The sequence below is a fragment of the Haliotis rubra genome, unplaced genomic scaffold, assembly GCF_003918875.1.
Source record: "Haliotis rubra isolate DU_JTF1 unplaced genomic scaffold, ASM391887v1 Scf668, whole genome shotgun sequence".
Classification (NCBI taxonomy): domain Eukaryota; kingdom Metazoa; phylum Mollusca; class Gastropoda; order Lepetellida; family Haliotidae; genus Haliotis; species Haliotis rubra.
Genome location: NW_025767377.1, coordinates 2,198 through 289,139, shown reverse-complemented (window position 1 = coordinate 289,139; position 286,942 = coordinate 2,198). Strand labels below are relative to the sequence as shown.

Here is a 286,942-nt window from a genome sequence, read left to right as displayed (position 1 = left end):
CAGTCGCATATGACCCGCATATGTCACAATGGAACACCAGCGTTGTTACGGCCAAAACAACATCTTGACTGAAGTTCTGTTTACAACTTGAAGTAATCCATTGAGTGTATATAACCTGTGGTTTTCAATGTGAACCAAATATGCAGTTGCACGTTTGTTATGGTAGAGAGCATCCACTTGAGACTTGAGATGTTTTGTTGAATATCTCCTCTTGTTGCAACATTACCAATGAGTTAAGAAGATAATAGTTATATTTTGTGAAGATTGTTAATGTTTTTTAACTATTTAGCTGAACAGTCATATTTACATGGACATTTTGTAAGACCAGATTTTGTACTTAGACATTAGTTGGTGATCCCAGAGACCCTATAAAATCTATTATATGGTCTCTGGTGATCCTCATGATTCAATATATATTTGCAATCATATTTTAGTATTAATAATGGGGCCATGCTTTGGCAAATTGCCAGCCCTTCCAAGTTTGACTGAAGCTATTAACAAACTACTCAATTAATAATTCAAATGTTGTTGTAGATACAAGTGTTTCAGTTAATGATGGACGTTATACTTAAAAACAGGGCCTCGTTTTCACACAGGCCCATAATCATGCTAATTTCAAATGTTTAGCAAGACCATGTAACATGGCTCCTTTCTTAGGCTAAAACAATAACACCTGGTTCACAGACTTGGAAATGTCACAGAATATAGTGTTTGGGTATTTTGAGATCACTGAAAGGCTTTCTTTGATGATGAAAGGTGAGAATTTATGGATGTTTACTTCTGCATTGTGAGGAACATGACACATGAATATACTCCGAAATGTGTTGTCCCCATAATAAACAGTCTAAGTTAACTTAGGCTGAGTATTATTCGTAACGAATAATACTGAGCCTAAGTTCACTCAGACTGCCATAATAAAGAAGTTGACATCCGTAAATACTAACCTTTTTATGTGTATCACATGTAAATGCTGTTCAAAGACTTGGTGGAAGATAGTTATGATGCACAGAGAACCAGCACTATATTTTATCTATCTTTGGAATATCTATTACCCAAGCATTGATGTGACTCATCGAACATTGATTTTATGTCTCATCATGACAATATTACAGCAATATGGATTTTAGCATATACAGTTAAAAGTTAACACCAACATTAGTTTGTATTGTTTTTCACAAATAAACTTTCTTTTTACAACACAATTTTACTTTTTGTTTTCATGTATTATAGAAGTGTATTTGTTTTGTTCATAAATACACATTTTTCATGTCGGTGAAGATAGTGAACCATTTTAGCTCACCTTGTCAGAAGGAGCTCATGGTGTTGTGGGTGGTGGATTGTGTGTCTGTTCATCATCTGTCTATTTTAATCATCATTTTAATTTTAAGAAGGATGACAAGCACTGTATTAGGTCTCCAACTTGTTTATGGTAGTATGTTTTATTTCAGTTTTCATTTTTTTAATTTAGGCTTTTAAACATTGATGTAGTGTGTAGCAACAAAATCATTTTGATTTGTTAATTTCAGCCAAATAAGGAATAAGAAAAATATACTGTTCATGAATTGTTAAATGTTCAAACTATTAAAGAATTTTATGATTCTTCCTCCCACAAACCATTAAGTCAGAGAGGATGAAACTTTGATGAACATAGATAGGACAACACTGTAACCTATCACTTTTTTGTGGATATAGCAGAAATATGATGTACAGTAGTTTGGAAGGTTTGACAAAATGCATTGATCCATGAAATGAATGGTTACTACCTTGACAGTAAACCTTAAAGTATCACCCTACCACTCAGAGTTCCATGCATCTGGCATAGTCACGCTACCACAGGCAAGATCCATGTGATGATTCAAGGCATCTTACACAGTTCATACAAGATATTGTGTATTTTCTTAATCTGTATATTTTTTGACAAGTCTGTACATCAAAAGAAACATGATAGATTGGTTAACGTTCATAGAGAAAGTATTCAAAACAGGAAAAACTTCCATTTGCGTAGTTATCCTTTGTTTACATTAGTTGTACGACATCACTACTTTAATGAAGGCTTCTGCAGAGGTTTATCTACATGATAACATGATGGATGACTGAGGCTTATCCAGTGATTTATCTAAACCATAAAACAGACTGGATAGCTAGCGCTCTGACAAGGAGCTTTTCTGGTGGTTTTATAAACCATAAAACAGACTGGATAACTAGCCTTCTGACCAGGCGCTTCTCCAGTTTTTTTTTTCACATAAAACATAAACAGACTAGATAAGTAGCTTCTTGAACAGTCCGCCTCCGTGGTGTAGTGGTTAGAGCGTCCGCCCGGAAAGCGGAAGGTCGCGGGTTCGATCCCCGGCCGCGCCATACGTTAAAATATGGTCCCTGCCTGGCGCTCGGCATTAATGGGTACAACAAGGACTGGTCGGCTCGGAGTCAGTATAATGTGTCTGAGTGGGGTATTCATGCTTCACTGCGGCATGGTATCTCAGTGAGCTAGCACTATAAAACCAGCTTAAGTCTGGGCTAGTACAAGCAGCCGCACATACACATACACATACACACGCATGCACGTCGTCATATGAGCGAAATATTCTCAAGCACGACGTTAAACCCAATTTCACCTCGACCCACCTTTTTGAACAATGGCTTCTCCAGTGGTTTATCTAAACCATGATACAGACTGGATAACTAACGCTCTGACCATGAGCTCCTCTGTTGGTTTATCTAAACCGTAAGCAAACTGGATAACTAGCCTTCATACGAAGGCCTTCTCTAATCCAAATCGTTACACATATACAATGGATAACTCTTGTTGGCCAGTGGTAGCTCCGGTTGTCTATGTTTTTACCATAAAATAGTTGACTACCAATCTCCAGATCACAGGTTTGTGCAATTGTCAATATGAGAAACAGTAGTGGGAAAATTAACACATCGCCTACGAATTTCCCCATTCGTTGGTTTCACATTAATTTTAGACTCGCTGTGCGCATGCGCAGAGCGTGTAAAAATATCCTCAGGCAATATCCGGTTTGGTCGTAAGCTTTACCGATAGTATATAACAAGTTTTATGGATAACAACTGCCAATCATGGCAATTATGTTGTTTCCTTTGTCTATTATGTTGTTTCATTGTTATATACAGTATATATATGCAGCTCCTACACTTCATGTATCACTCTTGCTTGACAACGGTACAAGAATCTGTATCGAAACGTCGCACTCACGAAAATAAAGAAGTTGTTATCCATAAAACTTGTTATATATTGTACGTCTCAACTTCTAAAATGCCACTCAAACAAGTTTACCGATAGTGTAAACGCACTCTAAAGGAAGCGAAAATCATTAAACATTGCGTTTACGTTTTTCGACGGGTATAATGTCTCAGTTCGACTCACAATTAAACAGCGACACGACTAAGTTCGCGATGTTTACATTCCCACAATGCATTTAGTTGTAGAATGAATGGATCCACGTGTTTGTTATGAATGAAAAAATAGTTACGTCAGAATGTGACCTAACTGAGAGGTCATCGGTTATCCACTTGGGTAATAAATCATTTTATTACCCACGAGGTCAACGTATGGGTAGTTGCATACTAATCTCGTACGTCGTATCGCGTTGACATGTGTCGTAACGACTTGACCTGAGATTCTAACGATTTGATTGGATAACCGATGACCTCTCAATTAGGTCACATTCTGACGTAACTATTTTTTCATTCAATACAAACACGTGAATTCATTCATTCTACAACTTAAATGCATTGTGGGAATGTAAACATTGCGAACGTTGCCGTGTCGCTGTTTAATTGTGAGTCGAACTGCGACATCATATCCGTCGAAAAACATAAACCCAATGATTCCACCAGTGATGTTAGCCGAATGAAGCAACTGCAAACCAAGAAACGGGGTGCTACGGAGTAGGGCTTCCACGGGTACTCGAGTACTCGAGGACGAGTCGGGTTTAGCTGGACTCGAGTCCATTTTCAAGGACTCGAGGACTCGAAAAGGGGAGATAACTCGAATTATTGACGTTGACGGACTGTCTGCCATGTGTTAAGCATGTGCGGCCGTTAAGAAAAAGATATAACTTTAGTATCCCGCAGAAAATTCGCATACATCCAAACTGTCTCAAAATGAATATATACACAGTTCACAAAAATATGCACAATAATTACATGCTCAAAACGAATGCTATTTACAAATAAAACTGACATGAGATAATTCAATTAACCACATAGGTAAAGAGGCTGAATAATTCTAGTTCTAATCACATGATGGTGATTCAAAATATTTGTTGCATTCACGAATACTTGATGGTATGAAAGACTGTCGAGCTCTGTTTTGAAGGAAGGTAATCGACAGCAGCGTCCAGAAGGAAGTAGTTCAAAATGGTGAGATCAAATATGTCAACTGTCAAATTTAATTTTAACTGCCTTTTTGACTATACTCGAAATACACTCCAGAACTTTTGCAAGCAGTATTAACAATATTGAAAAGTCTGTTTTTGTTGCGATGAGACAGATCCCCATACAACATAGAAAATTGTAGGTCAACACACTTTGAATAAAGGTTTGATAAAAAACTGTCATTACGGTTTTGTCAATGCCTTGACGATAATAATGTTCAGAATCAGAAATTAGGCCAGTAACAGTGGCGTCATCTGCAAATTTCACAGTAAACAAGTCATATATTGACAAGTAACAGTCATTGGTATACAAAATGAAGAGTACGGATGAAGAAACACAGCCATGCGGATCTCCAGTAGAGGTTGAGAGAAAGAAGATTGATAGCCATTGACACTGACATACTGAGTTTTATGTACCCTGAATTCTTTAATCCATCTGATATTTTTTTATTAACACCTAGATTAAATAGTTTACTCCTCAAACGGTGTGGCTGTATGGTATTAGTTGTTACAAGTCTGCAGATGAGAGTTAATATTATACATCGTTTGAGATTTCACTTCTTAAAATGATTAGGTAACTATCTTGACAATTGATCGTTTGCTTGAAAGGTATGAATTTCGAGTACTCGGGTCCGAGTCGAGTCTCACCCCTCGAGTACTCGAGTCCAAAAAAATGGACTCGTTGACTGTAGGAGGCTGTACGAGGCGATGACAACTGACATGCATCGTGACGTCGGTTGCCAAGGCAGTGACGTCATTACAGTGTGACGTCATGCAAATATTGTACTACAGTATAAAACTCTTCCGCAACCTCTTTATGAAACCGGTTTCGGTTTGAAACCATAAACATAACAAAAATACGCTATTTTGTCAATTTAAATGTATGTAAGACGTGAGTAATAAATAAAATACCACACTCGGTCTCATTACATACGAATTATACGAAACTCGTGACCTTCCTATGTTATCTGACCTCGCTTTCGCTCGGTCAGATACCAAAGGAAGGACACTCGTTTCGCATAATTCGTATGTAATGAGACCTCGTGTAGTATTCTCTATGTATCCAACACAGATAATGTCAACTACTATATGTCTCATAAAACGAAAGGCGGATTGGAATGACCTAACCAGCTCAACTTGAACAACGTGATTGAAATGCCACCAACTGTCTTCCTGTATATCTTCAGAAGCCGTTTAACACTGCATGCCATGATTAGTTGAGTTTAAGTACCCCTTTGACATTTTCAACAATTACATTCAAAAACTGAAATATATGGATTATTTCGAAAACTGAGGCTTTAATCGGTTTCAATGTCTAATATCCGTTTATATCGCTTGCGTTGGTTATTCTATATACATGTACACTTATTTACACCATGTTTAATCAAAATATATTTTCAGATAGTGTAAAAAATACAGTATAAAATTACAATGCTGTTTATTTTCAATTCAACAGCTGTTTAACATTCAGGTAGAAAAGGTTTTCCGTAGAAATAACTGACAACAGTGATGTAGTACTTATAGTGAGGTCATGTTGAGGGCTGCAACTGGCTGCTCTGTGGTTGTAGGGGATATCTGGCTGTGCTGTATACATACCTTGTGTGACCATCATATGCATTGATGACGGCAACACATCTCTTGTACACATGGATTAACCAGTTTGTGAAGGGGATCGATCCCCATACTTTAGGCGTGGCGTCAGATGTCCGGTGTTTAGGAAGTCTTATGAACAAGCCCTATTCACGTTCAGTTTCACTTTAAAAAACACACACATTTTATTAAGTTTTCGCGTTTCTTTTGGTTTTCAGTATATGTTCAGCGACTATTTAAATCTCTAAATGAGATGCTTGTTTATATTGCCTTCCGACGTGGGCTCTACTTCATTGACGCTGCACGCATGCTTTCAGTATGGTTGCTAATTTGTTCTCAGCGTTGGTATTATGCTTGACCTTCCTTTCCTACCAAGTGGAAGGTAAGTTAGAATTTATCTCTTTCTCCCACTAATGACGATGGAAATTGTTCTTTTCAAATGAAGATTTCCAAGCTTTCCACATCCTAAACAACAACTTACAATCAGTAATTTTTCAGCCTAATGTTAAAGAAAAAAATCAAAACACTGCGAATTTTGTCTGAATATTCAACTCTAAACCGTTGTGTTCTAATTTGGGTTTGGTTTCAAGGTTTCTCATAACAGTAAAAACTGGAGGTAGATAAATTGTTTGTGTATTGGAAAAACCTGTGAAGATTCGGATCAGAAAGTCAATCTTCAGAGCTCATGGTTGTCGTAAAAATGGCTAACGGAATGGAATTGTTCTGACTTGGTTGACTCATGCCACGGGATCCCATGTACGTAGATAGATGCGCATGAATTCAATCACTGGAATGTCTGGTTCAGACTTGCTTATTTACAGACCGCCGTCTCAGAGCTGGAATATTTCAGAGTTCAGAGTATAACAACGAAATTTATACTTATTAGGAAAACATTATATTAATATACATATGCTTGTATCACAATCGATGTTACCTATTTGCCTCATTTACTAACATGCAACGCCGGTGCAACGTTAAAGTTTAACCCACTCATTCACTCACTCACTCTATATCCGTGAAGATCCGAGTTAGAATTGGTCTTCAGCAACAAATACTTGTAAGAGTCGACTAACAGGATTGGATGGTCAAGTTTGATGACTTTGATGACACATGTCATCGCATCCCAGTTACGTAGATCGATGCTCATGCTGTTGATCACTGGATTGTCTGGCCCAGACTCGATTATTTACAGACCGCCTCCATACAGCTGGAATATAGCCGAGTGCGGCGTTAAACAACAACCAACCAACTTAGTATTAAAGCACAGAAAAATAACTCAGAGGGCCAAATACATCTTTAAGCACGGATCCTGAAATTTTCCGTAAAAGTCTTAACCCTTTGCAAATAATCAATCATATCCCGAAGATCTCCACTGAAAACCATGGACATCTCCACAGCAATTACTTGAAAGAATATGTAAATATCGCGAACCTACAGATAACATTTCATTACAAATACTCATTTAACGTGCATTTTCCATGTCCATTTAATATCCGGGTGTAAGTGTCATGTGTGGAATGAATTATCAAGAGAAATAGCAACACATGAGTAAAACAGGCTTTCTTATTCATGGTTGATTGGACAAGCTAATTAGATGTTTCAACTCTAATAATTATTGTGGTCTACATATGTCCAAACACGTGACCAAAGACATCTAGTGTTCGAGTGTGGACCTCACTTTCATGTGTAATTCCACTTGCCCAGTCTTTAAAGCTGATGTTAGCTGTTCAGACTCGAGTCACGTACGCGTGCCATGATCCCAAATTGGCCCTGATAACAATCTTGTGTCAAAATGGGTCTTACTCAAAACTAAGCTGACATGCTCAATTAAACCACTAGGGAAGGTTATGTCCATTGTTCTTGGAAGTGTTTTATTAGCATAGCTGATTAACTGCCCAAGACAATTATTTGTATTTAAACACAATAAAATTGTACTGTTTTTTGATCATCTTCATCATGACTAATACATTACACGCATATATGTAAGTACATGTATGTCCTCGTGGTGTAAGCTGTTTAATTACCCTCACTACGGTAGTTATTTAAATAAACTCTGCTCAGGCTAAAGCAGACACACAGAAACACAGACACACACGCACGCACGCACGCACGCACGCACGCACGACAGGCGTGTTGGAAAAGATCAAGGCAGTTAGTTGATTTGTTGTTTAAAGCTCAGTAATATTCCAGCTACATGGCGGGTCTGGACCAAGTGTCAACCAAGTCAGTGAGCCCGACCACCCGATCCCGTTTGTCACCTTTTACGACAAGCATGGGTCACTGAAGATCAATTCTAACCCGGATCTCCACGGGTCTGGAAAAGATGAAGAAAGAATGTGCATCCTCAACATCTTGAGATTCAGTCAGATCGTGTCAAATGCACTCATCGCCCGCTAGTCATCTGTTGCTACGTGTATATACCACGTGTATATAGCACACACAGAAACATTAATACTTCCACTAGTAACACCAGGGCCCCGTTCCTCAAAGCGACAGTCGTAACTTCCATACTTTAACGGGGCGGTGGGGTAGCCTAGTGGTTAAAGCGTTGGCTCGTCACGCCGAAGACCCGGGTTCGAATCCCCACAAGGGTACAATGTGTGAAGCCCATTTCTGGTGTTCCCCGCCGTGATGTTGCTGGAATATTGCTAAAAGCGGCATAAAACCAAACTCACTCAGTCAGTCCATACTTTAACATAGACTTACGACTGTCGTAGCCCTGCGGTCGCTTTGAAGAACGGGGCCCAGGGCCTAGATTTTCGAAGCTCTCTTAGCGCTAAGATAGTCGTAAGTTAATGTTAATGTATGGCACTTACGACTATCGTAGCGCTAAGAGAGCTTCGAAAATCTAGGCCCAGGTGTTTAGCTAAACTGGAATGGTGACTCTCCGAGCTTAGGTCACCTAGTTTTCCCGAGAACCGACACAAGATAACATCAGTAATGATCCTGTCTGATGTATAAAACATGCTCTTCATGAACAGGAAGCAGGGCCAAGATGGAACCAACGCTCACCACTATAGGAGATACGCTGACTTAAAACCAATATAAACAGTGTCTGCTGATTGAAGTTATCTGTTTGACAGTCCTAGAACCATCTATTTGCTCCTCGTGCACAGCACTATCTTCATGTAATCGGGCTAAACGAAGCAAGTCGAGAATTTCCCCAGGAATCTCCTGGCTCCGGGTCTCTTTTTCAATTTAAATGCTATTATTTGTTTTTTGAGCGTTTGTCTATGCTTGCGTATTTAATCAACCTTGTTGCGTGAGCCGGGAACCAGCATCCCCGCCTGCATCATGTCAATAGATGTTAAAACATGGTACTTAATGTTACCCTGCCTGGAGTTTGGGCGTTAAGAGCATAAAGCGGGGATTGTCTGGTTTAGAGGCAGTATAACTTGTCATAGTGGGACACTTTGTTATATAAGTACAATATGACATGAATTTAAGCCTAACTTCCCCTCACCTCAACTCATTAGATTTCTCACGCTGCAGATATATCAGCCCCAGAATCTCCGGGCCGATCGAAACGGTAGCCGAGCAGAAGCGTCACCCTTTCTCTGGTTTGTCTTGCCTTGGCACGATTATATATGATACGTTTTTCATACTGCAGAGTACGGTGTTAAACAACATTATAAGTTGTTCACTGGTCACGAGGGGGACATGGGTTGAACTTGATGTACCCTCGATGTTTGTTTATGTTCCCTAAACATCAACCCATGGGCCCCGAGGGACCAGTGAACAACGTATTTATCTTACCGAACACCTTAATGTTAATTTTGAATTGTTTGAAGCATGGGTAAAAATCTTTTGTAGCCATCGCTAGATTTTGCTGACAAGAAAAACAGATTTAGAGTTATCTCCATCCCATCGATTTGCATTCGCAAAACATCGGTAACTTCCGTTGATCATATACGTGATTCAATGTAATTCGAGATAAAGAATTACTACCACGAAGTACCAAGTGAGTTGCCATTGACAGCGGGGTACATTGACATGTTACTCGCTTGTAAGCGGGGTACATTGAAAATAATAAAAGTGCGCTCAGCCAATCAGAAAGCGACATTTATGTGTGAGGTAAGATAATCGCGTATGCACCCATTAGTCGGCTCTTTTTGGTTTCTTTGTTTGTTGTTTAACGCAGTCTGTAAATCATCAAGTCTGAACAAGATAACCCAGTGATCAACAGCATGAGCATCAAAGTTCGCAGCTGGGATACGATGACAAGACGCCTCGTTTGGAAAGATTACAAATATAAACTGACGTACAAAAAAAGAAAGTACACATCCGGTGCTATAATATTATTTTCCAAAATACAACGTAAATGTTTTGAAATGTGTTTAATTGCGACTTGCTTGTCACTAACATTGTGTACGTGTTGTCAAAACACCACAGACATTGTTCACTGTGTTAAAGGTCACATGCAACCAAAAAATCAAAAATAATTAAAACACAATTATCACTTATTCATGACATATAATATACATTGCTGGTTATGAAAAAACATATGAACAAAATTATAAGCGTACAATCGCAAATCAAAAGTGCAATATTGTGTACTTGGGTTTACTTCCCAAGAAACGAAGCAGCCGGGATACCGAACCCAGTCAGAGCGGGTGGGTGTGCACTCAAGTGTAACGGCTGGTTCATTTGCAGATGCCCCCACGGCTCATTGTGTGTGTAAATAGAGAGATTTTGGGTTTTGTAAATACATGCTCATTTTTTGTGTATAACATTTTACAATCAACAGACATCATAACATGTCATGTGTTCAAGTATCACACCTGCCTGTCTGTGTAATTACATAATGTGACAGAGACCGAACTCGGGCCATACATCAATGCGTTTTGTTTATGGTGTATAGCCTGATTGGTGTTAAGTTCAAATTGCATGTGGTCAGTGATAGCAGCTGTGTATTGAATATTGTCATTAGCAGACAGGCAGGCAGACACAAAGGTGTCAATAAAACAAGACATTGAGTTTTGTCTGTGACAACGACATATCTATATCACAGTTAGAAATTCTGTCAACGCTAAATAATGACATTGCTTTCAAGTATCGAACTGAGAAAGTGTCTCGGTAAGAAGAACGTGTGCTGAAATAGACAAATGAAATTATATAAACAGTTAATTTACTGTCATAACATATAAAAAGCTCGCGCCTGTGAGATATCAACAAAACATTAGAAAAATAGCTCACACAAAAGCCTTCACCGAGTATTCACCGGACAATCCAAGCTGCGCGAACCTATTTAACTGCGCAAGTGCTATGAGCGCAGCCCAGCTGTTGAAACCAGTTTCCCGCGTTTTTTTCATCGCGTTATTTTTCAACTTTATTAGTTGAATTTGCATTTTTGACGATTTGTTTCGGTAAGTCCATACCGAAAGGTATCAGAATCTGCAAAGTTGTGTTTTACGTTGCATGTGACCTTTAAGGTTGGGATGTAATGAAAATCATCACTTTGTTGAATCACACGTTCATGATACGCACCAGCAGTATATAACACCGTCGCTTCAGATTTTTAGTGATCTCCCAGTTAAAGGCACATCAAAATGCAAAGATTACCAGCGAGAATTAGCCATTGGCATGTCGCAGAAGGGGCTTCGAACAGCACACAAGGCAGATCATCATCAGACTAATGTGACGCGTCAACCAGATTGGCCAGACATCTAACAGTCCCAGAACTGCAAGACCGAGACAGACCACCTCGCAAAAACACCATCACCTGCGCATTCTCAACTGGATGCTCACATTGACGTCATCAGCATCAACAGCTTTGAGTCACCTCATCAGTTGGACTGTCGTCATCCGGGTCTATCTGCATGCCGTTAATGTGTTACCATCGACTGAATCGTCTTGGATGGGCTAGGAACGAGAGGTGCTGTTACATCGCAACTGGGTACGATGCCCGTGGTGTTTTGGCATCAAATATGTGGTGCCCTTATTTCAAGTCACAAATAAAACACACACAAAATATCTACATTGTTTTTAAAAAAATCCAAAAGCATCAGCTGGGTACTTTCTTTTGTACGTCAGTTTATGTGTACATGCGTGTGTTAAAGCTAACGTGCTCTAGGTTCTATTACACCAAATCAGAATCCATAGTTTAACAAACACTTTCCTTAGGGAGCCTTCAGTGCAGACCGAATCATCTGACAGCTGTGATTGGGTAATTTTGTGTAAAATATTTGTGCTTTTAAGTATACATTCATCCAGTAATGAAAAGTAGCCATATTTTAAAAATCTTTTTAATATTTAGTGCTGATTTTTTTTTACATGATGGTTAAGCTGAAATATTTACGCTGAATGTGACCACAGGTATTTTCAGGCGGTCGGCATTTTGTGCGGAACTGGGGTTGGTCTGTTTAGCTTTCTGCACTTGAAAAAGGACCTGGTCGAGGTGGTCATTTTTATATAGTTATTGCTTCGTTTGGGCCAGACTATGCACACATGTACATGTAATAGCTGTTGAAAGCTTAGTTATATTATTTTGAAAGGACAGAGGCGGATACAGCTTTTTGAGAAAGGGAAGGGTGGTGGGGGTGGAGGTTGTGCACACTTCATTTTCACCCGTTTTCAAGGGTCATTTAATAAACTTTCAGGACAAAACGGCGGGTGCGCATCCCCGCATCCCCCCTCTGGATCCGCCTATGAAGTATCATGTTACTATAGAAATCAGTTGGAAAATATTTTGATTTGGTGTAACCTCTAAGCATTACTTCGTCACTGGCAGGGAACTGCCCTTTTGGACGCTGGGGCAAGGACTGCCGTCGACGATGCAGCTCAAGATGCGTTGGGACTTGGTGCGAGGCGTCTACGGGGAAGTGTAAACTAGGTTGTGTCGATCGTTTCTATGGGGACCGCTGCGAACAGCGTTGTTGGAACTGTGGAGGATTTGGCCGGTGTTACAGGGACGGTAGATGCATATACACCTGCTCCGCCGGGTGGGCTAGACCGATCTGTTTGAGCAGTAAGTTGATGGTTGAGCCTCCACAGAGGGATTAACTTTTCTGTCAAGTGAAAATAAGTTTTGACCAAAACATTACAAACGTAAGGAATCAAGGCGCTTAAGGATGTACTTAGGAGTTTTGGCCATTTCTGATATTTTCTTTGCAAGACATAGTCTACCAACACACAGCAACAACTCAGCACGAATTCATGGGGTTTTGTGGTGATGATTGAAACTTGTTTTCTAAATGGAACGTTTCAACAATTGTAAAGCCTTATACTATTGACCTAATATTAAACTACCGGGCAAAAGAAAGTTATCACTTTAAAGCAACTGTATAAAAAACAAACACGCTGATACAGGTTGAACCCAACCAGAACATATTCGCCAAAACGCAACATCCGAAAACTACGTAAGAATCGTGTAATTTTCAAAACGTGAATAACAAGATTGCGGGACATAGGTCCAAATGCGCGAGTACGGACTGTGGCATAAACACCGATGTTGAACAGAGAAAGCATGCAGTAACCAAAAAACCACCACGAATATGCCAAGACGTATGCAAGCGCAACTAGAGGCGGTCGGTATGGCCAGTATGGGGGCTTCACAGCCTCAGCTGGCAAAGAACCTTCAACTGGCAATCAGACCCCCATCAGCAAATTGATAAACCGCTACCTGCAAAATGGACATACCCAATACCGCCCAAGATTGGGAAGTCCAAGAGTCATGACACCACCAAAGACTGCTCCATCTGGCAGATCTGTGACGGCGATATCAGCGGACTACAGTCCTTCCACGACTTGGGATGGCTGGTATACGAGCCTACTGGCCATTCCGTGGAATGGCCTTGACCCGTCTACACCTTCAACGTAGACTGCAATGGGCACGAACCGTACGTCGGTGGCAGCTACGTGACTGGGAGAGAGTACTCTTTACAGATGAAAGTCGATTCAGCCGGTTCAGAAACGATGGCAGAGCCTTTTGACGAAGAGAAGTTCATCCATTCAAGAAGTTCACCCGTTCGATGGAGGAGGCGTCAAAGTATGGCCAGAGAACAACACAACTGGATATCATCTGAATTCCCCCAAGCGATACAAGGATGAGATGTTGAGACCTTTTTACGACAGCAGCCAAAAGGAGTCATTTTGCAGCAAGAAAATGCAAGGACAGTTTGTAAAATATTTATCATAAATCTCACATACGTCTTTGTCTATGTTTTGGTCAAGTGAATTCAATGGTAACTTTCTTTTGCCCGGTAGTTTATATATTATTACTGAAATACGTTAACATATTTGGGTGGAAAGTGTATTATTTAACGTCATTAGGATGGAAACAATCGCCGAAACTAAAAAAACACACCTATGTTTGCACAGAGTATACAAATACCCGCTTTTCCTTTTATTTTATTTGATATGAGTGCCGAGTTAACCCCTAAACCTACATAAACTATTGACTATGGACAACCAACTTATATACCTAACAAGGTAGTCAGTGTTGGCGCTGTTTCTCTTTAAATCTTCAGAGATTGACTGTGGACAACCAGCTCCTATCACCACCATGGTAGTCAGTGGAGGACGTACACACTACGGAGACCGAGCTACGTACAGATGTGTGAGTGGTTACAGTGGGGTCGGGAGTGGAACGAGCACCTGTCAGGAGAGCGGAATCTGGACTCGACCAATGTTAGTCTGCAACAGTAAGTATTTATACACAGCAAGAGAGAACGGAACCAACTGAAGTATAAGACTCGAGATTTGGGCTGTTTGTCTTTCGCCCTTCCCGAAAGTTTAATGTGGACAACCACCTCCTAAAGTAAGGTCGTTAATGGTGGCGCTGTTTTTTCTTTAAATCTTCAGAGACTCTCTTTGGACAACCAACTACTACAAGTAAGGGAGTCAATGGCTGCGCTGTTTGTCTTTAAATATTCAGAGATTGACTGTGGACAAACAACTCCTAAAGCAAGGCAGTTAATTGTGGCGCTGTTTGTCTTTAAATCTTCAGATACTCTCTTTTGACAACCAACTCCTATAAGTACTATAAGTAAGGTAGTCAATGGTTGCGCTGTTTTTCTTTAAATCGTCAGAGATTGACTGTGGACAACCAGCTCCTATCACTAACATGGTAGTCAGTGGAGGACGTACCTACTACGGAGACCGAGCTACGTACAGATGCGTGAGTGGTAACAGTGGGGTCGGGAGTGGAACGAGCACCTGTCAGGAGAGCGGAATCTGGACTCGACCAATGTTAGTCTGCAACAGTAAGTATTGATACACAGCGAGAGAGAACGGAATCAACTGAAGTATAAGACTCGAGATTTGGGCTGTTTGTCTTTCGCCCTTTCCGAAATTTTATTGTGGACAACCACCTCCTAAAGTAAGGTAGTCAATGGTTGCGCTGTTTTTCTTTAAACCTTCAGAGATTGACTGTGGACAACCAACTCCTATCACCAACATGGTAGTCAGTGGAGGACGTACACACTACGGAGACCGAGCTACGTACAGATGCGTGAGTGGTTACAGTGGGGTCGGGAGTGGAACGAGCACCTGTCAGGAGAGCGGAATCTGGACTCGACCAGTTTTAGTGTGCAACAGTAAGTATTGATACACAGCGAGAGAGAACGGAATGTACCAGCCACCAATATTTCCAATTTCCTGCGTATTAAACTGTATCTTTTATGCATTGATTTTCAACATGATACAACTTTGTATCAACGTGGTTCGTTAAATTGTGTATTTCACGCATACACTAGTACTCACTTGTGATCGACATTCCACTGACTTTCCATTCTCTTTCCTTTAGAAACACCTTGTAAAGACGACTATTCCTTCTGCCAAGAGGGTTTTGTCAACTGTGATGCTCCGGGTATAAGCGAGGCTTGTAAGAAGACCTGTGGAGCTTGTGAAGACACACATGCAGGTAGGGTAGCCTTGTGGTTAAAGCGTTCGCTCGTCACGCCGAAGAATACACATGTGTTTGTATCTGTCGCACGCTTAGTAGCTAAGCGTGTGTGTGTGCGTGCGTGCGTGCGTGCGTGTGTCGCTATGTGTATGTCTGTCTGTGTGTGTGTGTGTGTGTGTGTGTGTGTGTGTGTGTGTGTGTGTGTGTGTGTGTGTGTGTGTGTGTGTGTGTGTGTGTGTGTACACCAGAAATGGACTGCACACATTGAATCCCATAGTGATAGGGACATATACTAGTAGATATATTTGGTTTGTCGGATACGTAAGCTTCATTCCGTTACGTCATATGCACGCATCCTTGCTATACCTGCAGATAGGAGGAGGGGTAGGCCTGGGTTCGATTCCTCACATACTACAATGTATGAAGCCCATTTCTGGTGCCCCGCCATAATATTGATGGAATTTTCCTAAAAGCTGTGTAAAACCAAACTCACTCACCCGCTTTCTCATTCTCTGTACCTGCAGAGCCATGCGATGATCCAGAGCGATGGGGGTGGCACTGTGGTGAAGCTTGTTCCACTGCCTGTAGGGAACGACGATGTGATAGAAAATCGGGTCACTGTCTTGGGGAGTGTATGGTCGGCCACTACGGCGCGGCCTGTGACCTCCGTTGTGAGAACTGTGATGAAGGAGGGTGCTTCAAGAATGGAACTTGTCGTCAAGGATGCAGACACAAATGGAGGGGGCTTCAATGTGATCAGAGAGATTAAACTTCTGTATCCCTTCAACTAATGAAGGGGTGGTGGGGTAGCTTTGTGGTTAAAGCGTTCGCATGTCACGCCGAAGCCCCAGGTTCGAATCCCATATGGGTGCAATGTATCTGTATGTGCCGCTTTCAGCATATTCCTGCAATATCACGGCATTTTATACGAACGTTAAACACGGAATGTCCCGAACGTTTACGCCGGAATGTCCAGTTCCTTGTAAAATGATTCAGGAAAGAATACAGGATCGGATTATCGGATTAACTAATCATTGTTACAGGCTAATGTCTGTTTATATATATTAAAGTGTTAATGAAAGATGAGAAATATGCAACGCAAACTAGTTAAAGAATACCTTATTCTTTTATTTTACATGTCTGGTTTATCTGTCACGCAATAAGAAAGGCAGATTGTTTGATTTGCTTACACGTGCCGACCCGTGAGAATCCGGGTTAAAATTGGTCTTCAGCAACCGATGCTTGTCGACTAACGGCATCGGGTGGTCAGGCTCGCTGACTTGGTTGACACACGTCATCGTATCCCGGTTGCGTAGATCGATGTTCAAGCTGTTGAACACTGCATTATCTGGTTCAGACTCGATTATTTACAGACCGCCGCTATATATACTCATGCCAATAATGGTTGTCACCCCCTTCAATTTTTTTAATTAGACCATACATGAGAATACACCAGACCATATGAGAGTACATCGGACGATACATGAGAGCACATCAGACAATACATGAGAGTACATCAGATCATATGAGAGTACATCAGACCATACATGAGAGTACATCGGACGATACATGAGAGCACATCAGACAATACATGAGAGTACATCAGATCATATGAGAGTACATCAGACCATACATGAGAGTACATCGGACGAAACATGAGAGTACATCAGACCATACATGAGAGTACATCAGATCATATGAGAGTACATCCGACCATACATGAGAGTACATCAGATCATATGAGAGTACATCCGACCATACATGAGAGTACATCGGACGATACATGAGAGTACATCAGACCATACATGAGAGTACATCAGACCATACATGAGAGTACATCGGACCATACATGAGAGTACATCGGACAATACATGAGAGTACATCAGATCATATGAGAGTACATCCGACCATACATGAGAGTACATCGGACGATACATGAGAGTACATCAGACCATACATGAGAGTACATCGGACAATACATGAGAGTACATCCGACCATATGAGAGTACATCAGATCATATGAGAAGACATCAGATCATATGAGAGCACATCCGACCATACATGAGAGTACATCCGACCATATGAGAGTACATCAGATCATATGAGAGCACATCCGACCATACATGAGAGTACATCAGATCATATGATAGGGACATATAAATATATTTGGTTTGTCAGATACGTAAGCTTCATTCTGTTACGTCATATGCACGCATCCTTGTTATACCCGCAGATTGGAGGAGGGGGTAGGCCTGGGTTCGATTCCCCACATACTACAATGTATGAAGCCCATTTCTGGTGCCCCGCCATAATATTGATGGAATTTTCCTAAAAGCTGTGTAAAACCAAAATCACTCACCCGCTTTCTCATTCTCTGTACCTGCAGAGCCATGCGATGATCCAGAGCGATGGGGGTGGCACTGTGGTGACGCTTGTTCCACTGCCTGTAGGGAACGACGATGTGATAGAATATCGGGTCACTGTCTTGGGGAGTGTATGGTCGGCCACTACGGCGCGGCTTGTGACCTCCATTGTGAGAACTGTGATGGAGGAGGGTGCTTCAAGAATGGAACTTGTCGTCAAGGATGCAGACACAAATGGAGGGGGATTCAATGTGATCAGAGAGATTAAACTTCTGTATCCCTTCAACTAATGAAGGGGTGGTGGGGTAGCTTCGTGGTTAAAGCGTTCGCATGTCACGCCGAAGCCCCAGGTTCGAATCCCATATGGGTGCAATGTATCTGTATGTGCCGCTTTCAGCATATTCCTGCAATATCACGGCATTTTATACGAACGTTAAACACGGAATGTCCCGAACGTTTACGCCGGAATGTCCAGTTCCTTGTGAAATGATTCAGGAAAGAATACAGGATCGGATTATCGGATTAACTAATCATTGTTACAGGCTAATGTCTGTTTATATATATTAAAGTGTTAATGAAAGATGAGAAATATACAAAGTAGTTAAAGAATACCTTATTCTTTCATTTTGCATGTCTGGTTTATCTGTCACGCAATAAGAAAGGCAGATTGTTTGATTTGCTTACACGTGCCGACCCGTGAGGATCCGGGTTAAAATTGGTCTTCAGCAACCGATGCTTGTCGTTAGAGGCGACTAACGGGATCGGGTGGTCAGGCTCGCTAACTTGGTTGACACACGTCATCGTATCCCGGTTGCGTAGATCGATGTTCAAGCTGTTGAACACTGCATCATCTGGTCCAGACTCGATTATTTACAGACCGCAGCTATATATACTGATGCCAATAATGCTTGTCACCCCCTTCAATTTTTTTAATTAGACCATACATGAGAATACACCAGACCATATGAGAGTACATCAAACCATACATGAGAGTACATCGGACGATACATGACAGTACATCGGACCATACATGAGAGTACATCAGATCATATGAGAGTACATCGGACCATACATGAGAGTACATCAGACCATGTGAGAGTACATCAGACCACACATGAGAGTGCATCAGACCATATGAGAGTTCATCGGACCATATGAGAGTACATCATACCATACATGAGAGTACATCAGACCATGTGAGAGTACATCGGACGATACATGACAGTACATCAGACCATACATGAGAGTACGTCAGACCATATGAGAGTACATCAGACCATACATGAAAGTACATCAGACCATATGAGAGTACATCAGACCATACATGAGAGTGCATCAGACCATACATGAGAGTACATCAGATCATACATGAGAGTACATCAGACCATATGAGAGTACATCGGACCATACATGAGAGTACATCAGACCATACATGAGAGTACATCGGACGATACATGAGAGTACATCAGACCATACATGAGAGTACATCAGACCATACATGAGAGTACATCAGACCATACATGAGAGTACATCGCACCATATGAGAGTATATCAGACCATACATGAGAGTACATCAGACCATATGAGAGTTCATCGGACCACATGAGAGTACATCAGACCACATGAGAGTACATCAGACCATACATGAGAGTACATCAGACCATATGAGCGTACATCAGACCATACATGAGAGTACATCGGACCATACATGAGGGTACATCAGACCATTCATGAGAATACATCAGATCACATGAAAGTACATCAGACCATATGAGAGTATATCCGACCATACATGAGGGTATACCAGACTATACATGAGAGTACATCGGACCATACATGAGAGTACATCAGACCATACATGGGAGCACACCAGACCATACATGAGAGTCCATCAGAAAATATGAGAATCCATCAGACCATATGAGAGTCCATCAGACCACATGAGAGTCCATCAGACCATACATGAGAGTCCATCAGACCATATGCGTGTACATCAGATCACATGAGAGTCCATCAGACCATATGAGAGCCCATCAAACCAACTGGCAAGGCGTATGTCATGCCATAATTATGGCAGACCTTGGTTAGGGTTTCCATCATGTGCGCTTGTCGCATCTTATGTTTCACTGGCTGCATGCGTCTTATCACCATGTCATTCTGCCGATATGCCAGCAACAAGTTACAACTACAGGGCAGTTTGTGGTGGCGCAACCTCCTCTTGTGGCCGGACCTTGGGATATTAGACTCGTTATGGAATTGTGCATCCCCTTGTGGTTTTTGTTCCTGCTAGAGTCCTTGTTGCTTGACAGAGGAACAGGTAATGTTTCTTGTTCATAAGTTCATTATAAATAATTAATGCTTGCGACGTATACTCCCCAGAAGCAACGCTGCACATTATAATATATACTGTACGGTTTTGGTCATACAGTCGTAAGAAGTAACACTGCACATTATAATGTACAGTTTTATCATACAGGCATAAGAAGTAACACTGCACAGTATACTGTACGGTTTTGGTCATACAGTCATAAGAAATAACACTGCACAGTATACTGTACGGTTTTATCATACAGACATAAGAAGTAACACTGCACATTATAATGTACAGTTTTATCATACAGGCATAAGAAATAACACTGCACAGTATACTGTACGGTTTTGGTCATACAGTCATAAGAAATAACACTGCACAGTATACTGTACGGTTTTATCATACAGACATAAGAAATAACACTGCACAGTATACTGTACGGTTTTATCATACAGACATAAGAAATAACACTGCACAGTATACTGTACGGTTTTGGTCATACAGTCATAAGAAATAACACTGCACAGTTTACTGTACGGTTTTATCATACAGACATAAGAAATAACACTGCACAGTATACTGTACGGTTTTACCATACAGACATAAGAAATAACACTGCACAGTATACTGTACGGTTTCATCATACAGACATAAGAAATAACACTGCACAGTATACTGTACGGTTTTATCATATAGACATAAAACATAACACTACACATTATAATCATTGTAATGTACGGTTTTGTCATACAGTCATGAGAAGTAACGCTGCACATTATAATGTACGGTTTTGTCATACAGTCATAAGAAATAACACTACACATTATAATGTACGGTTTTGTCATACAGTCATGAGAAGTAACGCTGCACATTATACAGTACCGCTTTGGTCAGACAGTCATATTAGAAGTAACTGCACATTAGCATGTACGGCTTGAGACAGGGATGTAGTTACTAGTCAGTATTGACTTCCTATAGGTCATCCCGTGGACAGCTGCCGGGACCAGTACCCACAAGAATGTCGCCAGTACGTGACTAGGACGCTGTGTGATCACCCAGGCATCACCCCAGCGTGTAGACACACGTGTGCAGCCTGTGTGGATCCTGTGGGTGAGTATATGCAGCTGGGGTACTCAAGCTTGAGCGTCAACGGAAATATTGGCGGCATCTGGGGCTAGAATTGGTCCCTAGTGCTTGTCGTGAGAGGTGACTTGGATCGGGTTGTAAGGCTGGGTGACGTGGTTGATAAGTTGTCAGTGAACGTCGATTTTGTGCGATGTCCATAATATCAATCACATCCTATTTCATACATTGTGAAGAAAAAGGACTTAATACCTACAAAGTATGGAGAAAGACCGGGCTTCAGCTATAATGTATGCAAGGAGGATTGATATAACCATAGCAGTTATCTCTGGCGGTGGGGTAGCCTAGTGTTTAAAGCGTCCGTTCGTCACTCCCAAGACTCGGGACTGGTCGACTCGGAGTCAGTATACTGTGTCTGAGTGGGGTATTCATGCTTCACTGCGGCATGGTATCTCAGTGAGCTAGCACTATAAAACCAGCTTCAGTCTGGGTAGCACAAGCGGCCATACATACACACGCATGCACGTCGTCATATGAGCGAAATATTCTTAAGTACGACGTTAAACCCCATTTCACCTCATCTCACAGATGGGGGCGGCATTTGCTATGTTTAAAAAGAAAACATAAAACTAAAGGAAACATGAAGGAAACATGGTTAATATATTCGTTAAATTGCAGCACCCTGCGAGGACCCCAAAAGATGGGGGCAACACTGTGATAACCTTTGTAACGTCGCCTGCTCTGGACGCCGATGTCACAGAATGTCGGGGTACTGTCACGGGAGTTGCTGGGACGGCCTCTATGGTCTGGCCTGTGAGCTTCATTGTGAGAACTGTATGAACGGACATTGCAACAGAGTTGGAACATGTCTTTCCGGATGCAAGCCCGGGTGGCGGGGTACGCGCTGTGATCAGAACGATTGAAATGGGACGGTTTGTGATGGTTTTGCTCAGCCAAGAAAACGAATACATGTTTCGTTTTGAAACATATTTTATTGTCCAATTGACAGAGGCATTGGGCACAAGTGCACCAACTATTGTCGCCTTATTGGCCGGAATTAGGGTCTCGATCGTTGATCCTACTACCGTAATCAACAGATTAATATGATATTTCCGACTTCAACCATGGTATTTGTAATGTAATTATTATGGTGGATTGCATGAAATTGACACCCTATCGTATGTAGATCAGCACACAATAAAACAGCTGTGAATTCCAGATTGAGGATCAAATATAACAAAAATAGCCAGACATCATCATACTTACATTTGAGTTATTGTGATCAGTACCGTAATCAGCTGTTTCCATTATAATTCTGTACATCACTACCCATTCATCACAACGCTGTTTCTCTCACTGTAATAAAGAAGCTGTTCATCCATCCAGTGTTATCCTTCCTTGTATCTATCATCTAGTCAGAGACACGGCTACAACATATATGCCATGTATGAATCCTCGGTATGTCATCGGTTCCCAATTGCGCAGATCGATGCTCGTGCTGTTGATCACTGAAATTGTCTGGTCCAGACTCGATTATTTACAGACCGCCGCCATATAGCTGGAATATTGCTGAGTGCGGCGTAAAACTAAGTTCACTCACTCACTCATTTGCGGAATCGAACTGTCAAAGCAACTGCAACTCCAGCTGCAGGTGCAGTGCCTGGTTTAAGGAGAGTGACGGCGCAAACAATTCGTAATCGTTTACGAGAAACTGGACATCAAGCCAGAAGACCCTTTTTTCGCCCTGTGCTACGACGGCTACATCGACGGTGATGCAATAACGTTCGATTCTGGAATCTGCAAAACTGGCAACGTGTATGGTTCAGTGACGAATCACACTTTCTGCTTCAATGTGCGTGTCTATCGACGTGGACATAAACGTTTTGCCAAGATTTGTGTCGTCCAGATTGACCGATATGGTACTGTAAGCGTCATGATGTGGGGAGCCTTCAGTGCAATTTAACTGCTAATCGATACTGAGACGAAATCTTAAGGATTCACATGGTTCTGATCATTGACCTCCAGAGGGAGTTGTTCCAGCAAGATAATGCCAGGCCTTACACAACACGTACCACTATTCAGTATTTTCAGAATGAGAACATTACAGTGTTTCCATGGCCTTTCAAACCCCATCGAGCATTTGTGGGATGACCTAGGCCAACGTAAACGCCACAGACGTTAGATCAATTGTCGCAGGTATTGCAAGAGGAATGGGCCAGAATTCCACAATAATTGAACTTTTATAAGCTAAACATGATAACAGACATCTTTATACTGTGAAATTTGGCTGCAACTGATCCAGAATAACATGTGCTATCTCACTTTGAAGTTAGCCGATTAAATTCGTGAAAATAGACCTATGCGTTTCTTTTTGGTGGAGTATACTTGTATTATTGTATCAATTAAGAGTATGCATACCGACGAACATATCGTGTACCGCACCACCTACCCAACGTTCTGAATTGGATGCCTATCGTCTAATGGGCGATAATGCGGCAGAGATATGAAGCAGTATATAAGTGCATATAAAATGAAAATATAAAGCATGTATAAAAGTCTGATATTTCAACATCCACTGGCAGCACTTTTGTACAAATTGCAAAACGTCAAAAAGCAACCTAGAATGAATGTTCCCTCAATGTACATGATAAGCAGTCATGATCAACCCTGATGTATAATAGAATTAAGGAAAAATATGTACTGTCTATTCACCAGCGTGAACGTTACCGATGGAGATGAAGGTTGTACTGGGTAACTGTCTATAGGTTCGATAGTAACACGTTCCGCTCGTATTGCGCATACCACATACCTGTCAGTTTAAAGTAAGCCATGGACCGAGACTCAATAAATGTTCTCAAGGTGCTTCAATATTCTACTGAATACAAGAAGTATATATCAGAATACACTCAAGTGCACCCTTGTTGTAAAACACGAACGTTCTACTAAAAATGTGTGGTCCTTACCTAACAGCATAATTTCAGACGGTCCTTTCTGCCAACTGTGACCATCATGGCATAACCTCTTTCCAGTGTAATGAACCTGCATGCAATCATTTAAGCTTAGTTTTCAGACAATGTTCCTTCCTTCCATCAAAATGTTGAAGCACGTTTTTCCACAATTCTTGGCTTCGGCTGATGGCCTAAAGTTTCAGTCAGCGGGCTTAGTGGTTAGTGAAAGGAACATGCATTGAAAAGATCGCCTATTGCTGCCAGAGGTAAAGATGTCCGCTTATTTACAGACATCTCAAAACCTTCCTGTGAATAATGTTTATAATTATGGCGGGCGGTGCTGACAATTCTCAACCTGGATGCTGACTTAAAGTGCAAAGATGCATCAACTAAACAACTAAATATGTTCAAAATATGCATGGTTGGTCGCCATTTTTGAATCGGATGAATTAAAGAACATGTGGCCGGAAGTATCAAATTGAAGATTTCTGTAAAATATGGATTGTGCTTTTCAGTCCACATACAACAACACGCAGTATTTATAAACATAGTGGGTGGTGCTTGATTAATTCTGATGTGTATGTATCATATTAAACGCTTTGAATTATATAAACATAAACATTTTTCAGATAAGATAATTTATTTGTAAAAACGTGTGAAATAACCTACCCTGCAAAACACATGTGAAACGCAAAATTAAAAAACCTTGGAGCTATCTGATGGAGTTTTACTTATATTCACACGAAATGATTATGAGATTGAATTTCTAATTAGTGCATACATCGGGAGTGATATGTGCGGGTAGAATTCAGTACGACTACAAATAACGAAAATGTCAGGGAACGTGACGGAAAAAACACACCGAAGCGAAGGTAACATGCAACAGAAATTGTTGCTCTATGAAAACAATGTATTTTCATTTGTCTATCGTCAAAATTGTACAGCAAGTGAAAAGTAAACATACAACGACTTTAAGAAGCTCAACCCAACAACGCCATCGACCACCTGCAGAAGCCAGGTTTTTTTCAAGCCAAGCACCATTACAAGATTATGGAACCGTTATCAGATAACGAGGTCAACACGTGATGTACCCTGATTTGATCGACCACGTGTCACAACTGTGCAAACACAGGACAGGTTCCTGTCAGATTCATCACGGCCACCTACAGGATTCTAGCCCAGACAGCGATGCACCGTTTACGCGCCGCAGGCATTCGCCGGAGACGACTAGTTATAGGCGTCATTCTGACTTATCAGCATCGTTGGCAACGACGTCAGTGTGTACACAGATTACGGCCACAACAGCGATGGAGACGTATTTGGTGCAGTGACGAATCACAGTTTATACATCTCCGTGCAGACGGAAGACGTCGTGTTTACGGACGTCGCGGGGAGCGTTAAACTACATTCAGGAAAGGGACAGGTTTGGTGGTGGTAGAGTAATGATGTGGGCCCACATTACACAGATGAAATTCTTCGATCACACGTCCTTCCCATTATGTAACAAGCAAACGTCATTTTTCAACACAACAACGTCCACCCTCAAACCGCAAGAGCGGCTTTTTAAGAACACAACATCCAAGTACTGCCATGGTTGTCAGGGTCTCCGGATCTAAATCCCCTCTAAGATTTATTGGATGCTCTTCATCAACGTCTGTAAATACGTCAGCAATAGCCATAGAACCTTAAACAGTTGGCACAAACACTGCTAGGGTGATGTCTCTACGTAATCTCATTGTTCCATTGGGCGAAGATGCCAGGCAGCTCTGAACACTAATAAGGGCAATACAATTTTACAAGTTGTTAAGATACATAGGCGGATCCAGCGGGTGGGGGTTGGGGTTGCAGGAGTGCGACGCCTACCCCCCTTTTTATGGAGGGGAGGGGAGCCTGAAAGTTTATTAAATTACCATTGATATGTTACTGGTTCATAAAAGCCTTGATGAACATCGGTAAAGTGACAATGATTTAAACAATTCATTATGAACTGTTAACAATTCATATAATACATAAAATATACGTCTGAAAAACATTTTTTGTGGTTGTGTCTTTAATCAGCATAGCATAACATCCCCCAAACGGCCGCTCCATCCATCATACTGCGAGGTAGGGTTCATGGTAAGTGGAGACCGTCCGGTGATATAGGAGCCACATATTGACAGATAGACCCAGCTAGAGGCATGGCGTCTGAGGTGTTCTTCCTCTCACTGTTGGCGTGGTTTAGTTTGTACAACCAAGGACATGGTAAGGATACATATATATTAATATACGTATCATGTGACTTTTAGAGTATTATACCTTCATCTCAAGGTATACCGCCTCCGTGGTGTAGTGGTAAGAGCGTCCGCCTGGAGAGCGGAAGGTCGCGGGTTCGATCCCCGACCGCGTCATACCAACAGACGTTAAAAATATGGTACTTGTTGGTCCCTGCCTGGCGCTCGGCATTAATGGGTACAACAAGGACTGGTCTGCTCGGAGTCAGTATAATGTGTCTGAGTGGGGTATTCATGCTTCACTGCGGCATGGTATCTTAGTGGGCTAGCACTATAAAATCAGCTTAAGTTTGGGCTAGTACAAACAGCCGCACATACACATACACATGCATGCACGTCGTCATATGAGCGAAATATTCTCAAGCACGATGTTAAACCCAATTTCACCTCACCATCGCCTTCATTTCAATGTATACTCTGACTGGAAGTTATTTTCATGAGTCTTGCTTGTGTTATTACCAATGGACGTATATTAGTTCACGTTTTCAATAACAAATAATAAGTTACAAACCATTTTGTCGACACATGACCTTTATACCAATCAATCGTTTTGAGGCATGTGAAATGCATAAATAATATAGTTTTCATCGCATAGTATATTAGATATATCATGTTTATATTATTATATCATTTTTGTACGTATTAATCTATTATTATATATTATTTCCAAAGATTAATGGATAAATTTTACCACTTTTGTGAGAGGCATTCAAACATATTAAAGCAATTATGATGGCTTATATGGTTACGTTTGTTCCTATAACTTTTATGTTACAGCGAACAAATTGACTTGTAACATACTGATAGAATGTCGGAGTTTGAATTGTTTAGATCTTTGTTTGACTTACCTGTCATTATACACGCTACAGGCCTGGACTGTCAGGACGAGTCTACTGACTGTGCGATAGACATCACCCTAGCAATGTGTGACCAGCCAGGAATCGCTCCAGCATGTTCGGGAGACGTGCCAGACATGTGAACCAAATGGTAAGCTTCAGCTTCAGGCTGTCAGGGGCGGTGGGGTAGCCTAGTGGTTTAAGTGTTTGCTTGTCACAGCGAAGACCCGGGTTCGATTCACCCACATGGGTACAATATGTGAAGCCCATTTCTGGTGTCCACAGTCGTGATATTGCTGGAACATTGCTAAATGCGGCGTAAAACTCAACTCACTCACTCATAGACTGAAGGGCTCGAAGTTGTCGTAATGTCCTAATACGGCGTATCAGGAGATTTGCCTCCCTTGGGCACACCAGAAACCTATGGTCCTGGGTCCGAATCCCGGTTCGCTCCTCGTTATTGTTCTCGGTTTGTTAGCAGATTCAACGAAGTTGAAGACCTGTTTCCTTCACTCATTAATCGGGACGGTGGGGTAGCCTAGTTGTTTAAGCGTTAACTTTGAAATGTTTTCAAACGTCCACATGGTTTGTTGCGATTCATTTTTCAGGTGATCAGTGTGCGACTGGTTATGTGGAACAACGGAACAGATGCACCAGCTGCAGCAGCCTGACTCTTCAAGAAATCTTCCAGAGTAGAGAATGTCCTCAAGGCTGCCCTCAGAATAAGCGGGGAGGAACTGCTCCAAACCCTGTAACCCGGGCTGTTTTAGGGGATGTGAGAAATGGTCGGGGCAATGTCTCGGGGGATGCAAGAACGGTTTCTATAGTAACCACTGTGATCTAAATTGTGAAAACTGTGGAGGCAATGGTCAATGTCGTATAAACGGAACATGTAAATATGGTTGTAAATCTGGTTTTGAAGGAAGTTTGTGTTTGCAACATACACTAAGATAAACACCTGATATGCCGTTCTCTAGACTTAAAGGTCGACCATTTCATATTGAGAAGGGAGAAGGGCAAGTGGGTCTGTCGTAGATGCTTGAAAAGAATGATATTTTGTCGCTTTTTTTCTATGCATAAGAACTGTTGTAAAGAAACAAAAGCGCGGTCGAAGACGTATCAAATCTGACGTTTTACTATGCCAGTTCCGTCGACCATCAAACTCTTATTCTACCCTATTTGTCGACCTGTATTTCCTACCACTGTGGAGCAGGTGGACACTGTGTCATTTGTCCCGTCATATATTCCAGACACTAAGATATATAATGACCTCGCTCCACTGAGTCAATACCATGCCAGGTGGGGCATTTGCTTTGATTGCCGGTGTCATATTAGCAGATATTTATGAATGATCAACTTCTTTATTGTTTCGTTTCGGTATAGATACTTATACCGTTTTGAAGCATGAAAACGGGATAAGTATCTTTACCAAAGCGTCCCCATCGTACAATAAAGAAATTGATCATCGGTAAAGACTTGTCACTCCTGTTTACCTATGGGTACCTCGTTAGGATGAGAAAGCCACAATAACTCGGTGCGCCTAGTGGCTGCAAGAGATTGATAATGCGATGTGCCGTTGAGACTGAGATTGACATCCAATGACCAAGGGGGAAAATACCAGCGCCTTGAGCATGCACTAGTGCGTGGATATGTGCGCTATATAAATATCCTATAATAATAAATAAAATAATAATAATATGTATTCTTAATGTTATTGTTATTTTTAAAGTGTCCTTGGCAAATTGCTCTTAATCACAACTTTGATGTATTGATGTATGTTTCTTAATTCCAGACATTACCTTTGTTGCTATTTGTCTGAAATGGCACTAACACCGATAAGACGTCTAATTGTAAATTATTCGCTCATAGTTAAGACAAGGCAGATCATTGTCACGTCACGATTTCTCAGTGGTATGCATCATCTCAAGTGTAACCTTTAACTGCTTTACAATATTTATAGGATATCAAACGAGCTTCCTCTTTCCCCACGTCACGATTTCTCAGTGATAGGTATCAGTTCATGTGTAACCTTTAACTGCTATATGCTGTACAATATAGTAGTTCCATGCATGCAATGCAAAGAATAAATTGTATGAATACAAAGACACATCTACCTTGTTATGACTAATGCTGCATGTATTGAAAGAAGAACTTATGGATCATTTGCTCAGGACACCAAACACCCGGTGTCATCATTGATCGTCATTGGTTAATTCATACTATTTTCACAACTAAAAGGAAAGTCAGTTTCAATAACAGGTGTATGGGCAACATGTATATTATGTTGCCCATACATCTGTCATTAAAATTCACTTTCGTTTGTCACAATGGTTGTTTGTCGTTTTGATTTCGACTTGGTATAGTTTCTTTTGCCCGTTAGCATGGAATCTATTTTTGAGGAAAGTTAAAACTTGATATTCTCTACATTAGATTTGGTCGACTTGACAGATACGCTAATTTGGGCAGGATAGTGGTTAAAGCGTTCGCTCGTCTCGCCGAAGACCCGGGTTCAATTCCCAACATAGGCAAATGTGTGAAGCCCATATCTGGTGTCCTCCGCCGTGTTATTGCTGGAATATTGATAAAAGCGGCTTGAAACCATGCTCTCTCACTCGCGCCAATTGTTAATGCACATCCAGGGTGCGTTTCAAACAGCCAATTGCTTGCAAGCACTGTACTACAGTTTTCAGCACTTTTAGACTGACTGACTGAGTTTGGTTTTACGCCGCTTTTAGCAATATTCCAGCAACATCACGGCGGGGGACACCAGAAATGGGCTTCACTCATTGTACCCATGTGGGGATACGAACCCGGGTCTTCGGCGTGACGAGCCAACGCTTTATCCACTAGACTACCCCACCGCCCCTCAGCACTTTTAGAGTTAACAATCGCATAAAACCCTGCTTGAGGTCACTTCGTTCTCAAACCGTAGTGGCGGGTGGTGGAACTTGTTTTGTGGCAGCGGTATATGACGTTTCACTGGATTTACTGGGAATGGGACAAAATTATCTTGCATCCCAGCATCCTAAAAATACTGCTCCACATTTCAAAGTAGTGATCAGTCGTCAAACCTTCATCGGCTAGTCATCGAGACATCGAGAGTACGTTTTTCAATAGGGCAAGGCTAGTAAACAATAATTGCGCAGCTAGTTTGAAGTGAGTGGGTGAGTGATTTAGTTTATTCCAGCAATAGCACGGCGGGGAACACCAGAAATGGGCTTCACACATTGTATCCATGTGGGGAATCGAACCCGGGTCTTCGGCGTGACGAGCGAACACTTTAACCACTAGGCTACCCGCCGCCCGTTTCCAGCTAATACGCCATCACATATTCAAATGGGCATCAAGAGGAGGACAGAGCTGGGTGAAGAATGTTTTCAATCATTTGTCACTGAGAGAATAAAAAGTGAACTACTCAATCTGTCGGCACCCATGAAGAAATTACAGCTACAAATGTGGTCATTTTCTGCAAAGCAGCTGCAGGTGAAAACAGAGAAAGCAGTAATTGAACTCCGCGAAGACAGAGCGTTATTTGCCTGTCTACTGATTGTCTCAAAATCAAGACCTAAAGTTAATCTTCAGGAGGCAATTGTCAAGTTGAGTTCTCCGTGGCTCCTAGATATCTGTTTGCGGCTGATGGAACTCTGTTGCACACCATATGGAAGAGTGACTTGATGTTCATCCTGGAAAATCTACAGTGATGAAGTTTCAGCAGAAGATCCAAGTGAAAACAGGCAACTTACCATAGTTGATAGGATGGCAGATCTACAATCACTTGGCAAACCAACGTGGGTAAGGACATGTTCAGACATGACAGGCCAGTTTCCTCACAGGCATTGGCAAAAGTACATGATGAAGTTTACCTTGTGTTTGACAGATACAAACTCCTTGAAAATGTCCACAGGGAAAAGAAGGCAAGGTGGGAATATTGCATATCACATTACAGACAACATGTACATCTATTAGTAGGATCAGCACGCAAACCATGTTGGCTCATACACAAACAATGGATGAGAATACAGCATATCTTGCAAGAAAACTACTCAACCATCCTCTAACTTTGGGAAAAGAATTAGTTGTTGCATGGAGCAACAAAACTCAAGCCTGCCACAGAGATGTTCCTCCTCTTGCAAGATGAGGCTGATACAAAGTCAATTCTCCATGCCCATGAAGCTTCAGTAGCAGGTGGAACAATTTAATATTTTTCTCCTGACACTGATGTTTTGGTATTGGCAATTAGACATTATATTGATCTGTGCCAGGACAGTGTTTCATCACAGGCAATAAAGAGAAACACAGGATCATCAAACTGGAACCACTTGTTGGATTACTGGGGCCAAACAAGGCAGCTGCTTTACCTGCATTTCATGCATTCTCTGGGGCAGACATAACTGGAAGGTTTTCTGGAAAGGGAAAACAGTATGCTGGAGGGCATTGCAGAATTTGAATGCTGGAACATTATCAGCATTTGCACAACTTGGTACCACAGTTTAGCCCCCTGATCAGACACTGGCTGCACTAGAGAAGTATGTTTGTAAGTTGTATGTTCCACAAGGATACTTTGATTGCGTATCAAAAGCACGCTGGTGGTTGTTCACAAAGAAACGGGCACAGGCACAAATCTTCCACCAACCTCTGCAGCACTAAAACCAGCCATGCTGAGATAACATTTCCAGGCATATGTGTGGCATAACGCCATCTGTGCCAACATTGAACTTCCTTCCCCAGAGAAGTATGGCTGGACTCTGAGGACGGTTTCAAACCAGTCACCTCAACGGTTCCTCCAGCTCCTGCAGCGACCATTCAACTGGTGAAATGTGGCTGCACTGCAGCAAGATGTTCCACCAGACTCTGTGTATGTCAAAAACAGACTCCCATGCACCGAAATGTGTACATGCTCAAGGACTGACGCTTATGAAAATGTCTTCACCATTCAGTTCAGTGATTCAGACACTGACACTGATAGTGATTGATTAGAAACATCAAACCTAAGATTCAAGTCATTTGACCTGAGTTAAACTCATATTGATCTCATTAGAATTGAATGACGTACCAAATTGATTGTGTATACTTGAAGCCAAGACAGTTTGACTTGTTAGTGAGGTTATGGCAACTACATCGTGTTTGATCATGAGAAAATAATTATTTCTGGATCTGTTTTCATGTGAAATACCCCTTCTAGCGTTAACAAACAGGGTAAGGAGCATATTTCTTTTTCATATTGTACAAGTTCTATATAAAATCTATGTTTTTTTCAGAAATAGGGGTTTTATTCACCATTGTGACTGTCAATCATCATGATCTTTTAGAGCTAAAGTAACTTTTTGCTGTAAAGTTTAGACTAAAAGCAAACTAAAAAGATCTGGTGACTTTCAGCATATGAGAAATATACCCCTTAACCAAATACATATGGCATTTGATATATACACTATTGTTTTATTCCGTGTTTTTGCAACATTTTCAGTTCCCGCTTAAATTTTGACGGCCATCTTGGATTTTGAGCTAAAAATAGCTTCCGCATTAATATTCAGATTGGAGCCAAATATTTTTGTAAACTCCTTTCAAGTAATGACCAGAAAATAATATGTGATTTGCTTTCATCAAGAAACTTTCACGGAATCCCGTAAGCTACCTGATTATTACGAGCCTGGGATAAGCGATGAATATCCTTACAGTTAGCTTGAAACGCACTTATCCGTGATCTAGTTTGTAGTATATGCTGACAACATCACGAGGTATATGGTGTTAATTACACTGACGGAGCGACATGTGATACTGCCGAACAGTATCAATGACAATGAACTTGTTATGAAGTAATTACCATGTCACATGGGTCTTGTTAACACTATAAACAGTAGAATCTCACAATCTAGACAGTCAGTTAGCGGGAATGTATATTTCTGGTCCTACGTGGGCCCATTAACACTATAAACAGTAGAATCTTACAATATAGTCAGTCTGTTATCAACAAAGTGCATTTCTGTATAATCTCACAATGTAGTCACTCTGTTTGCGATAATGTGCATTTCTGGTATTGTACGACGTGGTTATTTATCTTCTTTCTCTTTTAGGGGCGGTTGGGTAGCCTAGAGGTTAAAGCGTTGGCTCGTCACGCCGAAGACCCGGGTTCGAATCCCCACATGGGTACAATGTGTGAAGCCCATTTCTGGTGTCCCCCGCCGTGATGTTGCTGGATTATTGCTAAAAGCGGCGTAAAACCAAACTCAGTCACTCAGTCTTTATCTTTTAAAGGTGCCTTAACAGAAACTAATAGAACAATAACGACACACGGGCCTTCTTAATTAGCACAAACCCCAGGGGACCCGAGCAATAATCTTCGGTTCGATACGCCCCGCGTCATACCGTCTTAGCTACTGTGTACTATGTATCCATTGTCACAGAGGTATTAATCAAACTACTGTATGCAAGATCGTACTGCTGCAGGTTTTTTACAAGACTAGTGAGTGAGTGATTGACTGAGTGAGTATGTTTAGTTTTTACGAAGCTTTAAGCAATAATCCAGCAATATCACGGCGGGGACACCAGAAAACACATTTTACCCATCTGGGGAATCGACCCCGGGTTTTCGGCGTGATGAGCGAACGCTCTGACGACTAGGTTACCCCGCCCTCCCTACGAGACTAGAGACGCAAAGCATACGTACGCAAATCGAATATTCAGTTCAAAAAGAAAATTTAGGATCGAATATATACACTCTTTAAAAAAGAAACGCAAAGGCGTTTGCAGCAGTTCATTTCGATATATTTCTACAGCAATCGTCATTAAGACAGTTCCTTTAGACAATTCCTTTGCTTGAATGGAGTTAATCATGTCGTGGTTGTAGTGTATTGCCCGCAAATCCATCATAAGTATGGACATTGGCGTTAAAAGGCCAAACCAAATTCATCATTCCATAACGAAATTTACGACGTAAACGAAGATAAAAAATGCCAAGATTGAATGATACTGACCGAAATATCGCCATTGGAAGCTTGGAAGCAGGGCAGTCTCAGTCTGCCGTTGCAAGACACTTCAACGTCCACCAGAGCACCATATCTCGATTATATGGCATCGATATACCCGCTTCAATTCGACCCAAGATCGTCCCAGAAGTGGAAGGCCAAGAGTGACTACTCCTGCTCAGGACCGATTTATCGGGGTGTTTCACCTACGTCACCGATTTGCTGCAGCAACGGACACTGCAGGACAGGTGCAGTGATTGAATTGAATTAATGCTGACAATGGCAACAATACATATGGTCACCGAGGGTGACACTTGTCATCGTATCCCAATCTTGCGCAGATCGATGCTCATGCAGTTAATCATTTTATTGTCTGGTCCAGAGTCGATTATTTACAGACCGCCGCCATATAACTGGAATATTCGGAAAAATCCCATCAACTGATTGTGAAAATATTAAATGGCTTTTGAACATAATTAAACGCTGGTGACTAAGCTATGAAATAATGTTATGCATTTTCACATTTATTTTAACATTTACCAAATTTGATCTTTTATATTAAAACCATATAAATCACATTTCAACAGAGTCGTCACGCATTCATGTCAGTTTTGTGTGTGAGACATTATAAAAGGTATATGAACTATGGGGTAATTTGGTAGGTATTTTTTGCTTGCTTTTATGTTTTGTTTTAGCATGGTTTTTGTTCAGGTAAGTGAGCCTGTTAGAATTGTTTGGTCATGGAGTGATGTTACTATGCCCATTAGTTCTGCCGTGAAAATGGATTGGCTGTCTGGGAGTCAGTTTTTAATGTGTGGTCAAAGGATCCGTCTGTGAAAATGTGACACCAATTGGGCTTGTGTTTAAGTATGTAAGCTAATGTTGTATTTTAGGCGATGCTGTGGTGTGTTCAACGCCACATGAACAAATGGACCCGTGAAGATCCGGGTTAGAATTGATCTTCAGTAACCCATGCTTGTCGTAAGATGCAACTAACGGGATCGGATTGTCGGACTCGCTGACTTGGTTGACACATGTCATCGTATCCCAACTGCGTAGATCGATGCTCATGCTGCTGATCACTGCTTTGTCTGGTCCAGACTCGATTATTTACAGACCACCGCCATATAGCTGGAATATTGCTGAATATCCCATCTCATCATCTGATCATTTCATCATCTCATTCTAACTTAAGACCACGTGTATTCTGATAACGAAGCGAGAAACACAATCGCGATGAACCTGAATCTGAATCCACTATATATTTTGGGCTTGTTTTAGTCAACGTGGGCACCAGTTCCCCTTCGCATAGTCGGCTGCGTTACCAAAGACGTCAACCTAGATGGAGACAAGATACTGGTAAAGTGATGGACTTCAGTAAGCAGCAGCCACACCTATACTTCTGTCCATCAGGAGTGACACAAGCCATTCCGACGAGAGATGTGACATGAGGAGTCAGAGTATGTCCAAAATAACCATGAAACGACCGCCCCCTCTTATGTTGCCATTCCTTGTACCGTTGTGAAACTGTAGCGTGTGTTCACTGTTCCTCCTACCGCTGAAACCCCTCCGTTAAAGATGTCAACCAGGTCACGATAGTTTCTTAAACAACATTTTCAAGTGATTGGTATAAACACAACAAACAACATATAATGCTGGATACAGGGTATTCATTGCCAAGTGCCCTACTGACATTTAACAGTCTGTCAACAGTCTATCATCGACTTTGCGAAATCTAAATGTAAGTATTACACATTACAGCATGAGGACTATTTACTTCAAATGCTATGATACATTAAGCGTTGAGTAACAATGGGACAATTCACTTAAAACTGTGTAGTTGAAGAACCTTGCAGTATGCAAATGAATCCAACATGAAACTATTGTAATCTGAAGGTGTATCACAATTAACGGGATACTGTAGTATATAAATGAATCCAACATAATAATATTGTAAGCTGAAGATGTATCACTATTAATGGGATACTGTAGTATACAAATGAATCCAACATAATAATATTGTAATCTGAAAGTGTATCACTATTAACGTGACACCATGTACAGGTTCGCCTTGTTTGATAAATCTCAGCTTCCTACACAGACTAAGCTCTAACTAAGACAAGAGAAACAATATCCGTACCGCGTTGTTCTGTTATAAACTAGGGCAGTATTTGTGTTATCTAAAATATGTCACCGAGACATGGTGTGAGCCTTGCGATACAGGCCGGGGTCTGTTTGTGTGTTATCTGTGTGTATCACATGGGTTACGCGTGGCAGTTTGGTTTGGCTGTTGTTTAACGCCGCACTCAGGATTATTCCAGCTACGTGGCGGCGACCTGTAGATAATCCATTCTGGACCAGACAATCCAGTGATCAACATCATGAGCATCGATCTATGCAAATGGGATACAATGGCAAGCGTCAACCAAGTCAGCGAGCTACCCGATTCCGTCAATCGCCTCTTACTACAAGCATGGGTTACTGAAGACCAATTCTAACCCGGATCTTCATGGGGGTTGGGGCGAGCAGGGGTGGGGGTGTTTGTCAGTTAAAATGCCCACGATGGTCCGTATCGGCCTATGCCTATCGATCTAAGTGCCCTTTTACTAAGCAATCTTAGCATACCGTAACATAGACTTATAGTCTTAGGACATAGCACTGAGGTTGGTTTGTACAATGACACCAAGTTTGTCAGGTTCAGTGACTTGGATGATTACATTTCCTGATTTTACTCATGTTATTAATCACTGGTTTGTCTGGTCCAGACTCCAATATTTAGAGACCACCCTCACACTGCAGAAATACTGCCAAGCCATGGAACTTCCCCTTCAGCTGAAATACTGCCCAGTCTTGGGCACAACAAAGAAACAAATACATTGTATATACTAAGGACATTCGCGGTGTGACCACTAGGTTTCGTGTGTTAGAATTGCGATGACTGGTTACCACTGCAGGTTGTAAACATAAATAAGTGAAGAATCGACACAAGGCACGGGGTTTAGGATTTATATATTTTCTTTAATAGAAACCATTCCATTTTACAACGTACTCACAATACACACTGGTGTGGTGTTTACAAGGCCACATTCCCATTCATCATGGCCGATGATATCAGCTGATCACAATGGGGATTAAGTGGACTTATCGAAAGTCGTGATCGGTTAGAATACTACCCGAACTGCAATGAACAACCGATACCCACAGTGTTATTTGCACACGTTAACTGCAAAGGACGCCTTTTAAATACTGACTAATGTATTCACGACCGTGAAAATCTTTACGTTCATACACTAAGTAACTGTGAGGTGAGGGATAGGGATGAGTGTGAAATGTTGAAATGTTGGGAACTCTTCCGACATATCACTGGTATATAATGATGTCAGTATGTGACTATAACACATATAACACTCTCTCTCTCTCTCTCTCTCTCTCTCTCTCTCTCTCTCTCTCTCTCTCTCTCTCTCTCTCTCTCTCTCTCTCTCTCTCACACACACACACACACACACACACACACACACACCTCGTTTTACCATTTGTCATCAAGCCGCAAGGAAAAGCCTTTTTTTACTATTATAACAATCATTTATTGTTATTAGGGGTAGGGTTTGGTTCGAGTCGGGTAGGTTGGGTTGCCTGGGAACTACAGTGTTCCAGTTGGAGTTGACGGGAAGTATAGTGTTGAAAGTGGCGGGATAGTTTTTGAAGTGGTTGGGTAGTCTAGTACGGGAAGTCAAGTAAATATATTGTTCGCTAGACATGGTTAAAGTCCCCCACATAGATATAGTCTGTGTATCCATTCCTCACTCATTCACCATCTACAAACAAAAACAACAAGTGAATAGTCCCGACAAAATTTGCTGAGTGCATGAATTATACTGTCGATTTAACGGGTTACAAAAGTTTGTATCAAAGGTTTTTTCCATAACCGGTTTGTCCTATTAGATTAAACACCACTGCACTTAGAACTGGCCTTTAGCAATCCATGCTTGTCGTAAGAGTCTACTAACGGGATCAGTCTCGCTGACTTGGTTGACTTGGCATGCCATCGTATCACAGTTGTGTAGATCGATGCGTAGATGTCAATCACTTGATTGTCTGCTCCTGATTAATTACAGTCATATAGCTGGTATATTTCTGAGTGCGGCGTTAAGAAACAACAACATGTTCCTTCCTAGACTAAAATCACCATATGAACACCTTTAAAGATCAATTACCCTTTTACTTGAATCGTATACAAACACATTCATTTTAAATGTCAACAAGACAAGCTATCAATTGTCCATATTCAGTGTTTATACGTCAGTCATCACTGCTTGGTTTCCTACTGATTACCCGAAACAAACCATGCTTGTAACACTGTGATTGACACAATGGTGTTGTCACTTTACAGTCTATATTCTAGGTAAGTAAGCGTACCCAGCAGCCAAGGCATATCAGAACAGTCAAATGATCCGTGTTTAGGCTCGCTAACATGGTTCGTAACGTAACGTCCTATCCTGATGCTATCCTATCCTTTGAACGATGCTCATTGCACAATCACTGGTATGCCTGGTCCAGATTATATAACAGCACTGATGCCAGTTGCGGCCATAAACAGTATCACATGGCCCAAGGGAGGACACGCAAATCCTTACTGTTTCATTGGCTCACCATTCCCAGTAACCACGGGACTGAAAGAGTTGTTCGGATAAGCAGCAGAAATTGCTCCAGGATTTTCCACATACGGCTGATGTGTGTAGTAGGGAGGAGGCTGGTTAAAAGTCTGTTGATTGTTGGTGTTGGAACGTACCTGACCTTTCACTATTGACCGGAAATCTTTGTTCAGAAACCAGAGGAATGGGACGATAACAGATTTAGCGTAACTAAGGTAGCCCATGACATTTGAGAGTATGAAATACCAGCTGCAGCTGAAGCAAGCGTAACTTATCAAAGCCATAACTTCGCTTGGGAAAAGGAGAGCAACCGTCAGGAAGGAAACCAAGATGATATCCACGGGTGCAGCGGGATTGGTAGAGGGTTGGGATACTGCCCGTTGACCATACTGACCGAACGCCAGGCGTCTTCTCTTTTGATGTAGGGCAATACTAACCACTGTCGTGATGATGGCGATTGCGGATGGTACCCAGTAGGCCATTGCAAAAAGTGCTCTTCCGAATTTTGGTATCATATACAAAGCGCACGTTAACGCACTGGGAGACTGCCCAACGATCATTATTGGCACCAGAACGATGATGGGTCCAAGAATAAAGAATGCGACGAGCATGCATGTGACCAATTTCTTGCACATTCCTTGGTAGGATGAGACTGTACATTGCAGTATAAAGTCCACGTTCAGGGCGATGACTGCGAAGCAGCTGTTGGCAACAGTAATGTAACTGCTTCCGAACAGTGCCGTCATAGTTAAACACGACACGTCAGGTTCCTGTGTCACCAGCAGGTGTGTCCACATCGGGAGGGGAAAGGTTCCGACGAATAGGTCTGCCAGTGCCAAGAACAAGACAATGACATACTTGGAATTTTGTCTGAGTTCCTTGTTTGACAAAATAATGCCAATTACTACCAGATTGCCGACAATGATTCCTATTGCAAACAAGCAGTTAAAGACGATCTGTGCGGTTACGTTGCCATTAAAGTCCATCTGAAAAATAAAAGAAGGCAACAGTTATAAAACCCATATACATATGTAAAATTTGCTTACCCCATTGGGTTACGAGTGATTTATCGTTGCAGTAAGCAGTATTCCAGGCACTTCGTCTCAGCCTAATGTGAGGGAGAAGCCATATGTGACAGAGGTCTTTGATAACAATTCAGTTGCAACCCGAGACCACGAGTAAACTCCTGATAAACCAAGAAATATAAAAGGGGTGAAATGGGATTCGAACCCACGAAAATAGACTCCTGAAGGGCTCAAGCGAGGCAACTATAATTTATGAGATATAAACAGGGGATAGTCCTGAAGTACATTTGTATATCTAAGTGGTATAGTTCAAGTGAAAGAGTACATTCTCTAAGAGAAAGCGTAGGTCAAGTAAGTGAGTAAGTATATAGTTTTACGCCGCTTTAGCTATAAAATCAGCAATACCACGGCGGGGACACGTGAAATGGGCTTCACACATTGTACCCATGAGGTTAATAGAACCCGGGTCTTCGACGTGAGAGGGGCGGTGGGGTAGTCTAGTGGTTAAAACGTTCGCTCGTCCGCCGCCGTGATATGGCTGGAATATTGCTAAAAGTGGCGTAAAATTGAACTCACTCAATCACTCGACCTGAGAAGGACTCAGAATTCAACCGAGGCACACCAGAATGAACAAACGTTAACCAAAGTAAACTGGAAATAATGACATTGTTGTTCAAAGGATTTTCAAACGCCTATGTAGAACCATCGTCTAACAAAGGCACGTTATGGTTGAAATAGGGTACAAACCTTGACTGCTAGAGTTGAGTGGACGTTTACTTCCCCGATCTTCACAGTCAATTGCGGCCTGGCTGTTTGTGTTACCCTTTATCAAAGACAAATTCGGCTGTTTTTAGACATTTACCTCATTTCGTGTCACATGATAGATAATATCACAGCAGCCGATAACATGGGTCATACGCTTATCACTTGACGTAGTCCAGCCATTAAACAAATACACCAACCTGCCCACCTGCCTCCCCGTTATAACGCTAATCATGGCATTTATTTCGCCACAAAACCTGTAAAATGGTTTTCGATGAATGTTTAATAATATTTCAATGTAATATACTGTTTTGAACTTGATCAATCGAAGGACGCTGTGGTTCTTTATTCTTGGTGAAAAATATTCCCTATAATGAATGGTGAGTATTTCCGTAACTATGTTAGCCTTATCGGTGCACGTCACACTTGCATTAGGTCAGGTGGAGCGGCGGTCATTCAATATTGAACAATAACAACACGCGTCTGTAAGTGGAAATATTTCTTAAAACACAGACAAGGGTACTTTCCAAGAATGTGAGTTAGTGAGTGAGTATAGTTTCACGCCGCTTTTAGCAATATTCCAGCAATATCACGTCGGGGAACACCAGAAATGGGCGTTTCACATTGTACCCATGTGGGAAGCGAACCCGGGTCTTCGGCCAGACGAGCGAACGATGTAACCATAAGGCTACCCCACCGCCCAAAGCAACAACAAAGTAAGATAAAGCATAAAATACTACCTGCAATGGATCATCACAGGTTAGTTTGCATTAATTACTTTACTAAGTATATCATTATATATATTATGTTTTCACTCAACACGTTTTAATTGCTCAAGTTGTTCATGCTACTATGTTGTATCAGCAGTCTAACAGTGGAGTCCATCTGGAGTCGTTGCTTGTCGTAAGAGGTGACTAACGGGATTGGCTGGTGAGGCTCGTTGACACATGTCATAGCATCCCAACTGCGTAGATCGATGCTTATAATGCTGATCACTGGATTGTCTGGCCCAGACTCGATTATTTACAGACCGCCGCCATAAAGCTGGAAAATTGCTGAGTGCGACGTTAAACAACCAACCTACCAACCAACCAACCAACCAACCAACCAACCAACCTGGAGTCGTCCCTATCCATGGATGACCTTGCCAGTTATCTTTGCAGCACTTGTCATTTCCATATTGGTTCTGTTCGGCATCTTCTTGCCAGAACTGCCACTGCAACAGCCTCGCCAGTGGCATTTTTTTAAGGATCACCTTCACAGACTGTAAAGATTGCAGAATATTTGAATCTGTAGTGTGAATATTGAAGCAAACAGAGTACGCCCACACAGTCAGGCACCTGATCGCCTCCTTTTAGTCAGCCGTCTAACCCGCTCAGCCACCGCAGCTTCCACAAATCGATGGTGGCTGAGCGGGTTAGATGGCTGACTTTGTATGCTGAGGATTAGGCACCTGATTCTGAGGGTGTGGGTTCAAATCCCGAATGAGACTCAACCCAAGAAAATGACTAGTATCTGTACATTACTGAGAAAGTGTAATCCCAAATATAACATGTGTTACATTTGATAACTTTCTAAATTTGACAACTCTAAATTTGTTTTTGTTTTTCTTGTGGTTTTGTTCTCCATACTATGATCCGATATAGGTGCTTCAAACAGTTCAAAATTACCATTGAGGTGTTCACTGGTCTCGAGGCGGACATGGGCTGATGTACCCTCGATGTTTCTTTATGTTCCCTGAGCCCGAACATAAACAAACATCGAGGCAGAGAATACTGTTATTCACTTGTAGGGGGTCATCATTACATAATCGAATTATACGAATAGAGTGTCCTTCCTATGGTATCTGACCGAGCGAAAGCGAGGTCAGAAACCATAGGAAGGTCACGAGTTTCGTATAATTCGTATGTTATGAGACCGAGTGTGGTATTTTATTTATTACCCACGTCTTACATGCTTTAAATTGACAAAATAGCGCATTTTTGTTATTTTTATGGTTTCAAACCGAAACCGGTTTCATAAAGAGGTTGCGGAAGAATGTTGTTCTGTAGTACACTTTTTGCATGACGTCACACTGTAATGACGTCACTACGCCTTGCTCGTCTGTCCCCTTGGTAACCGACGTCACGATGCATGTCAGTTGTCATCGCCTCGCACAGCCTCCTACATTAAACTACTCCGTAGCACCCCGTCTCTTAGTTTGCAGTTGCTTCATTCGGCTAACATCACTGGTGGAAACATTACGTTTATGTTTTTCGACGCATATAATGCCTCAGTTCGACTCACAATTAAACAGCGACACGGCAACGTTCGCAATGTTTACATTCCCACAATGCATATATAAGTTGTAGAATGAATGAATTCACGTGTTTGTTATGAATGAAAAAGTAGTTTCGTCACAACGTGACCTAATTGAGAGGTCATCGGTTATCCAATCAAATCGTTAGAATCTCAGGTCAAGTCGTTACGACACAGGTCAACGCGATACGACACTCGTGTGACGTACGAGATTAGTATGCACCTACCCATACGTTGAATACGTGGGTAATAAAATGTTATACGTTGACCACGTGGGTAATAAATGATCACTTTTAACGGGATACTGCAGTATACAAATGAATCCAACATGAAAATATTGTATCTGAAAGTGTATCACTATTAACGGGATACTGCAGTATACAAATGAATCCAACATGAAAATATTGTAATCTGAAGATGTATCGCTATTAACGGGATACTGAAGTATACAAATGAATCCAACATGAAAATATTGTAATCTGAAGGGGTATCACTATTAACGGGATGCTGTCAAGATCACATGGTAATTTGGTTTAACTGTATGACATGTGTTACAGTGTGGTTGGACTGTAGTAGGTGAGTGTCAGGGTGTGGGAATGGGTAGAAAGCATGCAAGGTGGCATGTAGAGGCTAGTGTGGCAAGAAAAGCATACAAGGTGTGAGTTTTGAATATATTAGGCAGAGTGCAAGGGTTGGTGAGTGCAGTCATGAAAGTTGTCTGATGAGGATGGCTGTATTTGCGGTAACCCCCCATTACCCCTACATGCCACTACCCCTACAGCTTATAACAACATAGTTTACGGTCTGTTGCACTGTTAATCCACTGCCTGTTACCTATTCCACGCAATGGACTAATCCACTTAAGAGACATAACAACACACAACTAAAAGGTTGAGAGAATGATTTTAATGAAAAGTGATCATCATTTGTCATCATCAAGATTTTAATAAGAATTAACAATAATTCGTCATCATGATTCTTTGATGGACATTAACAATTAATTGTTAACATTCAATGTTAACATAGTCATTTGTGTCAAGTGTTTCAGTCTATGAACATTCAATGTTTCAATCTATCCCAGCTTAAGCAGATAGCCGACGGCGTCCAAGAACTGAAGAGGTGATTTCTGTCCAAGCTCAAGCTGCTCCTTGAGTCTACACAGGCGATTTTCAATCTCCCTGAAGACTCGCTTTCTGCTTCTTGTCGCAGCACCAAAGGTTGTCACGATGTAATCGTTGAAGTCGACTGCTCTTGGGACGTCTGGAGTGTCGTCCATGGCTTCTACCCACGTGTCCTGGACCGTGTCTTGAGGGAGTAGAGGTAGCCCAGCTGCTCTCCTGATCCACCTGGTGACTTCGGGGTTTTCTTTGTAGGCAACAGCCAGTCCAAGATCCTGAACCTTCCTCCAAATGGCTTGACAGAAATGGAAGAAACAACCCTTCAGGACAGCAGTTGGAAATTCAGTCTCTAAGTTTCTCGTCTCACCTTCTCATTTCCCTCCACTTCTCAATAATACTGTGTATCTTTTATCATGGCACTAAAACAACTTAATTTCAACATTTAACAACCTACACATTATCCAATTTGTAAAATTGTTCTACTCACTAAAGGTTTATCTTTCATCATGAAACTAAAACAACTTTTAGCTAATCCCAAATTTCCTTGACACAAAACACTAAAGAACAGTTTAATCCCTTCCTTGATCTCATCTGTATACTCTATGCACTAATCTCTCTTTGGGTCAGTTCATTATGCCAGACAGGTAAAAGCCGTGTGTTGTTTTAACTAATTGTAGGGGGTTCTGGGCTGTAGGGGTAGTGGCATGTAGGGGTTAAGGGATACAACCGTATTTGCAAGGGGGCTGGTCTGATTTCATGGCGTGAGTAGAATTTGTTTTATTGGATATTTATGTTTATCATGTTGCTTCGTAATTATTATTGTAGAGTTTTGTAAATATGGGTATTTGTTAAATGATGATATCATTTTGTCAATCATCAAATGTTGTAGCAATAAATATACTAAAATGTCAGTTCTCACGATTGAGTTGCAAGTAAATTATTTGCTATCAGTCATATGTGTTACATTGCGAAACAATGTTGTAATTAGATGATGTATCAGCATATTCACTTGCCTGTATGTGGAATAAGGTAAAAGTTGTTCTAAGCGAAATGTAATGCTGTGATATTCATCCTGTAAAGTATAATATCATTCTGAGTATGTAATGGTCTTAGTACGTTGAATCATTCTGAGTTCGTAAAACTCGGTGTACATTGAATGATAAGTATATCAAATGTTATTTTGATATTGTATAGTGCCCGGGGACCTGTGTCGGAACGTATAAAGGGCAGTATCTGTGTTGTTACCTCGCCTTATGTGTAAGAGGTGGATCGGTATGATGGCCTCGACCTGTTAAAGGTGGCGTCTGTGTTGCCTCCTCATTTGACTGACCAGCGAAAACATCGTCAGGATGGCTGACCGTGAGAGAGACGTCACGAACTTATGCAATGTGACAAGAGCTACAACTATGATTGAACTTTATCATCAGTGAACATTCAGTCCAATTCCGTGTTTGATGCACGTGGTGTATGCTCTGTACAATGTAAAATAGTTGTATTAGACAAATGTATTGTTCTATTCGGTTTTGGGGTTTTCCTGTGTAGAGTGTATGTATAGGAGTGATTGTGTGCTATGATTATGGTTGGTGATAAATGCAGTATGAATGAAGGGTGATTTGGGGGGAAATGGTTTTGTTTTCAATTATATATATATAATTTTTGTAATAAATGAAATTTCTGCCTTTGCCGTATTCATCTCGTGTTGTGACAGATACTGCAGTATACAAATGAATCCAACATGAACATATTGTAAACTGAAGGTGTATCACTATTAACGGGATACTGCCGCATACAAATGAATCCAACATAATAATAATGTAATTTGAAGGCGTAACACTATTAACGGGATACTGAAGCACTCAAATGAATCCAGCATAATAATATCGTTATCTTAAGGTGTATCACTATTAACGGGAAACTGCAGTATACAAATGAATCCAACATAATATTATTGTGACCTGAAAGTATATCACTATTAACGTGATATTGCAGTATACAAATGAATCCAGCATAATAATATTGTAATCTGAAAGTGAATCACTATTAACGGGATACTGCAGTATACAAATGAATTCAACATAATATTATTGTAATCTGAAGGTGTATCACTATTAATGGGATACTGCAGTATACAAATGAATTCAACACAATAATATTGTAATCTGAAGGTGTATCACTATTAACGGGATACTGCAGTATACAAATGAATCCAACATAATATTATTGTAATCTGAAGGTGTATCACTATTAATGGGATACTGCAGTATACAAATGAATTCAACACAATAATATTGTAATCTGAAGTTGTATCACTATTAACGGGGTACTGCAGTATACAAATGAATCCAACATAATATTATTGTAATCTGAAGGTGTATCACTATTAACGGGATACTGAAGTATACAAATAAATCCAACATAATATTATTGTAATCTGAAGTTGTATCACCATTAACGGGATACTGAAGTATACAAATGAATCCAACACAATAATATTGTAATCTGAAGTTGTATCACTATTAACGGGGTACTGCAGTATACAAATGAATCCAACATAATACTATTGTGATCTGAAGTTGTATCACTATTAACGGGGTACTGCAGATTACAAATGAATCCAACATAATAATATTGTAATCTGACGTTGTATCACTATTACCGGGGTACTGCAGTATACAAATGAATCCAACATAATATTATTGTGATCTGAAGTTGTATCACTATTAACGGGGTACTGCAGATTACAAATGAATCCAACATAATAATATTGTAATCTGAAGTTGTATCACTATTAACGGGATACTACAGTATACAAATGAATTCAACATAATATTATTGTAATCTGAAGGTGTATCACTATTAAGGGGATACTGCAGTATACAAATGAATCCAACATAATATTATTGTAATCTGAAGTTGTATCACTATTAACGGGGTACTGCAGTAGACAAATGAATCCAACACAATAATATTGTAATCTGAAGTTGTATCACTATTAACGGGGTACTGCAGCATACAAATGAATCCAACATAATAATATTGTGATCTGAAGTTGTATCACTATTAACGGGGTACTGCAGTATACAAATGAATCCAACATAATAATATTGTAATCTGAACATGTATCACTATTAACGGAATACTGCAGTATACAAGTGAATGTCAGTTTAAATGCCGACGATGGCCCGTATCGGCCTATGCCTATAGATCTAAGTGCCGTTTTACTAAGCAATCTTAACATACCGTAACATAGATTTATAGTCTTAGGACATAGCACTGAGGTTGGCTTGTACAATGACACCAAGTTTGGCAGGTTCAGTGACTGTAATTGTACATCGACATTTCCTGATTTTACTCATACTATCAATCACTGGGTTGTCTGGTCCAGACTCCAATATTTAGAGATCACCATCACTGTACAGAAATGCTGCCACTCCATGTAACTTCTTCCTCTTCCGCTGGAATACTGTCCAGTCTTGGACACAACAAACAAATACATTGTGTATGTTAAGGACATTCGCGGTGTGACCACTAGGTTTCGTGTGTTAGAATTGCGATGACTGGTTACCACTGCTGGTGGTAAACATAAATAACCCATGACGTACCTCCAAGGACAGATCGACGAAGTGAAGATTCGACACAAGGCACGGGGTTTAGGATTTATATATTTTCTTTAATAGAAACCATTTCATTTTACAACTACTCACAATACACACTGGTGTGGTGATTACAAGGCCACATTCCCATTCGTCATGGCCGATGATATCAGCTGATCACAATAGGGGTTAGGTGGACTTATCGAAAGTCGTGATCGGCCGGTTAGAATACTACTCGAACTGCAATGAACAACCGATACCCACAGTGTTATTTGCACACGTTAGCTGCAAAGGACACCTTTTAAATACTGACTAAAGTACTGTCGGAAATAGAAAAAAAACCTGTTTTTAGGCTGTTACTCTGTATCCCTAACATTTACACAACTGCAAATAGCATATGTCGAAATACCCCACTTCGGCCAAACCTGGCATTCAGTGGGATGCGTATTAGGATATCATGTTTACAAGCATGTTTACTCGTAAAATCGGGCAAAACTTAGAAAAAAATACGAATAGCTGCTGAAAACAATAGATCAGACTATAGATGGCAGTTAGGTCGCTCAGCCAGGTATGACGACTGACCGTCGACTCACCTGGCATGAAATGCATGTGCACACTAATTTGCATAAAGCCATGGTCTGTTCCAAATAAATCGTTTTGGACTTTGAAAACAACCGCATTGCTCATTTCTGCACTAATCTCTCCTCAGTAAAGTCCTCTTTCTTCGTTTCTGATGTCCCTACCACTGAGACTATAGTTAGGCCGAACTTAGTTTAACAGATATTTCACACTTGCACATATCAACTACATAAATTGTAGAGATAGATGAGAAAAGACATTTTTTTTCTATTTCCAGCAGTACTTTAATGTATTCATGACCGTGAAAATCTTTACGTTCATACACTAAGTAACTGTGAGGTGAGGGGTAGGGATGAGTGTGAAATGTTGAAATGTTGGGAACTCTTCCGACATATCAGTGGTATATAATTATGTCAGTATGTGACTATAACACACTCATATAGTCACACACAGACACGCGCGCGCACGCGCGCACACACACACACACACACATGTATGTATGTATGTACGGACGGACGGACGGACGGACGCACGCACGCACGCACGCACGACGCACTCACTCACTCACTCACTCACTCACTCACTCACTCACTCACCTCGTTTTACCATTTGTCATCAAGCCGCAAGGAAAAGCCTTGTTTTACTATTATAACAATCATTTATTGTAAGTAGGGGTAGGGTTTGGTTCGAGTCGGGTAGCTTGGGTTGCCTGGTAACTACAGTGTTCCAGTTGGGGTCGACGAGAAGTATAGTGTTGAAAGTGGCGGGATAGTGGCGGGAGTAGGCTTGTAATTAAAGTTTTTAAAGTGGTTGGGTAGTCTAGTACGGGAAGTTAAGTAAATATATTGTTCGCTAGACATGGTTAAAGTCCCCCACATAGATATAGCCTATGTATCCATTTCTCATTCAGGAGGCCTTAAATACAAAAAATATATTGACATTGACACCCATTCACCAGCTACAAACAAAACCAAAAAGTGAACAGTCCCGACAAATTTGCTGAGTGCATGAATTATATACTGTCGATTAAGCGGGTTACAAAGGTTTGTATCAAAGGTGTTTCCATAACCGGTTTGTCCTATTAGATCAAATACCACTGCAATTAGAACTGGCCTTTAGCAATCCATGCTTGTCGGAAGAGTCTACTCACGGGATCAGTCTCGCTGACTTGGTTGACTTGGCATGTCATCGTATCACGGTTGTGTACATCGATGCGTAGATGTCAATCACCTGATTGTCTGCTCCTGATTATTTGCAGTCATATAGCAGGTATATTTCTGAGTGCGGCGTTAAGAAACAACAACATAAACCGTCACATGTTCCTTCCTAGACTAAAATCACCATATGAACACCTTTAAAGATCAATTACCCTTTTACTTGAATCGTATACAAACACATTTATTTTAAATGTCAAGAAAACAAGTTATCAATTGTCCATATACCGTGTTTATACATCAGTCATCACTGCTTGGTTTCCACCTGATTACCTGCACTAAGCCATGCTTGTAACACTGTGACTGACATATATAGTGTTTATACGTCAGTCATCACTGCTTGGTTTCCTACTGATTACCCGAAACAAACCATGCTTGTAACACTGTGATTGACACAATGGTGTTGTCACTTTACAGTCTATATTCTAGGTAAGTAAGCGTACCCAGAAGCCAAGGCATATCAGAACAGTCACATGATCCGTGTTTAGGCTCGCTAACATGGTTCGTAACGTAACGTCCTATCCTGATGCTATCCTATCCTTTGAACGATGCTCATTGAACAATCACTGGTATACCTGGTCCAGATTATATAACAGCACTGATGCCAGTTGCGGCCATAAACAGTGTCACATGGCCCTAAGGAGGACACGCAAATCTTTACTGTTTCATTGGCTCACCATTCCCAGTAACCACGGGACTGAAAGAGTTGTTCGGATAAGCAGCAGAAAGTGCTCCAGGATTTTCCACATACTGCTGGTGTGTGTAGTAGTGAGGAGGCTGGTTAAAAGTCTGTTGATTGTTGGTGTTGGAACGTACCCGACCTTTCACTATTGACCGGAAATCTTTGTTCAGAAACCAGAGGAATGGGACGATAACAGATTTAGCGTAACTAAGGTAGCTCATGACAGTTGAGAGTATGAGATACCAGCTGCAGTTGAAGCAAGCGTAACTTATCAAAGCCATAACTTTGCTTGGGAAGAAGAGAGCAACCGTCAGAAAGGAAACCAAGATGATATCCACGGGTGCAGCGGGATTGGTAGAGGGTTGGGATACTGCCCGTTGACCATACTGACCGAACGCCAGGCGTCTTCTCTTTTGATGTAGGGCAATACTAACCACTGTCGTGATGATGGCTATTGCGGATGGTACCCAGTAGGACATTGCAACAAGTGCTCTTCCGAATTTTGGTATCATATACAAAGCGCACGTATACGCACTGGGAGACTGCCCAACGATCATTATTGGCACCAGAACGATGATGGGTCCAAGAATAAAGAATGCGACGAGCATGCATGTGACCAATTTCTTGCACATTCCTTGGTAGGATGAGACTGTACATTGCAGTATAAAGTCCACGTTCAGGGCGATGACTGCGAAGCAGCTGTTGGCAACAGTAATTAAACTGCTTCCGTACAGTGCCGTCATAGTTAAACACGACACGTCGAGTTCCTGTGTCACCAGCAGGTGTGTCCACATCGGGAGGGGAAAGGTTCCGACGAATAGATCTGCCAGTGCCAAGAACAAGACAATGACATACTTGGAATTTTGTCTGAGTTCCTTGTTTGACAAAATAATGCCAATCATTACCAGATTGCCGACGATGATTCCTATTGCAAACAAGCAGTTGAAGACGATCTGTGCGGTTATGTTGCTATTAAAGTCCATCTGAAAAATAAAAGAAGGCAACAGTTATAAAACCCATATACATATGTAAAATGTGCTTACCCCATTGGGTTACGAGTGATTTATCGTTGCAGTAAGCAGTATTCCAGGCACTGCGTCTCAGCCTAATGTGACAAAGGTCTTTGATAACAATTTAGTTGCAACCCGAGACAACGAGTAAACTCCTGATAAACCAAGAAATATGAAAGGGGTGAAATGGGATTCGAACTCACGAAGATAGACTCCCGAAGGGCTCAAGCGAGGCAACTATAATTTATGAGATATAAACAGGGGATAGTCCTGAAGTACATTTGTATATTGTAGTGGTAATATTCAAGTGAAAGAGTTCATTTTCAAAGAGAAAGCGTAGGTCAAGTAAGTGAGTAAGTATATAGTTTTACGCCGCTTTAGCTATAAAATCAGCAATACCACGGCGGGGACACGTGAAATGGGCTTCACACATTGTACCCATCAGGTTAATAGAACCCGGGCCTTCGACGTGAGAGGGGCGATTGGGTAGTCTAGTGGTTAAAACGTTCGCTCGTCCGCCGTGATATGACTGGAATATTGCTAAAAGCGGCGTACAACTAAACTCACTAAATCACTCGACCTGAGAAGGACTCAGAATTCAATCGAGGCACAGCAGAATAAACAAACGTTAACTAAAGTAAACTGGAAATAATGACATTGTTGTTTAAAGGATGTTCAAACGCCTATGTAGAACCATCGTCTAACAAAGGCACGTTATGGTTGAAATAGGGTACAAACCTTGACTGCTAGAGTTGAGTGGACGTTTACTTCCCCGATCTTCACAGTCAATTGCGGCCTGGCTGTTTGTGTTACCCTTTATCAAAGACAAATTCGGCTGTGTCATTTTAGATGACATCACAGCAACCGATAATATGGGTCATATGCTTATCACTTGACGAAGCCCAGCCATTAACAAATACGGCAACCTGCCCACCTGCCTCCCCGTTATAACGCTAATCATGGCATTTATTTCGCCACAAAAATGGTTTTCGATGCATGTTTAATAATATTTCAATGTAATATACTGGTTTTAACTTGATCAATCGAAGGACGCCGTGGTTCTTTATTCTTGGTGAAAAATATTCCCTATAATGAATGGTGAGTATTTCCGTAACTATGTTTGCCTTATCGGTGCACGTCACACTTGCATTAGGTCAGGTGGAGGCGGTGATTCAATATTGAGCAATAACAACACGCGTCTGTAAGTGGAAATATTTCTTAAAACACAGACAAGGGTACTTTCCAAGAATGTGAGTTAGTGAGTGAGTATAGTTTCACGCCGCTGAGTGGAAGTAGTTCTTAAAACACAGATGACAAGGGTACTTTCCACGAAAGTGAGTGAATTTAGTTTTACCCCTCTTTTAGCAATATTCCAGCAATATCACGTCGGGGGACACCAGAAATGGGCTTCACACATTCTACCCATGTGGGGAATCGACCCCGGGTTTTCGCCATGACAAGCGAACGCTGTAACCACTAGGCTACCCCACCGCCCCTTTCCACGAAAGCAACAACAAAGTAAAATATATGTCGTCAAGCATGAAATACCATCTGCAATCTATCAGCACATATGAGTTTGCATTTAATACTTTAATAATCATTTTATACTATATGTTTTCACTTATCACGTTTTAATTGCTCAAGTTGTTCATGCTACTATGTTGTATCAGCAGTCTAACAGTGGAGTCTATCTGGAGTCGTTGCTTGTCGTAAGAGGTGACTAACGGGATCGGATGGTCAGGCTCGCTGACTTGGTTGATATGTCATCGTATCCAAATTGATGCTCATGATGCTGATCACTGTAATGTCTGGACCAGACTCGATTAGTGACAGAACTCCGCCATATAGCTGGAATAATCCTGAGGGCGGCGTTGAACAACTGACTAACCATCCAACCAACCAACCAACCAACCATCCAACCAATCAACCTGGAGTAGTCCCTAACAATTCAGTTCAATTCAATTTATTTCTCGAAACACCGTGAGAATACAAATTTACTACATTCATATAAATTAACATGTCAAGACAGCAGATAAAATCCACAGAAAAACAACCAGTTAAAGTTAAAAATGTATCTTTGTGGACTTAAATGTTACATTAATATACATTACAAGATTTTTAAGATTAGTTTGTTTAGACGACAACAGTTTGACGATTTTCTATAAGGTAATTGAATTCATGTAAGGAGGTAAATATGTTTGCCTATACAGTAGTAAAGCTTCGCATTTGAACAGATAATGGAGTTCATCTCCCACTGCATGAGAGTTACATAAATTACAAAGACGATATTCACTAGGAACATTTGCCCAACGGCCACCTTCTATAGGGAGGTGGTGATTACTTGTTCTGATTCTTAAAATCGGGAAATAGATGTGTTTTGGCAGAAAGAGATATCTCTCAAATTCTATATTGGTTTTTAAGATACCATAAAAAGAGAATTTGGAGCTCTGTATCGTGGAGGTGTGCCATTTCTGTAGAAATTGGTCTTTGAGGATCTGTTCAATCTTAAAAGAGAGAAACTTAGTTGTACAGAGAAATGGATTATAAAATATTTCAGTTAAACCACAGTGATTTAGTGTCTTTCTTACAAATTCAATCCAGGGAAATACATTAATTTCAGAATGAACTTGCAACATGATAGAATAGATATTATATGATAGTTTGGCTTGGCGGGTGTTTGTTACCATTTTATGCCAAAAACATATGTCTTTTGTTTAATTAAACATATATCGGGTAGCGACCAAATTCTCCATAATAGCATATAATCTGGAGTTGACTTTCGAAGACCTGCAGCAAGTTTCATAAATTTTATATGTATTCCTTCAATTAAATTGATGTTTTCGAACCCCCAAACTTCACATCCATATAATAAGATTGGTTCTATCATTACATCGAAAGCTGTTAGAATGCAGTCAAGTGGTAAGTTTATGTTACGTGATTTTTTTTCAGAAGAGAAAACATTGCCTTTGTACCCGCATTTACGAGTGCTTTAATAGCATGAATAAGTCTTCTATTACGATGAAGGGAAGTACCAAGGTAACAATAAGAGTCTCCTACCTCAAGAGGCTTATCACCATAGAAAAGTTTCAATTTAGATGACTTCGCTGGACCACTGCCAAAAACAACTTTAATTTTGGATAAATTGACCATTCATTACAGTAACAGTAAAACGCATCGAGAGATTTCTGAAGATCGTGAGGATCATCACTGAACAGGACTGTATCATCGGCGTACAATAATATCACAAGTTGAAGCCAAAGGGTTACATAAAAATCTGAAAAGTACTGTAGTTTTATACCCTGACACCCACTGTTTACTTAGTAGGATTCAAGATCATTTATGAAGAAAGCGAACAACAGAGGGGAGAGATTCTCTCCTTGCCTTACACCAGAGTTACTTGGAAAAAAGGGCGAGAAGACCATACCAGTTACCTTTGCAGCACTTGTCTGGCAATGACATTTCTTAGGATAAACTTTACAGACTGCAAAGTTTGTAGAATAGGGCTGCAAAGGTAGTTACTAATACTTAGCCTAGAGAACACATCCTGTACTCCACTTTATACAGGTAAATACTTTGTTCGATGTGTTGATAACCTTTCTTCTGAAATATTATTTAAAAAATATTTTCCTTACAATTCACCTACCTCAACTGTCCTTTGTAGATTCAATGCTAATATGCTAGTGAAATAGTGCTGTCTGATAGAAATTGAGATGTAAATCGGTGTTTTATGCAACCCCAATTTAGATGTATACAGAGTCAAGATAGCATTTGGACGTTGGCCCCAAACCATTGCCAACGTTGGTCCAACGTCTGAATGCTATCTGGGTACTCGCATAGTCTCAAACATGTTCCGTTATGGCCACAAGTAAACATCGACCCATTAAAATAAATATATGTACTATAATATGTTCTGGGTATTTGTGATGTGCTTTACATATGTGCTTTACTTGTAATAGGTTTATGAGGGTTGAAGTCGAAAATATTAAGAAACACAGTCAAGGATAATTCAGTGGTGCCAGTCAACCTTTATTAATATAGCACAAGAAATGCGAAAATGCGCTAAAAAGTGTAAAAAAGATGAATGAGAGAAAGGGACTTAATGATTCTCTTAAGCAGGGCTGCATGTCAACGCATTGTCATTCAGATCTGAGGAAGACATCCTTTTTAATTTGAATATCCATGTTTTCTTCAATACCTTTAATTTATTTAAAGCATTTAATTCAAATATGCAAGTACTGGCATTGCTTCTGTCTGTGAATGCGTGTCTTACCCCCGTCCTCAGCGTCATGATGCTTCACACAGAAAGAATATTTGAATCTGTTGTGTGAATATTGAAGTACACCAACACATGCTATTCGTCTGTCTGCAACACCTCACATTAGTCGAACAGTGTGTCTACACTTTCTCAGTAAAGTACAGATTGTAGTACTCTCGTTGGGTCTCATCCGGGATTTGAGGCCACACAGTTAGGCACCTAATCACCCACTTTTGGTCAGCCGTCTAACCCAAAGTGTAATTCAGCGCCTTGAGCATGCACTAGTTGCCTGGATATGTGCGCTATATAAATATCCTATAATAATTCCAAATATAATTTATGTTACATTTGACAACTTTCTAAATGTGTATTCAAAACAAGGAGTTTTTGGTCTATGAGTGAGTCAGTGAGTGAGTTTAGGTTTAAGCCGCACTCAGCAATATTCCAACTATATGGCGGCGGTCTGAAAATAATCGAGTCTGGACCAGACAATCCAGTGATCAACAGCATGAGCATCGGTACACGCAATTGGGGTACGATGACATGTGTCACCCAAGTCAGCGAGCCTGACCACCCGGTCCCGCTAGTCGCCTCTGGGTCCCGATCCACATGTCGTAACTTTACAGTTTACCATAGGCTTATGCATGTCGTAGCGCTTCGAACTCTTTGTGCATCGGGACCCAGCACGCAGGGGCCTACGTCTGTCCTATGAGGCTACTAAATCGATCCGGTTTTCAGGCTCGGTGGTGTAGTTACTTGCATAACGTCGTACCCAGAGGACTTTTAACGGTGTCCATTGTCTATTGACGAGCTAACGCTTTAACCACTAGGCTACCCCACCGCCCTGATTAATGAGTTAAGGAAGCCTTATATGATGCAGGTCTTGGTCGTTTACAACTTTGCTGAATCTGCTAACAAACCGAGAACAATAACAGGGAGCAAACCGGGATTCGAACCCAGGATCATAGGTTTCTGGTGTGCCCAAGGGAGGCAAATCTGAATACGCCGAAATAGGAAATTAGGACAACTTCGATCCCTTCAGTCTATAAGTGAGTTGGGTTTTACGCAGCTTTTAGCAATGCTCCAGCAATATCACGGCTGGGGACACCAAACATGAGCTTCACACATTGTACCCATCTGGGGAATGGAACCCGGTTTTTCGGCGTGACGAGCGAACGCTTTAACCATAAGGTTACCCCATCGGTCCCAGTCTATGAGGCCTAAACAGCTGAAATTCCTTTTGCAGATTTAAATATTCAGAGTGAAAAGGTACATGAAGAAGGACAAACATCAAAGCAAGTTTATCTTTTGGGCACACCTGCACGAAGAAGTCAGCTATAAAAACAGATATAAAGTTTCCTAGGATTTTCAAACGCCTGTAAATTTAGAATGTTCTGACAGTATGGTAAAAACAGGGTACAAATCATGACTGCTTGGACTGACTTGACATTTCCTTCTGCGGTCATTTCACAGGCAACTGCCGCCTTCCTATTTCTGTTGCCTTTTATCAGATATAAATTCGGCTGTTTTATATTCACGGCATTTCAAGTCACATGACTGATAACATTAAAGCCACAAAAGAAAAATGGGTCGTACGCTTGTCACTTGTCCAAGATCAGCATAGCAAAGACATATAGCAAGATGTCCACATGCCTCCCCGTTATAACGGGGAATGTGACCCACCTATATCGCTGTGGCTCTTGATTTTTGAGGAGGTATATGAGTAACTCTGGGTTATTGTGGGGATCAGCTGGGGCCAGAGTTATTCAGTATTGAGCAACAAGAACGAGGTTTTGAGTGTGGAAATATTTTCAAATCAAGGGGAAAGAATGGGTACTTTCCACTAAAGCAAAAAAAACAAACCCCAAAACCCCACTGGTTGCAATGCATAGGCACATTCGAGATGTCAGTTATGTAATACTTTACTAATCATAATTATTATATATTTCCATTAAACATTTCTAATTGCTCAAGTTGTTAGTGTAATTATTATTCAAAACAGAATGTTATATTCCCATTTTAGTCGATTTACAGAAAAATACATGCCAATAATATTCGATCATTGTCCTCTTTCCTTGTTGTTGTTTGTTGGTGGTGGTGGTGCTGCTGCTGTTTCTTAACGCCTTACTTAGATACATGTGGAGCAGGCAATGTCATATGTGTTGTACCGAATCTGATATAATCAACCAAACCCAATCCATTGCCGGACCAGCAGAGGTTGCTGGGGACCTACTTTTAGCAAGAAGAACCACGGGGACTCTTTGCAATGTGCTTCAACATACATAGAATCTGAATTTCTGAAAATATAATATTCACCGGCTTAGAACCCAATTTAAGAACAAACTGTGAATGCATGCCACAAGAAGCCCTATACAGAACATCTGTCCAAACTGTGTGCTACTGAATTGGGGATGGACATTGCCTTGATCGAGGTTTCTCCAAATGTTTTTAATGTAACATATGGTATATTTGGGATTACACTTTCTTAGTAAAGTACAAATTCTAGTACTTTTTTTAGTAGAGCCCCATCAGGGATTCGAACCCACACCCTCAGTGTCAGGCACCTAATCGCCAGCACACAAAGTCAGCCGCCTACCCCGCTCAGCCACCGCGACTTCCACAAAAATGGAATAAAGGTCAATGGAATAATGGACATTTCGAACGGCCATTGGGTCCATATAGTATCATGAAACACTGCAGAAGGTTTTATATCGTTCATAGAAATTGTTGAATGCAGCATATTAGTCACACCAGCGTGGTGCTGGAAAGCCAGTGATAGTAATCATGTGCTACTATCAGAGCCACCAGGGTAGCACGAACTACAAGCACCTAGGTCGCACAGCCGGATCACCAGATCCTAACAGGTCTTATCTTCTTTTTCGGCCAACCCGGTAAAGTTGAGTGTTTACCAGCTGATTTCGGCCCTTGGTCTTCATTTAACCAATATAGTTTCACACAAAAGTTACCAGCCACGGATTGCTTTATACAACCTTTGCAGGGGTGAATTATTTTCATTTTTCAGGTCATACGAAATATAGAGCTCGTCTTCCATTTATGTGTGTTGTTTTTGTTAGTTAGATGCCACATTGATTGACTTTTAGTTATTATGGGTCAAGCGCTGAGTGTGGATTTGAACTCACATCTGGGACTTAGGCTGTGTAATTTCACCTGTTGATAGTAGGTGAGAGTTACCTCCTCTTACCTCCGGTTTCGGTACGATGTGTTTTGAGTGATTGTCGCAGCGCTGAGAAGCTGGTAGTGTGATCTCAATCAATGGTCGCAGTGAGGCGTGGCTGCTGCTAGAGAATTCGAGATCTGTGTAATAGGTAGGGATTGGTTGCTGATATGTTTGACGACTTTGGGACTACTGCTTCGGATATACGCTCATCTGTCTGTTAACATCGCCTGGTCAAGTTACGACCCGTCGTCTACATACACATACTACTACTACTACACTGAATATTCAACTGACGTCAACAATCTTCACTCAGTACATCAACAAGAATCTAGACTCCGTTAATTATAGATTTAATTAATATTGTAGATTTGTGACCCAATATTTTAGATGTGACTCAATAGTATTGTATTAGAAATCTGTATTGTCATTCATTGCAACCTTTCTCATTGTTTATTCAATATATTATTGCATATTTTTTATTGTCTGTGTTTTATTTTGCTGGTTTAAAGGGGTCTCGCAAACCTTTTGTCACGGCAATTTCTAAATCATAACAGTGTGAAACAGTATCAGTATGTAGTATGTGGAATAATAATAATTTACCCATTTACATAACATAAAAACTTGCACAAGGTATGCTCATAGCGCTAACAAAGAAAAAGAATGAATTAAGTCAACTGATATAAAACGTTTTGTTGAGAAAGCTTTTGAGATGAAACTTAAAGTTTTCAAGGGTTGGAGACAGCTTAAATTCATCAGGGAGGGAATTCCATTTGACCAATGCCATGTTCTGGTAAGACTTGTATCCAAATGAATTGAGGTTCCACTTTGGTACACAGAGCAGATTAGACGAGGATGAATGAGTTCCTGTTGGCATGTAAGGAGAGAGGTGTTCTTGAACATACAGAGGTGCAATACCATGAATAAGCACTGATAAGCAAGTGTAAGGATCTTATAGTCAATGCGAGCTTCAATAGGCAACCAGTGAAGAGACATCAGGATGGGCGTGATGTGGCAGTGTTTTGGTTCAAGAGTAACTATGAAGGAAGCTGTGTTCTGCAGTATGTAGCACATGAGTGTAGTTAAATGCGATGTTTCTATAAACTACCTACTTTGATAGTCGCTTTGCAAAGGTAGACTTATTTCCCGCGCCAGTGGGTAAATGTACACTCGAATTTCAACACCCTGAGGAGAATACAACTTAAGCTAAGCTGTCTTGTCATCCAAATAGACCCATGCTGTCAGTACCCAATGGTATTTAAACACTTGAGTAAATGGTTCTACACTCCCCAGTGGAGGATAATGTGTGTGGATAACAGACATCGATTTACCAGTTACTTTCCAATCCAACTGCTGTCTAACTGTCTTGTGCTAAAACTAAACTGGAAAATTAACAGTTTTTAAATTGTCATTGACAGTCATATCAAATTTACCATTTAACAGTTAGAAAGCTAACTGGAAGAGCCACTGGCTGTTAGATTGTTTGTCTGTGAAGATGGTTGGTTGATTTGTTGTTTAACGCCGCACTCAGCAATTTTCCAGCTATATGGAGGCGGTGTGTAAGTAATCGAGTCTGGATCAGACAATTCAGTGATCAACAGCATGAGCATCGATCTACGCAATTGGGAACACCGATGACATAAGCCAAATACCTCGAAGAAAGTATTCCCATGTGCGTGTAGTTCAAGTTTTCAGGGATCACCCGAATGCCCCTGTAACACAAAGTTAAGAATGATCATTATTCAACGATCTTGACTGCTCCTGATGTCTTCCATTCCATCGGTCGAAAGAAGGTTGACAATCCACTGATCAACATCATGAGCATCAATTTACGCAATTGGGATACGATGACATGTGTCAACCAAGTAAGAGAGCCTGACCACCCGATCCCGTTAGTCGCCTCTTACGACAAGCATGGGTTACTGAAGATCAATTCTAAACCGGGTCTTTACGGGTCTTGTGAAAATGTACATACGTACAGTACACTTAAAGTCCAATACCATCGCTCATAATACATGTCTGACAGTGACATGCGCTTAAATTGTCAGATTACGACACCGAAACAGTATAGAGTTTTCGATACAAAAGAATTTGCTGGCTGCTTACATAACATAACGGTTTTTAATCAGTCACTGACAGGAGAAAATTAAGATTTTAAAAAATAGAAATGCATGAATCAATATACAGAGGGTAATGGTGGAAACACATGGTAGAAGATTTCAGGCGGGGACACCTCACTCAACAGTGTGCCTGTACTCAGTGTCCAATGATATAGCATTGCACAGTCAATTAATTGGCTTCTACTCCTCATCAATATTTCCTGCAATTTCGAGGGCCACCAGAAACGGGCATCACATATTCAAATTGTATACTTTAAACAACAAACCATGTACAAGTATTCTTTGAATGCTGACTGAGACATCGTGCACTTCGATAATTGGTGAGAATATACTTAGGATATTCAAACATATATTAAATAATTCAGCTGAGAAGTATAGTTTCTTCTTTGAGTGGCATTTAGAAGCTGGTAGGGTGAACAGGACCGATGTTCTATGGATAGACAACTTCTCCATTGTTGTTCACTGGTCTCGGATGGGGCATGGGATGATGTACCCCGAGGGACCAGTGAACAACGTATTTATCTTACCGAACACCTCAATGGTAATTATGAACTGTTTGAAGCACGGGTATCCGATCATAGTATGGAGTACAAGACAAGAAAAACAAATATAGAGTTATCTCCCTTCTATCGATTTGCATTCGGTAAACATCGGTAATTTCCGTATATCATACCTCGAGGAAAATAATTACTACTACGAAGTACCAAATGAGTTCGGCATTCCCAGCGGGTACATAGCAAATGTTACTCGCTCGAAAGCGGGGTACATTGGAAATAATAGAAGAGCGCTCAGCCAATCGGAAAACGACATTTATGTGTGAGGCAAGATAATTGCTCTTATTAGTCACGGGTTTGTCTGACCCGCCCTGTATATTCACAGGCCACCGTCGTGAACGATCGAACGAATTAACGAACGAAAACATAGCTGTGACTAATCCACGTAAAACGTTTAAAATGAACACTGATTCATGGTCAAATCCTTACAATATTCACAAGAGTTTATTTCTAATTTTATAAATTAATATCAAATATAAACGAAACAATAAAAATCAGCAAATCTACATTCTGAACAGGAATAACAAATATCGGAAGTTCGCAATCTTGAGTAAATGAGTAAAATGGACAGCTCCAAACAAATCTACAGATCAAAACAAAAGATAAAAAAAGCCACACACAAAATAATTTGTACGAGATTCAAAGCCTATGAAGCCCTTTGTCAATATTATGTAAAGTCCGTCAGGGACTGGCGATTTCTGGATGGGGGAGTACGGAGCGAAGATCGGGGGTCGGGTTCAGTGATAGGAAGCATAAAAGATTTAGATTTGTCTTTAGTTTTCACCAAATATATACTTTTCTAAAACGAAAGTGTATTTACAGTGTTCAGTGTTATTACATGCAACTGTTCTCTTTCCAAACCGGCTGTTACAGACAGCGTTGATATAACTGGATTATCGCTGAGTGCCGTATAAAACAGAAACATAGAAGCACATATTACACAGCGAGTCGACTGACAAAACACCCTGATAATAACTAGAACAACTAAAAGATTTTTAGATGAACAAATAAATAGAACCTCCTAAAGGGGAAGTTCACTAAAAACATTATTTTACTTGCAGTTTTTCTGCACAATAGGTATTTGCTTAGTAGTTTCATAGCCAAAGCAATACAGATATCATAAGTAAGTAATGAGTAAGTAAGTAAGGAAGTAAGTTAATAAGTATTTTATTTTATTTTGGTTATTATATTCAATTTTTTCAAATTTACGGGGGGTCCTTACTTCCATAATAAATACACCATGGCTTAAGTCCCTTGCAATATGACGTCACTGGTGCCAATTGATAACAGAATGACGTCATTAGACCCTATTACACACGTATCACGTGGTGTAGGTACAAGAGTGTGATTCTTGTGTCCCTCTGCGCAGCCTTCTGTGTTAACCTCTTGGGATATGTCATAATTTCTGAACAACCATAACGGTAGTTATCAGCTTTGCCGACTCTTTGTTACAATTACAATGAAAACAATAAAAGCGAATGACAATGCGCAGTTTGTCAGAATGTTTCTGATTACTTGTCACATTTATGTGAATACTACCCTTCAGTAAACGTCCCATAACGTGAATTTTGAGAACCCAGTCACCGGTAGCGATGTCATTCGTCAACACTGTGGTAAATATTTGATGAACTTTTATGAATGAAAGTAAGTACGATCAATCTATAATGTTGCAGATTTTGCATACCTTTTACATACTATGTCCATACATTAATGTGGATATTTTTGCCTTAGGACTAGCCAGGGGACCGATTCAAATTTGCACCAATTACGTCATAACTTAAGGGGATAAACACTGACCTGTTTATGTCGGTAAACAAATGCATCATAACATCATTACATTTCCACTCTTATTTTGTGCTTCTTACTTTCGATATGAGAAACTTGATTGCATATCTTGATATTTACTTATTCTGAAATTGTGTTTTGTGTTTTTAGTTAATACTTCTCCTTTAGAGTCTACTATAAAGAATAAAGAAAATATAATAATTTCCCAAACAAATAAAATATAACCTCAACAATTTTATAAATGAATAAAAATAACATCTTTAAAATTGCAATAATAAAAATATGACACAAATATGCTATAACTATTTCATAAAAACATTATCTAAAGTTAGACCAAAAGTAGGTGCCGGTTTAGTGAGATGACAATAAACAACAATCAGATTGCATCATAAAGATCAGCAGACCATTGTGGCGTCTTCGTTACCATGACACCACAGTAAATTGACATCACAAATCTCGCTTCTACTGAAGCTGGTAGCCTTACGTTTTACACTTTTTCGCAAAGTCACTTCATACTAGTGTTCACATACTGAATGATGTTTGATAACAGAACAGAATCTCACCCTTGTGTCTTACCATATCAAATACATCAGCATTCGTCACAATGTAAAAGTAGCATAACTAGTACCATTAAGACGTCACCATTTACTATAATAACATTCGTTATATACACATCGAAACACGATACAAATACCAGACCAATGGATTTAGAATCCAGTTCACACTGAAGTAGTATGGACAAACTATTCAACAAATTACACCGAAAATAACTGCATGCCTGCTGAGTATGTCTGTTACAGTCAGAATGAGAAATCAGTTATTTCGTGAAATTACTAAGAGGGTCAGCCATTTCGTGAAATTACTAAGAGGGTCAGCCATTTCGTGAAATGACTAAGAGGGTCAGCCATTTCGTGAAATTACTAAGTGGGTCAGCCATTTCTCTGGATTATGGTATATCAGGATCACTTAACTAAGTTTTGCCTATTGAGACCACGGACAACGTTGACATTTTCTTGAGCCTCCAATCTGATAATGGATCAGAGTTCACGTCTCATGTTATTAAAGAAATTCAACACGTCTGGCCAGAACTAGCACGAGTACATGGTAAGCCACGCCATCCCCAAAGTCAAGGATCAGATGACAGGGCAAATGGCGACATAAAAGACATGCTGGTAGTGTGGATGAGTGATACCAAGACTAAAGACTGGCGACATCTTATTCATTTCACGACTGAAATCTTTAGTCATTTCACGAAATGACTGATTTGACAATCTAACATATCCAAGATTATACAGTTGACTCTCATAGAAGCAAATTAGTACTTTGTGTTGAATGAATCGGATGTTCCGGTTTATCCGACACTGCTGTTTCCAACTTTCACATTCACCTCCAGATAACATCAATTACACAGAGACTACCCCATGTATGACTTGCTTTCAGAGCATATGTCATATGTCCCTAATCTGTAAATTGATAAACAACCAGGAACTGTAAATGTTTTACGACATATCACAACTAATCACCTTACATGTATAAGTAGGATTTGTTTTTGAACTGTGTTTATACGGGAAAGACAATATGGTATCGGAAGAGCTATCACATCAAACACGAATGTCAAATGAACAGTTTAAAGATCCTTGAAGCAGCAGCAGCGAAGATGAGAGCATCTGGAAAAAAGTGTAAATCGAGAGTCAATACTTTATTGAGAGAGAGAGAGAGAGAGAGAGAGAGAGAGAGATTACAGGGCATTGTGTATCCACGTGTTTTAATAAATCACGTGGTCACGTATTGACAATGTACAACATTTTTAACGCTTGACGAATCACCCCACTCTTTATAAGGGTTCCGTTTTTGATTGACTGTTTTGTAAACGGTTCCAGAAAGTGAGAATGGTCTCATGAGACATTGGTGTCTTTGGAAGTCTCACTCAGCTTTCTGAGTTCACACGCTCACATGCTATATCGTCATTGTATTGGGACGGTGGGGTAGCCTAGTGCTGAAAGCATTCGCTCTTCACACCGAAGGCCCGGGTTCGATTCCCTATATGGGTACAATGTGTAAAGCCCATTTCTGACGTAAGCCCATCCAAATCCGACCGAGGGAGACATCACCAGAACATCAGACAATTCTCAGTTGACATCATGGCCCCATTAGCCTTCAGCGGTCAGATCAGCTGACAAATTGGCCTGATTTCAGAGGTGTCAGGAACCATACCATGACTGACAAACCTGTGTAGATTCTTCTAGTTTTTATTTGTTTGGCTGTAAATAATCGATCTAAGCAACTGGGATACGATGACATGTGTCAACCAAGTCAACCACGAGGGTAAAATGTACATGTTAGTATCGTCCAGCTCAGAGTGTACCGTAGGACGACGAACACAGATATTTGGTACGTCATAAGTGTGGATGTAGGTGTAATAAATAATAATAATATGTTCACTTATTTTGCGCTAAACTTCATTTACTAGGTGAATGCACATTGCGCTAACCATCAAAGCAAAGCAAATTATTAACCTGGATAATCCAAGCTGTAGGCGCCAGAAGGTGAGGTTAAATTGGGTTTTACGTCGTCCGCTCATATGACGACGTGCAGAGTGTACGGCTGCTTGTACTAGTCCAGACTTAAGCTGGTTTTATAGTACTAGCCCACTGAGATACCATGCCGCAGTGAAGCATGAATACCCCACTCAGACACATTATACTGACTCCGAGCAGACCAGTCCTTGTTGTATCCATTAATGCCGAGCGCCAGGCAGGGACCAACATGTACCATATTGTAAGGTCTTTTGGTATGACGCTGTCGGGGATCGAACCCGCGACCTTCCGCTCTCCGGGCGGACGCTCTAATCACTACACCACGGAGGCGGTCTCACGCTTGAAGGTAATAGTCACACAACTTATCCCACTGGGTACCCATTTTCGTCTGGGTGAACAGAATCAATTTTGAACAAACTCACTTGCCTAAGGCGTGACCACATGTATGACATGTATTTCGTTGTGAGGCAGGACCAAAGTCCTAGAAACTCTCAGAGTCAAGCTGCCAAACACGGTCAACCATCCATGCATAGACCACACACCTGTCAATTTATCAATATCATTGTAAAAGGTCCAATACGTACCAACGAACCTTCCTCTTGCCAGGGATGCTGGGCTGGTTAAAACTACAAATATAAATTATGAGAAACACATAATACTAATAAAACAAAATATACAGGACCACAAGCCAGAGGATTTCAGATTAATAAATTTCAAACAATACATCATACATTATGATGTATGGTACTGTGAAGAATTTCGAGTCATGTAAAAAAACAACATTTAACTTTAATCCTCGCAAAGACACGAGGGCCTGTTTACGGGAGGTGTGGTTCCTAAAAGTGACGCAAAACTGTTTCTGTTAATTCTTAAATTATTTTAAAGGCAATACTTCACATGTGATATAATTGCGAGTATAATTTTAGGTTTCTCTTTCAAAGGCAAAGGTAGTTATAAATGTATGTATTAAGAAAAAGTATTGTTGCAGAAAAGAATTTATAAATGACTTCTATCTACTCATGTAAACTCTAAATGTACTACAGGCCTGTGGTCTTTTTAAGTACCGAAATACAGATTGATTGAAATGTATGTATGTCCAATAACACGCACAATGTGTAGTATTCGATAGTTCATTTGCAATACTCGTCAACTGAACAGTTATAGTTCATGCACAAAATTGGGTAATTTATGTGAGAATTGGTAGCTAGTATTTTAAAATGTGATTACAATGTGGCTCGGATGGTTACAATGCTGAAGACCAATTCTAAGCCAGATGTTCACGGGTATAATGTGGAAAGGGATGTGTCTGGTCTTGGTTTGAGTATTTACGTGATGCTGTCGGGACATGCTGACAAATATATGATAAATGAAAAGATATTTTATAAACTAACCATTTAGGTCCTGGCAAAGAGGCCCCTTCCAGTAGGTCTGGCACCCAATTGGACATACTCCAGTGAGAGGGCTACACGTATCTCCACGACAGTAGCCACACATTCTTCCACAGTTCTCCCCGTAGTACAGCCGGCTGCATCTCGTTTTGCACGTGGCCCCTTTCCACCCGGCGCTACACCCTTGCGGACAAGCACCGTCAGTTGAGTTACACATCGGTCCGTTCTTACAACGCCCACACGGAAGTGAACATTGTGATCCATACATTCCAGATGGGCATTCTGGAGCAGAAGCATCCGTTATACACTTTCAAGGAAACGAAGTCAAGAACAAGACTGAGTACTCAGGTACGGAGTGCTCTATTGACAAACTTTATGGACAACGGTGCAAGAGTCTGTACCTAAACGTCGGAGTCTGTATCTAAACGTCATAAAGTTTGTAAATATTGTACTCCCCAATTTCTAAAATGCCACTCAAAAACGTTTTGGTATGCTCATTTCTTATGCAGTTTGCACCTGTGAACGTAGTTAGTTTCGGAATGAAGGCCACCTGTGGTGTAATCACTCGCCGTAGCCTACGCTATTGTTTGATTTTTGGCGATGTCTTCGCGAATTTCAATTATCCATTTATATAACTTTCAATGCCTTTTTGGCTTTTAGACAAATGGGATGTATGTTTCGTTGGATAATTGATACTGGTTATTCTCTAGTCTGGGATTCACGTTTCATAAAGGTGTCATATTATTTTTCCATTCATCATATTTAAGACTGCAGTGAGTGTAGGCGTTCTGGTGAGTGTGTGAGTGAGTTGAGTTTTACGCCGCACTCAGCAATATTCCAGCTATATGACGTCGATCTGTAAATAATCGAGTCTGGACCAGGCAATCCAGTGATCAACAGCATGAACATCGATCTGCGTAATTGGGAACCGATGACATGTGTCAACCAAGTCAGCGAGCCTGACCACTCGATCCCGTTAGTCGCCTCTTACGACAAGCATAGTCGTCTTGTGTGGCAAGCATGGGTTGCTGAAGACCTATTCTACCCCGGATCTTCACGGGTCGTAGGCGTTCTGGAGAAACCCTCTAATCACATAAGTGGTAAACATCTCCGTCCTGTATCAAGGCTTTATAACACTGAAATGTACTTCAATATATGTATATATTCAAATCTACTCAAATGTTCAAATTAGTGGTGATTTTTAACAGAAATGTTTTTCAAGTGTCTTGTTGTTAAATTTTGTTCAAGTCTAGTTAACGCTATTTTCGCTTTGACCATGATGTGTATATTCACGATCCACTTGGAGAAGAATATTTAACAAACACATCAATCGCAATACGTCATTATATCATTAAGTCCACGTTTGTCTTTAATTCAAGATTCAACTGCTTTGCGTTGATGATATACTAAAGTGTTACGTGGGACATAGTTTGCCTGTTGCCTTACTATTTAAAATATAGTGGCGAGTTTTCAATTGAGAGGAGAATTACTTATCTGTCGTTTAAAGATTATATACCTTTCTGCTGACACGTGTCTCCCCGCCAACCTGTTTGGCAGCCGCTCGGACACTTTCCGGACACGTGATTACACGTTGTTCCCTCTTTACAGTGGCCACAGGAGGAACACCCCCTGCCGTATGTTCCGGGCTTGCATTCTGGAAGATCATTAGTTAAAGGTTGAGTATAGAGAACAGGCATCCAAGGAAATACTTCCTAACGTCTAAAATGCCACTCAAAGAAGTTACGGAATGCTGATGTCTAATACAGCTTGTGCCTCTGAACGTGGTTAGTTTCTGAATGAAGGACAAATGTGGCGTAATCACTCAAAACGTATTTAATTGTTTAATGTATGTAGTTGTCTTCGGGAATTTCAGTTGTCTATTCATATAACTTTCAACGCCTCTTTGGCTTTTAGACAAATGGGATGTTTGTTTCGTTGGATAATTGAGACTGGTTATTCTTTAGTCTGGCATTCACTTTTCATAAAGGTGTCATATTAATTTTCCATTCATCATATTTAAGACTGCAGGGAGTATAGGCGTTCCGGAGAAACCTTGTAATCCGCAATAGTGGTACTTGGTTGTCTAGCCTCTATATACGCGTGGGTTTCATATAAGTGGTAAACATCTCCGAACGGTCTCCGATCACGCCGTTATATAACACTGTAATGCAGTTCATGCTAAGATGTTTCGGACGATAATGTGCACTTTTTGCATTACGTCACAATGTATAGGCGTCACTGCGCCATTCTAGTCTGCCCCCTCGTAATCGAACACTTTTGCATAACGTCACAATGTAACCGACGTCACGATGCATGTCAGTTGTCATCGCCTTGTACAGCCTCCTACAGTAAACTACTCCAATGCATCCCGTTTCTTGGTTTGCAGTTGCTTCACTCGGCTAACATTACGTTTATGTTTTCCCACGGTTAAAATATCTCAGTTCGACTCACAAGTTTTATAGCGACACGGTAACGTTCGCAATGTTTATATTCCCACAATGCTTCCGTGGAATGTGGTTTGACTAGTCAGCTTCATCCGGATGTACTGATCTAAACTTACGTTGGTAGCAGAAATGCGACGTTCGTATTGCCCCATATGGTTTACGGTACTCACAGATGTAATTAAAATGATTTAAGAGAAGATATTTAACCAGAAAGTAAACCGTCATCAAATTGTTATCATTTGTATTTTTCTGGTAACGTCAATAGAACAGCGCGCCAGTTAGCCCTGTGCGAGGATTCTTATTTAGGTCACCGACACCGTCGTTTGTTTTCTGCCTTAGATTAATTGTAACTATCCTTAGAAAGTATTAAATCTGGCATCTTTGAAAAGAAATACAGTTAGCTCTACCATCATGTATAGTGTGATAAAGCACACTTTCGCCCTGAACTATTGGTGTATTCAGGACAGGCACGCTGTAAGGTTATCATGTTGGTGTATTGAGGACAGGCACCCTGTAAGGTTATCATGTTGGTGTATTGAGGACAGGCACCCTGTACGGTTATCATGTTGGTGTGTTGAGGACAGGCACCCTGTACGGTTATCATGTTGGTGTATTGAGGACAGGCACGCTGTAAGGTTATCATGTTGGTGTATTGAAGACAGGCATTAAGTAAGGTTATCATGTTGGTGTATTGAAGACAGTAACGCTCTAAGGTTATCATCTTGGTGTATTGAGGACAGGCACGCTGTAAGGTTATCATGTTGGTGTATTGAGGACAGGCACGCTGTAAGGTTATCATGTTGGTGTATTGAGGACAGGCACCCTGTAAGTAAGGTTATCATGTTGGTGTATTGAAGACAGGCACGCTGTAAGGTTATCATGTTGGTGTATTGAGGACAGGCACGCTGTAAGGTTATCATGTTGGTGTATTGAGGACAGGCACGCTGTAAGGTTATCATGTTGGTGTATTGAGGACAGGCACGCTGTAAGGTTATCATGTTGGTGTATTGAGGACAGGCACCCTGTAAGGTTATCATGTTGGTGTATTGAGGACAGGCACCCTGTAAGGTTATCATGTTGGTGTATTGAGGACAGGCAACCTGTAAGGTTATCATGTTGGTGTATTGAGGACAGGCATTCTGTAAGGTTGTCATGTTGGTGTATTGAGTACATGTACCCTGTAAGGGTATCATGTTGGTGTATTAAAGACAGGCAATCTGTGAGGTTATCATGTTGGTGTATTGAGAACAGGCAACCTGTAAGGTTATCATGTTGGTGTATTGAATACATGTACCCTGTAAGGTTATCATGTTGGTGTATTGAGGACAGTCTTTCTGTAAGGTTATCATGTTGGTGTATTCAGAACAGGCAACCTGTAAGGTTATCATGTTGGTGTATTGAGGACAGGCACACTGTAAGGTTATCATGTTAGTGTATTGAGGACAGGCACCCAGTAAGGTTATCATGTTGGTGTATTGAAGACAGTAACGCTGTAAGGTTATCATGTTAGTGTATTGAGGACAGGCACACTGTAAGGTTATCATGTTGGTGTATTGAAGACAGGCACTCTGTAAGGTTATCATGTTAGTGTATTGAGGACAGGCACACTGTAAGGTTATCATGTTGGTGTATTGAGGACAGGCAACCTGTAAGGTTATCATGTTGGTGTATTGAAGACAGTAACGCTGTAAGGTTATCATGTTAGTGTATTGAGGACAGGCACACTGTAAGGTTATCATGTTGGTGTATTGAAGACAGGCACACTGTAAGGTTATCATGTTAGTGTATTGAGGACAGGCACACTGTAAGGTTATCATGTTGGTGTATTCAGAACAGGCAACCTGTAAGGTTATCATGTTGGTGTATTGAAGACAGTAACGCTGTAAGGTTATCATGTTAGTGTATTGAGGACAGGCACACACTGTAAGGTTATCATGTTGGTGTATTGAAGACAGGCGCACTGTAAGGTTATCATGTTAGTGTTTTTAGGACAGGCATTAAGTAAGATCATGTTGGTGTATTGAGGACAGGCATTAAGTAAGGTTATCACTTGAGAACAGGCACCCTGTAAAGGTTGGTGTATTGATCATGTTGGTGTATTGAAGACAGGTGTAAGGTTATCATGTTGGTGTATTGAGAACAGGCAACCTGTAAAGGTTATCATGTTGGTGTATTGAACAGGCACCCTGTTTATCATGTTGGTGTATTGAGACAGGCACCCTGTAATCAGGGTTATCATGTTGGTGTATTGAGAACAGGCACCCTGTAAAGTTATCATGTTGGTGTATTGAGTACAGGTACCCTGTAAGGTTATCATGTTGGTGTATTGAAGACAGGAACGCTGTAAGGTTATCATGTTGGTGTATTGAGACGACAGGTAACCTGTAAGGTTATCATGTTGGTGTATTGAGGACAGGCACCCTGTAAGGTTATCATGTTGGTGTATTGAGGACAGGCACCCTGTAAGGTTATCATGTTGGTGTATTGAGAACAGTCACGCTGTAAGGTTATCATGTTGGTGTATTGAGTAAAGGCATTCTGTAAGGTTATCATGTTGGTGTATTGAAGACAGGCACGCTATAAGGTTATCATGTTGGTGTATTGAGAACAGGCACCCTGTAAGGTTATCATGTTGTTGTATTAAAGACAGGCAACCTGTAAGGTTATCATGTTGGTGTATTGAATACAGGTACCCTGTATGGTTATCATGTTGGTGTATTGAGAACAGGCACCCTGTAAGGTTATCATGTTGGTGTATTGAGGACAGGCAATCAGTAAGGTTATCATGTTGGTATATTGAAGACAGGCAACCTGTAAGGTTATCATGTTGGTGTATTGAATACAGGTACCCTGTAAGGTTCTCAAGTTGGTGTATTGAAAACAGGCACCCTGTAAGGTTATCATGTTGGTGTATTGAGTTCATGTACCCTGTAAGGTTACCATGTTGGTGTATTCAGGACAGGCAATCTGTTAGGTTATCTTGTTGGTGTATTGAAGACAGGCAACCTGTAAGGTTATTATGTTGGTGAATTGAGTACATGTACCCTTTAAGGTTATCATGTTGGTGTATTGAGTACATGAACCCTGTAATGTTATCATGTTGGTGTATTGAAGACAGGCATTCTGTAAGGTTATCGTGTTGGTGTATTCATAACAGGCAACCTGTAAAGATATCATGTAAGTGTATGGAGGACAGGCACCCTGTAAGGTTATCATGTTGGTGTATTGAGTACATGTACCCTGTAAGGTTATCATGTTGGTGTATTGAGAACAGGCAACCTGTAAGGTTATCATGTTGGTGAATTGAGTACATGTACCCTGTAAGGTTATCATGTTGGTGTATTGAGTACATGAACCCTGTAAGGTTATCATGTTGGTGTATTGAGGACAGGCACACTGTAAGGTTATCATGTTAGTGTATTGAGTACAGGCATTCTGTAAGGTTATCATGTTGGTGTATTGAAGACAGGCACGCTATAAGGTTATCATGTTGGTGTATTGAGACCAGGCACCCTGTAAGGTTATCATGTTAGTGTATTCAGAACAGGCAACCTGTAAGGTTATCATGTTGGTATATTGAAGACAGGCAACCTGTAAGGTTATCATGTTGGTGTATTCAGAACAGGCAATCTGTAAGGTTATCATGTTGGTGTATTGAGGACAGGCAACCTGTAAGGTTATCATGTTGGTGTATTGGAGACAGGCGTCCTGCAAGGTTATCATGTTCGTGTATTGAAGACAGGCACCCTGTAAGGTTATCATGTTGGTGTATTGAGTACATGGCACCCTGTAAGGTTATCATGTTGGTGTATTGAGAACAGGCACCCTGTAAGGTTATCATGTTGGTGTATTGAGTACAGGCATTCTGTAAGGTTATCATGTTGGTGTATTGAGTACATGCACCATGTAAGGATATCACGTTGGTGTATTGAAGACAGGCATTCTGTAAGTTTATCATGTTGGTGTATTCAGAACAGGCAACCTGTAAGGTTATCATGTTGGTGTATTGAGTTCATGTAACCTGTTAGGTTATGATGTTGGTGTATTGAGTACATGCACCCAGTAAGGTTATCATGTTGGTGTATTGAGAACAGGCAACCTGTAAGGTTATCATGTTGGTGAATTGAGTACATGCACCCTGTAAGGTTATCATATTGGTGTATTGAGTACATGAACCCTGTAAGGTTATCATGTTGGTGTATTGAGAACAGGCAACCTGTAAGGTTATCATGTTGGTCTATTGAGTACATGAACCCTGTAAGGTTATCATGTTGGTGTATTGAGAACAGGCAACCTGTAAGGTTATCATGTTAGTGTATTGAAGAGAGGCATTCTGTAAGGTTATCATGTTGGTGTATTCAGAACAGGCAACCAGTAAACGTATCATGTTGGTGTATTGAGAACAGGCATTTTGTAAGGTTATCATGTTGGTGTATTGAGGACAGGCACACTGTAAGGTTATCATGTTGGTGTATTGAGAACAGGCATTCAGTAAGGTTATTATGTTGGTGTATTCAGAACAGGCAACCAGTAAACGTATCATGTTGGTGTATTGAGAACAGGCATTTAGTAAGGTTATCATGTTGGTGTTGTGACGACAGTAACGCTGTAAGGTTATCATGTTGGTGTATTGAGGACAGGCACCCTTTAAGGTTATCATGTTGGTGTATTGAAGACAGGTAACCTGTAAGGTTAACATGTTGGTGTATTGAGGACAGGCACGCTGTAAGGTTATCATGTTGGTGCATTGAGGACAGGCAATCTGTGAGGTTATCATGTTGGTGTATTGAAGACAGGCAACATGTGAGGTTATCATGTTGGTGTATTGAATACAGGTACCCTGTAAGGTTATCATGTTGGTGTATTCAGAACAGGCTTTCTGTAAGGTTATCATGTTGGTGTATTGAGAACAGGCAACCTGTAAAGTTATCAGGTTGGTGAATTGAGTACATGTACCCTGTAAGGTTATCATGTTGGTGTATTGAGTACATGAACCCTGTAAGGTTATCATGTTGGTGTATTGAGAACAGGCAACCTGTAAGGTTATCATGTTGGTGTATTGAGTACATGAACCCTGTAAGGTTATCATGTTGGTGTATTGAGAACAGGTAACCTGTAAGGTTATCATGTTGGTGTATTGAAGAGAGGCATTTTGTAAGGTTATCATGTTGGTGTATTCATAACAGGCAACCTGTAAAGATATCATGTTAGTTTATTGAGAACAGGCATTCAGTAAGGTTATCATGTTGGTGTATTCAGAACAGGCAACCAGTAAACGTATCATGTTGGTGTATTGAGAACAGGCATTTTGTAAGGTTATCATGTTGGTGTATTGAGAACAGGAATGCTATAAGGTTATCATGTTGGTGTATTGAGGACAGGCACCCTGTAAGGTTATTATGTTGGTGTATTGAAGACAGGCATTCTGTAAGGTTATCATGTTGGTGTATTGAGGACAGGCACACTGTAAGGTTATCATGTTGGTGTATTGAGGACAGGCATTAAGTAAGGTTATCATGTTGGTGTATTGAAGACAGGCACGCTGTAAGGTTATCATGTTGGTGTATTGAGGACAGGCACACTGTAAGGTTATCATGTTGGTGTATTGAGGACAGGCATTAAGTAAGGTTATCATGTTGGTGTTTTGAAGACAGTAACGCTGTAAGGTTATCATGTTGGTGTATTGAGGACAGGCACACCTGTAAGGTTATCATGTTGGTGTATTGAGGACAGGCATTAAGTAAGGTTATCATGTTGGTGTATTGAAGACAGGCACGCTGTAAGGTTATCATGTTGGTGTATTGAGGACAGGCACACCTGTAAAGGTTATCATGTTGGTGTATTGAGGACAGGCATTAAGTAAGGTTATCATGTTGGTGTATTGAGGACAGGCACGCTGTAAGGTTATCATGTTGGTGTATTGAGGACAGGCATTAAGTAAGGTTATCATGTTGGTGTATTGAGGACAGGCACGCTGTAAGGTTATCATGTTGGTGTATTGAGGACAGGCACCCTGTAAGGTTATCATGTTGGTGTATTGAGGACAGGCATTAAGTAAGGTTATCATGTTGGTGTATTGAGGACAGGCACCCTGTAAGGTTATCATGTTGGTGTATTGAGGACAGGCATTAAGTAAGGTTATCATGTTGGTGTATTGAGGACAGGCATTAAGTAAGGTTATCATGTTGGTGTATTGAAGACAGGCACGCTGTAAGGTTATCATGTTGGTGTATTGAGGACAGGCACACTGTAAGGTTATCATGTTGGTGTATTGAGGACAGGCATTAAGTAAGGTTATCATGTTGGTGTTTTGAGGACAGTAACGCTATAAGGTTATCATGTTGGTGTATTGAGGACAGGCATTAAGTAAGGTTATCATGTTGGTGTATTGAAGACAGGCACGCTGTAAGGTTATCATGTTGGTGTATTGAGGACAGGCACCCTGTAAGGTTATCATGTTGGTGTATTGAGGACAGGCATTAAGTAAGGTTATCATGTTGGTGTATTGAAGACAGGCACGCTGTAAGGTTATCATGTTGGTGTATTGAGGACAGGCACACTGTAAGGTTATCATGTTGGTGTATTGAGGACAGGCATTAAGTAAGGTTATCATGTTGGTGTTTTGAAGACAGTAACGCTGTAAGGTTATCATGTTGGTGTATTGAGGACAGGCACCCTTTAAGGTTATCATGTTGGTGTATTGAGGACAGGCATTAAGTAAAGGTTATCATGTTGGTGTATTGAAGACAGGCACACCTGTAAGGTTATCATGTTGGTGTATTGAGGACAGGCACACTGTAAGGTTATCATGTTGGTGTATTGAGGACAGGCATTAAGTAAGGTTATCATGTTGGTGTATTGAGGACAGTAACGCTGTAAGGTTATCATGTTGGTGTATTGAGGACAGGCATTAAGTAAGGTTATCATGTTGGTGTATTGAGGACAGGCACGCTGTAAGGTTATCATGTTGGTGTATTGAGGACAGGCACACTGTAAGGTTATCATGTTGGTGTATTGAGGACAGGCAACCAGTAAGGTTATCATGTTGGTGTATTGAGGACAGGAACGCTATAAGGTTATCATGTTGGTGTATTGAGGACAGGCATTAAGTAAGGTTATTATGTTGGTGTATTGAGGACAGGCACGCTGTAAGGTTATCATGTTGGTGTATTGAGGACAGGCATTAAGTAAGGTTATCATGTTGGTGTATTGAGGACAGGCATTAAGTAAGGTTATCATGTTGGTGTATTGAAGACAGTAACGCTGTAAGGTTATCATGTTGGTGTATTGAGGACAGGCACCCTTTAAGGTTATCATGTTGGTGTATTGAAGACAGGTAACCTGTAAGGTAAACATGTTGGTGTATTGAGGACAGGCACGCTGTAAGGTTATCATGTCGGTGCATTGAGGACAGGCAATCTGTGAGGTTATCATGTTGGTGTATTGAAAACAGGCAACATGTGAGGTTATCATGTTGGTGTATTGAATACAGGTACCCTGTAAGGTTATCATGTTTGTGTATTGAGGACAGGCACACTGTAAGGTTATCATGTTGGTGTATTGAGGACAGGCATTAAGTAAGGTTATCATGTTGGTGTTTTGAAGACAGTAACGCTGTAAGGTTATCATGTTGGTGTATTGAGGACAGGCACCCTGTAAGGTTATCATGTTGGTGTATTGAGGACAGGCAATCTGTTAGGTTATCATGTTGGTGTATTGAAGACAGGCACCCTGTAAGGTTATCATGCTGGTGAATTGAGTACATGTACCCTTTAAGGTTATCATGTTGGTGTATTGAGTACATGAACACTGTAATGTTATCATGTTGGTGTATTGAAGACAGACATTCTGTAAGGTTATCACGTTGGTGTATTCATAACAGGCAACCTGTAAAGATATCATGTAAGTGTATGGAGGACAGGCACCCTGTAAGGTTATCATGTTGGTGTATTGAGTACATGTACCCTGTAAGGTTATCATGTTGGTGTATTGAGTACATGAACCCTGTAAGATTATCATGTTGGTGTATTGAGAACAGGCAACCTGTAAGGTTATCATGTTAGTGTATTGAAGACAGGCATTCTGTAAGGTTATCATGTTGGTGTATTGGAGACAGGCGTCCTGCAAGGTTATCATGTTCGTGTATTGAAGACAGGCACCCTGTTATGTTATCATGTTGGCGTATTGAAGACAGGCATTCTGTAAGGTTATCATGTTGGTGTATTCATAACAGGCAACCTGTAAAGATATCATGTTAGTTTATTGAGAACAAGCATTCAGTAAGGTTATCATGTTGGTGTATTCAGAACAGGCAACCAGTAAACGTATCATGTTGGTGTATTGAGAACAGGCATTTTGTAAGGTTATCATGTTGGTGTATTGAGAACAGGAACGCTATAAGGTTATCAAGTTGGTGTATTGAGGACAGGCACCCTGTAAGGTTATTATGTTGGTGTATTGAAGACAGGCACCCTGTAAGGTTATCATGTTGGTGTATTGAGGACAGGCATTAAGTAAGGTTATCATGTTGGTGTTTTGAAGACAGTAACGCTGTAAGGTTATCATGTTGGTGTATTGAAGACAGGCATTCTGTAAGGTTATCATGTTGGTGTATTGAAGACAGGCACCCTTTAAGGTTATCATGTTGGTGTATTGAAGACAGGTAACCTGTAAGGTAAACATGTTGGTGTATTGAGGACAGGCACGCTGTAAGGTTATCATGTTGGTGCATTGAGGACAGGCAATCTGTGAGGTTATCATGTTGGTGTATTGAAAACAGGCAACATGTGAGGTTATCATGTTGGTGTATTGAATACAGGTACCCTGTAAGGTTATCATGTTGGTGTATTGAGTACATGTACCCTGTAAGGTTATCATGTTGGTGTATTGAGTACATGAACCCTATAAGATTATCATGTTGGTGTATTGAGAACAGGCAACCTGTAAGGTTATCATGTTAGTGTATTGAAGACAGGCATTCTGTAAGGTTATCATGTTGGTGTATTGAGGACAGGCATCCTGTAAGGTTATCATGTTGGTGTATTGAAGACAGGCACCCTGTAAGGTTATCATGTTGGTGTATTGAGGACAGGCATTCTGTAAGGTTATCATGTTGGTGTATTGAGTACAGGCAACCTGTAAAGGTTATCATGTTGGTGTATTGAGAACACAGGCATTCTGTAAGGTTATCATGTTGGTGTATTGAGAACAGGCAACCAGTAAACGTTATCATGTTGGTGTATTGAGAACAGGCATTTTGTAAGGTTATCATGTTGGTGTATTGAGACAGGCGTCCTGTAAGGTTATCATGTTGGTGTATTGAAGACAGGCACCCTGTAAGGTTATCATGTTGGTGTATTGAAGACAGGCATTCTGTAAGGTTATCATGTTGGTGTATTGATAACAGGCAACCTGTAAAGATATCATGTTAGTTTATTGAGAACAAGGCATTCAGTAAGGTTATCATGTTGTTGGTGTATTCAGAACAGGCAACCAGTAAACGTTATCATGTTGGTGTATTGAGAACAGGCATTTTGTAAGGTTATCATGTTGGTGTATTGAGAACAGGCAACGCTATAAGGTTATCATGTTGGTGTATTGAGGACAGGCACCCTGTAAGGTTATTATGTTGGTGTATTGAGGACAGGCACCCTGTAAGGTTATCATGTTGGTGTATTGAGGACAGGCATTAAGTAAGGTTATCATGTTGGTGTATTGAAGACAGGCACGCTGTAAGGTTATCATGTTGGTGTATTGAAGACAGGCACGCTGTAAGGTTATCATGTTGGTGTATTGAAGACAGGCACCCTTTAAGGTTATCATGTTGGTGTATTGAAGACAGGTAACCTGTAAGGTAAACATGTTGGTGTATTGAGGACAGGCACGCTGTAAGGTTATCATGTCGGTGCATTGAGGACAGGCAATCTGTGAGGTTATCATGTTGGTGTATTGAAAACAGGCAACATGTGAGGTTATCATGTTGGTGTATTGAATACAGGTACCCTGTAAGGTTATCATGTTTGTGTATTGAGGACAGGCACACTGTAAGGTTATCATGTTGGTGTATTGAGGACAGGCATTAAGTAAGGTTATCATGTTGGTGTATTGAAGACAGTAACGCTGTAAGGTTATCATGTTGGTGTATTGAGGACAGGCACCCTGTAAGGTTATCATGTTGGTGTATTGAGGACAGGTAATCTGTAAGGTTATCATGTTGGTGTATTGAAGACAGGCACCCTGTAAGGTTATCATGCTGGTGAATTGAGTACATGTACCCTTTAAGGTTATCATGTTGGTGTATTGAGTACATGAACCCTGTAATGTTATCATGTTGGTGTATTGAAGACAGACATTCTGTAAGGTTATCATGTTGGTGTATTCATAACAGGCAACCTGTAAAGATATCATGTAAGTGTATGGAGGACAGGCACCCTGTAAGGTTATCATGTTGGTGTATTGAGTACATGTACCCTGTAAGGTTATCATGTTGGTGTATTGAGTACAGGCACCCTGTAAGGTTATCATGTTGGTGTATTGAGTACATGAACCCTGTAAGATTATCATGTTAGTGTATTGAAGACAGGCATTCTGTAAGGTTATCATGTTGGTGTATTCATAACAGGCAACCTGTAAAGATATCATGTTAGTGTATTGAGTACAGGCATTCTGTAAGGTTATCATGTTGGTGTATTGAGAACAGGCACACTATAAGGTTATCATGTTGGTGTATTGAGGACAGGCACCCTGTAAGGTTATCATGTTGGTGTATTGAGAACAGGCATCCTGTAAGGTTATCATGTTGGTGTATTGAGGACAGGCAATCTGTAAGGTTATCATGTTGGTGTATTGAGTACAGGTACCCTGTAAGGTTATCATGTTGGTGTATTGAGTACAGGCACCCTGTAAGGTTATCATGTTGGTGTATTGAAGACAGGCATTCTGTAAGGTTATCATGTTGGTGTATTGAGATAACAGGCAACCTGTAAAGATATCATGTAAGTGTATGGAGGACAGGCATTCTGTAAGGTTATCATGTTGGTGTATTGAGGACAGGCAACCTGTAAAGGTTATCATGTTGGTGTATTGAGTACAGGCATTCTGTAAGGTTATCATGTTGGTGTATTGAAGACAGGCACGCTGTAAGGTTATCATGTTGGTGTATTGAGGACAGGCACCCTGTAAGGTTATCATGTTGGTGTATTGAGAACAGGCATCCTGTAAGGTTATCATGTTGGTGTATTGAGGACAGGCAATCTGTAAGGTTATCATGTTGGTGTATTGAGTACATGTACCCTGTAAGGTTATCATGTTGGTGTATTGAGTACAGGAACCCTGTAAGGTTATCATGTTGGTGTATTGAAGACAGACATTCTGTAAGGCAATCAGTAAGGTATCATGTTGGTGTATTCATACAGGCAACCTGTAAGGTTATCATGTTGGTGTATGGAGGACAGGCACCCTGTAAGGTTATCATGTTGGTGTATTGAGTACATGTACCCTGTAAGGTTATCATGTTGGTGTATTGAGTACATGTACCCTGTAAGGTTATCATGTTGGTGTATTGAGTACATGCACCCTGTAAGGTTATCATGTTGGTGTATTGAAGACAGGCATTCTGTAAGGTTATCATGTTGGTGTATTCATAACAGGCAACCTGTAAAGATATCATGTTAGTGTATTGAGTACAGGCATTCTGTAAGGTTATCATGTTGGTGTATTGAAGACAGGCACGCTGTAAGGTTATCATGTTGGTGTATTGAATACAGGTACCCTGTAAGGTTATCATGTTGGTGTATTGAGAACAGGCATCCTGTAAGGTTATCATGTTGGTGTATTGAGGACAGGCAATCAGTAAGGTTATCATGCAGGTATATTGAAGACAGGCAACCTGTAAGGTTATCATGTTGGTGTATTGGAGACAGGCACCCTGCAAGGTTATCATGTTTGTGTATTGAAGACAGGCACCCTGTAATGTTATCATGTTGGCGTATTGAGTACATGTACCCCTGTAAGGTTATCATGTTGGTGTATTGAGAACAGGCACACTGTAAGGTTATCATTTTGGTCTATTGAATACAGGTACCCTTTTAGAGTATCATGTTGGTGTATTGAGAACAGGCACCCTGTTAGGTTCTCAAGTTGGTGTACTGAGAACAGGCACCCTGTAAGGTTATCATGTTGGTGTATTGAGTACAGACATTCTGTAAGGTTATCATGCTGGTGTATTGAGTACATGCACCATGTAAGGATATCATGTTGGTGTATTGAAGACAGGCATTCTGTAAGTTTATCATGTTGGTGTATTCAGAACAGGCAACCTGTAAGGTTATCATGTTGGTGTATTGAGTTCATGTACCCTGTTAGGTTATGATGTTGGTGTATTGAGGACAGGCATTCTGTTAGGTTATCTTGTTGGTGTATTGAAGACAGGCAACCTGTAAGGTTATCATGTTGGTGTATTGAGTACATGTACCCTGTAAGGTTATCATGTTGGTGTATTGAGTACATGTACCCTGTAAGGTTATCATGTTGGTGTATTGAGTACATGAACCCTGTAAGATTATCATGTTAGTGTATTGAAGACAGGCATTCTGTAAGGTTATCATGTTGGTGTATTCATAACAGGCAACCTGTAAAGATATCATGTTAGTGTATTGAGTACAGGCATTCTGTAAGGATATCATGTTGGTGTATTGAAGACAGGCACGCTATAAGGTTATCATGTTGGTGTATTGAATACAGGTACCCTGTATGGTTATCATGTTGGTGTATTGAGAACAGGCATCCTGTAAGGTTATCATGTTGGTGTATTGAGGACAGGCAATCAGTAAGGTTATCATGCTGGTGAATTGAGTACATGTACCCTTTAAGGTTATCATGTTGGTGTATTGAGTACATGAACCCTGTAATGTTATCATGTTGGTGTATTGAAGACAGACATTCTGTAAGGCTATCATGTTGGTGTATTCATAACAGGCAACCTGTAAAGATATCATGTAAGTGTATGGAGGACAGGCACCCTGTAAGGTTATCATGTTGGTGTATTGAGTACATGTACCCTGTAAGGTTATCATGTTGGTGTATTGAGTACATGTACCCTGTAAGGTTATCATGTTGGTGTATTGAGTACATGAACCCTGTAAGATTATCATGTTAGTGTATTGAAGACAGGCATTCTGTAAGGTTATCATGTTGGTGTATTCATAACAGGCAACCTGTAAAGATATCATGTTAGTGTATTGAGTACAGGCATTCTGTAAGGGTATCATGTTGGTGTATTGGAGACAGGCACCCTGCAAGGTTATCATGTTTGTGTATTGAAGACAGGCACCCTGTAATGTTATCATGTTGGCGTATTGAGCACATGTACCCCTGTAAGGTTATCATGTTGGTGTATTGAGAACAGGCACACTGTAAGGTTATCATTTTGGTCTATTGAATACAGGTACCCTTTTAGAGTATCATGTTGGTGTATTGAGAACAGGCACCCTGTAAGGTTATCATGTTGGTGTATTGAGAACAGGCACCCTGTAAGGTTATCATGTTGGTGTATTGAGTACAGGCATTCTGTAAGGTTATCATGCTGGTGTATTGAGTACATGCACCATGTAAGGATATCATGTTGGTGTATTGAAGACAGGCATTCTGTAAGTTTATCATGTTGGTGTATTCAGAACAGGCAACCTGTAAGGTTATCATGTTGGTGTATTGAGTTTATGTACCCTGTTAGGTTATGATGTTGGTGTATTGAGGACAGGCATTCTGTTAGGTTATCTTGTTGGTGTATTGAAGACAGGCAACCTGTAAGGTTATCATGTTGGTGTATTGAGTACATGTACCCTGTAAGGTCACATGTTGGAGTATTGAGTTCATGTACCCTGTGAGGTTATCTTCTTGGTGTATTGAAGACAGGTCGCCTGTATGGTTATCATGTTGATGTATTGAGTACATGCATCCTGTAAGGTTATCATGTTGGTGTATGGAGGACAGGCAACCTGTAAGGTTATCATGTTGGTGTATTGAGAACAGGCAACCTGTAAGGTTATCATGTTGGTGTATTGAGTACATGAACCCTGTAAGGTTATCATGTTGGTGTATTGAGAACAGGCAACCTGTAAGGTTATCATGTTAGTGTATTGAAGAGAGGCATTCTGTAAGGTTATTATGTTGGTGTATTCATAACAGGCAACCTGTAAAGATATCATGTTAGTTTATTGAGAACAGGCATTCACTAAGGTTATCATGTTGGTGTATTGAAGACAGGTAACCTGTAAGGTTAATAAGTTGGTGTATTGAGGGCAGGCACGCTGTAAGGTTATCATGTTGGTGCATTGAGGACAGACAATCTGTGAAGTTATCATGTTGGTGTATTGAAGACAGGCAACATGTGAGGTTATCATGTTGGTGTATTGAATACAGGTACTCTGTAAGGTTATCATGTTGGTGTATTCAGAACAGCCTTTCTGTAAGGTTATCATGTTGGTGTATTGAGAACAGGCAACCTGTAAGGTTATCATGTTGGTGAATTGAGTACATGTACTCTGTAAGGTTATCATGTTGGTGTATTGAGTACATGAACCCTGTAAGGTTATCATGTTGGTGTATTGAGAACAGGCAACCTGTAAGGTTATCATGTTAGTGTATTGAAGAGAGGCATTCTGTAAGGTTATCATGTTGGTGTATTCATAACAGGCAACCTGTAAAGATATCATGTTAGTTTATTGAGGACAGGCATTCAGTAAGGTTATCATGTTGGTGTATTCAGAACAGGCAACCAGTAAAGGTATCAGGTTGGTGTATTGAGAACAGGCATTTTGTAAGGTTATCATGTTGGTGTATTGAGAACAGGAACGCTATAAGGTTATCAAGTTGGTGTATTGAGGACAGGCACCCTGTAAGGTTATTATGTTGGTGTATTGAAGACAGGCATTCTGCAAGGTTATCATGTTGGAGTATTGAGGACAGGCACACTGTAAGGTTATCATGTTGGTGTATTGAGGACAGGCATTAAGTAAGGTTATCATGTTGGTGTTTTGAAGACAGTAACGCTGTAATGTTATCATGTTGGTGTATTGAGGACAGGCACCCTTTAAGGTTATCATGTTGGTGTATTGAAGACAGGTAACCTGTAAGGTTAACATGTTGGTGTATTGAGGACAGGCACGCTGTAAGGTTATCATGTTGGTGCATTGAGGACAGGCAATCTGTGAGGTTATTATGTTGGTGTATTGAAGACAGGCACCCTGTAAGGTTATCATGTTGGTGTTTTGAAGACAGTAACGCTGTAAGGTTATCATGTTGGTGCATTGAGGACAGGCACCCTTTAGGTTATCATGTTGGTGTATTGAGGACAGGCATTAAGTAAGGTTATCATGTTGGTGTTTTGGAGACAGTAACGCTGTAAGGTTATCATGTTGGTGAATTGAGAACAGGCAACCTGTAAGGTTATTATGTTGGTGTATTGAAGACAGGCACCCTGTAAGGTTATCATGTTGGTGTATTGAGTACATGAACTCTGTAAGGTTATCATGTTGGTGAATTGAGAACAGGCAACTTGTAAGGTTATCATGTTGGTGTATTGAAGACAAGCACCCTGTAACGTTATCATGTTGGTGTATTGAGACCAGGCACCCTGTAAGGTTATCATGTTGGTGTATGGAATACATGCACCCTGTAAGGTTATCATGTTGGTGTATTGGAGACAGGCATCCTGTAAGGTTATCATGTTGGTGTATTGAAGACAGGCACCCTGTAAAGTTATCATGTTCGTGTATTGAGGACAGGCACCCTGTAAGGTTATCATGTTGGTGTATTGAAGACAGGCACCCTGTAAGGTTATCATGTTGGTGTATTGGAGACAGGCACCCTGCAAGGTTATCATGTTCGTGTATTGAAGACAGGCACCCTGTAATGTTATCATGTTGGTGTATTGAGTACATGAACCCTGTAAGGTTATCATGTTGGTGTATTGAGTACATGAACCCTGTAAGGTTATCATGTTGGTGTATTGAGTACATGTACCCTGTAAGTTTATCATGTTGGTGTATTGAGTACATGAACCCTGTAAGGTTATCATGTTGGTGTATTGAGTACATGTACCCTGTAAGGTTATCATGTTGGTGTATTGAGTACATGTCAACCTGTAAGGTTATCATGTTGGTGTATTGAGAACAGGCAACCTGTAAGGTTGTCATGTGGGTGTATTGATTACATGTACCCTGTAAGGCTATCATGGTGATGTATTGAGGACAGGCACCCTGTAAGGTTGTCATGTGGGTGTATTGAGTACATGCACCCTGTAAGGTTATCATGTTGGTGTATTGAGAAGCGGCAACCTGTAAGGTTATCATGTTGGTGTATTGAGGACAGGCACCCTGATATGTTATCATGTTTGTTGTATTTGGAACAGGCATCCTGTAAGGTTATCATGTTGGTGTATTGATGTCAGGCACCCTGTAAGGTTTCAATGTTGGTGTATTGAGGACTGTCACCCTGTAAGGTTCCAATGTTGATGTATTGAGGACAGGCATCTTGTAAGGGTATCATGTTGGAGTATTGAGGAGAGGCAACCTGTAAGGTTATCATGTTGGTGTATTGAGAACAGGCACCCTGTAAGGTTTTAATGTTAGTGTTTTGAGGACAGTCATCTTGTAAGGTTATCATGTTGGTGTATTGGGAACAGGCATCCTGTAAGGTTATCATGTTGGTGTATTGAGAACAGGCATCCTGTAAGGTTTTAATCTTGGTGTATTGAGGACAGGCACCCTGTAAGGTTATCATGTTGGTGTATTGAGTACATGTACCCCTGTAAGGTTATCATGTTGGTGTATTGAGAACAGGCACCCTGTAAGGTTATCATGTTGGTGTATTGAGTACAGGTACCCTGTAAGGTTATCATGGTGATGTATTGAGAACAGGCAACCTGTAAGGTTGTCATGTGGAGTGTATTGATTACATGTACCCTGTAAGGCTATCATGGTGATGTATTGAGGACAGGCACCCTGTAAAGGTTGTCATGTGGGTGTATTGAGTACATGCACCCTGTAAAGGTTATCATGTTGGTGTATTGAGAAGCGGCAACCTGTAAGGTTATCATGTTGGTGTATTGAGGACAGGCACCCTGATATGTTATCATGTTGGTGTATTTGGAACAGGCATCCTGTAAGGTTATCATGTTGGTGTATTGATGTCAGGCACCCTGTAAAGGTTTTAATGTTGGTGTATTGAGGGACTGTCACCCTGTAAGGTTCAATGTTGATGTATTGAGGACAGGCATCTTGTAAGGGTATCATGTTGGAGTATTGAGGAGAGGCAACCTGTAAGGTTATCATGTTGGTGTATTGAGAACAGGCACCCTGTAAGGTTTTAATGTTAGTGTTTTGAGGACAGTCATCCTGTAAGGTTATCATGTTGGTGTATTGAGAACAGGCATCCTGTAAGGTTTTAATCTTGGTGTATTGAGGACAGGCACCCTGTAAGGTTATCATGTTGGTGTATTGAGTACATGTACCCCTGTAAGGTTATCATGTTGGTGTATTGAGAACAGGCACCCTGTAAGGTTATCATGTTGGTGTATTGAGTACATGTACCCCTGTAAGGTTAGCATGTTGCTGCATTGAGGACAGGCACCCTGTAAGGTTTTAAAGTTAGTGTATTGAGGACAGGCATCTTGTAAGGGTATCATGTTGGTGTGTTTAGAACAGGCACCCTGTAAGGTTATCATGTTGGTGTATTGAAGACAGGCACCCTGCAAGGTTATCATGTTCGTGTATTGAAGACAGGCAACCTGTAATGTTATCATGTTGGTGTATTGAGTACATGAACCCTGTAAGGTTATCATGTTGGTGTATTGAGTACATGAACCCTGTAAGGTTATCATGTTGGTGTACTGAGTACATGTACCCTCTAAGGTTATCATGTTGGTGTATTGAGTACATGAACCCTGTAAGGTTATCATGTTGGTGTATTGAGTACATGTACCCTGTAAGGTTATCATGTTGGGGTATTGAGAACAGGCAACGTGTAAGGTTGTCATGTGGGTGTATTGAGTACATGTACCCTGTAAGGTTATCATGGTGGTGTATTGAGGACAGGCACCCTGTAAGGTTGTCACGTGGGTGTATTGAGTACATGCACCCTGTAAGGTTATCATGTTGGTGTATTGAGTACATGAACCCTGTAAGTTTATCATGTTGGTGTATTGAGTACATGTACCCTGTAAGGTTATCATGTTGGGGTATTGAGAACAGGCAACGTGTAAGGTTGTCATGTGGGTGTATTGAGTACATGTACCCTGTAAGGTTATCATGGTGGTGTATTGAGGACAGGCACCCTGTAAGGTTGTCATGTTGGTGTATTGAGTACATGCACCCTGTAAGGTTATCATGTTGGTGTATTGAGAAGCTGCAACCTGTAAGGTTATCATGTTGGTGTATTGAGGACAGGCACCCTGTAAGGTTATCATGTTGGTGTATTGATGGCAGGCACCCTGTAAGGTTTTAATGTTGGTGTATTGAGGACTGTCACCCTGTAAGGTTCTAATGTTGATGTATTGAGGACAGGCATCTTGTAAGGGTATCATGTTGGTGTATTGAGTACATGTACCCCTGTAAGGTTATCATGTTGCTGTATTGAGGACAGGCACCCTGTAAGGTTTTAATGTTAGTGTATTGAGGACAGGCATCTTGTAAGGTTATCATGTTGGTGTATTGAAGACAAGCACCCTGTAACGTTATCATGTTGGTGTATTGAGACCAGGCACCCTGTAAGGTTATCATGTTGGTGAATTGAATACATGCACCCTATAAGGTTATCATGTTGGTGTCTTGGAGACAGGCATCCTGTAAGGTTATCATGTTGGTGTATTGAAGACAGGCACCCTGTAAAGTTATCTTGTTCGTGTATTGAGAACAGGCACCCTGTAAGGTTATCATGTTGGTGTATTGAAGACAGGCACCCTGTAAGGTTATCATGTTGGTGTATTGGAGACAGGCACCCTGCAAGGTTATCATGTTCGTGTATTGAAGACAGGCAACCTGTAATGTTATCATGTTGGTGTATTGAGTACATGAACCCTGTAAGGTTATCATGTTGGTGTATTGAGTACATGAACCCTGTAAGGTTATCATGTTGGTGTACTGAGTACATGTACCCTTTAAGGTTATCATGTTGGTGTATTGAGTACATGAACCCTGTAAGGTTATCATGCTGGTGTATTGAGTACATGTACCCTGTAAGTTTATCATGTTGGTGTATTGTGTACATGTCCCCTGTAAGGTTATCATGTTGGTGTATTGAGAACAGGCAACCTGTAAGGTTGTCATGTGGGTGTATTGAGTACATGTACCCTGTAAGGTTATCATGGTGATGTATTGAGGACAGGCACCCTGTAAGGTTGTCATGTGGGTGTATTGAGTACATGCACCCTGTAAGGTTATCATGTTGGTGTATTGAGAAGCGGCAACCTGTAAGGTTATCATGTTGGTGTATTGAGGACAGGCACCCTGATATGTTATCATGTTGGTGTATTGGGAACAGGCATCCTGTAAGGTTATCATGTTGGTGTATTGATGTCAGGCACCCTGTAAGGTTTTAATGTTGGTGTATTGAGGACTGTCACCCTGTAAGGTTCCAATGTTGATGTATTGAGGACAGGCATCTTGTAAGGGTATCATGTTGGTGTATTGGGAACAGGCATCCTGTAAGGTTATCATGTTGGTGTATTGAGAACAGGCATCCTGTAAGGTTTTAATCTTGGTGTATTGAGGACAGGCACCCTGTAAGGTTATCATGTTGGTGTATTGAGTACATGTACCCTGTAAGGTTATCATGTTGGTGTATTGAGAACAGGCACCCTGTAAGGTTATCATGTTGGTGTATTGAGTACAGGCATCCTGTAAGGTTTTAATCTTGGTGTATTGAGGACAGGCACCCTGTAAGGTTATCATGTTGGTGTATTGAGTACATGTACCCTGTAAGGTTATCATGTTGGTGTATTGAGAACAGGCACCCTGTAAGGTTATCATGTTGGTGTATTGAGTACAGGCACCCTGTAAGGTTTTAAAGTTAATGTATTGAGGACAGGCATCTTGTAAGGTTATCATGTTGGTGTATTGGGAACAGGCATCCTGTAAGGTTATCATGTTGGTGTATTGAGAACAGGCATCCTGTAAGGTTTTAATCTTGGTGTATTGAGGACAGGCACCCTGTAAGGTTATCATGTTGGTGTATTGAGTACATGTACCCCTGTAAGGTTATCATGTTGGTGTATTGAGAACAGGCACCCTGTAAGGTTATCATGTTGGTGTATTGAGTACAGGCACCCTGTAAGGTTTTAAAGTTAGTGTATTGAGGACAGGCATCTTGTAAGGGTATCATGTTGGTGTGTTTAGAACAGGCACCCTGTAAGGTTATCATGTTGGTGTATTGAAGACAGGCACCCTGCAAGGTTATCATGTTCGTGTATTGAAGACAGGCACCCTGTAATGTTATCATGTTGGTGTATTGAGTACGTGAACCCTGTAAAGGTTATCATGTTGGTGTATTGAGTACATGAACCCTGTAAGGTTATCATGTTGGTGTATTGAGTACATGTACCCTGTAAGGTTATCATGTTGGTGTATTGAGTACATGAACCCTGTAAGGTTATCATGTTGGTGTATTGAGTACATGTACCCTGTAAGGTTATCATGTTGGTGTATTGAGAACAGGCAACGTGTAAGGTTGTCATGTGGGTGTATTGAGTACATGTACCCTGTAAGGTTATCATGTTGGTGTATTGAGGACAGGCACCCTGTAAGGTTGTCATGTTGGTGTATTGAGAACAGGCAACGTGTAAGGTTATCATGTGGGTGTATTGAGTACATGTACCCTGTAAGGTTATCATGGTGGTGTATTGAGTACATGCACCCTGTAAGGTTATCATGTTGGTGTGTTGAGCATGTACATGTAACCCTGTAAAGTTTATCATGTTGGTGTATTGAGCACATGTACCCTGTAAGGTTATCATGTTGGTGTATTGAGAACAGGCAACGTGTAAGGTTGTCATGTGGGTGTATTGAGTACATGTACCCTGTAAGGTTATCATGGTGGTGTATTGAGGACAGGCACCCTGTAAAGGTTATCATGTTGGTGAATTGAGAAGCGGCAACCTGTAAGGTTATCATGTTGGTGTATTGAGGACAGGCAACCTGTAAGGTTATCATGTTGGTGTATTGATGACAGACACCCTGTAAGGTTTTAATGTTGGTGTATTGAGGACTGTCACCCTGTAAGGTTCTAATGTTGATGTATTGAGGACAGGCATCTTGTAAGGGTATCATGTTGGTGTATTGAGTACATGTACCCCTGTAAGGTTATCATGTTGCTGTATTGAGGACAGGCACCCTGTAAGGTTTTAATGTTAGTGTATTGAGGACAGGCATCTTGTAAGGGTATCATGTTGGTGTATTGAGTACATGTACCCCTGTAAGGTTATCATGTTGGTGTATTGAGAACAGGCAACCTGTAAGGTTATCATGTTAGTGTATTGAAGACAGGCATTCTGTAAGGTTATCATGTTCGTGTATTCATAACAGGCAACCTGTAAAGATACCATGTTAGTGTTATCATGTTGGTGTATTGAAGACAGGCACGCTATAAGGTTATCATGTTGGTGTATTGAGTACATGTACCCCTGTAAGGTTATCATGTTGGTGTATTGAGAACAGGCACCCTGTAAGGTTTATCATGTTGGTGTATTGGGAACAGGCACCCTGTAAGGTTTTAATGTTGGTGTATTGAGGACTTTCACCCTGTAAAGGTTCTAATGTTGGTGTATTAGTATTGGTGTTAGTGTATTGAAGAGAGGCATTCTGTTAGGTTATCATGTTGGTGTATTCAGTAACAGGCAACCTGTAAAGATACCATGTTAGTGTTATCATGTTGGTGTATTGAAGACAGGCACGCTATAAGGTTATCATGTTGGTGTATTGAGAACAGGCAACCTGTAAGGTTGTCATGTGGGTGTATTGAGTATACGTACCCTGTAAGGTTATCATGGTGATGTATTGAGGACAGGCACCCTGTAAGGTTGTCATGTGGGTGTATTGAGTACATGCACCCTGTAAGGTTATCATGTTGGTGTATTGAGAAGCGGCAACCTGTAAGGTTATCATGTTGGTGTATTGAGGACAGGCACCCTGATATGTTATCATGTTGGTGTATTGGGAACAGGCATCCTGTAAGGTTATCATGTTGGTGTATTGATGTCAGGCACCCTGTAAGGTTTTAATGTTGGTGTATTGAGGACTGTCACCCTGTAAGGTTCAATGTTGATGTATTGAGGACAGGCATCTTGTAAGGGGTATCATGTTGGTGTATTGAGAACAGGCATCCTGTAAGGTTATCATGTTGGTGTATTGAGAACAGGCATCCTGTAAGGTTTTAATCTTGGTGTATTGAGGACAGGCACCCTGTAAGGTTATCATGTTGGTGTATTGAGTACATGTACCCCTGTAAGGTTATCATGTTGGTGTATTGAGAACAGGCACCCTGTAAGGTTATCATGTTGGTGTATTGAGTACAGGCATCCTGTAAGGTTTTAATCTTGGTGTATTGAGGACAGGCACCCTGTAAGGTTATCATGTTGGTGTATTGAGTACATGTACCCTGTAAAGGTTATCATGTTGGTGTATTGAGAACAGGCACCCTGTAAGGTTATCATGTTGGTGTATTGAGTACAGGCACCCTGTAAGGTTTTAAAGTTAATGTATTGAGGACAGGCATCTTGTAAGGTTATCATGTTGGTGTATTGGGAACAGGCATCCCGTAAGGTTATCATGTTGGTGTATTGAGAACAGGCATCCTGTAAGGTTTTAATCTTGGTGTATTGAGGACGGCACCCTGTAAGGTTATCATGTTGGTGTATTGAGTACATGTACCCCTGTAAGGTTATCATGTTGGTGTATTGAGAACAGGCACCCTGTAAGGTTATCATGTTGGTGTATTGAGTACAGGCACCCTGTAAGGTTTTAAAGTTAGTGTATTGAGGACAGGCATCTTGTAAGGGTATCATGTTGGTGTGTTTAGAACAGGCACCCTGTAAGGTTATCATGTTGGTGTATTGAAGACAGGCACCCTGCAAGGTTATCATGTTCGTGTATTGAAGACAGGCACCCTGTAATGTTATCATGTTGGTGTATTGAGTACATGAACCCTGTAAGGTTATCATGTTGGTGTATTGAGTACATGAACCCTGTAAGGTTATCATGTTGGTGTACTGAGTACAAGTACCCTCTAAGGTTATCATGTTGGTGTATTGAGTACATGAACCCTGTAAGTTTATCATGTTGGTGTATTGAGTACATGTACCCTGTAAGGTTATCATGTTGGGGTATTGAGAACAGGCAACGTGTAAGGTTGTCATGTGGGTGTATTGAGTACATGTACCCTGTAAGGTTATCATGGTGGTGTATTGAGGACAGGCACCCTGTAAGGTTGTCACGTGGGTGTATTGAGTACATGCACCCTGTAAGGTTATCATGTTGGTGTATTGAGTACATGAACCCTGTAAGTTTATAATGTTGGTGTATTGAGGACTGTCACCCTGTAAGGTTATCATGTTGGTGTATTGAGAACAGGCAACGTGTAAGGTTGTCATGTGGGTGTATTGAGTACATGTACCCTGTAAGGTTATCATGGTGGTGTATTGAGGACAGGCACCCTGTAAGGTTATCATGTTGGTGTATTGAGAACAGGCAACCTGTAAGGTTATCATGTTGGTGTATTGAGGACAGGCACCCTGTAAGGTTATCATGTTGGTGTATTGATGGCAGGCACCCTGTAAGGTTTTAATGTTGGTGTATTGAGGACAGGTCACCCTGTAAGGTTCTAATGTTGATGTATTGAGGACAGGCATCTTGTAAGGGTATCATGTTGGTGTATTGAGTACATGTACCTGTAAGGTTATCATGTTGCTGTATTGAGGACAGGCACCCTGTAAGGTTTTAATGTTGATGTATTGAGGACAGGCATCTTGTAAGGTTATCATGTTGGTGTATTGAGTACATGTACCCTGTAAGGTTATCATGTTGGTGTATTGAGAACAGGCAACCTGTAAGGTTATCATGTTAGTGTATTGAAGACAGGCATTCTGTAAGGTTATCATGTTCGTGTATTCATAACAGGCAACCTGTAAAGATACCATGTTAGTGTTATCATGTTGGTGTATTGAAGACAGGCACGCTATAAGGTTATCATGTTGGTGTATTGAGTACATGTACCCCTGTAAGGTTATCATGTTGGTGTATTGAGAACAGGCACCCTGTAAGGTTATCATGTTGGTGTATTGGGAACAGGCACCCTGTAAGGTTTTAATGTTGGTGTATTGAGGACTGTCACCCTGTAAGGTTTTAATGTTGGTGTATTGAGGACTGTTCACCCTGTAAGGTTATCATGTTGGTGTATTCATAACAGGCAACCTGTAAAGATACCATGTTAGTGTTATCATGTTGGTGTATTGAAGACAGGCACGCTATAAGGTTATCATGTTGGTGTATTGAGACCAGGCACCCTGTAAGGTTATCATGTTGGTGTATTGAGACCAGGCACCCTGTAAGGTTATCATGTTGGTGTATTGAGTACATGTACCCCTGTAAGGTTATCATGTTGGTGTATTGAGAACAGGCACCCTGTAAGGTTATCATGTTGGTGTATTGGGAACAGGCACCCTGTAAGGTTTTAATGTTGGTGTATTGAGGACTGTCACCCTGTAAGGTTTTAATGTTGGTGTATTGAGGACAGGCATCTTGTAAGGGTATCATGTTGGTGTATTTAGAACAGGCACCCTGTAAGGTTATCATGTTGGTGTATTGAAGACAGGCACACTGTAAGGTTATCATGTTGGTGTATTGAAGACAGGCACCTTGTAAGGGTATCATGTTGGTGTATTGAGCACAGGCATCCTGTAAGGTTATCCTGTTGGAATATTGAGGTCAGGCACCCTGTATGGTTATCATGTTCGTGTATTGAGAACAGGCACCCTGTAAGGTTATCATGTTGGTGTATTGAAGACAGGCATTCTGTAAGGTTATCATGTTGGTGTATTGAGTACAAGTACCCTGTAAGGTTATCATGTTGGTGTATTGAGGACAGGCACCCTGTAAGGTTATCATGTTGGTGTATTGAGTACAAGTACCCTGTAAGGTTATCATGTTGATGTATTGAGGACAGGCATCTTGTAAGGGTATCATGTTAGAGTATTGAGGACAGGCAACCTGTAAGGTTATCATGTTGGTGTATTGAGAACAGGCACCCTGTAAGGTTTTAATGTTAGTGTTTGAGGACAGTCATCTTGTAAGGTTATCATGTTGGTGTATTGAGAACAGGCATCCTGTAAGGTTATCATGTTGGTGTATTGAGGACAGGCACCCTGTAAGGTTTTAATGTTAGTGTTTTGAGAACAGGCATCCTGTAAGGTTATCATGTTGGTGTATTGAGAACAGGCATCCTGTAAGGTTTTAATCTTGGTGTATTGAGGACAGGCACCCTGTAAGGTTATCATGTTGGTGTATTGAGTACATGTACCCCTGTAAGGTTATCATGTTGGTGTATTGAGAACAGGCACCCTGTAAGGTTATCATGTTGGTGTATTGAGTACATGTACCCTGTAAGGTTATCATGTTGGTGTATTGAGGACAGGCATTCTGTAAGGTTATCATGTTGGTGTATTGAGTACAAGTTCCCTGTAAGGCTATCATGTGGGTGTATTGAGAACAGGCATCCTGTAAGGTTATCATGTTGGTGTATTGAGTACAAGTACCCTGTAAGGTTATCATGTTGGTGTATTGAGGACAGGCTCCCTGTAAGGTTATCATGTGGGTGTATTGAGAACAGGCAGCCTGTAAGGTTATCATGTGGGTGTATTGATGACAGGCATTCTGTTAGGTTATCATGTTGGTGTATTGAGAACAGTCACCGTGGCTGTCATAATTTACATATTGGAGTATAAACAACAGGCGTTATGTAGGAACACAGCTGACATTATATCTGTTAGAGGCATGCAGGCTTGAGGAACATAACACACATGGTGTATAAAGGACAGGAAGTCCGGAAGATCATAATGAACATGTTCATCTATATGCTGTCTGTGGGAACAGAATTGGCATGTTACTGCATTGTATGCAGATGTGGTTGCTTGTAATACACTATCCTTTCCAAAATACCATTGTTGGACGCCTCCCCGTGGCATCTATCAACATAGTCCTGCCACAGGACTTACCCTCAGTGCAGAAGTTGCCATCGTAACCTGCGTCACACCCAGCCAAGCAGGATCCCATGGTTTTCTCACACAGGGTCATGCCACCAGCACACCGGCCACACACACTTGTACAACCAGCGCCGTATCTTCCGTCCGGACACCCTGGTAAATCAGTCGGAACAGGTTTAGTAACCAGCAAAATGAACAGGTACACAAACTACCGAAGTCAATTTATATTCATATAGTGCAATGATCTTGATTATTGAAAACATACCTAGCAGCAACTATTTTTGTGGTAGATAAGTTTCTATTTTCAACAATCTGAGTGATGTTTTCTTTTTCAAGCCTTTTCTGCGATCATTTAAATTTGTGTATGAAACCCCTGACACCCCCACCCCTCGAGCTTCCTGCACAACAAATCATAATATCAAAGAGTCTGCCAATAAGGCTGTAGGGATCCATGACTTGGTTTATTGCGTTTCATTGTGACCACAAATTGCGGTGTGGCATTACATCTTATTCGTCTGTTCCAGATTTGATTATTTACAATCCGATTTGATTATTTACATATTGCAGTATTACTGCTGAATGAGGCGTGACTCAATAAACGAGGCCCCGGTTTCTCGAAACAAACTGAAGTCTGAGTTTTGACTTAAGTTCGAGTTTTTACTCAAATCTGAGGAAACGCAGGAAAATGCATTCCACAGAATGAACTGAAATTGGTATTAAACTCAAACTATAGAAGACAATGTGAGTTTCGTGGGTAGATTACTTAAGTTGTTTGGGCTTTTATATTTTGAAAATGCAGTTGAATTAAAAATTCAGCTGTTTCAAATTGTGAAACTCAGTTTGAGATTTGAGTAAAAAATTAAGTTTGTTTCGAGAAATCCAGGCCAGAAAATCCTTTTATCCGTAACACTACATATACGCCATTGCCATTAGCCACTCCTCATAGCATTGTGTGCAGTGGTAGGTTTAACAATGGCGTGTGCATGTGCATATTCTTTAGCGTCTATTTTCACGGGGTCGAAAACAAGACGTTCAGGGTTCAGGGAAAGCACCTTCCTCGTTCCTCCCTGTCCCACGAACTGTACAGCCCGTCAAGCGTCAGCACAACTCGTCATGTTGACAGTCATTAAAGAATTTGTTGCCCATGAATTTTATTCACCAACCAGTTACATTGTTCTGACATATAGTTGTCTCATATGTGTAGGCTAGCTTATCCATGCATTGAAGATGTGATGGTAACTGTGATTTTCATGTATTAGTGATATTATTAAATACTACGTAGATATTTGGGATGCATTTATGGTTGTTTTTGCCTTCTTACAAATGTCAAGTCGTAAATGTCTACTGGTACAGTTGGATAATTTATGGTATGTTCAGTTTAGGACCTACATTTCCATTGTGGGTGTACAATTTAATGTGTGTTTTCCTTATTCCATAAAACCCGATTCTGGATGTTCCCTGTGGCTTTTACGGGACCCTGCTAGCTTGATCTTGTATTAACTTACTTCTGGTGTTACAGAGCTAACGTTAATGGCAAGGTTTATATTTTCTACACCCCTGTGGGTAATCCGTGGTAACCTATAGAAAACTGTATTATAAGGTTTATATCAAGTACCCTTCAGGTATATTTGTTACCCTTCAGGTCATGTGCATGTATGTTCTAGAAGTGTGGAATTACTTTGTTCCGTCCAAGCGACTTTATTATGCAAGGCTTTTATTGAGTCGTGTTCCATCAGGTTTTCCCTAATCTTAATTGTCAAAGAGACATATTCTAGGGGTAGGCCCTCAGTGCTCATTTCTCCAATGCTCACCAAGCCGAGGCTCTACAAGACAATAAAGCATTGACTTAGTTACTTCCAAGGTCACAGCCTACTTAACTGGTTGCCTGTACACATTGTTGATTGTCTATGCAGAGAATGGTCTCAGTTATCAGACTTTTATTTGCTCATTGTGAGTTAATCAGTTTTCCTTGTCAGTGTTAATTGGGGTCTTGGCACCCAAGACTTTTGTCTTCACTTATATTTACCTGCATATGATATAAATGTTAACTTTTGCTATGTTTTCTAGCATTACATTAATCTCGTTTAATGACAGACTGATCTCAAGAGCATAGCTCAGAGACAATATATTCTCACATTTGAAAAGAGGCTTGGTCAAACTCATGCGTATGAATTGGTTCTTGATTCTCGATCGTGGGCGTTGCAAGAGTTAATGTGCATTAATGCGAGTGACTATCACTATCATTATATTTTGTGATTCGTAAAATATGTTTTTATGTTCAGTTCCTCGTAAATGCTTGAATGAACCCCAGTTGTATGTCCCACCAAGCCAAAACATAAGTAGGCGTGCCCGAGTTATTTTCGTTTACCCATCACTATACAGGACGGATTAGGAAGCATTAATAATCACGGATGAATGATTTAATCCTGGTGGTGGGTAAGGTTGACACCAATTGTCCTCAATGAGCAGGACCTAAAGAAGCCATGTTACCTGTTTCTCCTGAGTTAGGAGAGAAGACGTGGATTCCTGTCAAGGTTTTGAAATACCTCGAAGAAAGTAATCCCATGTGCGTGTAGTTCAAGTTTTCAGGGATCACCCGAATGCCCCTGTAACACAAAGTTAAGAATGATCATTATTCAACGATCTTGACTGCTCCTGAGGTCTTCCATTCCATCGGTCGAAAGAAGGTTGACAATCCACTGATCAACATCATGAGCATGAATTTACGCAATTTGGATACGATGACATGTGTCAACCAAGTAAGAGAGCCTTACCACCCGATCCCGTCAGTCGCCTCTTACGACAAGCATGGGTTACTGAAGATCAATTCTAAGCCGGATCTTCACGGGTCCTGAAAGACCTATGTTAACTTTGAATGAGTGAGAAACGAATTAGATTATGTGTCAGAATTCCTCAAACTCGTTCCACTATATGCAGTGAAATATCTGTCGAACTTTGATATGGCGGGTGAGTGAGTGAGATACGCCGCTTTCAGCAATATTCCAGCAATATCACAGAGGGGGACACCAGCAATGGGCTTCACACATTGTACCCATGTGGGGAAGCGGATCACGCGAACTCTTTAACCACTAAGCTACCCCACCGCCCCTTTGGTATGTCGCACTGATGCTTGTCTCAAACTAAACGTTTTATCCCTCTGTATTCCTTATTTATACTTTTTTGTTGTATACTGGAAGTATTTACGTATACCCATTTTTGTCAACACAACGTTCTCTGAATATACCAAGATAAATATAGACTATACCACCGTATCAATAATATCTACATAGGAAACCTGTTTGGTAGCATATGACAACTTCAGCATTTTTTGCGTTTCACTGTGAAAATATTAGTTTATTGATTTTACCAAAGTTATATTACCTGTATGTTCTATCAATGATGTAGAGAAATCCGTTGAAGACAGCGATGTCCATCAAGCGAGGTTTGACTCGAGTGTTCCTGTAATGTGTTTTCCTTTGTGTGCCATCCTTCATGATAGAGTACACGTTTCCGTTGTATTCGCACCAATAGAGACGTCCGGCTTAGAGAGAAATGCAAACATGATACATCACGACATTGGAAACCATTTAACAGGGGCGATATTTTGACAACTGAATGTTCGGATAAACCAATCATAATTACGGCACCGTGAAGATCCGGGTTAGAATTGTACTAAGTCTTTAATCAGTATTGGAGGTATCGTGGCCCAGATTACAAACTGTGCTGAAATACAAATTTGTGTGGGTGGAATGCTTACTGCTTACAAGTTATCTTTAATAAGTACACTAATAACACAAAGTAACATGTAGAAATGGTTATATTGTACAAGAAATGATAATTCGGTTTATATAACACATGAAATCATGTTAATGCAAAATATGGGGATCATTTTGCATAAAGATTTCTTTTCAACTACAATGCGAGTCCCTTCAAAATATCAACATTTATTTTGTTGAAGACATAAGTTGTTGTAGTTTTTCTCGGGAAGGTTAGTGATGAAAATATTTTGGAATGAATCTATTTCTGCTAATAGTATATAGTAAGGACAACCCAAAATTAAATGAAATTCATCTTCGACAGACATACTGTCACACTTATCACATATTAGGGCAGATCGGTCAACGCTTTCTTTACTTTTCTTATAACGTTGGTACTGAATCTTCAGGTTATGAGAAAGTATATGAAACTTCGTGAGAACAACTTTTAAATCTTTATCTATAGAATTTGATAACAAACATAATTCTGTAGTTAATAATGATATTATCCGGGTAAGAATTGGTTAATATATATGACTGTATCTCAAAATCGATGCTCAAATCGATCACTGGATTGTCTGGTCCAGACCACAAATTCGGTATTTCCGGAATTATGACTGGAGGAGGAGAAGTGATAGTGGGGGTACTATGTTGTAGCCCTATGATCAGTCTCGGTGCCAGTAAATAATCGCCAGGAATTTCATCAGCTATGAGGTGTTGAAAGTTCACTGAGGATAACGTTTACGATACAGTTGTGAGGTGTGGGTTCAGCAAATCAGTAATAGGCGTATTTGATTTAACGCCGCTTTTAGCAACATTCCTACAATATCACGACGAGGACACCAGAAATGGGCTTCACACCTTGTACCCATGTGGGGAATCGAACCCGAGCCTTCAGGTGACGAGCGACGTTTTAACCACTATGCTACCCCACCGTCCCTTTATGATCTGAAACACAACTGTATGATATGACCAAAATGTGTTTACTTTTTTCGTTGATAGTGAGTCCAGTCGGCGCATAGACTCCAGTTGATGTGAGTACCTTTCTTCCGCTCCCATCATAGTTGCAGGATTCAAGGATGTCGGTGTCGTGATCAAGCCAGTATAGCTTTCTGAAGGTGAAGGATATTGCAGTCAGTATACTTAACGTGGCTTTTAATGGCTGAATGATTAACTCCTGCTATATGACGGCGGTATGTAAATATCCGAATCTGTATCAACTGAACCAGTGATTGATACCAAGAACAACGTCCAAAGGCCAATCTCACTGAGCCAGGACACCCTATCCATTTTATCGCTTCGTACGATAAGCATATGTCACTGCGGAGTGAGTGAGTGAAGTTTTACGCCGCGTTTAGCAATCTTCCAGCAATACCACGGCGGGTGACACCAGAAATGGGTTTCACACATTTTATCCATGTGGGAATCGAACCCAGGTCTTCGGCGTGACGAGCGAACGCTTTGAGCACTATGCTAGCCCACCTGTGTAAGACAGGCAAACTAATACGCCAGGGTATGACGTTTTCTTTTCAAGAGGCCAACTGTGTAAGTACGATTGCATACACATGAATATTTTGATGAAAGAACTTGTTAGTTACTTGACAAAAGCGCCATGGACTAGAAACAGGTAGTATATAAATTACTAATTATTAGTTAGTTACCTGTCTGTTTTGTCAGCGACGATGCCGATGGGAAAGCTCACATTTGTACTCGCAATGATTGTACTATTAGATCCATTCATGTCGATGCTAACAATGACTTCATTTCCCAAGTCGGTGTAAAAGATCTTGCCGGCTCTACCATCAACAGTTAGGCCTTGCGGGTTGGAAACTGTAAAATATTTTCCAAAAAAAGTCAGACCACTTTCGTTTCTTTGTTTGTTTGAAATATTCCACCTATTTGACGCTTGTTAAAATAGCGTCAAGACATTCAAGTGACATCATGAGCATGAAGACAAACAGTTCGGGTACGATGACAATCTATCATATCATGACATGCATCCGATGCCGTCCGTTAGTTAACCTTACACACTCAGCAATATTCCAGCTATATGGCGGCGGTCTGTAAATAATTGAGTCTGGACCAGACAATCCAGTGATCAACAGCATGAGCATCGATCCGCGCAATTGGGAACCGATGACATGTGTCAACCAAGCCAGCGAGCCTGACCACCCGATGCCGTTAGTCGTCGAGCATGGGTTACAGAAGGTTCATTCTAACCCGGATCTTTACTTAAATACGATACATTATACACCGTCTAAACAACCACTGTTCACCAACCATTGTTCAGTTTTCGAACCAGAGTGTTATTTCCACCATCAAGTGTGGAACTCCAAATTTCCTCTCTGCTGATATCCGTCCAGTAGATTCGTCTGGTGACATTGTCATAGTCAATTGCTGTAGGTGTGATTGCAGATGTGAGGTTGTGTCGAGTGATCGTGTCCTTGAACAAATCCCATCTGTACACGGATCCCATAGTGAAAAGTGAGTGACGTTCAGTCAAAAGGATCACAACTTCAGGATTCTCTAAAACCAAAACAGTATTGGTAGTTCAACTAAACTCAAAGCTAAAAACCAATAATACATGTAACATTGCTCAAATTCCATTATCCTAATATGCGCATTTAGTGATGAACATGATATCATGTTGAGGTCGAGTGAAATGGATTTAACACCGGCTGCTACAAGAATCATACCTCAATTTCAGTGAGATCAAATTATATGTAATTATGTTTTGGTAAGCTGATATCGATGGGAGATTATTTAAAGGTTCAAATCTATCACAGGTGATACGTTTATCCTCTTTGTAAGTTGTTTGAGTGTCTTTCATTGCAACAATGCGGCGAAATAACAGAGAACTAGCCAACTCTTTCGTATGTGAAGATGTGTCTGACGTCAAATGAAACAAATGCATTGTATTATACACAACGTCATAGAACCTTGCGACGTCTCCATTCAACCGTAGCTTCACATGATAACATCAGAACGTTTTCAACAACTACCGTAGGTAGCCTCGGGGGATAGTCACACACACACACACACACACACACACACACTCTCTCTCTCTCTCTCTCTCTCTCTCTCTCTCTCTCTCTCACACACACACTCACACTCACACTCTCTCACACACTCACTCACACACACTCTCTCTCTCACTCACACACTCACATTCACTCTCCCACACACACACACACTCACTCACACACACACACACACTCACACCCACACACACACACACACACACACACACACACACACACACACACACACACACACACACACACACACACACACACACCATTTCGATAAGTTAACTACAGCCTCGTATGAGCTACCACTACCTACCGACAACGAATTCAATCAGGCAGAGGCACCAAACACGCCAGCATGCTACAATACACATTGGAAACGCGTGCTTCACACAATATCTGAAAACTTATGGGTCACATGTTCAAATGCTGTGGAAGCGCTAAGCAAATTGTGAAATAATTTCCATATGTGCACATACATTGAGGTGTCATAACCCTGGATCTGTGTCCTGCCACAACTAGCCCAGTGTAAATAGAGGTATCTTACCCTGGGTCGGTGTCCTGCCACAACTACCCGCCAGTGTAAATAGAGGTGTCTTACCCTGGGTCGGTGTCCTGCCACAACTAGCTCAGTGTAAACTGATGTGTCTTACCCTGGGTCGGTGTCCTGCCACAACTACCCGCCAGTGTAAATAGAGGTATCTTACCCTGGGTCGGTGTCCTGCCACAACTACCCGCAAGTGTAAATAGAGGTATCTTACCCTGGGTCGGTGTCCTGCCACAACTACCCGCCAGTGTAAATAGAGGTGTCTTACCCTGGGTCTGTGTCCTGCCACAACTAGCTCAGTGTAAACTGATGTGTCTTACCCTGGGTCGGTGTCCTGCCACAACTAGCCCAGTGTAAACTGAGGTGTCTTAACCCTTGGTCTGTGTCCTGCCACAACTACGCGCCAGTGTAAATAGAGGTATCTTACCCTGGGTCGGTGTCCTGCCACAACTACCCGCCAGTGTAAATAGAGGTATCTTACCCTGGGTCGGTGTCCTGCCACAACTACCCGCCAGTGTAAATAGAGGTGTCTTTCCTGGGGTCTGATGCCTGCCACAACTACCCGCCAGACTAAATAGAAGTGTCTTACCCGGGGTCTGAAACCTTCCACATATACTTGACAGTGTATATATACGTGTCAGACTCCTGCCGCAACTACCCGCCAGAATGAATAGAGGTGTCTTACCATGGGTCTGAATCTTGCCAGAAATACCCGCCAGTGTAAATAGAGGTGTCTTATCCTAGGGTCTGTTTCCTGCCACAACTACCCGCCAGACTAAATAGAGGTGTCTTACCCTGGGTCGGTGTCCTGCCACAACTACACGCCAGAATAAATAAAAGTGCCTTACCCTGGGTCTGAGGCGTGATACATTTGCTCGCCAGTGTAAATAGAACCGAGGTCTGTTTCCTGCCACACATACTTGACAGTGTATATAGAGGTGTCTTACCCAGGATCTGTGTCCTGCCACACATACTTGACAGTGTATATAGAGGTGTCTTACCCAGGATCTGTGTCCTGCCACACATACTTGACAGTGTATATAGAGGTGTCTTACCCTGGATCTGTGTCCTGCCACACATTCTTGACAGTGTATATAGAGGTGTCTTACCCTGGATCTGTGTCCTGCCACACATTCTTGACAGTGTATATAGAGGTGTCTTACCCTGGATCTGTGTCCTGCCACACATACTTGACAGTGTATATAGAGGTGTCTTACCCTGGATCTGTGTCCTGCCACACATACTTGACAGTGTATATAGAGGTGTCTTACCCTGGATCTGTGTCCTGCCACACATACTTGACAGTGTATATAGAGGTGTCTTACCCTGGATCTGTGTCCTGCTACACATACTTGACAGTGTATATAGAGGTGTCTTACCCTGGATCTGTGTCCTGCCACACATACTTGACAGTGTATATAGAGGTGTCTCACCCTGGATCTGTGTCCTGCCACACATACTTGACAGTGTATATAGAGGTGTCTCACCCTGGATCTGTGTCCTGCCACACATACTTGACAGCGTAGAAAGAGGTATCTTACCCTGGATCTGTGTCCTGCCACACATACTTGACAGAGTATATAGAGGTGTCTTACCCTGGATCTGTGTCCTGCTACACATACTTGACAGTGTATATAGAGGTGTCTTACCCTGGATCTGTGTCCTGCCACACATACTTGACAGCGTAGAAAGAGGTATCTTACCCTGGATCTGTGTCCTGCCACACATACTTGACAGTGTATATAGAGGTGTCTTACCCTGAGTCTGTGTCCTCACAACGAGGCCTATGAAGACCAAGACACATGCTGTTGATGCTCTCATGTCGTCACCACTTGTGGATAGTGGCAACCCACGTAATCCGGGTGGATAGCTATGGACTGTTTAATGTTAGGCCCGCTGACAGTTCCCGTGTCTCATGTGAACACAACTCCAATCACGCGTGTCACTTGTACAGCTGTCGTTGTCTTTCAGGATGTGATAATTGTGCAAATTCCATAAAAGGAGGAAAATTCTGTTCAGTGTGTTTATGTATATTACGTATACAAGGAAGTAGGATTGTAACTTGATTCTTACTTACTGAATATAATCTGACAGGACACACAGGCCCTGAACTAGCATAGTTAAATCATGACAGCGTTCTACAGAATAGGTTTCCAATGCGCTGTCTATAGCTATAATAAAGGAAACTTTGTATCTGATATTGCAAATGGATAACATGCGGCATATTTCTATACGTTTAGTTATCAATTAATCGTTGACCAGGTGATCTTATCTTGGATTACTGTCCTCGTTCTGGGCGCCTGTTTTGACTGATACGCACAGGTGGCTTTGTGTGTTGCTCTGTATTCTGCGTTGAGCAAGTACAAATAGTCGGCCCCTATGAACCCGCTCAAAGGAGAAGCAAATAAAACGTAAAGGCAGGTATAGGCGATATCACCGCCGTATCACATGACAGAAGAATATAAGACGGCCTAGTTGTAGTCACCACCTGTGCTGGTGTACATGTATGTGGGGCATTTATATTCTTTCATATTTGATTCATTATTTGGCAATAAGACAGTGTTTATTCACCCCCTGTAATCAAGCTTTAACTGATGACAACTATCTTTAGGTGTAATATTAGAGATAACAATCCTTTTAATGTTAAATAAGCGTTCCGTCTGACAAGTATGCCGGTGGTAGGTTTAGCTAACTCCATATCTCAATTAAATCATGAACATAAAATCTAACAAAGAAACCTATCAACTTGCATATGTAATATGCAAACGAAAGCGATATAATCCTCACCATAATACCAAACAAACCAATAGCATGTAAATGTGATACAGTAACCCATAACATGAAATATAATGAAAACAAATAACAACATTAACTCGTCACTGTTATACTATAACAAGTAATTAATGGTACATAACAAAGCCAAAAGCATATAAATGTGACAAAAATAACATTAGCATGTCAGTGTGATACATAGAGAATTAGCATGTAAATGTGATGCTTAAAATATTTGATTGTAAATGCCATGCATAAAACATTTGCATGTAAATGAGATCCATACAACATTTGCACGTAAATGCGATGCATAACACATAAGTATATAAACGAGATTTATAATACATTAAAACATTTCCATGTATATGTGATACAAGCATTAGATGGGACACACAAACAAGCCATTAGCATGTCTGTGTGATACACAATGCAGCCTGTGATACACAATCAAGCCATTAGCATGTCTGTGTGATACACAATCAAGCCATTAGCATGTCGGTGTGATACACAATCAAGCCATTAGCATGTCGGTGTGATACACAATCAAGCCATTAGCATGTCGGTGTGATACACAATCAAGCCATTAGCATGTCGGTGTGATACACAAACAATTAGCATGTCAAGCCATTAGATTGTCGGTGCGATACACAAACAAGCCATTAGCACGTCGGTGTGATACACAAACAAGCCATTAGCATGTCGGTGTGATACACAAACAAGCCATTAGCATGTTGGTGTGATACACAAACAAGCCATTAGCATGTCGGTGTGATACACAAACAAGCCATTAGCATGTCGGTGTAATACACAATCAAGCCATTAGCAACAATTTGTGATGCATAAACCACTAGCATATCAACAGGAATAATAAACCGTTACCATGTAAATGAGAATCGTAAACCCTGAATACGTCAATACTGAGCAAATCGAGATTTTACATCACATGTACTTCGAGCCTCGGAGGACCCGAACCTGAGGATATCTAGACTTGCTTCATTTAGGATTTTAGCATTGCAGAGCTAGGCAGAAAGGGACAATAAGACATGGATTGTGAGACTACAAGTGCCCTAGACTGACGCTTAGTCTCTGTAAATATATATATTTTTGTTAGAAACATCATATCATACACAAACATACCAATTGCAAGCAGACAATGTCCTAGTTTTCCCACTATTGACTAATGTTTTACTCAGCTCCCAAAAGTACCCCAGATTATGGAGCGTAGCCCCGCTTATAGAAACATTCCAAAATGTCGTTTATGGTCATTAAACAGATCCAGACCTAAGAAACATGTTTCCTTAACTGAATAGCGTTAACTGAATTGGCAATTAATAACAATGCTAAAAAATGATAATGATTACCCAGAATACATACCTACAAACTGCATGTACATGTATATATGTATGTATTTCCGTGTGAAATAGTCGTATTTAGAAGAAAACACGTTTTCTGTATTAATTTCGAGAGGCAGGTTATTTAATTTTGTGCACAATGTGGCATATTGATACTCAAATGGTGAAGCGGAATTTGATGATCCGACATGTGCATATGATTATAGTTTATTATCCAGAATCATTAGGAAGAGAATTGTATAGATGTCAACTTCTTTATTATGAGGAACTCAACGTTTTGGGGTATATACTTCCTTCCCAGGTGAATGAATGCTTTGAGGCAGAGAGCATATATAGACATGCAAGAATAACAAAAGTAATAAGACAACAAAGGTGGAGGCTTAACAAGGTAAGGCAACAGTTAACTGGCGCTAACAAGTGATTGGCAAAGGACAAATGGAAGCCAACACTTAACAATTAATAATATTCGTAATACTAATAAGGAGCCTTGACTGATCCCAAAAACTTCCGCCCTATCACATCTTTGAATACTCAAAGGTGTTTTTGACAAACCTCGTGTCATCTTACTGCTCTTCTAATGACATACTTTATAGAGAGCAGAAGGGAGCAACGAAGGGGAAGTTGGGGGTGCAAGGATCGACGTCTTGTACGGAAAATGATTTTGGAAGTGGCTAAAACATATCACAACCTCTACATGTGCTGAATTGACTACCAAAAGAACCATACGACTCTGTCCCTCATGAATGGATTCTGAAGTCTCTTGATTGTATTGACCTCCCTGAGCGACTACTTGATTTACTCGGGGCGGTGGGGTAGCCTAGTGGTTAAAGCGTTCGTTCATCACGCCGAAGACCCGGGTTCGATTCCCCACATGGGTACAATATGTGAAGCCCATTTCTGGTGTCTCCCGCCGTGATATAGCTGGAATATTGCTAAAGCGGCGTAAAACTAAACTCACTCACTCACTCACTCACTTGATTTACTCAAGTCTTTAATAAGCTGCTGGTCGAGTCAACTTGAGTGGTGGTGGTGGTTCGTTATTGAGCGTCTTGTGGAAGATCAGTTCGAGACAAGCTCCAGGATGTCCAGATTCAAGACAAACTTCGGGCCGAGTATAAGGCTCGCTTAAGCAACATCTGGAGCTCCGATCTAAATGCTCGAAACAAGGTCAAAGTCACCAATTCCTTTGCCGTGCCAGTCCAACCTATTCCTTTGGAGTAGTTGATTGGACAAAACAAAATACCCAGAGTCTTGACCGCCTGACCAGAAGGATCATGTCTGATAACAGAGCTCACCACCCTCGTTCCTCTCTTAATCGTTATACATATGCCAAGCAGTTCAGGAGGTCGGGGTTTGATTAATGTGGATGCTCTTCATGATATCATGTTATTGTGTACGTTTGCACATATTTATTTATCGGATGATCCTCTGGTGATGCATGTGATGAAACAAGGAAATCCACAGCTATTTGAAGCGTGCCAAGGTTGTTGGACAGAATCTGATAATTGAAGTTGATTTTGTTGATGGCAATGTACTGCTGGGCGGTACAGCGATGAGAGTACACAAGGTGAAGTTATTCACCAAGTTTGCTCAGAGTCGGTCATTTGTGGAGAAGCTTTCTGAGAAGCCATTGCATCGTGTGTACATGCAGTGTGTGAAACAGATTAGCAATCCAACCGACTCCCTTGCCTAGATGAAGTCGGCTGGCCTTAAATGTGAAACTGAGGGCTTCCTTTTTTGCTGCTCAGAAAATGTTAACATGAAATGCCGACTGTGTAATAAATTTACAGAGACTGTACAACATCTTGTCAGTGGATGCCCTTCCTTGGCACAAACAGTATATCTTAAAAAGACATGATGGCATGGTTTGCTGCTTCTACTGTCATCTTCGCCATGCCCCTGGATTTGACTCTGAGGTCCATCCATTGGACGACCCTGAACATGTCTTGGGCGTCATGGAAAATGGTGCTTTTAAACTTCTTGGAATAGACCCATATGCAGCCTCAGAAGAATTCCGGCCAACAAACCTGATCTTGTCCTTTTTGATAAAGCTAATGAATTTATTTATATCATTGAATTTTTTGTCCCTTTTGACAGCAACGTGATTGGCAAGATTCAGCTCAATATGCGGGCCTCGCCTTTGAAATGTCTCGCTTGCATCCCAAGTACACGGTCGTCAGATTCCCTTGGTTCGGTACATACTGATCTCTTGGCGCAGATCAGGAGAGCGCCCGGGTTCCCCACCGGATTACCCGAGCTGCCGCTAGAAGGGTATAGTCACCTGACTTTTCTCACCGGGTATCCATTTTCTGCTGGATGAACAGAGGTAATACTGAACAAACTCACTTGCCTAAGTGAGACCACATGATCGTGACCTGAGCTCTATGCACAGGACAACACTCTTCCAGTGTATAGTAACTGTTTCCAGACTTGCTGATATGCACAGGACCGCACAACACCTCGAATCAATTAGCGCTGACTGGTGATGACAATGGAGAGCTGGAAGCCGGGACTTACATTATAGGCAATGGACAAACCGCGAAAAAGAGGGAGCGGATAATAGCACTGGTGACGAATCATTCTTTATAAAGTGCTCTGTTTGATTTAACAGCACTGGGTGTTCAAGAATAATGTATGGTTTGCAGATTTAAAATGGTCTGGGAATGAGCTGATAGCTACAATGTAAGAAAGATTTATTTCTATTATTGCCTTCCCAAAAACTTTTAACTAAGCGGGTTGGTTGATACAAGGGAGGCAACTCTGACAGGTCAGGTAGCCTCGTGCATGATTGTTCAGACATTTGTAAACTATGATATGAAATTTGAACTCGATTCCTACAGGTATTGAATTTGGGGAGATGTCAGCATGGAGATAATTGCAATAATCGGTGCGTGACGTAGCATGTGAAAGAGCCAGGACAACAAAGCGATCTGAGCTCTGAGGTGACCATAACATCCATAATGCATTGTCGTAACTGGCGACTTGGTGTCAGTCAACCCTACCACAGTTACCTACTAATTCTGTCCGTTCCACATTGTCAGGGTACATGGTAGCTCAGGCGCTTCACTCGCTTGGTATGTCCAGGGATGCTAAGTTAAGGAGTAAGGGCTCGGGCGACCATGAATCGTAACTAACCGCATTACATTCATGTACAAGGCAACACAAAGTTCTATATTCACATACTTTTACTAAGTCCATCTCTCTAAATACAGCTTCAACGTGGATTGGCTTCCGAGAATGTTGGGCATGCATTCCCGCACTCAGAGTTCCTATTGCCAAACGTGTCTTTTTTAATGGTTCGAGCCTAACCTGATCTTGATCACATGTTTCAGCCTATCGTTTTGATTCGTTAACAACTGTATCTGACCTTGCACTTGTGTATGTCGTGATTGGAAGAATATCGGGCAGCACCTTTCGGTGACTCACGCCTTTTCATTGATTTGTTAAATTGTTTTCTTGTAAGCTTACTCTATTCTGTCTTTCACGACAAATGTGTCGAGTCTCTACTTTCCATAGCCTACGGCTAAACGCCATTCTACCGAGACTTTCTGTCTCCATATCGTGCCCATCAGTTATCACTCATGAGCAAAACTGCAAATTTAAATGCGGAATCTGATGTAATTCTCTAATGGTTTAGGGGTGCATTGTTACCTTATAACAGTATCAATGGCTTACGATAGTCGTGAAGCTAACATCGCTTTGTGAAACTGGGGCACAGGATATTTCACTGGCGCAGGGCTAATATTTCTGACAATAAGAGTCGACATATCAACTTGTGACATTTCAGATTATAAGGCTAATTGGGAAAATCCATTTAATTCATTTTCTTGTGTTGCCATCCAAGTTTGCATTTGTTTCTGGTAGCTATTCCGTGGCAATAGGTATTTGTGTACTCTTTCAGCTCCCTTCCTCTGCTTCTTTTTTTCTGCCTAGTGGTTAAAGTGTTCGCTCGTGATGCCGAAGACCCAGGTTTGTTTGTTTGTTTGTTTCTTTATTTGTTGTTTAACGCCTCACTCAGCAATATTCTAGCTATATGGCGGCGGTCTGTAAATATTCGAGTGTGGACCAGACAATTCAGTGATCAGCAGCAAGAACTAATTCAAGGCCGGATCTTCACGGGTCAGACCCGGGTTTGTGTGAAGGCAACTGTGAGTGAAGAAAAGTGGTGTAGAACCGAAATTCCTAGCTCTTTTAATCGGTTTATTGAAACGACATCAGTTTCCAACGCAAACCTTTGCCTAAGTTAGATGGAGGTTCAGGAATATAACAGCAAAAAAGGTGGGTGGTTTAAGTATGAAGCTGTTGCAACTTATTCTTTGATAAAAAAATTCAATTCACGAATTTATCTGTGAAGTGGCATTGCGTCCCTTTGTAACGCCGGGATCCGACTTAAGTGGTCCTCATCCCAGATTCGTACCGATTGTGATGCTTGTTTTGTTCAGCGGCCATCCCCATGCTACTGCCATCTTATTGTCAACTTTTGGAAACCCCATGCAAAATGAAGACCATTTTTGAAAGAGAAAGTCCTTTGCTTTTGTAGATTCTTCCACCATTTTTACCTTAGCTTGATAACGGTGAAAGAAGAGTGCAACGTTCCTGTTCTCCATAAAGTTGAATGCTTCGTTAATTACTCAGTCACCAATTTCTGGAATGCCGATCAAACGACTTTTTCACGAATAAAATACATTCCAAACGTCCCTTGTGTAGTTACAAATGATTCAGTTATCTTTACGTAATCAGTAAGTTTATGAATCGGAGATGGTACGATCACAGATGGGCAAGTATTTTACAATGCATGAAGGGCCGCGGGGGTAGCCTAGTGGTTAAAGCGTTCGCTCGTCACGCCGAAGACCCTGGTTCGATTCCCCACATGGATAGAATGTATAAAAGCAGTGGCGTAAACCTCCCCCTTCCTCCCGCCCTCACGCACTCATGCGCTCACGAACTGACTGACTCATTCACTTACGCACGCATTCACACACGCACGGACTCACGCACTAACTCACGCGTTCACGCACGCATGCACTCACGCTCGCACTCACGCACACATACACGCACGCTCGCAGTCGCCCGCTCACTTACTCCCCAGCTAACATTTCACGTTGTCACAAATTTAAGCTTTCGTTGTTACAACGTCATTCTGAGGACACCCATTTACGTTGTCACAACGTTCTGGCCTGACGTTGTGATACGTCATTTTTACGTCGCCACAAAGTTAAAGTTATTTAATGCTAACGTATTTTACGTTGTCTTCCGTTTTATTTAACATTAATAGTTGAATAGTTTTCCCAATAATGAACAGTACATAAGAAACAATTCCGAAATTCACTTCAATGTTTATTCGTCAATTCTTCAAACAAACGCTGTTATAACGTCATGAGGGGCCCAAAACATAAGATATCCTCAACGTAAATTTGCAACGTTGTTATTACGTTGTGACATAACGTTTTAAAATGGCGTAATACTAACGTTGTGACAACGTTGTGTCATGACTTTACTAATCTATAACCTTCCCACAACGTTGTCGTCATAACAAAAGACGTTAAAATATGGCACTTGTTGGTCCCTGCCTGGCGCTCGGCATGAATGGGTACAACAAGGACTGGTCGGCTCGGAGTCAGTATAATGTGTCTGAGTGGGGTATTCATGCTTCACTGCTGCATGGTATCTCAGTGGGCTAGCACTATAAAACCAGCTTAAGTCTGGGCTAGTACAAGCAGCCGCACATACACATACACACGCATGCACGTCGTCATATGAGCGAAATATTCTCAAGCACGATGTTAAACCAAATTTCACCTCACCTCCCACAACGTTGTGTGTTAGCTGGGTCACTCACTCACTCACTCACTTTTGTTACCGGGGTTAGACCTAACGAGCTGCTTACCCAGGCATGTAATCCGAATTAGTTGAGAAGAAAAAACATAACGTAGGGTTAACAACAGACGTAGGGCAAATTCATGACAATATTATATATCCTGTAGTGAGTGAGTTGACTTTTTGCAATATTCCAGTAATATCACGGCGGGGAACATCAGCAATGGCCTTCACACATTGTGCCCATGCGGGGAATCGAACCCGGGTCTTCCGTGTAACAAGCAAAAGCTTGAACCACTAGGCTACCCCACCGCCCTCATATACCCTGTAAACTACTACAGTTTAACTGTCATAATTTGACAATGTAGTTAAGTGCTTTTGAACTTTTGATCTATATCATTTATCATAACGATCTGTGAATCTTGATTTTCTTGCTGCATATACTTTTCATTTGGAATAATTATGCTTACATTCTGAGACCCATGAAGATCAGAGTCAGAACTGGTCCTCAGCAGCCCTTGCTCGTCGTAGGATTCGACTAAAGGGTCAGTGTGGTCAGGGTCGCTCATTTGGCTGATGGGGCGGTGGGGTAGTCTAGTGGTTAAAGCGTTGGCTCGTCACGCCGAAGACCCGGGTTCGAATCCCCGCATTGGTACAATGTGTGAAGCCCATTTCTGGTGTCCCCCGCCGTGATGTTGCTGGAATATTGCTAAAAGCGGCGTAAAACCAAACTCAGTCAGTCAGTCATTTGGCTGATGCGCGTAACCATTTCGCTCTTGGTAGGTTGATGGTCATCATGTCATTCACCGGATTATCTGATCCAGGTTCGATTATCTATAGACCTCAGTCACATAGCCAGAAAGCTCCTGCAGGGTAGAAGTCTTCCTTTAGATGAAGATATTAAGTGTATCGAAAGCCTGTTTCCACGTACATACTTCGGTATTAAGCATCATGTGCATTAAGCAAGAGCATTACCTTTGACGCTTGAATGAATGATAGCTTTTGTGCGACGGGCTCTGACTCCTAATGCTTCAAGCATTAATGTTGCCATCCATGCTTTCAGTAAATCGAAGGTCACGAACGTCTGGCAATAACAGCAAGGATTTCATTTCATTGTCTGTATGATGGGAAGGATCAGTTTCTAGAGGTTGAACAAGTAAAGTATTGTTTTTACCACAATGTATGGTTTTAATATATAATGATTGCATTGTAAATGTCATCTATGATTCAGAGTTTGGGCCAAGGTGAACGACGAGCTCTGTTGGTTCTTGCATAGATTGTCTAGCACCACTGCTAAGTCCCAAATGAGATGGAATGATGTTATTTGTGTGTGAGAGTGTGTGCGCGTGTGTGTATGCAGATTTGTTGGTATACTGAACAAAAAAGAAAGTCCATATGTGTTACTTTGTCCCAAACATACCTATAGAGAACGAAATGTGTAGTTACTGGGTAAGTCTAGTGAGTGTACACTGAAAAAGGTGCGCATGGTGCACACTCCACAGGCAACAGTAGCACAATGGGGTCACTGTTCATATTTCACGGGACTACTCATCTGTATCGGAGCTTGTTGTATCGCGAGTGAGTGAGTTTAGTTTTACGTCGCTTTTAGCAATATTCCCTCAATATCACGGTGGGGGGATATCAGAAATGGGCTTCATACATTATACCCATGTCGGGAATCGAACCCGGGTCTTCTGCATGACGAGCCACCGCTTTAAGCATTAGGCTACCCCACCGCCCCCAGCACACTGGAAGTTACTCTCGAGGTGAAATGTTTTTAACCTTACTCTATAAAAAACACAATAAACCTGATACGAAATCGCAGATGAATATCATATACATGCTGAAATCAGATGGTTAGAAATGATGTATGAACATCATTATAATCAACACATTCAAGCAACTGTTTGATCTAGGACAGGGGATCATAGAGAGTGAATACATATAGAGAGTAGATAACATCATTTATTACCCACGTGGTCAACGTATGGGAGTTGCATACTAATCTCGTACGTCACACGTGTGTCGTATCGCGTTGACCTGTGTCGTAACGACTTGACCTGAGATTCTAACGATTTGATTGGATAACCGATGACCTCTCAGTTAGGTCATGTTGTGACGGAACTACTTTTTCATTCATAACAAACACGTGGATCCATTCATTCTACAACTAAATGCATTGTGGGAATGTAAACATCGCGAACGTTGCCGTGTCGCTGTTTTATTGTGAGTCGAACTGAGACATTATACCCGTCGAAAAACGTAAACGCAATGTTTCCACCAGTGATGTTAGCCGAATGAAGCAACTGCAAACCAAGAAACGAGGTGCTACGGAGTAGTTTACTGTAGGAGGCTGTACGAGGCGAAGACAACTGACATGCATCGTGACGTCGGTTACCAAGGCAGTGACGTCATTACAGTGACGTCATGCAAATATTGTACTACAGTACAAAACTCTTCCGCAACCTCTTTATGAAACCGGTTTCGGTTTGAAACCAAAATATTAACAAAACTACGTTATTTTGTCAATTTAATGCATGTAAGACGTGGGTAATAAATAAAATACCACACTCGGTCTCATTACATACGAATTATACGAAACTCGTGACCTTCCTATGTTATCTGACCTCGCTTTCGCTCGGTCAGATACCATAGGAAGGACACTCGTTTCGTATAATTCGTATGTAATGAGACCTCGTGTAGTATTCTCTATTTATGTGACCACGAATATCAGTCGCTTGTAGTTGTTTCAATATGTTTCAATATATATATATAATATATATATATATATATATATATATGTGTGTGTGTGTGTGTGTGTGTGTGTGTGTGTGTGTGTGTGTGTGTGTGTGTATTGCAGATTTCTTCATGCTCCATTTCCACGTCAACAGATACGCGCAAGGCGCAACAAACACAGATTAACAGTCTCCGACATTTATAAAGCAATATGTATTATATTTCACAACGGGTTTTTTTCTAATGAAAGAAAATACTACATGCTGTATTTTTATAACTCCATAACAGATAAATGACTATAAGAGTCGACCTTGTTTATAGTCTAAGCATTTACACGGGTAGTTAAAGGTTGACGGTGCTAACTGGTAAAATATGTGTGATCGTTACCTGGTTTGGACACTGAAATAATCACTGCTTCCTACCAGGCAGGCGGGAAATTCACCGTTTCCGAAATATTATTAACTGTGAGAGATTCCTTGGGTTGATATTTTATCAGCTAATAATGAATATCAACAGACCCTAATGCCACAATGAGCCTTTTCAAGAAAAACTGATTCACTCAAATAATTATTTAGAGAGTTATTTGAACTTTCGAAGTATTTTTCTTTTATATTACCTATTGTGGAAACATTTTTTTCCAGTTCTCACGTGTTTCTGTTTCACACATATACGAGATAAACTTCGAATCTGATTGTTTGACAGCCATTCTAGAAGTTAGTGAGTAAATAATGAAGCAAGCGATTTATGGATAACAATTGATAACAACCTCTTATTTGTTACATAGAGCGACTTTACGGTTTAGTTTCTTAAACCCTTAAGAAGCTTTTATAATATAGTCATCTGTTTCATTAAACACGAGTCTTTGACATTTCGCAAGTTAACCTGAGAGAGGTATATATTCAAAGTCCCCTCAGCTTCCTCCCATGATTTTCAACTTACTGCAATCAATATTGTTGCATTGTGTATCTGCACCTGGGTGAAACGGGATATTAGGTATAGCTTCAGTCACAAAAGCAATCTATGTATCACAAATCAAGTTTTAATTTGATCCAAATCACGGATGAAAATATCAGGTTTCAAATTAGCACAAGATAATGCATAAAACGTCTTCAAATCTGCTTAAGTAAACTTCCATTTGGATATAGATCCATTGAAGCACTGACAGTTGGGAAATGATCGCTAGCACATAGATCGTGGCGAACAGACCATGAATTCATTAATAAGAGATGGACAGTTCGCCCCAGAGCTGAGTATGCACCAGTTGCTAGGTGTTACCAAACATCACTACCATCATTAAATAAACAAAGAATTTCTATGTGCAGAAAGTCCTCAAGCACTTTAATTATATTATTACCAAGTTAATCCCCACAAATGATAGTCTCAACTCACGCTTCCAACATGCAAGAAGGGCTTCGGAAGTTGGAACCGTATCATGAGTTGACGCAGAAACAGCAACTCACAGAATAGTATGATATAATTCCAGAAACCTTAACATAATTTGACGCAGTAACAACTTCAGTAAACTATGGCCCTGTAATGATCAAAGCAAGAGCAACTGTCTTCCCATACTCTTGCCCGATTGATCAAATTTCAGATTGTAGCTGTCATGTCGTGCAGTCTTTGATGGGTTTGTTTGTTTGTCGTTTAACACGGCACTCGGCAATACGCCAGCTATATGGTGGCGATCAGTAAGTCTGGACCAGACAGTCCAGTGATCAACACTATTAACATCGATCTACGCAATTGGGATACGAGGACATGGCCAACCAAGTCAGCGAGTCTGACCACCCGATACTGTTAGTCGCCTCTTACGACAGGCATGGATTGCTGAAGACCCATTCTAACCCGGATCTTCACAGGTGTGTAGTCTTTGAGAGATAAAGGGTGACTTCCAGAGCAGTTACCAGAGACCGGAGGTCATCACATTTTCCACCACATCTGTGACAATCAGCTGGTTTGGGCCTGAATTTACGCCATGGCCATACTTTTGACAACATTAGTATCAGTGATAAATGTATTGACCATTAAGTTGTAATAGTTGCAATTGTCTCCCCCAGAAATGAATAAAAAACTCCTTGTGAGGGTAGCTCTGAAACATTATCACTGTCATTCATATTTGAGAGGCAACGTACTATATGACGGCCAGATCTTTTACTGCTGTCCATGGTAACTTTAATTAGCCAGAGAGTGCATTTGTGGAAAGGAGGTTTTGCGTTTGGACTTTATTCTTCCATTCGATCAGTAGTATCCAATTCGAAAACGAACTTGAGAAAAGTTCCCCCAGGAAAAGACAAATCGGACAATTAGCGCTGCCTTTAACAAAGATTTAACGTTCTTATCATTAAAGTCAGTGTTAGTCGCTTCTATTTCACTGTACTTGACGAAAGTAAAACATGATGGCATGTGTAATAGTATTTATTGATGCTATCTGTGCAGGCAGTATCCTCCCTTTCGGAAAGTAATTAAAGTCACTAATAATTTATGGAGCACTTAACACATTTTCAACTGTTTTTATACTCTCTGTTAGTTATTCACCACCATACGCAGGACATGGAACTAGCAACCAAGAGCTTGCTGCGGGCCTTCCTTCACATCCAAGCTATAATTTCCACTTATGAGTGTCTTTTTGAAGAAAATGTATTTAAATATAGCGGGGCTAATGTACATGTTGACGCTCAGTACAATCATCTACTGACGAAAATCTCTAACATACCTTCTCAGAAAGAATGTGCCATCTACGTTGCAAAGAGACTTCAGTTCATGTGGTTCGTGTACAACAAGCAGGAGAAGACGTGTGTCACCAGTGAATGTTGGTCGATTCCCGTACAACAAACACAGTCATCAAACAATAAAACAAAACAATTATAAACAAAAAGGTGAGATGTTATGTAACTTTTATATCGCATTTGTGGATATATATAGTTTGTAAATGGCTACAGGTTCTTACCAACCACGTAATGGTTAATAGTCAAATAGGTTATTGGCGATTATAGTCTAGCTTTTCAACAATAAATAGATATATATGGGGCGGTGAGGTAGCCTAGTGCTTAAAACGTACGCTCGTCACGCCGAAGACGCGGGTTCGATTCCCTACATGGGTACAATGTGTGAAGCCCATTTTTGGTGTCCCCCGCCGTGATATTGCTGGAATATTGCTAAGATAATAATATGCAAATCAGCTGTACCATGATAGTTTCAGAAGTAATTCTCTGGCATTGTTTATAATCAGATTTAGGATGATGGTTCATAAAGCATAATTTGAGAAATTATCTTTGCGGATTGTTTTTTTTTATTAGACAAAGGTCAGTCTCTTTTTGCTTGGTGTTTGTGTTGATCTTTCGTATTCATATATCATTTTTTGGTTTCCGTTATTATTGCCCTCCAAGCGCGTTTGTTATATATGGTAAGTGTTAGGTTCTAAATACATTGATACGTTTTTAGCAATTGCAAAATGATATTCTTCTTATATACTGTCCAAACTATTTTTGTACGTTTCAATAACGTTTCTAAACATTCAGTTTTAATACATTCGAATGAAATTAAACTGTTATGACAAGATATAGATTTTAAGTTGTAAATATCCCTTGTGACAGATCACTGTCGTAATAAACTGAAGTTTTAGTTATCTTTGTCTTCGCTTTTATTCTATGTTCTTTTCCGCTTTTATTTTATGTTCTTTTGTTAATATTTGTTAATGTAACCACGAACAGCTGTAGTATTATTGATGCTCCCACTGGTTACTGAAGGGAAATCCGTGCAGGTCCGGGTTAGAATTGATCCTCAGTATCCCATGCTTGTCGTAAGAGATGACTAATTGGATCGGGTGGTCAAGTTCGATGACTTCGTTGACACGTCCCAATTTCGTAGATCGATGGTGGTCATGGTGTTGATCACTGGATTGTCCGGTCCAGATTCGATTATTTACAGACCGCCGGCATATACATGGAATATTTCGGAGTTCTGAATTAAACTCACTCACAAATTGCATATACCCCTACTTTGTACCAATGTGATTTGGGTGATATGATAATTTTATCACTAATATAAACATCTAGCATTGGTATAATATTTTGGTTGTTTGGGTCCTGTTGATGGTATGTTATTTTGAAATAACTGCTTTTAGCATGTAACTGTCTCGAAAATACAAAAATGAGAAAGTCGGCATATTATGCATACATTTGAGAAAATAGGTTTGGTTGGTTTGTTTGTTATATAATTCGACACTCAGCAGTATTCCAGCTATGTGTAAATAATCCAGTCTGGACCAGACAATCCAGACATCAATAGCATGAGCGTAGATCTACGCAAATGGGTTACGATGACATGTGTCAACCAAGTCAGCGAGCCTGACCATCCGATCCCGTTAGTCGCCTTTTACGATAAGCATGGTTTGCTCAAGACCAATTCTAACCCAGATCTGCACGGATACCCCAAAACTAGGAACATACCGAGTATGAAAAACATCAAGTTAATAGTTTCAGATCAATATCTTGTGAATTCAGTATCTTAAACATGTGAAACATGTAATCTGAATACAAGCACCTGGAAAAAGTATTTCGTGAATTGTTTGTGACATACCCTCATATGGTGTGTCGTTCGGTATCATTGTCCTGTTTATTAAATGACAAAAAGCAATGCTTATACCCCAAATATTGTTTCCGTATGAAACTGAGCGCATACAATATTATCTCAATGCAGTTTAGGAATAGTTAATGTAACGGTTTTAGTTTCAATTACTAATGAGGTTATTAAACTACCAGAAGGAATAATCTTCCTCTGAGAACTATGGATGTACTGCTGTTTTGACATTTAGTCTTCATTAGTTAAACAATATAGCATAGCACTCGCTGTTTTACAATTTCGTATACAGGCAAGGTTCAAATGAAAACGCCATTATCAATTGTATGCATGTATGATTTTGAACAGTAAGCATGAACTATCCTTTGTGTACTATATTGCGTAAAATACTATTTCAGGAAATGCATATTCTGCATCATGATTCAAACAAACACCACGACAGAATAAGTGTGTATGCATCAACCCTACTATCACACTAAAAAAAAAAATATGTACAACAATGTAAACGTAAATACGTACAACAATGTAAACGTAAATATATACAACATAGTAAACGTAAATACATGTGCGTACAACAGTGAAAGCGTAAATATGTACAACAATGTAAACGTAAATACGTACAACAATGTAAACGTAAATTTGTACATCAATGTAAATGAAAATATGAACAATGCATACGTAAATTTTTAAAGAACAATGTAAACGTAAATATAAACAAGGTTGATATAAATATGTTTAACAATGAAATCATAAGTACGCAACAAACAATGGAAACGTAAATATGTACAAGGTAAACGTAAATATGTACAAGATAAATGTAAATATGTACAACAATGAAAACATGAGTATGTAACAAACAATGCAAACGTAAATACGTATAAGGTAAATCTAAATATGTACAATGTAAACGTAAATATGTACAATGTAAACGTAAATATGTACAAGGTAAATGTAAATATGTACAATGTAAACGTAAATATGTACAATGTAAACGTACATATGTACAAGGTAAACGTAAATATGTACAATGTAAATGTAAATATGTACAATAATGAAAACATGAGTATGTAAGAAACAATGCAAACGTAAATATGTACAAGGTAAACGTAAATATGTAAAAGGTAAATGTAAATATGTACAACAATGAAAAAATGAGTATGTAACAAACATTGCAAACGTAAATATGTACAAGGTAAATGTAAATATGTACAACAATGTAATCATTAGTATGTAACAAACAATGCAAAAGTAAATATGAACAATGTAAACGTAAATATGTACAAGGTAAATTTAAATATGTACAAGGTAAATGTAAATATGTACAAGGTAAATGTAAGTATGTACAAGGTAAATGTCAATATGTACAAGGTAAATTTAAATATGTACAAGGTAAATGTAAATATGTACAAGGTAAATGTAAATATGTACAACAATGAAATCATAAGTATGTAACAAACAACGTAAATTTAAATATGTAGAAGGTAAACGTAAATATGTACAAGGTAAATGCTAGTATGTACAACAATGAAATCATATGTATGTATTATGGTGGCGCGTGGTCCTGTGCACAGAGCTCAGGTAACGAATTGAAGTTGAGCAACGTCGAGCTCGGACAATCCTTGGATGGGTGACCGTGTTTGGCAGCTTGACTCCTGGGAGTTTCTAGGACTTCAGTCCTGCCCCACAACGAAGCACATGTGGTACATGTGGTCTCACCTTAGGCAAGTGAGTTTGTTCAAATTGCCTCTGTTCACCCAGCAGAAAATGGGTACCCGGTTGGATAAGCCATGTGACTATAACCTTCTAGCGCCTAACAGGCAGCTTGGGTTATCAGGGATAATAAGAATCAGATTCTGATTAAGCGCCGTGAGCAATCACTTGGTGTTTGGAAACGTGCGCTATAGAAGATGACTTATTATGTTTTACAGATTAAAGATAGTATGCAGCAGAGAGGGTTCGGGTGATCCTGGCACAATCAGGCTGGTAAGGCTCATCATCAGCTCAGGGCCCTTGCCCCTCTACACGCAGCCAAGACAGCGAATGGCACTTCTCCCAGGAAACGCTGCCTAGTCGAACCCACCAAGAACTTTCCGGAGAATATGACGGCCCCCTAACACTGCAGCCTTCTGCATTACCCAGAGTGTCAGAAGGGCGCCAAGAGATCAGGAGGTACCAAACCAAGGGCACCGAGAACAATGGGGAGCCTGGCGACAGTGTACTTCGGATGCAAGCGAGACATTTCAAAGGCGAGAACCGCATATTTATCATGCTTTTCCTGAGTCTTGTCAATCACATTGGTGTCAAAAGGACAGAAAATTCAATGATATAAATAAATTCTTTGGCTTTATCAAAAGGACAAGATCAGGTTTGTAGGCTGGAATTCTTCTGAGGGCTGTATATGGGCCTATTCCAGAGAAGTTGGAAAGCATCATTTTCCATGACGCCCTGGACATGTTCAGGTTCGTACCATGGATGGACCTCGGAGCCAAAGCCACAGGCATGTCGGAGACGGTAGTAAAAGCAACGAGCCATGCCATCATGTCGTTTAAGATATGATGTTTGTGCCAAGGACGGGCATCCGCTTACAAGGTGTTGGACAGTCTCCGTGAATTCATTGCAAAGTCGACATTTCATATTGATATTTTCTTTAAGAATCACATTTTGGCGATTGCGAGTGGGAAGTGACAGGTCCTGAGCAGCAAAAAAGGAAGCCCTCAGTTTCACATTTAAGACCAGCCGACTTCATCCAGGCGAAGGAGTCGGTGGGATTGCTATTCTGTTCAACACACTGCATGTACACACGATGCAAAGGCTTCTCAGAAAGCTTCTCCACAAAAGACCGACTCTGGGCAGACTTGGTGAAGGACTTCACCTGGTTTACTCCCATCAGTGTACCGTCCAGCAGTACATCGCCATCAACAAAATCAACCTGAAATCTCAGATTCTGTCCAACAACCTTGGGACGCTTAAAATAGCTGTGGAATTCCTTGCTTTCATCATGAGTCTTCACATGCATCACTAGAGGATCATCCGATAAATAAATATGCGCAAAAGTACACAATAAAATTCTATCATGAAGAGCCTCCACATTAATCAAACCCCGACCTCTGTTATCAGACATGATCCTTCTGGTCAGACGGTCAAGACTCTGGATGTCTTGTTTTGTCCAATCAACTACTCCAAAGGAATAGGAAAGGACTGGCACAGCAAAAGTATTGGTGGCTTTGACCTTGTTTCGAGCATTTAGATCTGAGCTCCAGATTTTCTTTAAACGAGATTTGTACTCGGCCCGAAGTTTGTCTTAAATCTGGGCATTCTGGAGCTTGTCTCGAGATAGACTTATCATTATCATGATTATTGCAAGGTAAACGTAAAAATGTACAAGTTAAATGTAAATATGTACAACAATGAGATCATAAGTATGTAACAAACAACGTAAATTTAAATATGTACAATGTAAACGTACATATGTACAACGTAAACGTAAATATGTACACGGTAAATTAGATGATTAATAGAGGAAGTCCTCAGGTATGAAATGAAACCCTCAGACAAGAATTACAAAGACTTAACTGGTGAAAAAGTGTGGAATTCCCTCTCTATTGATGATGGATGCACAGAAAGAAAAACATTAAATTGGTCGGGATTGGGATCATGTTTTCTTTTCTGATGAAAGTTCTGTCTGGCTTTTTGTCTGAACTGTGTGAAGATTTGGACTGAAGATACCGCGAGACCTCTCTACCAACGCCCACAACATAGCCCGAAATTTCATATGTGGGGTTGAATATCATCACGTGGAGTGACGCCGTTGTGTGTTTTCATTGGAAATTTGAGGAAGGAACGACATGTTGACATCTGAAATGATCACCTCCTTCCAACAGCACGAACTCTGTATGAAGATAATTGGCTTCTCCAACATGATAACGACCCTAGACACACTGTTAGACTGGCCCAGCTACAAGCCCAGATCTTAACCCTTTTGAGAACGTGTATTAAAATATTGAGGATATGAAGAAGGAAGTGGTCGAATACTGGGATACGCTGTCACACGATTTCCTACACACTTTGATCGGTAGTTTACCTAGACGCATTCAGTCGTGTATTGCAGGGCAAGGAGGTATCACAAGGAGGTCTCCCATCTTAACATATTCATACAAGTAAAACTTCCATAGCTTATATACGTGTATTAGATACTTGCCAAAACAACTTTTCTCAGTAATTTCTGGGAATACTTTTGATGTTGTGGAAACGACATAAACTGATTTGTGCGTCATTTTGGTTTGAAGTCACACGCGATACCCGGATCTTGAAAATCAGCAACGGTGATAACAATTCATCGTATCATTCGGCGGGTGCCTGGGGACGGGGCAGGATTTGTTTTCCATTATAACGAACACCTGATGTCGTCACCTATTCTCATTGGTCCATGTGTGTTATTTCCACCGGTTTTGCCAATTACACCCAGAAGAATCTGTTTCTGGGGATAATCGAGTCAGGTTATTCTCTGGCGTTTTACCCCTCGGAAGGTCGCGGTTCGATCCCCGGCCGCGTCATACCAAAAGACCTTAAAATATGGTACTTGTTGTTCCATGTCTGGCATTAGGCATTAATGGGTAAAACAAGGACTGGTCGGCTCGGAGTCAGTATAATCTATCTGAGTTTGGTATTCATCCTTATATGTGGCATGGTATCTCAGTGAGCTAGCACTATGAAACCAGCTTAAGCCTGGACAAGTACAAGCAGCCACACATACACACGCATGGACGTCGTCATCTGAGCGAAATATTCTCAAGTACGACGTTAAACTCCATTTCACCTCACCTCTGGGTTTTTTAACTATGTCAATATGTCCGCGGCAGGACTGAATTCCCCAAATGTTATGAGCAGTTGCCCTTATCAATAACACTTATACAACAGAAATATTTGGTCCGATACAGTAAGAAATTGCCCGGAACCGAGAATTTCTAGTAAAATTAAGGTTGCTAAACTTTTGGGTTTTCTTCACAGGAAAGGTCATCCAGTCATGTTCTGATGTAAAGAACGCCGACTCCCTGGCCACTGATGGTGAGTACTGGATCTACCCTGACGCACCAACCTTCATGGGATGTCGGACCAGAATCTACTGTCAAGACATGGGGACCGCATCTCCTAAAGAGTTCGTCAGTTTGTCTGTCACGAACACCGGGGTATACCCCCAACTCGGGAACCCATGGTGTACAGGTGCATCTGCCTCCTTACTTCCAGAGATTGCTGCGGGAAGTCATGGCACAATTAACTTCTTCAAAATCAGAGTAAACATTCAGGTAACCATTTGACTATTCAACTTTCATTGTTCGTGCCATAGACAAGGATCTAAAACAAAATCATACATAATCTTTACTCTTCAACAGTAATTGATGAATCCAAGTAGAATGGCGTTTAAAGGATTTTAGAGTTCGGACCAAAATTCCTTGGCCCACACTACAGGCTTGGTACATTCCAAAAAATGTAAAGTAACTATACGCACGCATTTCCTTCTGAAATATTGGCGTTGTCCAGCCAATGAGATGTCATTATTGACGATGTCCAGCCAATGAGATGTCATCATTAAGAATTGTAAGAGACTCCACCATTATCTGACGTTGATTTACATACCTAGCAATTATTAATGAGCCATACTGTCAAACTGAATACATATTTCTCAAATGTCTTTATTAGCAATATATCAACAAATGCCTCTATGGTTATTATGTTTTAACATGGACACCATTGCCTAATTCCGAACCAGAGGAGGGGTGTTTGAGTAACCATTTTCTGTCTCAGCGAAGTCTATTACATATATGCCTATATATTTCAAGGCAGTCTAACATGAACAGCTACCTAAAATATATAAAGGTCTTTACTTCGTTTATTAAAAAGGACGAGTATAATAGGAGTGAGTAAGTTTAGTTTTACGCCGCACTCAGCAATATCCCAGCTATATGGCGGCGGTCTGTAAATAATCGTGTCTGGACCAGACAATCTAGTGATCAACAGCATGAGCATCGATCTGTGCAATTAGGAACCGATGACATGTGTCAACCAAGCCAGCGAGCCTGACCACCCGATCCCGTTAGTTGCCTTATACGACAAGCATGGGTTACTGAAGATTCATTTTAACCCGGACCTTCACGGGTAGTATAAGAGGAAGAATCATACGGAATTGCTTGTAACACAGAGAGAATCTCACAAAATGACCGCTGAGATAGCTATTAAGAATTATTCAAACGTAATGCTCCATGAGTTCTAGAAAACACAGTTCTCTTTTGTCACTGACATTGAAGACGTCAATGTCCGACACTTGGCACTTAAATGTACATGGCATTTGTCCACTGTAAACAATTAATCTCTTCCACGCTAATGGCTTGGACACGGGGTGTTGGCTTAGATTCAGAAGCTTGATCTAGTACATCAGGATAAACTGTTAGAAGGTCAAGTATCCATACAGGTATTGCAGGCAGTAACATCACCCATAATAATAAGTCGTCTTGTATAGTGCACAGTTTCCAAACACCAAATGATTGCTCGCGGCGCTTTTGTTAACACAGCTAGACTAGGCATCAGGGTGACATTTTCGGAAGAGAACGGTTTTCAAGTTTGACTGGGAGGTAGACAATGTTCCAGAGTTTTTAATGAAGAAGGGCAGATCATTCCAGAGAGAGGCAGATGTGAAAGAGAAGCGTCTATGTCCAAAGGTTTTCAGTTTGGCTGTGGGAATTGTGAGCAGTGAGTTGTTAGCTGATCTGAGGCATCGAGGAGGAACATACTCTGTCACCCAGTTGGTCAGGTAGGATGGAGCTGAGCCTTTGATACAGCAGTATGCGATGCACAAGATCTTGTATTCGATCCTTGCTTTGATCGGCAGCCAGTGGAGCTTGACAAGGACTGGTGTGATGTGTAACCACTTCCTGCTTCTGGTGATGGTCCGTGCAGCTGCATTCTGAACGTGCTGTAATTTGGTGACAAGATCCTGACGCACATTACCCAGTAGACTGTTGCAGTAATCCAACCGTGAGAGGATCATGGATCTGGCCAAATGATGTGATGCATCACATGTCAACAGGTGACGGATGTTGGCAATGTTCCTCACATGGAAATAACATGTACGACACACGTTATTGACATGGTCCTCCATAGAAAGGTTTGAGTCCATGATGACCCCGAGATGTTTTACTGTTGTACTGAAAGGTAGCACGGAGTTACCAATTGTGATCGAATTCACTTTAACCTTGGCCTGATTCATGGTTGAACTGGTCAGCAAGATGTCAGTTTTGTTGTCATTCAATTTTAGTTTATTGATTGACATCCAGGATTTCACATCAGAAATGCACTGTGAAACATGAGCGATATGAGTTCCGGACTGTTGAGGAAAAAATGATCTCTGAAGCGTCACGTTCTGAGAACGTATCCTGGAAAGCGATTGAGCGAGTGAGTGAGTGAGTGAGTTTAGCTTTACGCCGCTTTTAGCAATATTCCATCAATATCACGGCGGGAATGTGAGGAATCGAACCCGCGTCTTCGGCGTGTCGAGCGATTGCTTTAAGCACTTTAAGCACACTTTTATTCAACTCAAAGGCAATCGTAGCATTCTGTCTGTTTGTTAAGAAGTAATATGCTAACGTAAATTTGCTTAAAATCGAATATTGTTATGATGACACAAATTCGAATTAGCCCTACAGTCATTTTATGTAGATATGTTTATTCACTTATTTATAGTTTTGCATCTATAACTGATTATACTTATGTATAATGTCTGCTAAAAGTCATGCTTGTGTAATGTGATTTCAAAACACACATGTACACTCATACAAAATTATCAGTGAAAATTTCAACAATTTCTACATTGTAGATATCTATTGAGTGAGTGAATGAGTTTAGTTTTACGCCGCACTCAGCAATATTCAAGCTCTATGGCGGCGATCTGTAAATAATAGAGTCTGGACCAGACAATCCAGTGATCAACAACATGAGTATCGATCTGCGCAATTGGGAACCGATGACATGTGTCAACCAAGTCAGCGAGCCTGACCACCCGATCCCGTTAGTCGCCTCTTACGACAAGCATGGCTTACTGAAGGCCAATATTCTAACCGGACCTTCACGGGTAGATATCTATTGATGTAAATAGAGAAATGGATTAACATTATTATTTTTTGTGTGTGAGAATTCGAAACATAGGTTTACAGCACTTATATTACAACAACTTGTAGGTCTCAACTATGAAATATGAACTTTGTCGTGAAGATTATAATCATCTGATCATTGTTAAGACAAACAGCATGTAGCCACTGCAGTGAATAAAATGTAAACCATTTGATGTTTTAGCACTTAACAGTGTCATAATATTTTCGAAATTTAGTATGAATTTATTGTTTTATTTATATGATGAAAGTTTCCTTTATTCAAAATTTGAAAATGCCATTTTAATGTATATCCTTATGTAAAAACGCGGTCATTGTAGAACTTTGCAATAGACATCTACCATTCACTCATACAATCATTTCATACATTATAAACCCAAACAGATACCAATGATCTTAATATAATGATATTAATGATCTCCACTCTATTGTAAATGGTATGTGACCTGAACATTGCATTATGATGTGTAGGTGATGATTGACAGAAATCTTTCGCGAGGGGCGGATGCAGCTTTTGAGAAAGGGCTGCACACTTTTGAAAGAGGGTGCACACTTCATTTTCACGAGAGTTTTCTATGGTCATTTAATAAACTTTCAGGTACATTTCAACATTGATGGCAGTCACCAGTTCTATTACTTGTCTCAAATATACTGAGAGGTAACACGTTCAAATTGGGTACTTTTCATGGAACTAAGGACAAACGCATGGTCTTCACTGAAATCCAGAACAGCTTCTGAAGAACATTGACGTTATACACACCAAATAACTGGTCTAAAAAGATCTGTTAGATGATATTATTCAGCAAAGATGACACTTCTCACTGAAGAGCTGGTGGGTTAGCCTAGTGGTTAAAGCGTTCGCTCGTCACGCCCCACATGCGTACAATGTGTAAAGCCCATTTCTGGTGTCCCCCACCGTCATATTGCTGAATATTGCTAAACGCGGCGTAAATCTAAACACACTCCCTCCAACTTTTGCACCATTGTGCACTTATGTGCTATTACATGTTGCAACACATGTTGTTCCCGTATGACAATGCTCTTCCTCATAATGAGAGGATTACTGAAAACTTTCTGGAACCAGTAGAGAATCCATGTTATGAACTGCCCAATGGCATCACCGGCCTACGGAACATCTTGTGGCATCGTCTACACCAACTTCGGTCATTGCCAGTTAACGTTAAGGACCTCTTTAAGGCCTTGCAAACCGCGTAGAGGAGAAGCATTCCTGGAATGGTTGTGAAACATATGTGTGGAGACGTCTTCCACATCATATATGCGTGTGTGCGGGCCAATTGATGAATGTTCCTTTGTGATTGTTATTGAGTGAGCTTCATTATCCCTGCATCATTTATCCAAAACTGAACTGCGACTGTCATTCATGATTTGATTGTTTGTACATTGCTTCACTCCGCATTCGGCGGCCTGTAAATAAGCGAGTTTGGACGAAACAATCTACTGATTGACATCATGAGCATCGATCTACGCAATTGGGATGCATCAACCTGACCACACCATCCCGTTTTCGTCCTTTGCGACAAGCATGGGCTATTGAAGATTAATTCTAACCAGGATCTTCACGGGTCTTTCATTTATGACATGTTACTGCCTGATTACCATTCATTACATATGTTGTGGTATCGTCTTGGTATATTTTAGCCACATGGATGTATGTTTTCGAAGTGTCTCATTATATACTACTAAAAATGAAACCCATAGCTGAAAATGATCATATATTTATGCAAGTAAGTTTGGGTGATACAGGACGGTGATAAACAAAACGCTGTTGAACAGGTATTGTCCAATGGACGCGGGACGTAACGAATGACATGTGCAGAATGGTCAAGGTCACAGAGCAGTCAACATCGTGGGTGACCACCATTAGCATCAATGGTTGTCTGTCATCAGCGTCCCATAGATTTGATCAGATTTCTGGGAACTTTATGCTAATCGTATTCAATTTGTCTACCTGCTTATAATATTTGAACACTAACCCTCGCGTTAGTACTACCCTCATTCTTTGAACAAACGTCTCTCCTCTATTCGATAAACATCGACAGTTTCCGTGGATTTGTTTAGTGACTCGGAAACAGAAAACGGCTCAGCCTGGATCTGCTGCGCTAACGCTTCGACACTGAAAAGCTCTTTTCTAATGTATAATGAGGAAAAAATTGATAAAGTTTAAACCATTGTTTTTTACTGCGGGTGTGCTTGTAAAATTGTCGGCTCTCGGTAACAAATGAATATATAAAAATACACAGTATGATCAGTATGCTAATACATTACCATAAGAACAAATACATTGATTTAAAATTACATATATTTTAAGATGAAGTTTTAAGACAAATGTATATTTCACTATTTGTGATTTTACCAATGTAACTTGTCCTGAGTACTGTATTTCTATTGTTTGAAGCCAGCATCAGTGTATACATTTGTTATATATTGATCATTTTGAGTATGATAACACTGGCGATATTAGAAGAGATCTGATACATGTTAATAATCATATAATTTGATATCATCAATTATTCAGCAAGTGAGCAGTTAACAAGTTTGATTAAATGCTGCAATGGAGTCTTTTTGCTTTACATTATTATACTTTGGGGCTGTGCATACAAACATAGTTCAACACATAATCAGTGACTTTGCTTTGAATTTTGGAGAATGACAGTGCTTTAAAATTTGTTGACCAGTTCAGTATGGATTTAAAAAAAATTAAATTGTATGGTGTGTATCTAGAAATTGTGTCTTTTATGGATATCTGGGTATTGTGTTAACACCTAAACTTATTTAGACTAAAGCACGAACTACTCTTGGTGCACAGAGTAAAAGGCTATTATGACACTGTACAGATATTAAAGAAACTTGGAAATATACCATGTCCAGACTTATTTAAGATATTTGATGCTATGATTGTTCCTTTTGTGTGTTATGGTGCAGAAGTATATGAGACCTCATTATTATTGAATTATTGAAGATGTACAGTATAAAATGTGTAAATGGTTTCTGAAAACAATGCTATGGTTTGGGGAGAATGTGGCACAACCCCTCTCCAACTTGTCAACACCACAAGGGCTATTACGTATTGGTGCAAGCTACTGCATTTGGATGAATGCAGACTGCCGAGGCTACCTAATGGATGACTCTGACTGTACCACATGGGCTATTCATATTAAAAATATTCTGTTTAGGCTTGGATTGGAATATGTGTGGTTAACACAAGATGTGGGAAATGTGAAGATATTTATTCTCCTTTTTAAACCATGATTATTTGACAACCTACAACTATCGAGGTGTTGTTCTGTCAACAGTTTATCTGATTCTTTTTATTAACATTTCATAATGTATCCGTTTTTTGAAAGCACATACATTGTTAAAAATACATGGTTGAATTAATCAGATGTGTGTTACAAATGTGTTAGATCTATTTATTATTAATTACATAATGTGGTAAACAACAATTTTGTTGTTACCATTACTGGGTTTTCAGTTTATTTCCAGCACACAACAGGAGAAAATGGGATCAAATCATCGAATTATACGTCATCAAATACGCTAAAATACAGATGCTAACTATATTCAATCAATGTGGTCGTTCAGATCCATGTTTTATGTGTACGATTTCGAGACAATAGCGAGCTGACACGAAATATCAACGCACATGTCGGTGTTGAAAATGCGGTCTTTGTTATTGTTTACATTGTGTCTCGAAACTCCTTAAATAACGTTTTCGTACACTGAAAGATTTACGGAAACTGTCGATGTTTACCGAAGAGAGGCCAGACGTTTGCTCAAAGCAGAGGTAGTGCTAATGCGAGGGTCAGTGTTCAAATATTAAAGCAGGTAGGCAAATTGAATACGATGAGCAGAAAGTTAAAGAACAACCTACAAGCTCAACACAATGGGCCTGATTGAAAGTTTTGATTGAACCGCACGTTCAAATAGTCGGGCTGTCCGGTTTTCGATCAGGTTTTAAGCATCGCGAGTGTCACCCCTTGTGTATTTTATGTAATGAGTGTAGCGGTGGAATTTTCTTAAAATTCATTTCTTCACCGATCTCGTTCAAATTTGAAATATAGGTTAATCATAACATATAAAACAATATTGCAAAAGTCTAGATTTTTATTTTTAATAATTATTGTCCAAACAGTGATTCGAACCCCTGTGCATTCCATTGCCTTGCAACCGCTGACTGCGACTAACCAGCTTCCAAATGACCTATCGCTTAGTTGGGCTGAGCTTCGGTAAGCCCAGGCATAACGTCACTTCAAGATTTATGTTGGCAACTGCCGCTAAAACAATCAGACCCCCTGGTTTTTATTGCAAATATTGCACGGATTGTGCAAGCAAAAGAAAGCACATGAATCGTATCACATATATTCTTCATTAACTTTATTGAAAAAAACAACCAGATTTGGTTACGTTTTGGTTTTCAATGTCAATGGATTCAAACTCGGAAATGGTTGGAGGGAACGTTCACCATAGACATACTGATTAGACACACACTTATGAATCATTTTCGATACATGGAAAAAATACCGGCAATGCATTTCTTTTTCTGAGTGGAATATTTGTTATATGTGTTCTTATCTGTTCTTTGCCATCAGTGTACGACTTGCAATTTCTTCGCAAATAACACTGAAATATGAAAATTAGGTCGTGTTTTTCATTTAATCATTTCAAAGATACTCGTAAACCTTGTTCATCCGTTTTAGACTATGGCTGTTGTCAAAGGGAGACCGTACATTCACACATTCAAATTGGAGCATCTCTAAACTACGGAACCGCTGCTGACTGCCACTAATTCGAGTCTAATCAACCCTGTGGCCCAGTGGGCAGCACATTCAGTATAAACACCCACGGAACTGGAATTGTCATTGATAAGAACGTAAGTGCTTATGTTTAAAAACTCTTCATTATAGTTACACTGGTTTGGGTTGGTTGCTGTTTTACGCCACACTCAGCAATATTCCAGCTTTATGGCTGTAAATAATCGAGTTTAGACTAGACAACCCAGTGATCAACAGCATGAGTATCGATCTACGCAATTGGGATACAATGATGTGTTAACAACGTCAACGGTCCTGACCACCTCACACACACACACTCTCTCTCTCTCTCTCTCTCTCTCTCTCTCTCTCTCTCTCTCTCCCTCCCTCCCTCTCTCTCTCTCTCTCTCTCTCTCTCTCTCTCTCTCTCTCTCAGCGCGAGGGCGGTGCCATGCTCCAGCTTTGAGGCCAGGCATCATCATGTGGCAAGGTTCTTCAGTTGCACTCCAGACAGGAGAATACTGAGAGCAGACGGTTCGTAGCAACATCATTGAGTCGTAGTCGATCGAAGAACAGTTACGAGACACGGCTACACATTAAGGTATTCGTGCTTATCAACTGTTTCGTTGGATGACCTTTGACCCCTCGTCATCAACGTGACCGGCTCCGGTGGGCCCGTATTGCACTGTGCAGCACTGGCAGAATCGAAATTGGCAACGAATTCTCTTTACTGATGAAAGCCGTTTCCAATTATTCAGAGCAGATGGCCTGGTTCGATTCTACCGCCATAGAGGTGAGAGTACAGCACCTTGCTATTCAAGAGACAGTTCCATTTGGTGATTTGACGACACAGCTTGTTTTACATTGATCAAGTGTTACGTTACAGAGTTACATTGATCACGTTTTACGTCCTGTTCTACTCCCATTCCTACAGCAACATCGACGTTATGTTCCAGCAAGATAACGCCAGACCCCATATACTACCAGGATTGTTCAGAACCTTCTTCAGCTGAATAATTTTAATGTTCTGACATAGCCGGTTCGATCCCCAGGCCTCTCACCAATTGTACATTTGTGGGACCACCTAGACCGGCATATTCAATCAATCGACAAGCTTCGGTGAATGCACTCATACAGGAATGGCAGGCTATTCCAAACAACGTTATTCAGCGATTGATTAACTCTGTTCGACATCGTGTTCAAGCATGCATCGATGCCTATGGAGGTCATACCCATTACTGACACTGAATTGTGTATGGTAATGACTCATCTGACAAATCTTCAAACTGTGATGAGTGTTGTCCAAAACTGCAAATTCAGATTTCACACTTTCCCCGTTTAATGTTCCGTACATTTCCTTTGTTAAAAACATTAAGTACTTTTTAAAATATCCATTGACAAATGAATGGTTGAACAATATGAATTACATATCTATAGACATTTCTTCTGGTTATCTTTGCCAGAGACGAATTTTTGGTATGGTTTGTTTTGCCCGTCAGTTTATATGTGTGTATCTGTATTTGTGTGTATGTGAACGGGGGATCTTTTGAGGTTTGGGTATAAAGTACAAAAGATGAAAGGCATGTCTTGGGGTTTACAATCAAGTCAGTAGCACTGATGCAAGGTTTTGGTTCAGTTAACATAATAGAGTTGTGTATGACGTTTGACATGACGTATAAAATGAGAAGTTAATGTGGTGGTGAGTACAACTACGAAGCGCATATTTTAGTTTCTTAACTTTCCAAAGTGGTCTTTGCTCTTTTGAAAATTAAACGTAAAATATCCATGAAGATTCTCGTGACAATCTGACCACAGATTCATCAATCCTAAAGAGACATGGATGAATCAAAGAACTTATCGCAGCTGTGTGTAAAATATGAAGACATTATTACATTCTGATGCATTACCTTTTTTTCAGCTGAAGTGGGCTGGCCATGGGTATGAACCTTATGTTCCGTCTGTAACGAGGTCTGCAGATGGTGTACGGATTGACCTCCTGTGTGGGGGCTGGTGTGGGCACTGCAGCCCGGTCGGACCAATGCTTCTTCACAAGAATCTTAATGAAGGTACTAACATCCTTATTTTGTAAAGAAACCAAATGTGTACACATTGAAATCAATACCCACAAAATCGTCAAATTGTTACAACGAAAATATGCGGGGTATCTATGTATCTACTGTACACACAGATGAAGAAATACGAACTGAATTCCTGAACTCAGCAGCAGAGACTTCAACTGCATCACCGCGTAAAACTACATTTCCAACTACAACGTGATTATAGGGTACACTTTTCCATGTCTATCCGCTGCTAGAGATTGGCCACTGTAGCAACCGTTTCTCATTCGTTACATTAATCAGAGTTCCTACACCTGACAAATACGCTCCTACACCTGACAATACGTTCCTACACTACACAAATACGTTCCTACACCTGACAAATACGTCCCTACACCTAACAAATACGTTCCTACACCTGACAAATACGTTCCTACACCTGACAAATACGTTCCTACATATACGTTCTGCACATGACAAATACGTTCCTTCACCTGACAAATACCTTCCTACACCTAACAAATACGTTCCTTCACCTGAAAAATACGATCCTACACGTGGCAAATACGTTCCTACACCTGACAAATACGTTCCTACACCTAACAAATACGTTCCTACACCTGACAAATACGTTCCTACACCTGGCAAATACGTTCTTACACCTGACAAATACGTTCCTACAAATACGTTCCTACACCTGACAAATACGTTCCTGCAACTAGCAAATACGTTCCTACAAATACGTTCCTACACCTGACAAATACGCCCCTACACCTAACAAATACGTTCCTACACCTGACATATTCGTCCCTGCACCTGACAAATACGTTCCTACACCAGACAAATACGTTTCTACACCTGCCTACACCTGACAAATACGTTCCTACACCTGACAACTACACCTCACAAATACAAAATGACGTCTTTGTCACACAACTAACGTTTCAATGCCATCGGGCGTCTGAATGAAGACAACCTGGCAGCATGCTGCTGGAGCCACACATGCGAGTGAGTGAGTTTGGTTTTATTCCGCTTGTAGCTATATTCCAGCAATATCACAACGGGGGACACAAGAAATGGTCTTCACACATTGTACCCATGAGGGGAATCGAACCTGGGAGTGACGAGCGAACGCTTTAACCACGACTACATATACCCATTCAAATAAAGATTTTGGTATGGACACAAATAGAATCGACAGAAAATAATGATTTGAATAAACGTTATGCAATAACGATCACGTATGAATATGAGGTAGTCACATCTGTGAATGGGGTAAGTTTTTCATGTCCTTAAAAGTCAGTAATCATTTGATAAAGTCACAGAATCTCAAGGGTTTCAATGAAGTATAACATAGTTTCTGCATCACTGTCTCCTGGACCTGGGCACGGGGCCTTACTAATGCCGGAGTTATTGCCTACCACTCAACTTACAGGCTCTGGATTAGTTGTTGTTGAGGAGGATGATTTTTGTGCAAATCTGGCCTAGTTGGAATGGGTAGTCCATTCTGGTAATCTCATTTTGGTTGATCAAGTTAATTTTGTTTGATTGATGTTAAACATTGCCCTCAACAATATTCGAGCTGAATCACGACGGTCTGTGCGCAAGTCTGGACAAGGCAATCCAGTGATTCACATTATCAGTATTGATCTACGCACCGGAATACCACGACCTGTGTCATCGTAGTCAGTTTGTTTGACAACCCGATCTCGGTAGTCGCCTCGTACGACATACATGGGTTGCTAAAGATCAATTTCAACCCGGATATTCACTGGTATACGAAGGCAGTAACACCACGGGTTTTGAGAGGCCGAGCATCACCGCCCTGTACTGTTGTACCAGTTGCAAAAACAGTCAATGCAGGGAGAACAAATATCTGAAGAATCTCCCTTAATATCTGTGACATTTGCAGTGAGATGATTATGTGGGGTTTCCACCCATACGTATTCTGTCTGAACGAGCTCGATCCTTGACGCCTAAAGAGCTTTCCCCACAGACAGTGGATAATAGATGGTGCACTTTGAAGCTATCAATCTCTTTCAACCTCCCTGATGAGTATTCACGCCACCACCTTTTGGCGTTTGTGGTGCCATTGTGATTAAACCGTGCAAAGATGGGATTCAGCAGTGTCAACCTCACATGTACAGCATTTCAACACACATCCTGAACATTGTGTACATTGTTGCTTTTGTGTTATGTGTGTTATTGTGTTATGCTTTTCCTCTTTATTCTAACGGCTGACACATTTTAAACAAAACCTGATCTTTGGACCAGCCCCCCCACACAACCAAACTGTAGTCCAGTGAAAGATCATGTTGTTTTTTTAGGCACGGGCTTTTGTTTGTATTTATGTTTTTAACGCCGCATTCGGCAATATTCGATCTATGTGGTGGCGGTCTGTAAACAATGGAGTCGGGACCAGACAATCCAGTAATCAACAACATGAGCGCCGTTCTACGCAACTGGAATACGATGCCATCTGTCAGCCAACCTGATCCCATCACGACAAGCATGGGTTGTTGAAGACCAATTCTTACATTAATATTCACGGGTTCAGTGCTTGTAACGACCTGTCTTTGACCAGGTACTACATAACGTTAAACGTCCTCAATAGTCATTCGTCATCCTTTCTGAATCTCCAAGAAGACTTGTCCCCGTCTCGATGATTGTAATGTGCGAAAATACGACAAACCAATCATAATGCGCGTAATGATTACGGTGCTTCTAAGAAAAATAGTAGTACTTAAATCGTTTATGGCATTATGTAATTGTATAAAAATCATGAACAAAATAAAATCATTTTGAAAGTACAAAACAACGTAGCTAACAGAATTGTGTTGCCTCATGTGTAGTTTTAGAAAGGATAGTGGCATGGACGGTGAGAGATTCAAATACACGCACGTGCGTTTGTTTACATGGTGGCTCTCATGGGTCAATGTTGAATGTATTTCTCACGATCTTGCGGGCTTGTTTTGAAGATTGCGCGTGCGCTTTAAACATTTTAATGAAATATAATTATAAATCACTACGAGTTTCAAAACAATAATATTATATCTATACATAACTTATCAGTTTTAATCTTTATCATTAGGCTTAGGATTTCGCATCTTTGGGGATATTTCAGTCTGACTTTTTTGGGGTCATTCATATATTTTTCAGCGTATTCATTTTAACATTCCATCGGGGGTTTTGCAGCAAGGTTACAAGAATTGTCAGTTTGAGAAATACTGTAACGTCATTTTGGGCATCTGCATGGGAATTTAATGTAGCTCCATTCTTTTTCTTTGCATACAATACTTAAAACTGCTATAAAACTGGTTAATTATGTTTAAGTTGAGTGTGCAAACGATTCAATGTATGAAATAGTTGAAATAAAGCAGTGAAAGTCGGTAAAATAAATGTGGACATAGTGAACTCAAAAACAGCTAATCGAACGGTTTTCGAACTCCGGACACTGCATACGTCATCTCATGACGTCATACGATTGTTAGCGATACAGGTTCTCGGCGGAGAGTTTGGCGGTTACAGTGGCAGCGGGTAATATGTTTTCAAGTTGTCACCCTCTGGGAGGGGTGTCAGGGAAACTTGAATTGTTAAAGCGTCATTTCACCTGAAGATAAGAAAAAATTATATGTTTGAGTTTCACAATTGGGACCAGTGACAGTCGCGGGAGGACGATACATGACTTCAGTTGTATTTAATATGTCGTTTCTTTTTCAGAATTGGCAAGAGAAGGCGCTGTGTTTGTGAAGGAGAAGTCATGCTGCCTATAGTAGTCAGTGAAATCACCAGTCAACCACTACCGTTGTCATGTGCATAATTAAGTAGACTGTGTTGTAAATTTGTTTGTTGTAGTTGTGTGTTTGTCGTCATGGCAAATGATTGAAGTGTTAGTAAAATGTAAAATGTCAGATAGTAACAATGGCCGGTGGCAACACACGCGTTGAAAAACAGAGGTAAAATGGATCACATCCCTATGAAGATCTGCCCAAGAAATGATTTGTAAAAATTAACATCAAGTCAACTTGTTCAACTTTTAACTGTGTTGTAAATGTGTTTGTTGTAGTAATTTGTTTGTTGTCATTACAAATGATTGAAGTGTTAGTAAAATGTAAAATGCCAGATAGTAACAAAGGCCGGTGGCAACACACACGTTGATAAACAGAGGTTAAATGGATCACATCCCTATGAAGATCTGCCCTAAGAAATGATTTGTAAATTAGCATCCAGTCAGCTTGTTCAACTTTTTAACTGTGTTGTAAATTTGTTTGTTGTAGTAGTTTGTTTGTTATCATGGCAAATGATTGAAGTGCCAGTAAATGTAAATATCACATAGTAACAAAGGGTTGGTGGCAACACGCACGTTGATGAACACAGGTAGAATTTATCACATGTTTTGAGGTGATTTGTATGTTAGCATCCAATCAGCTTGTTAATAATCATGTTAATACTTACCGTATATGTTGTTTCACTTGTGTGCTAGTTACTTTCACTTTGCATCTGGCAGTAATAGGTGCTACTTGTTAACCATTACCTTTTATTGACAGTGCTTATCTGCTTCTTATCACAATACAAAATGAATTCGTATCTCTCAGTCGCTTTTTGCATTAGACAAGAAGGTGTTATCCATAAAGTTCTTAGACTATATTTCCTGGCTGAGAGACGGAGACAGGCCTCTCACAAGACATCTGACAAGGACCAAATTTTGATAATTCATCAGTGCACCACTATTTATTCTAGGGCTCATTACTGCTACAAACACTTATTTGACCAATTATGAAGTGCCTTGATTGATTGATAACCGAAACCAGTTTGTTTCAATATGGTATATTATTTCATTCTATTGTATGGTCATGTACTGATTTCAAGATTGATTTTTTAATAAACCTTTGCATTTCAATTTCAGAATATAATATAATCAGCAATGTATACAGGTTCACTTCAGGCAGCATTAAACTTTTCATGTGATTTGAAGGATCAATAAGTTTAAAAGCAATTCAAGAGTCAACCCGTTCGCGTTGAACTGTCATGTTTTGTTAGCGTCCATCACATGTCAGTTGCTTTATCTCAGATGTTTTGTGCTATATTAGGTTCATGTCCGCTGTAAGAGTAGAAAATGACACGTAATCTATATGAAAACTGAAATGATGAAATCACTGTTTTTCCTCTAGATTATATGTCTCAAAAGGATTTTTGTTTTGTGATGCAAAAACTTCATAATTATATTATATATTTTCAGGCCAACCAGTATCCATCAATGTACAATGTGCTCACCTCTGATTGGTCGTTAAGCTATATTTCCTTTCAAATACTTTAATGGGCTGTGTTTTCTTCAACGGGATGTTGCTTTTTGATACATGTTTATTTTTGCATTTTTCATAATGGAAACCCGGATGATTTCCCTGAAACCTCAACTAGTTCGCGACATATGATGCGCTAACCTCATGCTCATTTGCCGCCTCTAATGATGGTGAAAGGATTATTTGTCTTGGAATTAATCAGGAATGCTTTCGCATTGGTTATGGAGACGATAGCTTTAAACAACGTTACAGTCAATGTGTAGCATGTCTGAAATATGTATCTAGGCAATTCCTAATCACGTAAATATTTCACTTTCTTTACAAATTGAGTGAAAACTGTATTTATGTTATAATGATAACAGTTCCAAACATTTTGACGTTTCATCATCCAGGAACTGAATCGATACGATTAAAAGTTACTTTTTGTAAATGAACAAAGAGTATGTTGGCATAAATTTCAACTCATTTTGACTTGAATTCAGGTAATTTAGAGCGATATTTAACAAATTTGCCTATGAACGAGGTATTTGCTTCTGTTCAAAATACATGTTTTTAATGTTTTAGAGGTTGTAAATGAGTGAAAGTATGTTATATGTATCATGACCAAAAGATCAAATCATTTGGACTTAATTTGACTAAATTTGAGCGTTATTAATAGGCGAGAATATTTACTTTTGCTCAAAATACATGTTCAAGAGTAGTGTTAGTTTGCAGATATAAAATGGTCTGGGAATGAGCTGATAGCTGCATTGTAAGAAATATTCTTTTCGCCTTCTGCCTTCCCAGAACCTTTGAATGAGCGGGTTGCTTAATACAAGGGAGGAACTCTGACAGGCCAGGTAGCCTCGTGCATGATTGTTCAGACAATTGTAAACTGATATGAAATTTTAACTCGATTCCTACAGGTATTGAAAACAAGCTAAATTTGGAGAGATGTCAGCATGGAGATCATTGCAATATTCGGTGCGTGACGTAGCATATGAAAGAGCCAGGACAACAAAGCGATCTGAGCTGTGAGGTGACCATAACATCCATAATGTATTGTCGTAACTGGCGATTGGGTGTCAGTCAACCCTACCACAGTTACCTACTAATTCTGTCCGTTCCACATTGTCAGGGTACATGGTAGCTCAGGCGCTCCATTCGCTTGGTATGTCCAGGGATGCTAAGTTAAGGAGTAAGGGGTCGGGCGACCCTGACTCGTAACTTACCGCATTACATTCATGTACTGGACCACATAGATTCAAAGATCAACGCAACACCAAGTTCTATACTCACATAGGTTTACTCAGTCTATCTCTCTAAATACAACTTCAACACCAGAGTGAGTGAGTGAGTGAGTTAATATTTAAAGTCACATCGGCAATATTTCAGCCATATCGTGAGGAGAATATATTTGACATTGAATATACAGTACAACCAGAAATTATTGAGAATTTAAGATTGTATTTTTTTTTTAAATTTCACTCATTACTCACGTATTAAAAGTGAATATTAGCAGAACATAACTCCAGATTCAAAGACAGCTGAACAGTTAGTATTTTGTCAAGTCACCATGGGCAGCAATGCAGGCTTCAATGCGGAGGGGCATACTACTGATCAAAGAAGTTAGAAAGTCGTGGTCCATGCTGTCCCAATATCGGACCACCTCTTCTTTCATTTCAGCAATATTTGTCAGATTTTTCTTATTGACACTTTCCTTCATAAGTCCCCAAACATTTTTTATTGGATTTAGGTCAGGGCTATAGCTTGGCCAATCTAATAATGTCATATTTTGGGTCCGAAACCAGGCCTGTGAATGCTTTGAACGATGTTTTGGGTCGTTGTCCTGCTGGAAAATCCAAACATATAACACGTGAGCAGATGGAAGTAAATGTCCCTCGAGAATACCTGTGTACCGCTCTCTGTTCATATTTCCTTCAAAAACACAGAGGGTCGTTGCCCCTAAAACAGATATGCCACTCTACACGTTCAATTTCGGACTGTACTTTGGGCGCTGATACAAAAGGTTTTTCAGTTTGTTTGGTCCAGAATTTCAGTGCATTAGGAAACAGCCACACAGAACTTTCATCTGAGAAAATCCCATTGTCCCAGTTAAAATTTCTATGCTGTAAGCACCAGTTCAACCTTCGCTCCGTTTGTTCAGGTTTCATGATCGGTGATGGAATTCCTCGACTTTTCTGCCAACCCACTGCATGCAGCTCAGTTCTAATTGTCTCCTTACAGAGAGCCACAGTTCCTCTATCAATTATATCCAGCCTTATGTTTTCTAAACTCCTTCGTTTGTTTTTAGAAACCAAAATACCAAGCCGCCTCCTGTCACCGACAGTCAATTTTCTGGGCCTACCTGCGCCTCCCTGGTGCTCAATGCCATATCCATTTGCAATAGTTTTCAAAACACGATAAACAGTGGACAAAGGGATGCCTGTTCTACTTGAAATCACTTTAGCTGATCTGATGTCCTTGTTATAATACTCTAAAATCAACTTCCTCTTCTCTAAATTATCCATACTGAGGATCACTGAAAATGTCGTCTGCTAGCAAGTAAACTAAAGGGGAAAAACTCTTCACAAACTAATGAAAAAGGATTAACGGAGTTGTCTTTCTTGAATGAAACCAAGCACTTGATAGCTGGTCAAGGTTGTTTATACTAGAAATCCAATTAAACATATTCCTAAAATTCTCAATAATTTCTGGTCATACTATATGTATATTATAAAAACCTGTCGACGAAGGACAGTAAAACATCTAGAATATCACAATTACAACTAAAAGTAGTGTGGAAAGTTAAAACTGATAGCATTCTTTGGACAATACAATATAAAAACAGGCTATAGATCGCCAACAACTGAAGGTAGATCACCATACTAGGAACCATGGGGACTTACAGTGCCTTTGCTACCTGCATGGACCCTGACCGCCTCCGTGGTGTAGTGGTTAGAGCGTCCGCCCGGACAGCGGAAGGTCGCGGGCTCGATCCCCGACCGCGTCATACCAAAAGACGTTAAAATATGGTACTTGTCCCTGCCTGGCGCTCGGCATTAATGGGTACAACGAGGACTGGTCGGCTCAGAGTCAGTATAATGTGTCTGAGTGGGGTATTCATACTTCACTGCGGCATGGTATCTCAGCGGTCTAGCAATATAAAACCAGCTTCAGTCTGGGCTAGTACAAGCAGCCGCACATACAAATACACACGCATGCACGTCGTCATATGAGCGAAATATTCTCAAGCACGACATTAAACCCAATTTCACCTAACCTGCATGGGACCTAGCTGCATTTACACCATCCCTCAGCAGCTGGCGATCATAGAAAACTTTAGCCAAAATTAAAATCACAAAAATACTACGTTCTATAAAGTTAGTAAGTTTAATATAACTTTGAAAATTTGGGACTTACGCACCCCCTCAGGTGGACAATATTTTTACGATACTTTAACCCCCTTTGAAGATACAGCCACTAACCTTCTCAGTTGATAATCTAAAGTACCATATATAAAATACCACATATATATGTACAAAACATATTATCAAAATTTATCTAGTAATTCTATTTCCTTTAATAAACAAATTATAAAAGGATAATTAACATTATAAAAAAGATCCTTCATTGTTTTGACAATGAAATATTTTTCTCTTGTGATGGAGAAATCAATACAGTCAAGCAGGACATGCTTAACCGTGATTCTCTCATCACAAGGGATACAAAACGGAGGATCTTCGCCCTTTAACAAGTATTCATGAGTATATCTGTTGTGGCCAATACGACATCGTCGCATAATGACCTCTTCAAATCAGGACTGACAACCCAAGTTGGTGTAACTAATATAGGGTTTTATTTAATGTAATCTTTTATACCTACTTGGGTGTCCAACTTCTTTTGCATCAGATCACGGATGTAAGTTCTAATGCAAGCTTTGTAATCAGAGTATGGAATAAGAAGTGTCACAGATTTGTTGAGTGCTGCCTTAGCAGCAAAATCAGCCATTAATGTTTCCAGATATGCCAACGTGGCTAGGTAAACAACAACGGACGATGTTGCATTGGCCAGTAGCAAGCTCATTATAAAATTCAATTATATCGATTAAAAGTGGATGGTTGCAAGAGAGACTCTTTATAGCCTGAAGGCAAGAAAGAGAGTCTGAAAATATGATATATTGTTTATATTTAGGGGCTGTTAATATGGCATTTGCTTCTGCTGTGAAAATAGAACTATCGCCTGGTAATCTAGAAGAGATTGTTCTGGATCCAATGACAGTGGCACAAGCCTCTGCGCCACCATCCTTGGATCCATCTGTAAATAAGTAATGTATGTATTATATTTACTTTTTAATTAATTATATTCTTGTTTATATTGTAATTCATTAGTTTCTGATTTTTTAAACTTTGTCAGTGTTAGGTCAACTTGTGGCCTCCCTAATTGCCAAGGAGGCGAAAGAAGACGGGAATGAGATATATTTTCCAGTTCAATGCCAGCATCGGAAATGAAAGGTTTAATTCTTATTCCAAGTGGTGGGATCAGAGCAGACTTCTTGTTGTACATATCCTCATAAGGAGAATTAAAACACAGTTATATGCAGGGTTAGACTCGTTAGAATATAGTTTTGTGATATATTGAAAGGATAATTTTGGAGATGGCTCATCGGCCTCTACATATAGACTTTCAATAGGAGAAGTTCGGAAAGATCTAACACAAAGTCTCAGACCTTGGAGGAGAACAGAATTTAATAATTTAAGGTTACTTTTGCAGGCTCCACCATAAATGATGGAGCCATAATAGAACGGACGAGTGATCTGTATAAGTGAAGTAGGGTTGACTGGTCTCCTCCCCACTTGGAGTTTGAAACAACCTTTAATAAATCAAGTGCCTTCAGGCATTTAGCTCTCAGAGATTTAATATGTGCTAAGAAAGTACGATGTTGGTTAAATATTATTCCCAGAAACTTAGCTTCCTTTACAATTTTAATTGGAGTGCCTGTTAGATGCAACTCTTGGTCTCTGTGCGGCTTATATTTCCCACAGAAATAAATGCAATTAGTTTTAGTGTTTGAAAACTTAAAACCATTTCGTTCTGACCAATCAGTAATTTTATTTAGACACAGCTGCAATTGTCTCTCAATCGTGTGCATATTTTTACTTCGAGTAGAAGGATCTGTATGATCCAAGCTAGGTTTAGGTATAGGAATGACGACAACATTCCGCCATGAAGAAGGAAAATTCCCAGTAGTCCATATATTGTCAAAGATACATAATAGTACTTCAAGACAAGTTTCAGTTTCATGTCTTAAATTTGTTTAAGTTATGGACCCTAGGGTGATTGCGAAAATATTTTTCTGCCTTCCTCCTAACTTTTCTAGCTTGTTTACAGTCGTCAGTATACCATGGTTTTCGTATATGTGAATGTGTAGAGGATTTAGGAATAGTTTCATTTGCAATTGTAAGTAGTTGTTCTGAAAAGATCTGAATCGGGTCAGAAGTATTAAAATTTAATTCAGGTGAAATTTTACGTTGGCATAATATCTCAAATAAAGACCAATTTGCCTTTGTAAAATTATATCTTGTTGTACCGCGTATGAATGAGTGAGTTTGGTTTTACCTCACTTTTAGCAATATTCCCTTAATATCACGGCGGGGGATATCGGAAATGGGCTTCATACATTTTACTCATGTCGAGTTTTGAACCCGGGTCTTCTGCATGACGAGCCAACGCTTTAAGCATCAGACTACCCCACCGCCCCCAGCACATTGGAAATTATTCTCGAGGTGAAATGTTTTAATCTTACTCTAAAAAAAACACACACAAGAAACCTGATACGAAATCGAAGATGAATATCATAGACATGCTGAAATAAGGTGGTTAGAAATGATGTATGAACATCATTATAATCAACACATTCAAGTAACTGTTTGATCTAGGACAGGGGATCATAGAGAGTGAATATATATAGAGAGTGGATCTAAATTGGATTAATCTATTTTCTGAAACACACTTGGCATAATATCATATATGCGACCACGAATAGCCGTCGTATGTAGTTGTTTCAATATGTTTCAATTATGTGTGTGTGTGTGTGTGTGTGTGTGTGTGTGTTGCAGATTTCTTCATGAGCCATTTCCACGTAAAAAGATACGCGCAAGGCGCAACAAACACAGATTAAAAGTCTCCGACATTCACACAGCAATATGTATTATATTTCAAAACGGGTTTTTTTCTAATGATAAATGATAAATGACTAATGATAAATGACTATAAGAGTCGACCTTTTTATAGTCTAAGCATTTACACGGCGCTGACTGGTAAAATTTGAGTGATCGTTACCTGGTTTGGACACTAAAATAACCACCGATTCGTACCAGGCAGGCGGGAATTTCACCGTTAATGAATATCAACAGACCCTAATGCCACAATGATCCTTTTCAAGAAACTCTGATTCGCTCAAATAATTATTTAAAAAGTTATTCGAAATTTAGAATATTTTTCCTGTATATTATCTATTGTGGAAACCTTTTTTTCCAGTCACCGCGTGTTTTTGTTTCACACGTCTACGAGATAAACTTCGAATCTGATTGTTTGATGGCCATTCTAGAAGTTAGTGAGTTAATAATGAAGCAAGCGATTTAAGCAATAACAATTGATAACAACCTCTTATTTGTTACATAGAGCGACTTTTAAGTGTTGTTTCTTAAACCCTTAAGAAGCATTTATAATATAGTCGTCTGGTTCATTAAACACGAATCTTTTAACATTTCGCAAGTTAACCTGAGAGGGGTATATATTCAAAGTCCCCTCAGCTTACTTCCATGTTTTTCAGCTTACTGCAATCAATATTGTTGCATTGTGTATTTGCACCTGGGTGAAACGGGATATTAGGTATAGCTTCAGTCACAAAAGCAATCTATGTATCAGAAATCAAGTTTTAATTTGATCCAAATCACGGATGAAAATATCAGGTTTCAAATTAGCACAAGATAATGTATAAAACGTATTCAAATCTGCTTTAGTAAACTTCTATTTCGATATATATCCATTGAAACACTGACAGTTGGGAAATGATCGCTAGCACATTGATCGTGGCGAACAGACAATGAATTCATTAATAAGAGATGGATGGAAACAGTTCGCACTTGAGCTAAGTATGTACCATTTGCTAGGTGTAACCAAACATCACTACCATCATTAAATAAACAAAGATTTTCTATGTGCAGAAAGTCCTCAAGCACTTTAATTATATATTTACCAGTTAATCCCCACAAATGATGGTCTCAACTCACGCTTCCAACATGCAAGAAGGGAAGTTGGAAACCGTATCATGAGTTGACGCAGAAACAGCAACTCACAGAATAGTATGATATAATTCCAGAAACATTAACATAGGTAACAACTTCAGCAAACTATTGCCCTGTAATGATCAAAGCAAGAGCAACTTTCTTCCCACGCTCTTGCCCGATTGATCAGATTTCAGATTGTAGCTGTCATGTTGTGCAGTCTTTGAATGGTTGCTTTGTTTGTTGTTTAACACCGCACTCGGCAATATTCTAGCTATATGGTGGCGATCAGTAAGTCTGGACCAGACAGTCCAGTGATCAACACCATTAACATCGATCTACGCAATTGGGATACGAGGACATGTGTCAACCAAGGCAGCGAGTCTGACCACCCGATCCCGTTAGTCGCCTCTTACGACAGGCATGGATTGCTGAAAAAGACCCATTCTAATCCGGATCTTCACAGGTGTGCAGTCTTTGAGAGATAAAGGGTGACTTCCAGAGCAGTTTCCAGAGACCGGAGGTCATCACATTTTCCACCACATCTGTGACAATCAGCTGGTTTTGGCCTGAATTTACGCCATGGCCATACTTCTGACAACATTAGTATCAGTGATAAATGTATTGACCATTAAGTTGTAATAGTTGCAATTGTCTCCCCCAGAAATGAATAAAAAACTCCCTTTGAGGGTAGCTCTGAAACATTATCACTCTCATTCATATTTGAGAGGCAACGTACTATATGACGGCCAGTGCTTTTACTGCTGCCCATGGTAACTTTAATTAGCCTGACAGTGCATTTGTGGAAAGGAGGTATTGCGTTTGGACTTTATTCTTCCATTCGATCAGTAGTATCCAATTCGAAAACGAACTTGAGAAAACTGCCCCCAGGAAAAGACAAATCGGACAATTAGCGCTGCCTTTAACAAAGATTTATCGTTCTTATCATTAAAGTCAGTGTTAGTCGCTTCTATTTCACTGTACTTGACGAACGTAAAACGTGGCCTGCTCAATAGTATTTGTTGATGCTATCTGTGCAGGCAGTATCCTCCCTTTCGGAAAGTAATTAAAGTCACTAATAATTTATGCAGCACTTAACACATTTTCAACTGTTTTTATACTCTCTGTTAGTTATTCACCACCATACGCAGGACATGGAACTAGCAACCAAGAGCTTGCTGCGGGCCTTCCTTCACATCCAAGCTATAATTTTCACTTATGAGTGTCTTTTGAAGAAAATGTATTTAAATATAGCGGGGCTAATGTACATGTTGACGTTCAGTACAATCATCTACTGACGAAAATCTCTAACATACCTTCTCAGAAAGAATGCGCTATCTACGTTGCAAAGAGACTTCAGTTCATGTGGTTCGTGTACAACAAGCAGGAGAAGACGTGTGTCACCAGTGAATGTTGGTCGATTCCCGTACAACAAACACAGTCATCAAACAATGTATATTATAAACAAAAAGGTGAGATGTTATGTCACTTTTATATCGCATTTGTAGATATATGTAGTTTGTAAATGGCTACAGGTTCTTATCGTCTCCAACCACGTACTGGTAATAGTAAAATAGGTTTTTCGCGATTATAGTCTAGCTTTTCAACAATAACTAGATATATATAGGGCGGTGGAGTAACCTAGTATTTAAAACGTACGCTCGTCGCGCCGATGACGCGGGTTCGATTCCCTACAAGGGTACAATGTGTGAAGCCCATTTGTGATATTGCTGGAATATTGCTAAGAGTGGCGTAAACCATACTCACTCACTCAAACAATATAGATAAGAATATACAAATCAGCTGTACCATGGTAGTTTCAGAAGTTAATTCTCTGGCATTGTTTATAATCAGATTTAAGATGATGGTTCATAAGCATAATTGTTTCCGTTATTATTGCCCTCCAAGCGCGTTTGATATACATGGTAAGTGTTAGTTTCTAAATACATTGATACGTTTTTAGAAATTGCAAAATGACATTCTTCTTATTTACTGTCCAAACTATTTTTGTACGTTTCAATAACGTTTATAGACATTCAGTTTTAACACATTTGAATGAAATTAAACTGTTATGACAAGATATAGATTTATGTTGAAAATATCCCTTGTGGTAGATCACTGTCGTAATAAACTGAAGTTTTAGTTATTCTATGTTCTTTTCCGCTTTTATTCTATGTTCTTTTCCGTAGAAAAATATTTGTTAATGTAGCCACGAACTGCTGTAGTATTATTGATGCTCCCACTGGTTACTGAAGGGAAATCCGTGAAGGTCCGGGTTAGAATTGATCCTCAGTACCCCATGCTTGTCGTAAGAGTTGACAAATGGGATCGGGTGGTCAAGTTCGATGACTTGGTTGACACGTCCCAATTGCGTAAATCGATGCTCATGGTGTTGATCACTGGATTGTTTGGTCCAGATTCGATTATTTACAGACCGCCGGCATATACATGGAATATTTCTGAGTTCTGAATTAAAATCACTCACTCACAAATTGCATATACCCCTACTTTGTACCAATGTGATTTGGGTGATATGATAATTTTATCACTAATATAAACATCTAGCATTGGTATAATATTTTGGTTGTTTGGGTCCTGTTGATGGTATGTTATTTTGAAATAACTGCTTTTAGCATGTAACTGTCTCGAAAATACACAAATGAGAAAGTCGGCATATTATGCATACATTTGAGAAAATAGGTTTGGTTGGTTTGTTTGTTATATAATTCCACAGTTAGCAGTATTCCAGCTATGTGTAAATAATCCAGTCTGGACCAGACAATCCAGACACCAACAGCATGAGCGTCGATCTACGCAAATGGGTCACGATGACATGTGTCAACCAAGTCAGCGAGCCTGACCAGCCGATCCCGTTAGTCGCCTTTTATGACAAGCATGGTGTGCTCAACACCAATTCTAACCCAGATCTTCACGGATACCCCAAAACTGGGAACATACCGAATCCGAAAAACATCAAGTAAATCGTTTCAGATCAATATCTTGTGAATTCAGTATCTTAAACATGTGAAACATGTAATCTGAATACAAGCACCTGGAAAAAGTATTTCATGAATTGTTTGTGACATACCCTCATATGGTGTGTCGTTCGGTATCATTGTCCTGTTTATTAAATGACAAAAAGCAATGCTTATACCCCAAATATTGTTTCCGTATGAAACTGAGCGCATACAATATTATCTCAATGCAGTTTAGGAATAGTTAATGTAACGGTTTTAGTTTCAATTACTAATGAGGTTATTAAACTACCAGAAGGAATAATCTTCCTCTGAGAACTATGGATGTACTGCTGTTTTGACATTTAGTCTTCATTAGTTAAACAATATAGCATAGCACTCGCTGTTTTACAATTTCGTATACAGGCAAGGTTCAAATGAAAACGCCATTATCAATTGTATGCATGTATGATTTTGAACAGTAAGCATGAACTATCCTTTGTGTACTATATTGCGTAAAATACTATTTCAGGAAATGCATATTCTACATCATGATTCAAACAAACACCACGACAGAATAAGTGTGTATGCATCAACCCTACTATCACACAAACAAACAAAAATATGTACAACAATGTAAACGTAAATACGTACAACAATGTAAACGTAAATATATACAACATAGTAAACGTAAATACATGTGCGTACAACAGTGAAAGCGTAAATATGTACAACAATGTAAACGTAAATACGCACAACAATGTAAACGTAAATTTGTACATCAATGTAAATGAAAATATGAACAATGCATACGTAAATTTTGAAAGAACAATGTAAACGTAAATATAAACAAGGTTGATATAAATATGTTTAACAATGAAATCATAAGTATGTAACAAACAATGGAAATGTAAATATGTACAATGTAAACGTAAATATGTACAAGGTAAACGTAAATATGTACATGGTAAATGTAAATATGTACAATGTAAACGTGAATATGTACAATGTAAACGTAAATATGTACAAGGTAAACGTAAATATGTACAATGTTAATGTAAATATGTGCAACAATGAAAACATGAGTATGTAACAAACAATGCAAACGTAAATGTGTACAAGGTAAATTTAAATATGTACAAAAATGATATCAGAAGTATGTAACAAACAATACAAACATAAATACCTACAATGTAAACGTAAATATGTACAAGGTAAATGTAAATATGTACAACAATGTAATCATTATTATGTAACAAACAATGCAAACGTAAATATGTACAAGGTAAACGTAAATATGTACAAGGTAAATGTAAATATGTACAACAATGAAAACATGAGTATGTAACAAACATTGCAAACGTAAATATGTACAAGGTAAATGTAAATATGTACAAGGTAAATGTAAATATGTACAACAATGAAAACATGAGTATGTAACAAACATTGCAAACGTAAATATGTACAAGGTAAATGTAAATATGTACAACAATGTAATCATTAGTATGTAACAAACAATGCAAAAGTAAATATGTACAATGTAAACGTAAATATGTACAAGGCAAATGTAAATATGTACAAGGTAAGTGTAAATATGTACAAGGTAAATTTAAATATGTACAAGGTAAATGTAAAGATGTACAAAGTAAATGTAAGTATGTACAAGGTAAATGTTAATATGTACAAGGTAAATGTAAATATGTACAACAATGAAATCATAAGTATGTAACAAACAACGTAGATTTAAATATGTAAAAGGTAAACGTAAATATGTAGAAGGTAAATGTACAACAATGAAATCATATGTATGTAATATGGTGGCACGTGGTCCTGTGCACAGAGCTCAGGTCACGAAATGAAGTTAAGCAACGTCGAGCTCGGACAATCCTTGGATGGGTGACCGTGTTTGGCAGCTTGACTCCTGAGAGTTTCTAGGACTTCAGTCCTGCCCCACAACGAAGCACATGTGGTACATGTGGTCTCACCTTAGGCAAGTGAGTTTGTTCAAATTGCCTCTGTTCACCCAGCAGAACCCGGTTAGGTAAGCCATGTGACTATAACCTTCTACAAGGTAAACGTAAATGTGTACAAGGTAAATGTAAATATGTACAAGGTAAATGTAAATATCTACAACAAATGAAATCATAAGTATGTAACAAACAATGCAACCGTAAATATGTACAACAATGAAATCGTAAATATGTAGCCAACTATGCAAACGTAAGTTGGGATTGAACTCAAGACAGGGGCAGAGAGGCCAAGGAAGTTCAGTACTACGGATCGCCGGAGACTTGGTCAGATTGTGACCTGGGGAAAATTGAAAAGCTTTGAGAATATCAGAAATTAGATGATTAATAGAGGAAGTCCTCAGGTATGAAATGAAACCCTCAGACAAGAATTACAAAGACTTAACTGGTGAAAAAGTGTGGAATTCCCTCTCTATTGATGATGGATGCACAGAAAGAAAAACATTAAACTGGTCGGGATTGGGATCATGTTTTCTTTTCTGATGAAAGTTCTGTCTGGCTTTTTGTCTGAACTGTGTGAAGATTTGGACAGAAGATACCGCGAGACCTCTCTACCAACGCCGAAAACATAGCCCGAAATTTCACATGTGGGGTTGAATATCATCACGTGGAGTGACGCCGTTGTGTATTTTCATTGGAAATTTGACGAAGGAACGATATGTTGACATCTGAAATGATCACCTCCTTCCAACAGCCCGAACTCTGTATGAAGATAATTGGCTTCTCCAACATGATAACGACCCTAGACACACTACGGGCTACAGATAACAGGGGTTGTCGGACGAAAATGTTCAAGTGTTAGACTGGCCCAGCTACATCCCAGATCTTAACCCTTTTGAGAACGTGTATTGAAATATTGAGGATATGAAGAAAGAAGTGGTCGAATACTGGGATATGCTGTCACACGATTTCCTACACACTTTGATCGGTAGTTTACCTAGACGCATTCAGTCGTGTATTGCAGGGCAAGGAGGTATCACAAGGAGGTCTCCCATCTTAACATATTCATACAAGTAAAACTTCTATAGCTTATATACGTGTATTAGATACTTGCCAAAACAACTTTCTCAGTAATTTCTGGGAATACTTTTGATGTTGTGGAAACGACGTAAACTGATTTGTGCGTCATTTTGGTTTGAAGTCACACGCGATACCCGGATCTTGAAAATCAGCAACGGTGATAACAGTTCATCGTATCATTCGGCAGGTGCTTGGGGACGGGGCAGGATTTGTTTTCCATTATAACGAACACCTGATGTCGTCACCTATTCTCAGTGGTCCATGTGTGTTATTTCCACCCGTTTTGCCATTTACACCCAGAAGAATCTGTTTCTGGGGATAATCGAGTCAGGTTATTCTCTAGCGTTTTACCCCTCGAAAGGTCGCGGGTTAGATCCCCGGCCGCGTCATACCAAAAAACGTTAAAATATGGTACTTGTTGTTCCATGTCTGGCATTAGGCATTAATGGGTAAAAAAGACTGGTCGGCTCGGAGTCAGTATACTCTATCTGAGTTTGGTATTCATGCTTATCTGTGGCTAGTGAGCTAGCACTATGAAACCAGCTTAAGCCTGGACAAGTACAGGCAGCCACACATACACACGCATGGACGTCGTTATCTGAGCAAAATATTCTCAAGTACGACGTTAAACACCATTTCACCTCACCTCTGTTTTTTTCACTATGTCAATATGTCCGCGGCAGGACTGAATTCCCCAAATGTTATGAGCAGTTGCACCTATCAATGGTACTTATAAAACAGAAATATTTGGTCCGATACAGTAAGAAATTGCCCGAAACCGAGAATTTCTAGTAAAATTAAGGTTGCTAAACTGTTGGGTTTTCTTCACAGGAAAGGTCATCCAGTCATGTTCTGATGTAAAGAACGCTGACTCCCTGGCCACTGATGGTGAGTACTGGATCTACCCTGACGCACCAACCTTCATGGGATGTCGGACCAGAATCTACTGTCACGACATGGGGACCGCATCTCCTAAAGAATTCGTCAGTTTGTCTGTCACGAACACCGGGGTATACCCCCAACTCGGGAACCCATGGTGTACAGGTGAATCTGCCTCCTTATTTCCAGAGACTGCTACTGGAAGTCATGGCACAATTAACTTCTTCAAAATCAGAGTAAACATTCAGGTAACCATTTGACTATTCAACTTTCATTGTTCGTGCCATAGACAAGGATCTTAAACGAAATCATACATAATCTTTACTCTTCAACAGTAATTGATGAATCCAAGTAGAATGACGTTTAAAGGATTTTACAGTTCGAATCAAAATTCCTTGGCCCACACTACAGGTTTGGTACATTCCAAAAAATGTTAAGTAAATATACGCAAGCATTTCTTTCTGAAATGAGATGAGATGTCAATATTGGCGTTGTCCAGCCAATGAGATGTCATTATTGACGATGTCCAGCCAATGAGATGTCATCATTAAGAATTGTAAGAGACTGCTCCATTATCTGACGTTGATTTACATATAACTGGCAATTATTAATGAGCCATACTGTCAAACTGAATACAAATATCTCAAATGTCTTTGTTAACAATGATTAGATTTTCAGCAAGACTGCAATGTCGAGAACCTCTTCCCTCCGAGTTTTTTGGGCAATATATTAACAAATGCCTCTATGGTTATTATGTTTTAGTATGGACACAATTGCCTAATTCCGAACCAGAGGAGGTGTGTTTGAGTTACCATTTTCTGTCTCAGCGAAATCTATTACATATATGCCTATATATTTCAAGGCAGTCTAACATGAACAGCTACCTAAAATATATAAAGGTCTTTACTTCGTTGATAAAAAAGGACGAGTATAATAGGAGTGAGTAAGTTTAGTTTTACGCCGCACACAGCAATATTCCAGCTATATGGCGGCGGTCTGTAAATAATCGTTTCTGGACCAGACAATCCAGTGATCAACAGCATGAGCATCGATCTGCGCAATTGGGAACCGATGCCATCTGTCAACCAAGTCAGCGAGCCTGACCACCCGATCCCGTTAGTCGCCTCTTACGACAAGCATGGGTTACTGAAGGCCAATATTTTAACCGGACCTTCACGGGAAGATATCTATTGATGTAAATAGAGAAATGGATTGACATTATTATTTTTGTGTGTGAGAATTCGAAACATAGGTTTACAGCACTTATATTACAACAACTTGTAGGTCTCAACTATGAAATATGAACTTTGTCGTGAAGATTATAATCATCTGATCATTGTTAAGACAAACAGCATGTAGCCACTGCAGTGACTAAAATGTTAACCATTTGATGTTTTTAGCACTTAACAGTGTCATAATATTTTCCGAAATTTAGTATGAATTTATTGTTTTTATTTATATGATGAAAGTTTCCTTTATTCAAAATTTGAAAATGCCATTTTAATATATATCCTTATTGACAACGCGGTCATTGTAGAACTTTGCAATAGACGTCCACCATTCACTCATACAATCATTTCATACATTATAAACCAAAACAGATACCAAAACAGATTTTAATGATCTCCACTATATTTGTAAATGGTATGTGACCTGAACGTTGCATTATGATGTGTAGGTGATGATTGACAGAAATCTTTCGCAGGGGCGGATGCAGCTTTTTGAGAAAGGGGGCTGCACACTTTTGAGAAAGAGGGGGTGCACACTTCATTTTCACGAGAGTTTCTATGGTCATTTAATAACTGGTCTAAAAGATCTGTTAGATGATGTTATTCAGCAAAGATGACACTTCTCCCTGAAGAGCCGGTCGGTGAGCCTAGTGGTTAAAGCGTTCGCTCGTCACGCCCCACATGCGTACAATGTGTAAAGCCCATTTCTGGTGTCCCACCGTGATATTGCTGGAATATTCCTAAACGCAGCGTAAACCTATAAACACACTCTCTCAAACATTTGCACCATTGTGCACTTATGTGCTATTACATGTTGCAAAACATGTTGTTCCCGTATGACAATGCTCTTCCTCATAATGAGAGGATAACTGAAAACTTTCTGGAACCAGTAGAGAATCCATGTTATGGACTGCCCAATGGCATCACCGGCCTACGGAACATCTTGTGACATCGTCTACACCAGCTTCGGTCCCTGCCAGTTAACGTTAAGGACCTCTTTCGGGCCATGCAAACCGTGTATAGGAGAAGCACTCCAGGAATGGTTGTGAAATATCTGTGTGGAAACGTCTTCCACATCATATATATGCGTGTGTGCGGGCCAGTTGATGACTGTTCCTTTGTGATTGTTATTCGGTGAGTTTCATTATCCCTGTATCATTTATCCAAAACTGAACTGCGACTGTCATTCATGATTTGATTGTTTGTACATTGCTTCACTCTGCATTCAGCAATATTCCAGCTTTATGACGGCGGCCTGTAAATAAGCGAGTTTGGACCAGACAATCCACTGATTGACATCATGAGCATCGATCTACGCAATTGGGATGCATCAACCTGACCACACCATCCCGTTTTCGTCCTTTGCGATAAGCATGTGTTACTGAAAACTAATTCTAACAAGGATCTTCACGGGTCTTTCATTTTTGAAATGTGACTGCCTGATTACCATTCATTACATATGTTGTGGTATCGTCTTGGTATATTTTTGGCCACATGGATGTATGTTTTCGAAGTGTCTCATTATATAGTACTATTGTGTTAACACCTAAACTTATTTAGAGTAAAGCATTAACTACTCTTGGTGCACAGAGTAAAAGGCTATTATGACACTGTACAGGATATTAAAAGAAATATACCATGTCCAGACTTATTTAAGATATTTGATGCTTTGATTGTTCCTTTTGTGTGTTATGGTGCAGAAGTATATGAGACCTCATTATTATTGAATTATTGAAGATGTACAGTATAAATGTGTAAATGGTTTCTGAAAACAATGCTATGGTTTGGGGAGAATGTGGCACAACCCCTCTCCAACTTGTCAACACCACAAGGGCTATTAAGTATTGGTGCAGGCTACTGTATTTTAATGAACACAGACTGCCAATGCTACCTAATGGATGACTCTGACTGTACCACATGGGCTATTCATATTAAAAATATTCTGCTTAGGCTTGGATTTGAATATGTGTGGTTAACAAGATGTGGGAAATGTGAAGATATTTATTCTCCTTTTTAAACCATGATTATTTGACAACCTACAACTATCATGGTGTTGTTCTATCAACAGTTTATCTGATTCTTTTTATTAACATTTCATAATGAGTCCGTTTTCCTATTACATGTACATAAAAAACTGTAGCTGTATCTGGAGTTTGAGTGGGATGGGTAATGGGGTACATTCAGTTATATTTTTATCATAGGCATGCGATTTTCCATATCCAGTAGATAGCAGGCATCATGCAGATCTTGTAATACCATCATCACTTGAGATCATTATGCTTATTGCATCACCATGGTCAACCCCATGCAAATTGGAAGAATAGATATGGACGTTATATTGCAATGATATATGTCAAATGAATAGAAATAATGAATAGAAATAATAATAATATTCTTCTTTATTATTATAACCTTTTTGAAAGCACATACATTGTTAAAAATACATGGTTGAATTAATCAGTTATGTGTTACAAATTTGTTAGATCTATTTGTTATAAATTCCATAATGTGGTAAACAACAATTTTCTTGTTACTATTACTGGGTTTTCAGTTTATTTCCAGCACACAACAGGAGAAAATGGGATCGAATCATCGAATTATACGTCATCAAATACGCTAAAATAAAGATGCTAACTATATTCAATCAATGTGGTCGTTCAGATCCATGTTTTATGTGTACGATTTCGAGACAATAGCGAGACAATGTAACGATTTTCGTGTCTCGAAACTGCTTAAATAACATTTTCGTACACTGAAAGATTTACGGAAACTGTCGATGTTTACCGAAGAGAGGCCAGACGTTTGCTCAAAGCAGAGGGTAATGCGAATGCAAGGGTCAGTGTTCAAATATCAAAGCAGGTAGGCAAAGTGAATATGATGAGCAGAAAGTTAAAAGAATAACCTACAAGTTCAACACAATGAGCCTGACAAGTTTTGATTGAACCGCACGTTCAAATAGTCGGGCTGCCCGGTTTTCGATCAGGTTTTAAGCATCGCGAGTGTCACCCCTTGTGTATTTTATGTAATGAGTGTAGTGGTGGAATTTTCTTAAAAATTCATTTCTTCACCGATCTCGTTCAAATTTGAAATTTAGGTTAATCATAACAATATTGCAAAAGTCTAAATTTATATTTTTGATAATTATTGTCCAAAGAGTGATTCGAACCCCTGTGCATTCCATTGCCTTGCAACCGCTGACTGCGACTAACCAGCTTCCAAATGACCTATCGCTTTGTTGGGCTGAGCTTCGTAAGCCCAGGCATAACGTCACTTCAAGATTTATGCTGGCAACTGCCGCTAAAACAATCAGACCCTTGGTTTTTATTGCAAATATTGCACGGATTGTGCAAGCAAAAGAAAGCACATTAATCATATCACATTTATGTTTCATTAACTTTATATAAAAAACAACAACCAGATTTGGTTACGTTTTGGTTTTCAATGGCAATGGATTCAAACTCGGAAATGGTTGGAGGGAACGTTCACCATAGACATACTGATTAGACACATACTTATGATTCCTTTTCGAAACATTACATGGAAAAAATACCGACAATGCATTCTTTTTCTGAGTGGAATATTTGTTATATGTGTTCTTATCTGTTCTTGCCATCAGTGTACGACTTGCAATTTCTTCGCAAATAACTCTGAGATATGAAAATTAGGTCGTGTTTTCATTTAATCATTTCAGTGTTACTAAACATTGTTCATCCGTTTTAGACTATGGCTGTTGTCAAGGGAGACCGTACATTCACACATTCAAGTGGAGCATCTCTAAACTACGGAACCGCCGCTGACTGCTACACTGAGTCTAATCAACCCTGTGGCCCAGTGGGCACATTCAGTATAAACACCCACGGAACTGGAATTGTCATTGATAAGAACGTAAGTGCTTATGTTTAAAAACTCTTCATTATAGTTACACTGGTTTGGGTTGGTTGCTGTTTTACGCCACACTCAGCAATATTCCAGCTTTATGGCTGTAAATAATCGAGTTTGGACTAGACAACCCAGTGATCAACTGCATGAGTATCGATCTACGCAATTGGGATACAATGATGTGTTAACAACGTCAACGGTCCTGACCACCTCACACTCTCTCTCTCTCTCTCTCTCTCTCTCTCTCTCTCTCTCTCAGCGCGAGAGGGCGATTGGTATGCTCCAGCTTTGAGCCAGGCATCATCATGTGGCAAGGTTCTTCAGTTGCACTCCAGACAGTACTGAGGCAGACAGTTCGTAGCAACATCATTGAGTCGTAGTCGATCGAAGAACAGTTACGAGACGACTACAACATTAAGGTATTCGTGCTTATCAACTGTTCCGTTGGATGACCTTGACCCCTCGTCATCAACGTGACCGACTCCGGTGGGCCCGTACTGTGCAGCACTGGCAGAATCGAAATTGGCAACGAATTCTCTTTACTGATGAAAGCCGTTTCCAATTATTCAGAGCAGATGGCCTGGTTCGACTCTACCGCCATAGAGGTGAGAGTACAGCACCTTGCTATTCAAGAGACAGTTCCATTTGGTGATTTGACGACACAGCTTGTTCTACATTGATCAAGTGTTACGTTACAGAGTTACATTGATAACGTTTTACGTCCTGTTCTACTCCCATTCCTACAGCAACATCGACGTTATGTTCCAGCAAGATAACGCCAGACCCCATATACTACCAGGATTGTTCAGAGCCTTCTTCAGCTGAATAATTTTAATGTTCTGACATGGCCGGTTCGATCCCCAGGCCTCTCACCAATTGTACATTTGTGGGACCACCTAGACCGGCATATTCAATCAATCGACAAGCTTTGGTGAATGCACTCATACAGGAATGGCAGGCTATTCCAAACAACGTTATTCAGCGATTGATTAACTCTGTTCGACATCGTGTTCAAGCATGCATCGATGCCTATGGAGGTCATACCCATTACTGACACTGAATTGTGTATGGTAATGACTCATCTGACAAATCTTCAAACTGTGATGAGTGTTGTCCAAAACTGCAAATTCAGATTTCACACTTTCCCCGTTTAATGTTCCGTACATTTCCCCTTGTTAAAAAACATTAAGTACTTTTTTTAAAATATCCATTGACAAATGAATGGTTGAACAATATGAATTATATATCTATAGACATTTCTTCTGGTTATCTTTTGCCACAGACGAATTTTTTTTGGTATGGTTTGTTTTGCCCGTCAGTTTATATGTGTGTATCTGTATTTGTGTGTATGTGAACGGGGGATCTTTTTGAGGTTTGGGTATAAAGTACAAAAGATGAAAGGCATGTCTTGGGGTTTACAATCAAGTCAGTAGCACTGATGCAAGGTTTTGGTTCAGTTAACATAATAGAGTTGTGTATGACGTTTGACATGACGTACAAAATGAGAAGTTAATGTGGTGGTGAGTACAACTACGAAGCGCATATTTTAGTTTCTTAACTTTCCAAAGTAGTCTTTGCTCTTTTGAAAATTAAACGTAAAATATCCATGAAGATTCTCGTGACAATCTGACCACAGATTCATCAATCCTAAAGAGACATGGATGAATCAAAGAACTTATCGCAGCTGTGTGTAAAATATGAAGACATTATTACATTCTGATGCATTACCTTTTTTTCAGCTGAAGTGGGCTGGCCATGGGTATGAACCTTATGTTCCGTCTGTAACGAGGTCTGCAGATGGTGTACGGATTGACCTCCTGTGTGGGGCTGGTGTGGGCACTGCAGCCCAGTCGGACCAATGCTTCTTCACAAGAATCTTAATGAAGGTACTAACATCATTATTTTGTAAAGAAAGCAAATGTGTACACATTGAAATCAATACCCACAAAATCGTCAAATTGTTACAACGAAAATATGCGGGGTATCTATGTATCTACTGTACACACAGATGAAGAAATACGAACTGAATTCCTGAACTCAGCAGCAGAGACTTCAACTGCATCACCGCGTAAAACTACATTTCCAACTACAACGTGATTATAGGGTACACTTTTCCATGTCTATCCGCTGCTAGAGATTGGCCACTGTAGCAACCGTTTCTCATTCGTTACATTTATCAGAGTTCCTACACCTGACAAATACGTTCCTACACCTGACAATACGTTCCTACACTACACAAATACGTTCCTACACCTGACAAATACGTCCCTACACCTAACAAATACGTTCCTACACCTGACAAATACGTTCCTACACCAGACAAATACGTTCCTACATATACGTTCTGCACATGACAAATACGTTCCTACACCTGACAAATACCTTCCTACACCTAACAAATACGTTCCTACACCTGACAAATACGATCCTACACGTGGCAAATACGTTCCTACACCTGACAAATACGTTCCTACACCTAACAAATACGTTCCTACACCTGACAAATACGTTCCTACACCTGGCAAATACGTTCTTACACCTGACAAAATACGTTCCTGCAAAGCAAATACGTTCCTACACCCTACACCTGACAAATACGTTCCTGCAACTGACAAATACGTTCCCTATAAATACGTTCCTACACGAGACAAATACGCTTCTACACCTGCCTACACCTAACAAATACGTTCCTACACCTGACATATTCGTCCCTGCACCTGACAAATACGTTCCTACACCAGACAAATACGTTTCTACACCTGCCTACACCTGACAAATACGTTCCTACACCTGACAACTACACCTCACAAATACAAAATGACGTCTTTGTCACACAACTAACGTTTCAATGCCATCGGGCGTCTGAATGAAGACAACCTGGCAGCATGCTGCTGGAGCCACACATGCGAGTGAGTGAGTGAGTTTGGTTTTATTCCGCTTGTAGCTATATTCCAGCAATATCACAACGGGGGACACAAGAAATGGTCTTCACACATTGTACCCATGAGGGGAATCGAACCTGGGAGTGACGAGCGAACGCTTTAACCACGACTACATATACCCATTCAAATAAAGATTTTGGTATGGACACAAATAGAATCGACAGAAAATAATGATTTTAATAAACCTTATGCAATAACGATCACGTATGAATATGAGGTAGTCACATCTGTGAATGGGGTAAGTTTTTCATGTCCTTAAAAGTCAGTAATCATTTGATAAAGTCACAGAATCTCAAGGGTTTCAATGAAGTATAACATAGTTTCTGCATCACTGTCTCCTGGACCTGGGCACGGGGCCTTACTAATGCCGGAGTTATTGCCTACCACTCAACTTACAGGCTCTGGATTAGTTGTTGTTGAGGAGGATGATTTTTGTACAAATCTGGCCTAGTTGGAATGGGTAGTCCATTCTGGTAATCTCATTTTGGTTGATCAAGTTAATTTTGTTTGATTGATGTTAAACATTGCCCTCAACAATATTCGAGCTGAATCACGACGGTCTGTGCGCGAGTCTGGACAAGGCAATCCAGTGATTCACGTTATCAGTATTGATCTACGCACCGGAATACCACGACCTGTGTCATCGTAGTCAGTTTGTTTGACAACCCGATCTCGGTAGTCGCCTCGTACGACATACATGGGTTGCTAAAGATCAATTTCAACCCGGATATTCACTGGTATACGAAGGCAGTAACACCACGGGTTTTGAGAGGCCGAGCATCATCGCCCTGTACTGTTGTACCAGTTGCAAAAACAGTCAATGCAGGGAGAACAAATATCTGAAGAATCTCCCTTAATATCTGTGACATTTGCAGTGAGATGATTATGTGGGGTTTCCACCCATACGTATTCTGTCTAGAACGAGCTCGATCCTTGACGCCTAAAGAACTTTCCCCACAGACAGTGGATAATAGATGGTGCACTTTGAAGCTATCAATCTCTTTCAACCTCCCTGATGAGTATTCACGCCACCACCTTTTGGCGTTTGTGGTGCCATTGTGATTTAACCATGCAAAGATGGGATTCAGCAGTGTCAACTTCACATGTACAGCATTTCAATAGACATGCTGGTAATTGTGTACATTGTTGCTTTTGTGTTATGTGTGTTATTGTGTTATGTTTTCCTCTTTATTCTAACGGCTGACACATTTGAACCAAAACCTGATCTTTGGACCAGCCCCCACACACAACCAAACTGTTGTCCAGTGAAATATCATGTTGGATTTTGAGGCACGTGCTTTTGTTTGTATGTATGTTTTTTAACGCCGAAATCTGCAATATTCGAGCTGTGTGGTGGCGGTCTGTAAACAATGGAGTCGGGACCAGACAATCCAGTAATCAACAACATGAGCGCCGTTCTACTCAACTGGAATACGATGACATCTGTCAACCAACCTGATCCCATCACAACAAGCATGGGTTGTTGAAGACCAATTCTTACATTAATATTCACGGGTTCAGTGCTTGTAACGACCTGTCTTTGATCAGGTACTACATAACGCTCAACGTCCTCAATAGTCATTCGTCATCCTTTCCGAATCTCCAAGAAGACTTGTCCCCGTCTCGATGATTGTAATGTGCGAAAATACGACAAACCAATCAGAATGCGCGTAATGATTGCGGTGCTTTTAATAAAAATAGTTTTACTTAAATCGTTTATGGCATTATGTCATTGTATAAAAAATCATGAAAAAAATATATCATTTTGAAAGTACAAACAACGTAGCTAACTATTGTGTTGCCTCATGTGTAGTTTTTAGAAAGGATAATGCCATGGACGGTGAGAGATTCAAATACACGCACGTACGTTTGTTTACATGACGGCTCTCGTGGGTCCAATGTTGAATGTATTTCTCACGATCTTGCGGGCTTGTTTTGAAGATTGCGCGTGCGCTTTTAAACATTTTAATGAAATATAATTATAAATCACTACGAGTTTCAAAACAATAATATTATATCTATACATAACTTATCAGTTTTAATCTTTATCATTAGGCTTGGATTTCGCATCTTTGGGGATATTTCAGTCTGACTTTTTGGGGGGTCATTCATATATTTTTAAGCGTACTCATTTTAACAATCCACCAGGGGTTTTGCAGCCACGGTTACGAGAATTGTCAGTTTGAGAAATACTGTAACGTCATTTTGGGCATCTGCATGGGAATTTGAATGTAGCTCCATTCTTTTTGTTTGCATACAATACTTAAAACTGCTATAAAACTGGTTAATTATGTTTAAGTTGAGTGTGCAAAGGATTCAATGTATGAAATAGTTGAAATAAAGCAGTGAAAGTCGGTAAAATAAATGTGGACATAGTGAACTCAAAAACAGCTAATCGAACGGTTTTCGAACTCCGGGCACTGCATACGTCATCTTATGACGTCATACGATTGTTAGCGATACAGGTTCTCGGCGGAGAGTTTGGCGGTTACAGTGGCAGCGGGTAATGTTTTCCAGTTGTCACCCTCTGGGAGGGGTGACAGGGAAACTTGTTAAAGCGTCATTGACCAATGAAATTAAAGTATTTCACCTGAAGATAAGAAAAATGATATGTTTGAGTTTCACAAATGGGACCAGTGACAGTCGCGGAAGGACTATACATGACTTCAGTTGTATTTAATATGTTGTTTATTTTTCAGAATTGGCAAGAGAAGGCACTGTGTTTGTGAAGGAGAAGTCATGCTGTCTATAGCAGACAGTGCAATCACCAGTCAACCTTTACCGTCGTCATTTGCATAATTAAGTAGACTGTGTTATTAATGTGTTTGTTGTAGTTGTGTGTTTGTCGTCATGGGTAAAATGGATCACATCCCTATGAAGATCTGCCCAAGAAATGATTTGTAAATTAGCATCCAGACAGCTTGTTCAACTTTTAACTGTGTTGTAAATTTGTTTGTTGTAGTAGTTTGTTTGTTAATATGGCAAATGATTGAAGTGCTTGTAAAATGTAAAATATCACATAGTAACAAGGGTTGGTGGCAACACGCACGTTGATCAACACAGGTAGAATTTATCACATGTTTTGAGGTGATTTGTATATTAGCATCCAATCAGCTTGCTTAGCTTTCAACAGTAACCAATCGGACGTTTTAATCATGTTAATACTTACCGTATATGTTGCTTCACTTGTGTGCTAGTTATTTTCACTTTGCATCTGGCAGTAATAGGTGCTACTTGTTAACCATTACCTTTTATTGACAATGCTAATCTGCTTCTTATCACAATTTAAAATGAATTCGTATCTGTCAGTCGCTTTTTGCAATAGACAAGAAGGTGTTTTCCATCAAGTTCTATGTTTCCTGGCTGAGAGACGGAGACAGGCCTCTCACAAGACATCCGACAAGGACCAAAATCTGATAATTCATCAGTGCGCCACTATTTATTTTAGGGCTCATTACTGCTACAAACACTTATTTGACCAATATGAAGTGCCTCGACTGATTGATAACCGAAAGCAGTTTGTTTCAATATGGTATATTATTTCATTCTATTGTATGGTCATGTACTGATTTCAAGATCGATTTTTTAATAAACCTTTGCATTTCAATTTCAAAATAAAATATAATCAGCAATGTATACAGGTTCACTTCAGGCAGCATTAAACCTTTCATGTGATTTGAAGGATCAATAAGTTTAAAAGGAATTCAAGTGTCAACCCGTTCGCGTTGAACTGTCATGTTTTGTTAGCTACCATCACATGTCCAGTTGGTATTTCAGATGTTTTGTGCTATATTAGGTTCATGTCCGCTGTAAGAGTAGAAAATGACACGTAATCTATATGAAAACTGAAATGATGAAATCACTGTTTTTTACCTCTAGATTATATGTCTCAAAGGGATTCCGTTTTGTGATGCAAAAACTTCATAATTATATTATATATTTTCAGGCCAACCAGTATCCATCAATGTACAATGTGCGCACCTCTGATTGGTCGTTAAGCTATATTTCCTTCAAATACTTAAATGGGCTGTGCTTTCTTTGACGGGATGTTGCTTTTGATACATGTTTATTTTTGCATGTTCATAATGGAAACCCGGATGACTTCCCTGAAATCTCAACTAGTTCGCGACATATGATGCGCTAACCTTATGCTCATTTGCCGCATCTTATGGTGGTGAAAGGATTATTTGTCCTGGAATTAATCAGGAATGCGTTCGCATTGGTTATGGAGACGATAACTTTAAAGGTCACATAAACCCTAGGGGGTACAAATACATAAATCACTAACTGGCATCGTTATAAATGAAACCCCGTCATTAAAACTACTCATTTCGACCTTTAATTGACTTAAATCGACCTTTTTTGACAACAGTGCACAATTCTCACCCGCAAACGAAATTTCAACCAATCAGAGCGGCGCGCCTCTGTGACGTCATATGAGGAATAGATATGAGGGCCGATGCAGAATTCATCTATATTTTAGGGGTTAAATTATCTTGTTTACAGGCTTGTATAAAACTGAAATCGTGACAATTGTTGTGGAAAATGAAAGCTATATGTTCTCACAATCTACTGTCATTTAATTTTGTCTCCTGCTTTGCCTAGTTTCTGAGTTACAACTTGTTTTCATAGACGATTCTGTCAAAATCGATTGGTGTCGTTAGGCCCTATTTGTATAATGACTGATCCAAATTGATCCCATTTCTGTGTTTTTTTACCTCGATATTTAATCATGTCATGTAAAAATCTGTTTGTATTCTCAAAACAGTGTCGGCCCATAAGTTTTCACATGCAATACAGCATTTAATACTCCCTTGTTGTAACCCGTGTTAGGTGGTATAAACCTACACATGTTAATTGTCATCATTCACTTGATGGTCAGTTAATAAATTTATAACAGGTATAATTAGTGGTAACACACTTAGATTACCCGACAAAGGTTCCCATTTGGCATTTCTTGTGTCTGGAGTAAATATTCAACATTATAAACATCGATCAAAGGATTAACCGATAACACGCTGATTGATTAATTACTTTTATCTTACACAGCGGAATTGTCAAAAGGTAGTGTTTATGTATGTAGATTTACTAATCTATACTGAATACACTCTGTCGGTGTATGCGTAAAAACAACGTCCTTCTTTCAAAGGATTAACCGGCAATACATTGATTGATTGCCCATTATTGGCTAACTAAATTACTGTTTTTAAAGAAAGGCGGACATTATGCAATTAGTTGCCAGGTGTGCTATCTTGGGTGACCAATGAGACTATACACCAATACCTGAAAAGATTTATCACTTTTTCGTATATTAAACTGTTAAAAGACACATCATTTGGAACAGTTTTGTGGATATTGATGGATACATTCCTCGAACAAGGTAATAGCCTGATATTGTTCCTATAACTTTAATCTGTTTTAATTTTAATATTTGCATTTTGTTTTTTATTCATTTGTCGTAGCATTCAACAGAATCATTGTTTCGCCGTGAAGTGTAATGAGACAGACAACATGCACTAGGGTGTGTGTGCGAATTATGATTCACACTGGCAAACTATAAAATGTCTAGATATTACAGTTCTGTTATAAATTCACTATAAGTATCAGCAGATCGTCTGCTTTTTATTTAGTTTCAAAATGCATACAAGTATGATAATAAACTAATTAGGATTATAAGACCAAATATAAAGACGCACATTGACTAGTATCTACATACTGGTGAGTGGACATTAACCATGTGAATGTAGCAAGAAATTTATCGCGCAGTATTGTGACTTCGACCCCCACCTCGCTTCCGTGGAAGAAATCGTTATGTTATAAGTTGTGTCATGCAAAATCCGTTTGGTTATGATTCCAATACATATTTAACTACGAGTAGAAAGTAGTTTTGATTTTCTAACTTGATGAAAACAAACTATAATCTCATTAATTCTAACAGATTTTTTTATTTTTAAAAATGGCGGCGCCCTGTCGGGAACATCCGCCAGTCTGAGGATAAATGGTATTTACGTGTGTTTTTACCGAGTTACAAAATCAAAACTACTTTCTACTTGTAGTAAAATATGTATTTTATTGATGGCCAATAGGATTTTGCATGACATAGCGTATAACATAAGAATTTCCCTCCTGGCAGCGAGGTGGGTGTCAATATAATACTACTTACAATATTATTGTTACTTCGACCACAACCTGACTTCCGAGGAAGAAATCGTTATGTTACAAGTTGTGTCATGGAAAATCTTTATGGTCATCAATCATATACATATTTTACTACAACTAGTAAGTAGTTTTGATTCTTTAACTTCCGTGAAGCGATCTGAACACAAGTAAGATATCGTTTCAGGCTTCCACAACGCTCGCTTCGCACTCACAAACATAACCCATTTAGCACGAACTGCGGGGTCCTGTGGAAATCTGTGCATGGGGACACCATCGCCCGACCCCTACGAGCAATTGACGACAAAGCAACGATTCGGCATGTCGTCGTTGATGTCGAGAAATCATCAAAATGATGAGCGTGCTACACACTTTCTATACAACTAACTGAAAATCGTTCCTCATATGACGTCACTGCAGTGCTCTGGCGACAGAGTTACGTAACCTGTCTGTGGTTTCGTTGGCGGGCGAGAGGGAAGCAGGCGACTTTTTGGCCACTTTTAATCGCTCGGTATTAATTAACCACAAGTTTTTAAAGAATAAATTTGGTGTTCCGCATAAGACTAACCACAAATCTTTCATATGTAATAGTTAAAACAGTGACAAAAAACAAAGTTTAGTGGTTCTTTAAACAACGTTACAGTCAATGTGTAGCATGACTGAAATATGTATCTAGGCAATTCTCAATCACGTAAATATTTCACTTTCTTTACAAATTGAGTGAAAACTGTATTCATGTTATAATGATAACAGTTCCAAACATTTTGACGTTTCATCATCCAGGAACTGAATCGATAGGATTAAAAGTTACTGGTTGTAAATGAATAAAAGTATGTTGGCATAAATTTCAACTCATTTTGACTTAATTCAGGTAATTTAGAGCGATATTTAAAAATCGCCCATATGTTTACTTCTGTTCAAAATACATGTTTTTTTTTAATGTTTTAGAGGTTGTAAATGAGTGAAAGTATGTTATATGTATCATGACCAAAAAATCAATTCATTTGGACGAGAATATTTACTTTCGCTCAAAATACATGTTCAAGAGTAGTGTATAGTTTGCAGATATAAAATGGTCTGGGAATGAGCTGGTAGCTGCATTGTAAGAAATATTCTTTTCGCCTTCTGCCTTCCCAAAAACTTTACGTGAGCGGGTTGGTTGATACAAGGGAGGTAGCTCTGACAGGTCAGGTAGCCTCATGCATGATTGTTCAGACATTTGTAAACTATGATATGAAATTTGAACTCGATTCCTACAGGTATTGACAACAAGCTAAATTTTGAGAGATGTCAGCATGGAGATCATTGCAATATTCGGTGCGTGACGTAGCATGTGAAAGAGCCAGGACAACAAAGCGATCTGAGCTGTGAGGTGACCATAACATCCATAATGTATTGTCGTAACTGGCGATTGGGTGTCAGTCAACCCTACCACAGTTACCTACTAATTCTGTCCGTTCCACATTGTCAGGGTACATGGTAGCTCAGGCGCTCCATTCGCTTGGTATGTCCAGGGATGCTAAGTTAAGGAGTAAGGGCTCGGGCGACCCTGACTCGTAACTTACCGCATTACATTCATGTACTGGAGCACATACATTCAAAGATCAACGCAACACCAAGTTCTATACTCACATAGGTTTACTCAGTCTATCTCTCTAAATACAACTTCAACACCAGAGTGAGTGAGTGAGTTAATATCCAAACATTTCCATAGAACACGTGAGCAGATGGAAGTAAATGTCCCTCGAGAATATCTGTGTACCGCTCACTGTTCATATTCCCTTCAAATACACAGAGGGTCGTTGCCCCTAACACAGATATGCCACCCCACACGTTAAATTTCGGACTGTACTTTGGGCGCTGATACAAAGGTTTTTCAGTTTGTTTGGTGTGCTTGTCCTAAACCAGTGTGCAATTCATGTAAGGAGAAAGGTTCATTGTAGTCTTCACCGTTATCAGAATTAAAATTAAGTTTCTTTCTTTCTTCTTAGTCCTTAAATTTCTGGAATTTTGGTGTGTAATTTGATGAGGAGGAATGTTTGGCTAACGATTCCCCAAGTTTGTTTGCGATATCTGCTGTATCTGTTAGTAATGTGTTACCCTCCTTTAGATGTTGAACACGAGATCTGGAACCTTTTCCTTTAATTTTTTGTATCATATTCCAAACTTTAGACATTGGTGTCCTGGAACTGATTTTAGATACATACTTGTGCCAAGATTGGCGTTTTGATTGCTTGAAGGTGCGTCGGGCCTTAGCATTTCATATCTTAAATTTGTTTAAGTTATGGACCCTAGGGTGATTGCGAAAATACTTTTCTGCCTTCCTCCTAGCTTTTCTAGCTTGTTTACAGTCGTCAGTATACCATGGTTTTCGTATGTGTGAATTTGTAGAGGATTTAGGAATAGTTTCATTTGCAATTGTAAGTAGTTGTTCTGAAAAGATCTGAATCGGGTCAGAAGTATTAAAATTTAATTCAGGTGAAATTTTACGTTGGCATAATATCTCAAATAAAGACCAATTTGCCTTTGCAAAATTATATATTGTTGTATCGCGTATGAATGAGTGAATGTGGTTTTACCTCACTTTTAGCAATATTCCCTCAATATCACGGCGGGGGATATCAGAAATCGCCTTCATACATTATACCCATGTCGGGAATCGAACCCGGGTCTTCTGCATGACGAGCCAACGCTTTAAGCATTAGGCTACCCTACTGCCCCCAGCACATTGGAAATTATTCTCCATGTGAAATGTTTTTAATCTTACTCTATAAAAAACACAAGAAACCTGATACGAAATCGCAGATGAATATCATATAAATGCTGAAATCAGGTGGTTAGAAATGATGTATGAACATCATTATAATCAACACATTCAAGCAACTGTTTGATCTAGGACAGGGGATCATAGGGTGAATATAAATAGAGAGTGGATCTAAATTGGATTAATCTATTTTCTGAAACACACTTGGCATAATATCATTTATGCGACCACGACTATCCGTCGTATGTAGTTGTTTCAATATTTTTCAATTATATATATAATTTCCACGTCAACAGATACGCGCAAGGCGCAACAAACACAGATTAAAAGTCTCCTGCATTTATACAGCAATATGAATTATATTTCACAATGGGTTTTTTTCTAATGAAAGAAAATACTACATGCTGTATTTTATAACTCCATAACAGATAAATGACTATAAGAGTCGACCTTGTTTATAGTCTAAGCATTTACATGGGTAGTTAAAGATTGACGGCGCTGGCTGGTAAACTTTGAGTGATCGTTACCTGGTTTGGACACTAAAATAACCACCGATTCGTACCAGGCAGGCGGGAATTTCACCGTTTTCGAAATATTATTAACTGTGAGAGATCCTTGGGTTGATAAATAGATAGATCGTCTTTATTTCCTCCAAAATTGAAGATACATATGCATGATTTAACAGATATTACATTTTACAAGGTACAAGTGTATGAAAGTTATACAATACAAAAACATTTAAAGATATGTATATATGGGGGGGGTGTAAATCTAGTAACATGTGATGAAGAACCGTTTCCATTCATGAACAGCTTTACTCGTGATTTTCATACATTGAATCCATAGATCAGTATCAAGATCTCTAATGTTGTCATTTGGCACTCCTCCAAGTAGAAAACTAATCAGTGCATCATCATCATCATTCCAAACACTTACAAAGGTTGTAACATCCAATAGATCAATGAGGGAGCTAAGTAGTCGCTCTCTGTTACATTCCGTTTGTGGACAAAAAAGAAATACATGTTTTACAACGTCATAGGCATATGTGCCACATAAGCATTCTTTAGATTGTATAGCGAAAGTGCCGACACGGATAAGGTAGGATATGTCATAGAAATAATCTGAATCATTAAGAGCTATTAACCAAAGTTTGTTACTAGCAGCTGAATTGCGTAGGAGAGCGTATATGTGGAGATTGACTCTGTAGTTAAGCTCAGAGGTAACGACATTTGCTTCAAATTTTGAGACTTTATCTCTTACAAGATTTGACCATTGATTTGTGGTAACAAATACAGATGAGTTACGATAAATGTCAACATATTCAGTAAGATCATATTTATAGGTAAGATATAACATATGGTGTAAAGGAGAGGATTTACACTTCAGCATTTTGTGCATACTATCCTTACAATCATGTTGAGCTAATCTATAGTGAAGAATTCGTTTGAAAATGAAACTAATATCAGTGTTAAGCAGTCTTCCCAGGAACAATAATGCTCTCTGATCAATATACGCACGTAGTGATACAAGTCCAAGACATTCTCTGGCAATGACCGAGCACGTGCGTTTAGAGAACCCTTGTACTTTTTTACAGAAGTACTTTTGCACACATTCAAGCATATCGTATTCTTTAGTTGATATGTTATTACAGGCAAATAGACCACAGGGTAGTACAATACGTTCCCATATGCGTACAGCATGCATAGGGTGAAGACCACCAAAATACAATCCATGACTGTGGTTAACATTGACTAGCTTTCTAAGCTTTTCACATATTAAAACAGTACGATTAAGGGTAGATTTAGCGGTGTTTATGTACAGGCCCGCATATACGACATCGGTTTTGCGGTTAATAACATGATCACCCAAAAATAGCTCTGGGCATTCGTGTTTATGATAATCACCAAACAGAAGGAAGGCACTTTTACTAGCATTAAACCTAAGGTGCCATGTTTTGCATAATCAGATATAACATTCAATAAACATTGAAGACCATCGGGTGTACAACTTAATAGGGTTGTATCATCTGCAAGTAGGATACCAGGGGTAGTGGCCCAGGGCAGGTTTAAGCCTCTTCCTGAATTATCAGCAGCATTTAACAGATCGTTAATGTACAGTGTAAACAACCAAGCCGATAGGACCCGTCCTTGCCCAACACCCTGACGTATTTCAAAGGTATCCGAAATATGTCCGCCAATGCTAATACGTGATTTCATTGATGAAGAAAGTATGTATAAAAGTCTCCACATTTTACCTTTAATTCCAAAGTTGTGCAGTTTTAGGAAAAGACCATTAAGCCAAACCCGGTCGAATGCTTTTTCATTATCGACAAATGCACAGTATACTGGCGTTTCTCTTTCATTGTAGTAAGCAATAGTTTCTTGGAGCGTAAATAATGCGGTCTCTGCTCCAGCACCTTTTCTAAAACCAAACTGAAAAGGGTGAGGAAAATTCTTTACTTCTGTTGCCCAGCTTTCGATTCTATTCAAAAGTAATCTTTCAAAAAGTTTACCTAAAACTGGAGTAAGTGTGATGCCTCTGTAATTAGAAGGGTTATCCTTACTTTTACCATGGCCTTTGTGGATTGGAAGTATATTCCCCACACTAAACAACTTAGGAATATATTCATAAGAAACAATATCATTATAAAACGTAAGAAGGTGGTTGATGAGTGATCTTCCACTAAATTTAACATGCTCATTTACAATATGATCCGGGCCTGGGGATTTACCCGTCTTCAATGATTTTACAGTTTTCAATAGTTCATCACCAGTAAATGGACATAAAAGATTCATACTGGTGTCATTACAGTCATCAACGTTTTGTCTTGTGACAAGATCTTCAATAAAACTATTAACAAAACAGGTAAAATCTTGATCAAAATTGATATCTTCATACGGCTGGGAGAGATCCCTAAAGTACTTAGCAAATAGGTTACAGATACTTTCTGGAGCGTCACAGGTCTCGTTCTCGTACACAAGGGTTTTAACTCGTTCTTTATTGCGTTTGTACTTTTTTGTAACCCTGGTATATTCCTGAATATCAACTTCGGCTGCTTCATAGATGTCCCTGAACTTTTCATCTTGAAGTTTACGTTTTGATCGGCGATGTTTTTTTCGAAAGATTCTCTTAGCCTGCTTATATTTTACGTAGTGAACATCGTCCTTATTTCGTGGCTTACCCATATGGACCCATTCTTTACGTGCGTGTCGCATATCGTTATGGCATGGCTTTAAATTATCCCTCTTCCAGTAGGGTTTTAAATGGGATTGAAATTTTGAAGCAGGAATACTGATATTGGCTGAAGCATGTAATGAATCAAGGATGAAATTATGGTAGGCTTCAACATACTCCTCTGGTGTGTTGTAATCAGCTATATCTAAACTGACATTTCTGAAATAATTTTCAGTCTCATAGCGATAAAGCATCAGATCAATGCTGTTGGCCTTTCGCCAGTTTAACTTTTCACCCCCATAGTGATCTTGACGTACATCATCAGTTACATGCATACAAATAAGTATAGGGTAGTGATCTGAGACAGAGTACGGGATGGAATAGTCAATATCATAGCCAACAATGCTACTTCTACAATCAGTGTTAACAAAAACATAATCGATCATAGTTTTAACCTGTCTACATTTACTAGTGTAGGTGTAAGCATTTTGATTGTCCAGTGGTACAATCGAGATTAGGTCACGTTCCTTCAAAGCTCTCTGCAAACACTTAGCTCGAGGTTTTAATGCTGAGAGAGTCCGAAGGTCAGTATTAAAATCACCAAGTATTACAGTTTGTCCATGATATGAGCAGGTATCGTATACATCCATAGCATTATGGAGTTCTTCTGCGTAGACAGTGTCCATGACATTAGACGATGGAAGTCGCACACCAACTATGTACACTGGAATGCCACATTTAGTCATCTTAACACCAATGATGTGTTCACTGTTCGGTATATTTAATACCGAGACACTACAACTATCTTGCTTCCTGATGAACAATGCAACTCCACCAGCTCCTCTAGGTGAAGAATGGTTCTGCTGGCATTTGACACACACATGGAAGTCGTCATGAAGATCAGTTAGAATTGGTTTCTGATTGTCATTCAGCCAGTGTTCACTTAGGAACAGTATATCACAGCTATCCAGTTTATACTTGAGTTCCGACAAACAGTTCGTAACACCACGAATATTCCATGTAATGACACGAGATAATGACATTACAAGAATCAGTATGTATAAATTGCAAGACATATATTACTGTCCGTTACCTTCATGTCCATTATCGCCGTACCATGTATTATTCGGAACCCATTCCCGACAGTTCACGTTTTCAGGCCAGAAATAGTCGTCATCCATGATGACGTCAGCAGAGTCTCTAGTGACTGTAATTCGTATGGTGTATGTCGGGTTACGCGGACTGTCCCAATGCTTCATCAATCTGGTATGAGATATCACAACGCCACGGTCTTTAGCGTAATCCACTATAGCGTCTTTGATGATGTCAAAAGACTTGTCAGCCCTGACATAACTTAGCACTAAACGTTTATTCCTATGCTTCGAAACACCACTAAATGACTTTTTCCACTCATTGTTGAATGTCACAGTTCTGGCTTTCCTTGTATTGCTCTGGGTTTCATTATCAGCACGCTCATCGTAGGGGTGAGAGTGTTCACAGATGATTACGTCATTGTCGGTTGGAGTGATTGGTGTATCCTTGCGAACAATAACCTGTGGTGAACTTGGCATACGATGGGCTTGTGCTGCTGTGGGTGCGCTTGGGGCTTGAGCATGCACTTTGTGGATATCGTCAAAGTCAGCATCTGACAACTGATTACCTAGCTTTACAGTGTCCGAATACAATAACTTGTTTCTTGTGTTTATGCAATCCATCTTCCCGTCAACTGCACGCACACTCTTATCAATAGAGTTTAGCATTGTAATGAAAGTGTCCTTTGAGTCTCTCAATTCTGCTTCACTTTGTTTAAGTTGATTGCAAAGTTTTAGGTTTTCCGCTTTCAACACTTTTCTTTGGACAACAACGCTAGGTTTTCAGCTTCATAGTGTTTTGTTTCACTGACTCTTGCATCATATGCATCAAGGAGTCTGACCATATCATTATTGTATCTGTCCTCAAATTCTGCTAAACGTTTACACACAATTTCAAACTTTTTGTTCATGTCGTCATGAATAAACATCAGTTTTGACATCATATTCCCAAAGAGGTCTTTGTCTTTCTCATGAACATGTTCGTGTCCTGGTTTATCTTGAACAGATTTTTGTCTGGTCAGAACATCAGTTTGAATCACATGGGCAGGAATTACACCTTTAATAAACTTATAAAGCACATACGCATCAGAAGCATATTTCTCAGCTACGCTTTTAGTTTGGCCACTTCGCTTCACACGCCTGATAAGTATTCCTTCAGGAAAATCCTCACATTCGGATTTAGCCACATCATATAGAGAAAATCTTATATTATTGAGTCCCTGATCGTCGTTATCGTAGACTCCAAGCAGTTTTCCCTCGCAGGTTTTCCTATCATTTTCCCCAAATATATCATCCAGCTGTTTCACAATATCATAATCAACATTGTCAGGATTCTGTGTAGAATAGGTTTGGGGGGAGAAACATTCAGTCATTATGATATCAGTAGAGGATAGTGCACATAGGTATTTACCTGTTGGTTGACGTGCTTTATAGAGTTTTCAAGCCATCCGTATGCCCATGATCCATGAATATCCGTAAACACACATAAATAGATCTCCGCAACCATACACTGGATTGTTATTTAAGCGAGTCTGTCATATGGGATTGCCATGTTCGTCATATGTGGGGCATAACCGGGAACAGGACAGGGCTATCGGGAGCTCCGAGTAAACACGTCCGAACCCTACGGCGGCTTGGGTATATTTGGGTATTTCAGAAATGAATAAAAACTCCTTGTGAGGGTAGCTCTGAAACATTATCACTGTCATTCATATTTGAGAGGCAACGTACTATATCACGGGCAATGCTGTTACTGCTGTCCATGGTAACTTTAGTTAGCCAGACAGTGCATTTGTGGAAAGGAGGTATTGCGTTTGGACTTTATTCTTCCATTCGATCAGTAGTATCCAATTCGAAGACGAACTTGAGAAAACTGCCCCCAGGAAAAGACAAATCGCACAATTAGCTCTGCCTTTAACGAAGATATATCGTTCTTATCATTAAAGTCAGTTTTAGTCGCTTCTATTTCACTGTACTTGACGAACGTAAACCTTATGGCCTGTGTAATAGTATTTGTTGATGCTATCTGTGCAGGCAGTATCCTCCCTTTCGGAAAATAATGAAAGTCGCTTAATATTTATGCAGCACTTAAGATATTTTTAACTGTTTTAATACTCTCTGTTACACACTCCGGCACAGCGATGACTTAACAAAACATCACTGCCACAGGCTAATTTGCATATCACGTGACCGGACTTTTCTCTTGTTTGTAATCAAACGCGCATATTCACAATAAGAAGAGACTGGACTCACGAAAGCTTTTCGGCGCTCTCTTCATAATGTTTTACATTGTTACATATATATTCTTCCACAACTACGACAGTAAAGTTTATGACAGTACATATTTAGATATCAAACTGGCTGCATCGTTTGCTCTCCGTCGGCTTCGATGACAGCACGTGGAGCCGTACAACCTATGTAAACAAAGGATCGCTACGCAAATCGAAATAGTGTTACATGTTTTAGGATATTTTCTCAATGAAACTAAACCATTCTATCAAAGATGTTTAATTAGTTGTGTAGACTCGTCAAAAATAAAAGAGTTCAGAAATATGTAAATTATATTGAATGGACGGTGCAACATGTGACGAATCGTCACATTTTTCTGGCCTGTGGCAGAGATACTATGCTGGCTTGCCGCATTGAACTCTGGGTAGGAGAGTGTCTCTGTTAGTTATTCACCACCATAAGCAGGACATGGATCTAGCCACCAAGAGCTTGCTGCAGGCCTTCCTTCACATCCAAGCTATAATTTTCACTTATGAGTGTCTTATTGAAGAAAATGTATTTAAATATAGCGGGGCTAATGTACATGTTGACGTTCAGTACAATCATCTACTGACGAAAATCTCTAACATACCTTCTCAGAAAGAATGTGCCATCTACGTTGCAAAGAGACTTCAGTTCATGTGGTTCGTGTACAACAAGCAGGAGAAGACGTGTGTCACCAGTGAATGTTGGTCGATTCCCGTACAACAAACACAGTCATCAAACAATGTATATTATAAACAAAAAGGTGAGATGTATTGTCACTTTTATATCGCATTTGTGGGTATATGTAGTTTGTAAATGGCTACATGTTCTTATCGTCTTCAACCAAGTAATGGTTAAAAGTCAAATAGTATAGGTTGTTAGCGATTATAGTTTTTCTCAATATATATATATATAGATATAAGGGGCGGTGAGGTAGCCTAGTGGTTAAACTCATCACGCCAAACACCTGTATTTGATTCCCTGCATGGGTACAATGAGTGAAGCCCATTTATGGTGTTCCCCGCCGTGATATTGCTGGAATATTGCTAACAGTGGCGTAAACCACACTCACTCACTCCAAAAATATAGATAAAAATATACAAATCATCTGTACCATGATAGTTTCAGAAGTAATTATCTATCATTGTTTATAATCAGATTAAGGATAATGGTTCATAAAGCATAATTTGAGAAAGTTTCTTTGCGGATTTTTTAGTAGACAAAGGTCAGTCTCTTTTTGCTTGGTGTTGGTGTCGATCTTTCGTATTCATATATCTTTTTTTTGTTTCCGTTATTATTGCCCTCCAAGGGCGTTTGATATATATGGTAAGTGTTAGGTTCCAAATACATTGATACGTTTTTAGCAACTGCAAAATGATATTCTTCTTATATACTGTCCAAACTATTTTTGTACGTTTCAATACCGTTTCTAAACATTCAGTTTTAACACATTTGAATGAAATTAAACTGTTATGACAAGATATTGATTTTAAGTTGTAAATATTAGGACTGTGCAAAATTACCAGTTAACCGGTATATACCGGTACAGTATCTCGCGATACGATTATGGCGATATCGTTCAGATTCTGCAATATATTGGATCATCCAGAGTAAGTTCCATTTGAATTATCTGCCCTTGATTTCCATTGCAAACACATGTGCTCTAAACGTGCCAAATGTACTTTTATTTCTGTTGGTTTCTGTCGAAGTGTCATTATAAGTGGCTCCGAAATTGCCAAATAGTCTTCCAAATACTCTACGTTTTGTGGGTTTAAATGGTTTCATTTGGAGGAATTAAGCGGCCTCAAATAGATCAAATTTTATATGGAGTTATTAGTAGAGCCTCTGGCTCTGAGTGACCATTTCACAGTTCACAGTATTTTGTTATTTTTGTTTGTTTCATAATGGGGCATAGGATATCAATTTATCATACAGGCCTGGGTCTTAGAAAATTGGAGGACTGTATAATGACATTCCAGTCAAGGATCTTACCTATTGGAGGTCACATACGACTTTAATCTCAAGTAGTTCAACTAAATCTTGGTTTTTGTTTCATTTGGCAATAGTTCATGTTAACACATTGAATCTGAATGAATCACATACAGTAACTATAGTTACATACTACACTGAAGTGCATTCTGTTTAAGCGCACAACACTAACTATGAAAATCATGTTATACTGTTACCTTTATCATTATGTTTGCAAAACGTTGGTACAATATATTCCACATTAAGGCTCTATATTATTTATTTATCTGTAAACGATTGGCATACAGCTATGCACAATGGGGACGGGGAGCCTGAGAGTATGGTGTAACAGCAACTGAGATGATGATGTCGCACACAGAGAGCTATTATGAATTTATGATGTACGCACTTGGGCAGAAACCTTCCAGTCAATATATCACAATATGTATTGCAATATCTCTTAGATTATTGCAATATAGCGCCATATGAAAATCAGGGCAGCATCCAGCCCTAGTAAATAGCCCATGTTACAGATCACTGTCGTAATAAACTGAGGTTTCAGTTATCTTTGTCTTCGCTTTTCGTCTATGTCCTTTTCCGTAGAAAATATTTGTTAATGCAGCCACGAACAGCTGTAGTATTATTGCTGTTCCCACTGGTTACTGAAGGGAAATCCGTGAAGGTCCGGGTTAGAATTGATCCTCAGTATCCAATGCTTCTCGTAAGAGGTTACTAACGGGATCCGGTGGTCAAATTCGATGACTTGGGTGACACGTCCCAATTTCGTAGATCGATACTCATTGTGTTGATCGCTGGATTGTTTGGTCCAGATTTGATATTTTACAGACCGCCGGCATATACATGGAATATTTCTGAATTAAACTCACTAACTCACAAATTGCATATACCCCTACTTTGTACCAATGTGATTTGGGTGTTATGATAATTTTATCACTAACCTAAACATCTAGCATTGGTATAATATTTTGGTTGTTTGGGTCCTGTTGATGGTATATTATTTTTAAATAACTGCTTTTAGCATGTAAATGTCTCGAAAATATAAAAATGAGAAAGTCGGCATATTATGCATACATTTGAGAAAAAATGTGAAACATGTAATCTAAATACAAGTACCTGGAAAGAGTATTTCATGAATTGTTTGTGACATACCCTCATATGGTGTGTCGTTCGGTATCATTGTTTATTAAATGACAAAAAGTCCCAAATATTGTTTCCGTCTGAAACTGAGAACATACAATATTATCTCAATGCAGTTTAGGAATAGCTAATGTAACGGTTTTAGTTTCAATTACTAATCAGCCCAGGTTATTAAACTACCAGAAAGAATAATCCTCTGAGAACTATGAGTGTACTGCAGTTTTTTACATTTAGTCTTCATTAGTTAAACAATATAGCATGACACTCGCTATTTTACAATTTCGTATACAGGCAAGGTTCAAATAAAAACGCCATTATCAACATGTATGATTTTGAACAGTAAGCATGAACTATCCTTTGTGACTAACTTGCGTAAAATACTATTACATCATGATTCAAACAGACACCTCGACAGAATAACTGTGTGTACGCATCAACCCAACTATCACACAAATACAATACTAAATATGTACAACAATGTAAACGTAAATACGTACAATGTAAACGTATATACGTACAACAATGTAAAGGTAAATATGTACAACAATGAAAACGTAAATATGTACATCAATGTAAATGAAAATATGAACCATGAAAACGTAAATATTGAACGAACAATGTAAACGTAAATATGTAACAAACAATGCAAATGTAAATATGTACAAGGTAAATGTAAATATGTACAAATATGAAATCATAAGTATATACCAAACAATGTAAGCGTAAATATGTATAAGGTAAATGTAAATATGTACAATGTAAACGTAAATATGTACAAGGTAAAAGTAAATATGTACAAGGTAAATGTAAATATGTACAAGGTAAAAGTATATATGCACAAGGTAAACGTAAATATGTACAAGGTAAATGTAAATATGTACAAATATGAAATCATAAGTATGTAACAATGCAAACGTAAATATGTACAAGTTAAACGTAAATATGTACAAGATAAATGTAAATATGTACAACAATGAAATCATAAGTATGTAACCAACAATGCAAACGTAAATATGTATAAGGTAAATGTAAATATGTACAAGGTAAACATAAATACATTGTATGTACAACAATGAAATCATAAGTATGTACCAAACAATGTAAACGTAAATGTATACGAGGTAAACATAAATATGTACAACAATGAAATCATAAGTATGTACCAAACAATGCAAACGTAAATATGTATAAGGTAAATGTAAATATGTACAAGGTAAACATAAATATGTACAACAATGAAATCATAAGTATGTACCAAACAATGTTAAGGTAAATATATACAAGGTAAACGTAAATATGTAGAACAATGAAATCGTAAATAATTTATCGTAACTAAATATGCAAACGCAAGTTTATAATTCAATTCAAGACAGGGGCAGAGAGGCCAAGGAAGTTCAGTACCACGGATCGCCGGAGACTTGGTCAGATTGTGAGTAGGGCAAAATTGAAAAGCGTTAAGAATATCAGAAATTAGATGATTGATAGAGGAATTCCTCAGGTATGAAATGAAACCCTCAGACAAGCATTACAAAGACTTAACTGGTGAAAAAGTGTGGAATTCCCTCTCCATTGATGAAAGATGCACAGAAAGAAATACATTAAACTGGTGTAGGTCTCACGAAAATCAAGATTGGGATCATGTTTTCTTTTCTGATGAAAGTTCTGTCTGGCTTTTTTCTGAACTGTGTGAATATTTGGACAAAAGATACCGTGAATACCAACGCCCAAAACATGGTCCGAAATTTCACATTTCGGATGGAATATCAGCACGTGGAGTGACGCCGTTGTGTATTTTCACTGGAAATTTGACGAAGGAACGATATGTTGACATCTTAACTGATCACCTCCTTTCAACGGCCCGAACTCTGTATGAAGATAATTGAATTTTCTAGCATAATAATAACGACCCTAAACACACTGCGGGCTAAACAAAACAGTGGTTGTCGGACGAAAATGTTTAAGAGTTAGACTGGCCCAGCTACAGCCCAGATCTAAACCCTTTTGAGAATGTGTATTGAAATATCGAGGATATGAAGAAAGAAGTGGTCGAATATTGGGATACGCTGTCACACGATTTCCTACAAACTTTGATCGGTAGTGTATCTAGGCGCTTTCAGTCGTGTTTTGCAGGGCAAGAAGGTCCCACAAGGAGGTCTCACATCTAAACATATTCCTACAAGTAACACTTCTTTAGTTTATATACGTGTATTAGATATTTGCCAAAACAACTTTCTTAGTAGTGAGTGAGTGAGTGAGTTAAAATTTAACGTCACATCGGCAATATTGCTGCAATATCGTGACGAGAACAGTTGATATCAATATTCAAATCAATAAATGTATAACGTAAAAAACCTGTCATCGAAGGAAAGTAAAACTACTAGAATATCACAGCTCTTATTTTAAAACTAGTATGCTATCATAAAAAATATATCACGAGAGACAGCAGTACAATTTAAGAACGGGCTATAGATCACCAGGAACTGAAGGTTGATCACCATACTAAGGACTTACAGTACCTTTGCTACCACTTTCTCAGTAATTTCTGGGAATAGATTTAATGTTGTGGAAACGATGTAAACTGACTTGTACGTCATTTTGGTTTAACGTCACACGCGATACCCGGGCCTTGAAAATCAGCAACGGTGAATTCATCGTATCATTCGGCGTGTGCTTGGGGACGGGGCAGGATTTGCTTGCCATTATAGCGAACACCTGATCTCCTATTCTTAGTGGTCCATGTGTGTTATTTTCACCCGTTTTGCCATTTACACCCAGTAGAATCTGTTTCTGGGGATAATCGAGTCTGGTAATTCGCTGGCGTTCTACCGCCTCCGGATGGTCGCGTGTCCGATCCCCGGCCGCGTCATACCAAAAGACCTTAAAATATGGTACTTGTTGTTCCATGCCTGGCATTAGGCATTAATGGGTAAAACAAGGACTGGTCGGCTCGGAGTCAGTATAATCTATCTGAGTTTGGCATTCAAGCTTATCTGTGGCAAGGTATCTCAATGAGCTAGCACTATGAAACCAGCTTAAGTCTTGACAAGTAAACCTTGTTCAGCTTGACCTGAGCTACTCTACATATGCATGACTCAGGATGTCAAATGGCACAAACGGCTGGTCGAGTTAACTTCATTAAATAGGGGAGCAAAGAATGTAATTAATGTTGCGTTCGTGCGAAGCACTCATACATGAATTCATTACAGCCCGAATCGGAAATATTAAACCATCTCTAGTTTCTTTTTTAAAGAAGGTTGGGACATTGATGACGATATTTCGATTCAAACGGCGACCTTGTCTCGGCTGTTGGGACATGCTGACAATCAACTGACAAAGGTGCACCCCTTGACAATAATAGATCGAACCAGTTGTGACACGGTCACCCAATGCATTAGTATTCACTTGATCAGGTCAAGCTGAACAAGCTGTACAAGCAGCCACACATACACACGCATGGACGTCGTCATATGAGCGAAATATTCTCAAGTACGACGTTAAACTCCATTTCACCTCACCTCTGGGGTTTTTAACTGTCAATATGTCCGCGGCAGGACTTTATTCCCCAAATATTATGAGCAGTTTCCCTTATCAATGACACTTATACAACAGAAATATTTGGTCCGATACAGTAAAAATTGCCCGGAACCGAGAATTTCTAGTAAAATTAAGGTTGCTAAACTGTTGGGTTTTCTTTACAGGAAAGGTCATCCAGTCATGTTCTGATGTAAAGAACGCTGACTCCCTGGCCACTGATGGTGAGTACTGGATCTACCCTGACGCACCAACCTTCATGGGATGTCGGACCAGAATCTACTGTCACGACATGGGCACCGCATCTCCTAAAGAGTTCGTCAGTTTGTCTGTCACGAACACCGGGGTATACCCCCAACTTGGGGACCCATGGTGTACAGGTGCATCTGCCTCCTTATTTCCAAAAATAGCTGCGGGAAGACATGGCACAATTAACTTCTTCAAAATCAGAGTAAACATTCAGGTAACCATTTGACTATTCAACTTTCATTGTTCTTGCCATAGACAAGATCTAAAAAGTTATACATAATCTTTACTCTTCAACAGTAATTGATGAATCCAAGTAGAATGACGTTTAAAGGATTTTAGAGTTCGAACCAAAATTCCTTGGCCCACAATACAGGCTTGGTACATTCCAAAAAATGTAAAGCAAATATACGCAAGCATTTCTTTCTGAAATGAGATGAGATGTCAATATTGACGTTCTCCAGCCAATGAGATGTCATTATTGACGATGTCTAGCCAATGAGATGTCATTATTAAGAATTGTAAGAGACTGCACCATTATCTGACGTTGATTTAAATATTCCTGGCAATTAGTAATAAGCCATACTGTCAAACTGAATACAAATTTCCCAAATGTCTTTATCAACAATGGTTAGATTTTCACCAAGACTGCAATGTGAAAGACGCCCGAAGACGTCAGAGAACCACTTCCCTCCGATTTTTAATTTTTGTGCAATTTATCAACAAATGCCTCTATGGCTATTATGTTTTAGCATGGACACCATTGCCTAATTCCGAGCCAGAGCAAGTGTGTTTGAGTTACCATTTTCTGTCTCATCGAAGTCTATTACATATCAGCCTACGTATTTAAAAGCAGTCTAACATGAACAGCTACCGAAAATATAAACTCCTAAAGGTCTTTACTTCGTTTATTAAAAAGGACGAGTGTAAGAGGAAGAAACATGCAGAATTGCTTGTTACACAGGGAGAATCTCACTAATTGACTGTTGAGATAGCTATTAAGAATTAATCAAACGTAATGCTCCATGACTTCTAGAACAGACAGTTCTCTTTTGTCACTGATATTGAAGGCATCAATGGCAGACACTTTGCACTTAGATGTATATGGCATTTGTCCACTGTAAACAATGGATCTCTTCCACACTAATGGCTTGGTGTTGTTAGATTCAGAAGCTTGATCTAGTACGTCAGGATAAACTGTAACAAGATCAAGTATCCACACGGCCATTGCAGGCAGTAACATCACCCATGTCAGCGTGACATTTACTCTGAGAAAGTATCCTGGAAGACGAGTGAGTGAGTGAGTGAGGGAGTGAGTTAGTTTAGCTTTACGCCGCTTTTAGCTGTATTCCGGTAATACCACGGCTGGGGACACCTATGTGAGGAGTGAGTGAGTTTAGTTTTACGCCGCACTCATCAATATTCCAGCTATATGGCGGCGGTCTGTGAATAATTGAGTCTGGACCAGACAATCCAGTGATCAACAGCATGAGCATCGATCTGCGCAACTGGGAACCGATGACATGTGTCAACCAAGTCAGCCGATCCCGATCCCGTTAGTCGCCTCTTACGTACAAGTAGAGTCGCGTTTTGTGGCAAGCATGGGTTGCTGAAGATATATTCTACCCCGGATCTTCACGGGTCCCCATGTTAGGAATCGAACCCGGGTCTTCGCCGGCCTGGTGATCGATTGCTTTAACCACTTGGCGACCCTACCGCCCCACAAGCTACCATTTGTTGATGATATATTTTCTTTTACAGATCATCTACAACCTATAGCTAGTTTTACCTATTTCTGATTTTCATTCAACTCAAAGTCTGTTTGTTAAGAATTGATATGCCAAATAAAAATTTGGTTAAAATCGAAAATTGTTATGATGACGTAAATTCGAATTTAGCCCCACAGTCATTATATGTAGATCTGTTTATTCACTTATTTATATATTTGCATCTATAACTGATTATACTTATGTATAATGTCTGCTAAAAGTCATGCTTGTTTAATGTGATTTTAAAATATACATGTACACTCATACAAAATTATCAGTGAAAATTCCTACAATTTCTACAATGCAGATATTTATTGATGTAAAGAGAGAAATAGATTGACATTATTATTTTGTGTGTGTGAGAATTCGAAACATACTATTAGGTTCACAGCACATATATTACAACAACATATAGGTGTCAACTATGAAATTAGAACTTTGTCGTAAATAATATTATCATCTGGTCATTGTTAAGTCAAACAACATGAAGACACTGCAGTCAGTAAAATGTGATGTTTACAGCACTTAACAGTGTCATAATATTTTTCGAAATTTAATGTGAATATATTGTTTTTGAAAATAAACACATATCCTTATTTAAAACGCGGTTATTGTAGAACTTTGCAACAGACATCCACCATTCACTCATACGATCATTTCAAACATCATAAACCCAAACAGATTTCATTCATCTCCACTCTATTTTTTAAATATATTGTAGGTGAGCTGAACATTGCATTGTGTATGTGTAGGTGATGATTGACAAAATCTTCCGTGACGGTATATTTTACTATTGCTAGAGTATTGTTTCTCACTTCTCGCAGTTGTATACCTGCTCAATATCTGTGTTGTTAAAAAATCCCTGTGTTTGTGCGAAACGCTAGTAACAATGGCAGTCCGTGTCTTCAGTTGGGAGTTAGTTTGGTTTAGCAGTTAGAAATAGTCAGGTCACATGATGCTTGGGGCACCAGAAATCTGAAGCCCTTCAAATATTGAAGTTATTTTGGGAATCAAACTCAGGTCCCCGACATTTCGAACACACACTTTAGTCACTAGTCTACCTAACCGCATATTTGTCCGTCATATTTCAACATCAACATTGTTGGCAGTCACCAGTTCTATTACTTGTCTCAAATATACTGAGAGGTAACAGGTTCAAATTCGGTACTTTTTTATGGAACTAAGTTGCGTTGTGGTTAAAGCGTTCGCTCGTCACGTCGAAGGTCCGGGTTCGGTTCCCCACATGCGTATAATGTGTGAAGCCCATTTCTGTTGTCCCCCACCGTCATATTGCTGGAATATTGCTAAAAGCGGCGTAAACTAAACACACTCTCTCCAACATTTGCATCATTGTGCACTTATGTGTTATTACATGTTGCAAGGCATGTTGTTCCCGCATGACAATGCTCTTCCTCATGAGGTAGGATTAATCAAAACTATCAAGAACCGGCAGAGAATCCATGTTATGAACTGCCCAATAGCATCACCGGCCTACGGAACATCTTGTGACATCGTCTACACCAGCTTCGGTCACTGCCAGTTAACGTTAAGGACCTCTTTCGGGCCACGCAAACCGCGTAGAGGAGAAGCATTCCTGGAATAGTTGTGAAACATCTGTGTGGAAACGTCTTCCACATCATATATGCGTGTGTGCGGGCCAATTGATGAATTGTGATTGTTATTGAGTGAGCTTCATTATCCCTGCATCATTTATCCAAAACTGAACTGCGACTGTCATTCATGATTTGATTGTTTGTACATTGCTTCACTCCGCATTCAGCAATATTCCAGCTTTATGACGGCGGTCTGTAAATAAGCGAGTTTGGACCAGACTATCCACTGATTGACATCACGAGCATCGATCTACGCGATTGGGATGCATCAACCTGACCACACCATCCCGTTTTCGTCCTTTGCGATAAGCCTGTGTTACTGAAAACTAATTCTAACAAGGATTTTCACGGGTCTGTCATTTATGACATGTTACTGACAGATTACCATTCATTACATATGTTGTGGTATCGTCTTGGTATATTTTTAGCCACATGGATGTATGTTTTCGAAGTGTCTCATTATATACTGGTAAAAAAAGGAAACGCATAGCTGAAAATGGTCATATATTTATGCAAGTAAGTTTGAGTGATACAGGACGGTGATAAAGAAAACGCTGTTGAACATGTATTGTCCAATGGACGCGGGACGTAACGAATGACATGTGCAGAAAGGTCAAGGTCACAGGTCAACATCTTGGGTGACCACCATTAGCATCAATGGTTGCCTGTCATCAGCGTCCCATAGATTTGATCAGATTCCTGGGAACTTTCTGCTCATCGTATTCAGTTTGTCTACCTGCTTTTAATATTTGAACACTGACCGTCGCGTTAGTACTACCCTGATTCTTTAAACAAACGTCTCTCCTCTATTCGATTAACATCGACAGTTTCCGTGGATTTTTTTAGTGACTCGGAAACAGAAAACGGCTCAGACTGGATCTGCCGCGCTAACGCCTCGACACTGAGAAAGCCATTTATTGTCTAATTCTTTTCTAATGTATAATGAGGAAATAATTGATAAAGTTTAAACCACTGTTTTTTAACTGCGGGTGTGCTTGTAAAATTGTCGTCTCTCAGTAACATAAAACAGAAAAAATATATTCCTTATCTTGAGTTACTTTAGTACATATAATGTGTAAAAACAATTAAAGAGATCCTTCCGTGTATATACTTTTTCACAGAATGTTCTCACATTAAGTGATTGGATCGGTTTGCAAAACAACATGAAAAAGTTTCACCAATATTATTCGGAAATGTTTATGATTAAAATAAACATGGTGAATTAAATGATCTGTGCGTAAAAATACACACACTTAAACAGCTTAATACAATGAATTTGACACACAATTTTACTAAAATGAATATATGAAAATACACGGTATGATCAGTATACTAATACATTACCATAAAATACATACATTGCCTTAAAAGTACATATATTTGAAGATGAACGTCTAAGACAGATGTTTCTCGTCACGATATGGCTGAAATATTGCCGATGTGACGTTACATATTAACTCACTCACTTTAAGACAAATGTACATTCAACTATTTGTGATTTTTGCCAATGTAACTTGTCCTGAGTACTGTAGTTTTTATGGCTTTTCAAGCCAGTATCCGAGTATACATTTGCTATACATTGATCATTTTGAGCATGATATTCCTGGTGATATTAGAAAAGATCTGCTACATGTTAATAATCATATAATTTGATATCAGCAATTATTCAGCCAGATAGGAGTAAACAAGTTTGATTAAATGCTGCAATGAAGTCTATTTGCTTTAATTTATCATATTTTGAGGCTGTGCATACAAACATAGTTCAACACATAATCAGTGATTTTGCTTTGAATTTTGGAGAATGCAATGCTCTGAATTCGTTGCCCAATTCACTATTGATTTTTAAATTTTTTAAATTGTATGGTGTGTATGTAGAAATTGTGTCTTTTTATAGATATCCGGGTATTGTATTTACACCTAAACTTAATTGGACTAAAGCGTAAACTACTATGGTGCACAGAGTACAAAGGCTATTATGACATTGTACAGATATTAAAAGAAAGTTGGAAATATACTATGTCCAGATTCATTTAAAATATTTGATGTTATGATTGTTCCTATAGTGTATTATGATGCAGAATTATATGGGACCTCATTATTATTGAATTATTGAAGATGTACAGTATAAAATGTGTAAATGGTTTCTCAAAACAATGCTAAGGTTTGGGGAGAAAGAGGGCTATTAAGTATTGGTGCAGGCTACTGTATTTGGATGAACACAGACTGCTGCTTAATGGATGACTCTGGCTGTACCACATGGGCTACACATATAAAAAATATTCCGTTTAGACTTGGATTTGAATATATGTGGTTAACACAAGATGTGGGAAATGTGAAAATATTTATTCTCCTTTTTTAACCATGATTATCTGACAAGCTACAACTATCATGGTGTTGTTCTATCAACAGTTTATCTGATTCCTTCTATTAATATTTCATAATGTGTCCGTTTTCCTATCAGTGAGTGAGTGAGTAATTATTTAACGTCACATCAGCAGTATTTCAGTCATATCGTGCCGAGAACATATGTGACATTGAAATGGAATAGATGTACATTATAAACACCTGTCTACGAAGGACAGTAAAACTACTAGAATATCACAATTACAACTAAAACTAGTGTGGAAAATTAAAACAAATAGCACTATTTGGAAAATACAATATAAAAACTGGCTATAGATCGCCAACAACTGAAGGTAGATCACCAAACGAGGGACCATGGGGACTTACAGTACTTTTGCTACCTGCATGGACCCTAGTAGGATTTATATCACCCCTTCAGCCGCTGGCGATTGAAGTCAAATTTAGCCAAAATTAAAATGACAAGAATACTACATTTAAAACAGCGGTAATATTTAAATTGCCTTTGAATGTTTCGGGACTTACGTATCCTCTCAAGAGGACAATAATTTTGCTACTTCAACCCACTTTGAGGGTACAGCCACTAACAATCGAAGTTGATTATCTAAACTACCAATCATAAACCTTATCTATTTACAAAACATATCAAAATTCATTTAACAAATCTATCTCTTTTAAAAAACCAATGATTAAATGATAATTAACAGTATTAAAAAGGTCCTTTACTGTTTTGATATTGAAATATTGATCCCTTATGATGGAGAATTCAACAAAGTCAAGCAAGATATGCTTGACAGTGCCTCTCTCATCACAAGGGATACAAAACGGAGGATCCTCGCCTTTCAATAGATATACATGAGTATATCTTGTGTGGCCAATGCGACATCGTCGCATGATGACCTCTTCAAAAATGGACTGACAACCCAAGTAGGTGTAACCAATGTAGGGTATTATTCCATGTAATTTGTTAATACCTAATTGGGTGTCCCACTTCTTTTGCATCAGATCACAGATGTAGGTTCTAATGCTAGCTTTGTAATCAGAGTATGGAATCAGAAGTGGTGTCACAGATTTGTTGAGTGCTGCCTTAACAGTAAAATCGGCCATGGTGTTCCCAGAAATGCCAACGTGGCTGGCTATACAGTAATTCATTAGTTTCTGACCTTTTAAAGGGGGTTAATGTTAGGTCAACGTGTGGCCTAACCAATTGCCAAGGAGGAGAAGAAAGCAAACGGGAAGGAGAGATATTTTCTAGGTCAATGCCAGCAGCAAAAAGGCAAGGTTTGACACTTAGTCCCAGAGGCGGAACAAGAGAAAACTTTTTATTGTAAAGATCCCCATAAAGAGGATTAAAAACGCAGTTAAATGCAGGACTTGACTCATTAGAATATAGTTTTGTTACATACTGCAAGGACAATTTTATACGGCGTTGTGTAAGAGATGGCTCATCAGCCTCGACGTAGAGACTGTCAACAGGAAACGTTCGAAAAGACCCAAGACAAAGTCTTAGGCCTTGGTGGTGGACAGAATCAAGTACATGTAGTTTTAGGCTGCTTTTGCAGGCTCCACCATAGACAATGGAGCCATAATCAAGTACGGAACGGACCAGTGATCGATAAAGATGGAGTAGGGTAGATTGATCTCCCCTATCCGATTTAGAATTTGAAACGACTTTGAACAAGTCAAGTGCCTTCAGGCATTAAGTTTTAAGGGACTTAATATGTGGCAGAAACGTTAAGTGTGAGTCAAAAATTAAACCCAAGAACTTAGCCTCCTTAACAACTTTGATGGGAGTGCCATCTAGAGATAGTTCAGGGTCTTTATGCGGTTTGTATTTACGGCAGAAATGTATGCAATTAGTTTTGGATTTAGAAAATGTAAAGCCGTTTTCAAGACACCATATATTTATCTTGTTTAAACACAACTGCAATTGCCGTTCAATAGTATGCATATTTTTACCACGACAAGAAATGTTAAAATCATCCACAAATAACGATCCATCTATTGAATCGTTTAAAACTGTTGATAAACTATTTATCTTTATACTAAATAGTGTGACAGACAAAATACTGCCTTGAGGAACACCCTGATCCTGATTGTAATGATCAGACAGGGTTGAACCCACGCGGACTTGAAATTGTCTGTCATTTAAAAAGTTGGCTGTAAATTGAGGCAAGCGGCCTCGCGATCCGAAGCCATGTTAATCTCTTAAAATGCCATATGTCCACGTAGTGTCATATGCCTTTCCAAGATAAAAAAGGAGAGACACAGCGTGTTGTTTATTAATTAGTTCGGTTTTACAAATGATTCCAAACGCACTAAGTGATCGACAGTACTTCTGTTTTTACGGAAACCACATGGTATATCTGTTAAAAGGTTATTTGTTAAAAGTCGATTATTTATCATTCGTTCCATGGTTTTGCAAACACAGTTAGTTAGTGAAATAGGTCGATAATTTGACGGATCTGTATGATCACGTCCAGGTTTAGGTATTGGTACAACTATAGCGTCCCGCCATGAGGAAGGAAATTCCCCTGACGTCCAAATATCATCAAAAATATGTAAGAGCGTCTCTAAACATGATTCTGGTAAGTGCTTCAGGAGTTGATAATGTATGTTATCAGCTCCTGTAGCAGTATCGTGAGCTTGATCAAGAGCAGTATGGAGTTCATGAATAGAAAATGTTTCATTATAATCTTCCCTATTATCTGAATGGAAATTAATAGTTTTCTTTTCTTCTTGTTTTTGATATTGTTGGAATTTAGGCACATAATTAGAAGAGGAAGAGTCTTTAGCGAGAGTTTCACCCAGTTTATTTGCAATATCTGATTTATCGGTAAGTAATTGATCTCCATGTTTAAGATGATGGACACTAGATTTAGTACCTTTACCTTTAATTTTCTGGACCATGTTCCATACCTTGGACATGGGCGTTCGTGAATTTATTTTGGATACATAAGTTTGCCAAGATTGGCGTTTATTCTGTTTAAAGGTACGCCGCGCTTTAGCATTTAAAATTTTAAATTTATGTAAATTGTGCACCATAGGATGGCGACGGAAATAATGTTCAGCTTGTTTTCCTTGCCTTCCTAGCTTGCTTGCATTCATCGATGAACCATGGTTTCCGAATATGTGGAACCGCAGAGGACTTTGGTATACACTCGTCAGCTATGATATTCAGTTCATAAGAAAAGTATTTAATAGGATCAGGAACATCAATAAAAAGTTCAGGTTTAAGTTTGGCAGAACAGAGAGTTTCATATAAAGGCCAGTTAGCCTTTTTAAAATTCCATCTTGATGATGGAGGAACATCAGATGGGTTTACAGGTTTGAGTATTGTGGGAAAATGGTCACTTCCACAGAGGTCGTCGTGGACTGACCATTCAAACTCATTCAATAGGTTAGAATCAGTAATTGACAAATCAAGAGCTGAATAAGTTCCTGTGCCAGGGTGTAAATATGTGTTTGAACAATCATTATATATGCATAAATCATTGTTTGAAATAAACTCCTCCAGTATTTTACCTTTAGCGTTAAGAGTTGTACCACCCAGCGATACCCGCAGGGTGGGAAGTTGATTGTAAAAGTGTTGGAATATCAGCCTGCAGAGCTAAGATGGCGGAATATACAGCGAGCTGAGAGTAAAAGCAACGGCAGAGTTGAAACGGCTTGAAGATTAGTTTTAAGCAAAACAGGGCTTTGGAGTACATTATGACTTACAAGGATGGAAGATCCTCCCGTAGCCCTATCACCCGGGGGAGAAAAGAATGATATGCATTGAACTGACGTAAACTGACATTATCTGTCTGCTTTAGATATGTTTCTTGCAGACAGAATGCTGATGGACTAAAGTCCTGGTCCAATAGTAGTAAGTCGTTAAAGTTGGTCTTCAGTCTTCGACAATTCCACTGTATAATATTGTTTAGGTAAGCTATCTTTTGGGTGGAATGATTGGGGATCTACCCTGTACCTTCTTAGAGGGCGATATGCTATGCGCCCGTGGCTCGATATTTTCAGCCACATCCATTCTTTCCAGAGATCCAAACTGGATCTGATTATCTGACCCCTTTGAAATTCTATCACTTAGATATCCTTTCGAAGATTCAGTTCTTGGTTTGGTTTGCTTCATATTTCTGTGAGACTTTGGGTTTTTTTGTGCTGGTGATTGATTCTGCGTGAGAGACGATGATTGGTCTTGTGATAGAGTCTGTATGTCAGAAAGTGAATCCGATCTTCGTGTTGATTGTTCATTTGAGTAAATTTGAGGTGCTTCAGAGTTCAACGAAGTCAAGTCTGTCTGGCAGTCTATAGATGATGTCTAAACTGTGGGGGTTATTTCAGGGGCTATCTGAACGATAGACGCATATGTTCCTGTGCCTTCCCGATATTGAACAAGTTTCTTTGCATAAAAAAAACTGATGTTTCTGGAAAATTTAATTTCATTTATTTCCATCTGTTGTTTCCAGATAGGACAGTCTTTGGAGTACGACGGGTGACTCCCTGAACAGTTGGTACATTTTTTAACATCATTGTCACAGTCTTCCGTTGTATGAGTTTGCTCACTGCAGTGAGCACATGTGACAGATCGTGTACACATATTGACGCCATGGACATATTTTTGGCATTTGAAACACCTCAGCGGGCTGGGAATAAAAGTGTCAACTTTGATATTGCAGTAACCTTCTTTAATTGTTGTTGGGGCAGTCGGTGTTGAAAATGAAAAAAGGTATGTACTAGTAGGTTGTGTTTGTGAGTTCTTTCGTGTGGAGAACCGTTAAACATACATTACACCGTGATTTCGCATCTCAAACACTATTTCAGCTTCAGTCATATCAGTAAACAACTGATCCCTGTCTCGAACAATGCCTTTACTGGTATTGAGTGTTCTATGAGCTGTAACTGAAACAGGAACACCGACAAACGAAACTATTGACATGAGGTTGTTGGGTTGTTGCTTCCTGTTGCATTCTATTAGCAAAGAACCTGATAGCAATCGTCTGACGTTTTTAACCTCGCCACCTATGCCTTGAACACCCTTAGATATTGCAAAAGGGTTCAATTTGAGAGGTGTTTTGTCAACTGTCTAAATCACTAGAAACTGTGGCCAATGTTCTACAGGCGTTAAAGGTCGTTGCTCATCTTCATTATCCAGTGGACGTTTGTTTTTTTTGAAGGGTTTGGTAGTCCATGTTTGTTGGTAATATGGCTCATCATCCGAGCTCCCCACCCACCATGGAGTATCATAAAGACAATGCTAATAACAAGTGGATGTCCTACTTGTAGCACCAAAGATACCCGGATGATATACTCCAGCAGTAAAACTAAAAGATTACTTTTTCCACCAGATTGGCCCATGAGCCACCGCCTTCTGGGCATAAGACTCTAGGCAAAGGTCATAATAAACAAGTCAAATGCTGTTCTATAAACAAAGGGTGCCAAGACCAAAATTTATACAATTCCAAAGAAAATTTTGTGCAGTTACAAAAAATCCATGCACAGGGCCTGGCATGACCAGACGATTGATTGAACCGGGCCCATTCAACCACCCGTCGAGATGAAGTAAGGGGCGAAGTGGTGTGTTGGGCAAAGGAACACTATTCCTGGAACCAGTGCCCTCAGCCACCAGACTCCCGTCCTCCACCGACACAGGGGTGCAACCCACGGCAAACGGGTTGGTGGACCAAATATATCCCCGGGTCCTCAACGGGGGGTTGAAGAGCGCTTAGCATTACCCAGCACCCACCACGAGGAGGTGGCTCTTCACGGGTGCCCCGTTTTCCTATCACATAAAAAACTATAGCTGTATCTGGAGTTGGAGTTGGATAGGTAATGGGGTACATTCAGTTATATTTTGATCATAGTCATGTGATTTTCCATATCCAGTAGATAGCAGGCATCATGCAGATCTTGTAATACCATCATCACTTGAGATCATCATGCCTATTGCATCACCATGGTCGACCCCATGCAAATTGGAAGAATAGATATGGACGTTATATTGAAATGATATATGTCAAATGAATAGAAATAATTAATAGAAATAATAATAATATTCTTCTTTATTATTATAACCTTTTTGAAAGCACATACATTGTTAAAAATACATGGTTGAATTAATCAGTTATGTGTTACAAATTTGTTAGATCTATGTGTTATAAATTCTTTAATGTGGTAAACAACAATTTTTCTTGTTACCATTACTCGGTTTTCAGTTTATTTCCAGCATACAACAGGAGAAAATGGGACCAAACCATCGAATTATACGTCATCAAATATGCTAAAATAAAGATGCTAACTGTATTCAATCAATGTGGTCGTTCAGATCCATGTTTTATGTGTACGATTTCGAGACAATAGCGAGCTGACACGAAATATCAACACACATGTCGGTGTAGAAAATTGGGTCTTTGTTATTGTTTACATTGTGTAACGATTTTCGTGTCTCGTAACTGCTGAAATAACGTTTTCGTACACTGAAAGATTTGCGGAAACTGTCGATGTTTACCGAAGAGAGGCCAGACGTTTGTTCAAATCAGGGGGTAGTGGTTATGCGAGGGTCCATGTTCAAACATTAAAAGCAGGTAGGCAAATTGAATACGATGAGCTGCAAGTTAAATGAATAACCTACAAGCTCAACTTATTTTTTTGTGAAAAACGTAAGTTTTGATTCAACCGCATGTTCAAATAGTCGGGCTCTCCTGTTTTCGATCAGGTTTTGAGTATCGCGAGTGTCCCCCGTTGTGTATGTTATGTAATGAATGTAGTGCTGGAATTTTCTTAAAACTTCATTTATTCTCCGATCTCGTTCAAATTTGAAATATAGGTTAATCATAACATATTAAAACAATATACGATTGCAAAATCCTAGATTTTTATCTTTAAAAATTATTGTCCAAACAGTGATTCGAACCTCTGTGCATTGCATTGCCTTGCAACTGCTGACTGCGATTCACCAGCTTCCAAACCACCTATCGCTTTGTTGGGCTGAGCTTCGTAAGCCCAGGCATAACGTCACTTCAAGATTTATGTTGGCAACTGCCGCTAAAACAATCAGACCCCCTGGTTCTTATTGCAAATATTGCACGGATTGTGCAAGCAAAAGAAAGCACATGAATCGTATCACATTTATGTTTCATTACCTTTATTTAAAAAACAACAACCAGATTTGGTTGCGTTTTGGTTTTCAATGGCAATGGCTTCAAACTCGGAAATGGTTGGATGGAACGTTCACCATAGACATACTGATTAGACACACACTTTCGAAACATTACATGGAAAAATGCCGGCAATGCATTTCTTTTTCTGAGTGGAGTATTTGTTATATGTGTTCTTATCTGTTCTTGCCATCAGTGTACACTTGTAATTTGTTCACAAATAACACTGAGATATGAAAGTTAGGTCGTGTTTTCATTTAATCATTTCAGTAATACTAAACATTGTTCATCCGTTTTAGACTATGGCTGTTGTCCAGGAAGACCGAACATTCACACATTCAAGTGGAGCATCACTAAACTACGGAACCGCCGCTGACTGTTACTCTGAGTCTTATCAACCCTGTGGCCCAGTGGGCACATTCAGTATAAACACCCAAGGAACTGGAATTGTCATTGATAAGAACGTAAGTGCTTATGTTTAAAAAATCTTCATTATAGTTACATTGGTTTGGGTTGGTTGCTGGGCGATTTAACGCAACACTCAGCAATATTCCAGCTATATCGGCGGCGGTCTGTAAATAATCGAGTCTCAGACTAGAAAACAATTCACTGATCAACAGCATGAGCATCGATCTACGCAATTGTGATACGATGATATGTGTCAACACAACGAGCTTGATCCCATTAGTCGCCCTTTTGACAAGCGCGGTATATCTAATGTCTTCGGGTTAATTTGTAAGCAACCCCAAACAATTAGGAGATAAACGTTACCGTGTTCGGCTTCAAATGAAATTTAGAGACTATCAATTCGGTCTAACATTCATCTAATTTCCAAACACAGTATGTTTATCTCCATTCTACCATAACCGATTTAACATCGAACTTCCTCGTCCTGCGGAAGACACTGCGTAATCCGGCATGGGACGAGAGGCGAATTGAACTCGTCTGTGTGCCGTTCGTATTTTTTTTAACATGGCAACATAAAAAATATTCTGTCTAAAGAAAACAAACTACTGTTTATTCAATGCAATAATGTAACACCTAAGAGCTTGGTTTCTATAATCATAACTCCACACGACCGAAACGAGCCTATTGTTTTGTGTGTCGTGTTACTGTGCTCCCCTAGCCACAATAAAATGGAATCGTCTGGCCTACTTATTTTCTTGGAAGTAGACAGTTACGCAAGAGTTTGAAATGGCGGACGAGCCAGTGTTTACATTTTGCGAAAGGTTGAAATTCGAAGTGACAGTGGAAAATACTTGACTGACTGTCGAACCTGAACCCTGCAGAATCGAAGAATACATCCTTTTCTGATCGACCTATGACCTGTAACTCATCAAAGACTGTTGATTTTTATGACCGGTGAGTGTCGATAATGATTTCACGTACGTGCCTCCACCCCGGCATGCGACGAAAGAGTAACAGTGCTGCTTTGTGTACATGCGACTAACGTGGGATTCCTTGGAACATTGTTCTCATCATAAGGACTGGATTTTGGCCAAGCTTTTCAAAGTGTACGAACATAGCATTGACAGCCGTGCGGGGAAGGTGGCAGAGACCGGAATTCTCGTGGTTCAATTTTTTGACATTTTGAACGATGCAACGGGACATAATGGAATATGAGTGGCATACATTTTTTGTTTCGCCTGACCGTTATCTTGCGAATTTTCCATTCTAAACGGAAACAAATATACCATTTACCAGGTAGGTAAATGTTTACGAACGTTTTGCTGCACAAATTGGGATAGATAGGGATGTATTTTTACAAGGTTTTCTGATTTATATGTTAGATATTGTTTGTTTATGTTTGGAGCTGTGTATTGTAATTGAGTTTGAATATTTTTATAATGGAAGATAATAATTATGAAAATGAGGTTCCCTAATAATTGTGGAGGAGAAATCGTATAATTGTATTTTTCGAGTTTTAATAAATGTTTCATCAGCATTTCGATCACGACGTGTCCCATGTTGGTGGCCAAAAATTGTGCGGCAGTGTTGAGGAGTGAAGTGCCGTGAAATCAGACGATTTTCAAAATTGATACCGCAGACAGGTCACGTACCATGTTGACAGGCCAAGGCAGCTTCGGATGCACTCAAGACCGCAGACTCGTACCACCAAGGAGCGGCAGACCGCGACTTACCACTGTAAATGAAGATCGGTACATGCGCTTGTTGCATTTACGTAATCGCAACGGCAGCAACATCATTGAATCATGTGGTCTGTCGAAGAACAGCTACCAGACGACTGCAACATTATGGTATTCGTGCTTATCGACCTTTCCGGCTCTTGTGGGGCCGTACTGTGCAGCACTGGCAGAATCGAAATTGGCAACGAATTCTTTTTACTGATGAAAGCCGTTTCCAGTTATTCAGAGCAGATGGCCGGGTTCGAGTCTACCGCCATAGAGGTGAGAGAACAGCACCTTGTTATTCAAGAGACAGTTCCATTTGGTGGAGTCAGTGTTTTGGTATGGGGTGGCATACGCACTGATTTTACGTCACAGCTTCTTGTTTTACATTGATGTTATGTTACAGCGTTACATTGATCAGATTTTACGTCCTGCTCTACTCCCGTTCCTACAGCAACATCGACGTGTGATGTTCCAGCAAGATAACACCAGACCCCATATACTACCAGGATTGTTCAGAACCTTCTTCAGCTGAATAATGTTATAATGTTCTACCATGGCCAGTTCGATCTCTTGACCTCTCACCAATTGAACACTTGTGGGACCACCTAGACCGGCATATTCGTGCGTGTAACCCACCTCCTGCCAATCGACAAGCTTTGGTGACCGCAATCATACAGGAATGGCAGGCTATTCCAAACAACGTTATTCAGCTATTGATTAACTCTGTTCGACATCGTGTTCATGCATGCATCGATGCCTTTGGAGGTCATATCCATTACTGACACTGAATGTGGTATGATAATGACTCATCTGACAAATGTTCAAGTCATTTCACCATGCTGTGATGAGTGTTGTCGAAAACCCCGTTTAAAGTTCAGTACATTTCTCCTGTCAAAAAACATTATGTACTTTTTAAAAAATATCCTTTCACAAAAGAACAGGTTGAAAAATGAATTACATATCTATTGACATTTTCTTCTGGTTATCTTTTGCCAGAGACGAATTTGTTTTGGTATAGTTTCTTTTGCCCGTCAGTTTATATGTGTATGTGTCTGTATTTGAGTGTATGTGAACGGTGTAATAGTATCTATCTTTATGAAGTTTGGGTATAGAGTACAAAATGCAAAAGGCGTGTCTGTGGGTTTACAATCACGTCAGTAGTACTGATGCAAGGGTTTGGTTCAGTTAACATAATGAAGTTACATATGGCGTTTGAAATGACATACAAAATGAGAAGTTAATGTGATAGTGACTACAACTACGAAGAGCATATTTTAGTTTCTTAACTTTCCAAAGTAATCTTTGCTCTTTTGAAAATTAAACGTAAAATATCCATGAAGATTCTCGTGACAATTTGATCACAGATTCATCAATCCTAAAGAGACATGGATGAATCAAAGAACTTATCGCAGGTGTGTGTAAAATATTAAGACATTATTACATACTGATGCATTTCCTTTTTTTAGCTGAAGTGGGCTGGCCATGGGTATGAATATCATGTTCCGTCTGTAACGAGGTCTGCAGATGGTGTACGAATCGACCTCCTGTGTGGGGGGTGGTGTGGGAACTGCAGCCCAGTCGGACCAATGCTTCTTCACAAGAATCTTAATGAAGGTACTAACATCATTATTTTGTAAAGAAACCAAATGTGTACACATTAAAACCCAAACCCATAAAATCGCCAACAAAGGAAATGTTACAACGAAAATATGTGGGGTAACTATATATGTATCTACTGTACACACAGATGAAGAAATAAGAACTGAACTCACCAGCCATCCAACTCCATCACCGCGTAAAAAGTATGGCATTGCCAACTACAACCTGATTATAGGGTGCCCTTTTCCATGTCTGTCCGCTGCTAGAGATGGGACACTATAGCGACTGCTTCTCTTTTGTTACATTGCTCCACCTGACAATACAGAATGACGTCTTTGTCACACAACTAACGTGACAATGCCATCGGGCGTCTGAATGAAGACTTAACCTGGCAGCATGCTGCTGGTGCCACACATGCACCAGCATGAGTGAGTGAGTGAGTTGGGTTTTACTCCGCTTGTAGCATATATAAAGGGGGTGAAATGGGATTCGAACCCACGATAATAAACTCCTGAAGGGCTCAAGCGAGGCAACTCTCTACGTCCCTTTCTAATTTATGAGATATAAACAGGGGATAGTCCTGAAGTACATTTGTATATCTTAGTGGTAACATTCAAGTGAAAGAGTTCATTTTCTAAGAGAAAGCGTAGGTCAAGTAAGTGAGTAAGTATATGGTTTTACGCCGCTTTAGCATTATTCCAGCAATACCACGACCAGGGACACCAGAAACGGGCTTCACAATTGTAACCACGAGAGGAATAGAACCTGAGCCTTCGACGTGACGAGCAAACGCTTTAACTACTTGGCTATAGCTACTCCACCGTTCCTTCACCAGCATGCGACGCACCACCACGGCATGTGTGTCTGTGAAAAGTTCAGGAAGAGAAAAATTCCTAAGAACTATCATCTCTGCTCAGGACGACTACATATACTCGTTCAAATGAAGGTTTTGGTATGGACACAAATAGAATCGGCAAAAATTATTATTTTAATGAAAGTTATGCAATAACGATCAAGGATGAATATGAGGTGGTCACATCTGCGAATGAGTTAACTTGTTCATTTCCTTAAAAGTCAGTTATCATTTGATAAAGTCACAGAATCGCAAGGGTTTCAATGAAGCATAAGCCTTAAACGGACATCGTCTCTACATCACTGTCTCGTGGACCTGGGCACGAGGCCTGCTAATGCCGGATATATTGCTTGCCACTCAACTTACAGGCTTTGGAATAGTTGTTGCTGAGGATGATGATTGTTTTGCAAATCTGAGCTAGGTCTGTGGAATGGGCTGTCCATTCTAGTAATCCCATTTTGGTTGACAGAGTTACTTTTGTTTGATTGGTGTTAAACATCGCCCTCAACAATATTCCAGCTGTATCACGACTGTGCGCGAGTCAGGACAAGACAGTCCAGTGATTAACATTATCTGTAGTGTACCGGAATACCACGACCTGTGTCATCGTAGTCAGCTTGTTTAAAAACCCGATCCCGTTATTCGCCTCGTATGACATAGATGGGGTTGCTAAAGATCAAATCCAACCCGGATATTCACTGGTATACAAAGCCAGTAATCATACGGGTTTGGTGAGACCAAGGTACATCGCCCTCTACTGCTGTTATACCAGCTGCAATGGCGACCAAAGCGGGGAGAACAAATATCAGTTATTCTAAAGAATCTCCCCGAATATCTGTGACATTTGCATTGAGATGATTTTGAGGATTTTCCACCTATATGTGTTCTGTCTGGAACGATATCGATCCTTGACGCCTAAAGGGGGTGAAATGGGACTCGCTAGTGTAAATATAGCCACTTGCTTCACTTGACCAAAACGCAGCTGTTCACATGCATGATATTTGCACATGCTTTTCAGCAATTTGATGCATGATCCTCGTACCGTTTGCAGTTGGTTCCCCCAAGTTAGTATAGATGGTGCTCTTTGAAGCCGTCTCTGATGTGTATTCCAACTTGTAGCCACGCCACCTGCTGGCGTTTTTTGTGCCATTGTGATTAAACCATGCAAAGATGGGATTCAGGAGTGTCAACCTTACACCCCTATGTACAGCATTTCAACACACATCATGGATATTGTGTACATTGTTGCTTTTGTGTTATGCATTCCTCCTTATCCTAACGCCTGACACATTTGAACCAAAACCTGATCTTTGGACCAGCATCCCACACACAACCAAAATGTTAGCCAGAGAAATACTATGTTGGATCTTGAGGCGCGTGGTGTCAAGAGTTTGTTAGCTTGTCTATAGCCTTTATGTTGTGGTTATTTCAGCTACATGAATGTAGTATGGTACAGTATGTGTGTGTCCCAATACTGAGAGTATGGAATCCATCACCTTTGTGATTGGTTTGCAAAAGTTACCACTACGTACTGTCGATTGCATTGAGTGAATGCGTTTGTTTGTATGCATGTTTTAACGCCGCATACAGCAATATTCGATCTATGTGGCGGCGGTCTTTAAACAATGGAGTCTGGACCAGACAATCCCGTAATCAACAACATGAGCATCATTCTACGCAACTGGAATACGATGACATTTGTAAACCAACCTGATCCCATTTGTCGTCTGTTACGACAAGCATGGGTTGCCGAAGCCCAATTCTAGCGTTGATCTTCACGGGTTCAGTGCTTGTAACGACCCTTCTTGATCAGGTCCTAAATAACGCTCAACGTCCTCAGTATTCATTCATCACCCTTTTCGAACCTCCAAGAAGACCTGTCCCCCCCTCGATGATTGTAATGTGCGAAAATACGACAACCAATCATAATGCGGGTAATCATTGCGGTGCTTTTGATGAAAATAATAGTACTTAAATCGTTTATGGTATTATGTCATTGTTTAAGCAATCTTGAAAAAAAATATATCAATTTGAAAGTACAAACAACGTAGCTAACAGAATTGTGTTGCCCCATGTGTAGTTTTTTTTAGAAAGGATAATGCCATGGACGGTGAAGATTCAAATACACGCACGTGCGTTTGTTTACATGGCGGCTCTGATGGGTCCAATGTTGAATGTATTTCCCACAATCTTGTTTTGGAGATTGTGCGTACGGTTTTAAACATTTTAAGGAAATATAATTATAAATCACTACGACTTTCAAAACAATAATATTATATCTATACATAACTAGTCAACTTTAATCTTTATCATTAGGCTTAGATTTCCCATCTCTTGGGATATTTCAGTCTGACGTTTTTGGGGTCATTCATATATTTTTCAGCGTACTCTTTTTAACATTCCATCGGGGGTTTTGCAACAAGGTTACAAGAATGTTCAGTTTGAGAAATATTGTGACGTCATTTTTGAGTATCTGCTTGGGAATGTAATATAGCTCAAATTTTGTTATTTGCATATTCAATAAAACAAATCCCATTGATATTCTTAAACCCCCTTTTCAGAAAATTACATCTGGAAATATAAGTGGACAGCTAGTAGTAATTACGTTAGAATATGACTTTAACAAATATTTTTTTTCCTTCTTCAAATAAATATAAACCAAAAACCGCGATACAATGTACGAGTACTTCGGTAATATTAAGTAACAAGAATAGCGTTACTGTTCTTGATTATAGTAGTTCTGATGTTCATGTGCCAATATGAAATCCTTCCAAGGGGGGACACTGGTCATTATTCGGCTTGTCCCGGAATAACAGTAGTCGGTCACGAATGCCTCAGTATTGTGATGGACACTGTGTTTGGTCATTGATTTCATACATGAGAATTCAGGAGCGGAAGGGTAGCCTTGTGGCTGCCCGGATTCGATTCCCCACTAGGGTATAATGTGTGAAGCCTATTTCTTCTGTAGACCCGTGAAGATCCGGGGTAGAATAGGTCTTCAGCAACCCATGTGCTTGCCATAAAAGGCGACTATGTTTGTCGTAAGAGGCGACTAACGGGATCGGGTGGTCAGTTTCACTTACTTGGTTCACACATGTCATCGGTTCCCAATTGCGCAGATCGATGCTCATGATGTTGATCACTGGATTGTCTGGTCCAGACTCGATTATTTACAGACCGCCGCCATATAGCTGGGATATTGCTGAGTGCGGCGTAAAACTAAACTCCCTCACTCACTATTTCTTCTGTCCCCCCGCCATGATATTGTTGGAATATTGCTAAAAGCGGCGTAAAACCAAACTCACTCACTCACTCACTCACTCACTCACTCACTCGCACGAGAATCCCGTCAGTGACGAATAACATAATCTGATATGAAGGGCAGATCCTACCTACCGTTGGTCCTAAAGTCATCAGTTGTAGGCATATGCGATTTGTCAATGTAGCTAAGTGATCTATAGTTCACAGTTTGTACACAGCTTGTTTATTCCCAGAAGAACCCACAAACGGTCTATACAGTCGGTGTACAGGGTCATTATGTATTTGACTAAACGATATGTTTGAGTTTCAAAATTGGGACCAGTGACAGTCGCGAAGGGACGATACATGACTTCAGTTGTATGTACTATGTCGTCTATTTTTCAGAATTGGCAAGAGAAGGCGCTGTGTTTGTGAAGGAGAAGTCATGCTGCCTATAGCAGACAGTGCAATCGCCAGTCAACCACAACCGTCGTCTTGTGTATAATTAAGTAGACTTTGTTGTAAATTTGTTTGTTGTAGTTGTGTGGTTGTTGTCATGGCAAATGAATAAAGAGCTAGTAAAATGTAAAATGTCAGATAGTAACAAAAGCTGACACACGCTGATGAACAGAGGTAAAATTCCACAGCCCTGAAGAAGATATGCATAAGAAATGATTTGTAAATTAGCATCCAGACAGCTTGTTCAACTTGTAACTGTGTTGTAGATTTGTTTGTTGTAGTAGTTTGTTTGCTGTCATGGCAAATGATTGAAGTACCAGTAAAATGTAAAATATCACATAGTAACAAGGGTTGGTGGCAACACGCACGTTGATGAACACAGGTAGAATTTATCACATGTTTTGAGGTGATTTGTATGTTAGCATCCAATCAGCTTGTTTAGCTTTCAACAGTAACCAGTCAGACGTTTTAATCATGTTAATCCTTACCGTAGATGTTGCTTCACTTGTGTGCTAGTTATTTTCACTTTGCATCTTGCAGTAATAGGTGCTACTTGTTAACCATTACCTTTTATTGACAATGCTAATCTGCTTCTTATCACAATACAAAATGAATTCGTATGTCTCAGTCGCTTTTAGCAATGGACAAGAGGGTGTTATCCATAAAGTTCTTAGACTATATTTCCTTGCTGAGAGACGGAGACAGGCCTCTCACAAGACATCTGACAAGGACCAAATTCTGATAATTCATCAGTGCGCCACTGTATTTCCTATGTATAATTTTGTTGACAATGCTAATCTGCTTCTTATCACAATACAAAATGAATTCGTATCTCTCAGTCGCATTTTGCACTAGACAAGAAGGTGTTTTCCATCAAGTTCTATGTTTCCTGGCTGAGAGACGGAGGTTGACCTCTCACAAGACATCCGACAAGGACCAAATTCTGATAATTCATCAGTGCGCCACTTTTAATTGTTGGGCCCATCACTGCTGCAGACACTTATTTGACCAATATGTAGAGATAGGCCTCTCACAAGACATACGACAAGGACCAAATTTTGGTAATTCATCAGTTTATGATATTATGGACCATACTGACACTTTCCAAAGTCCGGTCTTAGAATTACTAATTGATTTTGACAAAGCATTTGACTCTCAAAAGAAATTATCTTTGTAGTGTTCAAAAAAAATTCAAATTTGGCCCATGCATAATAGATTGGATTACCACTTTCTATAACGACATTGAATCAAGAGTCCCATCTTAGGTATTCTCATTAGAACTAATGCCAGGATAAAGGAGTTAAACATAGGAAATATAGAGTAATTATTGTCTCAGTTTTTCTGATGATACGTCAATGACCCTTGATGGATCTGAACAATGTTTATACGATGTCATAAAACCCTGCAATTATTCGCACGCTTTTCTGGTCTAAAGGTTAATATAGAAAAAATAAGATTAATATTGATAGGATCCAAGAAACGATATCGATCTCGTATCAACTTTGTAAGGAGTGGAACTTTGACTGGTCTCACACCGATTTCAAACTGTAAGGAATAAACTTTAATATGGATAACATGAGCACATTAAATTATGAAGAAAGGTTCCTACAAATAAAACACTTAATGAACATCTGGTTAGCAAGAAATCTTACACCTTATGGCAGAATCACAGTTTTAAAATCCCTCCTCGTGCCCAAGTATATGATACGTTAGTTGATTCATGCTTTGTGCTGTGATAAGTCGGAACACGTCACTGGTTCGCACTACTCTGACTGGAAATGTTTCAACTCGATCGCAAATACATGTACTCCAAGTATGGAATTAAGATGATTGCAGTACAGAACCATTCACAGAATATTGCCAATCAGATATTTCATCTACAAAATCAACTATGTGGACACCCCTAAGTGTACCTTTTGCAACGATTATGACGAAACAATTTATCATATCTCCTGGGAGTGTGACAAGGTGGAAAGCATATGGTGTGAAATGAAAATATGTAACAATGTTCTTGACTCTGTACAATTATACTGAAGTATTATCGACCTTACTTGTATGTATTGAACTGTATACTTTTACATGTCAACCTGTATGTATACCTGAAAAAAGCGAGATAAAAAAAAATATTCTAGGGCTCATTACTACTGTACTGGTCTTATTTGCCCAATATGTAGTGCCTTGTTTGATTGATAACCGAAACCTGTTTGTTTCAATATGGTATATTAATTCATTCTATTGTATGGTCATGTACTGATTTCAAGATCGATTTCTGAATACACCTTTGCATTTCAATTTCAAAATAAAATAAAAACAACAAAAGGTTCATTTTTGGCAGCATATAAACATTTCATGTGATTTGAAGGATCCATAAATTTGTAAGCAATTCAACAGTTAACCCGTTCGCGTTGAACTCTCATGTTTTGTTAGCTACCATCACATGTTCATTTGCTATCTCAAATATTTTATATTATAGGTTCATGTCCGCTGTAAGAGTGGAAAATGACACGTAATCTATTTGAAAACTGAAATGATGAAATCACTGGTTTTACCTCTAGATTATATGTCACAATGGGATTTTGTTTTGTGATGCAAAAACTTAATAATCATATTATATATTTTCAGGCCAACCTCAGTATCCGTCAATGTAGAATGTGCGCATCTCTGATTGGTCGTTAAGCTATTTTTTTTCTTTCAAATACTTAAATGGGCTGTGATTTCTTGGACAGGATGTTGCTTTTGATACATGTTTATTGTTGTATTTTCCCAATGGAAACTCGGATGATTTCCTGAAATCTCGACTTGTTCGAGACATATGCTGCACTAACCTCATTCTCATTTGCCGCCTTTAATGATGGTCAAAGGATGAATTGTCTTGGAATTAATCAGGAATGCGTTCGCATTGGTTATGGAGGCGATAGGTTTACACAACGGGCGTATATGTTAGCGTCAATGTGTAGCATGACTGAAATATGTATTTAGGTAATTCCCAAACACCTAAATATATCACTTCCTTTTCAAATTGAGTGAAAAAATGTATTTATGTTATCATGATAACAGTTCCAAACATTTTGACGTTTCATCATCCAGGAACTGAATCGATAGGATTAAAAGTATACGATGGGATTAAACGATACCAAACAACGTACATCTGTATATTTTGGCTTTTAATCATGGCATACTCTTTGGTGTTTTTAAGCCCTTTTGAATTTCTTGAAACATTTTGATCATTCTGAAATAAAACTGAACTCAATTTGCAGAGAATATTGAAATCGTTTGAAACTTGCCTCAGTGATTAACGTTTAATGCACACTGATTGTGACATATACAAGCCTACAAACGAAAAGGCGAGTGTCGCATGGAACTTTCCAACGATAACATTGAAGATTTGGTTGATGTTTAACATCACACTCAGAAACATTCCAGCTGTACGGTTTGCAAATAATCGAGTTTGGACCTAACAATCCAGTGATCAACATCATGATCATCTATCTACACAACTGGGATGCGATGACATGTGTCAACCAAATCTACCCAATCCACCCGAGCCTGACCATCCCATCCAGTTAGTCGCCTCTTACGACAAGTATTGGTTGCTGAAGACCAATTGTAACTCGGATCTTCACGGGTTGATAACACAGAGGAACAAGAATGGTTTAGCATGCTGAAGCAATGAATGAAAATTAAATGTAAATACCGTAAGGAACTGACAACAGTGTGTGATGTGTGTGATAGCAGGCAGTAGCCATTGTTCATGGAATGTATCCGTCAATGTCAACAGAAAAGAGCGATATCCAACGGTGGTCAGGTGCACAAAGAAACATGGTCTATTTGTGACTCAAATGATCATTCCTCTCCTGCTGAAAAGTACTGCACGCTGTCCATATTACATAACATTTAATACATGTAGTTGGTTCTTTCATTGTTGTTTAACGCTGAACCCAGCAATGTTCCAGCTATATGGCGGCGGTTTGTAAATAATCGAGTCTGGACCAGATAATAAATGTAAGTGAATGACGTCAAATACACATGAGCAGTGGTAAGCATCGAAACATGGATGATAAAAAGGAAGTAGTAATGACATGCTATTTACTTACCTTTAAAAATAACGATCGTTGCAGTTTACTGTTTATGAACTGAACTTTATTATTCAAAATGCACGTACACGTATTTGATGCATACAGAAATCAGTACCTGTGCATACAATCGGAAAACGCTTTCACTGTTTGGATACATTTTGTCATCTGTGGTTATACATTCCTTTCGTCTTTCAAAGAAAATATTTTTCTCTTTGTAAATATGTTTCACATTGTAACATAGATATCTTCAACTATCACATGTAACCAACAAATTTCTTGTTTCTTGTCACGCCCAGGGGGTCCTTTCACGAAGCAACGTTTACTAAGGTTAACCTTCACTCCCATTCTTTAACATTGCACTAATGTTACCTTAGTGACTTACGATCACCTTTGTGCTTTGTGAAAGGAGGCCTTATTTGCCTTAGCCAGTAAGTCGACTCCAGCCGACAGTGTTATTCAATCTGAGAAAAACCTCGTAACCATGTAAATGGCTTTGACCGATTGACCAAAGACGAACTGAAGGAAACGTAACTAGCTGCAAACAACAACTGAATAACCTCATTCCACTTTTGTAAGTTCAAAAGCGGTCGATCATGGTCATATTTAAAGAACATCATGAAATCTCACGATGTACCTGTGACTCAAAGTGATATGCTCTGGAATTGACCTTTTACCTAGTTCCCAACTCACACAATGACCTGCGAAATCAACAGGACAGAAGTTGCAACGTAATCAGTCTGAATGTCAGAGATTGTGCTGCTGAAAGGAACCCATAGGCGCAAATATATCCGTAGAACTATAATTACATATACTGCCTAATTGATATATGTATGCAGATGATATCTGTCATATTTGTCACGCTCTGGTTAATATAACATATATGGCTATGTGATTAAGGCATGAGAACAGTAGTTTTTATATAGTTTTCAACATATCATATACATTGTATACTAATCTTATTCTTTTCAATTTTATTCAACCCAGACATAAATGAGGAAACGTCTAAACAGAGTAACACGACAGTTTTTACGTGTTTACGTGCAATCCCTTTCCAGTTACTGGTATGCCTTTACACTAAACGCAGTTTAGACATTATTAAATCACAATATATATAACATCTATCTGAATAGGGAAAAAACATGTTAAACGCCATAAGCAAGAGTGTTAACTAACATTATTACATAATTAGGATGGCTTTTGAACCGTAACCTATAGGTGACGATCCGGAATAGAATTGGTCTCCAACAACTCATGCTTGTCGTGAGAGACGACTAATTGGATCGGGTGGTCAGGCTCGCTGACTTGGTTGACAAATGTCATTTTATCCCAATTGCGTAGATCGATGCTCATGATGTTGATCACTGGATTGTCTGGTCCAGACTCGATTATTTACAGACCGCCGCCATATAGCTGGATAATTGCTGAGTACGGCGTTAAACATCAACCAAATCATCTGTGGTATGGTTGGAAAACGGCGTTAAACAACAAAAGAAGAGGCAGAAGTTGACCCGTAGCCACTAGAGCCTTTCGCGCTTCTGACCCATGTATATGTCCCCACATGGACATAAAGGGTCAAGCCCTTCCTGGAGTGCGTCGTTGTAATATTACAGAATAATAACAGAAGGCGACTTTAGAATACCGCGTAGGTCACTCACTTATTAGTAAAAAGCAGACAGCTTAGCTTGAAACAATACATTAAGACATTGATGCAGGATATATCTGGGAAGATCATTGTCTGCATGAGTCGAATCAAAGACTGCTAGAAGATCTTGGATACAGCAACGATGATGACAGCATCTGGAATAAGTTAGAATACACGGTCACTGGGTTGTAAACAAAAGCATGCATGGTGGGTGATACAGGAAAAGGCATTTTCGCAAACCCAAAAGCTCTCCAGTAGTTGTACATCATCGCCTACAAATAGTCTGACAAATTATATCAAAGCACGAAAGGAGTCTTCAATATGCAACCATAATCCCCATGAGAGGGCAGTCTATATGCACGCCATTAAAAATTGCTTAATTTACCCCCTGATTCAAACGTTGTATATTGGTTAATTTCTAAATTCGCAAACAGTCGCCAACAACTGAAGTAATAGATTATCAAAAATAGAAGAGTGGTGAGTGGGTGAGTGAATGTTGTTTAATGCCGCAATCGCAAATCGTACTACAGAAGAATGTGCAGGATCAAATGAGCAAGAATCCACATGATTGACGTAGAACATCACCCATCAACCATGTGGCAAAACTTGATCATTACAAGAATGAATCCCTCAAAGTATATATATATATATATATATATATATATATATATATATATATATATATATATATATATATATCGCGTTTTTTCTTACTTTGAACATCCATAGAAGCTACCTCTTCATAATATATTTTGAAAAGATGTTTTCAAGCGATTACATGATAACACATTTGTCACGAAGTAGAAATACTTACAAATAGCCACAGAGCCTGTCTTGAAGCTGCTTGCCGAGTCCTTTATAGCAGCTAGGATTACAAATACACACTAAGTCAAAGGATCGAATAATTTGTACATATATTTTAAATCAAGGAATACTCAACAGACCAATTGTCAACTGAACAGGACAAAATTGGCTCAGCCATCGAGAACACAACTTTCCTTCAACCCGTTTCCATCTACTTCCACTACTCCACACAGAAATGTCTCAACACGGTAGTACAAATACTAGGATACAAATGAACGTGGTACGTCTCAAACAAAACCGGAAGTAATAGCGAATGGAATTGATCGTACAACGTGTAGACCACAATGCATTATGGTCGTATAAATAGCTTCACACTTTGAAAGTTACCAAGCTTTTAGTTGTCCACTTTAAAAACACGAAATCAAATATCGTAATGAATGTCATTACAAGTATCATAATATTTGATTAAAATTGATGCTGCGATAATGTATCGTTGGATATTAAGCCATAAGATCTCTTGTATTGCTACATTCGTGGTCCAGTTGCAGACTCACCTGCTCTCTGCTGGCATTCCTTGCCGCTAAATTCTGGCTGGCATCCAGCAGGACATGCGCCGCTCACAGTGTCACATTCGTCTCCATTTAGACAGTAGCCACACTGCCTGCCACATCCTTCCCCATAGGTGCCTTGTGGGCACCTCCGCTTGCATGTTGCACCTCTCCATCCCGCACTGCACCCAGCAGGGCACGCACCTGTACTGGAGGAACATGACTCATTAGACTTACAGTTGCCACACCTGTACTGGCAGCTACTTCCATACAGTCCCTTTGAGCAGCCTGAAATAGATTCACCTCATGAAATATCTAAATCTAAAAAGAAGCTGCGTCATGGACTACAAATGATAATGTCTGAATCTCGTATACGCTCGATGCTACGTGCTAATATATACTAGGCGTCATCAACAAAAGGTCAAATGTAATATAGAATATGTAAAGAAAAGTTTCTCAGACATAATAGAACTGATGTTTAATATGTTGTCATCATAATGTTTAATATGTTGACAAACGTGACACAACGCTGTCTGAGGCTGCTTCATTCTCAAGCCAAAATGGCAACTGAGGGAAATTTGAATTTGACAGCTTGACATGAGCTTCTTGCTGTTACAGATCCCGGATCATGAGCTTCTTGCTGTTACAGATCCCGGATCATGAGCTTCTTGCTGTTACAGATCCCGAAAAGGTGATTACGTTGCTTACTCGAAGCGATTCATGGCTTGCAACGCACCCCATATAAAAACTTCCAAGGAGAAAGTATTATCGGTTTGTAACTTGATAAATATATATCCTATTATGATCATAGCACTTCCGGTATCGACAAAAACTGCATCTCAGTTTACAGCAAAACGTAAATGTTGCTTTGAAAAATATATCAAGCTAACTCAAGTCTAAACACATCCCACAGTCAGCAAAAGTTTATAAAATGGGGCATTCGGTGGAGAGGGTACAAAGCTCATCGTAATTCCCACCATAAGGATTAATAAACTCCATTATTTACAGACCGCAGTCATACACCTCAAATACTGTTGCGTTTGGCAAATACAAACATGCAAACGCGATGCGTCATGTGTCGAAAGAAGCGGGGATAAAATCCATTTAATAGTTTTGTTGACTGTTAGAAAACGTCTTTAGTTCAATATGGCCTCTAACCAAAGCACATTGACACGAATCTAAGATTGATTGATCTATGGCGGCGGTCTGTCAATAATCGAGTCTGGTCCAGGCAATCCAGTGATCAACGTCATGTGCATACGATAAAATGTGTCATCACCCGATCCCGTTAGTCGCCTCTTACAAGCATGGGTTACTGAAGACCAATTCTAACCAGGACATTCACAGGCCTAATCTAAGAACAAGTACCTGGGCATCATGCGATGTTGGCACATACTACTAGTTTGCAGTCTCTCATTTGCAAAACCAATCAGGATCTACATTTTGGAACAAACCTTTTGTGAAACTTGAATGTAGAATCAAATGAAAGATGATGGCAACAAATCGGATATCTAAAAGCAGTTAAAGGGTTTTGATGCAGGAAGAATCAAGACAATTACTGCAAATAACTGCATTGGCTTGAGTCGGAGGAAACGATTGCGGAAGAGAACTAACACAAAACGTCAAATAAGCTATGCACATGTTGAATCCACTATGCCTACCATTTTTATAAGCCCAACGACACACGTTCTGAGCAGTATTCGACACAAAGCCGTTACTGCAACCACTTTACATGATAACTCACCATTAAAAATATACAAGTTTGAATCAATCTAGCAGCCATTGAAGATGTATCACAACAATGATAGCATTGAAGTAAAGAAGATGGGCACGAAGTAAGTAAAACAAAGTTTGGAATCATTTGATGAGTCAGGAGGAGTAGACTTTGGCTGTACTGAGAAACTGTCAAAATGCATGTCCAACAGCTTGGTACATGTACGTTCAGGCAACATTGATCGGCATTTGATACCACTGAGCATGACAAGGCTTGAAGTAATCCGTCAGTTGATTTCTGAGGTACTTAGAGTGCATGTATGTATGTATGTATGTGTGTGTGTGTGTGTGTGTGTGTGTGTGTGTGTGTGTGTGTGTGTGTGTGTGTGTGTGTGTGTGTGTGTGTGTGTGTGTGTGTGTGTGTGTGTGTGTGTGTGTGTGTGTGTGTGTGTATGTATGTATGTATGTATGTATGTATGTATATATGTATGTGTATGTTAGTATGTATGTATGTACTGAAACATTACAATATGGCTTTGGGACCAGTATCATGATAGTTCACGATAACCCATGAATCCGCATGTTCGCCTTCAGCAGAGTAAGACATGTTTACATAATTAGCACCCGATCATGGCTTGGACCAATGCACTTACCTTCATTGCAGAAGTTCCCAGAATACCCCTGCGTCACACCCGACCAAGCAGGATCCCGTGGTCTTCTCACACAGAAAATTCCCACCCGATGTACAGTGACCACACACACCTGTACAGCTGACGCCATATCGTCCAATAGCACATCCTGCACAGAAATGTTAATAAATTATGAGGTACATCACCTATAATTTGCTTTTACCTTTGAAATCTTTGACACCTGGAACGGATCTAACAATCACAGTAGAATGGGACAGGTGGCAATAGTAATATGTTAAAGTAGTTAATATGTTAAAGATGTTGTAATACATGCTAATACTTTTACTGTCCTTGAATATTCACCAGATCACCCCCCATATGAACTAGATGTCTTCTGTATTCGAACACATATCCACACTATACCGTCGCGATCTCCAAATATGTACCATCATCACGACAATTTTATAAAGGTGCCATAAACATATCGTCGCTGTACCACCAGTTTTACAATTAGCTACTGTATTCTACAGTTAACTTGGTTTTATTATTCAATACAAATTACTCAAAAGATATTCGTGCGGTAGTACAAGAAAATCGCTATATGAAAACATACCTTGCAGTATGCGAACAATATGCAGTGTTAATAAACATGTACGCTTGACCAACATAGTCAACATACTATGAGCTATACTGTATCTCTTTAGTGTATATTTATGAAGACGTAGTTTCTCTTGCACTCAATCATCATACACGTAGGCATATTGGAAGTTTGTTTACCTGTCTCTATTGAATTTGGAGAGAAGACGTGGATCCCTGTTATCTGGTTGAATGATCCAGAAGAAAGTGTAGCTGTATGGGTATGATTGTCATTTTCAGGGATCACGAGGATGTTCCTGTAAAAAGAACTCTGAATGGAATCTGTGTGCCTGATGAACGTATCATCGTGTCAGTTATCAGCGTATCCTTTCACAAATGAATGAATGATTGTTTGGTTTGGTTTCTGTTTTAACGCCGCATTCAGCAGTATTCCAGGTATATGGCGGCGGTCTGTAAATAATCGAATCTGGATCAGACAATCCAGTGATAAACAGGCTGAGCATCGACCTATGCAATTGGGATACGATGACATGTTCAATCAAGTCAGCGAGCCTGGCCACCCGATCTCGTTAGTCGCCTTTTACTACAAGCATGGATTGCTGAAGATCAATTCTAACCCGGACATTCACGGGGAATGAATGAATGAATTAATGAAATCGTTTATTTCAGTGTATCAAGCATACAATATGAATGATATGTCACAGTGACAAACATCACATCGTAACGGCCGTGCAATGCAACGCTTTTACTAATGCATATATGTTAGTCTCATCCCTATAATACTGAAATGAAGTTAATCAAGAGAAGAAAGTTCTAATACAAACTAAAGGCTTTCAGTGAGTGAGTTGTGTTGAACGCTACTGTGAACGTTTAGGCCTTTTAACGCTGATCTTCAGCAAAGAGTAATTATTGAAACTGAGGAATTGACAAGAAGTCTCAAATTATGCAGGTAAAATCAAACATAACCTTTTCAACGTAAGCCTTTTATGGCTTATTAAATAATCGAAGAAATGGCCTTGTTTGCATGCTTGTTCTTGGCCATACACATATGCACTGATTATACAAATAGTGTAAGTTGCTATCAAACCTGTTAGTTCTATCAACATCGTAGAGGAGGCCGTTGAAGACCGCTATATCCATGAAGTGAGGCTTTGGTCACTCTGTCCGTGTAATGTGTTTTCCTTTGTGTGCCATCCTTCATGATAGAGTACACGTTCCCTGCTGTATTCGCACCAGTAGAGACTGACTCGGCTCTCACATGATTAAAATCATATCAAGAGAGAGGTATTAAGGATTTTGTGTCCGAGGAAAATATTTCACGATTAAACTTGACACAGATGCATAATTGATACAAATATATGTTATGTTCATATAATTAAAACTCAAATACATGTATATATGTATAACACATTTAAGTGAAAAGTTATCTTATTGTGCATTATTTTTCTAACAGTACGTAGATTAAGATCTGTGAAGTTTGAATGCTAAGTACACAAGTCATTATTGATTTAGGTTACATAAAGGACTATTGTCGGTTACTGCGGCAAAATATGATTACTGGGTCCCCATTCACAAAGCGTTCGTAACTTTTACGACCTGTCGTAACTCTATAGTTTACCATTGGCTTACGAATGTCGTAGCGGAACGAATGCTTTGTGGATCGGGACCCTGAAGTCGATTATTCAATACAAAATGATAGTACTTTTCTTCGAGGTAGATTATAATATCATACACGTAACAGTAACGTATAATCAACGTAGATGTGAGTAAGTATAATCTATGCTGATGATATACTTTTATATTCAATGTGGCTCTAACAGCCTGTGTGTTCCACGATTTACACAAAGATGGAAGAAATTACTTTCTTCCTGGAAAACCATTTGCAGACATAAAATACAATGAAATAGTATATCTGCGATGAACACGTACCTCTGTTACCATTACCGAATTAAAATGATCAATTGAGCGATGATAATTCTACTTTAAGAAGGATCATATTATATGCTCATAAATCTATACTTATACAAGCCTAAATCATATATCTATTTTGCTATTTGTTTTGTAGCTTCAATCCCATATGCTGGGTTGACTTGTCCTGAAATAGTCAACCGGCCTTTCTAATTATTATGAGAAAATTATAACAACTAGTACTTTTAAAACTCCACTGAAACTGAGCACATGAGTAATACAAATTACCTTTATATATTCTCTTTCATTTCCTTTACCATTTTCAAATGTGCTTGCTGTTATCATGAATCTGTGCGTTTTAATAATGGGGAATTGGAGTAATTTATGCATTGACATTATGTTATGAACCAATCCTCAACTCACTTTTCTCGTTGATGGTAACCCCCATTGGTGCATAAATGGTATTAATGCTCTTTGATACGAGAATCCTTCTTCCAACTCCATCATAGTTGCAAGAACTGATTGTGTCAATCGAATGATCAACCCAGTACAGTTTCCTGAAATGTAGATGTAATGCCGCCTACAGCATTCTCAAAGTCAAAATAGATCCAATTGCAAAGAGTAAAGAATTGATATTCACATGTTTTAAAGTGAAACTGTTGGAATTACTAACCCAAAATGTTACATGCAACGTCTATGCCGAAGAGCTTCACGAACGTTAATTCTTTCTGAACTCTAAGAACTCATGCAGAAAACAGACATGATCAAAAACAACTGGCAACATGTAACTTTTGATGCATAACTGTATACATCCGTACATACAAGCAGTGCAAAGCTGTGACAGTATATAACCGAACTGTGTCACAATATAGCATAAATGTTGTGCAATATGATGGAAACAGACGTAGAAAAGACACAGTAAAGGAAACAGTACCCGCTTGGCGTTAAGGGATTATTTTCAGATCAAAGTTAGTATTTTGAAAAGTGTTTTGATTGTCACCTACACGTCAAAAACAGTTGCTAACACCTTGTTACGACGTCAATTTATCATCGCGTTAATATGTATTATGTAATAAACTGCGGTTACAATTTACCGCAGTTTTTATTACAATTTTCCGCAGCGTTACTACAATTTGCCGCAGTTTGTTTATTACTTTTTAAAGCGTTATTACAATTTACGTCGTAACACACCTCCTCAGTTTATTTCTATTTCATTGAAGAAAATGTAATGTTCTTATCTTCCTGAATACGTAAACTCGATGTGCTGAAACTTAATATGTTTCAAATATGAAATAGATGCAAGAAATTCTCATTATAGTTCTGTTTATACTTATTCTTCTCATAGATATTATTTATTGTCCAAGTTTTCCAAGACTGATGTATATATTCTCAGCAACCTGCAATGACAATATGTTCGGGGGCGGATACAGCTTTTTGAGTGAGTGAATGAGTGAGTTAAAATTTATAGTCACATCGGAAATATTTCAGCCATATTGTGACTTAAAAAGTTATAAATTAACAATGAACACAATTACATTATAAAAAACACCTGTCAACGACAGTAAAACAACTAGATTATCATCAGGAATAAATTTAAGACTAGTAATTAAATCTAAAATATTTTACCTATAAATAACAATACAATATAGAAACCGGCTATAGATTGCCAACAACTGAAGGAAGATCACCATACTAGTCACCATGGGGACTTACAGTACATTTGCTTCCTGCATGGGCCCTAGCTGGATTTACATTAACCCCTCAGCTGTTAGCAATTGAGATATATCTAGCCATACATTAAAATTACACATATTCTACGATTAAAAAAACAGAAAGTTGAAATTTACTTTGAATGTTTTGGGACTTACGTACCCTCTCAGGAGGACGATACAGCTTTTTGAGAAAGGGGGGATGCACACTATTGAGAAAAGGAGGGGTGCACACTTCATTTTCACCCGACTTTCAATTGTCATTTAACAAACTTTCAGCACAAAAGGGGTGGTGCGCACCCCTGCACCCACCCTCTGGATCCGCCTGTGATGTTGGTGTAACCGGCAAGTTGTACCATTGCTAGCAATAAGAATGCTCTTACCTGTCGATTTTGTCTGCTATGATGCCTTTGGGGTAGATCACATTTGACCTCACGATCGTTGTTCTTGCAAACCCATTCATATTGATGCTAACAATGACTTTATTTCCTCTGTCCGTGTCGAAGATCTTGCCGGCACTACCATCAACACTGAGACCTTCCGGGTAAGAAACTGAAACGTACGTTGCGTGAAGCGATCATGCCATACGTTTGGATCCAAAATACTTAGAAAATGAAAAATCCTTCAAGGGCCCCATCATTCCAGATTAGACAAGAAGGGAAAACAACTTGCCTGTTTGATTATCTTATCCAGAGGTAAGCCCATAACAGTCTTTGATGTCTAACACTATGGATAGAAAAGTTTTTCTGCTCGGGAATGTAAGGTATTCACGACTCCATGGCCAACAATAACACAAAAAGTAACTCAGACTAACAAAGAGTTACTTTGCTTTATCACTTTAGAATTATTTCAGTAATGTCATGGTGTGGCAGTTTATGTGGGGAAAAGCCCAAAGTGATGAAGATCTTTACTACTGTGGTAACCCGCAAACCTGACAAGCGTAATTAGGGCTAATATTAATCGGCTATGATAACACTAAACACTTCCACTCATTTTACGATATAACATTTTTCTTGAAAACGAATTCACCTACTGTTGTTTAGCTTTGCTACAAGTGTATTATCTCCAGCAGTGAGATCAGCACTCCGGATTTCCTCTCTGCTGATATCCGTCCAGTAGATTCGTTTGTTGACATTGTCATAGTCAATGGCTGTGGGGGTGGTGATAGAAATAAGAGGGTGTCGTGTCAGCTTGTGGCCATAGATATCCCATCTGTAGACAGATCCTGGGGTGAGAAGCGTGTGGCGTTCGGTCAATAAGATCACAACTTCAGGGGGACCTGTAAACACAACGAAAACTGAAAATGTGTTGCATTACACAAACATAAGGGAAAGCCCAGTCTTCGCCATTTATAACATACCCACCTATCTTTACAAACTTATAGAGGGACGATGGGGTAGCCTAGTTCGCTCGTCACACCGAAGACCCGGGTTCGATTCCCCACATGGGTACAATGTGTGGTGTTCATATCTGGTGTCCCGTGAGGTGATACAGTACAACCAAAAAATATTGAGAATTTAAGATTGTAATTTTTTATATTTTTTTGACTCATTACTCACGTATTAATTGTGAATATTAGCAGAACATAACTCCAGATTCAAAGACAGGTGAACAGTTAGTATTTTGTCAAGTCACCATGGGCAGAAATGCAGGCTTCAATGCGGCGGGGCATACTGCTGATCAAAGAAGTTAGAAAGTCGTGGTCCATGCTGTCCCAATATCGGACCACCTCTTCTTTCATTTCAGCAATATTTGTCAGATTTTTCTTGTTGACATATTCCTTCATAAGTCCCCAAACATTTTCGATTGGATTGAGGTGAGGGCCATAGCTTGGCCAATCTAATAATGTCATATTTTGGGTCCGAAACCAGGCCTGTGAATGCTTTGAACGATGTTTTGGGTCGTTGTCCTGCTGGAAAATCAAAAATTTCCATAGAACACGTGAGCAGATGGAAGTAAATGTCCCTCGAGAATACCTGTGTACCGCTCTCTGTTCATATTCCCTTCAAATACACAGACGGGCGTTGCCCCTAATACAGATATGCCACTCCACACGTTAAATTTCGGACTGTACTTTGGGCGCTGATACAAAGGTTTATCAGTTTGTTTGGTCCAGAATTTCAGTGTATTAGGAAACGGCCACACAGAACTTTCATCTGAGAAAATCCCATCCCATGCTATAAGTACCAGTGCAACCCTCGCTCCTTTTGTTCAGGTTCAATGATCGGTGATGGAATTCCTCGACTTTTCTGCCAACCCATTGCATGCAGCTCAGTTCTAATTGTCTCCTTACAGACAGCCACAGTTCCTCTGTCAATTATATCCAGCCTTAAGTTTTCTTAACTCCTTCGTTGGTTTTTAGAAACAAGAATACCAAGCCGCCTCCTGTCACCGACGGTCAATTTGCTGGGCCTACCTGCGCCTTCCTCGTGCTCAATGCCATATCCATTTGCAATATATTTCAAAACACGATAAACAGTGGACAAAGGGATGCCTGTTCTACTTGAAATCACTTTAGCTGATCTGATGTCCTTGTTATAATACTCTAAAATCAAGTTCCTCTTCTCTTAATCATCCATACTGAGGATCACTGAAAATGTCGTCTGCTAGCAAGTAAACCAAAGGGGGATAACTCTTCACAAACTAATGAAAAAGGATTAACGGAGTTGTCTCTCTTGAATGAAACCAAGCACTTGATAGCTGGTCAAGGTTGTTTATACTAGAAATCCAATTAAACATATTCCCAAAATTCTCAATAATTTCTGGTCATACTATATTGCTGGAATATTCCCCAAAGTGGACCCTTATTTACTCACTCTCTCGTGACTTTTATCCTCTTATTTCAGGCAGTTGAACGTTGTGGGCACTGCTTACTATTTAACTGACACTGGTCTGTTTGGTTTTGTTTCTCTGTGCTTTGGATAAAATGCATTCAATTGATTGACCTATCAAACATTTTACTTGGGTATCTTTATAGAACTTTTTGTTTTTTCCCGCTTTTCCAAATGTTTTCCTTATCTTACTCTAATTTCATTGGTCAATGACGCTTTAACAAGTTTGCGTGTCACCCCCTCCAATGAGGGTGACAACTGGAAAAAATATTACCCGCTGCCACTGTAACCGCCAAACTCTCCGTCGAGAAGTTGTATCGCTAACAATCGTATGACGTCATAATATGACGCATGCAGTGCCCGGAGTTCGAAAACCGTTCGATTAGCTGTTTTTGAGTTCTCTATGTACAGATATATTTTACCGACTTTCACTTCTTTATTCAAACTATTTTATACATTGAATCGTTTTCACACTCAACTTAAACATAATTAACCATTTTTATAGCAGTTTTAAGTTTGTCAGAATATGTTTCACTGATTTAAACAATCCAGTCGAGAGGCAGACGCCATTTTGTTTACATGTTATATAGTAGGTAGCGATCTTCAAAATGAAATAAAATGATATTTTGTACATTTAACATGGCGGTAAGATAAATACGTTGTATGCTTCTCCCTCGGGTAATACGCTCTGATGTACGCCTCTTTGTAGCAGCAGTGTCACCCGAGCTGGTAGGCGAGGGATGACACTGCTACAAAAAGGCTTACATCAGACCGTACCGGCTCGGGTGACACTGTTACAAAGAGGCGTACATCAGACCGTATTACACTCGAGAGAAGCATACAACTTATATTATTGTCTGGGTCGTGTGTTCGGTCTAGTTTTCGGTCTTAGCTTTCAGCTTAAAATGTATCAAGACATGGATAATTATATCGAGACATGGAATGTCTGCCTGGGTCTAAGCTACCCCAACACAAAGGAACATCAGTTATGTCACCAATTCCTGAAAGGAACATTTCGGCGTCCACAGATTGACCGTTACGTGAGCGTCCTCACATTGGCCTTTACGTGAGACATAGAATGGATACAAGAGTGTACTTCTTGGCATTGAATCCTATATGGACTGTCAAAATGTGTAGTTTATGGACCTTGATTTTCACATACCTCTATCCTTACACTTGTTCCCTGGCCAACTTGTTTGGCAGCCGCTTGGACATTGTCCAGTCTCATGATGACACGTGGTCCCTGTTTGACAATGTCCGCACAACTCAGAGCATTTATTGCCATATGTTCCTCGACTGCATTCTGTGATTTCATAACAGAAACGTACATTTTTAACTTTCCATCAGGTATATATATTTTTTATGTCTTTTTACCATTTGCATTGATAAAATTTGCAACTGTATGAAAATCAACTTTCTTGAATCGAGCGAGAGGAAAACTGAAGTTCTTCTTGTTGGATCCCATCGGCAATTACAGAAGATACCCGATTCTACACCAGTAGTATCATGCAAACAAGTATGGAATCTGAGCGGATTTTTCTACTCCAATATGACAATGAAGAATCAAGAAGCAGCAGTTTACAAAACAGGTCATTTCCACCTCCATCAGATTGGAAACTCCGCAGATACCTTTCTCAAGATGCAACTAAAATGCTAGCTCAATCGCTTATTATCTCGTGACTAGATTACTCTAATTCCCTGTTATATGACATATCCTCAACACTCCTTCACAAACTTCATCTCCTCCAAAATACAGCTGCCAGGATCATTACAAGGACACCTAAGCACCAACATATCACTACTGTTGTCAAACAACTCCATTGGCTACCAGTTCCCAGTTCAAGTTCAAAATCTTATTCCATATTTTCCAATGCCTCAAGACTCTGCTGCTTTATATCCCAAAGGCCTTGATTAGCTTCACACACCAAGCCCCTTCCAAAGACAAGGACCTTCTCCAAAAGCCTCACTGTAAAACAGCTATGGGTAAACGCAGTTTCAGATGTGCAGGAGCATCTATGTGGAAGGCTCTTCCAGATCATATCAAGTTATCAGAAACGCCATCAACATTTCGGACCAATTTAAAAACTCATTTCTTCAAATTGCCTATGAACATACTGTGTACATACAGTGATATGTGAAAGCGCCAGGCAACAGGGAACCTTCAACGCTATACAAATGACCAGATTAGATTAGATATGACAATGTGAAGACATGCATGGATAAACAAAGCCACAGCTGCATATTTTGCATTATATTGAAAATATCTATTACCATCACTGCGTATACCAGTATAAAGAGTACATTCGTAATGATACATTCGTCTTGCCTGTAAGAACTTAGTAACGTTACACTTTTTGGTCAGTCAACTGTATATGGCGGTGTGGTGGTCAATATTGATCAGTGTGATGACCATCCATACACCCCTTATTGCAAGTAACAATACGGTAAGCTTTATATTTACCATCAGTGCAGAAGTTCCCAGAATACCCTGGATCACACCCAGCCAAACAAGATCCAGTGGTCTTCTCACACAGAGACATGCCACCAGCACACCGGCCACACACACTTGTACAACCAGTGCCATATCTTCCATCAGCACAGCTTGGAGATGAAAATTAGTTATGAGAACATGCACCCACTGTGATTTAGTTTTTAACCGATGTTGATTTGACAATCGGAACGGAACACAAGTTCATCATTAATTCAAGTTCATTTAGAGACACCAGAAATATTACAGGAAATCGTTAGTTATGAGAACATACACCGACTGTGATTTAGTTTTTAACCGATGCCATCATTAATTTGACACACGGAACGGAAGACAAATTCATCGTTAAATTCAAGTGTAATTAGAGACATCAGAAAGTATCATAGCAAATCCTTGCCCTCAACATGCAAAGACCATACGATTACAGCAACATGAACCATACCCCGACCATGTATTCACCATTTCATGACCATTCATTCACCATGCATCGCCATCAATTCACCGTACCATCACCATGCACTCATTCACCATGCATTCACGATATCATGACCATACATTCACCATTTAATGACCATGCATTCACCATATCATACCAGTTTACAAAACAGGTCATTTCCACCTCCATCAGATTGGAAAACTCCGCAGATACCTTTCTCAAGATGCAACTAAAATGCTAGCTCAATCGCTTATTATCTCGAGACTAGATTACTCTAATTCCCTGTTATATGACATATCCTCAACACTCCTTCACAAACTTCATCTCCTCCAAAATACAGCTGCCAGGATCATTACAAGGACACCTAAGCACCAACATATCACTACTGTTGTCAAACAACTCCATTGGCTACCAGTTCCCAGTTCAAGTTCAAAATCTTATTCCATATTTTCCAATGCCTCAAGACTCTGCTGCTTTATATCCCAAAGGCCTTGATTAGCTTCACACACCAAGCCCCTTCCCAAGACAAGGACCTTCTCCAAAAGCCTCACTGTAAAACAGCTATGGGTGAACGCAGTTTCAGATGCACAGGAGCATCTATGTGGAAGGCTCTTCCAGATCATATCAAGTTATCAGAAACGCCATCAACATTTCGGACAAACTTAAAAACTCATAAAAGTTCATCATTAATTCAAGTTCATTTAGAGACACCAGAAATATTACAGGAAATCGTTAGTTATGAGAACATACACCAACTATGATTTAGTTTTTAACCGATGCCATCATTAATTTGACACACGGAACGGAAGACAAATTCATCGTTAAATTCAAGTGTAATTAGAGACATCAGAAAGTATCATAGCAAATCCTTGCCCTCAACATGCAAACACCATACGATTACAGCAACATGAACCATACCACGACCATGCATTCACCATTTCATGACCATTCATTCACCATGCATCGCCATCAATTCACCGTACCATCACCATGCACTCATTCACCATGCATTCACGATATCATGACCATACATTCACCATTTAATGACCATGCATTCACCATACCATCACCTTTTCATTTAACATATTGTCCCCATACTATAACCAAGATTCACCATTCCATGCATTCATCATACTGCTACCATACACATAACAACATCATACTGCTACCATAGACATACCAACATCATACTGTTACCAAACACATACAAAATCATACTGCTAACAAACACATACCAACACCATACTGTTACCATACACATACCAACATCGTACTGCAACGATACACATACCAACATCATACTACTACCATACACATACCAACATCATACTACTACCATAGACACACCAACACCATGCTGCAACCTTAGACATACCCGCATTATGCTACTACCATACACATACCAACAACATACTCCTACCATAGACATACCAACACAATACTACTACTATAGACATACCAACACCATACTGCTACCATAGACATACAACATCATACTACTGCCATAGACAAACCAACATCATACTACTACCAAAAGCATACAAACATTATACTACTATTATACACATACAAACATCATACTGCTACCATAGACATACCAACATTATACTGCTACCATATATATACCAACATCATACTGCTACCATAGACATATCAACGTCATACTACTACCATAGACATGCAAACATCATACGACTACCATACACACACCAACAAGATACTGCTACCATAAACATACTAACACCATACTTTTCCCATAGACATACCAACACCATACTACTACCATAAACATGCCAATATCACACTACTACGATACACATGCAAACATCATACCACTACCATACACATAACCACATCATACTACTACCATAGAGATACCAACAACATACTGCTACCAAACAGATACACCTTACGGCTACTATAGACATGCTAACACCAAACTTTTACCATAGACATACCAACACCATACTGCTACCATAAACGTACCAACATCATACTGATACCATTGACATACCAATATCATACTATTACCATACACATACCAACACCATACTGCTACCATATACGTACCAACATCATACTGCTACCATGGACATACCAACACCATACTGCTACCATACACATAACAACATCATACCGCAACCATAGATATACCAAGAAGATACTGCTACCACAGGCATACCAACATCATACTCCTACCATAGAGATAAAAAGCAACATACTGCTACCAAAGAGATGTCAACACCATACACATACCATACACATACCAACACCTTACAGATCCCATAGACATACCAACAACATACTACTACCATAGACACACCAACATCATACTACTACCATACGCATAAAAACAACATACTGCTACCATGGACATACCAACACCATACTGCTACCATAGACATACCAAAAACATACTGTACCATGGACATACAAACACCCTACTGCTACAATAGACGTACCAACAACATACTGCTACCATAGACGTGAAAACAACACAATGCTACCATAGACATACCAACATCATACTACTACCATAGACATACTAACACCATACTTTTACCATACCCATACCAACATCATACTGCTACCATAGACATACTAAAACATTACTACTACAATAGACGTACCGACATCATACTACTACCATAGACATACCAACACCTTAGTTTTACCATACCCATACCAACATCATACTGCTACCATAGACATACCAACACCATACTGCTACAATAGACGTACCAACAACATACTGCTACCATAGACATACCAACCCAATACTGCTACCGTACCCATACCAACATCATACAGCTACCATAGACATACTAACATCATACTGCTACAATAGACATACAAACAACATACTGCTACCATAGAGGTACCAACAACACAATGCTACCATAGACATACCAACACCTTACTACTACCATAGACATACCAACACCATACTTTTACCATAGACATACCAACACCATACTGTTACCATAACCATACCAACATCATACTGCTACCATAGACATACTAACACCATACTGTTACAATAGACGTACCAATATCATACTGCTACCATAGACATACCAACACCTTACTGCTACAATAGACATACGAACAACATACTGTTAACATAGACGTACCAACAACACAATGTTACCATAGACATACCAACATCATACTGCTACCATAGACATACTAACACCATACCGATACAATAGACATACCAACACCTTACACCTACCAAAGACATACCAACACCATACTCCTACCATAGACATACCAACACAATACTTTTACCATAAACATAACAAAACCACACTGTTACCATAGACATACAAACACCATGCTCCTACTATAGACATACCAACACCGTACTTTTACCGTAGACATATCAACACCGTACTTTTACCATAGAGATACCAACACTGTACTTTTATCATATACATACCAACACCATACTCTTACCATACACATACCAACACCATACTCTTACCATACACATACCTACACCAAACTCCTACTATACAAATACCAACATCATACTGCTACCATACACATAACAACACCACACTGTTACCATAGACATACCAACACCATACTCCGACCAAAGACATACCAACACCGTACTTTTACCACAGACATACCAACACCGTACTTTTACCATAGACATACAAACACCATACTTCTACCATAGACATACCAACACCGTACTTTTACCATAGACATACCAACACTTTACTGCTACAATAGACATACGAACAACATACTGTTACAATAGACGTACCAACAACACAATGTTACCATAGACATACCAACATCATACTGCTACCATAGACATACTAACACCATACCGATACAATAGACATACCAACACTTTACACCTACCAAAGACATACCAACACCATACTCCTACCATAGACATACCAACACAATACTTTTACCATAAACATAACAACACCACACTGTTCCCAAAGACATACAAACACCATGCTCCTACTATAGACTTACCAACACCGTACTTTTACCGTAGACATATCAACACCGTACTTTTACCATAGAGATACCAACACCGTACTTTTACTATATACATACCAACACCATACTCTTACCATAGACATACCAGCACCATACTCTTACCATACACATACCTACATCAAACTGCTACGATACACATACCAACATCATACTGCTACCATACACATAACAACACCACACTGTTACCATAGACATACCAACACCATACTCCTACCAAAGACATACCAACACCGTACTTTTACCATAGACATACCAACACCGTACTTTTACCATAGACATACCAACACCATACTCCTACCAAAGACATACCAACACCGTACTTTTACCACAGACATACCAACACCGTACTTTTACCATAGACATACAAACACCATACTTCTACAATAGACATACCAACACCGTACTTTTACCATAGACATACCAACACTTTACTGCTACAATAGACATACGAACAACATACTGTTACAATAGACGTTCCAACAACACAATGTTACCATAGACATACCAACATCATACTGCTACCATAGACATACTAACACCATACCCATACAATAGACACACCAACACTTTACACCTACCAAAGACATACCAACACAATACTCCTACCATAGACATACAAACATCATACTGTCACCAAACACATACAAAATCATCCTGCTAACAAACACATACCAACACCCTACTGCTACCATACACAAACCAACATCATGCTGATACCAAACACATACCAACATCATACTACTACCATACACATACCAACATCATACTGCTACCATACACATACCAACATCATCCTTCTACCATATACATACGAACACCATACTACTACCATAGACATTCCAACATCATACCACTCCTGTATACATACCAACACCATACTGCTACCATACACATACCAACATCATACCACTACTGTATACACACCAACACCATACTCCTACCATAGACATACCAACACCATACTACTACCATACACATACCAACATCATACAACTACCATACACATACTAACACCATACTTCTACCATAGACATCATAACATCATACTACTACCATAGACATGCCAACAGTATACTATAAACAATACACATACCAAAATCGTACTGCAACGATACACATACCAACATCATACCACTACCATACACATACCAACACCTTACAGATCCCATAGACATACCAACAACATACTACTACCATAGACACACCAACATCATACTACTACCATACGCATAAAAACAACATACTGCTACCATGGACATACCAATACCATACTGCTACCATAGACATACCAAAAACATACTGTACCATGGACATACAAACACCTTACTGCTACAATAGACATACCAACAACATACTGCTACCATAAACGTGAAAACAACACAATGCTACCATAGACATACCAACATCATACTACTACCATAGACATACTAACACCATACTTTTACCATACCCATACCAACATCATACTGCTACCATAGACATACTAAAACATTACTACTACAATAGACGTACCGACATCATACTACTACCATAGACATAGCAACACCTTAGTTTTACCATACCCATACCAACATCATACTGCTACCATAGACATACCCTACTTTTACCATAGACATACCAGCACCACACTGCTACCATAGACATACCAGCACCATACTGCTACCATACACATGTCAACATCATACTACAGCCATACACAAACGAACAACATACTACAACCATACACATACCAACATCATACTGCTACCATACACATACCAACATCATACTGCTACAATACACATAGCAACATCATACTACTACCATACACATACCAACATCGTACTACAACCATACACATACCACCATCATACTGCTACCATAGATATATCAACACCATACTGCTACCATATACATAACAACACCTTACCGCTACCATAGACATACCAACACCATATTGCTACCATAGATATAACAACACCATACTGCTACCATATACATACCCATATCATACTGCTACCATACACATAGCAACATCATACTACTACCATACACATACCAACATCGTACTACAACCATACACATACCAACATCATACTGCTACCATAGACATACCAACACCTTACCGCTACCATAGACATACCAACACCTTACTGGTACCATAAACATACCAACACCATACTGCTACAATAGACATACTATCACCATCCTGCTACCATAGACATATCAAAACCATTCTACTACAATAGACATACCAACACCATACTGCTACCATACACATATCAACACAATACTCCTACCATACGCATACGAACACAATACTCCTACCATAGACATACCAACAACATACTGGTACCATAAACATACCAACACCAAACTGCTATCATAGGCATACCAACACCATACGGCAACTATAGACATACCAATACCATACTGCTACCATAGACATACCAACACCATACTGCTGCCATAGACATACCAACACCATACTGCTGCCATAGACATACCAACACCACACTGCTACCATAGACATACAAACACCATACTGCTACCATAGACACACCAACACCATACTGCTGTCATAGACATACCAACACAATACTGCTACCATAGACATACCAACACCATACTGCTACCATACACATACCGAACAATACTCCTACCATAGACATGCCAACACCATCCTGCCACCATAGACATATCAACACCATTCTACTACAAAAGACATACCAACACAATTCTGCTACCATAGACATACCAACACCATCCTGCTACCATGGACATATCAACACCATACTCTTACAATAGACATTCCAAAACCATACTGTTACCATAGATATGCCCACACCTTACTGCTACCATAGACATACCAACGCCTTACTGCTACCATAGACGTTCCAACACCATACTGCTACCATACATACATCAACACCATACTGCTACCAAAGTCATGCCAACACCATACTGCTATCATAGACTTACCAACACCATACTGCTACCATACATACTCCAACAACATACTGGTACCAACATACACCAACAACATACTGCTACCATAAACATACCAACATCATCATATACTGCTACCATAGACATACCAATATCATACTGCTACCATAGACATACCAACACCATACTTTTACCATAGAGATAGCAACACCATATTGCTACCATAGACATACCAATATCATACTGCTACCATAGACATACCAATATCATACTGCTACCATAGACATACCAATATCATACTGCTACCATAGACAAACCAACACCATACTGATACCATAGACATACCAATATCATACTGCTACCATAGACATACCAACACCATACTGCTACAATAGACATACCAACACCTTACTGCTACCATAGACATACCAACACCTTAGTGCTACCATAGACATACCAACACCATACTGCTACCATAGACATACCAATATCATGCTGCTACCATAGACATACCAACACCTTACTGCTACCATAGACATACCAACATCTTACTGCTACCATAGACATTCCAACACCATACTGCTACCATACACATACCAACACCTTACCGCTACCATAGACATACCAACACCTTACTTGTACCATAAACATACCAACACCATACTGCTACAATAGACATACCATCACCATCCTGCTACCATTGACATATCAACACCATTCTACTACAATAGACATACCAACACAATACTGCTACCATAGACATACCAACACCATCCTGATACGATAGACACATCAACACCATACTCTTACAATAGACATGCCAAAACCATACTGCTACCATAGACATACCAACACCTTACTGCTACCATAGACATACCAACACCTTACTGCTACCATAGACATACCAACATCATACTGCTACCATAGACATACCAACACCACACTGCTACCATAAACATACCAGCACCATACTGCTACCATACATACACCAACTCCATACTGCTACCATAGACATACCAACACCATACTGCTACCATTGGCATACCAACACCATACTGCAACCATAGATATACCAACACCATACTGCTACCATAGACATACCAACACCATACTGCAACCATAAACATACCAACACCATACTGCTACCATACATACACCAACACCTTACTGCTACCAAAGACATACCAACACCTTATTGCTACCATAGACATACCAACATCATACTGCTACCATAGACATACCAACACCTAACTGCTACCATAAACATACGAACACCATACTGCTACCATAGACATACCAACACCATCCTGCTACCATAGACATACCAACACCATCCTGCTACCATAAAACTTCTCAACACCATACTCTTACAGTAGACATGCCAAAACCGTACTGCTACCATAGACATGCCAACACCATACTGCTACGAGGGTAGCATGGTGGTTAAAGCGTTCGCTCGTCACGCCGAAGACCGAGGTTCGATTTCCCACATTGGTACAATGCGTGAAGTCCATTTCCGGTGTCCCCTGCCGTGATATTGCTGTAATAGAGCTAAAGGCGGTGTAAAACCAAACTCACTAACTCACTCATTTAGTATTTTATGTATATTAGTTTTCGAGTTAGATTGCAATTCATCGGTCAGTTCATCATTCCCTCTTCACACATGTAGGAAAATAGAAAAACTTTTTACCTGTCTCCACTGAATTTGGAGAAAAAACGTGGATCCCTGTTATTTGCTTGAATGATCCAGAAAAAAGTGTAGCTCTATGTGTAGGATTGTCCTTTTCGGGGATCACAAGGATGCTCCTGTAAGAACAATTACGAATGGAATATGTGTGTCTGGTAATGGACGTTTACGAGACCTTACATTACAGCATGGTTCAACCTAAACTCATAGTGTCAGTTATCAGAGTATCCTTTTCACTATTTCATGTCTTTTGAATGGATGGATGGATGGATTAATGGGTATGTGGAAGGCGCGTGGTTGAATGAGTGGTTGAGTGTGTGGTTGAGTAAGTGGTTGAATGAATAGTTGAGTGAGTGGTTGAGTGAGTGGTTGAATGTGTGGTTGAATGAGTGGTTGAATGAATACTTGAGTGAGTGGTTGAGTGAGTGAGTGGTTGGAATGTGTGGTTGAATGAGTGGTTGAGTGTGTGGTTGAGTGAGTGAGTGGTTGAATGTGTGTTTGGATGAGTGGTTGAGTGAGTGAGTGATTGAATGTGTGGTTGAATGAGTGGTTGAGTGTGTGGTTGAGTGAGTGAGTGATTAAATGTTTGGTTCAATGAGTGGTTGAGTGACACAGATGCATAATTGATATAAATATATGTTACGTTCATACATAAATATATACAAGTAATACAAACTAACAAACTGAAATGGAATATGGTTCAACCTAACCTCATAGTGTCAGTTATCAGAGTATCCTTTTCACTATTCCATGTTTTTGGAATGGATGGATGGATGGATTAATGGGTATGTGGAAGGCACGTGGTTGAATGAGCGGTTGAGTGTGTGGTTGAGTGAGTGAGTGGTTGAATGAGTGGTTGAATGAGAGGTTGAATAAGTAGTTGAGTGAGTGGTTGAGTGAGTGGTTGAGTGAGTGAGTGGTTGAATGTGTGGTTGAATGTGTTGTTGAATGAGTGGTTGAGTGAGTGGTTGAGTGAGTGAGTGAGTGGTTGGAATGTGTGGTTGAATGAGTGGTTGAGTGTGTGGTTAAGTGAGTGAGTGGTTGAATGTGTGGTTGAATGAGAGGTTGAATAAGTAGTTGAGTGAGTGGGTGAGTGAGTGGTTGAGTGAGTGGTTGAATGTGTGGTTGAATGTGTTGTTGAATGAGTGGTTGAGTGAGTGAGTGAGTGGTTGGAATGTGTGGCTGAATGAGTGGTTGAGTGTGCGATTGAGTGAGTGAGTGGTTGAATGTGTGTTGAATGAGTGGTTGAGTGAGTGAGTGGTTAATGTGTGGTTGAATGAGTGGTTGAGTGTGTGGTTGAGCGAGTGAGTGGTTGAATGTGTGGTTGAGTGTGTGGTTGAGTGAGTGAGTGGTTGAATGTGTGGTTGAATGAGAGGTTGAATAAGTAGTTGAGTGAGTGGTTGAGTGAGTGGTTGAGTGAGTGGTTGAGTGAGTGAGTGGTTGAATGTGTGGTTGAATGTGTTGTTGAATGAGTGGTTGAGTGAGTGGTTGAGTGAGTGAGTGAGTGGTTGGAATGAGTGGTTGAGTGTGCGGTTGAGTGAGTGAGTGGTTGAATGTGTGTTGAATGAGTGGTTGAGTGAGTGAGTGGTTAATGTGTGGTTGAATGAGTGGTTGAGTGGTTGAGTGAGTGGTTGAATGAGTGGTTGAATGTGTGTTGAATGAGTGGTTGAGTGAGTGAGTGGTTGAGTGAGTGACTGGTTAATGTGTGGTTGAATGAGTGGTTGAATAAGTCGTTGAATGAGTGGTTGAGTGAGTGGTTGAATGTGTGGTTGAATGAGTGGTTGAGTGAGTGAGTTTTAATCAATGCGGAATTTATGAAACACAATAATTTATTAAAACTTTGTATGAATATTCGTTCTTAGCCGAGGTAAGAAACAATAACCTTGTCAAAGTAGAAACTCATAAACTGCTATGTCATCCTGTGGTACCTCATTTATTAAATAATCGAAGAAATGGCCTTGTTTGCATGCTTTTTCTTGGCCATACACATATGCACTGATTATACAAATAGTGTAAGTTGCTATCAAACCTGTAAGTTCTACAATGTAGAGGAAGCCATTGAAGACTGCTATATCCATGAAGTGAGGCTTGGTCACTCTGTCCGTGTAATGTGTTTTCCTTTGTGTGCCATCCTTCATGATAGAGTACACGTTCCCGTTGTATTCGCACCAGTAGAGACGATCGGCTTCACATGATTAAAATCATATCAAGAGAGAGGTATTAAGGATTTTGTGTCCGAGGAAAATATTTCACGATTAAACATCACACAGATGCATAATTGATATAAATATATGTTACGTTCATACATAAATATATACAAGTAATATATACAAACTAACAAACTGAAATGGCTGAACGATCAGCCCTCAGATTACTAACAACTCATTTATCTACGTGTTACGTTATTGCATTTTGTTACAATACATGTATTCAGATCTATCAAGGTTGAATGCTCAGCATACAAGTCATTATTGATTAAGACATTTATTCAGAGGAAAACCAATCCACGTTGAACCCTGTTAGCATTTCCCAAATGATGATAATTACACTCTTTACATTCATTAAGTGAATTACATTACAAGGCTTTTAAACAATACATCAGTTCATGTGTAAACAGTACCTTTAAACATTATGGAATATTTTAGCAAAATCAAGTTTAGAACAGTTGACTGAAGTGGCTACATTTACACTAGTGAGTCTAAATCTTTGAATGGGTAGTATACACACGTATGCTCATTAACATCGGGTGTGTTGTAGCTCTCATCTTACATTCTTGAATTTCATTCTCAGAAAGTTGACTGAACTCGTGGTTGTTCTAATGCACTCTTTAAGGAAACCTTTCATGAAATTAAAACAAAGCACAGTTCAAATGACGCGCGCACTGACGAGGTAGTCATGTAACCATGTATTCTATATAACGGTGAATGCACCCGGATTTACTTTATTTGTTGAATAAAGAGAACTTTCTTTTCAAAATGCCAATGCAGGGTGAGACTTGAAACTATGGAAATCATTTTGTAAAGAAGCGCAGAATCATTCAGTCCTCATCCCACTTGGATAGTCTAACCTGATGTTATGTTTAAATGTTGTCAAAATAGTTTAATGGTGACTTTCTCTCAACTTTAACCATTTTGGATCTACCCAAAACTTAACTCCTCCTTATCCTCTTCCCCAGGACAGACACCCGGAACACCAGCAGCATGAACGATTCCAATTCCTGATTTACTCCAATGTGCTCATTGATGGACCTAGTGGGTGTGGAAAGTCTGTGTTTACCTTTCATCTGCTACGACATGGCTTGATCGGCCCCCTACCTAACCGCATTGTCTGGTGTTTTACTCAGTGGCGGCCATTATATAAGAACATAGCGAGCATCTGCCTCATGTGACGTTTGTAAAAGGAATTCCCTATGATATATTGGACGAGGATTACTTTGATGCTCGTCAACGGAACGTGGTGGTGGTGGTGGTGGATGATTTCCTGGCCAAAGCAAAGCATGGCAAGTATATCTCGTAGCTGTTTGCTCAAACCTCCCATTACAAAAATGTACTGATCTTTCTTCTGCTATAAAACCTGTTTCTGAGAAGCAAAGAATCGAGAGACATTGCTTTGAACGCTCATTATGTCAGCGTATTTCACTCCTCCAAAGATAAACAACAAATCAAAGTCTTTGACCGTGCAATTTTTAATGGGAATATGGATCACTTTATGCCCATGTATGAAAAAGCCTGGCTAAAAAACTGTTTGGACAACTCACAATCGATCAAAAACCTAGCATGAAAGACAAGGGTCGACTGCATGTCAACCTCATAAAAGAAGACCACGGGAGAGCAACAGCTCAGTATGAACCCTACCTGCTGATGGACCGGTTCACCACAAAAGTCTCTCTTGATATTCCATCGACCTCCGAGACAACAACAGATCAGAAGTGACCTCCCGATCCCTAACTCACTCGACAAGGAGACATATGTTCGGACACGAGTAGTGAGCGATCCTTTATTATGGCCACAGCATGTGCAGACTGCGGGGTGCTCATAGATAACATGCACGACTCACAACGACATATCAAAACTTGGTGTTCGGAAAATATACTGCCCTGAAACCAAAGAGAAAACGTGTCAGATAAAAGAGCATTCTGGACAGTCTGGGAGATACAAATCCTTCCACGGACCAATCCATCCTCAAACATAAATTCTCTCTTTCTGAAACCAAAAATGAAAGGCATGCCCATAGAAGAAAATGACACTGAATATGTCACGGTTCCAGAGGATGGTGATGATGAAGAGGAGAAGAACGATCAGGAATGAACATACATGTTCAAGATATCTCTGTGTCAGTTTCAGAATCTAGCGGTTGGGAGAAGATGCGGTTTTAACCCACGTCCAGCTTGATTCATATCTTGAAAACTCCTTGTACACTCAGACGCTCGAATTAAGACAAGAAAAGCCCAGTTTCCACATACGTTGAAGGAGTCATGAAACTGGGACACACTGGACGGTTCAAATCGTTAAAAGCATATCAATTGGTTAGTAAATAGCCACACCTTTTAAAGAAGAGAGAATGACTAGATGAGAACAGCCAGAGTTGGCATGGGTGAGCGTGTGTAACTCAGGAAAAGCGAACTCATAATTCAAATACAATTATGCTTATGCCGAAAATTTTGTTTTCCATACGACAATGGACTGCAGTAGCATGTGAATATAGAGACTGAGCTCGAACTGTTTTTATTTTATCACAGTTTTCAAGATTGAATCTTACCCATCGTTGAAAATGTCCGTTTGCGTTTATTCAATAGATCGTGAACGATTTCATCTTTTTGTTATCTGTCCATGAAGATTGCTTGTGTCGATTTGAATGGTTATTGAACTCATAAATTACGTCACAAGTTTTACGTTTTAATTATTTTATTATCATAATTAAGAAATTCGTGTTTTTAGCGAAAAGAAATTCACTGCTAAAATTCTACAAACACATTTTAAGATGACCCCCGAGATTATAAGTTTGACCTAGTCGTCATAGAACCGTACTTGCTGTATTAAGGCATTGGATATATTGGAAACACAAGCAAACACCTCTTATTGGAATCGTGATTAGGATCCATAGTTTGTGTTGAATAAAGTTGAAGAAAGTTTTGTAGACGTGTGTTTTATTCCAAGACGTCACACACTCATTACTTGCCTTGGGATATACACCTACATGAACATTCATACTTCACCACTATTCATTTAAATCTAGTAAATACCGGTTTCATTTATGACAGATAACACATACGCAACAAATAAAGGTTCAACAAGGTAAAACCCATGATCCCTTTGATTTAACCACCTTCAAAATAAACACATGTACAATACATTGCAACATCAATGAATCGGCTTGGCGAGACCACTAAGGTATTTACCGAAGTCTTTAAATAAGACTGTAAGTAATTACAAGCCTAACCTGACTTTCCCCTTGTTGGTATGGTCGTACCCCACTTTGCCGGACAGCTGATGATAACGGATTAAAAGTAACGGTCCGGTAGCTTGCCGGCTATAGTCTGTTTTCAATGAGTAGTTGTCACCCATAGCACAGGACCAAAAGCCGGATAGTACAGCATTGAAATAAACGTAAATACAGTAGGAAGACATGCTATGACCAGATTTACGTATGTTTCCAGATATTTCCTAACTTCGGGCATAAATTTCATACAAATCTATACCTTTGAAACATATGCTCATCGTACATTTTCATATGCTCAAGTACCTCGTTCAAGTATGCTATGACCGGATTGTCAGGTATTTCCAAACATGAATCGCAAAACAGATACCCCAGTGAATACATGATCATACAGTATTTCTGATGCATTCCTTTGAATTTCAATGGGTGCTGAAATTTCCGATTTCGTTGTAAGTTTACTCGGGTTGGGAAACACATGTAAATTTTCAAAATTGCAAATGTTTACACACCTCAGATATTTATGCATCATACCGAATTTCAGGGATATGTATATGAACGGTTCATACATCTTCATATTACTTGTGCTTAATCAAGATGATCATGTTTCCATCATGTGAATTACTTGGTTCATGTAATTTCATTTTCACACATTTTAGTACGTTTGAAATCAACGTTCACGTGACCTCATTATTCTCATCGCCAAAAGAGCCTGACAAAGAAAGCTGCACTCGCTCTTGCTACTGTAATCAGGATCAGTTACGCCTTGTCTGCGGTGTTGGCAAATCTTGTGAGGTGCTTGTTTCGAGAGATTGCGATGAGCTGCCCCTTTGTCCTCATTATTACAAAGCACCAATTTGTTTTGAGTGAACTCGATTTCTAGTAAATAATTTGAGTGAACTCGAATTATATTAAATAAATTGAGTGAACCTTATTCAAAGGATTATTTCTGCCTGTATATAAAGAATGTAGATATGATTCCCTCATTGCAAAATGGCAAACGCGCAAGTTAATATTGAGTTCATTCCGAATTCAAGAGGAGGTAGACACTTAATCTATCATGGTCACAAGTTTAGGGTTAAGAGCACAAAAGGGGACCGAGTTCATTGGAAATATTGTAAGACAGGTTGTCCTGCAACCGCCAACACCGCAGTAATGTTTTCAGCAGTTCCAACAACATACACAACCTTGACACCTTTCTTGCCACGTTGAAGACCAAACTCCGGAGTGATTCCAGACCAGTTCAGGCTACTTACAATGAAGAAATAGACAGTAAGTTTAACATTGTGGACATGACCAAAATACCGTAACATATAATTGAGATACTGAAATGTGCAATGGATTTTGTAAATGGAATATCAAGTCAGTACGATACCATGTTATATTTCTATATTCTATTTTATTTGTTATATATCTTATGTTTTTGTTTCCAGAACTCCAGAGAGATGTTCCCGAAGCAGTGCCGTCAGTGCCCCCTTTCTACGGTATTCATTCCAGCCTGTACCGATCTCGAGCCAAGGAAATGCCAAACCTGCCACGCCGGCGCGACGACTTCGAGTGAGTGAGTGAGTTAAAATTTATCGTCACATCGGCAATATTTCAGCCATATCGTGACGAGAACAATTAATTTTATACACAGTAATTAAGGGTAAATTGTAAAAAACCTGTCAACGAAGGACAGTAAAATAACTAGATTATCACAGATTCGATTTAAAAATATTAATTAAATCTAAAACAGTTTAACTATAGATGACAATACAAGGTAAAAACAGGCTATATATTGCCAATAACTGAAGGTAGATCACCATACTAGGGACCATGGGGACTTACAGTATAATTGCTTCCTGCATGGACCCTAGCTGGATTTACACTATTCCTTCAGCTATTAGCAATTTTAGATAATCTAGCCACAAATTAAACGAACATATATTCTACGATTAAAAAAGGGGAGAGTTTAAATTTACTTTGAATGTTTTGGGACTTATGTATCCTCTCAGGAGGACAATCATTTTACAGTACTTAAACCCCCTTGAGGATACAGCCACTAACAATCTGAGTTATTAATTCAAACTTCCAATCATAAAATATTTATCTATTTACAAATCTGTTAACAAATCTAATTCTTTTAAAAATGCAATAATGAAATGAGAACTTATATTACTAAAAACGTCCTTCATAGTTCGTGATTTAAAATAGATATCCCTTGTGATGGAATATTCAACACAGTCAAGCAAGACATGCTTGACCGTGATTCTTTCATCACAAGGGATACAGAACGGAGGATCCTCACCTTTTAATGGGTACTCATGAGTAGATCTTGTGTGGCCAATACGACATCGTCGTATGGTGACCTCTTTAAATCTGGATTGACAACCCAAGTAGGTGTAACCAAGATAGGGTTTTATTTCATGTCATTTATTAATACCTGCCTGGGTGTCCCACTTCTTTTGCATCAGATCGCGGATATAAGATCTAATAGCAGCTTTGCAATCAGAGTATGGGATCAGAAGTGGTGTCACAGATTTGTTGAGTGATACCTTGGCAGCAAAATCGGCCATTGTGTTCCCGGAAATGCCAACGTGGCTGTATAACCAACAGAAGACGATGTCGTATTGGCCAGTAGCAAGATCATTATATAATAAAATAATTTCAATTAAAAATGGATGTTTGCAAGAAAGATTTTTGATAGCCTGAAGGCAAGAAAGAGAGTATGCATTGTTTATATTTAGGGTGTTTATTAATATATTTTAAGGCTGTTAATATTGCGTTAGCTTCTGCTGTGAAAATAGAGCTGTTATCAGGCATTCTAGAAGATATTGTTTTGGATCCAATGACAGTGGCACAATTAAGCTACTGCGCCACCATCCTTGGATCCATCTGTAAATAAGGATTTGTATGTATCATATTTATTTCTTAATTGACTAAATTCTTGTTTATACTGTAAATCATTAGTTTCTGATTTTTTAAATGTGGTTAATGTTAGGTCAACATTTGGCCTAACCAATTGCCAAGGAGGAGAAGAAAGCAAACGGGAAGGAGAGATATTTTCTAGCTTTCAGTGGCGGAACAAGAGAAGACTTGTTATTGTATAGATCCTCATAAAGAGGATTAAAAACACAGTTAAATGCAGGATTTGACTCATTAGAATATAGTTTTGTTACATACTGCAAGGATAATTTATACGGCGTTGTGTAAGAGATGGCTCATCAGCCTCGACCTAGAGCCTGTCAACAGGAGAGGTTCTAAAGAACCCAAGACAAAGTCTTAGAACTTGGTGGTGGACAGAATCTAATAGTGTTAGGTTGCTTTTGCAGGCTCCACCATAAACGATGGAGCCATAAGCAAGTTTGGACTGACTGACTGAGTTTGGTTTTACGCCGCTTTTAGCAATATTCCAGCAACATCACGGCGGGGGACACCAGAAATGGGCTTCACACATTGTACCCATGTGGGGATTCGAACCCGGGTCTTCGGCGTGACGAGCCAACGCTTTAACCACTAGGCTACCCCACCGCCCCTCAAGTTTGGAACGTTCCAGTGATCGATATAGATGTAGGAGGGTAGCTTGATCCCTTCCCCACTTAGAATTGGAAACGACTTTCAACAAGTCAAGGGCATTTAATTTTAAGGGATTTCATATGTGGTAGAAACGTTAAGTGTGAGTCAAAAATAATACCCAAGAACTTGACCTCCTTCACAACTTTGATGGGTGTGCCATTTAGAGATAGTTCAGGGTCTTCGCGCGGTTTGTATTTACGGCAGAAATCTAACATTTAGTTTTGGATTTAGCCGTTTTCAAGAAGCCATTTATTTGTTTTGTTTATACACAACTGCAGTTGCCGTTCAATAGTATGCATATTTTTACCACGACAAGAAATATTAAAATGATCCACAAAAAGTGATCCATCGATTGAATCATTTAAAACCTTGGATAAACTGTTGATCTTGATACTAAACAATATGACAGACAAAATACTGCCTTGTGGGACACCCTGATCCTGATTGTAATGGTCAGACAGGGTTGAACCCACTCGGACTTGAAATTGCCTGCCATATAAAAAGTTGGCTATAAATTGAGCCAAACGGCCTCGTAATCCAAAGTCATGTAAATCTTTTAAAATCCCATGTTTCCATGTCATGTCGTATGCTTTTTGTAAATCGAAAAAGATCGACACTGCATGTTGTTTATTAATTATGGCATTCTTAACAAAAGATTCTAAACGCACTAAATGATCGATAGTACTTCTGTTTTTACGGAAACCACATTGTATATCTGTTATTAAGTTATTGGTTCCCAAGTACCAGGCAAGTCGATTGTTGATCATGCGTTCCATGGTTTTGCAAACGCAGCTAGTACGTGAAATTGGTCTATAATTAGAGGGATCAGTATGATCACGTCCAGGTTTAAGTATGGGAACAAGAATAGCATCACGCCATGACGAAGGAAATTTCCCTGACGTCCAAATAGCATCAAAAATGTGTAAGAGCGTCTCTAAACATGATTCAGGTAAGTGGTTCTGGAGTTGATAATGTTTGTTATCAGCTCCTGAAGCAGTATCGTGAGCCTGATCAAGTGCAGTATGAAGCTCATGTATCGAAAAGGTTTCGTTGTAATCTTCCCCATTATCTGAATTGAAATTGATAGCTTTTTGTTCTTGCTGGGGGGGTATTTTTGGAATTCAGGTACATAATTAGATGAGGAAGAATGTTTAGCCAACGTCTCACCAAGTATATTTGCAATATCTGATTTATTGGTCAATAATTGGTTCCCATAGATGGTGAATACTAGATTTAGTACCATTAACCTTGATTTTTTTTATCATATTCCACACCTCTGATATAGGTGTGCGCGAATTAACTTTGATACATAGTTTCGCCAAGATTGGCGTTTACTTTGTTTGAACGTACGTCGTGTTTTGGCGTTTAAAATTTAAATTTGTCCAAATTGTGGACCATAGGATGGCGACGGAAATAGTGCTCGGCTTTCTTTCGTGCCTTCCTAGCCTGTTTGCAATCATTGGTAAACCATGGTTTTCGTACGTTAGCAATTGCAGAGGACATTGGGATACACTCGTCAGCTATGTTATTTAGTTCATCTGAAAAACATTTTATGGCATCAGGAATGTCATTAAAAAGTTCGAGTTTTAGTTTGTCAGCACAAAGAGTTTCATATAAAGGCCAGTTGGCCTTTTTAAAGTTCCATCTTGATGATGGAGGAACATCAGTTGGATTCACGGGTTTTAGTATTGTTGTGAATTGTTCACTTCCACAGAGGTCGTCATGGACTGACCATTCAAATTCACTCAATAGGTTGGAGTCAGTTATTGACAAATCAAGAGCTGAATATGTTCCTGTGCCAAGATGTAGGTAAGTATTTGAACCGTCATAAATGCATAAATCGTTGTTTGAAATAAAATCCTCCAGTAATTTACCTTTGGTGTTTGTATTATTGCCATCCCAGAGTGGGTTGTGGCCATTTAAATCACCCATGATTATACAGGGTTTAGGTAGTTGATCGTAAAGAGCTTGCAGATCGCTTAGTTGAACAGCTGATGATCGCGGAATGTATAGAGAGCACAAAGTGAATGCAACGTGCAACGTAATTCGCACAGCAACGGCTTGGAGATTTGTTGTGAGTGTAACTGGGCTATGGATAACAGTTTGCTTCACCAGGATTGACGATCCACCAGTAGCTCAGTCACCCGGTGAAGAAAAAGAGTGATAAGCATTGAATTGACGTAGGTCAAAATTATCTGTCTGTTTCAGATAAGTTTCTTGTATGGAGAGAGCTGACGGCTGAAAATCTTAGATTAATAACTGTAAATCATTCAAATTATTCCGAAGTCCTCTACAATTTCATTGTATTATTGTATTATTGGTGAGGACTCCTTTTGGTGTTCTTCCACTATGATTTGTTTTGGACGTTTCACTGTTTTGTTTTGATTTGCTTTTTGCAGTTTGTTTGACAGTTGGTTCTGGGAAAGTTGACCGTGTCTGAGATGTATCTATTTCAGGTGATGTCGTTGATTGAGAAATACTTTTCGATGAGGCTGTGGTTTGTGAACTGCAGGTCACTTGTGAAGGCCTTGACTGGGCTTCAGAAGATAGCAAGGTAGGTGCAGAAGTCCTTGCCCATGTATAGTCTGTCTGACAGCCTACAGAATGACAAGAAATATGTTTTGGAGGCCTGAATAGATGCAGAAACTGCGTTAGAATATGTTGGACCTGATTGTTCTTGTGAAAGAACAATTTTCTTTGCCTCTGAATATGGTATATTACGCTGATGCTTTAATTGAGAAATTTTGAATTGAAGCTTCAAACTAGGACAATCCTTGGAAGAAGATGGGTGATTGCCAGAACAATCGACACAGGTAGGAGAAATGTTACAAAGATCACTGTCTTCACACTTTCCAGCACATTTGTAACATGCAGCCGGGTTATGGCAAGAGTTTGACCCGTGACCATACTTTTGGCAGGTATAGCACCTCAAGGGATTTCGGATAAATGTATCGACCTTCAGGTGGCAGTATCCCGCCTTCAGTCATGTTGGATGTACAGGAAGACAAAACGTGAACAAATAAGTACTTGTATTGATGGTCTCATTATTCCTTCTTGCAGTGAAGCGTTTCACATGTGTTACGCCTTGCGATTGTAATTCAGTCACGATTTCAATCTCGGTCATTATGCCTCTACTGTCATTCAATGTCCTTCGAGGGGACACCTCCAGAGGAACATTTGCTATGATCTCGATGAGAGCAGAATCTGAGATTGTAGGAGCTTTCGACATTCGATGAGCAGTAAACCAGATCTTATTTTTTTACTTTCCTTGACATCACCTGCCAAACCTTCGATTCCTTTCGCTACAGCAAAAGGATTTAGCTTAAGAGCTCCACCATCTGGTGCTGACATAACAAGAAAACGAGGCCAGTTGTCAGGGTTTGTGATAACTGCAGGAGCCTCATCCTCAGAAGAAAACGAATCTTCAGACACGTGAGAGAGTTTTTTTAGTGGGGGTGCATGGTAGAATATATATAATTCACCCTCCTAGCTCCCCACCCACCATGGAGTGTCAACAAGGACGATGCCTCATATCTATGGGTTTCCAACAGACGGCACCAAGGACACTAGGAGGGTATACTCAAGCAGGATGAATATCTTGAAAAGATATGTCCTACCAGATTGGCCCGTGAGCCAACCCTTCTGGGCATAGGACTCTAGGCAAATTGATAAATAAATACTTTGTGATTTGAGCATTTTATAAAAAAAAACTATGGACCGTGGTAACACCAAGAATGATGACAACTTAAGCCAAGACCAAAATATACATTTCTGAAAAATCAAACTTGTGCAAAAATTACTTACCATGCACAGGGCTTACTTACATTGTGACGTCACGCAAAATTGTTCGATTACGAGGGGGCAGACTAGAATGACGCAGTGACTCCAGTGCATTGTGACGTAATGCAAAAAGTGCACATTATCGTCTGATTAAGTACTGTCGGCGCCTTTGATCTTTCACCGAAGCATCTTAGAATTCTGTATATTTCTGTATAAGTGTATATTTGTATATGTCTTTATATTTATGAAAACAAATATATTTATTTATGTCTTCAGTAACCAGTAGAAGAGAAAATATACCAAATTGAATTGCTGAAATAACAAAATCAAGATGAAGTATAGTGTGTTAGACCGTTTGTTAGATCGAAACAGACTATACGTTAATCCCCTATTGTTATAGGGATTATCGCGCATCAAAAAGCGTCCGGCAAAACGGGAACCCCCCGTTGATATTTGTGTAACTGCTGCATTTGTAATGTTCCTGCACCTTCTCCATGACTCCAAGACATGTAAACATATTTCGTGGACTGTGATAAGTCATGTCTAAACTTATACAGCAGGCTTTAGTCAACATTGTGCTATTATGATCTTTCAAGTCACACCCTGTATTGAAATTTTGAATAGAAAGTTCTCTTTATTCAAGAAGTAGGTCGCACGCTCTTGCGAGTGCGGGCTTTTTTAAATCCGGGTGCATTCAGCGTTATATACAATACAGGGTGACTACCTCATCATTGCGCACATCATTTGAACTGTGCTTTACTTTCGTTTCATTCAAGATAGCATGAGTGCACTAGAACAAACACTGGTTCATTCAACTTTCTGACGTCCTGCACCCATTACCATCTGAATGCGTTTTCGTGCATATTTATGAGAATCAACCGATTCAACCAAAAGGGATATCTGCTCCTGCCCAATACACTATTGTTGTCAACTGGTCTTTTAACAGTTTTAACTGAACTGAGCAAATGCAAGGACAAATATGCATCATTGCTACATCACTTTTCATAGCGTATTTTACATTTCTTTAAAACATTTTCAAGCTTCTGTGCGGTTTTGGTAATGAGGAGTTGGTGTAATTACCATAGTGATGTCATTTCAGTTTTATTTAAACAGTGAACAACTCACTTTTCTCGTTGATAGTAACCCCCATTGGTGCATAAATGCCCGTTGATACGAGAATCCTTCTTCCCCAATCGTCCCTAACAATTTAATCATAAATTGATAAAAGGTTCTTAAGGTGCAAGTATTCGAATGACTAATTCAACACAGAAAATGTAACTTTAAGGCCATAGAGCTGTATCAAAAATATATTTCGTTAAAAAGACAATTATGAGTGAGTGAGTGAGTTAAAAGTTTACGTCACACCGGCAATATTTCAGCCATATCGTTACGACAAATAGGAATGTACTAAGAATAAACATATTTATACATTTTTAAAAACGTCAGCGAAGGACAGTATAACGACTTGATTATCACAAATTAATTAAAACTAGTTTGAGTTCAGTGTAAAATGCTAAATCATTTCAAAACAACACAATATATAAATCAGGCTATAAATCACCAGCAACTGAAGGTAAATCACCATGCTAGGGACCATGGGGACTTACATTACCTCTGCTACCTGTATGGGCTCTAGCTGGATTTACATCATCCCTTCAGCTGTTGGCGAATTTTCAGTATTTTAGCCATATATTAAAATGACAAACATTCTACGATTATACTTCTAGCAATGATCATTGAGTGAGTGAGTTTAGTTTTACGCTGCACTCAGCAATATTACAGCTATATGGCGGTAGTCTGTACATACTCGAGTCTGGACCAGACAATCCAGTGATGAACAGCATAAGCATCGATCTACGAAACTGGGATACGATGACATGTGTCAAATCAGTCAGCGAGCATGACTACCCGATCCCGTTAGTCGCCTCTCACGACAAGCATGGGTTACTGAAGATCAATTATAACCCGGACCTTCACGGGTTCTAGCAATGATCAACATACATTCAATGTACATTTATGTACAGACAATTATAAGAGCAGCATGATGACATTAGTTGTGACAAAATTCAACTGAATCATATCAATTTATTAAATTTGTATCTGAGTGTTATATTACGCCGCATTTAGAAAAATATGTCAGTGATTGATATCATGAGCATCGATCACATGACAAGACAACGATCACATGACAAGACAACGATCACATGACAAGACAACGATCTTGAACACCCGATCCCGTTAGTTCCCTCTCACCACAAATACAGGTTACTGAAGACCACTCCTAACCTGCATCTTCACAGGTCATAACATTTGTGACAAGGCTCAGAAGCAAATATACTGTGCGACATATATCAGATGCTTGTATTTTTGTTGAAACCTTGTAATGTTTTGGTGGGGTTGTTTTCTTTCTGTTTTCTTTTCTTTTTTTAATTTTGCTTTACTGAAACTTAAGGTATTTCAAAGTGAAAATAGTGTGCATAAAAACAATATTGTCCATGCATATCATTCTCGTAAAGAGTATTAGATAAAAATTAGGTAAACGATTCCCTTGTATACAGCAAGACCTGCAATGACAATATCTTAGCGTAGGTGTTACGTTGCAGCAATTATGAAGAATAAAAAATGTTCCTACCGGTCGGTTTTGTCTGCTATGATGCCTTGAGGGTAGGTAATATTTGAACTCACAATCGTTGTTCTTGCAAACCCATTCATATTGATGCTAACAATGACTTTATTTCCTCTGTCCATGTAGAAGATCTTGCCGGCACTACCATCAACAGTGAGACCTTCCGGGTAAGAAACTGAAATGTACGCAGTCGAAGAGATCGTATCATTCCTGAGTACAAGAATAGTTGGCACAAGAAGAAAACACTTATGGTTCATGTCACGAGGGAATTATTTCCATTTTTGGTGAAATTGTCCATGGCACGGCTAAGGTGAGAATTCTTTGATGAGTCCGATTATGGGTAGGTAAGTGATCTACTCTCGAATGTAAGTACCCAAGAGTCCATAACAATACACAAGTGAGTGCACCAGTGAAGATCCAGGTAAGAATTGGTCTTCAGTAACCCAAGCTTGTCGTAAGAGGCGATAAACGGGATCGGGTGGTCAGGCTCGCTGATTTGGTTGACACATGTCATCATATTCCATTTTCGTAGATCGATGCCCATGCTGTTAATCACTGCATTGCCTGATCCAAACTCGATTATTTACAGACCGCCACCATAGAGCTGTAATATTGCTGGGTGTGGCGTTAAACAACCAACCAACACAAGTTTTTGAATGACTATGGTTTATTTCCACATTGAGAAGTATTTCAGTATTAACATGGTGTGTCCTCTATCATGTGGTGAAAAGGCCAAAGTGATGCAAATCATTGGGGCTTACTGCTTTGGAGAAATCCTCGAAAAGACCTGACATACTTAGAAACCTGATCAGGGATATCTTACATGTGACTCTGTTAACAGCAAACACTCCCTTCATAGTACGAATTGTCTTAATTCTTGAAAACGAATTCACCTACTGCTGTTTAGCTTTGCTACAAGTGTATTATCTCCAGCAGTGAGATCAACACTCCGGATTTCCTCTCTGCTGATATCCGTCCAGTAGATTCGTCTGGTGACATTGTCATAGTCAATGGCTGTAGGGGTGGTGATAGAAGTAAGAGGGTGTCGTGTCAGCTTGTCGCCATAGAGATCCCATCTGTAGACAGATCCTGGGGTGAGAAGCGTGTGGCGTTCGGTCAATAAGATCACAACTTCTGGGTGACCTGAAAAACAACAACAAAAACAGCTTTTGGCGTTTAGATTTCACAACTTATGAGGTCCAAGCGAGCATACCCTTTATGCCAAGATTTCAAAGAGAATCATACGACTCTTGCTCAGGAATTGTTCGATCAAGGTTACAGCATTCAATACCTCAGTAAAGCTTTCAAAATGTTTTACGGTAGACACAACATTCAAACAGCGGGGAATTACACGTACAATGATCCCGCTTCGAGTCCCGACCTACCCAACATACATAATATAAACCATGTGGACTTCAGCGTACTCGTCAAAATGCCCAGGAACCTTTTGTATTGAGGTCATACGGTTTACTCCAGATGTGACGATATAGTTTACCTTATAGATATGTTCAGTATATCAGTAGTGTTTTATTTACGTTTACGGTAGGGTGATCTGTAAAAAATGTTGATTATGATGTATTCGATCAATAAAATGCTATGAAAAAAAGTATTATTCACAAGGATTGACACTATGTATCTATTGAATTGGGACGTCATATAATGTCATGTTTTGTTTCAACTAACATTTATTGTGTTAAAATAGGTGAAGCTGACAAAAGGACTCGAGTCACCATATCTTCAAAATAAAAAGTTTCGATATAAATTTACTGAAATGCAATGTACGCAACGGGGTTTCGCTTGCAGCAAATGACGTCCACAATTTGGGATCAATTTTCTACGAGCTTTTAACCTAATGGAACATTTGACTGTAATCATGGAGGCATAAATAACAGTGCTTTGATGAAAGTCCGCTGAGAATAAAGTGTTAAGATGTGCAGGATATTTTTGATGGCGGATTATCAGGGTCCACTGCACATGTATGTGCCAATAAACTCAATGATAGACATTTTCCTACTTGAACAGCAGGCACATAGTTTGAGTGTACAAGCATTACCTACTAAGACACATCAATTCTAATACTGAAACTACTTTCAAGAGTCTTTTCATATTCGCTTCAGTACAATAGATGTAAATTATGATTTATGGCTTTTCAATTATACCACATACTATGAGCATAAATAATTTTTACATCCCATTTATAAATCTTCACTGAGAGCATTTCTAATATTTTAAGGAATCATAGGAGCTTTAAAGCAGTTAAAATTAAAATTCAATACAGGCACTGATCTTCACTAATGCCGACACAGCTTTGAGAAACATGGTGATACAGATTGGTCTTCGTATATGTTTTCGTATTAAAACAATTGCTAGTTTTAATCAAAACTCTTAATCATGGTAAAATACTGTTGTAAGTTTGATGTCATTGACGTTTCCCAAATAGCTAAAAGGTAACAACTGTTTCTTATCATATTTTTTGATGTATCGACTGACAACCATAACAGAGTTTGGGTTCCTGCAAACGGTAATACCCCGAAAACATTGTTAGACTCATTGAAGCTAAAATTGATAGAACTATTACAGCTCTAGCATTGTAATAGCAAGATATGAATCTATACACGTATTGTATTCCATATGGTTGATAGAATCCAACTATATCACGAGCACGATCAAATAATGATGATACCAGAAGTAGTATATAGAATAGCGGTACGAGATCACTTTTGCCAAAAGCCTCTGTAAGCCTCTGTATTTCATAAATAAAGCTTTTATCAGGCCCTAATCTCGTACCGCAATTCTATATACCACTTTTGAATCCCCAGCCAACTCCCTGGTCACTATGACCGCGAGCCAACACTTTCCTGGTCACGTGACACTATTGTGTTGGCTTCTTGAGCGGGGGCAACATTGTGTCATGAGGTATGATCAATACCTCTGGCTTCCTGGTCATTATGACCGCGAGCCAACACTTTCCTGATCACGTGACACTATTGTGATCACTCGACATGGAGGTAAGTGTTAAATATTTTGAATCGCTACTTCTTGGGTGGTAGCATTGTGTCATGAGGTATGATCAATAATTCCTCTCTGACGAAACCTCTCGACAGCCCATCTTTCAAATAGTACGAGTTCGGTTTGTTGTCTTTGATGTCCACTTTATCTATGGTGTAAGTTTTGATCGACCATGTCGAGTCGGTGGCTTGTTTCCGAGTGTCTCCTTCGTGTTCTCCCGGCTGGTAGAGGTACCTCACAAGAACCCGGCCGGGTATTTGCTTCTCTTTTCCTTTACGCGATGGTGCAGCCGATTCAGCGTTCACTGATTTCAATCTAATAGCGTCGGCTGGGTTTTTATTGGTGAGACGAGTGATTTTGTGATTGATAGCCGACACCACTTGAGGTAGCCGTGCGACCCATTCGGTGTTGGGTTTATTTAGAGTTATTTCCTGCACGTACTGATGCACGAATAAGCGCTCGGCCAAAGACCTATTGAATCTCTCGACGATGGCTTGGCTGCGATGAGCTCAGGCCGCGGCACACCTGGCTCGGACGTCATGCTTGGTTAGTAGTTGTGACACGGCACCCATGAACTCCTGTCCGGGGTCGACTTGCAGCTTGGTGGGCCATGTCAGCGGACTGCCCTTGTATATGCGCTCGAATCCGCGAGCTACTGGGGCCGAATCTTTCGTGGTTAAGGGTTCCGCTTCTTTGTAGCGGCTGGCCACGTCAACGACGGTTAGGGCATACTTGTATGTTTTACGTCTCACCCTGTCTTGAGGTAGAAACAGGAGGTCGGCTTGGTGAACGCGATTGGGAGCTGACACGTCAAATTTTCTTCTAGGTACGTAGCGCCACAGGGCTTGTTTTTCCAACCACGCTTTGGCTTCATTTTGTGATACTCTTGCTATCTCGGCAAGCTTGTGTATGGCGCTCGCTCCTTTCCAGTTTCCACGCGGGCTGTAATAAATGGCCTCAATGTTTTTTTGATGCCATGACATTGTATATATATGTTTAGTTTTTAGTTCAATTTTTCGTGCCCGTACGCATACGTATTGATTCCATCGATGGCTATCCAACGTTTCGTGTCCATCGGCGACAGGGACGTTTTGTTTATCGTCAGTCCGTATATCCTGTGGCCGTCGCTTTTCAGCATATTCATTTGATGTCTGAATGTGGAAGTCTTGAACAGGGCTTCCTTGAATCTGGCGTGTTTGATGTGTTGTTTCATCACTTATTTCTTGACCCCCTTCGCCTTTCGGATCTTGCCGTTGTCGGCTTTCAGGATGGAGTACATCTTGGGCCTCAAGCTGATGTATTCCGCGATCGGCGTGCCGGCACATTCGTCCTTCATCTTGCCGAGCACTTTTTGGTTGACTTGGCTGCGCATGGGGTGATCTTTGGGGTAGTCGCTGGTGTCGTACAGGTGCATGTGTTTCTTCATGTCCTCGTACACGTCCTCGGTTCTGAATTTCCATCAGCAGGAGTCCGTGTCCATGTACAGCACTAAAAGTCGTACATCAGGTGCTTGGAGAGGTCGAGGATGCTCATCCCCACGTAGACAGGCCGGTTGAATTTGATGTGGCTGTTCCTAATGTGCAGGGCCACCAGATCGTCAGTGAATCTCTTGCTCCAGTTGAATGCCGGGCTGGTTATCAGTTTCCTGAGCTTGTCTTCCTCTTTCGACCGGGCCAGCTTCATGGTCATGCGTTTCCTCAGGTTCTCCATCGTCTTACCAAACACCGTGTTGTTCACATGAGCTTGTAGAGGTTCTTCTTGAAGTCACTGGTGGCCCTCTTTCGCAGGTCCGTGTTCATTCTGATGTAGGGCTCCATACAGTGGCTTTGGTTGAACTTGGAGCACCCTATGAATTTTAGTCAGCCTCATACCCAGCAACAGGTTGCGATAGTGAACGATGTACTTGGGTTTAGCCATCAAGTTGGGTACGATTTTTCATCGTTGGCCGGCTTATTTCCCCCAGCAAGTTCCGTTGGTAGTCGGACATCCAGTCCAGGTCCACTGTTAAACGTTCGGGAGCCAGGGGGTAGCCGTTGTGTGACTTGTGTAATGCTGCTGGATACTCCAAGTCCACTTCGAGTATGTAACCCTTCCCCAAATCCGGCGATATGCTTATGACGTCTATCTCAGGCACCCATTCGAATCACCCGATGGGTAGATACTGGCTCATGGCCCAGCCGTACAGGTTGTTGGCGTCGAGGTAGAGGATGTGGGTGGTGGGCTTGCTAGAGTCGTAGCCCTTCACATACTCGTTGTTGGCTTTCACGTAGCGTTTGGAGGCCATGGAAATCCCGCCTTGCAATCCTTTCTCGATGAACAGGTGCATTTTGTAATCGGTGAGGAGTTCTAGTTTGACCACGGGCTTTTTCAGCAAGGCATCCCAAGAGAGACCAGGGCTGGTGTAGTACCATGCGGGATCGAGTTGATACTGCTTGAAACACGTCTTTCTGAACGTCTCGAACACGTCAGCTAGCAGGAGTACGTCCGTTCTCAAGTACAGGTCGTGGTATTCAGCCAGGTTCCTGCAGCCCAGTTTCTCCCACACATTCTGGGCGTGGCCGTAATCGTCCTGGGTGATGGCCGAGTCGGTCAAGTTGCTGTAAAACCGGCCGATGGGGGGTAGTTGGGTCTCGGCGAACTTGGCCCAGCTGTCCATGTACTCGTAGGGGTAAACACCCTTCCTCATCAGCAGGGGCCGAGTCTCGGCGTCAGTGTATTGATTGGTGATGTGGAATGGGTGAGTGAGTGAGTTAAGATTTAAAGTCACATCGGCAATATTTCAGCCATAGCGTGACTAAAACTAGTTTTAAATTTGTAATACATACATATTAATATATAAAACCCTGTCAACGAAGGACAGTAAAACCACCAGATTATCACAGATTGAGTTAAAACTAGCTAACATATATCTTTAAAAGTTGAAAATTATTTCTGGACAATACAATGTAAAATTAGGCTATAGATCGCCAACAACTGAAGGTAGATCACCATACTAGGGACCATGGGGACTTACAGTACCTTTGCTACCTGCATGGACCCTAGCTGGATTTACACCATCCCTTCATGATCAGCTATTGGCGTTTATACCGAGAATTAGAATGACATTAAAATGACAAAAATACTACGATTTAAACACCTGGTATACTTAAATTTACTTGAAATGTTTTGGGACTTACGTACCCTCTCAGGAGGAGAATAATTTTACAATACTTCAACCCCCTTTGAGGGTACAGCCACTAACAATCTAAGTTACTAATCAAATCTACCAATAATTAAAATACATATATGTACAGAACATATTATTCAAAATTCATTCATTAAGTCAATTTCTTTTAAAAAGCCAATAATTAAATGAAAATTAACAGTGTTAAAAAAGATCCTTAACTGTTTTCACATTGAAGTATTTATCCCTTATGATGGAGAATTCAACACAGTCAAGCAGGACATGCTTGACCGTGGTTCTCTCATCACAAGGGATACAGAACGGAGGATCCTCACCTTCAATAGGTACGCATGAGTGTATCTAGTGTGGACCAATACGACATCGTCGCATGATGACCTCTTCAAATCTGGACTGACAACCCAAGTAAGTGTACCAATATAGGGTTTTATTTCATGTAATTTATTAATACCTACCTGGGTGTCTCTCACTTCTTCTGCATCAGATCGCGGATGTAAGTTCTAATGCTAGCTTTGTACTCAGAGTATGGAATAAGAAGTGGTGTCACAGATTTGTTGAGTGCTGCCTTAGCAGCAAGATCAGCCAGTGTATTCCCAGAAATGCCAACGTGGCTGGGTAACCAACAAAAAAGACGATTATACAATTCAATAATTTCTAATATACACAGTAAAAAAGTGTTGCACCCCCTATCTTTTCCGGGGGTATGATGTTTTCGGCGTAACTGAACGATAACAGAATGAGAATTAGAACCTGGATGGTGCATACATCAACAAACCAGTCTTGTGCTTATAAAATGAACTGAAAACGGGGTATCCCCTGACCTCATGGTTTGTAAGGATCTTGCCCCTTAAGTATTGCGTTCAAATTCAAGGAAAAACGAGACGGTTTTAAGTATGGTAAAAAAAATGGAAATTTAAATGTCGAAACAAAACTTCTCTTTAGGCTGAAACTGACATACAGAGAGTGGACAAACACGAACAGTCAATATCGTGAACTTCCGCCCAGTACTTGGATAACAGCTTCCAGTCGTCGTCTCATATCCCTCACCAGACGTCGAAATCGCTCTATGGGCAGCTGCTGCCACTCTTCGTGCAATGCTGCTTCCAGTTCCCAGTGGAGGAGGATCCCTGCGTTGTATCAGACGGCCAAAATGTCCCATATGTGTTCCAGGGATTGAGATCTGACTCATTGCTGGCCATGGGAGGTGAGTCAGTGCATTGTTCTGGATGACCTTGGTCACAGCTCGTGAACGATGTGGCCGAGCATTATCATCCATGAATATTGGCCTGGTTGCAAGTGGATGATTGTCAAAAATCGGGCACAACAACTGGATCAAGCACTTCCTGAATGTAGCGATCGCCCGTTAAAGTGCCTCGTATGGTCACTTCTAGATCCAGCTTACAGTTAAATGAGAAGCAACCCCATACCATAACCGATCCACCTCCATATGGTACCGTTGGCATGTCGTTCCTAGGTGCATAAGCTGTACCCAGACGCCTCCAAACTCTGACTCTGCCATCCACAACATGCAGAAGAAATCTGCTCTCGTCTGACCAGTGGACTTTGTTCCAAGACCTCAAGTTCCACCCTTTGTCTTTGTCTACACCAGGCTAAACGTAACCTCTTGTGGTTCTCTGTGAGTTGGGGGCGCTTGATGACTCTTCTGACCTCAATCCAGCGGCCTTGAGTCGATTTCTCACTGTTTGGTGGCTGATCTGACGATGAGGGAAGCCATTGGCGTTTCCAGGGTTGCACTTGAAGCAAAGGGTTGTCGCCTTACCAGCCTTAGCAATGCTCTGTCATCCCTGACTGTGGTTATGCGTGGTCTGCCTGAAGGTCTGCGATTCTTTACACTCATTAGTCTGCGCATGTTTTCTCTCACCAGGCGGCTTATTGTGGAGTAATGACGCCCAGTTCTTCTGCCAATCTCCTTGAAGGAAAGACCTGCCCTATGGAGTCCAATAATCTGCCACTTGACTGCATCTGCTATTCTCGCACCCGGCATGCTGCGTTACAATGGATTCAACGGCCAGAAAACAATTTTTATAGGCGAGGATTCATCACATGAGCATACTGCAATTTGCAAAAATCATGAAGAATGATATTCACGTGCAGGTTGCTACGTTTTAGAGATCGTTTTCACTACGAAAACATAATGACTTCAACACCAAATCCTAGCAGAATGGTTATCATCAACAACCTAATCGTGTGTTTTGGATATGCCAACGTAAATCCAGAGTTTTAATATGGGATTGCAACACCTTTTTACTGTGTATAAAAGTGGATGCTTTACAAGAAAGATTTTTTAATAGCCTGAAGACACGAAAGAGAATCAGAAAAAGATGATGTATTGTTTATATTAACGGTGTTGATTAATATATTTAAGAGCTGTTAATATGGCATTAGCTTCTGCTGTGAAAATAGAGCTATTATTTGGTAGCGGAGAAGATATTGTTCGGGATCCAATGACAGTGGCACATGCCACCGCGCCACCATCCTTGGACCCATCTGTAAATAAGGATTTGTATGTATTATATTTATTCTTTTAATTGATTATATTCTTGTTTATACTTGTAATTCGTTAGTTTCCTGGATTTTTTAAACTTTGTCAGTGTTAGGTCAACTTGTGGCCTCACCTAATTGCCAAGGAGGAGAAGAAAGAAGACGGGAAGGAGATATATTCTCCAAATCAATGCCAGCAGCAGAAATATATTGTTGGATTCTTATCCCAAGAGGTGGAACAAGTGAAGGTTTTTATTATACAAATCCTCATAAAGAGGATTAAAACGCAAGTGTGAAGCAGGATTGGATTCATTAGAATATAACTTTGGTGTGATATATTGTAGGGACAATTTGATACGGCGAAGTTTTAAAGATGGCTCATCGGCCTCAACGTAGAGACTGTCAATGGGAGAGGTTCTGAAAGACCTCAAAAGAGTAGTTTGAGGTTGCTTTTACAGGCCCCACCATATACGATAGAGCCGTAATCAAGTTTCGATCGGACCAGTGATCTAAACAAATGAAGGAGGGTGGTTTGGTCCCTCCCCACTTTGAACTGGAAACGACTTTCAACAAGTCGAGTGCCTTCAGGCATTTGGCTTTTAGATGTTTGATATGTGGCAGAAAGGTTAAATGCGAATCAAAGATGAGACCAAGGTATTTAGCTTCCTTTGACAACTTTGATGGGTGTGCCATTTAATGATAATTCAGGATCTTTATGGGGTTTGTATTTCCTACAAAAATGTAGACAATTGGTTTTGGATTCCGAAATTTTAAACCCGTTTTCAAGACACCATTTATGAATTTTGTTGAGACAAATTTGTAATTGTCTCTCAATAGTTCGCATGTTTTTACCACGACAAGAAATATTAAAATCATCCACGAAAAGAGATCCATCGATTGAATCACTTCTAAAACCTTTGAAAGACTATTTATTTTAATACTAAAAGAGTGTGACAGACAAAATACTGCCTTTGTGGGACACCCTGATCCTGATTGTAACAATCAGACAGGGTAGAACCCACGCGAACTTGAAATTGCCTGTCCGTTAAAAACTGTGATATAAAAAGAGGCAAACGGCCTCCTCAAATCCAAAAATCGTGTAAATCTCTTAAAATACCATGTTTCCATGTGGAAGTCGCATATACTTTTCTAAATCGAAAAAGATCGACACTGCATGTTGTTTTTTAATAATGGCATTTTGAACAAAGGATTCTAAACGCACTAAATGATGGATAGTACTTGTTTTTTACGGAAACCACATTGAATGTCTGTTATAAGGTTATTAGTTTCCAGGTATCCACACAAGTCGATTATTTATCATGCGCTCCATGGTCTTGCAAACGCAGCTAGTTAATGAGATTGGTCGATAATTCGAAGGATCAGTATGATCACGTCCAGGTTTAGGGATGGGTACAATAATAGCATTGCGCCATGAAGAAGGAAATTGTCCAGAAGTCCAAATATCATCAAAAAATGTTTAAAAGGGTTTCTAAGCATGAATCCGGTATAATGTTTCAGAGCTGATAATGTATGTTATCAGCACCTGTAGCCATATCATGAGCTTGATCAAGAGCAGTATGAGACTCATGAATGGAAAATATTTCATTATAATCTTCCCCATTATCTGAATTGAAATTAATAGTTTTCTTTCCTGTTGCATTTTATAGTTTTGAAATTGGGGATATAATTCGAAGAAGAAGAATGTTTGGCAAAAGTTTCTCCAAGTTTATTTGGTTATATCAGTTTTACTAGTTAATAATTCGTCTCCGTCTCTTCAGATGCTTAATGCTAGATTGAGAGCCCTTACCTTTATTTTCTGAATCATGTTCCATACCTTGATATCGGCGTTCGTGAATTTATGTTTGATACATATTTTCGCCAGGATTGACGTTTACTTTGCTTGAAGGTACGCCTTGCCTTAGCATTTAAAATTTTAAATGTATTCAAATTATGGGACCATAGTAGGATGGCGACGGGAAATAATTCTCAGCTTTCTTCCGTGCCTTCCTAGCCTGTTTGCACTCATTGTTGAACCATGGTTTTCGTATGTGTGGGAATTGCAGAGGATTTGGGGATACACTCATCAGCAATGTTAATTAGTTCATCAGAGAAAGCCTTTATAGGATCAGGACTTCTATGAAAAGTTCAGGTTTAAGTCTGTTACAACACAGAGCTTGATAGAAAGGCCAGTTAGCCTTCTTAAAATTCCATCTTGAAGATGGGGTAATATCAGATGGGTTAACGGATGTTAGAATTGTAGGAAAATGGTCACGTCCGCAGAGGTCATCGTGAACTGACCATTCAAATCCATTCAGTAGGTTTGAATCCGTGATTGATAAATCAAGCGCCGAATAAGTTCCAGTGCCAGGATGTAAATAGGTGTTGGAACCAGTCATTGTATATGCATAAATCATTATCTGAACAGAACTCTTCTAACAGTTTACCTTTTAGCCATTTAAGTCCCCAAAATAATACAGGGTTTTGGTAGTTGGTCATAGAGAGTTTGAAGATCAGTCTTCTGAATGACTGGAGACGGTGAGATATACAAAGAGCATAATGTAAATGCAACGTGTAAAGTGAGTCGCACTGCAACTGCTTGAAGATTAGAAGTAAAGTGTAAAACCAGGGCTATGGATAACAGACTGTTTGACTAGGGATTGAAGATCCTCCAGTGGCCCTGTTACCTGGAGAGTGAGAAATAATGATAAGCATTGAAATGACGTAGGTCAAAAGAATCAGTCTGCTTTAAATAAGTCTCCTGCAGACAAAATGCTGATGGCATACAATCCTGGATTAATAACTGGAACTCATTGTAATTATGCCGTAGTCCTCTGCAATTCCACTGTACGATGTTGTTGGAATAAACTATCTTTTCGGGGGACTTATTGGGATCTACCCCACACTGTTTTGGAGGACGACAAGCTTTGTGCCCTAGAATGGACATTTTCGGACACGTCCATGTCCTGAAGTGATCCATATTTGTTGTAAAGGTTAATTTTATTTTCAGACCCTTTTGGGGGTTCTGCCACTTTGTTTTTCTCGAATAATCAGGCTTAGGTTTATTCTTGCCTTTAGTAATGTGATGTACATGAGATTGCGATTGAGACCTTGTGGTAGACTGAGATGATGTACCATGATCATGATCTGGCTCTGGTTGACTGTCGGACCTGTCAGGAAAGTGACTCTACTGTTTGAATCGATATTGCAGTGGAGAAAATCTGTGGAGAAGTGGTTTTCACCCAAGTCAAATTTGTTTGGCAGCTTGAAGATGATGTGTAGTTACTTTAAGAGTTGCCTCAGATGGAGTCCTGGTTTTGGAGGCATGCGTTTCTTTTAATTCAGATCTTTGGACAAGCTGTTTGGCTTCAGCAAAACTAATATTTTGAGTCAGTTTGATCTTATTTATCTCCATCTGTAGCTTCCAAATTGGGCAGTCTTTAGAGAAAGAGGAATGGCCTCCAGAACAATTTGTGCATTTCTTATAATTACTTTCACAATCTTCTGTTGTGTGTGTCTTCTCACCACAGTGAAACTACAGAACAATAATGCAAAGTATTTACACCATGGCCATATTTCTGGCGCTTGGAAACATCTCAGTGGATTCGGAATGTATGTATCCACTTTGATTTGACAGTAACCAGCCTTTATGGAAGTAGGAGCTGTTAGAGTGGAGAATGAAAACGAATAGGTGTTCGTTTGTTGGATCTCATTGTTTTTCGGACAGTGAAACGTTTCACGTATAGCACACCTTGATCCTTCATCTCTGATGCAATATCAATTTCTAGCATATCAGCAAAAAGTCGGTCTCGGTCTCTCACAATACCCTTGCTGGTGTTAAGCGTTCGGTGAGCCAGAGACTGATACGGAAATGCCGACAAAAGATTTAGTTGACAGGAGGTTGTTTGCCTGTTGTCTCTTACTGCATTCAACAAAGTAGAGAACCTGTCCGCAAACGTTTAACCTGTTTTACATCTCCTGCAATGCCTTGTATGCCTTTTGAAACGGCAAAAGGGTTCACCTTTAAATGAGTCTTGTCAACAGTCTCAAGCACTATAAAACGTGGCCAGTATTCAATAGACGTGGACGGTCGTTGGTCATTAACATCTGGATCTGTGTCAAGAGGACGTTTCTTTTCGTAATAGGGGTTTCCGGAAGCCATGGTTAGTGTTTAAAAGGTTCATCATCCCAGCTCCCCACCAACCATGAAGTATCATGAAGACAATGCTAAAACAAGTGGGTTTCCAACTTGCAGCACCAAGGATACTCGGATGATATACTCCAGCAGAAGAAAGTAAAAGATTTATTCTTCCACCAGATTGGCCCATGAGCCACCGCCTTCTGGGCATAAGACTCTAGAGCAAAACGTACATGAAATAGTGTATTTGAAATTCGGAGATCAAAAATTGGCCAAGACTTAAAAATAACATTTTATAAATCCCAAAAATTTTGTGTAACAATTCATAATTGCTAGCACACACAGGGCTTGGCGTGACCAGCCGATTGGTTGAATCGGGCCAGTTCAACCACCCGTCTAGGTGAAGTAAGGGGCGAAGTGGTGTGTTGGGCAAAGGAACACTGTTCCTGGAACCAGTGGCCTCAACCACTAGACTCCCGTCCTCCACCGACACAGGGGCGCAACCCACGGCAAACAGGTTGGTGGACCAAATATACCCCCAGGTCCACAACGGGGGGTCGAAGAGCTCTTAGCGTTACCCAGCACCCACCACGAGGAGGTGGCTCTTCACGGGTGCCAGGTGATGTGGAAGGTATCGTTGGCCTTGACCAAACTATCGAGAGACGACAGCAGGAATTGAACTGAATCGATGAACCTCAGGCCATTCAGGGAGAAGGAGATGTATCTCTCCATGTTGTTGTGGATGCAAGTCAGGTTGCTGTCAACGTTCGCGATGGCCTTCATGATCAAGTGAGAGTCGTACCCTCTCAAATTGTGAAACACGACGGGGATTTGGATGGTTTTGGGGGTTGGGGTTGTGAGCGGCGCCTCTGTACCCAACGGTGATGTGGCAGTGATCTCTCACCATATTGCCATTCAGCGGTTCGTCGCGCACGTGGCAGTGAGTACTGTCGTTTTGAGCACACTGATCGGTTTTGGGTCATGCGCATGGGAACGACGGTGAATGGTACGTAGTTAGCTATGTCTAGATAGACCTTATCGATTTGTTTCGACGGCCCACCCGAACCCCTGTGTGTAGCGTTCCAGGTATTCACCGTATTTGCTGAAGCGAGGTGTCGATGGACGCGTCTTTCGTCTCGGGTTGAGTTGCGACTTCTTGTTTGCCCCTGAAGTAAGGAAAGAACGTATTCAACGGCACCGTCTGTCTGCTGTTTATCAAGCGACATTTTCACCGTGATTTGAAATTTGAGGCTTAACGCAGGTCGTCCAGTTCCTCTTTGACTTTGTCAGCGACCAGAGGTTTGACGTTGTCGATGTCTATATTTTTGTCTACATTCATCCACCAGCCTCTCAGATAATTACCTATAGCGTGTTCAGTGTGTACGAACTGTAGATCGACGACTCTGTGCTGATGCAACAGTTCAACGAGCTCGGGTTTCCCTCATACAGGAATAACCTACCAGCCCCAGCTCTTTCGCTTGAGGTTTGAGTTGTTTCACAGTGGGAGGAGGTTATACCGGGCCTTGCAACAGTTCGACTAGCCCGGCTTTCCTCAGGCGGGAATAACCCGTCAGCCCCAGCTTTGCTTGGAGTTTGAGTTGTTTCACAGTGGGAGGGGTTGTATGTCGGGAATAATCTAAACAGCTGGTGTTTCCTCAATCGAGAGTAACCGGATACACCTCTCATCTCTCTCGCAATCTGTCTGAGCTCCCAGAACAGTAGACATTGTTATACTCAGGTGTAAAACCCAATCTCTAATTGGACCGCTGGCTGGGAAGGGAGGTAACTCTATCGGACTTATTTACTGATTAAACGAATGAAGCGCACATAAAATCCTTGAGTGGAATGTTTCCCTTGAGCAGGTGGAGGGCTGGCACCAGTAGATGCATTTCAGTGTTGTAATCGGCTATGCTTAGGTAAACCGTGTTGACCCCATTACTTATCCTGGGGGTAGTGTTTCAGGTGTTCTTGTGTGTAGGTGTTGAAGTACTTATCTAGCTCAGGTTGACATTGAGAACAGCAGTGCATCGACGACGCATAGAGCCTATCAAACGTGCAAGGAAGGCTTGTTGGATGTCATGCCAGATTCTCTCAAGTTCTGTTGCAAGGTCAAGGCCGTTATCTGGCGGATGAGGAAGACGGCATAGACGTCGATCCATCTCGTCCCAAACATGCTCTATCGGGGAGAGACCCGGTGAATTTGCAGGCCAAGGCAGTAAGTCAACGTTGTGGTGTTGCAAAGAAATCCATAGCAACCCTTGCCGTTATGAGGGCGGGCATTGTCCTGTTGGAATGTTAACCCAGGGCTATGACGTTGCAGAAAAGGAATTGCCACAGGTCGAAGAATCTGATCCTTTGTAGCCCACACCAGTTAAGTTGCCCCTGAACAATCACCAAAGGAGTTGTTTGGCATGCTGTTATTCCACCCCAAATCGTCACGGAACCACCACCAAAGCGATTCCTCTCCAAGACACAGGCCTGTGCATAACGTTCTCCCCATGGCGCCTATAGGCACGTTGAGGTCCATCACTATGGGAAATGTTAAACCTGCACTCATCTGTAAAACAACATTTCTCCACCAAAACAAGGGTCTGCGGACATGATTTCGGCACCACATTCGGCGAGCTTGTCAATGACGTTGTGTCAGGATAGGCCGTATGGCAGGACGTCGTGGTCTGATCCCGTGATGACGTAAACGTTGTCCTGGGATGGTTCGGGCAGTCATCACTGCAGTCTGAAAGTGTGGCGAAGATGGGTCACCCTTATCCATCTGTCCTGTCTTGGCGTTGTTACATGTGGACGTCCAGAACATGGCCGATCGATGACGTCATTTGTGTTCTGGTAGCGTCTCACCAGTGCAGAAATGGTGTTCCGGTGGCAGTGGAAATGTGCAGCCACTTGTTGTTGAGACATTCCCCCACAGACCATCCCAATGGCCTCATGACGTTGTGCAGACGTGAGCCTTGGCATGCTATGCGTTTCAATAGCCGTTTGATTTTTTGAACGATCGCAAGGGCAGAGGTTGAGCTTCCAAAGTGACAGTATTGTGTGGCATTCATTTGCTCTGTTTCTCTTTCCCGGAATGCACGTGCAACAACGTATTGCACGTCTCAAGGACGAACCCACTGACGTCACGGAACGTGGCACGTGCATGCATGTTGGATACATGTCACTAATCTCTCCACAGGTTTGATAAATTTAGATTTTAAATTTTGTGTATGCACAGTTTCTTTATGTGCCTGAGTATATAAGTTATAATATTACTTTAAAATATTATCCGGCATGATTCCTTGTTTTACGAGGACGTCGTTGGTGGCCATCGCCATACCCAAATTCATGATGAGCATGGCCATATCCTGCAGGTCGAAATTGAGCTTGATCGTCGGTGTTTGAGAACCATTTTGGTTAAACGAGGCGTACCCACAGCTAGACCGGCGACCACGGTGGCGTGGTATGCGTCGTTAATGAATGTTTTTCCTTCAGACATGATGTATATAATAAAAATATATTTCTAATTATAACATAATATGGGGTTGATCTCTAATTGTGGTTGCAGTGTGGGGTTTTGGTGCTGGTTGTGGTTTATTATATAACATAAATAATGTTGCCACGGCCCCTGCACCTGCAGCTATCCACAGAGTATAATTTTTTTCGTGGTGCTTAGCTAAACCACCATTTCTACCAGCGGCGACTCTTTTAGGATTCTTCTTCTTGGTGACTTGTGTTGGTTCCTGTGTTGGAGTCAGTGTCATTTCTTGCTCGGCAGTTTCCATCTTGTATACTATTATTATTATTTTTTTCCTCTTTAAATTGACAATGCTTTGCCGTGATGATCCCGTGGTTACCGGGCTAAAACATACCGTATTTGTGGTACATCACGCAGCTGACAGCGCTTGAAGCGTGTTCGATGAACGGGTCTTTCTTGAGATCTTCCCACATGTAAAGTCGACGTTTCGGGGGAATGGGAAGGAAGTACGACGCTAACCTGGTGTGGATCTGTGTCATGGCCCGACCCTATAGTTTTGTCATCTCGGCCCCGAGCCGGGTTTCGTATCTCGCGTACAGCTTATCGACCCCATCGGTGGGCATTTTCTGAATTTTATCTGGAGTGTGGTCACCAAAGTATTCTTTGGCTTTGCCGCCAACCGCCAGCGCCACCAGTCTATCTCACTTGTCATCACTTTTTATCATCCGTCACCAACTGTTTGAGCAGTTCATTGCACTCCATCCTATAATGTAACAAACGATTTTTAATTCAAATAATATAATACCCGATGCACCCGAAACATAGCAAGATGAAGGTTAAGTTACACACTATGAGCACTTCAAAACTGGCATTGTATAGAATTGCTTAGCAAATGCTTAGCAATGCATAGCAAATGCTTAGCTAAAACACCCGATAGGCCACGGGTTGGTTGGTTTTCAACCCGAGTTTGGTGTGTTTCGTTTCGGCCAGCTGCTTCTTCACTCGTTCCCATTCTAGTTTGCTAGGGATCACGTTGTTTTCTCTCAAGCTTTCCTCGAACGAATCCCTATCCTTACAGTGAAATAAGGCTACCCATCGCGTCTGTTCCCTGAGGTCTTTCAACACCAAGTTGAATTTCTGCGTCAGCACCCAAACGCTGTTCTTTGCGTGCTGGCCAGAGAACGCTAAGTACGACAGCATGTCTCTCTTCTTTGTTATCTCTTTATAAGCGCTGCAGTCGTCCAGGATAAACAGCGTTGACTCCCCTTTGAATTTCCCGTGATAAGCTTTCAACCAATCCTGAAGGCGTGTTCCCGGGTCGACTTTGTGCATGTCCAGGTCCGTCATCACCCAAGATCTCTCCGTGTACGTTTTGTTTATATGTAGAGTAGGGCACATGATAACTATGTTATCGAACACGTCCCGGTAGTATCCCTCCAGCATATTCAGCATATTTCCACAGCCCGTCTGACCGCATTACGATAGCGCAGTGTGGGTCTTGAGGCAAATTGCCTGCGGTTTGAGCCTTCTTAGTGATTTGGATGGTTATCCCCTCGCTGCCGTTGTTGATCCGTGGATCGCATGTACAGCCACAGCGCGTGCTTGGTGGTCAGGTAATCTCCGATCTGAACGGAGGATAGATCCAGTTCTTTGGCGACGTCGTTGATGGTTCGGTAGCTTTGTTATCTCATCCCACTGTTGGTATGCCCTCATGCCTTGGCTGAACAACTGGTTGTGCACGCCCTCGATGGTTACTTCCACTTTCGTGATTTCGGGGTTGAAAACCTTTCCCTGTCTCTTTGAATGGTACATATTCCTCCACAGGGACGATCAAGATGCCTTTCATCGATCGCGCCGGGCACGTTCAAGTTGATGTTCCACAGCGTGTCGCTCTTGTCCCATACGATAGTTCTATGCCACAGGACTCGGTCGTACAGCATGGACAGCTTTCCCCAGTACTGGTTTCTCCATCGAGATGTTGTCGATGGTGTAACTGGCAGCATCACCGTTCGGCGTACGCATCGACTTTGCTGCAGTCGTTAAACGTGAGTTCGTATTCCAACCGATCACCCAACACGGCCTTGTAAAGCGGCGTGTGTCCGTGAAACAGCTCGAAGTCGAGCGGCACGCAAAACCGGTTCCCGTGACGCTTTGGCGATAGCTTTTCGTCCACCGGGATCTTGTCGAGCTGGTCTTGTGTGAAGCCGTACCCGACGCCCAAACGAGTCGATTTACTAATACCTTGATACACGTCATTAACGTGTTAGCCCTCGCTTTTCAGAGATCCATGTAACAGTAAAACACATCGCTATCGTCGATGCTCAACACCTCGTTGCCGCTGATTTTGATGGTGGTTTTCTTGATGATGGCACGACCCAGGTTCTGCACGAGTTCGCGTTTGTCGTCGTTGTCAGAAGTCAATGTGATGTTAAACGCCAGTCGAACCGTGCCGGTTATGATAAGGTCATTCTCACCCAGGTTGGGGAATCAAACCAACAGCGTTTGGTTTTGATCTATCTTGCTCGGATTATTGGTGATGGTCACCGACTGAAGCACAGCTTTGGCGTCTAGAGGCTCTCTTAATCTTCGGAAAGGATCTAACTTTCTTCCGTACTGTGACATTGTTATGTACATAAAATATAAAAGTTTAATATAATTAATATAATGGATGATATTCCGATGGATGATTTGGGTGCTGGTGCGCTCGATGAGGGGGATTACCATGAAGACACTTCGTTTACCAGCAACGTCTTGAGCAACGAACTCGTTAAACAAACTGTCAATGATTAGTACGATGGTTTAAAATGCGATAAATATTATGTCAAACTGCCGTACCGAGACTATTCCAAGTTTGTTATCGATAACAAGGCCACGCTGCGATTGAGAAAGATCGATCTAAATGAACACCCACACGAGAAGACCGCTCGCTCTGTCGACGCTGGTCAGAAAACACGGCATTAATTTTCTTCAGGACGAATTAAACCTGTGTGAAAATAAAACTCCAAGACAACGAGTCTCTGAAAACCATCATCGAAAACGATTGCGAGACAATTGCATCGACTCACAATACGAGAGACGGACCCGATTGGAATCCGCTTCCTCAAATCGAGAACAGCTTCGATCCCAGATCAGCCGCGTGCATGAAACCATCGATCGAGTCCTGAACGAAGACACCACGCTGCCCGACAGGATCCGAATCTTGCTCCGAGAGCAAGGGATCACCATCGCCAGCGTTCTTACGGCATTGAGCTTCATCATATCGACTCTGGTCGTATCACTGACGGGTGGCAGTGTCATACCAACACGACCAACACCAGGTGGCGGCGACATCAGAGACTGGGTAAAAACTCGGTGAAGCCCTGGCTAAACTTGCGGGTAAAAGCCGCTGAAGCACTTCCGGGAATCCTGGATAGCATCGTCTCATGGCTACTGGGTACGCTGGCTAAAACTGCCACGTGGCTTGGGCAAAACCTGTGGGCAGCCATCACCGCCGTGGCGGGTCTGGTGTATGTCGCGCTTAAGGAATTTTTAACCAAATGAGGCAAAGTCCAACCGCGATCCCCCCGACCACTAGCGCTGTTCTACTATTGAGGTGTTCTATATTTTCAACCACTTCGCGTCAAACCCCTAGGTTTCGGGGATGATGCCACTATGCCAGTTTCACAGGTCATCGTAGGCGCGGTGGTTTAAGACGTTGATACCCAGGTTGATACCCAACTTTTGACCGGTGGTGGCGATGACGATTTCGTTGTTGTAGCCCACCAATTTATGGATTCTCATATACAATCCCACACCGAACACGTAGTTGACTTTCGACCGGGCATATTCCAACACGTTTTGAGAGCGTTGGATGACACTCGGTAGATCAACTGGAGCATTAATAGCATCCTCAACGTTGGACACGAACTGTTTCTGTGCATCGTAAGCAGTCCCTTTACCCACGATGCTGGAATGCATGTGTGCCTGAGCGCCCAGCACGGCCCACACATACGTTCAAATCGAATCGTTCAAACGTATTACACCGGCATGAGTAAACCCTTTCGACGTGTCCAGCATGAACATTTTCCAATCGTTCGCGGGTCCCTGCTCAAACCTCAAACGAGGTAATCCTTGCTGCCGTCAAAGCCATAAGATCATCTCTCCACTCGTTACTCGTGACTTAAGCATTCGCATACGTTTTACCACCCCATTCTTTCAACTTCTTGCTGGCTTCTACGAGCGGCATGTTGTGAACGATAGGAATACCCAAACCGTGGTTCGGACCTGGCAAACGCCAATCCGTCTTCAGATCTAGTTCGAATTCGTTGCAAAGTGATTGTTCACTGCATCCCATGCTTTGTCCTGTGGAAGCAGAGCTCTGATTCTTTGAGGATACGTCTGATTTGATAGTACACGTGAAACATAAACACAGACCGACCCAGCGGGCCACGCCAAGTGTCGACTAATACCGGATCACACGGGCAACATGTTAGTTTCATACTTTGATTCAGAGTTAAGGTTTGACGTACCCGATTCCCAATTGGATCTTATGACTATGAAACCAAACACCACACTCGTCATAGAAGTCTATCTCGGGTTAGATTCTGATGGCGCAGAACGACAACTTTTACCCGGGTTGACAATATACTGGGACCTCATGGCCAGTGACCAATGTTGCCGTATTATCATACCACTGCGCCCGGCACCCTTAACGGGTTCTATATTCCCCTTAGTAAGCCTCTATGGGGTTCGTTTAGACGCAGAGTTACCTATTAGCCTCTCACATATATTTTCCTGTACGATAATCTAAACCTTATAAGCCCCAAATACACTGTGCAAAATTAAATAGCACACAATTAAAACATATCTCATAAAATATATATATGTACACAGGATTGGGCTGTACCCAGTTGTAGAAGAAGTAACAAAAACACTGGAAACTGTAGACGGATTTCGTTTGAGACAGTTATGTGACATAAAATGACAACAAGAACAAGATCGCGACATACGGAAAGCATTATGTAAGAAATACCATAGAGCTTTCAATGTCGTGGATGGGTTTGATACCTCCCTTATGGCAGCCAGTATGTGGTTAGGTGCGGTAGGTATCGGGTTATTGTCCACCATCGTAGCCACACCTATAATGCTAGGTATTGAAATAACAGCTGGGGTGTCAGGGTTGGTGGGATTGGTGTTTAAGTTTATATCTCACAAATTGCATCGTAAAGCATTGAAACGAGACGAAATTAGAATTCTAGCCGAAGCAAAGTTAAACACAATTTAGACGACCATATTTCCACCGCACTCACTGACAGTAATATCTCAGAGGAAGAGTTTTGTTTGGTACTCTCTGAACTCGCAAAATATCACAAAATGAAACAAGAGATTCGAACCAAGTCTCGTAAAAGCACTGTCATCAACGAAGACGAGAAAAAAAAGTACATAAACCAAGGGATACAACAAGCCCAACAAGCCTTCATTACAAAAACCAAAGAAATCATAGGCGATTCACATTAAATTGTTTTGCTGAGATCAACATAGCCGAGTGACCAGGAAAGTGTTGGCTCGTGGTCATAGTGACCAGGAAGCCAGAGGTATTGATCATACCTCACGACACAATGTTGCCCCCGCTCAAGAAGTAAACACAATAGTGTCACTTAACCAGGAAAGTGTTGGCTCGCGGTCATAGTGACCAGGAAGTTGGCTGGGGATTCAAAAGTGGTATATAGAATTGCGGTACGAGATTAGGGCCTGATAAAAGCTTTATTTATGAAATAAAGCTTTACAGAGGCTTTGGCAAAAGTGATCTCGTACCGCTATTCTATATACTACTCCAGATGTTCACTAAAAGGTGAGCGTATCCTCCCCATGGTAACAGTAAAATGGAGATTTCCTGTTTAGATGGGCAATCTGCAGTTGGCACTGGTAATTTGTGAATTAATAATATCTGATCAGTATACCTGAAGTTCAACATAACATGCCTGGGTAGGACAGGATCTTAAATGGTTCTTCCACTGAAGTCTGAAGTTTAAAGGTCACATTCAACGTAAAACACAACTTTGCAGATTCTGATACCTTTCGGTATGGACTTACCGAAACAAATCATCAAAAATGCAAATTCAACTTATAAAGTTGAAAAATAACGTGATGAAAAAAACCGCGCGAAATCGTAGTTCAAACGATTCACTAAGTTTCCTCCAGCGCTTGGGGGAATTGAAGTGGTTTCAACAGCTGGGCTGCGCTCATAGCACATGCGCAGTGAAATAGGTTCGCGCAGCTTGGAAGCGGGTTGTCCGGTGAATACTCGGTGAAGGCTTTGATGTGAGCTATTTTTCTTATGTTTTGTTGATATTTCACAGGCGCGAGCTTTTTATATGTTATTACAGTAGATTACCGATTTAACTGTTTATTTATTTTCATTTGTCCATTTCACCACACGTTCTTCTTACCCAGTCTCTTTCTAAGTTCGATACTTAAAAGCAATGTCATTATTTAGCGTTGACAGAATTTCTAACTGTAATATAGATATGTCGTTGTCACAGACAAAACTCAATCTGCCTGCCCGTCTGTTAATGACAATATTCAATACACAACTTCGATCACTGACCACATGCAATTTGAACTTAACACCTATCAGGCTATACACCATAAACAAAACGCATTGATTTATGGCCCGAGTTCGGTCTCTGTCACATTATGTAATTACACAGGCAGGTGTGATACTTGTACACATGACATGTTATGATGTCTGTTGATTGCAAAATGTTATACACAAAAAATGAGCATGTATTTACAAAACCCAACATCTCTATATATACACACAATGAGCCGTGAAGGCATCTGCAAATGAACCAGCCGTTACACTCGAGTGCACACCCACCCGCTCTGACTGGGTTCGGTATCCCCGCTGCTTCGTTTCTCGGGAAGTAAACCGAAGTACAAAATATTGCACTTTTGATTTGCGATTGTACGTTTATAATTTTGTTTATATGTTTTTTCATAACCAGCAATGTATATTATATGTCATGAATAAGTGATAATTGTGTTTTAATTATGTTTGATTTTTGGTTGCATGTGACCTTTAACTTATAACTTTCCTGTTTCTGTTTTGGCAATATATGCATAGATTCTAATTCAATTGCATAAAACCAATCAGCAAGGGAGTGGATAAAAGTTTTGCCCATAAGGCCAAGTTGCATTGTTCTTGAATTATATATGATTCATGTTATCTAGGAAGAGCTCCACATGGTCAGCACTAACAGAATACGGACGTTGGTGACGGGGAAGTTGTGGACATACACATGGGACACTGACACACTGATACACAGACAACTGAACCAGACAGCCATACAACAGGCAGGTTGGGTGGCTAGTTGGTTTGATGTTTAACGCCACACTCAGCAATATTCCAGCTATATGGCGGCGGTCTGTAAATAATCCAGCAATCAACAGCATGAGCATCGATCTACGCTACTGGGATACGGTGACATGTGTCAACCAAGTCAGCGAGCCTGACCACCCGATTCTTTTAGTCGCCTCTTACGACAGGCATGGGTTACTGAAGACAGCCTCAATAGCAGATTCCGTAGCTAAAAAGCTCTACAAAAATCAGTTACCAACACTAACTTCCCTTTTACAGTGGCAGCAGAGTTGGAATGATCAAGCGTCAAATAAGCTTCATTCCATAAAACCCAATGTTGGACGGAATCCATTTACTTGACTAATTCATCAGGATGAGGTTGTGATTCGGCGATGTCGTATAGGACATAGTTTCTTTTCACATTCCTTTTATTGAAAGGTGAAAATCCGCCATTTTGTATCCCTTTGCCATAGACCGATTACTATCAAGCACATTTCGCTTGAATGTGTTGACTTTTCCAATATTAGACAACATGTTTATGACGATGTTCCTACTTTATGTGAACTTTTTAATAAAGTTTCAAACCACTTGATTTTAGCATATTTAAAAGAAAACAAACTGTATGAAAAGATATAGGTCTTTATTTCAGTTTTTACCCTTGAACGTGATACTTGACTGATATTTTAGTGATTGTCAACATCACTTTTAATATTTTCAGTGTATTGTAAAACGAAAGACATTTTCTCGCCGTGAATAGCTGCAACATTGCTCATGCGGCGTTAGGCAATACTCACTCACTCACTCACTGAAGACAGCAGCGTATACGTACCCGCCATTAGGCACGTACCTACACTTACAAATTTGTTCTCCTCTCTCTATGAAAGGTGGATAACTATCATGCTACCTCGATGCCAACATGACGTCAAGCACTTTAAAAGCAATTGACAAGTATTTTATCTAAGATTTCATCTGTGAAATAGGATACTAATGAGCTTGCTCCTCAGCCAGAAGAAAAGAAAGTATCCGTTCAAGGGTAAATCATATACATTTACGTACCTGCGTGATGGAATAAACCCAGCCCATTCACTCCATTGTTCATGCTGGGGTTATCCCGCATGCCTTTGTCACTAGCTTGTATTCAGTAGGTCAGGGTCAGCTACACACAGTTGCTGGGGCTTAACAGTTTAAATTATCCGGAATCTTCAATAAAGTTTATATTTTTAAATTTTATAGATTTGCGTCGTTTGCAGCACAGAAAACCACCTGAAGCTACAACAGCACTATATCATTTGTGTCATGACACACGACTCAGTTGAATAATTTTCATTGCATGACCAAAATTTAAATTAGAAAAATTAACGAAGCTACATTTAACACAGCTTTCACCTATTGTACCTCCTTCGAGATTGTGGACCGCCTCCGTGGTGTAGTGGTTAGAGCGTCCGCCCGGAGAGCGGAAGGTCGCGGGTTCGATCCCCGACCGCGTCATACCAAAAGACGTTAAAATATGGTACTTGTTGGTCCCTGCCTGGCGTTCGGTAATAATGGGTACAACAAGGACTGGTCGGCTCGGAGTCAGTATAATGTGTCTGAGTGGGGTATTCATGCTTCACTGTGGGCTAGCACTATAAGACCAGCTTCAGTCTGGGCTAGTACAAGCAGCCGCGCATACACATACACACGCATGCACGTCGTCATATGAGCGAAATATTCTCAAGCACGACGTAAAACCCAATTTCACCTCACCACCTCACCTTCGAGATTGTGAGTGATGATAAGGCAAGATCATTCTATTGAGAACACCGATGAACAAGACACGCCCACTTCGTCGGTTACAACTCCCTTTCATAAACAAAACCTTTAGAGTAACTCTAGCTTCGTCTGTACTCCTACCCTTATGTCATCCCATTCCACGTGACTCATATCCAAACATGTATCCTCTCTACGTTATAGAGGCGATAGGGTAGTCTAGTGGTTAAAGCTTTGCTCGTCACGCCCAAGACCTGGTTTCGATTCCCCACTTGGGTACAATGTGTGAAGCCCGTTTCTGATGTCCCCAGCCATGACATTGCTGGAATATTGCTAAAAGCGGCGTAAAACTATACTCACTCACACTACGTTAGATAAATTTTCATTTACTGTGCTTTGTGCATGCGTTAATCAAGGGTTGGGTCATCAATTGCATTGGTGCAATAGAACAATGGATCCATGATAGACCCTATTGATGAAATAATTGGCACACTAATGAACATCGACTTCAGCGATTGACCTCACTGACCCCGTGACGTCGTGCATGTATTTGCCTGTTAATGAATTAAATTGCATATAAGTGAATAACAGAGCTATGGATCCGTTACAACGGATGCATCATTGGCCTTTATAACCTTGAAGTCATGCATGTATTTGCATAGTAATGAATTAAATTGCATATTAGTGAATAACAGAGCTATGGATCCGTTATCATGGATGCATCATTGACCTTTGATAACCTGTGAAGTCATGCATGCATTTGCATACTAATTGTGTAGTCCACGGATATCCCTAAATGTTATCTACTGGCGGGTACTCGTATTGCACGTGATGCTCTCCTTTAATCATAGCACGTATATCTAAAATGAATATGCGGCGCTCGAAGCGTCAAAATAGTCACACAAACAAACATAATTATGATATGAGTATAAATGGCTATACAGGGGGTAAAGAATCATAGATGTTGCGATACATTATTCCATGTGTATATACGGCGTAATACACTACACAAAAACAACTCCTTAATTCCTGTTTTACCACAGGTCATATATTGCGTAAATTCTAATAAGCAATCGGTCTGAATCCGCAATATTACTTTAAACCATTGTGTCATGTGAACTCGTTTCGTGAGTAAAGCACTGTAACACGACATCCTGAGAACTCGCTGCAGGTAAAACATTGAGGGAAAAATGACAACGCTCAAACACTTGATTATTGTCCTCCTGAGAGGGTACGTACGTCCCAAAACTTTCAAAGTTAAATTTTCAGGTACCAAGTTTTAAACGTAGTATTTATGTTCTTTTAAATTTTGGCTCAATTATCCTACAATCGCCAGCGGCTGAAGGGATGGTGTAAACCCAGCTTGGCACCATGCAGGTAGCGAAAGTAATGTGATCTACCTTCAGATGATGGCGATCTATAGCCCGTGTTTTATATTGTATTGTCTTCTTCAATTACACTGTTTTAGTTTTACATGCTAGTTTAATGTTCATATCTGTGATACTCTAGTAATTTTATTGTCTGTCGTCGACAGGTTTAACTCTTCATAATGTTATCATTTTAGTAATGGATAAATTGTTTTTGTCACGATGTGGCTGAGATATTGCCGATGTGACGTTAAATAATAACTCACTCACTCAAACACTTACACACTAACTTGAAATTATTACGTTTCTTATCCTTTACTTAACCTGTATCATACTTGTTACATAACTTTGAACGAAAATTGATTGTTAACACAGTGATTGATTTAACAATGTGTGTACTATATGCTAAATCGGGGTTTTGTAGTCGCTTACCCCCACCTTTAAACTTTAAGTTTATATTATCTAATTTCAAACATATTCCAAAACTCTTAATACGCAGACTATAGACATACAGAATACACTTACCCTGAGATTGCGTGGTGGCAAGGGGAGTTTGCGAGGGCGATGAACACCCAAACAGTTGATGAAGCCGACATGATGTCAAGCCAGGAGGTAAATGTGCATTCCACACAAGGATGTCTAGTTTACCTGTTAGCCCAGACAGTGAATAGCTCTGATTTAAAGCCAGTCTATTTTACTTTTGTTGGCCATACCAAGTACTGTGATATGTATCATTGATACTTCACTGCAGGTGGTATATTTATTCTTTACATCAAGATTCAGGTTTCGGGAACGTCAACAATCCGGTAAGACAGTTTGGGGATATACTTATGAAAACCTCCGTCATGCAAAACAGCATCATTGTACTTAGCTGTTCTGGGGCTAGATTTTCGAAGCTCTGTTAGCGGTAAGATAGTCGTAAGTTAATGCTAATGTATGCCACTTACGACTGTCTTAGCGCTAAGAGAGCTTCGAAAATCTAGGCCCTCTGGTCAACGTTTAGCGACGACGCTGTCGTAAGGGGAGATCCAACTGGTCCCCTGGATGTTGCAGTGTGTGTAAGGGAAGATCCAACTGGTCCCCTGGATGTTGCAGTGTGTGTAAGGGAAGATCCAACTGGTCCCCTGGATGTTGCAGTGTGTGTAAGGGAAGATCCAACTGGTCCCCTGGATGTTGCAGTGTGTGTAAGGGAAGATCCAACTGGTCCCCTGGATGTTGCAGTGTGTGTAAGGGAAGATCCAACTGGTCCCCTGGATGTTGCAGTGTTTGTAACTGACGATCCAACTGGTCCCCTTGATGTTGCAGTGTGTGTAAGGGAAGATCCAACTAGTCCCCTGGATGTTGCAGTGTGTGTAAGGGAAGATCCAACTGGTCCCCTGGATGTTGCAGTGTTTGTAACTGACGATCCAACTAGTCCCTGGATGTTGTAGTGTGTGTGGCGGAAGATCCAACTGGTCCCCTGGATGTTGTAGTGTGTGTAAGGGACGATCCAACTGGTCCCCTGGATGTTGCAGTGTTTGTAACTGACGATCCAACTGGTCCCCTGGATGTTGCAGTGTGTGTAAGGGAAGATCCAACTGGTCCCCTGGATGTTGCAGTGTTTGTAACTGACGATCCAACTGGTCCCCTGGATGTTGCAGTGTGTGTAAGGGAAGATCCAACTGGTCCCCTGGATGTTGCAGTGTGTGTAAGGGAAGATCCAACTGGTCCCCTGGATGTTGCAGTGTGTGTAAGGGAAGATCCAACTAGTCCCCTGGATGTTGCAGTGTGTGTAAGGGGAGATCCAACTGGTCCCCTGGATGTTGCAGTGTGTGTAAGGGAAGATCCAACTAGTCCCTGGATGTTGCAGTGTGTGTAGGGAAGATCCAACTAGTCCCTGGATGTTGGCGCGTGGCGCGTGGTCCTGTGCTTAAAGCTCAGGTCACAAATCGGTTAAGTTAAGCAGCGTCGAGCTCGTAGAGTCCTTGGATGGGTGACCGTGTTTGGCAGCTTGACTCCTGAGAGTTTCTAGGACTTGGAGACCTGCCCCACAAACGAAGCACATATGTGACACATGTGGTCTCACCTTAGGCAAGTGAGTTTGTTCAAAATTGTCTCTGTTCACCCAGCAGGAAAATGGGTACCCGGTGGAAAAGTCATATGACTATAACCTTCTAGCGCCTAACAGGCAGCTTGTTATCCGGGGTAATAATGGCGTTGATTGTTAGCGCCATGAGCATACCTAGTGTGGAGTTTGGCGCTATACAAATGGACACATTATTATTATTATTATGTTGCAGTGTGTAAGGTAAGATCCAACTAGTCCCCTGGATGTTGCAGTGTGTGTAAGTGAAGATCCAACTAGTCCCCTGGATGTTACAGTGTGTGTAAGTGAAGATCCAACTAGTCCCCTGAATGTTACAGTGTGTGTAAGGGAAGATCCAACTAGTCCCCTGGATGTTACAGTGTGTGTAAATCTGGCAATGTCAAGGACCACGAGGTTATTCTGTTATGCTTCCCTTGTTCACGCACCCGTGAATATCCGGGTTTGAATTGATTTTCAGTAACCCACTCTTGTCGCCGTTAGGCGACTAACGGGATCGGTTGGTCAGGCTCGCTGACTTGGTTGACACAGGTCATGGTATCCGACTTGCGTAGATCGATGCTCGTGCTGTTGATGACTGGATTGTCTGGTGCAGACTCGATTATTTACAGACCGCCGCCATATAGCTGCAATATTGCTGAGTGCGGCGTAAAACTCACTCACCCTTTTTCATGCCATGACTTTCCAAATGAACAATTACTGACAGAATGGATTCCCGATACAGGCCGTTTATGTTTTGAGGTTTTTCAGTACCATAAACTTGCTCGTGGTGATAAACGTCTAGGACCTGCATCAGTCCCTTCCACGTCCAGCTGGAACTGTGTAATAAAACGGACATGCTGATGAAATCAGCGTTAAACCAACTCACTCACTTACCAACAGACAACGTATAGATATAGATTCAGATATATACGTACATATGTCGTACACATACATACATACATATATACATACAGACAGACAGACAGACAGACAGACAGACAGACAGACAGACTTCAATCGCTTGTAGTGGTGTCGTAGAGTCCGGAACTGGAACCTAAAGAAACTAGAGGCGGGTCTTGTCCAGTGATGAATCACGATTTCTTCTTTAACGGCGAGATGGAAGACAGCGTGTTTACCGTCGAAGAATTGAACGTTGTGCCCCAATTGCATTCAACAGGTGGAGAAAGTGTAATGGTGTGGGTATGATATCCAGCACACAAAGATGTGTGGTAGTTCGGGGAATTTGGCAGCAAATCGGTACATCAACGAAGTCCTTGCACATCGCATGCTTATGGACCGACATAAGGAGGTGTTCCAGCATGACAACGCTACTTCACATACAGCTCCCTTGCCAATTCTAACGTCAGTGTCTTGCCATGGCCTTCCCGATCACCAGATCTACACCCGATAGAACACCTATGGATGAACTCGATCGACGTGTACGTCAACGTCAAAACACGCCCCAGTCACTTCCACAACTGGCCATCGCATTGCAGGAAGAGTGGTGAAGAATTCCAAGAGCGACTTCGTCGATTTATCCAGTCTGTGCCGAGATAGTGCCGAGCAGTAATGTGCTTCCAATGGTGGCCATACAAGTCTGACTTTGACGCCATCTTGTGAACTCAAATAAACAGAAACACATCAGTAAAGGCTGCTGTTGTGTTGGCGAACCCTTTTACCTTTTTACCCTTGATACTGTTAAAGAAATATGCACTGGTACATTTATCATACATTAGTTCTGTACATATTCGATAATCTCCAGGATATACGTATACCACTATACCCCCGGATGCATCTACGGCTCCTTTTGCTGGCTCCGCATTCTCACAGCAGCCAATCAGATAAGCCGCCGCCGTTACAACCGAGCTTGCCAGTGTTAACAAAGATAGCGGTCGCAGCCGCGAAAGTTTAGTCGCCAGTGCGACTCAGATATTGGCGGGTGGGGAACATACAGACAAATTGACAGGTCTAAAATCTTCAAAAATATATGCAAGAACTCCTTCTACCTCTTTTCAGAATACATCTGCAACAATATATCATTGTGTTGCCAAGTTTATTTGGTTAGATAATTTAAAAAGCGAAAGTGAGTTGTGGTTGCTACGCTCAACTTCCCAGCGTAGACACCTAGATTGACACGTAGATTGGATAAAAAGCCAACTAAGGGGAGGTAATAAAAATCATCGGCTCGAGCCGTAGATGCATCCAGGGTATAGTGGAGATTTATCGGAACGTATACCCTGGAGATTATCGAGGATGAGTTCTGTCAAGACATATCCTTTAATTAGTGACATGATCTGCACTGATCATTGAAAACAGGCATATCCATCCTTAAATTAGGAGATGAACGTGCTGTGTTTGGAAATTAGATGAATGTTAGACCGAATTGATAGTCTCTAAATTTCATTTGAAGCCGAACGCTACCATAACCGATTTAAAATCGAATCGAGCTTCTTCGTTCTGCGGAAGACACTACGTAATCCGGCATGGGACGAGAGGCGATTTGAACTCGTCTGTGAAGGGAATGGTAGGTGCCGTTCGTGTTTTGTTTAACACTGCCACTTTAAAAATATTCTGTCCAAAGAAAACAAACTACTGTTTATTCAATGCAATAATGTCATACCTAAGAGCTTGGTTTATATAATCCCAGTCTAAAGTAAACTCAGGCTCAGTATTATTCGTTACACTGTTATACTGAGACTAACAAAACCTTGCAGAAGGTCGCGTCGGGTATCCTTTGAGCGACCTATGACCGTCAATCAAACGCGACACGGCCTAACGGATTTTACCAATCAGACAACGGCTACTATTTAGGGTTTGGCGGACTTACAATTAGGATTTTGTCGCCAACACTGATCTCATAACAAATGAAAACCCGCCTAAAACACAGATATATGACCTGCAGAATATACGCTTTTGGGTTTATGTTGACATGGTTATCATTAGCTAATATTTCCGCCAGCTGACATCCTTGAATACTGACAAAACGCTGTACTCAGCGACTGTTTACTCACTGTTGTGCCCTGCTCCATGTGCATCACTCGGAAGCGATCGTACGGAAAATAGCATTCGGAATCTTTCGGGTACAAAACCTTTTCGAGGTAAAAGTTCAAAAGGTATGTGCGAATGTCAACTTTCGCGCTTTGGTAAGTTGTGTTCTGATTGGTCCACTGAAAAGGTCAGCTGACGCGACCTTCCTCAAAGGTTTTGTTAGACTCAGTATAGCAGTGTAACGTATAATACTGAGCCTAAGTTTACTTAGACTGATATATTCCCAACTTCACAATACCGAAACCAGCATATTGTTTCGTGTGCCGTGTTACTCTACCCCCTCTGGCCACACTATAATGGAATCGTCTGACGTAATTATTTTGTTGGAAGTAGTTGTTCACAGCGCAACATTTTGAAATGGCGGACGAGCCAGTTTTGACAGTGGAAAATACTGGACCGGCTGTCGAATCTGAACCCTGCAGAATCGAAGAATAGATCCTTTTCTGATCGACCTACGACCTGTAACTCATCAAAGACTGTTGATTTTTATGACCGGCGAGTGTCGATCATGATTTCATGTACGTGCCTCCATCCCGGATGCGACGAAAGCGTGACGGTGCTGCTTTGTGTATATGCCACTAACTTGGGATTCCTTTGGAACATTGTTTTCATCACTTGGGACTGGATTATGGCCAAGCTTTTTTCAAAGTGTACGAACATAGATCTCCAACAATGACAGCCTTGCGCGGAAGAGAGCAGATTTCTGGTGGTTCAAGTTTTGACATCGATTTTTTGAACGATGCAACAGGACATGATGGAGTATGAGTGGCATAAATTTGGTGTTTCGCCCGGCCGTTATCTTGTGAATTTCCCATTCTAAACGGAAACAAATATACCATTTACCAGGTAGGCAAATGTTTACTAACGTTTTGCTGCAAATTTTGTATAGATAGGGATGTATTTTTACAAGGCTCTCTGATTTATAAGTTAGATATTGTTTGTTTATGTTTGGGGCTGTGTATTGTAATTGAGTTGAATATTTTTATAATAGAAGGTAATATGATAGTGAATTTCCCAAATAATTTCGAAGAAGAAAAATCATATAATTGTATTTTTCGAGTTTAAATAAATGTTTTCTAAGCATTTACATCGCGTCTGTTGTGTTGATATTAGCCATGTTGGTGGTCAAGCTGAAGTAGTCCGGCAGTGGTGTTGTATATGTGCGCAGTGAAGCACCGTGAAATCAGATGCATTTTCAATCCAAAATTGATACCGTCTGATTTTATTGATTGACCAATCAAATTCGAGCAGCATTTCACGCAGTCATGGTAGTATAATAATTGTTTGCAACCTTTGCCAATTTAACTTTTATTTAGTTTGAAATTTCCATTTTCTATTTCCCAGAAATTCTGTATGAAGGTACATTTAACAGTCTCACCCAATAACAATGCATGGATCATTTTGGACCGCGCACTTGCGCAATACGCTCATTGAAATATGACATGGGGCTCTGAAACAACATCAAGGACCCTAATGTGACATATTATTCCCACCTGGTGCAATACAATTCAACACCTGGGGCCTGATAAAAGATTAATCGTATTTACCCCAGTATTATCATGATATATATTTTTGAGAACTTTGAGATAAACTTTACTCAATATAGCGATCTCCTGGTCTGCTGGGCGTTGTTTTTATATGCAGAGATTAAGATATTTTGTATTTTGTCGTAAACTAAGCCGGAAATATCAGTAAGCTTGGCATCCAACTTTCTCCTCCAAATCTCCCGTTGATTCGTTAAAACGTACCTAGTAAAATAACTTCAAACAATTTTTATGCTATGATAGGAAGGAGTATATATAAAAAAGTTAACTACCATTTAATCAGTGAAATATATTTCAATATTGTGTTATTTTAGTAGCAACGTTTAATGAATACATTTATAATAATCTGGTGCGTGGCACTTTGATACAGCTGACAGTTGTGGTCGGATATATTATACGGATGGAATTATTTGACCAGTCCCCAACGGGGCTCCTGCGTTCGCCATCGCGAAAACGTTCTGTTGACATGTTATAATTTATCGTAAACAACATTACATTGTAAGTTCATATATGGCCGCCGGTAAGTAAATTTGGGTAATACTGATCCTTCGTGTGGTGCATACATTCAGACCAAGCGACTGGGACGACATTCTGACAGACATCAAATATATGCTAAGACCATTGACAACTTTGGCCAGTGTTGCATGAATATGCCCTGTTTCCAGGAATTGATGTTGTCCTATGTGTCCTTTAAGAATTAGGACACTAACAAGATTTTACTAAAATATATGGCAAATACAAACAGAGAAACGGACAGCGGATTGTAAAATAGTGCCTTGAATGGTTATCGCCAACAAATGTCAAAACACGGAACGACTGTCATATTGCACGTACAAATGTAGGCATTACAGGAGAATATATATTGTCCCCCATGTCTTAAAACAATGCATTTCCATCACAGAATGCAGGACAAAACTAGATAATGAATATGTGACTTTGATATAAAACGGACATCCAGTTTATAAACAGTCACTAAGCCTAACGTAAATGTTGTTGACAAGTCACCGTAACCTGAGAAATGTCAAACAGATCAAATTCGTTATTCAGTGTAATTGTCATTAGTACCCATCTTGGAATATACTTTAAAACACTTCTGAGCAAGAAAGTTATCAGAAAATCGTGAATAACTAGTGTAGCTGATCATTGTTTATCTGGGTCAAAATTCAGAACTTTACGTTCTATAAATAGCCACGAAGACGGAGTGAAACAAGACATAGTCTCGGACAAACATCGTTGTTATCACTCAAAATACGTAATGATTCCAGACAGTGAATAAATATATCATTTGGAGACATGAAATACATGTCTGTACAATAATAGTTACAGAATGACATCAGTAGTAAGATCCTTTCATGGATGTAAATAGCGTAGTGACACACGGTGGTGTCTGACAATTGTCATGTCTGCCGCGAACGTTCAGTGCTTGATAAAACATAGCTATCACTGACTGAGTTTAGTTTTCGCCGCTTTTAGCAATATTCCAGCAATATCATGGCTGGGGACACCAGAAATGGGCTTAACACATTGCGCCCATGTGGGGGAATCGAACCCGGGTCTTCGGCGTGACATAGCTATCAACAGTGAATATGCCCCCATAAAGATGACACAAATAGGTGAACTTCAGGAACCAGGTAACTGTCTATGATGTTGTTATCTTATTATGTATTGACTTTAATGTTAAAAATATGGATGGACATTTGCAGATAGATCGTGATATAACGAAAATAGGTGACACTTATGATTGACAAAGTTGGCATTATGTTTTGAATACTTTTACTTCATATATTGTGATTCTGTGACAATATGGTGCTCAGATGAACATAGAAATGTAGACGTAGACTCCCAAGCTACAAGACGTTCTATGATGGGATCGATGTTGTGACTTTTCAGCGTTCCGTCTCCGCATGTTAAACTTAGTAAAGCGTCCGCTCGTCACGCCGAAGACCAGGGTTCGATTCCTCACATGAGTACAATGTGTGAAGCCCATCTCCGGTTTCCCCGTCGTGATATTGCTGGAATATTGTTAAAAGTGGCGTAAAACCATACTCACTCACTCCGCATGTCATCACTACCATCACTTTCTCTTGATAACGGTGTTAGTACCTACGCCGAAACGTCGCACTCCATTGCAATAAAGAAGTTGACTGTCCATAGAACTTAGTTTTCCTTCATCTTCACGACTTCTAAAATGCCTCTCAAAGAACGTACCATTATAAATCGACAAACGTATGCCAAAATGTTGACTGACGTTTGATGTTTTATGGTCATTGCCACAGTGTCGCATTCTGGTTGTATTTTCCTCTCCATGATATTTTCATGCAATCTTAAAATAATAGTTGAATATAGTTCCAAAGCTTTAAACGGTTTTCTGTTGCGTTTGTGCACTACACCAGTGTACGAATATATCACCAGTATCATTCAATGAATGCCGACGACTTTAGTCATCCAATACGTGGGTTATATTGACAGTAGCAGCTGTTATCGCCCAGTTGAACACAACCTGTTGTCCCGGGGCGTTATTAAACCGTCAATGTTACAGAGAATTACAGAACTCCATTGGGAGTTAAAAAATACCGTCCCATTGGGACGTGTGTTGACATTCGTGCTTTAAGTAACACGGTGTGTGCATGAAGGGTGACCAAAACGATGCGTTTATATATGTGGGTACAGATCTTAATCTTACAAAAGGAATTCACGCAGGGAAATGCAACGACGACGTCTCTCGGTAACCCCGCCTTCAGCAGCTCATGTAGCCCTCGCATGACTCTAACACGCACCTACCCGTGAGGATCCGGGTCAGAATTGACCTTCAGTAACCCATGCTTGTCGTAAGAGGTCAGGCTCGTAGGCTTGGTTGACACATGTCATGGGTTCCCATTTGTGCAGATCGATGCTCATGCTGTTGATCACTGGATTGTCTAGTCCAGACTCGATTATTTACAGACCGCCGCCATATAGCTGGAATATTGCTGTGTGCGGCGTAAAACTAAAGTCACTCACTCACTCTAGCACGTATCAACAGTTCACACACCGTTCACATTAATCCAAATGAAGCATCGGGTCTGGGTTTTATTCCAGTTCCAGCATTACACAGGGTAATTTCCATTTCAAGTGAATCAAGACGTCTTTATGTAGCGCTTGTAAGACGAAAGTGGCGTTGTGGACATGTCGTGAGAAAAGACACTCTCCACGTCAATATAGTACGCTTTGCGTTTTGGTCTGGGGTTGAGGTTATCATGAAAACATTCATAATTTATTCCCGAAGGTTGTAAACAGTTACAAATGTACAGGTTGAAATCACGCGTCAAAAACAACACTGTCATTGGGAGTAAATGTTTCAATACCAACACTGTGGGCGCAGTCATACACAGCAAGGGGTGGTAAGGTAGCCTCGTACCTAAAGCGTTCGCTCGTCTCGCCGAGACTCACTCATGCAAAACACGGGCGTAGGACTATTCTGCTCTTATGTCGATGTA

The 286,942-nt window shown here is 40.1% G+C and overlaps 6 protein-coding genes and 2 long non-coding RNA genes across 11 annotated transcripts; 3 read left to right on the top strand and 5 right to left on the bottom strand.

Moving 5' to 3' along the window:
* The first annotated feature begins 6,288 nt into the window (after positions 1–6,288).
* On the top strand, positions 6,289–16,807 carry LOC124257593 (multiple epidermal growth factor-like domains protein 6). 3 transcript variants are annotated; one of them, XM_046691692.1, is made up of 6 exons: positions 6,289–6,372; positions 12,721–12,957; positions 14,459–14,632; positions 15,353–15,526; positions 15,736–15,852; positions 16,359–16,807. In XM_046691692.1, the coding sequence occupies exons 1-6, from the start codon at positions 6,309–6,311 to the stop codon at positions 16,601–16,603; spliced, it is 1,011 nt and encodes a 336-aa protein (XP_046547648.1). In that variant the 5' UTR covers positions 6,289–6,308; the 3' UTR covers positions 16,604–16,807. The 3 variants fall into 3 exon arrangements, with proteins under 3 accessions (XP_046547648.1, XP_046547649.1, XP_046547650.1); XM_046691693.1 differs by lacking the exon at positions 14,459–14,632; XM_046691694.1 differs by lacking the exon at positions 15,353–15,526.
* A 3,545-nt stretch (positions 16,808–20,352) lies between these two features.
* Positions 20,353–22,972, top strand: LOC124257583 (multiple epidermal growth factor-like domains protein 6). Its single transcript, XM_046691682.1, has 3 exons — positions 20,353–20,514; positions 21,487–21,618; positions 22,270–22,972. Exons 1-3 carry the CDS (start codon positions 20,448–20,450, stop codon positions 22,512–22,514), a joined length of 444 nt encoding a protein of 147 aa, XP_046547638.1. The 5' UTR covers positions 20,353–20,447; the 3' UTR covers positions 22,515–22,972.
* Positions 22,973–26,673: 3,701 nt separating this feature from the next.
* Positions 26,674–29,244, top strand: LOC124257582. Its single transcript, XR_006893311.1, has 3 exons — positions 26,674–26,783; positions 27,682–27,799; positions 28,257–29,244. It is a non-coding gene; the product is annotated as an uncharacterized LOC124257582 (long non-coding RNA).
* An 8,363-nt stretch (positions 29,245–37,607) lies between these two features.
* LOC124257601 (protein trapped in endoderm-1-like) lies at positions 37,608–41,193 on the bottom strand. The gene is made up of 2 exons (XM_046691703.1): positions 41,035–41,193; positions 37,608–40,248 (listed from the first exon to the last, which is right to left on the bottom strand). Exon 2 carries the CDS (start codon positions 40,246–40,248, stop codon positions 39,241–39,243), a length of 1,008 nt encoding a protein of 335 aa, XP_046547659.1. The 5' UTR covers positions 41,035–41,193; the 3' UTR covers positions 37,608–39,240.
* An 8,797-nt stretch (positions 41,194–49,990) lies between these two features.
* On the bottom strand, positions 49,991–52,445 carry LOC124257602 (protein trapped in endoderm-1-like). Its single transcript, XM_046691704.1, has 2 exons — positions 52,282–52,445; positions 49,991–51,516 (listed from the first exon to the last, which is right to left on the bottom strand). The coding sequence occupies exon 2, from the start codon at positions 51,514–51,516 to the stop codon at positions 50,509–50,511; it is 1,008 nt and encodes a 335-aa protein (XP_046547660.1). The 5' UTR covers positions 52,282–52,445; the 3' UTR covers positions 49,991–50,508.
* Positions 52,446–62,072: 9,627 nt separating this feature from the next.
* On the bottom strand, positions 62,073–248,627 carry LOC124257589 (low-density lipoprotein receptor-related protein 1B-like). 2 transcript variants are annotated; one of them, XM_046691687.1, is made up of 15 exons: positions 248,561–248,627; positions 236,694–236,849; positions 234,668–234,783; positions 225,558–225,698; positions 224,259–224,399; positions 221,299–221,544; positions 220,649–220,817; positions 218,980–219,113; positions 99,428–99,587; positions 98,537–98,652; positions 96,059–96,199; positions 68,874–69,011; positions 67,361–67,639; positions 66,554–66,595; positions 62,073–65,099 (listed from the first exon to the last, which is right to left on the bottom strand). In XM_046691687.1, exons 4-15 carry the CDS (start codon positions 225,634–225,636, stop codon positions 65,047–65,049), a joined length of 1,698 nt encoding a protein of 565 aa, XP_046547643.1. In that variant the 5' UTR covers positions 225,637–225,698; positions 234,668–234,783; positions 236,694–236,849; positions 248,561–248,627; the 3' UTR covers positions 62,073–65,046. The 2 variants fall into 2 exon arrangements, with proteins under 2 accessions (XP_046547643.1, XP_046547644.1); XM_046691688.1 differs by lacking the exons at positions 218,980–219,113; positions 220,649–220,817; positions 221,299–221,544; ... (3 more) ...; positions 236,694–236,849; positions 248,561–248,627 and adding exons at positions 100,789–100,913; positions 101,463–101,631; positions 102,082–102,327; positions 105,135–105,502.
* On the bottom strand, positions 172,834–173,221 carry LOC124257591. Its single transcript, XR_006893314.1, has 2 exons — positions 173,071–173,221; positions 172,834–173,021 (listed from the first exon to the last, which is right to left on the bottom strand). It is a non-coding gene; the product is annotated as an uncharacterized LOC124257591 (long non-coding RNA).
* On the bottom strand, positions 210,758–217,868 carry LOC124257590 (multiple epidermal growth factor-like domains protein 10). Its single transcript, XM_046691689.1, has 6 exons — positions 217,736–217,868; positions 216,829–216,944; positions 216,076–216,220; positions 213,716–213,997; positions 213,172–213,222; positions 210,758–212,512 (listed from the first exon to the last, which is right to left on the bottom strand). The coding sequence occupies exons 3-6, from the start codon at positions 216,200–216,202 to the stop codon at positions 212,475–212,477; spliced, it is 498 nt and encodes a 165-aa protein (XP_046547645.1). The 5' UTR covers positions 216,203–216,220; positions 216,829–216,944; positions 217,736–217,868; the 3' UTR covers positions 210,758–212,474.
* Positions 248,628–286,942: the final 38,315 nt, after the last annotated feature.

What these genes read in the sequence shown, in the direction of transcription:
- LOC124257590 (XM_046691689.1), bottom strand. Translation starts at nt 216,202, where the DNA reads ATGGCGTCAGCTGTACAGGTGTGTGTGGTCACTGTACATCGGGTGGGA. An exon ending in TGGGAACTTCTGCAATGAAG is followed by an intron (nt 213,998 to 216,075) that starts GTAAGTGCATTG and finishes AATCTATTTCAG; the next exon opens with GCTGCTCAAAGGGACTGTAT. An exon ending in GACAGGCTCTGTGGCTATTT is followed by an intron (nt 212,513 to 213,171) that starts GTAAGTATTTCT and finishes AACTTATTCCAG; the next exon opens with ATGCTGTCATCATCGTTGCT.
- LOC124257601 (XM_046691703.1), bottom strand. Translation starts at nt 40,248, where the DNA reads ATGGACTTTAATGGCAACGTAACCGCACAGATCGTCTTTAACTGCTTG.
- LOC124257589 (XM_046691687.1), bottom strand. Translation starts at nt 225,636, where the DNA reads ATGTCTCTGTGTGAGAAGACCACTGGATCTTGTTTGGCTGGGTGTGAT. An exon ending in TGTAGCAAAGCTAAACAACA is followed by an intron (nt 220,818 to 221,298) that starts GTAGGTGAATTC and finishes CGTACGTTTCAG; the next exon opens with TTTCTTACCCGGAAGGTCTC. An exon ending in TGGCAACTTCTGCACTGAGG is followed by an intron (nt 69,012 to 96,058) that starts GTAAGTCCTGTG and finishes ATGATCTTCCAG; the next exon opens with AATGCAAGCCCGGAACATAC.
- LOC124257602 (XM_046691704.1), bottom strand. Translation starts at nt 51,516, where the DNA reads ATGGACTTTAATAGCAACATAACCGCACAGATCGTCTTCAACTGCTTG.
- LOC124257583 (XM_046691682.1), top strand. Translation starts at nt 20,448, where the DNA reads ATGGAATTGTGCATCCCCTTGTGGTTTTTGTTCCTGCTAGAGTCCTTG. An exon ending in GTTGCTTGACAGAGGAACAG is followed by an intron (nt 20,515 to 21,486) that starts GTAATGTTTCTT and finishes GACTTCCTATAG; the next exon opens with GTCATCCCGTGGACAGCTGC. An exon ending in AGCCTGTGTGGATCCTGTGG is followed by an intron (nt 21,619 to 22,269) that starts GTGAGTATATGC and finishes GTTAAATTGCAG; the next exon opens with CACCCTGCGAGGACCCCAAA.
- LOC124257593 (XM_046691692.1), top strand. Translation starts at nt 6,309, where the DNA reads ATGGTTGCTAATTTGTTCTCAGCGTTGGTATTATGCTTGACCTTCCTT. An exon ending in CCTTTCCTACCAAGTGGAAG is followed by an intron (nt 6,373 to 12,720) that starts GTAAGTTAGAAT and finishes CGTCACTGGCAG; the next exon opens with GGAACTGCCCTTTTGGACGC. An exon ending in ACCAGTTTTAGTGTGCAACA is followed by an intron (nt 15,527 to 15,735) that starts GTAAGTATTGAT and finishes TCTTTCCTTTAG; the next exon opens with AAACACCTTGTAAAGACGAC.